Source organism: Saimiri boliviensis, chromosome 11 (genome assembly GCF_048565385.1).
Source record: "Saimiri boliviensis isolate mSaiBol1 chromosome 11, mSaiBol1.pri, whole genome shotgun sequence".
Taxonomy (NCBI): domain Eukaryota; kingdom Metazoa; phylum Chordata; class Mammalia; order Primates; family Cebidae; genus Saimiri; species Saimiri boliviensis.
In genome coordinates this window covers 38,859,097-39,122,375 of record NC_133459.1, presented here as the reverse complement: position 1 = coordinate 39,122,375, position 263,279 = coordinate 38,859,097, and the positions used below count along the sequence as shown (strand labels likewise).

The window sequence follows — 263,279 nt, the reverse complement described above, 5'->3', positions numbered from 1 at the left end:
ATCATGGTGGTATAGGCATGTCATTTGGGTAAATACATAAATTGTAGAAGAAACAGTTATAAGAGTTGAAAATGGTTGTCTTAGAGGGGTAGGGACAGAGATGGGTTAGAGGATCACTGTTTGTCATTATAAGCCTTGCATAATTACTTGACTTTTTTTTTTTGTTTTTTGTTTTTTGTTTTTTTTTTTGATTTTTTTTTTTTTTTTGAGACAGAGTTTCGCTCTTGTTACCCAGGCTGGAGTGCAATGGCGCGATCTCGGCTCACCGCAACCTCCGCCTCCTGGGTTCAGGCAATTCTCCTGCCTCAGCCTCCTGAATAGCTGGGATTACAGGCATGCGCCACCATGCCCAGCTAATTTTTTGTATTTTTAGTAGAGACGGGGTTTCACTATGTTGACCGGGATGGTCTCGATCTCTTGACCTCGTGATCCACCCGCCTCGGCCTCCCAAAGTGCTGGGATTACAGGCTTGAGCCACCGCGCCCGGCAAAATAATGTCAGATTTCTTTTTTTTTTTTTTTGAGACGGAGTTTCGCTCTTATTACCCAGGCTGGAGTGCAATGGCGCGATCTCGGCTCACCGAAACCTCCAACTCCTGGGTTCCGGCAATTCTCCTGCCTCAGCCTCCCAAGTAGCTGGGATTACAGGCAGGCGCCACCATGCCCAGCTAATTTTTGTATTTTTAGTAGAGATGGGGTTTCACCATGTTGACGAGGATGGTCTCGAAATTACTTGACTTTTAAAACCACGTGCATGTTTTACTTTGATTTAAAACTTTAAAAAAATTGACCTAATATATGGGAAGGCAGAGCAAGAAGGCCAAAAATAGAAGACCTCACCAATTGTCCTCCCCACAGGAACACCAAATTGAACAACCATCCACATAAAAAAATCACCTTCATAAGAACCAAAAATACAGTGAGTAATCACAGTACCTGGTTTAACTTCATATTACAGAAAGAGACACCGAAGAGAGTACAAAAGACAGTCTTGAATTGCTGATGCCGCTACTCCCCCATTCCCCAGCAGCAGCTGTGTGGATCAGAGAGCGAACTTGTGTGTTTGGGAGAAGGAGAGTGCAATGATTGTGGGACTTTGCATTAGAACTCAGTGCTTCCTTATCACAGGGGAAAGCAACCCTGGGCAGAACTCAGTCAGTGCCCCCAGAGGAAGCATTTAGACCAGCTGTAGCCAGAGGGAAATCACCCATACTAGTGGTCTCATCTTTCTGGGATTGGTCACTGGTGCCTTATTTAGTTCATTTGGTGAGGTCATGTTTTCCTGGATGGTCTTGATTCTTCTTCATTGGTGTCTGGGCATTGAAGAATTAGGTATTTAGTGTCTTCTTCACAGGCTGGGCTTGTTTGTACACATCCTTCTTGGAAAGGCTTTCCAGATATTCAAAAGGACTTAGGTGCAGTGATCTAAGTTTTTGGTCACTGCAGTCATATCTGCATTAAGGGGCACCCCAAGCCCAGTAACACTGTGGCTCTTGCAGACTCATAGAGGTACCACCTTCATTGTCTTGAATAAGATCCAGAAGAATACTCTAGATTACCAGGCAGAGACGCTTGTTCTCTACCTTTACTTTCTCCTAAACAAACAGAGTCTCTGTACTGAGCTTCCTCGAGCTGGGGGGAGAGGTGATATAAGAACCCCTGTGGCTGCTCCCACTGGGACTGCCCTGAGTCAGACCTGAGGACAGTATAGCTCTCGGTCTTGCCGAAGCCTGTGGCAACCACTGCCTGGCTACCACCTGTGTTCACTCAAGACCCCGGGGTTCAGGCCGGGCGCGGTGGCTCAAGCTTGTAATCCCAGCACTTTGGGAGGCTGAGGCGGGTGGATCACAAGGTCAAGAGATCGAGACCATCCTGGTCAACATGGTGAAACCCCGTCTCTACTAAAAATATAAAAAATTAGCTGGGCATGGTGGCACGTGCCTGTAATCCCAGCTACTCAGGAGGCTGAGGCAGGAGAATTGCCTGAACCCAGGAGGCGGAGGTTGCGGTGAGCCGAGATCGCGCCATTGCACTCCAGCCTGGGTAACAAGAGCGAAACTCCGTCTCGGAAAAAAAAAAAAAAAAGACCCCGGGGTTCTATAATCAGCAGATGGCAAAGCCAGCCAGGCTTGTGTCCCTCCCTTTAGGAAGATAGGAAGATGAGTTCCCCGCAGTCCAGAAATGCCACCTGGGAGCCAGGGCCAGGAGTCAGAAGCCTTAGGAACCTACCTGGTGCCCTATACTACAGCCACTGAGCTGGCACCCAAGCCACAACACAAAGTCATTCCGCCTCTTCCCTTCCCTTTGCACAAGCAGAGGAGTCTCTCCCTGTGGCCACCAGTGCCCCAGGCCCCCGGGAGTACTCCCTGGCTTCTGTTGATGTTCATTCAAGGCCTAAGGGCTCTTCAGTCAGCTTGTGAATGCTGCGAGGTGTGGGACTCTCCCTTCAGGGCAGGAGGCTCCCCTCTTTCCCAGGGAAGGTTCAGAAATGCCATCTAAGAGGCAACGTTTAGAATTGGGGGCCTCAAGGGCCCACTTGCTCAATCTGGTACCTAAGCTGCAGGACAATGCTCCCTTTACTCTTTCTTCTCCTTCTCTCAAACAGAAGCAGTCTGTTCCCGTAGCCACCACAGCTGGGAATGTCTTGGGTCACATGTTAAGCCAGCACATCTCTGATCTCACCCAAGGCCCACAGTGAGTCCTGCCTGGGTACCGCTGCTGATGATTCGGGGCCCAAGGGCTCTTGAGTGAACAAGTGAAGAATCCTGCCAGGACTGGGTTCTTCCTTTCAAGGCAGTGGGGTCTCTTCTGACCCAAGGTGTGTCTAGAAATATTATCCAAAACCTAGAGCCCAGAATAGGGGCCACAGGACTCTGCCAGGTGCCCTGTCCTACTGTGGCTGAAGTGGTACCCAAGTTGCAAGACAAAGCCCTCTTTTCTCTCTCCCCTCCTGTGGAGGAAAGGAGTTTCTCCTGGAGCTGCAAGCTCTGCTGCCTGCAACTGGGGAAGGGATGGCTCAAGCACTACCGTGGCAGCCCCAGCTGGTGTCTCACTGGGTCATGTGCACCCCACGTCCACTGGCTTCGAGCCCAGCACAGCATCAGGACTTTCCTCAGAATTGCAGTACTTGTGGCCTTGACTGCCTTTCAAGTTTATTCAGAACTACAGAGCACTTTGGCCTGGGGTGGTGAGACTAAAGTGAACTGTTTTCAACCACTGGTATGGACAATTCCCCTCTGGCTAGGGCTGACCAAAATGCTCCCTCTGGGGGCACTGGCTGAGTTCTGCCCAGGGTTGCTTTCCACTGTGACAAGGCAGCACTGAGTTCTAATGCAAAGTCCCACCATCACTGTGTTCTCCTTCCCCCAAGCACACTGATTCTTGTGGGGAACATTCCCGTGTGAGACCCCTAAAAGGCGTGAGTCTCACTATACGGTGAGTTTGATCCCAAACACACTTTCCTACTGGAGGCAGTCGAGCTATCCGGAAATATAGGAACTTAAAGATGAATGATCAGTTTCTAATATCCGGGACGGGTAGGCACGTCTGATTCTCTCTCTAAGCCATACAACTGCTGTGGGGAATAATGGAGTAGTGGCATCAGCAATTCAAGACTGTCTTTTGGGCTGGGTGTGGTGGCTCAAGCCTGTAATCCCAGCACTTTGGAAGGCCAAGGCAGATGGATCACCTGAGGTCAGGAGTTTGAGACCAGCCTGGCCAACACGGCAAAACCCTGACTCTACTAAAAATACAAAAATTAGCCAGGTATAGTGGCAGATGTCTGTAATCCCAGTTAATCAGGAAGCCGAGACAGGAGAATCACTTGAACAGGCAGAGGCTACAGTGAGCCAAGATCTTGCCACTGCACTCCAGTCTGGGCAACACAGTAAGACTCCATCTCAAAAAAAAAAAAAAGCCAGGCACAGTGGCTCACACCTGTAATCCCAGCACATTGAGAGGCTGAGGTGGGGGGATCACTTGAGGTCAGGAGTTCAAGACCAGCCTGGCCAACATAGTGAAACCCTTTCTCTACTAAAAATACAAAAAATTAGCTGGGCATGATGGTGAGTGCCTGAGGGAGGCTGAGGCAGGAGAATCACTTGAACCGGGAGGTGGAGGTTGTAGTGAGCTGAGATCACACCATTGCACTCCAACTTAAGCACCAAAGCGAAACTTGGTCTCAAGAAGAAGAAGAAGGAGAAGGAGAAGGAGAAGGAGGAGAAGGAGAAAAAAGACTGTCTTTTGTACCTTCTTCAATGCCTCTTTCTGTAATATGAAGTTAAAACCAGGTACTGTGATTGTTTACTGATCAAAAATAATAACTACAACCTTTCAAGACCTGGGCAATGCAATGAAATATAGACAGAAACAACAAAAAGTTTAAAAGCAGGAGGATAACGTGTTGAATTTTTATTAGTCTTTTTCTTAGCTTGTTTGTTTGTTTATGCAATCAGCGTTGTCATCAGTTTAAAATAATGGGTTATAAGAGATGATTTATGGCCACGCACAGTGGCTCATGCCTGTAATCCCAGCACTTTGGGAGGCTGAAGCGGGTGGATCACAAGGTCAGGCATTTGAGATCAGCCTGGCCAACATGGTGAAACCCCATCTCTACTAAAAATACAAAAAATTAGCTGGGCATGGTGGCACGTGCCTGTAATCCCCGCTACTCAGGAGGCTGAGGCAGGAGAATTGCCTGAACCCAGGAGGCGGAGGTTGCAGTGAGCCGAGATCGTGCCATTGCACTCCAGCCTGGGTAGCAAGAGTGAAACTCCATCTCAAAAAAAAAAAAAAAAAAAAAATTCAAAAAAATTGGAATTATATCAAGTATCTTCTCTGACCACAATGGAATAAAACTAGAAATCAATAGCAAGAAGAATTTTGGAAACTATACAAACACATGAAAATTCAGCAATATGCTCCTGAAGAACCAATGGATTAACAAATTAAGAAGGAAGTTTTAGGCTGGGCATGGTGGCTCATATCTGTAATCCTAACACTTTGGGAGGCCAAAGTGGGCGAATCACTTGAGCTCAAGAGTTCAGGACCAGCCTGGGCAACATGGTGAAACCCCATCTCTGTCAAAAATACAAAAATTAGCTGGTTATGGGGGCACACACCTGTGGTCCCAGCTACTTAGTGAGCTAAGGCAGGAGGATTGCTTAAGCCGGGGAAGCAGAGGTTGCAGTGAGCTGAGATCATGCCACTGCTCTCCAGTCTGGGTAAGAGAGCAAGACCCCATCTCAAAAAAAAAAAAAAAAAAAAAAAACGAGGAAGAAGAAGAAGGAGGAGGAGGAGGAGGAGAGGAAGAAGAAGAAGAAGAAGATGATGATGAAGAAGAAGAAGAAGAAGAGAAGAGGAAGAAGAAGAAGAAGAAGAAGAAGAAGAAGAAGAAGAAGAAGAAGAAGAAGAAGAAGAAGAAGAAGAAGAAGAAGAAGAAGAAAAGAAGAAGAAGAAGAAGACGAAGAAGAAAAGTTTTTAAATTTATTGAAACAAATGATTGTGGGAACACAGTATACCAAAATCTCTAGGATACAGCAAAAGCAGTACTAGGAGATAAGTTTATAGCTATAAGCACCTACATCATAAAAATAGAAAGACTTTAAATAAACGATCTAATGATACATCTCAAAGAACTAGAAAAGCAAGAGCACACCAAACCTCAAATTAGTAGTATAAAATAAACAATAAAAATCAGAGCAGAAACAAATCACATCGAAATAAAGAAAATGATATGAAAGATCAATGAAGCAAAATGTTGGTTTTTGAAGAGATCAACAAAATCAACAAATCTTTAGCCAGAATATGAAAAAAAGAGAGAAAACCCAAATAAATAAAATTAGAGATGAAAAAGGAGACATTATAAGTGATATGACAGAAATTCAAAGGATCATTAGAGATAATTATGAGCCACTATGTGCCTATAAATTAGAAAATCTAAGAGAAATGGATAAATTCCTAGACACATGAAGCCTGCCAAGACTGAACCATGAAGAAATACAAAACTTGAATAGACCAATAACAAATAATTAAATTTAAGCTGTAATAAAATGTCTCCCAGCCACAAAAAGCCCGAAATCCAGCGGCTTCACTGATGAATTTTACCAAACATGTAAAGAAGAATTAATACCAATCCTACTCAAAATATTCCAAAAATAGAGGAGGAGAATATACTCCCAAACTCATTGTACAAGACCAGTACTTCCCTGATACCAAAACCAGACAAAAACACATCAAAAAAGGAAAACTACAGGCCAATATTCTTCACAAAAATTGGTGCAAAAATCCTCAACAAAAGACTAGTAAACTGAATTCAATAATACATTTAAAAGATTATTCATTATGACCAAGTGTGGTTTATCCCAGGGACGCAAGTATAATTCAACATATGCAAATCAATCAACTTGATACACCCTATCAACGGAACGAAGGACAAAAATCATATGATCATTTCAACTGGTGCTGAAAAAGTATTTGATAAAATTCAACATTTCTTCATGATAAAAACCCTCAAAAAACTGGGTGTAGAAGAGACATACCTTAACACAATAAAAGCCATGTATGATGGACCCACAGTAGTATATTAAATGGAGATAAAACTGAAAGTCAGGCCGGGCGCGGTGGCTCACGCCTGTAATCCCAGCACTTTGGGAGGCCGAGGCGGGTGGATCACGAGGTCAAGAGATCGAGACCATCCTGGTCAACATGGTGAAACCCCGTCTCTACTCAAAATACAAAAAATTAGCTGGGCATGGTGGCACGTGCCTGTAATCCCAGCTACTCAGGAGGCTGAGGCAGGAGAATTGCCTGAACCCAGGAGGCGGAGGTTGCGGTGAGCCGAGATCGCGCCATTGCACTCCAGCCTGGGTCACAAGAGTGAAACTCCGTCTCAAAAAAAAAAAAAAAAAAAAAAAAAAAAGTGTAAAACTGAAAGTCTTTTCTCTTAGATATGGAACATGACAAGGATGCCCACTTTCGCCACTATTATTCAACATGGTACTGGAAGCCTTAGAGCAATCAGGCCAGAGAAAGAAATAAAGGGCATCCAAATGGGAAAGGAAGAAGTCAAATTATCCTTGTTCACAGATGATATGATCTTATATTTAGAAAAACCTAAAGACTCCATCAAAAAACTATTAGAACTTTACTGACAAACCAATTCAATAAAGTTGTAGGATACAAAATCAACATACAAAAATCAGTAGCATTTCTTTCTTTTTTTTTTTTGAGAGGGAATAGTCTTGCTCTGTCACCCAGGCTGGAGTGTAATGGTGTAATCTTGGCTCACTGAAGCCTCTGCCTCCTGGGTTCAAGCAATTCTCCTGCTTCAGCCTCCTGAGTAGCTGGGACTACGGGCACTTGCCACTGTGCCCAACTAATTTTTGTATTTCTAGTAGAGACAGAGTTTCACCATGTTGGCCAGGCTGGTCTCGACCTCCTGACCTCAAATGATCCTCCCACCTTGGCCTTAGAGGTGTGTGCCACCACGCCTGGCCAAAAATCAGCAGCATTTCTATATGTCAACAGCAAACAATCTGAAAAAGAAGTCAAGAAAGTAATCACATTTGCAATAGCTACAAATAAAGTAAAATACATAAGAATTAATTTAACCAAAGAAGTGAAATATCTCTATAACAAAAACTATAAAACATTGATGAAAGAAATTAAGAGGATACAAAAATGGAAAGTATTCCCTGTTCATGGACCAGAAGAATAAATATTGTTAAAACATTCATATTACCCAAAGCAATCTACAGATTTAATGTAATCCCTATAAATATACCAATAACATTCTTCACAGAAATAGATAAAAGTCTTAAAATTTATACGAAACCACAAAAGAACCAGAATAGCTAAAGCTATCCTGAGCAAAAAGAAAAAAGCTGAAGAAATCACATTACCTGACTTTAAATTATACTACAGAACTATAGTAACCAAAACAGCATGATATTGGCACACAAACAGATATATAGACAAATTGAACAAAATAAAGAACCCAGCAACAAATCCATACACCTACAGTGAACTTATTTTCAGCAAAGATGCTAAGAATACTCGTTGGGGAAAAAACAGTCTCTTCAATAAATGGTGCTAGGAAAACTGCATATCTATATGTAGGAGAATGAAACTAGACCCCTCTCACCCCTCTCATCAAAAATGATTTTGTATCATCATTTGATTTTAATATACAAAAATCAAACCAAAATTTGATCAAAGATTTAAATCTAAGACTTCAAACTATGAAACTACTAAATAAAAACACTGGAGAAACTCTCTGCGACATTAGACTGGGCATAGATTTCTTTCATTTTTCTTTGTGCTTTTTTTTTTTTTTTTTTTTTTTTTGAGACGGAATCTTGCTCTGGGGCCCAGGCTAGAGTGCAGTGTTGTGCTCTCGGCTCACTGCAACCTCTGCCTCCCAAGTTCAAGCAATTCTACCTCAGCCTCCCGAGTAGCTGGGACTACAGGCATGTGCCACCATACCTGGCTAATTTTTTTTTTTTTTTTTTTTTTTTTGAGACAGAGTCTCACTCTGCCACCCAGGCTGGAGTGCAGTGGTGTGATCTCAGCTCACTGCAAACTCCGCCTCCTGGGTTCAAGTGATTCTCCTGCCTCATCCTCCTGAGTAGCTGGGACTACAGGTGTGTGCCATCACACACCTGTATTTTTAGTAGAGACAGGGATTCACTATGTTAGTGATGATAGTCTCAAACTCCTGATCTTGTGATCTGCCCACCTTGGCCTCCCAAATTTCTGGAATTACAGACATGAGCCATGACAACTGGCCTAATTTTTGTATTTTAAGTAGAGACAGGGTTTCACCATTTTGGGCAGGATGGTCTTGAACTCCTGACCTCAGATGATCCGAAATTTCTTTTCTTTTTTTTTTTTTTTGAGACGGAATCTCACCCAGGCTGGAGTGCAGTGGTGCAATCTCAGCTCACTGCAATTTCTGCCTCCCGGGCTTAAGCAATTTCCCTGCCTCAGCTCCCCGAGTAGCTGAGATTACAGGCACTCACCACCACATCCGCCTAATTTTTGTATTTTTAGTAGAGACGGAGTTTCACCATGTTGACCAATCTGATCTCAAACTCCTGACCTCGTGATCCGCCACCTCAGCCTCCTAAAATGCTGGGATTACAGGTGTGAGCAACTGCACTGGGCCTATGATCCAAAATTTCTTAAGTAACACCTCACAAGTGCAGGCAACCAAAGCAAAAATGGACAATAAGATTCATTGTCCCATTGGGAAACATCACATTACATGACTTGATGGATCACATTAAGTTAAAAAGCTTCTGTACAGCAAAGGAAATAATCAACAAAATGAAGAGACAACCCACAAATGGGAGAAAACATGTGCAAGCCATCAGTCTGACAAGTGCCTAATAAACAGAATATATAAGGAGCTCGAATAACTCAATAGGGAAAAATCTAATAATCTGATTTTAAAATGGGCAAAAAATCTGAACAGACAGTTCTCCAAAGAATACACACAAAAGTGGGCTGGGTACAGTGGCTCATGCCTGTAATCCCAGCACTTTGGGAGGCTGAGGTGGGGGGATCACAAGGTCAGAAGTTCGAGACCAGCCTGACCAACATGGTGAAATCCCATCTCTACTAAAAATACAAAAAGTACCTGGGTGTGGTGGGATGCACCTGTAGTCCCAACTGCTCAGGGGGTTGAGGCAAGAGAATCACTTGAACCCAGGAGGTGGAGGTTGCAGTGAGCTGAGATCGTGCCATTGCACTCCAGCCTGGGCGACAGAGAGAGACTTTGCCTCAAAAAACAAAAACAAAAACAAAACCTAACAATCTTACTGTTCTCAACATCCATGGACTCTAGAAGATAATTTGAGACATTTCCTGTTGAGGCAGTCTTTATTCCATTGGAAGTCACCCTCGGATGAGCATCACTATGGATTTTTCTCTGCTTGTGCCCTTCCCACAGAGCCCAACTCTCTGTAAGTTCAGGAGGCCTTTGAATGGGAATCAAGAGAAACCCAACTTACAGTAGCTTAAAGAGTGGTTTATTTTATCACAGAACAAGAAATCCAGAGGCAAGGCAGTGGTTTACATGGATTCAGCCACCAGACAAGGCCATTAACACCCAGACTTTATCCTTCTGCTTTGCCGCCCTCAACCTATTGTATTTTCATCCTGTTGTTCAATGGTTCTCAAAGTGTTGTCCCCGGACAAGCAGCATCAGTATTGCCTGGCAACTTGTTAGAAATGCACATTCTGGCCAGGCATGGTGGCTCACACCTGAAATCCCAGCACTCTCAGAGGCTGAGGCAGGAGGATTGCTTGAGGTCAGGTATTCAAGACCATCCTGGCCTAGCATAGCAAGACCCCTGTCTGTGAAAAAAAAAAAAAAAAAAAAAAGGAAAGAAAAAAAAGAAACGCAAATTCTCAGGCCCACTCTAGATGTATGAATCAGAACTTCTGAGGATAGGGCTCACAGTCTGTTTTAAGAAGCCCTCTGGGGCAGGTGTGGTAACCTGTAATCCCAGCATTTTGGGAGGCCAAGGAAGGTGGATCACCTGAGATTAGGGGCTTGAGACCAGCCTGGCCAACATGGTGAAATCCTGTCTCTACTGAAAATACAAAAAGTTAACTGTGTGTAGTCGTGGGCACCTGTAATCCCAGCTATTCAGGAGGCTGTGGCAGGAGAATCTCTTGAACCCGAGAGGAAGAGGTTGCTGTGAGCCAAGATTGTGCCATTGCATTCCAGCCTGGGCAACAAGAGCAAAACTCCATCTGAAAAAAAAAAACAAAAACAAAAAACGCAGCAGTAGCAGCAGCCTTCTGGGTTTATTATTCTGGCACACATTCAAGTTTGAAAACTGCTGCTCATCCAAGTCACCTTGCGGTCACAAGATAGTCACCACAGCTCTAAACATTGCATCATCTTCCAATGAAGGAAGAAGAGAAAAGGAATGTCCCCAATCTTAGCTGTTCCTTTTATCAGGAAAACAAAAGTTTTCCCCGAAGCTCCCGGCAGTCTTTCCCTTAAGACTCCTTGGCCAAAACCAGGTTGCATGGCTCAGCCTCTAACTGCAAAGGAGACCAGGAAAGCCCTTATGGCAGGAGGCATCAAGAGAGCGGGGTGCTGGACATGGCTGTGGGCAGCCCTGGACAATGTCTACCATGGGGTCCATGGTGGTCAGGACCATGGATAACAACATGCCTGACTCCATGGGCAAAAGTAGTTTTAGAACTTTCAGATTTTTCAGATAGGAGTATCCAGACAGAAATTTCATTATTAGGCTGGGTGCAGTGACTCATGCCTGTAATCCCAGCACTTTGGGAGGCCGAGGAGGTTGGATCATGAGGTCAGGAGTTCGAGACCAGCCTGGCCAAGATGGTGAAACCCTGTCTCTACTAAAAGTACAAAAAAATTAGCTGGGCATGGTAGCGCACACTTGCAGTCCCAGCTACTCAGGAGGCTGAGGCAGGAGAATCGCTTGAACCCAGGAGGTAGAGGTTGCAGTCAGCCAAGATTGCGCCACTGCACTCTAGCCTGGCAACAGAGCAAGATTCCGTCTCAAAAAAAAAAAGAAAAGAAAAGAAAAGAAAAAAATTTAATTATTGTTAATATATATCAATTGTGGTTGAGATCATTACTCATCATGCTATAATAATCCTTTCCCACCAAAAATGAGCAAGGGCCATCTGTGTGGTGGCTTACACCTATAATCTTAGAGCTTTAGGAGGCCAAGGCGGGAGGATTGCTTGAGGATAGGAGTTTAAGACAAGCCTGGGCAACATAGTGAGGCACTGTTCTACAAACTTTTTTTTTTTGAGGTGGAGTTTCATTCTTGTTGTCCAGGCTGGAGTGCAATGGCGCAATCTCGTCTCACTGTAACCTCTGCCTCCTGGGTTCAAATTATTCTCCTGCCTCAGCCTCCCAAATAGCTGGGATTACAAGCATGCACCACCACACCCAGCTAATTTTGTATTTTTAGTAGAGATGGAGTTTCTTCATGTTGGTCAGGCTGGTCTCAAACTCAGCCTGACCAACATGGAGATCCACCCACCTCAGGTGATTCACCCACCTCAACCTCCCAAAGTACTGGGATTACAGGCGTGAGCCACCGTGCCCAGTCTACAAACTGTTTTTAAAATTAGCAGAGAATGGTGGCTTGCTCCTGTAGTCCTAGCTAAGGTGGGAAGATCAAGTGAGCCTGGGAGTTCAAGGTTGCAGTGAGCTATGATCACACCACTGCACTCCAGCCTGGGTGACAGAGCAAGATCTTGTCTTTAAAAGTTAAAAAAAAAATTAATTAAAATATTAAAATCTGAGCAAGGGAAGGAACAAAGAAGGAAGAAGAAAAAAAAGAAGTGATTAACTCCGTTTTGACAGAGTGGAGTTCTTTTCTGAGCAATCAAGGAGGAGAACATTACAGGTGGAGATAGTAATATGCATTAAAATGCGGAAGTGAGAAAAGAACTGTGAGCTGCCAGCGAGGTTACGTGTGGCAAGCATTAGGAGAAGTGGGACAGAGGGTGAGGGTGAGGGCCAGATTACGAAGGGCCTTGTCTGCTGTGCTGAAGAAGTTGAACTCTATCCTGTTCCTAGTATCATTAAAGCTTGGAGGGCATCTTGTCCTGGGTCCACAGATGGTCTTTGGCACCTTATCAACATTATTTATTTTAAACATTATTATAATATCAACCTTCTGAAATTGCATGAAAAATTTCATGGGCTGCTCTGCCTATGGAGTAGCCATTGTTTTGTTTCTTTACTTTAATAAACTTGCTTTCACTTTACAAAAAGAAAAAGTTCACGGATGTGTGTATGCAGTCTTCTGGAGAGAGGACCCCAGATTTGCAAAGATGTGCATAATCCAAAGAAGTTTAAGAATCTGGCTGGGTGTGGTGGCTTACACCTGTAATCCCAGCACTTTGGGAGGCCAAGGCGGGCAGATCGATCATGAGGTTGAGAGTTCAAGACCAGTCAACATGGTGAAACCCCGTCTCTGCTAAAAATACAAAAATTAGCCAGGCGTGGTGGCACATGCCTGTAATCCCAGCTACTTAGAAGGCTGAGGCAGGAGAATCACTTGAACCCGGGAGGCAGAGGTTGCAGTGAGCTGAGATTGTGCCACTACACTCCAGCCTGGGTGACAGAGTGAGACTTCGTCTCAATAAATAAATAAATAAATAAATAAATAAATAAATAAATAAAGGCCAAGCATGGTGGCTCAACCCTGTGATCTCAGCACTTTGGGAGGCCAAGGTGGGTAGATCACCTGAGGTCAGGAGTTCAAAACCAGCCTGATCTATACGGTAAAACCCTATCTCTACTAAAAATACAAAATACACAAGGTGGTACATGCCTGTAATTCCAGCTATTTTGGAGGCTGAGGCATGAAAATTGCTTGAAACAGGAGGTGGAGGTTGCAGTGAGCCAAGATCATGCCATTGCCCTCCAGCCTGGGCAACAAGAGTGAAACTGTCTCAAAAATAAATAAGTAAATAAATAAAAATAAAAGAGTCATTTCATTAAAGAGTCAAGGAATTAATCACTGTATTTTGTATTCATTATCAGAATAAATTTATACTCAGACCGGACTCTAGATCCAGGTTAACAAGAAAAGGACAGAGTTGAGACCAGAACTGGGATTCTATCTTCTTGTCCACAGCCTTTCTTATGCAATCTCTGCAATGGACAATCTCCAAGTGCCAAGAGAGATGAGTATCTCCTTTTCCCCTGCCTTGTCAGGCCACAGAGTCCCTCCTCTCTCCAATAACCAAACTGTCCTGCTCTTGGTCACCACTCCCAAATGATGAGAAAGGAGGGAGTGGGACATGTGTGAAGAGAGACCCACCAGCTCCCCATCAAAGCCAGGGCACCCCAGAAGGCACCAGAAAATGAAACAAGAGAGGATTCTTTTCCAAGGAGAGTAAGATAAGCACAAAGGAACTTCCTGTCTACGACAGTTCCCTGTGATTTCCTGGTAAGGAGAGAGGTCGTTTGGATCTGCTCCTGACTTTAGTCTTCAGAATCTCCAGTCTGGAGGCTTACCATTTTTATTTGTAACTAGTTAGTAAGCAGAATGGGGCAGAATAGTGTCACAGGTTTCTTAATCCAAAGAGAAATGATTTTGTAAAAATCACAGTGAGAGAATTTAAAAATGTTTATTTTAGAAAAAGATACAGAAATGTTCTTCACCTGACTCTTCACTGATGGTATTGGTTTGATTCCTTCCAATTAATTCTGAGTTTAAGAAGACTTTAGGTGCCACATATGTGAAATCTTCATCCGAATAGACGCAATAGGCCCTTACTAAGGGCCGTTGATTTAGGTGGCAACTCCCCTGGATTCACTGGTTGGGGCCCGACTTACCCAAATAGATGATTTACATAGCTGGATCCCTGAACAGGAAGCAGCCCAGATTTGCAAATCACCACACAAATTTAGTTCAGCATCGATGATACCGTTTCCCCCCAGTTTTGTCTCTTACTGAGAAACAGATGTGTCACCCATCATTGCCAGCCCACCCACTTCTGTTCTGGAAGTTTTCACTGATTCCTGGACCTCTTCGGATCTTGCTTTCATGGTGTCATACAGTAGGGACTTCAGGTGTGGACTCTGCCTCGTGCACCCTTTGCTTATCTCCAACAAGATCTGGTGGGTCTGGTCTGATTCCTGTGTGTCTGGGACTGGTATACCCTGAGGCACACCCCAGTATATCCTGTTTGTTCTGTTTGAGTACCCTACTGACCCTCGATGAAGGCCATGACTAAGGAAACCAGTGGCTGCCTCTCTGTTGGCTCACCTGGCCTGGACTCGGGCACTGATGCTATCTAGCTGTTGGCTTCATCTTGTGACCTACTCAGTGACCTCAGAGTGCTCTGCTGGGCAGCCACTCCATAGCTTCTTGACACTGGGAACACATGGTCACATACCTGCTCCCCACGCTGGTGGGAGATTAAACTCCACGGACTCCGAGAGGGCTGGGAGTACTGTCCCCCCAACCAACCTTGACTCTGTGGAAAGGTGGGAGATGATTCTTGCCTTCTGTCTGACTCGCCAGCTCTCCACCATTTCCAATGGACTGCCAGCGTTGGAGATAGCATGTTGGACAAGGTGCTCCTGCAAGTCAACTTAGAAAGAATGGAACACTAGGCCGGGCGCGGTGGCTCAAGCCTGTAATCCCAGCACTTTGGGAGGCCGAGGTGGGTGGATCACGAGGTCAAGAGATCGAGACCATCCTGGTCAACATGGTGAAACCCCGTCTCTACTAAAAATACAAAAAATTAGCTGGGCATGGTGGCGTGTGCCTGTAATCCCAGCTACTCAGGAGGCTGAGGCAGGAGAATTGCCTGAACCCAGGAGGCGGAGGTTGCAGTGAGCCGAGATCGCGCCATTGCACTCCAGCCTGGGTAACAAGAGCGAAACTCCGTCTCGGAAAAAAAAAAAAAATAGTGAAATGAGATTTTTAAAAACTTATCAAGCCAGCAAAAGAAGTTTAATTATAATACCTAATATTGTTGTGTATACAGGGAAGTATGCATTTTCATTTACTTGGAAGTTTAAATTGGTTAAAAAATTTTTTCTGAAAAACACCAGCAATGTATTAAATACTTTTTTTTAAAAAATCATACTTTTGGTTATGTGCAGTGCCTCATGCCTGTAATCCCAGGCACTCTGGGAGGCTGACATTGAAGGATCTATTGAGGCCTGGAGTTTGAGACTAGCCTGGACAATGTAGCAAGACCTCATGGCTACAAAAAATTTAAAAGTTAGCCAGGTGTGGTCGTGCACACCTACAGTCCCAGCTACTCAGGAGACTAAGGCAGGAGGATCACTTGAGCGTGGGAGGTTGAGGCTGCAGTGAGCTGTCATCATGCCACTGCACTCCGGTCTGGCAACAAAGTGAGACCTTGTTTCAAAAAAAAAAAAAAAAAATCTTATTCTTGTCTTTGAGAATCTATTCTAGCAGTATCCAAAGGACACAGTTTAATAAATGCACAAAGAATTATATGTAGTCACTTTCTTCACAGCATTATTCATATTTTTATAAACATGGGGGTTGTTAAATAATGCAGTTACATAGGGGTGAAGGGCGAGAGAAGGGAAACCAATTGCATTTTCATCTAGCTCCTTGATTCTGGTGAGCACATCAGCTACTAACAGATATAAATGTGACTTTAGGCCAGGCATGTGGCTCACACCTGTAATCCCAGCACTTTGAGAGCCCAAGGCTGGAGGATCACCTGAAGTCAGGAGTTCAAGACCACCCTGACCAACATGGAGAAACCCCGTCTCTACTAAAAATACAACATTAGCCGGATGTGGTGGCACATGCCTGTAATCCCAGCTACTTGGGAGACTAAGGCAGGAGAATCTCTTGAAGCTGGAAGGCAGAGGTTGTGGTGAGCCAAGATCGCACCATTGCACTCCAGTCTGGGCAACAACAACAAAACTCCGTCTCAAAAAAAAAAAAGTGACTTTAAAAGTATAATGTGTCTAGATGCAGTGACTCACATCTGCAACATCAGCCCTTTGGAAGACCTTCTTGGGATTGCTTGAGTTCAGGAATTTGAGACCAGCCTGGGTCTCAACATAGCAAGACCTGTCTTAAAAAAAAACAAACACCAGGTCTGAAGATTAATATAATATGTAAGAGATAAGAAAGACACTCCAGCGTAATACTTTCCCCTCCTTCCTCCTCCGGCCAAATACAAATTTAACATTATATTACAATACACAATAGATGTATTCTAAAATAAAATATTTAAAATGAGAGAGATCTTTATATACTGATCAGGAAATAAATTCACGATATGTTGAAGAAAAGAAAATTGTGAAAAAAGAGTTAAAAATGGAAATGAAAGGTGGAGTGTAGTGGCTCATGCCTGTAATCCTAGCACTTTGGAAGGCTGAAGTGAGAGAATTGCTTGAGCCCAGGAGTTCAAAACCATCCTGGGCAATGGGCAGCAGAGAAAGACCCTATCTCAAAAAAAACAGAAATGAAAATTATGCATGTGTGTGGTGGGTGTGTGTGTGGATGAATTGATAGAGTGTTTATAAGAGGTGGAAGTGTAGATGCTGTTTTTTTTTTTTTTTTTTTCTTAGAGAGAGGGTCTTGCTCTGTTGCCTAGGTTGGAGTGCAGTGGCACGATCATGGTTCACTGCAGCCTCAAACAGCTCCACCCACCTCAGCCTCCAGGGAGTAGCTAGGATTGCAGGTGTGTGCCACCAACCCCAGATAATTTTTAAAACTTTTTTTGTAGAGATAGGGCCTGCTATGTTGCCCAGGCTGGTCTCAAACTCCTGGTCTCAAGCGATCCTCCCACCTTGGCCTCCCAAACCACTGAGATTACAGGTGTGAACCACTATGCCCAGCCCCTATTTTGCTTTTTACAAATGACAACAAAAAATAAAAGCAAACAAATGTCAATCTTTAGAGTTGAGTGGTCTCTTTTGCATCAATAGAAAAGAAACTTCTCCCATAACCATGCCTGACTAAAGAAAGAAAGTAGGGTGGGGGGTAGGGGGAGAGGGAAGGAGGGAAGGAGGAAAGAAGGAAGGAAAGAAGGAAGGGTAGAGGGAGGGAGGGAGGAAGGAAGGGAGGGAGGGAAAGAAAGAGAGAAAAAGAGGAAGAAAGAGAGAGAGAAAGAAAGAAAAGAAAAGAAAGAAAGAAAGAAAGAAAAAGAAAGAAAGAACGAAAGAAAGAAAGAAAAAGAAAAAGAGAACAAAAGAAAAAAGAGAATTTCCTCAGGGACTACCCTGGGCTTATGACAGTTGTGACTCAAAGCGCTGCCTCCAGAGCTAGGAATGAACTGGAATCATCGCCATTCACTAGCGAGGCCATGATCCGGCTACTCGACTCTCTCCCTCTGCCGTCCCCACCCTGAGCTCCGAGTCACTTCCTTTATGATGATGACTGCATTGGACATCTCTGCCATAACCCTCTGGCAAATCATGCAATGAGGGTTCACAGAACAGACTGTGTGAGCTCGAGGGAATCTTGACCATTTATCTTCTCAGCAGATACTCAGCTTCTATTTCATACTGGACTCTTACTAAGCAACTGAGGATACAGCAATGAGGCAGATACAGTCCCTGCCCTCTTGAAGATTACAATCTAGTAGAGGAGACTGAAAAATAAATGGGTCATTCCGACAGCATACAATACACCCTGACAGGAGGACACCGGAGGGGTCACATAGCCAGACTGGGACCAGAGAGTTTGGGAGAGAGTGACAGGGTAGGATTCCAGAAGAGTTTAGAAGTCTAGCTTAGATGTCTAGTTTAGGTGTCACCTAAGAATAAGAGTGAACTAGATGAAGAGCAAGTAGGAGCAATGTTAGGCGGTGGCAGCCTTGACACTGTGAGGCTGCAGGCGATCTAGCACGCGTGCAATGCAGGGGTGGAAGCAGAAGCCAGGGGAAAGGAGGGCCAACTCACAAACGTTGCTTTATAACCGCCACAGTAAGAATCTGGTCTGCATCCTAAAGTTCATGGAACGCCATTGAAGAGTTTTAAGCAGGAGGCTAACAAGACTGCGTTTGCTTGGACAGATGCCATTGGCTACAAGATTTGGGGGGGGTGTGGTAAGCAGAAATATGATCCCCCCGCCCCCGCAAGATGACCACATCCTAATCCCTGGAACCTATGAATATGCTGCTTTACTTGGCAAAAGAGATTTTGCAAGTGTTGTTAAGGATTTTGAGATGAAGCGTTTCTCCTGGATTAACCAGATGAGCACAATATAATCACAAAGGTCCTTTAAAGTAGAAGGTGGGGACAGAAGAGAGAGGCAAAGGAGACTTTACTGCGGAAGAGTGGCCAGAGAGATGTCACATTGCTAACTTTGAAGATGGAGGAAGGGAGCTGCAAGCCAAGGAATGTGAAAAGCCTCTAGAATAGAGGAAAGGAAAGGAAATACACTCTTCCCTAGAGCCTGCAGGATACAGCCCTGCTCACATCTTGATGTTAGCCCAGTGTCCTTCCTTCTGACTTCTTACCTACTGAACTAGAAGTAACAAATTTGTATCGTTTTAAGCCACTGAGTGTGTGGTAATTTCTTACAGAAATAACAGAAAACCAATACAGGCTGTGATACTGCTGTAACAAATACCTGAATACGGCAGAGGTTGTAGTGAGCCGAGATTGTGCCATTGCGTTTCAGCCTGGGCAACAAGAGCGGAACTCGGCCAAAAAAAAAAAAAAAAACCTTAGCCAGTGCCTTGAAGTTACGTGAAACACAGAACTTATAAACAATAAACTTGGGGCCAGGTGCCAAGAAACTTTTTAGTCTTCTGCTTAAAACTGAACTTGGAACTGAACTTTGGGGAGAGGAAGGAAAAACGCTGAGGAGCATGATGGGAAAAGCCTATATTGCCTCGAACAGACTGCTAGGAGAAATATGGATGCTAACAGCTTGGACAGTAAGGACTCCAAAATCAGGAGCAGAGTCAAGAAAATTGGACCAATTTAGACAGCATGAACAGACTTGGAAGAAATATGGCTGTTAAAAGTGTGATGGGCAACGGCTGAGAAGGAAATGGGGAATATGTTAAGAGAAACTGGAGGAAGGGGATCCTTGTTACATAGTGACAAAAACCTTAGCCAGGCCGGGCACCGTGGCTCATGTCTGTAATCCCAGCACTTTGGGAGGCTGAATTGGGCAGATCATAAGGTCAGAAGTTCGAGACCAGCCTGGCCAACATAGTGAAATCTTGTCTCTAGTAAAGACACAAAAATTAGCTTGTCGTGGTGGCAGGCGCCTGTAGTCCCAGCTATTCAGGAGGCTGAGGCAGGAGAATCACTTGAACCTGGGAGGCAGAGGTTGTGGTGAGCCGAGACTGTGCCATTACACTCCAGCCTGGGCAAAAAGAGCAAAACTCTGTCTCAAAAAATAAAATAAAATAAAAGAGAAATCTTAGCCAGTGCCTTGAAGATATGTGAAACACAGAACTTAAAAACAATGAACTTGGGGCCAGGTGCAGTGGCTCACGCCTGTAATCCCAGAACTTTGGGAGGCTAAGGTAGATGGATCACCTGAGGTCAGGAGTTCTAGACTAGCCTGGCCAAACATGGTGAAACCTCATCTCTTTAAAAATACAAAATTAGCTGAGCATGGTTGCAGGCACCTGAGGCTGAGGCAGGAGAATTGCTTGAACCCAGAAAGTGGAGGTTGCAAGTGAGCCAAGATCGTGTCACTGCACTCCAGTCTGGTCAACGGAGTGAGGCCCGGTCTCAAAAAACAAAACAGCAGCAACAATGACAAAAACCAATGAGCTTGGATAGTTAGCTAAGGAGATTTCCATGCAAAGTGTTGAAGGGTGTGGTCTGGTTTCTTCTTGCTCCTTACAGTAAAATGTGAGAGGAAATAATTTAAGAGAACAGTTAAACAAAAAATGAACCAGAACTTGACGACTGGGGGAATTTGCAGCATATTCAGATTGCAAAAGATGTTAAAGTGATAAAATTCACTGTCAGGAAAGCGTGCTTTAGAGAAAAAGCCAAGGACGTGGCTGGACAACCTTTTGCTAATACCTTAGAAAGATCAAAAGGTCAGAGTATCACACCTATAATCCCAGCATTTTGGGAGATTGAGATGGGAGGATCACTTGAGCCCAGGAGCTCAAGATCAGCCTGGGGAAACAGAAGGAGACCTCATCTCTACAGATAACAAAAAAATAAATTAGCTCAGTATGTGATGTGTGCCTATAGTCTCACCTCCCACTGAAGTGGGAGGATTATCTGAGCCTGGAGAGTCAAGGCTGCAGTGAACTGTGATTGCACCACTGGATTTCAGCTAGGGCAACAGAGCAAGACCCTGTCAAAAAAAAAAAAAAAAAATTTAAAGTATTCTGTCACAAAGCAGGTTTTTTGAAGAGATACATTAAGTGTGAGACTCATATATCCCCTCAGCTACCTCAACAGAAGCCAGAAATAGAAATGGGGTTATCAAGAGAAGATCTGCAAAGAAGTATTTTGTATAATGGACTGACATACGTAAGAGATCCACAGGGTTCTTGAGAATTTTATACCAGCAGAAACCCTGGAGCTTGGACTGAACGGGATAGGGAAGGTATGAAACGAAAGAAGGCTGTAAGATCCCCAGAATTCTACGGGCAGGAAACAAGTTGATAAAACCACCCAGCTGTAAGCATGTGCTGAACTTTTCGTGAAAGAAGGAGGATGACTCAGGAGGAGGAGCTGTGAGCCCAGAGGGCAGAGATTTGAGCGACAAAGTATTATTTTCAGGACTTGAAACTTAATGGAGTTTGTCAAACTTAATTTTGAAATTGCTTGGGACTGTGACCCCTCTGTTTCTTCCTTTCTCTGTTTTTACATGGAAATATCTATAAGTGCTGTCTTATGCTAGACCTAGTATTATATTTGAAGGCAGAAGCATATTTTTTAGTTTTACAAGTCCACGGACAGAGAGAAACTTTGCCCCAGGACAGACTATACTGAGTCTCATCCAGTACCTAATTTAAATGATTTCAATGATAAATTTGAAACTCTTGAGCTAATGAGATTTAAATGAGACATGGAACTGAGTTGATACTTCAATGGGCTGATGTTCAGGGACCTTGGACTGAGATGAGTGCATTTTGTATGTGAGACAGGTAGGAATGCTTCGGCCAGAGAAAGGTCCGTGGTAGGCAGAATAACGACCTGCCAAAGATGCCTCCAGAACCTGTGAATCTGTTACATTACATGGCCAAATGGACTTGGAAGAATTGATTAACTTAAGGATCATGAGACAGGGAGATCATCCTACATTACCTGGTGGGCCCAATATAATCACAAGGGTCCTTAAAAGTGGAAGCGGGGAGCCAGGCCCAGTGGCTCACACCTCCCAGCTCTTTGGGAGGCCAAGGCAGGCAAATCACTTGAGGTCAGGAGTTCGAGACTAGCCTGACCAACATGGTGAAAACCCATCTCTATTAAAAATACAAAATTAGGCCGGGCGCGGTGGCTCACGCCTATAATCCCAGCACTTTGGGAGGCCGAGGCGGGTGGATCACGAGGCCAAGAGATCGAGACCATCCTGGTCAACAAGGTGAAACCCCGTCTCTACTAAAAATACAAAAATTAGCTGGGCATGGGGGCACGTGCCTGTAGTCCCAGCTACTCGGGAGGCTGAGGTAGGAGAATTGCTTGAACTCAGGAGGCGGAGGTTGCGGTGAGCCGAGATCGCGCCATTGCACTCCAGCCTGGGTAACAAGAGCGAAACTCCATCTCAAAAAAAAAAAACAAAACAAAACAAAAAAAACCCACAAAATTAGCCGGATGTGGTGGCACAGGCCTGTAATCTCAGCTATTCAGGAGGCTGAGGCAGGGGAATCACTTGAACCTTGGAGGCAGAGGTTGCAGTGAGCCAAGATCGCACCATTGTACTTCAGCATGGGCAACAAGAGTGAAACTCCATCTTAAAAAAAAAAAAAAAAAAAAAGAGGAAGGGAAAGACAGAAGAGAGAAGCACAGGGAGATTTGACTATACTGTGGTCAGTAAGACGTAACTTTGTTGAAGATGGAAGAAGGGGAAACCAAAAAATATGGGAAGCCTCTAGAGGGTGGGCAATGAATTGTCTCCTAGAGCCTCCAGAAAGGAACACTAAGGGCAAACAATGAGGCAAAACCGGAAGCAAGGAGTTAAATTAAGAGGCAGTTGCAATATTCCAAGCAAAAGAGGATGGCATGCTGAGTAAGGTGGGTGCATGGGGATGGAGAGAGATGGATGGATTAAACATCCATGAGGTATAGTCACAGGGATATGGTGATAATATCCATATCCTCCTCAGAGAGGAGAGAGGGAAGTCTCTTCTCCAGGATGACATCCATAGTTTTGACTTATGCAGTAGGGCAGAGGGTGGAACCACTGGCTGTGTAGGCCACACAGGAAGAGGAACAGGTTTGTGGACAAGAAGATAATTTCATTTAGGGCATGTCAAGTTTGGTGGTGCCTGTGGAACATCCGAGAAGCAGTTGGATAAGTAGGTCTGAGACTAGGGAAAACACACAGACGGTAGTTAAAGTCAACGTCATGGATCAGATGGCCCGGGAAGACTGTGAAGAATAAGAAGACAGGGTGACACCTTGCAGAGGGCTAAGTAAGGGTGTGCAGAGAAAAGAAACTACAAGCGGCCTGAGAAAGAACAGCTGGAGAGATAGGAGGAAAGCCGGTAGCGTGTAGTTCATGTAAACTGACGCTAAAGCTTATCAGTGTTGGGCCAGAACTGGGAGGGAATCAGATGCAGCAAGTGGAAGGTCAGATGAAACCAGGGCCAAGAATGGCAGTTCCGAGGAGTTTGGAGGAGCTCTATTCTGGCTGGAGACAGAAGCGCATATGGGAAGCTGATGGTTGGTATTTTCTGCCCAGGCATATGAGGGCAGCCAGAGTCCAGGTGAGCAAACCTTAGGACTCCGGCTCAGCCCAGAATGGGCAGCTGTTCCTAGCAAGGGTTCCAAGTCCTCTCATTGTGCTGTAACTAAGAGAAGCAGCCCCTGCCCCGGCTTCCTCCACAGGACTGACCAGCTGTGTTTGCTTTTCTCTGGCAGGGAAGGGGGATCATCTGTCACCTACTCTGTTTTCTGAACAGTCATCCCACTCCCTGCCTTACTTACAAAGTTCCTTCTGCCAGTTAGCCGGTCTGGTAGCATGTGCCTGTAATCCCAGCTACTTGGGAGGCTGAGGCAGCAGAATCGCTTGAAACCAGAAGGCAGAGGTTGCAGTGAGCCAAGATTGCACCACTGCAGTCCAGCCTGGGCAAAAGAGCAAACCTGCTTCTCAAACAAACAAACACACAACAACAACAGAAGTTCCTTCTGCCCAAAACAAATATTTAAAGCATCTGGGTACTGTGCTAAGTACTTCATGGCCATCAAGAGGCACTGATATTCTCCCCATCTTACAAATGAGGAAACTGAGGCTTAAAGAGATGAAATGACTTACCCAAGGTCACACAATCAGTATGTGGTAGAACCAGGATACAAGTCTAGCTGAATCCAAATTCTAAGCTCTAATTACCCAGAAACCACGATTGCTCCCTCTCTGGGCTCCCACAGTGCTTTATCTGCCTCCATCCCGGTTTCATCTCGCTAGGAGCTACTGGAGAAAGGGGCTTTTAATTCAACTTGTCAAGCTGTCAACATGGTGTGCTGCCGCAGAGGACCACTAGGTGCCGCCAGAGCACCAGCAAGCCTGATTGACTCACCTGGAGTGGGACTACTGGTGGAGAAGGGAGCCGGGCCTTTTCCTCCTGCTTTCCAGCCCAGCCCTCCTTCCTACTGGAGGTGGGAAGAAAGATTTGGGACATTGGAAGGTTAGAAATTAGAGATTTGGCCTGGCGCGGTGACTCTCGCCTATAATCCCAACACTTTGGCGGGGCGGAAGCAGGTGGATCACATGAGGCCTAAAATTCGAGATCAGCCTGGACAACATGGTGAAACCCCGTCTCTACTGAAACTACAAAAATTAGCCGGGTGTGGTGGTGCAGATCTATAATCCCAGCTACTGAGGAGGCTGAGGTACGAGCTGAGGCTTGAACTCAGGAGGCAGAGGTTGCAGTGAGCTAAGATCGTGCCACTGCATTCCAGCCTGGGCCACAGTCAGACCCTATCTCAAAAATAAATAAGTTAATTGGGGTGGGGAGGGTGCGGAAGGGTGGGGAGAGAGAAAAAAATTAACTAATTAATTTAGAGATCGGAGGAGTGCAGACTGGAGCAGCACAGGGCACAAGTCAAACAGAAGGTCCTAGGACTTCTCTGAGAAAAGCTAGAACCAGCAAAATAAAATCTTGTGGCAAACGTTGCCAGGTTGGGTCTCAGCCCCACTCCTCTCTGTCGTCTCTTTTAGTGCAAATACTAAAATGCACAAACCTATGCTGTGGCCTTAGCGGAAAATGGGGAAATGTATGTTACTGCGACCTATACAGAGTGTGTGTCCTTGGGGAAATCAGTTCATGCCTCTAAGCTTCAGTCTTCTTGTAAATAAAATGAAGATAGGCTGGGCACAGTGGCTCATGCCTGTAATCCCAGCACTTTGGGAGGCCAAGGTGGGAGGATTGCTTGAGCCCAGCTGTTCAAGACCAGCCTGGAGAACATAGTGAGACCCCATTTTTTATTAAAATAAACAAACAAATAAATAAATAAATAAAATGAGGATAATCAAGGGACCTGCCTCATTGAGTGGTTGTGAGGCGTTAAAGACAAAATGCATGTAACACACTGGTATAATATCTGCCATATAGCAAGTGCTTAATAAATATTATTATAAATACACAATTATGATAATATAAGTATTTAAATGATAAACATTATTACTGTATTTGTCAGGATTCTCCAGAGAAACAGAATCAATAGGATATACATAGATACGTAAGAGGAAATTTATTATGGGTGTCGGCTCATGTGATTACAAAGGCCAAGAAGTCCAATGATAAACTATCTGCAAGCCGAGAACCAGGAAAGCTGGTCGTGTAATTTAGTACCCAGTGGAAGGCCTGAGAGTGGGGTCGGGGAGGGAAACTGGTTCAAGAACCAGGAGCTCTGATGTCCAAGGGAAGGAGAAAACAGATATCCCAGCTCAAGGACAGACAGAATTCACCCTTCCTAGCCTTTTTATTCAAGCCCTCAATGGATTGGATGCTTCCCACGCACATAGATGAAGGTGGATCTTCTTTGCTCTCAGTCTACTGATTCAAATGTTAACTCTTACAGAAACACCCTCAAAGACACACCCAGAAACAATGTTTTACCAGCTAATATCCCTTAGCCCAGTCAAGATGACATATAAAATCAGTACACAAAATTAATGATCACTGTCAGGGGCTGTCACTCACGCCTGCAATCCCAGCACTTTGGGAGGCCAAGGCAGTTGGATCACCTGAGGTCAGGAGTTCAAGACCAGCCTGGCCAACACGGTGAAACCTGACCTCTACTGAAAATACAAAAATTACCCAGGTGTGGTGGTGCATGCCTGTAGTCCCAGCTACTTGTGAGGCTGAGGCAGAGAATCGCTTGAACTCAGGAGGCGGAGGTTGCAGTGAGCAGAGATCGTGCCACTGCCCTCCAGCCTGGGCTACAGAGAGAGATTCAGTCCCAAAACAATAATGGCAATAATAATAATAATAAATGGTAGTTCTTAGCTGCCATCTTCATGATAACATCATTTATTTATCTTCTCACACTGCAGGCCTGACACATAACGTTCTCAACAAATATTTGTAGGATTAAAAAAAATAAAAATAGTTTTCAGTCATGTTCTCTGGATTAAGCCAGCTTGTTGATCTTGAAGAGACTTTCTGGAGGTGATCTCTTTAAGTATCAATGGGAGTTTGCTAAAGATAATTGCACTTCTATAGTAAACAGAACAGCACTAGATACAGAGAAAGTGTTCGGTAAATGTTTTGGAAAGAAGAAAGGGAAAAAGGAAGAAAGGAAAGGGAGAAGAGAGAAAAAGGAAGAAGAGAGGAATAAAAGAAAGCTCAAGCAGGGCTTGACACAGTGGCTTACACCTGTAATCCCCTCATTTTGGGAAGCCAAGGCAGGAGGATCACATGAACCCAGGAGTTCAAGACTATCCTGAGCAACATAATGGAGTCCTATCTCTACCAAAAGAAAAGAAAAAAGACACAAAACAACAACAAAAACCTTAAGGTGTTTTTCTTTTAAAACTTGAAATTCATCAAGGAGGTTTTTAATTTGAGCAAAAGATCTCTGAGACAGGTTGCAAATAGGATCTCTAGCAAATGTTTCTTTCTTTCCTTTTTTTCTTGAGATGGAATTTCACTCTTGTAGCCCAGGCTGGAGTGCAGTGGCACAATCTTGACTCACTGCAACCTCCGCCTCGAGGGTTCAAGTGATTCTCCTGCATAGCTGGGATTACAGGTGTGCACCAGCACGCCCAGCTGATTTTTGTATTTATAGTAGTGATAGGTTTCACCATTTGGTCAGGCTGGTCTCCAACTCCTGACTTTAGGTGATCTGCCTGCCTTGACCTCCCAAAGTTCTGGGATTACAGGTGCGAGCCACCTCACCAGCCCAAAATGTTTCTTAAAGAGTTGATATCATTATACTTCAGGTTTCCTCTACTGTAGCTGTCAGCACACTTCTGCTCATGTGAACACCTACCCCTAGTTGTTGTAAGGTTCTTACATTATATATGAGGTGACATAATATTACTTCTGGGTGTCTGGGAAATGTAAATCAAAACTATGATGACATACCATCTCACACCCATTGGGATGGCTGCTATCAAAAAAAAAAAAAAAAACCCAGAAAATGGCCAGGTGTGGTGGCTCACGCCTGTTAGCCCAGCATTTCGGGAGGCCAAAGCAGATGGATCATTTGAACCCAGGAGTTCGAGACTATCCTAGGCAACATAGTGAGATCCCATTTCTACTAAAAACACAAAAAATTAGCTGGGCATGGTGGTACTCACCTGTAGTCCCAGCTACTTGAAAGGCTGTGTTGGGAGGACCACCTGAGCCAGGAAGGTTAAGGCTGCAGTGAGCTGTGATTGCACCACTGCACTCCAGCCTGGGTGACAGAGTGAGACCCTGCCTCAAAACAAAACAAAACAAAACCCACAAGATCAACATGCAAAACTAAATTGTATTGCTGTGTATTAGCAATGAACACGTGGAAAACAAAATTTAAAATACCATCATAGTCACTGAAAATGATATACTTAGGGGCAAAACTGACAAAAAAAAATGTCCAGGACTTATATGTTGAAAACTACAAAATGCTGATGAGAGAAATAAAAAAAAAATCTAAATAAATAAAGAGATCTACCCTGTCCATGAACTGGAAGACTCAATATAGTAAAGACGCCAAGTGAGCCACAGGTTTAACACAATTCCTACCAAAAGTCAAGACGATGTTTTCTTTGTAAACACAGACAAGGTTGTTCAAAAATTTATACAGGAAGGCAAAAGAATTAGACTATCTAAAACAAAATAATAATAATAATTTTAAAGAGAATATCTAAAACCAGTTGGAAAAGAATACAGTGGGAGGAATCGCCTACCTTGAGCTCCATCTACCACTGGGATCTATTTAAATTGAAAAATAATTTAGTGATTGAAGGATAATTGGATGTCTATAGGGAAAAAAATGAACCATAGTATAAACCTCACATTTTATACAAAATTTACCTCAAAAGGATCATAAACCAAATGTAAAGCATGAAAATATAAAGTATTAAGATAGCGAAAATCTTCTAGACATAGGGCTCATCAAGTTCTTAGACATGATACCAAAACCAAAATATGTTTAAAAATAAATAAATAAATAAATAGGACTTCATCAGAATTAAATTCTTTTGCTTAGCAAAGACCTGATTTTAAGAGGCTAAAAAGCCAGGTTACAGAATAGGAGAAAATATTTGCAAACTATATGTCTAACAAAGGACTCATGTCTAGAATATATAAAGAAGTCACCAATTCATCCAATTAGAAAATAGGCAAAAGACATAAACAAACATTTCAAACAAAGATAATATACAGAGAATAAGCACTTGTAAAGATGTTTAGTATTAATAAACATTAGGAAAATGCAAGTTCAAATCATGGAAAGATATCATCACACATTTAATATCATACAATGAGGCCAGGTGCAGTGGCTCACACCTGTAGCACCAGCACTTTAGGAGTCCGAGATGGGTGGACCACCTAAGGTCAGGAGTTCGAGACCAGCCTGGACAACATAGAGAAACCTCGTCTCTACTAAAAATACAAAAAATTAGCCAGGCGTGGTGGTGCATGCCTGTAATCCCAGCTAATTGGAAGGCTGAGGGAGGAGAATCGCTTGAACCCAGATTGTGGTAAGCCGAGATTGCACCACTGCACTACAGCCTGGGCAACAGATTGAGAGTGCATCTCAAAAAAAAAAAAAAAAAGAAGTTGCTCACACTTTTTTTTTTTTTTAATGTAACGAGCCCTGCCTAAGCAGGACATCAAAAAAATCAGTTATAAACTCACGATTATCCCTCTCCACAGAAATCTTTAGTAAAAGGCAAAAGATTTATTCATTATGAAGAGAAACCAGAGCATCACACTTTTAATCTTTTGGGAAGCCAAGGTGGGTGGATCACTTGAGTCCAAGAGTTTGAGGCCAGCCTGGGCAACATGGCAGAAACCCCATCTCTACTAATAATACAAAAGATTAACTGGGCATGGTGGCGTATGCCTATAGTCCCAGCTACTTGGGAAGCTGAGGTGGGAGGATTGCTTGAGCCCAGGAGGTGGAGGTTGCAGTGAGCTGAGATCATGCCATTACACTCTGTCTCAAAAAAAAAAAAAAAAAAAAAAAAGTTGTTGAAGTGCACCAGGTGATTCTGAGAGGAGGGAATGATGTGATCCAGGTGCCCAAGTCGCTAGTGAGAGACAGTGACCCAGGGAAAAAAGGATGATGGCAACAAGGATAAGGGATGTTAGAATCAGTTGGTATAACTGCCGGATGCAGTGGCCGACGCCTGTAATCCCAGCACTTTGGGAAGCCGAGGCAGGAGGACGACAAGGTCAGGAGTTTGAGACCAGCCTGACCAACATGGTGAAACCTTGTCTCTTCAAAAAATAGAAAAGTTAGCTGGGTGTGGTGGCCCGCGCCTATAATCCCAACTGCTCAGGAGGCTGAGGCAGGAGAATCACTTGAACCCAGGTGGCAGAGGTTGCAGTGAGCCGAGATCATGCCACTGCACTCCAGCCTGGGCAACAGAGTGAGACTCCATCTCAAAAAAAAAAAAAAAAAAAAAAAAAAAAAGAATCAGTTGGTATATGCCTCAGAGAGTAGGGATGTCTACAATGAGGTGTCTGGAAAAATATCTAAAGACACAATGTTGAGGCCAGGTGCGGTCCGGCCTGCGCTTATGATCCCAGCACTTTGGAAGGCTGAGGCAGGAGGATGGCTTGAGTTCAGAAATTTGAGGCCAGCCTGAGCAACCTAGGGAGACCCCCCCAGCCCCACTACGAACAATAAAAAATAGCTGGGTGTGGTGGTACACGCTTGTGGTCCCAGCTACTCCGGAGGCTGAGGTGAGAGAATCACCTGAGCCCAGGAGGTTGAGGTTGCGGTGAGCCCTGATGGTACCACGGCACTGCAGCCTGGGTGACAGGGTGAAATCCTGTCTCAAAATACATAAATATAGGCCGGGCGCGGTGGCTCAAGCCTGTAATCCCAGCACTTTGGGAGGCCGAGGTGGGTGGATCACGAGGTCAAGAGATCGAGACCATCCTGGTCAACATGATGAAACCCCGTCTCTACTAAAAATACAAAAAATTAGCTGGGCTTGGTGGCACGTGCCTGTAATCCCAGCTACTCAGGAAGCTGAGGCAGGAGAATTGCCTGAACCCAGGAGGCGGAGGTTGCGGTGAGCCGAGATCGTGCCATTGCACTCCAGCCTGGGTAACAAGAGCGAAACTCCGTCTCAAAAAAAAAGAAAAAGAAAAAAAAAAAATACATAAATATATAATTTTTAACAAGAAACAATGTAGACACTGATTCCACCCCCGTCCCTGAGGGATGTGGGTGTGAGAGGATAATCAGCCTCCGAGTAAGAGGGCTGCAGGGGAGGATCGTCACCGAGGATCATGTTGAGTTCTGTGGCTTGGAGGTGGAGGACACACTCCGGGAAATTGACAACAATAAGGAAGTCGGCTCATTGTTGAACCCACGTCCCAGAAGACACCATGGGAAGGTTAGCATGGGAGACTGGCAGAGAACTTGGATGCTGGGTCAGGGGAGGGGAAACAGAACAGCAAGGAGAGAGATTTTGGAAGATGATCAAGGAAATGACGTGAGCCTGGTGCATTTGGCAAGGTGTAAGAGGATTTAGTCTTGCTCAGAAGGTGCTGTGACTTCAAGCCTTAAAAAAAAAACAAAAAACTAAACAACAAAAAAAGGAGGATTTAGTCCATGAGCTCCACACTGAGTTCTGAGAACCTGCCCCTGAGGGGTATGGGTATAGTTAGGGAAGGTCCTTAAGTAAAGTTCAGCCTAGTGTGAGTTGGGGGTTGTTTCAGTGATCTGTTAAACTTACCGATTGTGTGGCACACACCTGTAGTCCCAGCTACTCAGGGTCCTGAAGTGGGAGGTTTGCTTGAGCCCAGGAGTTCCAGTCTGGCCTGAGCAACATAGCGAGATCCTGTCTCTTTGAAACAAAATCTAAGAACTTCTGCAATTGGGGAGAACAAGGGATGAATCAGGTTCAGTCTCTGATCAAATATTTCTCTATGACTACAACTTAAAATTGCATTGAAAGGAAAGAAATCCTGAGTTAATTCTGATGAAAGAAAATAGAAGGGACATTTATATTCCTCATATTTTTTGCTCTAATCCCTAGGAGGCTGTGTGCAGGCTCTGTGCATTGTTCCTTGGGAGAAGAGATGATGAGGCTGGGGAGGGTGCGGTGTGTATGCTCCCTCCTGGTCCAAGACCTGGCCTCTTAGGCCCTCACTTTCAGGCTTGCTCCTGCAGAAGAAATTACTATGGTAGGTGAGGCAAAAACAGGCATTTGAGTTGCTTTTTTAGTGTCCTTGATATAAGCTTAAACTCTTTGCACTAATAGGTTTTCTCATTTGAAACCATTCTTTCCTGGTATGAAACCAACGTGGTTATGACGTATCTTTTAATAGATTATTGTATTCAATCTGTTAATTATTTTATTTTATTTTATTTTATTTTATTTTTTTGAGACAGAGTCTTGCTCTGTCACCCAGGCTAGATTGCAGTGGTGCAATCTTGGCTTACCACAGCCTCCACCTCCCAGGTTCAAGCAATTCTCCTGCCTCAGCCTCCTGAGTAGCTGGGATTACAGGCTCTGCCACCACACCTGGCTAATTTTTGTATTTTTAGTAGAGACCAGGTTTCGCCATGTTGGCCAGGCTGCTCTCAAACTCCTGACCTCAGGAGATCCACCCACCTCGGCCTCCCAAAGTGCTGGGATTATAGGCATAAGCCACTGCACCTGGCCTGTTTTTTATTTTTTTTTATTTTTTATTTTTTTTATTATTATTTTTTTTTTTTTTGAGATGGAGTTTCACTCTTGTTACCCAGGCTGGAGTGCAATGGTGCGATCTCAGCTCACGGCAACCTCCGCCTCCTGGGTTCAGGCAATTCTCCTGCCTCAGCCTCCTGAGTAGCTGGGATTACAGGCACGTGCCACCATGCCCAGCTAATTTTTTGTATTTTTAGTAGAGACGGGGTTTCACCATGTTGACCAGGATGGTCTCGATCTCTCGACCTCGTGATCCACCCGCCTCGGCCTCCCAAAGTGCTGGGATTACAGGCTTGAGCCACCGCGCCCTGCCTATTTTTTATTTTTATTTGTTTATTTTTTTAGACAGAGTCTTGCAATCTTCCTCACTGCAACCTCTGCCTCCCAGGCTCAAGCAATTCTCCTGTCTCAGCCTCCTGAGTAGCTGGGACTACAGGTGTGTGCCATCATGCAATATAATTTTTGTATTTTGGGTAGAGACAAAAATACAGGGTTTCACCATGTTGGCCAGGCTGGTCTTGAACTCCTGATCTCAGGTGATCCACCTGCCTCAGCCTCCCAAAGTGCTAGGATCACAGGCATGAGCCACTGCAATCAGCCCAATCTGTTAATAATGTATATGGGATTTTTGCATCTATGTTCATAAGATAAATTGGCTTTTAATATTCCTTTCTCTTACTGCTCATCACTAATTTGGGTATCAAGTTTATATCAGCCCCATAAATGAGTTTGAAAATCTCTTTATTTTTCTATTCTCTAAAAAGTTTGTAGAATATTTAATTAAGTATTCTTTTAAATGTTTCATAGAGCTTGTCTTATTGATTTGTAAGAGCTCTTTGTATGTTTTCAATATTAATTAATTGGTAATGTATATTGTGAATATTTCTTTTCTGGCTTTTAATTTTATCTATAATTTTTATTGTAAAAACATTTAAAAAGTGTGATAAAGTCAACTTTAAGCATTTTTTTCTTATCTATTTTAGGTTTTGTGTACTGCCCAGAAATGTTTTTCATGCCAAAAAATTATTTTTAAAATTTCTTTTAGGCCTTTTGTAATTTGCTATTTTTATATTTAGGCTCTCAATTAATTTGTTCAAGAATATAGTTTGGGTATGTTGATATAGAAATCTGACTTGAATTTTTTTCTGAATAACTGACCATTTACCTCAACATTCAGTCTACCCTTTTCTGAGTGCTCTTGAATTTAGCCTTCATCATAAACTAAATATGTATACTTTCATCATAGATTTAAAATATTATACATACATCTTTGTTGCCCAGTCTTGAAATCTTGGGCTCAAAGGAACCTCCCACCTCGGCCTCCCAAAATGCTGGGATTACAAGTTTGAGCCACCATGCCTGGCCATTTGTTTTCATGTTTTTATTCTTATTTTTTTGCGTTTTTAGAGACAGAGTCTTGTTCTCTCACCCAGGCTAGGATGTTATGGCTCAATCATAGCTAGCTCACTGCAGCCTCAAACTCCCGGGCTCAAGTGATCCTTCCACCTCTGCCTCTCAAGTAGCTGGGAGACACCACTGCACCCTGCTAATCTTTTTTCTTTTTGTAGAGACAAGGATCTCATTCTGTTGCCTTGGCTGTTCTTGAACTCCTAACCTCAAGTGATTCTCCTGCCTCAGCTTTCCAAAGTACTGAGATTACAGATGTGAGCCACCACACCCGGCCAACATGAAGTTTTCTTATACAGAAATGTAGATATATGGCTCGCCCCTTATTCAGAGTCTCCCTGTGCCTTAAGAGTCCTGTGCACCAAGTGCATACTGAGGAGGCTGAAGTAGGAGGATTGCTTGTGCCTGGGAGGTCAAGGCTGCAGTGAGCTGAGATGTTGCCACTGCACTCCAGCCTGTCTCCAAAAACCAACAAACAAACACCTGTATGCAATCGGCTGGCACCTCCAGTCCAGGTCTTGTGGTCCAAAGCCTTACCTAAAATGTTTCTTGACTGGCTCCAGTTTTAAACTTCAGCTACCACTGGATTGGTTCAGTTTATAACCCCAAGTGTGGTAGGATGTATTTTCCAAAGATGATTGCACCAATAAAAATTGTATCCCCAGGCCGGGAACAGTGGCCCACACCTGTAATCCCAGCACTTTGGGAGTCCAAGGCAGAAGGATTGCTTGAGCTCAGGAGTTCAACACAATCTGGGAGATGTGGCAAGACCCTGTGCCTACAAAATATAAAAAATTAGGTGGGTGCAGTGGTGCATGCATGCCTGTAGTTCCCCCAGCTACTCAGGAGGCTGAAGTGGGAGGATCAGGAGCCCGGGAGGTTGAGGCTGCAGTGAGCGGTGATTGCACCATTGAACCTCAGCCAAGGTGACAGAGGGAGACCCTGTCTCACAGGAAGGAAATAAATACATAAATAAATTTCATTCCCCCATCCTCTTCTTAAAATGTGACATTAACACTCATCCTTGAAGAGATGGGGTCTCTGTTCCCTCCCCTTGATCCTGGGCAGACCTTTGTAATTGCCTCAATGGTAAGAATGCGGTGAAAGTGCCACTGCATGACTTCCAAGGACAGGTCCTGAGAGGCAGTTCTCTTCAGTCTGGTGCTCTCCTATTCCCTCCGAGCTGCTGTAAAGGACATTCAGCCGTTTGAAGCTGCCATGTCGTAAAAAATTCTTGGAAAGCCCACAAAAGGATCAAGGAGAGAACCGTCCAAGAAACTCCAACGGTTCCAGCCCCAGCCGTTGAAGGCTTCCCAGTACAGACATCCGACATGTGAGTGAAGAAGCCTTCTAGGGACAGCCCCAGCCACCATCTGACTGTTTCGTCATAACAGACCCCAACCCAGAACTAACCAGCGGAGACATTCCTGAATTACTAATCCAAAGAAATTGTCATTTTAGGCTGGGCGTGGTGGCTCACGCCTATAATCGCAGCACTTTGGGAGTCCAAGGTAGGTGGATCACAAAGTCAGGAGTTCAAGACCAGCCTGACCAACATGGTGAAACCACATCTCTACTAAAAATACAAAAAAATTAGCCGGGCATGGTGGCTCATGCCTGTAGTCCCAGCTACTTGGGGGGCTGAGGCAGGAGAATTGCTCCAACCCAGCAGGCAGAGGTTGCAGTGAGCAGAGATAGTGCCACTGCACTCCAGCCTGGGTGACACAGTGAGACTCCATCTCAAAAAAAAAAAAAAAAAAGAAAAAAAAAGAAAAGAAAGAAAAGAAATTGTAATATTAAGCTGCTGAATTTTAGGCTTTTTTTTTTTATGGTGCAACAGGTAATTAATACACCAATGTGTGCTGTCCAGACTGTGAGACTGTGAAAGTCATCTCCTTTCCATAATTTCCACAAACAAAAAGAAAACTTACTCACACAAGTCCTTTTTGTGGTTAGCCCACAAGAGATAAAGAGATAAATGACATAAAACCAATGACTTAAAATTGAATTTGGACATCTCAGTTCTAAAAATCCTTTATACCCCCCACCCACTCCAAGCAATGCTCATCATCGCTATCTTATCTCTCATCTTCCTACAGATTTCAAATTCTTCTTCACTCTGTCAGGCAGAGCAATTACATTCTTTCCAGCTCTTTCTCCCAAACTCAGCTCCAGGACAACCTTTCAAAGTCCAGAGCCCTTTGTTAACCTGCCCAGTGGAACTGACTTTTCTAGCTCCAACTAGAATCATCATTTTAGCTGATCTGTCTGTGGCCAGCTTCCCTACATTGGATGCCAACCTGGTAAAACAACAATCCATAAATCATAATGAAAGCTAAAATGTTTCAAGGACCTACTATGTGCTGGTGCAGGTTAAGCGCCTCACATGAGCCATTTCATTCAACCATCACAAAAACCCTTTAAGATAAGTACTATTTGCCGGGCAGGGTGGCTCATGTCTGTAATCCCAGCATTTTGGGAGGCTGAGGCAGGCGGATCACCTGAGGTCAGAAGTCCAAGACCAGCCTGGCCAACATGGCAAAACCCCATCTCACTAAAAATACAAAAATTAGCCAGGCATTGTGGTGCACGCCTGTAGTCCCACCTACTCAGGAGGCCCAAGCAGGAGAAATGCTTGTACCTGGAAGGGGAAGGTTGAAGTGAGCTGAGATCATGCCACTGCACTCCAGCCTGGGCACAGAGTGAAACTCTGTCTCAAAAAAAAAAAAAAAAAAAAAAAGATAAGGACTATTATTATCCTCATTTTACAGATGAGGAAACTGAGACTTCATAGTGTTTTAGGTGCCTATGGTCATATCCATAATTGTGACAGAGTAAGATTTCAAATCACTTTACCAATATTGCTTAAGTGAGTGGGAGGGAAGGGAAGGCTGTCAGGAGTCAGGCTATTCTGGACAGTGGCTTTTGGAAACTCTGGTGAATAAAGTGGTAGTTGTTTCTATGAACATGGAGTGAGAAGGCCCAATCTTAAACAAACCAGTGCCTAAGGCAGCTGCAGAGAATAAAAGGCAATAGAAAAAGGGGGAGCTGGATGGCAGGAGCTTCACCCACCCTCCAAGGGCAGGTGAAGATGCTAACAGCCTCCTGCCTGGAGGACTCAAGAAGGGTTGGGTTTCACTGGAGACCTCCAGGAGAAGGATCTGCTTGTTGGGACAGAAGTAGGGAGGTGAGAGCGAGGTGAGGAAGTTGGTGGGGGAGGTGCACACAATTCCACTAAAGAGCTGGCAGTGAAGTATGAGGGAAGAGGCGGATGGAGTATTCATGAGACCGCGGATCCAGGAAGGACTCTGGCATATTAATATGGAAAAGGCCTGTTTGTTTGTGCTTGGAAAGGAAGGAGCCAGTGGAGAGGGGAGAAAGGTGGGCAGGAGCTGGGGAAAGCCTGCAGCAAGGTCTGCAGAGCCCGAGGCGCACTCAGCCTGGGCCCTGGAGGAGACATGGGGTAAGTGATGGGGCGCAGGCTGAGCCTCAGGGGGAAGGTGCTGGGCCCTGAAGGTCCTGAGGGAGACCTCAGACGGCTTTCTGGTTCCTCACAAAGAAACAGGACCATCATATCCGTCCCGCATTCCGGTCTCCCCTCGTATTACCAGGCTGAGGTCCCCGGGAAGCCCCGGCAGAGGGCAGAGGACAGAGGGTGGGCGCGGGAGGCTGGACGGAGCGGGGCGGAGCTGGATGTCGGGCGCCGGCCTCCCTCCCCGCAACCCCGCCGGTCCTCTCAGGTGACAGCCCCCGCCGGCCCCCGCCCCGCCCCCCGCATATTCAGGATCCCCGGCCCGCCCCGCCCGGGAGCAGCCAGAGCCGGAGCGCCGGGAGCCTCTGCCGTCGGTGCGTGAGCGGACCCGCACCCGTCCCCCTCGACCCCACCGCCCGCCATGGCCGCCGCTGCGGCCGCCCCCCGCAGCCTTCTTGTCCTCCTCCAGGTGCTCGCGCTCGCTCTGGCTCAGATCGTAAGTCCCGCAGCCCCTCCGCTGCCAGGGTCCAGGGTGCGGGGTCTGTGGCCCGGGTTGGAGGAGCTCTGCCTGCGTCCCCTGCATACTGACACCCCTAGACCCAGGGCCCCCCTAAGGACAGCGTTGCGGGCAGGTACCCTCGGTGGGTGCCCATCTCGGGACGGTGAATGGAGGTGGCTGAGCCGGAGAGCCAGAGGGCACCCGTCCCGAGACGCGCGGCCCTGCCCGGGACAGGCAGCGTGGGGCAGGAGTTGGCGCCCGGTCCTGGCAGCCCGGGAGCCCAGGTGGCTGGGCGCACAATGGTGCCCATTCACCCGTAGCGCAGCCTCCGCCCCCGCCGCCTCCCAGGGGGCGCCGGCTCCAACCAGACGCCGCTGTCGCCCAGCGGCGGCCTCTCGGCCGGGCCCGCCAGCCCACGTCTCCCTTCCGAGAGCCGCCGGGGGCTGCAGGCGCGCGGGTGGGGCAGGGCCCTGGCCGGGTCGGGTGCTGGATGCTGTTCCGAGCTTGTCTGAGGGGCACAAGCCTGGCACTTCGCGGCCTGGGGAGGTCGTCGGCACTGAGACCCCTGCCTGGGTCCGAGCTGTCCTCTTAAAAGGGGCACCCCTGGGAAGACAAGTCCGCTGTGCTGCGGGAGGGGCGCTCCGAGTGGGAAGAGTACCCGCCTCACCTCCCTACTCCCCCTTTCTCTGCGCCTCCCCAACTTTCCCGTCGGGTTTTCCCGCACCACGGGGAGAGAAGGAGGCGCTGTCTCTGCCTGTCGTTCACGTAAGAACGATAACCCAGGCTCACTGAGGGCAGGTCGCCCGCTAGGCACCACCTTGCGTTCCATCTGCGATTTATTTGAGCTGTCCACGTCCCTATCTATTCCCCACCAAGACCGCGCAAGGGCAACCTGGCACAGTGAAAGGAGTCGGGCTGACCCAGGGCGGAGTCCTGGCGCCGCCTCCCACTCGCATTGACCATGGACCGTTCGCGGTTCTGAGCCTGTTTCTACGACTGCAAACTGGGGCCCGTCATAGCGCCCGCCTCCCGGTTCTGAGTACTCTATAAGATAATGCATGTAATGGTACACAGTGTCTGCTGCGCAGAAGGTTCTCAACACGTGGGAGTTCGCGGAGGAGGTGCGCCCCTAGGACCCCGCTCCCCGCGTCTCTTGCAGCCCCGGGGACCCCAGCTGCCTGCACCGTCTGAGGGCTGCCCCTCATGTGTGTTTTCAGAGAGGTCCGCCGGGAGAGCGGGGCCCCCCAGGGCCTCCGGGACCGCCGGGGGTGCCTGGAGTGCCTGGATCCGACGGTATCGACGTGAGTCCCTAACCTGGGGCCGCGGCGGGAGGGAGGCAGCGGACAAAGGCGAACTTTGTGAGCGCTGTGGTGGGGGTGGGGACCGGGGTGCCTGGAGATATGTACTGCCCTCCGTCGTCAGTAGGCGGCGCCGGCCCGCACCACAAGGACCCCGTTTGTTCTGCAAAAACCTCAACCCAGCTCTGACTGGCGGAGCCCGTTGCAGCCGCCGGCGGACAAGGAGCTGCTGTTCAGTCCGCCGGCCGCAGCTCACAACGAGGCCTTATCCCCCTCCCCTCCCTTCCTCTCCTTGGGGGGTAGGAGGCGCCTCGAGCCCTCACCCTGCCCCTGGCACATCTGGACGCTTCTTCAGGGTCGCTTGCGCGCCTCAGCCAGACCGCCGACCAGCTTGGCCCAGACTCCTGTCTCTTCCCTTGTTTTTTTCTCCCCGATTTAGAATCAGCTGGGCTTGTTCCCTGCAGGGCGAGGGTTAAATACCTCATTCTGAAGGCTCCCCAAGGGGGGGCAGCTTGATGTTTAGCAGTCTGGACAGACTTCTATTCAACCTGGTGTCCCCACCCCCCCAAACACAGGATGCTGGGCCCTGGGCCAGGGCCTGGCTGCTGCGGGCTCTGAAATGCCTGGAGGCCTCTCTGGGGCTGAATGGGGCTCGACTGGTCCTGCCTGCTCACCACTAAGGGTCCTTTGTCACTGGGGAAGGAGATCGTTCCCTCCTTGGGAACACTGAATTTCCCCCTCACAGTCCCCCTTGGTCCTCACCACTGGCTCAGCTTCGCGTTTTCCTGTCCTGCAATCTGGAATAGAGCTGCTGCCCAACTCGCTCATCCCCCTTCACAAAGCCCCAGCCTTCCTCCCACACGTGCCCAAAACCAAGAGGCATCAGCTCGGAGCCCCCAGCTCCGGTAGTGGGTCTCACAGCTGGCACCTCATGACATCAGCATGTCTGTATCTTCTAGCATGTTGCTGTCACCATTTCTAGCCCGGCCAGGGTGTTCTCATGCACCTATGATTTGTTTTTGACTTTTATTTTTGAGGAAAAGGGGGCTCTTTTCCCAAAGATTGCAAGGCTTAGGGGACCTGGACAGAAGAGAGGAGGGGAGGAGGAGAGCCCACGCGAGCGGCCTGCCAGGGTCCGTGTGTAGCATGAGGCATAGTGCGCTGTCTCACCAACTTGTATCTTGCAGGGTGACAAGGGGCCCCCGGGAAAAGCTGGCCCTCCGGTGAGTGCTTTATTCTCTTTGGCCTTTGACCCTTCCTGCTCTTTCCCTCCTCTGGCTCATGTTTGCTCCACCTCTGTTTTCAAGGGACCCAAGGGCGAGCCTGGCAAAGCTGGGCCAGATGGGCCAGACGGGAAGCCCGGGATTGATGTGAGTACGGAGTGTCGGGTGGGGTAGGGTTCGGCTCCGCCAATTGACCTCCAGGGCCTGGCTCCGGCATTTTCGCTGATCTGTTCAGAGATGGGCAACAGGATGGAGAATCTCCAGATGGGAGCCCCCCTCACCTTGATGTGACGTGTGACCTCCCTGGAACCTCACACCCACCCAGGGGCATTGACTTGCAGGCAACTGGTGTCCAGAGAGAGTCTGTGCTTTCTGGGAGGTGCAGGCTCCTCCTGCTCCCCTGCAGCAGTCAGGACTTGGTGTCACATGTCTGGCCTCCAAGGATCGGGCTGAATATATTGGATAGGGCTGTCCTTGTGTGCCCTGACCTTTCCTCTGACCTTCCCCCAACTCCTGCCCATAGCTGCAGGCACCACTCAGGAGAGAAACATCACTTAGCTGATACTACAGAGCTCCCAGGGCCCCCCAAAGTCACAGGCTCCTGAACACAGCCAGCCCCAGGGGCATGAGGACAGTCGTTTGGTGGGGGTTACACTGGGTCAGTCACTGAACGATGGGAGAAAGGAGAACCTCCCCCTAGGACTCGCTTCTGCCCTCCTGGCTCAAGAGGTGTGACGGGCTGGGACAGTCACCAGAGACCCTTTAAACTCAACCACATCCAAACGACTACGAGGCACATTGCCTTCTACTAGTGCATCAGTTCTCATAGCCACCCAGAGAGGCACCCACATGAGAAACTAAGGCTCCGAAAAAGTTGCCAATGGCCAGGCATGGTGACCCAAGCCTGTAATCCCAGCACTTTGGGAGGCCGAGGTGGGAGATCACTTGAGGTCAGGAGTTCGAGACCAGCCTGGCCAACATGGGGAAACTCCGTCTCCACTAAAAATACAAAAATTTGCCTAGCACAGTGGTGCATGCCTGTAGTCCCAGCTACTTGGAAGGCTGAGGTACAAGAATCACTTGAACCCAGGAGGCGGGGGTTGCAGTGAGCTGAGATTGCACCACTGCACTCCAGCCTGGGCAACGGAGCGAGACCGTGTCTCAAAAAAAAAAAAAAAAAAAAAAAAAACGAGAAAAGAAGGGAAGAGAAGGGGGGAAAAAAAAGAAAAAGAGAAAAAGTTGCCAAGGCAGGACATCAAGCAAATGACGAGTCTGACCCACGTCTTGGTCTGCTAAACTCCTGACCCCGGAGGCAGGAAGCCTGGGCCTGGAATGAAGCCGCATCTTTGGGCTTTGGTTTCTCATCTTTCAAAAGTAGGGGGTTGTTCTGCCTGCCTCCTAGGGTTACTGTGGGAACTGAGGAAAAGGAAAGAAAGGTGTTGAGGTTCCAAGGCCTTCCTGAGGTCTGGTGAAAGGCAGCCTTGGCCCACCCAGGAGAGAATCTTGAACCTGCCCTGCTCTGTGGGTCAGGTGCCCTTCACTAATCCTGCATTTTCTTTTTTTTTTTTTTTTTTTTTTTTTTGAGACGGAGTTTCGCTCTTGTTACCCAGGCTGGAGTGCAATGGCGCGATCTCGGCTCACCGCAACCTCCGCCTCCTGGGTTCAGGCAATTCTCCTGCCTCAGCCTCCTGAGTAGCTGGGATTACAGGCACAGGCCACCATGCCCAGCTAATTTTTGTATTTTTAGTAGAGACGGGGTTTCACTATGTTGACCAGAATGGTCTCGATCTCTTGACCTCGTGATCCACCCGCCTCGGCCTCCCAAAGTGCTGGGATTACAGGCTTGAGCCACCGCGCCCGGCCTAATCCTGCATTTTCATTCTTCCTCAGGGTTTAACTGGAGGCAAGGGGGAGCCTGGCCCCATGGGGACCCCTGGAGTCAAGGTAAGTGGCCTGCTGGGGACTCAGCAGGGGCAGTCTAGGGCCAGCGTTTGGGCGTGGCTGTAGAGAGGAAGTAGGGGCCTGGGAAACCCCATCTCTGAGCCTTTCTCGTTGCCCTTGCAGGGCCAGCCCGGGCTTCCTGGTCCTCCCGGCCTTCCGGTGAGTACAACCTGCAAGGGCTTGGAGGGACTCTGCGGGTAGAGGGGACCTGCAGAGGGAGCCATGAACCCAGTTTTCTTTCCTTCTGTTCCAGGGCCCTGGTTTTGCTGGACCTCCCGTAAGTCCTCAGGGATGGGGCAGGGTCCCTGGAACTCCCAGGGGAGGAGGAGACAACAGAGAGGCTTCGAGGGAATAGCCACCATGGGGAGGGGCTGGTGCGCTGTGACAGTGGCAGGAATAGGTGGACCTTCCAGAGACCCAGGACCAGCCCACTCTGGGTCTGTCCACTGGCTCTGGAATTCTCTGGTCCTTAAAGCTTCAGTCGTCAGTCTCTCTGGGGTTGGCAAAAAAAAAAAAAAAAAAAAAAAAAAGTAAAAGTGGAGAAATGGGCTTTGGGCGCCTGTCTCTACCTTCATGCCCAGGGTATCTGACCCTCTGAGGCATCCTGACCATCCGCTGTGTGCTCCCCAGGGACCACCTGGACCTGTTGGCCTCCCTGGTGAGATTGGAATCCCAGGCCCCAAGGTGAGCCCCAGCCACCTTCTACTCACTGCCTCCCACCCTCTGTTTCCAAGCTGGCAAGCTCGGTGGTCTTTCTGGGAGTTCGTGGGCCGCCTTCTGGCCACTGGGACACTCCTCCAGGTCTGGAGCAGAAGCCCCTCTTATGAGCCCACCCAGGGGTAGGTATGTTAGGGATGCCAAGGGCTGGCCCCATCCCCTGTCAATCAGGCCTTGATCTCCCAAGATGGTGGATCTCAGAAGGTGACCGGGAAGACAGGGCAGACAGGGCAGCAGCAGGACCTGGAGGAGGGCACTGGGATAAACTGGGAAGGGCTGGTCAGGGGTATAATTTGGGCTCCTCTTGCTTCCAGGGGGACCCTGGACCAGATGGACCATCGGGCCCCCCGGGACCCCCTGGGAAACCTGTAAGTGTCCCCAAATTCCCCACATGGCAAAGCGCAAGGGGAGGAGAAGGGTCATGAGGAAGCCTGCTGCGGGGAAGTGTCAGGCCAGGCTCCATCTTCATGTCTCCTCTCAGGGTCGCCCAGGAACCATCCAGGGTCTGGAAGGCAGTGCGGATTTCCTGGTGAGAGGCGAGGTCTGGGGCGGGGGCGAATGCAGGGAGGCAGGGCCATGGAGATGGGGGTGTTGGGAGAGATGGGGAGGGGCTGCAGTGCAAGGTTCCACCAGGGGAGGTGGAGAAGAGCTCGGGAGTTGGCGAGATGGGGCACACTGCCCAGCTGATCACAGGGCCCCATGGGATTTTCTTTTTCCAGTGTCCAACCAACTGTCCAGCCGGGATGAAAGGTCCCCCCGGGCTGCAGGGAGTGAAGGTGAGGGCTCCTGGCCTGAGTCTTGGGAGGGTGGAGCAGGTGATAGGAGGGAACCTGGTACCCAGCGCTATCCTTCCCTTCAGGGGCATGCAGGCAAACGCGGGGTTCTGGGTGATCCTGGCCGCCAGGGGAAGCCGGTGAGTGCCAGGGCTGAGGGCTGTGGGTCGGGGATACATGGAGATGTCCTACAGGGCTCTGTCCCCTTTTGTCATCCCTTTCCCTTCCCCTTCCCCTGTGGGTTCTGGGGACAGGGCCTTGAGCCGGGGGCTGGAGGCCTGTGCTCTGTGTCGGCATGTCTCTAGGCATTTCTCTTTGCTTGGCCTCAATCTCTCTATCTGTAACATGGGACTGTATAGTTTGTAGGAGTCCTTCTTGTCTGCTTATGCTGGGGAAAGGGGATGGTTTCTTTGCTTGTCTGTATACGTGTTTTTCCATCTGCCCACCTCTCTGACAGCTCATCCCTGCCCTTTAGGGTCCCAAAGGAGATGTGGGTGCCTCTGGAGAGCAAGGCATCCCTGGACCACCGGTAAGGAACACATTGCCTCGGTGGCCCTCCTCTCCCTCGCCCCAGGAGCCCTTAATGGAGTCATTTCCCTGCTCGGGCCTCTAGCTTGTAACAGAGACACCTGTGTCTAGCTGGGAGCATCTCTGGGTGGGGAGAAGGAGGCTGAAACTCTCAGGAATTAGGGACAGGAACCAAAGCTGTCAGCAAGAAGGCCAGGCTGAGGTCCAGGTGTGCCACTGTCCCTTTGAGTAACCTCATCTCTGAACCTCAACGTCCCACCCATGAGACAGAGACTCTGCTGCCTACCTCAAAAGGGCGCTGTAAGATTGGAGGTGGGCATCATGGTATCATGAAGTGGGCCTTGCAATTGCCATTGCTGTCACTTTTCTGTCCCAACAGGGTCCCCAGGGCATCAGGGGCTACCCAGGCATGGCAGGGCCGAAGGGAGAGACGGTAAGTGAATCTAGGGGTGTCCTGCAAGAGCTTCCAGGAGCTGCCTTCTGGCCCCTGGGGTTCAGCCAGGACTGACCTGCAACCCTTATCTCTCCCCAGGGCCCTCGTGGATATAAAGGCATGGTGGGCACCATTGGTGCCACTGGGCCACCGGTAAGCCTGTATTTGCTCCCCTAACCCCCTAGGCTGGAGCTCCTACAGGTACAGCTACAGCTACAGCCACAGAGTGGGCATGGCTCCCCCTGAGCCTGTGTGACCTGAATTCCTGCTTGTCTTTCTTGCCAGGGTGAGGAAGGTCCCAGGGGACCACCAGGACGAGCTGGGGAGAAGGGTGACGTGGTGAGTCCTCAGGCACCCATTGCTCAGTCAGGGCCCCTGGGGAGTACTGGGCTCCATCTAAGGCTGTGTGTGTCTGTGTGAGAGTGTAAGTGTGAATGTGTGTGTGAGTGTGCAGTATGTATATATGTGAGTGTAGTGCGTGTGTATATGAGGGTGTGTAATGTGTGTGTGTAGCTGTGTGTAGTGTGTGTATGTGAGTGTGTGAGAGGATGTCTGTGTGTGTGAGTATGACTGTGTGTGTAAGTGTGACTGTGTGTGTATCTGTGTAAGTGAGTGACCTGCCGGGGAGGACCATCTGTGCCAACAGCCCAGTCAGCCCAAATTCAGACTTTAGGAAAAGCCCTGGGATCCAGTCCCATGGTCACTGGGGCCAGACAATGAGATTCCAGCAAATCAGCCATGGGGCTAATGGGATTTGGTCTGGATCCCAGTTCTCTTAACTCTCTCTCTCTTTTTTTTTTTTTTTTTTTTTTTTCTAATTAATAGACCTGTGGGAGAAAGCAGTTTTAAGTTTACAGAAAAAAATTGAGCAGAAAACACATTTAACTGTTATTTATTTAGTTTTATAAATTATTATTTTCTCTTTAAAACTTCAAAAATTCCTATATTTTTCTTTTTCCATTGGACAGCAGAGGTCATCTAGCTGTTTGTTTGTTTGTTTGTTTGTTTTTGACACGGAGTTTTGCTCTTGTTGTCCAGGCTGGAGTGCAACGGCGCCATCTCGCCTCACTGCAACCTCCACCTCCCAGGTTTAAAAGAGTCTCCTGCCTCAGCCTCCCAAGTGGCTGGGATTACAGGCATGTGCCATCACACCCAGTTTATTTTTGTATTTTTAGTAAAAACCGGATTTCACCATGTTGGTCAGGCCGGTCTGGAACTCCTGACCTCAGGTGATCCACTGGCCTCACCATCCCAAAGTATTGGGATTACAGGCGTGAGCCAACGCGCCCAGCTATCTGCAATTTTTAACTATACAGAAAAGCAGCGAGAGTGATATAATGAATCCCCAAGTACCTATCACAGGTTCCAATTCAGTTATTAACATTTTGCCATTCTTTCATCCTCTATTCCCTGGGTCCCTCCTTCCTTTGCTTTGTTATTACTTTGCTCTGATGTTTTCAAGTAAATCCTTAACATCCTATCATCTCAGCCCTGGATACTTCTGTGTCTATCCTTAAACAATAAGAACTTATCACAACTGACAGATAAGTGCTCCTTAACATCATCCAATGGCCAGTCTCCATTCCGTTTTTTCCAATTATCTCGAAAATGTCTTTTCACGGTTCTTGTTCAAATCAAGACTCAAACAGCAGCCACACATTGCATTCGGCTGGTATGTTCGCTCACGGCCACACGTTCATTCACATGGGCCCAGGCATCTGAGAGTGCATAAAGTACTTGTCTCTTCCCCATAGACCCCAGGTCCTAGGAGATCGGCCGTTCTCTATGTCCCACTCCTCTCCCACCACGGTGGGAAAGTACAGTTGAGCTCATGATGCCACGGCTGCGCCTTCTGTTCAGCTCCCACAGGTGGGGGAAATCTGGACTGGGGTTGGAAGGCAAAGCAGCAGGGCAGAAACTGACTTCAGCTTTGGCTAAGTGGAGTGTGGCGCCTTGGCCAGGTCTCAGTGGATGCTGGCTCCCATCCCTGCTCCTGCTCAGCCCAGCTGGCTCCTGGCACTGACTTCTCCTCCCTCCTGCTGGTGCCAGGGCAGGAAGGGTACTCCCAAGGCCCTCTCCTCCAGCCCCTGTACAGTGTGGCCTGTGCCAGGGGAACTCTGGGACCCAGAGGCCACTGTTCTCACTTGTTCCCCTCTCTGCACAGCCAGACTGGGACCCAACATGCTGAAGGTGACCTGATCTCTCCCCACTTTGCAGGGCAGCCCAGGTGTTCGTGGACCCCAGGGGATCACAGGCCCGAAGGGAGCCACGGTAGGTGCCAGGGGCCGGGACCCAGTTGCTTTGTCCAAACCCCCAGAAGAGAAGCCTGGATGCTAGACTGAACTCTGCAGCCAGTGGGCTGGCTCTGGTCACCTCAGGAAATGCCTCCCTTTCTGTGCCTCTGTTTCCTCACCTGTAAACAAGGGTGATGGCATAGGGGAGGTCATGGGGAGCTTGTGGCAGTCGGGGACACCCCCATCCACACTAGGGAAGGAGTGTGTTCTGTGACCCTCATCCCCTTCCCACTTCAGCTCCCCTAGTTAGCTGGTGGGGCTTCCTGGGATGACCAGAGCCACTCTGTCCCTGCGCACTGCAGCTTTCGCAGAGGAACAGGGGTGGGTGGCCTGACCCCAGACATATCCACATTGTCACTCTCCCTTGAACTTTCCTCCTGAGCAGGGCCCCCCAGGCATCAATGGCAAGGACGGGACCCCAGGCACAGCTGGCATGAAGGTAGGAGCGGGGCTGCTGGTGGGCCTGGGGTAGGGGCAGGGCCTTGAGTCTGACCACAAGGATTCTAAACACCTGGAGTCTGGGGTCCCAGGTGTGTCATGGACATGCCCTTTCTTGCCTCTGGATCTCAGTTTCCCTACCCGCACCTGGGTAGAAGCCATGGCCTCTGGCTGGAGCTCTCATTTGTGCCTCTGGTTCTCTGTCTATCCCAGGGCAGTGCAGGACAGGCGGGGCGGCCAGGAAGCCCAGGCCACCAGGGCCTAGCGGTAAGTATCAGGTGGAGCCGCAGGGGCTGGCCAGGGGCAGGTGGCTGATGAGGTTAGAATCCACACACACCCGGATTCTTGCTCAGTCCCTACCTCTTGCTTCATCACCAACTCTGCGGCCCCGGACCTGGCAAAGGCCTCATCACTTGGACAACTGCTCTAGCCTTCTCTTTGGCCATGCCAGTCCTCCATGTTGGCTAAATGGAATCTGACCGTTTCCCTGCTATAGCACCTTCCACGGCTCCCCTATCCTGGCCTCCAGGAAAAAAGTCATTCAGTCCAGTCCTTCAATAAGCAGTTATTGAGGTCAGGTGCAGTGGCTCATGCCTGTAATCCCAGCACTTCAGGAGGCTGAGGCGGGCGGATCACTTGAGGTCAGGAGTTCCAGACCAGCCTGGCCAATGTGGTGAAATCCTGTCTCTACTAAAAGTACAAAAATTAGCTGTGCATGGTGGCTCATGCCTGTAATCCCAGCTACTCAGGGGGCTGAGGCAGGAGAATCGCTTGAACCCAGGAGGCGGAGGTTGCACTCAGCTAAGATTGCACCATTGCCCTCCAGCCTGTGAATAGAGCAAGACTCTGTCTCAAAATAGAAAAAAAGCAAAATAGTTATTGAATATCTGAGGTATACTAAGTGGCAGGTGAACAGTTATAAACAGGACAGATGCAATCTTTGTCCTCGTGGCTCATCTTAGCATTCAATGACCACCATAATCTGACCCCAACCTTCCCCTCCTGTCTTACCAGCCATGGCCCCTCTCTGTCCTTCCCCTTCTCAATAGGCCTAGGCTTTTCAGCTCCACACCTTTAGACCTTTGCTGGTCCCTCGGCTTGAAATGCTCTCTCTGATCTCTTTGTGCCTTCTCATCATTCAGGGCTATCTCCATTCTGTACCTTCCGGAGGGAGGGAGCCTGCCCTCCCTCCCTGTGGGGGTGCTGAGTGGCCAAGCCTGTTTCTGTGCACACAAGCAGACTTGTGTTCCTGCGTGGATTCACATGGGCCCAGCATCTGAGAGCACATGAAGTACTCATCTCTCCCCCGTAGACCCCAGGTCCTAGGAGACAGGCCATTCTCTATGCCCTACTCCTCTCCCACCACAGTGGGAAAGTACAGTTAAGCTCATGATGCCACGGCTGGGCCTTCTGTTGTTCAGCTCCCACGGGTGGGGGAAATCTGGACTGGGGATGGGAGGCAAAGCAGCAGGGCAGAAACTGACTTCAGCTTCTTTCTGCAGGGTGTGCCGGGACAGCCTGGGACCAAAGGAGGCCCTGGAGATCAGGTGAGGCGATCCCAAGCCCAGGAAGACAGCAAGGCCCAGGCCTCACCAAGTCTCAGAGGCTCAGCCCACACATAAGCCCCTTGGGCCTAACCACCTCCCTCCTGCCACCTCCCCCGCGATGCACCCCTCAGCCTGCCTCAGTGCAGATAGGATGGCATGACTTTCAATCCAGAGGAGAAACAAACACAGGAAAATCAGCAGCCAAGAGGACTGAACCAAGAACACCCTCTCTCTCCCTCCCCAATTCATTTGGTTCCAGGCTCTGTTTAGGCTTCGTTGGGTTTCCCTGAAGCCAAGGGCCTGACTGGGCTACCTGGAGTGACCTGAGAACTGTGTTTCCCTGCAGGGTGAGCCGGGCCCACAGGGCCTTCCCGGATTCTCTGGTCCCCCTGGGAAAGAGGTAAGTGCCCCCTCCACTGACGCTAGGGTTCTCCGCCGTTGGGCGGAGGCCTGACCTAGGGAGAGCTCCGAGTTAGTCTGGCTCTGCTCTGACCCACCGACCCAGGGAAGCCCTTTCTCCTCTCCGGGACTGTTTCCCTATGTACATTGCAGGGACGGTGGGGACTGGCTCTGTTCTGGAGTGTGACTTTCCCAGATGGCCAAGCTGATAGACTGGGAATCCAGCAGGCAGAGTCATCCATTCATTTATTCATTTCGTAAATATTCATTGAATACCTGTAACTATGAGTCTCCTCCTCACATGGAGGGTATAGTTTAGTGAAAGAAATAGATATGAAATAAATGATCACATGGTAAGTAATTCAAACTGTGTTGGGTGCTTTGAAGGAAAAGTACAGGGGCCTGGCCGGGCGCGGTGGCTCACGCCTGTAATCCCAACACTTTGGGAAGCAGTGGCAGGTGGATTGCCTGAGGTCTAGCCTGACCAACATAGTGAAACCCCGTCTCTACTAAAAATACAAAAAATTAGCTGGGCGTGGTAGCGGGTGCCTGTAATCCCAGCTCTTTGGGAGGCCGAGGCGGGTGGATCACGAGGTCAAGAGATAGAGACCATCCTGGTCAACAAGGTGAAACCCCGTCTCTACTAAAAATACAAAAAACTAGCTGGGCATGGTGGCTCGTGCCTGTAATCCCAGCTACTCAGGAGGCTGAGGCAGGAGAATTGCCTGAACCCAGGAGGCGGAGGTTGCGGTGAGCCGAGATCGCGCCATTGCACTCCAGCCTGGGTAACAAGAGCGAAACTCCGTCTCAAAAAAAAAAAAAAAAAAAAAAAAAGAGCATACTGCATCTCAAAAAAAAAGTACAGGGACCCAAAAGCGTGAAACAGGGGGTCTGGGAAGCCTTCCCTGATGAAGCAAATTAGCTGAAACCCAAGGGTAGAGAGGGGCTGACCAGGTGTGGAAGGGAGGGTTGCACCAGGTCAGTGCTTAGCCCGTTTCTCCTTCCTCCAGGGAGAGCCAGGGCCTCGAGGAGAAATTGGTCCCCAGGGCATCATGGGACAGAAGGTAAGTGTCTGGCACAGGGGCCCCTCCCTGGGGGCCTCTGCGGCAGCTGGAACTGCTGGATACATGGCCTGCTTTGGGCTGTCCAGCCTGTGAGAGGCCTCCCCAGGTTAGGCCTGGGTTTGCTTTGCTGGTCTGCCAAGTGTAGCAAAGGACCCGTGCCAGTGACCGCAGAACGGAGGGCACCCTGACCATGCGGTGTCAGGCCCGGCTGCGGGAGGCCATTTCTGCTGAGGGCCGCTGAGGGTGAGAACTTCTCTTTCCATTTCAGGGTGACCAGGGCGAGAGGGGTCCAGTGGGACAGCCAGGCCCTCAGGGACGGCAGGTGAGTGCAGGCCAGCTGACGTGGGCAGGACGTCATATCCAGGCCCCTCACGCCACTTATTCCTTTGGTTTCTTTTTTCCTCAGGGTCCTAAGGGGGAGCAGGGCCCCCCTGGAATTCCAGGGCCCCAAGGCTTGCCGGGCATCAAAGGAGACAAGGTGCCAGATGGGGTTGGGAAACACCTGGGAAAGGGGCCCTAAGACAAGGGGAGTGGGGTCGGCAGGACTGGGATTCTTCCGGAACCTCCAAACCTTTGGGTCGCAGGCTTCTGGTCTGGTGGGCGAGGGGGAGCTGGAAAGAGCGGGGTGGCCGAAAGCTAGGTGGGGGATTTCGCGGAGGGGGGAACTCGCCAAATCCCTCATTCCCCTCTTTCTCCAGGGCTCCCCAGGGAAGACCGGGCCCCGCGGTGGAGTGGTGAGTCCCAGCGCCCCCGACCCCAATCACCCGCAACCTTGCTCCGCGTCCCCGCCGCCACCGTGGGTCTGTCTGACCCGTGGTTCTCTCTGCAGGGTGACCCGGGGGTGGCCGGCCTTCCCGGAGAGAAAGGCGAGAAGGTGAGCGCGCGGCCTGGGAAAGGGCGGGGAGCGGCAGCTGGCCCCGGGGTCCCCACCACTTTCTGACCGCGGCTCCGTGTGCCTGCAGGGCGAGTCCGGCCAGCCGGGGCCCAAGGGACAGGTAAGTCCTCCCCTCCCGGCGTTCCCCGACTTCCCTGGGCAGCCCTGGGACCTCCCTTCTCCCGGCCTCTACCCCAACTCCATAGATCCCACCCCCCACTCTCGCCCACCCCTCCGGGCGCCTTCTCACCTGTCTCTGCTCCCACCCTACCCTCCCGCAGCAAGGAGTCCGTGGAGAACCCGGCTACCCTGGCCCCAGCGGGGATGCGGGCGCCCCAGGGGTTCAGGGCTATCCGGGTCCCCCGGGCCCTCGAGGACTGGCCGGGAACCGAGGCATGCCAGGACAGCCCGGGAGACAAGGCGTGGCGGTGAGTTGGGCCCGGGGCAAGTGATTCTTCTAGGTAGATCTGTTCGGGGCTGCGGCTTTCCCGCCAAAGGCTGGGGGTTCTCGCCCAGCCGACTTCCCCAAGACTGGTTCCAAGCCTCAGCGCAGACAGGAAGGGTGTGTGTGCCTGAGGGGTTACCCCTCCACCTTCCCAGGTAAGCCCTTGGCCCTGCCCAGTTAGTCTGTTCCTCAGCCTGGGAATTAATGACTCTGGACACCAGAGTCTCCTCCATGGTGGCCTCACCTTCAACCAGGTGGGAGCAGGAGCCGTTGGCTCTGGCAGCCCGGGGCTTCTTCCTGAAAGGCCTCTGCTTTCAGGGCCGGGATGCCACTGACCAGCACATCGTGGATGTGGCGCTGAAGATGCTGCAAGGTGAGGGGCAGCAACCCCTCCTGAAAGTCCATTCAAAGACCCTGCCCCCACCTCACCCCCTCCTGGACTCTCCACTTGTCCACTTGTCTGAGAATCTGGAATCCTGGAGGCTCCTTCCAGCCCAGTCTCGGAAGGGCTTTGGGACCTTGAATAAGTCACTCTGGACCTTTGACTCACACAAAATAAAGCCCGAGGAAGGGGGAACTTAAACAGGGTGCTTTTCTGTCTGCAAATCTAGGGGACAGGACCCATCAGGATGCTCTGCTTCCCCTAGTGTCATTGCTGGCACCCATCTCACAGACCTCCCTCTTCCTCCCTCCCTCCAGAGCAACTGGCAGAGGTTGCTGTGAGTGCCAAGCGGGAAGCCCTGGGTGCGGTGGGCATGATGGGCCCCCCAGGACCTCCTGGGCCCCCTGGGTACCCAGGCAAGCAGGGACCCCATGGGCACCCTGGCCCTCGGGGTATTCCTGGCATCGTGGGAGCCATAGGTCAGATTGGCAACACGGGGCCAAAGGGTGAGTGCTGCTCTGCGGTGGGCATGGGGGTCAGGCAGTGAGGATTTGTCTGGGCCAGCCCTTTCCCCATTCCCTTCCCGGGATGACATACAGACCGTTCCCCATTCCCTCAGCCACATGGTCAGGGAGACACTCCTGGGCTTTCTTTCCCAGTAGCAAACTGATGGAAATGAATGTACTATTTTCTAATTCGGGGTTTCTGAGGTTTGCTTTTGAATGTGCTTAGTGATACCCCATAAGCATCTTTCCATGTGAATAGAGAGGGGGTAGCAGACCAGCCGAGCAGTAAAGCAAGCAGGCTGGAGCCACACACCGGTGTGAATCTCATCGTGGCCTGCGACAAGTTCCTGCTAATTTCCCTGGGCCTTAGGTTTATCATCAGTAAAATGGGGACATTGAAAGTACCAACCTCACAGTGTGGCAGTGAGGACTACCCTTAGAGGCAGTTTACATACAGTTCGTCTTAGTTCACTGCTTGGTACACAGTAAATGCTAGATTGTTATGCTTACTTTCCTGTAATAAACTTTGTTGGTTACCTAATCTTCCATCCTTTGTTTGCCCCTTCCTTTATTTAACAAGCTTTGCATGATCATTTCCAACTTCCCTCTATTATAAACTAGCACAAAGCAGGAATAATTTCTGTGTATGAAACACAGCAAAAAATAGAGGAAAAAGCATTTTCCAGTTCTGAAAAACGAATAGTCCCTTTTTTGTCTACAGGAAAACGTGGAGAGAAGGGTGATCGAGGAGAAGTGGGACGGGGGCACCCCGGAATGCCCGGGCCCCCAGGGATCCCAGGTAAGACGTTGGCCCTGCCCAGCTACAGTCTGTTCCTCAGTTTGGGAATTAATGACACGTGGACACCAGGGTCTCCTCCGTGGTGGCCTCACTTTCAGCCAGCTGTCCTTGATACCCAGCTTCTGCATCCCTTTGGAACACCTGAGAGTCTCTAGGTGGTTCTAGCTCTGGAAGCTGGGTCTCTCAGGACTTCCCAGGATGCACCATCATTTCACAGAGGTGAAGGAAGGGTCGTTTGCTCCCAAGGCTCACTGATCGGGAGCTGGGGGTAGGGGACAATCACAGAATCTCTGCCTCTGGGGCAGAAATCCTTCTGTGATGTCTTTGGTCTCATTTTCTCCGTTTGAAAAATTTCCCCACCTTCAGAATTCTGGGGCTGAGATAAGAGGTGCCCCTAATGTCTTGACTTTCTCCTGTTCACAGGACTCCCTGGCCGGCCTGGTCAGGCCATCAATGGCAAGGATGGAGACCGAGGGTCCCCAGGGGCTCCAGGAGAGGCGGGTCGACCTGGCCTGCCAGGCCCCGTGGGGCTGCCAGGCTTCTGTGAACCTGCAGCCTGCCTTGGAGCTTCGGCCTATGCCTCTGCCCGCCTTACAGAGCCCGGATCCATCAAGGGACCTTGAGCATTAGGCCCAGACAGAGCCTGGCAGGCATCCTGGGGGAAGGACCAGGTCCCCTCTGGGTGGACATGCACCCATCCCCAGCCCAGGAAACTAACTCCCCCAGGACTTTCTGTCTGGGACCCAGGAGTTTTGAGGAAAAGGAATTCTAAGACATGGGGGAAGGGGAGGGAGAGCACACTGATGGAGCCAAAAAGTGAGGCCAACACACAAGGCAAGTGGTGTCACTGGAGTGGAAGCTCGGAAGGAATAGGGCAGCGGCTTTCCTTCCTGGGAGCATCATTCGGCTGTTACCAAAACCAACGTCTTAAGCTGCACCATTCTCCACTGGCTATCTTGTCCTTGGGTTAGTGAGACGTGGGCATCCTGGGATCCCTGGGCCCCCAGGGATCCCAGGTAAGAACCTGGGCCCTGCCCAGCTACAGTTCCGCCCCTCAACTCGAGGATTAATGACTGAGGTCCCTGCCAATTCCTCATCCCATCTCACTCTCTGGACATACCAGGTGACTGCTGCTGGGTGACTCCTCTGAGGTGGCTACCTCTAAGCCAGCCCCACTACTTCCTTCCTGCCTCCCAACTGAGTATTTAAACATCATCTCCCTTCCCTTTTTCCTATAACTCTCCAATCCCTTGCTCTCCAGGTCCACCCAGGCCTTTCTGTAAATAAAAGCTCCCAAGTTGGGTACAAACCAGGGTGCGAGTTGCTGGGCTTCTCTTCTTATGGATGGGGCGGTTGTTGCTGGGCCTCCATTGCCCAGGCAGGTAGGACAGAGGCTCTGGAGATGGAGGGTACATTGGGGCATTTTCTCTGGGCACCTGAATTCTGAGCAATTGAATGGCATGGCATTTTTGAGGAATATCTGTGGGAAGAACCTAGGAATGCTGACCTGCTGTGTAACTTTGGGTAAATCCCTTTTGAGCCTTTGTACAACTGCGGCAAGGACTCACCTGTATCTTGTTCATCCCAGACTGGCACACCCAGTGTCTTTCCAGGGGCTGTCACTTGGAAGGTCCTCCATGGTTTCAGTACCCATGGTGTGCTGGCCCTGGGGTAAGAGCTGGTGCTAAGAGACTGGAAGACCTCATTCTTGCCTTACAGGGGTTTCCAGATCCATGAGAAAAATAAGATATGGACTTGGATGAAAAAAGTCCATGACAGACTGGCTCATATTTGATCTGTACCACCTGGGGGTTCCCAGCCTATAGCTCTGTAGGCCTTCAAGGAGGAAGAAGAGGGGCAGGGACTGGGGGCTGGGGCTCAGGGACTCGCCTAGGTCCAAGCATGTGCTGAAGCCTAGGCCCTCCCACCTTACCACAGACTTGGCTTCAAGTTCCCCCTATGCTGGAGCGTCCTTGCCCTCCTCCCTCTTCTCCTCCCTGCCCCCTACTAGCCCATCCTCCCTCTCCCCCTCAACACACATTAACTTAACCACTAGTGACATTATCAACCCCCCGACCCCAAACCAGGGACAGAGGAGGGACAAGCTGGGGTTAGACTGAGGGCCACTGATGTGGCTTCACCCTTAGTGCTTGGGCAATTCCCAAGTTACAGCATCCCAGTCCCCACAGAAGGCCATGCTGCTACTGTAGCCGCCAAGGACTCCTTGGAATGCAGGGCGCAGATGTTGAAGACAGAGGATGCAAGCTGCAGGAGGCAGCTGAAGCGGAGCCCTGGGAGGCTCTCAGGTATTACATACCTGGTGGAGAGGAGGGCTCTCCCTTCCCTAGGCTGGATCCCTCACTTACTCTAGTGCCTGAAACCTTAGGCTTAGAGAACCACTCTACTCCTTGAAGTCTCTTCATGCACCTGCCCTGGGGGCCTTTCCCTATCCCTCTTTTGCAGCGTTCCCAGAGATGATCCACTGGAGGGTTTCAGCACCACAGAGGGGCTGATGATTCTCAGATCTCATGAAGTTACATCTCATTCCTTCTGACAGCAATTTGAAGGGGTTGAAAGGGGGTTAATTCTTAAGGACCAATGGCTGGTAGCCTATAAAAGACTCCCTGGTGGGTGAATCACTCAGACCATTTCCTGTGAATCTCCCATACGCCTTTCTAAACTCACCTCTGTGCTTGGATTCTGTTACTGCAGCCATGCCAGCCTATGCTGTCCCTCTAACATGCGCATCACACACATGCCATGTCCTCTGCTTGGAATGTTCTTCCCCAAAATATTATCACCACCAGTGACCTTGCTTCAGGTCTTTACTCAAAACTGACCTCGTTCTTATCCTGATATTCCAGAATAGCATTCTGCTTTGTTATTTCTCTTCCACTCTTAGCACTATTCAACATAAAGCACTAGAATATAAACTCCATGAGGGTAGAAATGTTGGTCTCATTTGCTGTTCTATTCTGCAGCACATAAAACAGTGCCTGGCACACAGCAGGTGCTCAATAAATATTTATTAAATGAATATGTTCAGGATGCTCAGATGAAACTCCACCAAGCATCAAACCAGGAAGGAAGGGACCCGGTCTCCATGTGTCTGCAGCTGAGATGTGTTCTGAGATGGCCCAGTGTCCCAGTATTATTCCCTCACCTACTGAGAACAGGGACCTGCCCTTTAACAGAGGAATCTTGGGAGGCAAAAGTCTGATGCAAAAAAAAAAAAAAAAAAGTAGAAACTCAATTCCCCTGTTTATAATTAGGAAAAGGGAGATTTAGAAGTGTAACAGAAAGAGCATTGCACCAAGACAGGCCAGCCCCTTTGCAAAGGTTCAATACCAAACTGCACTTCTAGAATGCAGCCTGCGAGGAGAGTCTCACACCTGCTGCTGCTGACTCCTCTTTCAAATTTGGTATCTCTGGCAATCCTCTCCTCACCCTAATGGCCAGCTGGTTTAGAAATGTTTTGTTGGCCGGGCGTGGTGGCTCACGCTTATAATCCCAGCACTTTGGGAGGCCAAGGCGGGTGGATCACCAGGTCAAGAGATTGAGACCATCTTGGTCAACAAGGTGAAAACCTGTCTCTACTAAAAATACAAAAATTAGCCAGGCGTGGTGGTGCATGCCTGTAGTCCCAGCTACTCGGGAGGCTGAGGCAGGAGAATAGCTTGAACCCAGGAGGCGGAGGTTGTGGTGAGCCGAGATCGTGCCATTGCACTCCAGCCTGGGTAACAACAGCGAAACTCCGTCTCAAAAAAAAAAAAAAAAAGAAAAGAAATGTTTTGTTAATTTTTGTGCTTATTTACATCATAGCAATTAGGGTGAATTATTAACATCACTAACAAGTATCATTGTTGAGCTCTTATATTATTAGATGCTGTGCTAAGTGTCTGCAAACATTATCTCATTCTATCCCTACTACAGCCATGCAAAGTAGGTATTATCCCCATTTGTTATGTTAAAAAATAAAATTTCTGTCTCAACCTCACCTGTAGCTACTATCCCAAATTTTTGCTCCCTTTTATGGGAAGAAAATGTTGGTCTCACTTTGGCTTTTAGCTTACCACACTGTGCTCAGATTCCTGCCTCTCCAGTATCTGAGTCACTTGGTCCTTGGACCACATCTTTTTCTCTGGCTCCTCTCATATCTCATTCACGTTCATGGCTTTAAACTCTATCTATATGTCCCCAGTCCAGATCTCCCTGCTTAACTTGATCCATTGATCTAAATGCCTACTCAACATCTCCCCTTGGATGTCTGATAGGCATCTCAAATTTAACATGTCCAAAACAATTCCAATCTTCCCCTTCAGAATCCCCCCTCCTGTGATCTTTTCCATCTCACACAAGGGCAACTCCATCCTTTCAGTTACTTAAGCCAAATACACTGGAGTCATCCTCCACTCCCATTTTCTCTCTTAGACCCCACATCTGATCCATTGGCACCTCCTGTTGGCCTAGTCTTAAAAACATATCCACAGAATCTAGCCACTTACCACCTCGTGACTACCATTCCAGTCTAGCACCATTATTTCTTGCAGGAAGGACTGCAAGCATCTCCCAACTAGTCCCCTGCTTCAACCTTTGCTCAACATACAAGACAGAGTGGTCCTCTTAAAAATTCAGATATGTCACTTCTTAGCTCAAAGCTCTCCAGTGGCTTCCTACCCCAAGGAAGGGTGTGAATTCTTATAATGGCCTACAGGGCCCTGTAAAAATCTGGTGTCTGGAATGCTCTTCCCTCAGACACATCCCTAAAACACCTCCCTCCTCACTTCCTTTAGGTCTTGGTTCAAACATGACTTTCAGTGATATATTTTTGTGACCACCCTATTTAAAACTGCTGGCCAGGTGCGGTGGCTCACACCCATAATCCTGGCACTTTGAGAGGCCAAGGCAGGTGGATCACTTGAGGTCAGGAGTTCGAGACCAGCCTGGACAACATGGGATTTCAACATGGTGAAATCCCATCTCTACTAAAAACACAAAAATTAGCCAGGTGTGGTGCATGCCTGTAATCCCAACTACTCAGGACACTGAGGCAGGAGAATCACTTGAACCTGGGAGGCAGAGGTTGCCTAAGTGACAGAGTGAAACTCTATCTCAAAAAAATAGAATAAAATAAAATTGCAACTCCCACCCCCACCCCAAACACCTCAGCCCCTTTTTTTTCTCCAAAACATATAGCACCATTAAATCAATTTTAGTGTCTGTCTCCCCCATACTAGAATGCAAACTCTGAGAGGTGGAGGATTTTTGTACCTTTTGTTTACTATCTATTCCCCAGCACCTAGAGCAGCACTTGGTAGAGTGGGGATAGTTGGAGAAATACAGTCTCAGTCAACTTTCTTACCCAAAGTCTTACTAGTAAGTGGAACCTTGGATTATAGAGCCCTAGATAATCCGAATTATACTTTACCTGTTATGGACAATCATCCAGAGAGCCAGAAGGGAGCTCTGACTCAACCAAGGGCAGAGTAAGGCTTATCTGCTTCCCGAGTATTGGCAGTCCTGGCTTCACAGGTTTTTAGAACACACCAGGATATTTTCCTAGCTGTTCCTAGTCAACTGTTTAGGAAATCCTCCTCCCTGGAAACCATCCTGAATAACAGAGAAGAGCCCAAGGTTTCCTTATCCATATTGTCTAAATAGGACTATCCCATTTCATGATTATATTTGCCTTCCCACCAAAGTGTACTTAGCCTGACACACAGATACTTTCAAGTTGCTCATATCACTGTGGTTTTTTTTTTTTTTTTTTTTTCCAGAGTTCTTGTCATCCAGTGTGTCACAACCATCGATGAAGCCATCACGCTCCAACCCAGAGAACGGGGGCACCTCCCGGCCTTCTGCAGGGGCAGGCACCACATCAAAGTGAGCCAGCAGCAGGCAGGGCTGCAAGCTGGGGTCCGAGCTTAGGACAGCGAACAGGTGGCTGTACTCTCCCACGACTTCATGCTGGATAAAGCTGGTGCTGAGCACTGTAGGAAAGACTAGAGGCAAAAATGGCAGGGAGAGAAACCAGGATTAACAGTTTCCTTAGGTTTTTCTACCATGTTGTGCTTCCTGTCCCCCTTTTTTTTAAAAAAAAAAAAACAACATTCATCCTTCTTTAGGAAGCCTTCTAGGACAAAGCTAGTCTGATTCCTGATCTACCTGGACAATCTCTGAAATTTGTCTTCCCTATATTTCTTTCTTTCTTTCTTTCTTTTTTTTAGAAAGAGAAAAAGAATAATAAGAAAAAGAATAAAGAAGAGGAAGAGGGAGAGAGAATGGGGGTAGTGCTTTGTTGCCCGGGCTAGAATGCAGTCTAAATATGGGTATGCCTATAATTGTCCTTAATAATGGAGACATGAAAGAAAATGAGGGAAGAGAGTAACAAACAAGGAGCCAACCAACATTTCGTTTAAACTTCTAAGTTGATATGAAGTGGTACTGATAAGAGTGTATATTTTGTGTAAACTGGAGAGTTCTATAAATGTTAATTACGTTTACTTGTTCCAGATTTGAGATCAAGTCCTGGATATCGTTGTTAATTTTCTGTCTCATTGATCTGTCTAATATTAATGTTGAAGTCTCCCACTATTATTGTGTGGGAGTCTAAGTCTCTTTATAAGTCTTGTATGTCTGGGTATTCCTGTATTGGGTGCGTATATATTTAGGACCTTTAACTCTTCTTGTTGTTGCATTGATTCTTTTATCATTATATAATGTCCTTCTTTGCTTCTTTTGATCTTTGTTGCTTTAAATACTATTTTATCAGGGGCAAAAATTGTAACTTCTGCTTTTTATTTATTTATTTTTGCTCTCTGGTTAGTTGGTAAGTCTCTCTCCATCCTTTGTTTTGAGTCTTTGTGTATCCTTGAATGTGAGATGGGTCTGGATGCAGCATACAGTTTTAGTTTTTTGTCCAAATTGGCTGTCTGTCTTTGAATTGGGGAATTTAGTCAATTTAAATTTAGAATTAATAATGATATATGTGAGTTTAATACTGCCATTTGCCCATTAGTTGATGTAAATTCTTCATTATATTGATGTTATTTACTTTTTGGTATTTTTTAGAAAGGCTGATACTGTTTGTTCCTTTCTATGTGTAGTGGTTCTTTCAGAAGCTCTTGTAAAGCAGGCCTGGTGGTGATGAATTCTCTGAGTGCTTGCTTGTTCACAAAAAACTTTATTTTTCCTTCACTTATGAAGCTTAGTTTGGCTGGATGTGAAATTCTCGGTTGAAAGTTCTTTTCTTTAAGGATGTTGAATATTGGTCCCCACTCTCTTCTGGCTTGTAGGGTTTCTGCTGAGAGATCTGCTGTAAGTCTGATAGGCTTCCCTTTGTGGGTAACCTGACCTTTCTCTCTGGCTGCCCTTAGTATTTTCTCCTTCATTTCAACCCTGGTGAATCTGACAATTATATGCCTTGGAGTTGCTCTTCATGAGGAATATCTTTGTGGTGTTCTCTGTATTACCTGGAGTTGAATATTATCCTGCCTTACTAAGTTGGGAAAATTTTCCTGAATAATATCCTGAAGCATATTTTCCAGCTTGGATTCATTCTCTTCGTCACATTCAGGTACACCTATCAAGCGTAGATTAGGTCTTTTCACATAGTCCCATATTTCTTGGAGACTGCTCATTTCTTTTTATCCTTTTTTCTCTAATCTTGTCTTCTAGTTTTATTTCATTAAGTTGGTCTTCGACCTCTGATATTCTTTCTTCTGCTTGATCAATTCGGCTGTTAAAACTTGTGCATACTTCACATAGTTCTCGTATTGTGTTTTTCAGCTCCATCAATTCACTTATTTTCCTCTCTAAATTTTGTATTCTTGTTGACATTTCGTCAAACCTTTTTTCAAAGTTCTTAGTTTCTTTAGATTGTGTTAGAACAAGTTCTTTTAATTCACAGAAGTTTCTTATTATCCACGTTTTGAAGCCTGCTTCTGTAATTGGAACACACTCGTTCTCCATCAAGCCTTGTTTAGTTGCTGATGAGGAACTGGGATCCCCTGCTGAGGGAGAGGCGTTCTGATCTTGGGTATTCTCAGCCTTTTTTGACTGTTTTCTTCCCTTCGTTGTAGATTTATTCATCTGTGGTCTTTATAATTACCGTCTTTGTAATTGGGTTTCTGAGTGGACGTCCAACTTATTGATTCTCAGCGCCGAAATCTGAGCAACCCACTGCACCAACTAAATCAGCGGCGTTAAGATTGGTGGTGCTTTTCTGACTCTGCACCGAGAACCGACGCTCTGAGGTGCCGGCAAAGCCACCTCGCCGGTCACAAGAGTCGCGCTGGCGACCCGTGGGGCTCCTCCGCTGGGAATCTCCTGGTGCGTGAGCAACAAGAATTCATGTGAAGGTGTGGCGTCCTCTCGTTCTTTGCGTTTTCACTGGGAGCTACAATCCCGAGCTACTAGTGATCAGCCATCTTGGATCTCTCTCCCCACTGTGGTCTTAAAAGTTTCTGGATATAAGTTTTGGATTACAAATTCTCTGTAATTTTGTTTTGCCCTTAGAATAGAACTTAAGGCCCGTAAGTGGTAAATTAGCTTTCTGCTAATGATGGCAGAATACTCAAAACAGTCAAAGACACAGAAAGTATATAAGAACATGGCTGGGTGGGGCAGCTCACACCTGCAATCCCAGTATTTTGGGAGGCTGAAGTGGGGCAGATCACTTGAGATCAGTAGCTGGAGACCCAGCCTGGCTGACATGGAGAAACCTCGTATTTACTAAAAATACACAAATTTGCTTGGCACAGTGGCTTACACCTGTAATCCCAGCACTTTGGGAGGCCAAGGTGGGAGAATCACCTGAGGTCATCCTGGCCAACATGGAGAAATTCCATCTCTACTAAAAATACAAAAGTTAGCCAGGTGTGCTGGCGCATGCCTGTAATCCCAGTTACTCAGGAGACTCAGGCAGGAGAATCACTTGAACCCAGGAGGCGAAGGTGGCAGTAAGCCAAGATCGAGTCACTGTACTTCAGCCTGGGCAACAGAGCAAGAGTCTTAAAAGAAACGAAAAGAAAAGAAAAGAAAAAAACAAAAATTAGCCAGATGTGGTGGCACATGCCTATAATCCCAGCTACCCAGGAGGCTAAGGCAGAAGAATCTCTTGAACCTGGATAGTGGAGATTGCAGTGAGCTGAGATCACACCACTGCACTCCAGCCTGGGCAGCAGAGCAAGACTCCATCTCAACAAATAAAAAAAATAAAAATAAAAATAAGGCCGGGCACGGTGGCTCAAGCCTGTAATCCCAGCACTTTGGGAGGCCGAGGCGGGTGGATCACGAGGTCGAGAGATCGAGACCATCCTGGTCAACATAGTGAAACCCCGTCTCTACTAAAAATACAAAAAACTAGCTGGGCGTGGTGGCGCGTGCCTGTAATCCCAGCTACTTAGGAGGCTGAGGCAGGAGAATTGCCTGAGCCCAGGAGGCGGAGGTTGCGGTGAGCCGAGATCGCGCCACTGCACTCCAGCCTGGGTAACAAGAGTGAAACTCCGTCTCAAAAAAAAAAAAAAGAAAAAACAAATAATAGTAATAAAAATAAAAACCAAGTAGAAAGTTTCTGGCCAGGTGCAGTGGCTCATGCTTGTAATCCCAGCACTTTGGAAGGCCGAGGCAGGCAGATCACCTGAGGTCAGGAGTTCAAGACCAGCCTGACCAACATGGAAACCCCATCTCTACTAAAAATACAAAATTAGCTGGATGTGGTGGCACATGCCTGTAACCCCAACTACTTGGGAGGCTGAGGCGGGAGAGTCGCTTGAATCTGGGAGGTGGAGGTTGCAGTGAGCCAAGATTGTACCGCTGCACTCCAGCCTGGGCAGCAAGAGTAAAACTCTGTCTTCAAAAAAAAAAAAAAGGATTTCCATAGGGAGGGGAATATAACATGTAGGATCAGGTGTGACAGTGAACATATAAAGCAGGTGTCCCCAAACTTTTTACACAGGGGGCCAGTTCACTGTCCCTCAGACTGTTGGACGGCCGCCACATACTGTGCTCCTGTCACTGACCACCAATGAAAGAGGTGCCCCTTCCTGAAGTGCAGTGGGGGGCCGGATAAATGGCCTCGGGGGCTGCATGTGGCCCGTGGGCCGTAGTTTGGGGACACCTGATATAAAGTATAAGGGCAACCTGGGACCATCATTGGTACTAAACCCACTTAACTGATCCCAGGAATTCTGCTCCTATCCTAAATAACGGCAGAATTTACTAGCAGTTCTCAGACCTCAGCAAAGCGCCAACTCAGATAAAGCCAGTATATATACACAACAGAGATTCTTTTTTTTTTTTTTCTGAAGACAGAGTTTCACTCTTGTTACCCAGGCTGGAGTGCAATGGCACAATCTTGGCTCACCACAACCTCTGCCTCCTGGGATCAGGCAATTCTCCTACCTCAGCCTCCTGAGTAGCTGGGATTATAGGCACGTGCCACCATGCCCAGCTAATTTTTTGTATTTTTAGTAGAGACGGGGTTTCACCATGTTCACCAGGATGGTCTCGATCTCTTGACCTCGTAATCCACCCGCCTCGGCATCCCAAAGTGCTGGGATTACAGGCTTGAGCCACCGCGCCTGGCCTACAACAGAGATTCTATCATAGATTCAGAGCTCAACCCTGCTGGAGTTGTGCCATTTTACCCAAGGCTTTGACTTACCTGCACATCTTAGGGCACAGTGCCACCTTGTCCTCCTCCGGTTGGCCTATCTACTCTTCCCCTGATGGGTCAATATCTCAGGAACCCACCAGTCTCATTTTGCCCATCCTTATGCCTCTGCCATCCATAACTTGGGTGACTAGGTCAATCACACATTTAAAAGCTAATTACTGCCACTATATGTAAGGAAAGCCAAAGAGGCAGCTGGAGCAGACCAGGCAGGTCCAAGACAATTTGAGGTTATAAAGATGGAGAAGGAATGATTCCAAATGAAGCTTCCAAGGAAATATCTGCAAGAACTGATGGTACTCTGGAGTGGAGCAGGAAGAAGCCAGTGAAGAGGACTCTGTGTGAGGCACAGTGGTGGTGCTGACACCACTCATCATTAGGGGTGTTTCTTCATTCCACTCTTCATTGCTAGCATCCAGTTCCTCTAGGGTAATAAACATACATTCAGGTAACAAATGACACACAAATTATATCAAATTAAAGACAAAGTACATACATTTGCATTGGCAATTTTTAATGTTTCACTTGTGCAGAACTCAAATTTGTATTTAAAGGCACAGAAGGAAGGAAAGGCAGTTATCAGAGCAGGAAGTCACAGATAATGGATGCTGGATAAAAGGCATAGGACTTTTCCTTTTTAGCCTTAAGAAAAAAAAACAATGCAGTACTAAACTAAATTTTTATTTTTATTTTATTTCCATGTGAAAACATCACCCAAATGTCTGTGGAGCAAGAAACTTTATGGTCAGATACCAAAGGTGCACAGTCGATCCCACTTTGGAATAAATGCCCATAAGGTAAACATTATCAGTGAGTGACAGCTCTAGGCACAAAGTAAGTTCTCATTGAGAAAGTGGACAGAGATATGAAGCAGTGAAACATAGAGCTTTAAAAACTGGAAATCTTTCATGACATTTGATTTCAAAGTAAACATCTGCATTCCAAGAATTGTAATTTTCAAAAGTAGAATCAGGCCTGATTAAGTAGTACTTATGACTTACTGATAAAATTACAAAAATAAAAACAAAAACTCTTCTGCCCTTGAAAGAGATAGAAAATTATTTTTTCCTGTAATATCATAGATTCATCAGTATTTCACCTTTATGTTGCTTAAAGAATGTTATTTTTTCATCTTTCATGTTCTGCCACTTTTAACATAGCAAAACCTGTTCAATATGACCATCTCTACTAAGCGAAAAGATATATTATTTACTGCATGAATGAGAAAAAGCTACAATTTACCCCAATGGTATCATATCTACCAAGTGGGAAAAAAGATAAAGACAGGGATTTTCCTAAAAACAAAACTCAATGATTTAAAATATCCTATACATAATTTCTAATTTCAAAGCATTATTAGACATTCAGTGTGTAGCAAGAGAGGGAAAAGAAAATTTAAAATTTGGTAGAACAGGAGAGCATTTTTCTAACTACTTTCATTTAAATAACATTGGCCTTACCAACTATTACCTTTCTTAGTGAAAACACTGATTGGCTAGGTGAAACATGAAATTAAGACCAGATTTCAACCTAGGTATGAGCACAATGATTCAGGACCACTGTTTCCACCTCACAGAAAGGACTCCTGAGGTGGTGCTCCCCCTTTTAAACATATGCCCTCAAACACCTCATATACAGATTCCATATAAGTATATACATAAAACAAGTTCTGTATTTTTCCAAATAATTTGACAATTTCAAGGTAAGTTAGATGTCAGAGACAAACTATGCCTTTAAAAACATTAAGCTTCAAAATTCATCCAGTGTTTTCTTTAAGAAATGAATTATTAAAATCATTTTTGAAATGACATAATAAATGTATTTAAATCCGGGCTTTCCTGTACTTAATTTTTCTTTTAAAAAAAAAGTTTAAAAACATCATAAGCTGGAACATGCTGCCAGGACAGAAATAATCAGAAATGTCTTCAGTCACAGACCCTGGGCATCTCAGTGTTGCTTCGTACTTTTCAAAGCTTGAAGTCTCTCTAGCAGTGGAGGATGAGAATAATGCCACATTGAGAACAACCAGTCAGAAACAGGGAATCCCAAGTTATCTTTGTTAAGTTTGATTAAAGCAGAATATAAGTCTTTAGCCTTCCCAAGTTTCTTGGCAAATGCATCAGCTTGAAACTCAAATCTGCGGCTTAGGACTGTTAGGCAAAAAGAAAGAACCTGAAAAAGTAAATGAAAAGGTTTTAGTCACTGTTCACCTCTTCATTGTTACTGAAGGTTACCTGAGCTGAGACCGTAGAGGAAGTTTTGGCTTGGGATAAGAGAAATGGCAGGACAAAAGAAAGATCACGAATATTTAGGGGACCTATGGTGAGGAAATTATAAATTGAGCCTTATTTTCCCCAACCAAACAGGCCAGAAACAGATATACAAGTTAAACATCCCTAACCGAAAATTTGAAATCTGAAATGTTTCAAAATCTGAAACTTTCTGAGTGCTGACAAGAGACTCAAAAGTCATGCTCAGGCTGGAAGCAGTGGCTCACACCTGTAATCCAAGCACTTTGGGAGGTCGAGGCAGGTGGACCACCTGAGGTCAGGAGTTTGAGACAAGCCTGGCCAACATGGTGAAACCCCATCTCTACTAAAAATACAAAAATTACCTGGGTGTGGTGGTGCACTCCTGTCATCTCAGCTATACGGGAGGCTGAGGCAGAACTGCTTGAACCTGGGAGGCGGAGGTTGCAATGAGCTGAGATTGTGCCATTACACTATAGCCTGGGTGACACAGGGAGACTCCATCTCAAAAAAAAAAAAAAAGTTATGCTCACTAGAGTATTTTTAGATTTCAGATTTTTTAGATTCTTGGATTAGAGATGCTTAACCAGTTTATATAACATAATTATTCCAAAATCCAAAAAAATCTGAAATCTGAAATGCTCTGGTCTCATGCATTCTGAATAAGGAACGCCTAACCTATATATCCAAATGAATGCTATCCTTAGTGAAAAATATCAAGTTTTGAGAATCTGCCATGCTGCACTAACTGAGCTGGTACTTTATGAATTCTCCAACAGCCTCTTATTCCTGCTTTACAGATGGAAAAGGTGAAGCTCCAGGAGGTGAGCTGACTTGCTGGAGGTCACACAGCTGAAAGGTGGTAGTACTTACACCCTTAGAGATTCTAAAACCAATGCACATCACCTTTCTCAGAATCAGAGTTATGTCATAGTAATTTATATTCAGACTCTTTATTTTTAAAAATATTCTTGATCACTTATCCATCTTTAAAGGATAATGACAGTCTTCACTGAGAATATTATAAAAAATATGCCACAAATGAGCCTCTAATGACAGTCTCAAAATTGGGTTTTCTGAAGTGTTCTGAGCTATGGCAGCATCATTAGAATAAGTATATGATTTCTGAAGGTTACCACTGTGAAGGAAATAATTTCATTTAAAAATATAAATTATGAGGGAAAAATAATTTCTTTGCATACTGCAGGTTAAATGACATGATTTCTATTTCTTAAAGCATTTTGGCATTAAACATTTAAGAAAGAAAAAAAAAGGTTAAAAGTCTCATATTTGCCAGCAGCAAATACACAGTTTCAAAATAAAATGTGAGAGTCTCTAATAGCTTCTCAGATATGTTCAAAACTAATAATTGAATTCCATCCGAATTTTTTAAAATCTTGATTATACTTTTAGGGACAGAATCATCAACTAGTCTCATATAAATCCTGTTCTCTCACTGTCTTCTGATTTTAAGTCTCCCAGGTAAACTCTTCTTTGATTCTCATTGTAAGACATAAAAACATAAGCAGATACTAACTTGCACCTGTTTTGTTGTATGTTTCCAGACTCTGCTTAATAGAGCAATTTTCCCATTTCCCCCAGGAAAATGTCCTTTCCTATGGAGACCCCTTTAAACTCTGACATTAAACAGATTTTCTGCTTTAACAGTTAACCTTTTGAAAGAAGTATCCTGGACTCTCCAAAGCATTTTTTAATTGTTTTGTTTTGTTTTGTTTTGTTTTGAGACAGAGTCTCATTTTGTTGCCCAGGCTGGAGTGCAGTGGCACGCTCCCGGCTACTGTAACCTCCGTCCTCCCCGGTCCTGGTTCAAGCAATTCTCCTGCCTCAGCCTCCTGAGTAGCTAGGATTACAGGCCTGCACACCCACACCCAGCTAATTTTTGCATTTTTAGTAGAGATGGGGCTCTATTGTGTTGGCCAGGCTAGTCTTGAACTCCTGACTTCAAGCAATCTACCCACCTCGGCCTCCTGAGTAGCTGGGACTATGGGCTAGATTTTTTTTTTTTTTTTTTTTGTAGAGATGGTATCTTGGTATATTTACATTGCCCCAGCTGGTCTTGAACTCTCAGCCTCAAGTGATCCTCCTGACTTGGCCTCCCAACACAGTGGGAGTACAGGAATGAGCCATACCACACCTGACCCATCCCTAAGGTTTTTAAAACAGTTGCTAATATCTCTGTGGATTAACCATATTCCTTTTTCTTTTTCTTTTTTTTTGAGACAAGTCTCACTCTGTTGCCCAGGCTGGAGTGCAGTGGTGCAATCTCGGCTCACTGCAAACTCTGCCTCCCTGGTTCAAGCAGTTCTCCTGCCTCAGCCTCCGGAGTAGCTGGGATTACAGACATGCGCAACCATGCCCAGCTAATCATTTTATTTTTAGTAGAGACGAGGTTTCACCACTTTGGCCAGGCTGTTCTTGTACTCCTGACCTCATGTGATCCACCTGCGCCTCAGCCTCCCAAAGTGCTGGGATTACAGGCATGAGCCACCTAGCCCAGCCGTTTGTTTTGTTTTGTTTTTGTTTTTGAGACAGGGTGTCACTCTGTCATCCAGGCTTGAGTGCAGTGGTGTGATCATAGCTCACTATAAAACCTTGAACACCTGGCCTCAAGTGAAGTAATCCTCCAGCCTCAGACCCTCGAGTAGCTGAGACTATGGATAATTTTTTTTTTTTTTTTTTTTTGTAGAGATGGTATCTTACTATATTGTCCCAGCTGGTCTTGAACTCTTGGCCTCAAGTGATCCTCCCGACTTGGCCTTTCAACACAATGTGATTACAGGAATGAGCCATACCACACCTGACCCATCTCCAAGGTTTTTACAACAGTTGCTAATATCTCCGTCGATTAACCACTTTTCTTTCTTTTTTTTGAGAAAAGTCTCCCTCTGTCACCCAGGCTGGAGGGCAGTGGCACAATCTCTGCTCACTGCAACCTCTGCCTGGTCTCGAACTCCTGACCTCAATTAATCTGCCTGCCTCGACTGCCCAAAGTGCTGGGATTACAAGTGTGAGCCACCATGCCCGGCCTATTAACCAAATTTCAATTAATATCTTATATATTTAAGTATTTTAAAAAGTGAACTCAATACTGAATGTAACAAAGGAAAAAAACCCTTGAGAAGCCAAAATAGATGCCACAAACCGTAACCACCAGCACTACTTACCACCAGCCTTTACTTATAAGACCCTCCTACTCAGTCAGAATCTAGTAACTCTTACTTAATGAGTTTAATTATTCAGTCTATAGTAGGCTAAAGAAGAAAATTAGACAGGGATAATGCCTGTAATAGAAAGTCACACTGATAGTAGCAAGGATGATCAGCCTGACAATAAGGAAACAAATGCAGCCGGCGCAGTGGCTCACATCTATAATCCCAGCACTCTGGGAGGCCGAGGCAGTCGGATTACCTGAGGTCTGGAGTTCAAGTTCAGCTTGGCCAACTATGGCCAACATGGTGAAACCCCATCTTTATTAAAAATACAAAAATTAGCTGGGTGTGGTGGCAGGGGCCTGTAATCCCAGCTATTTGGGAGGTTGAGGCAGGAAAACTGCTTGATTGCACCACTGCACTCTACCTGGGCAAAAGAGAGTCTGTCTCAAAAAAAAAAAAAAAAAAAGAGAGAAAGAAACAAATGTAAAAATTCATTAAATAAAAAATGAATAGCATAACCATATAAAAAGAAGCAGAGCCATCTGGGGTCATTTAGTATACATTGCTCAGTGTCCTTAAGGCAGTCCTGAATTGTGAGAGAAGACAGAAATGAGACTATCATTATAAGGAATTCTGTAACCTCTGTTTTAAGCAGTAACAAACTACACACAACATTTTATAAATATTTTCAACAAAAGTTAAAACAAAAATGGAAACTTTAAGAATTTAAAGCTTGGCTCAGTGGCTCATCCCTGTAATCCCAGCACTTTGGGAGGCTGAGGCAGGTGGATCACCTGAGGTTAGGAGTTTGAGACCAACCTAGCCAACATAGTGAAACCCCGTCTCTACTAAAAATACAAAAATTAGTTGGGTGTGGTGGTGGGTGCCTATAATCCCAACTACTCAGGAGGCTCAGGCAGGAGAATTGTTTGAACCCGGGAGGCAGAGGTTGCAGTGAGCTGAGATTAAGTCACTGCACTCCAGCCTGGGCAACAGAGCGAGACTGTCTCAAAACAAACAAACAAAAAACAGTTTAAAGATAATACATCTCAGTTTTCTGCCAAATTTATTTCATTTATGTGGACAATGCTATACGAACATGATCTATGCCCCTCCATTTTTCTTTCCTGGTATCCCCACCACACATAATAGAAAAATAAAATATGATTAATTTAGCTCATCTCAACAACTTAACTCTACCATCTGTCCCAAGAAGGAATTCTTCTGAATGGAGATACCAAAAGATCTTCAATATTTCTTGGCTTAATTTAGAAGCCTTACCAAACATCATGAAATGTTGCCATTTTCAGGTTTGTTATATAGTCTCATTAACCTATGTCTTATTACTCATATGGAATACTGCTAATGAGCTATCACAGAGCAGTGTTCTTAAGCTTCATTTACCACAAAATACCCGATTTTGATTTTGTGGTTCCTGGGTGGATCCCACAAGCTATATGGAGGCAGGTGGTCATAGTGCAGAGCAATAGTCATTAAGCCTCCCTTACTGAGCTGTACACAGACTCAGTTAGTGTTTGCTTTGTCCCCTCAAACACACAACATTTTTACCCAAGCACTGGTGAATATGTGGCTTAGGACACAGCATTCCAATAATCTCCATCTACCAAGTCCTTTAAGGTGTTCACCACTAACATCTAATTTTCTACTTACATTTTCCTAAGAGTACATAAGCATTTATTTATTTGGGCTTGAATTTTTCTGCCACTTTACCATACTGACCAATCAATCAGGGGACTAAAAGACTTTGTTTCAACTACTTGTTAAAACTGTACTGTTTTATTTCCTTTTTTACTATCCTGAAAGCTCTAGATTTGAAGCAGGCAAGAGCATATGTGTGATAATTTTAAAGAACATACATTACCTCATTGTAAGGTGAAAAAATAAACTGGAAGATGATCAATAGTCCAATTAGTGTGGGCTGGCTATCATAAAAACCAAATGCAGCAAAAAGCTCTTTTCGACCAATTAATACAGCAAATAAAAAAAAACACAGGAAAGAATTCATCTAGAAAGAAGGACATGAAATTTCTAAGTTATTACCAAGCTGATTTCACTATGGGATCAGTAGCATCCATAAAGTCTAAGAAATCATAGTGTGGTTTTAAGAAAGGTATTTGTGTGATCACAGAGAAAGTTATTTAAGTAGTATTTATTTATTATTATTTTGATAATAAATTTGTTGCCCAGGCTGGATTGCAGCAGTGCAATCTCTGCTCACTGCAACCTCCGCCTCCCGGGTTCAAGCAATTCTCTGCCTCAGCCTCCCGAGTAGCTGGGACTACAGGTGCACACCACCACACTCAGCTAATTAGTAGTGATAGGGTTTCACCATGTTGGCCAGGATGGTCTCGATCTCTTGACCTCAGGTGATCCACCCACCTTGGCCTCCCAAAGTGCTGGGATTACAGGTGTGAGCCACCCTGCTCTGCCAGTAGTTTTTAGTTTCACTTTTATTTTTAAAGGTAAAATAAAATGTTCCCAAAATGTATAAACTATATCATTTTCTATAAGAGCAGGTTTAAGTTGAGCTTCTTATAATTGAGGGTTTGAAGTGGTCAATAGTAATGGGATATTTTCTCTCTGTAAAAGGGTGAAGGGCTAGAATGGATTCTGGCCTTGTTTTATAAGACTGTAATCAGATACAACCCCTCCCACCTGACCCTGAAGTGGAGGCTCCAAAGCAACAGGCTTCCCTTGAACCTTTTCTAGGCTCACTGGAGCTGTACTGAATAGTTAGAAAGGTCAGGGGAGGCCAGGCACAGTGGCTCATAGCTGTAATCCCAGCACTTTGGGAGGCTGAGGCAGGCAGATTACAAGGTCAGGAGATCGAGACCATCATGGCCAACATGGTGAAACTCCATCTCTAATAAAAATACAAAAATTAGCTGGACATGGTGGCACAGGCCTGTAGCCCCAGCTACTTGGGAGGCTGAGGCAGGAGAATCACTTGAACCTGAGAGGCAGAGGTTGCAGTGAGCTGAGATTGCACAATTGAATTCCAGCCTGGGCGACAGAGTGAAACTCCATCTCAAAAAAAAAAAGTCAGGGGAAAAAGTAAATCCATCTTTATCAATAAATGAGAGGGGAAAAAATAAAAAATCTATACCAAAATACAACCTCTTGGAGTAAGGTTAGAGAACACACACCACTCTTTTTCTGTAGCAAATTAGGACCTGGAGGCCACATGTGCCTTTTTTAAGTGTGTTGCTCCAAACCATTTACCAGGTGACCCAAGAAGTTGCTAGCTTAGAATGGGGCTCAGAGCATAAGAACGCTCACTAGCTGCCCCAGGACAAAGTACAGGCAGCTTCGCCACTCACCCTTATAACCCAGTGGATTCAGTATGACAAGTTCCAACAGAAAATTCAGTGAAGTCTCCTACGCTTATAATCTATGCATCCACGTTTGTCAAGTAACCATTGCCCTTTTGAAAAATAACTTTTGGTTTGCTACTGGGCCCTACTACAGACTGAATTCCTGGCCATGGGATACCATGATCCTGCAACCTAAACTATTCCTCCTGATTCTATGTTAGTCTGCCTAGCTAGGAAACTAGTGTGCCCAGAAGCATTCCATCATCAAGGATAAGTGGTAGATATAAGAGTGGAAATGAAGTCAGTTATGAAACACCAATAAGTTAAATAAGCAGGTGGCTCATACTTTAGTATACCAACTCCTGCCACCATACAACCCTCAACCAACCTTGCTGATATGCCATTCCCTATAATCATTTAATTGAACAGGAAAAAAAATCAGAGCCTATTTTACAAGTAGCTTAGTACAATATGCTGGCACCAGCTGAAAGTGGACTGCTGTGGCATTACAGGGCCACTCACGGATGGTCTTGGAAGACAGTGGTGAAGGGAAATACTCTCGGTGAGGGTGACTTTAAGGTATTGATCTCACTGTCTACTCAGTCTGGGAGGAGAGAGGGCCTGAGCCAAGGATGTATATGCTAATTCATTGGCAGTGGGGAAAAAAATGGTTTGGCTGGATAATTAGGGCCTTGGAAAAAAGTAGAGGATGGCCAACAAGGAGATCTGGAAAAGTGCTGCGTGAGAAAAAGTCCAAAATTACCGCAGTTTCATTAAAGTTGACCTAATGTTAATGTTCACCCAGGGTCCCATGGTCAAAGAGGCTCTAGATCCAGTGGGGAAGATACCTGCTCGGTGAAGGTCAGTTATCCTTTCTCCATAGCCACTCCATGACTTGGTCAAGGGACTTACGAACAGAGTGGCCACGGTGACAAAGATGGAGTTAATATACTGGTCAACACAGACATCCTCCCCACTGGCGCCTGCCAAATGCCCAGTCTGTCCGGAGAAGCAATCAGTCCCAGCCTTGATAAGGTACCACATCTCAGGGACCAGACAATCACCTTGTGGTAGGCTGATTCCACTGGATCCCTTCCTTCATGGAAGGGGCAGTAATTTTCCTTATTAGACGGAAAACTTAATTGAACTTGGACCCCAGCTTATTTAATCTTATTCAGTGCCATGTATCCACACAACATAGGTTCAAGCCAAGGAATTTATTTCTATACCTGAAGATATAGGAAAGTGCCCACAGGAGTTCACAAATCATCCCCTATAATCCATCACCCAGAACCAGCTGGCCTTTTAATTTTAATTTTTTTTTTTTTTTTTTTTTTTTTGAGACGGAGTTTCGCTCTTGTTACCCAGGCTGGAGTGCAATGGCGCGATCTCGGCTCACCGCAACCTCCGCCTCCTGGGTTCAGGCAATTCTCCTGCCTCAGCCTCCTGAGTAGCTGGGATTACAGGCACGCACCACCATGCCCAGCTAATTTTTGTATTTTTAGTAGAGACGGGGTTTCACCATGTTGACCAGGATGGTCTCGATCTCTTGACCTCGTGATCCACCCGCCTCGGCCTCCCAAAGTGCTGGGATTACAGGCTTGAGCCACCGCACCCGGCCTTTATTTTAATTTTTTTGAGACAGGGTCTCCTTGTCACCCAGGCTGGAGTGCAGTGTTGTGATCATGGCTCACTACAGCCTTGACCTCCTGGGCTCAAGAAATCCTCCCATCCTAACCTCCCAAGTAGCTGGGACTACAGGTGGATACCACCAAGCCCAGCTAATTTTTTAACCTTTTGAAGAGAAGGGGTCTCGCTATGTTGCCCAGGCTGGTCTCAAACTCCTGGCCTCAAGTGATCCTCCCGCCTCAACCTTCCAAGTGTTGGGATTACAGGTGTGAGCCACCATGCCTGGCCCAGTCAGCCTTTTTAAAGGTACGAAGACCCACTGATGATTCAGTTAAGGCCACATATGCTCAGAACTAGTCAACATGATATAGTGCCTTTTCACCCAAAGCCTAAACATCTATTGGTTAGAGGTTTTAAAACCCAGAGGAGAAACATTATTGGAATTGTTTTCTTCTTTATATTTTCTACAATTTTCAGTGAATATGTAACAACTTTTTTTAATCTTTTTTTTTTTTTTTTTTTTTTTTTTAGATGGAGTCTTGCTCTGTCACCAGGCTGTAGTGCAATGGCGCGATCTTGGCTCACCACAACCTCCACCTCCTGGGTTCAGGCAATTCTCCTGCCTCAGCCTCCTGAGTAGCTGGGATTACAGGCACGCGCCACCATGCCCGGCTAATTTGTTGTATTTTTAGTAGAGATGGGGTTTTACCATGTTGACCAGGATGGTCTTGATCTCTTGACCTTGTGATCCACCTGCCTCGGCCTCCCAAAGTGCTGGGATTACAGGCGTGAGCCACCGCGCCTAGCTATAACAACTTTTAAATGAAAAAAAAAAAAAAAAAAAAATGTTTTAGACTGGGCATGGTGACTCATACCCATAATCCCAGCACTTTGGGAGGCCAAGGCCAGTGGATCCCTTGAACTTAGGAGTTTGAGACCAGCCAGGGCAACATAGTGAAAAACGGCCTCTACCAAAAATAAAAAAAAATTAGCTGGGTGTGGTGGCATACACCTGTGGTCTCAGCTGCTAGGGAGGCAAAGGCTAGAGGAGGATGGCTGGAACCTGGGAGGCGGAGGTTGCAGTGAGCTGAGATCACATCACTGCACTCTAGCCTGGGTGACAGAGCAAGACCCTGTTTCAAAAAGAAAAAGAAAAAAATGTTTCTTAAAAAGCATTTTAGGCTGGGCGTGGTGGTTCACACCTATAATCCCAACACTTTGGTATTATAGGCCAACGTGGGCACATCACCTGAGGTCAGGAGTTTAAGACCAGCCTGGCCAACCTGGCAAAACTGCATCTCTATTAAAAAATACAAAAATCAGCCAGGTATAGTGACAGGTGCCTACAGTCCTAGCTACTCAGGAGGCAGAGATAGGAAAATCACTTGAACCTGGGAGGCAGATTTTGCAGTGAGCCGAGATCACACCACTGCACTCCAGCCTGGGCAACAGAGCAAGACTCCATCTCAAAATAAATAAATAAATAAATAAATAAACAACAACAACAAAAAGGCATTTTAATGTCTAACTTACCTAGGCTTGTTCCTTTTGATCTTCCAAGTTCTTACTCTGGAGGTGATGATGGTGGTGATAACAATAATTTATATAGTACTCACCATGTTCCAGGTGCTAGTCTAAACTCTTTAAAAAAAGTATTAACTTACTTAACTCTTAACCAGTCCTATGAGGTATTATATAGTTCAATGAGGGGACAGAGGCGGAGGTTAAGGAACTTGCCTGAGGTCACACAGGTAGTAAGTCAGGGAGCTGTGATGAGAAACCAAGGTAGCCTGGCTGTGGAGTCTGTCTTGACCTCTCTTATATGACCTCTCATCCCTGCCATAATTCTAATTTTACTACCATGCCATAAAAAAAGAATTTGTCACTCTACACTTACCTGGCTAATTATGATATTTTTGACTGTGTGTCCCAACTTCCAATGCCCCAGTTCATGGCCTAGTACAGCGAGTACCTCCTCATTTTTACATCCTTGTTTCTTATTCTGAATAAAAAAAAGGAAAATAAATCGAGAACCTTTAAAAAGTTTTATCTTTCAACCCAGTAACAGCCCTTCATAGACTCTAACTTAAGGAAATAATCAGAGTTTTGTTCAAAACTGTTCATTGTCTTAACAAAACATTCCCTGAACCACCACTCCATATGAGACAGTGGATTAAGCACTGACGATAGAATGACGAACAAGACAGACATTTTCAGACTACATAAAGCTTTCAATCTAGACTAACTTAGATTAGGAGAAAAAACTGGAAGAAATAGGAATCTTTATTAATGGGACAATAGTTAAATAAATCACGATAAAGTCATATGACAGTCATATTACAAAACAAAACCATTAGAAATTTTGTTTTCGGCCGGGCGCGGTGGCTCAAGCCTGTAATCCCAGCACTTTGGGAGGCCGAGGTGGGTGGATCACGAGGTCAAGAGATCGAGACCATCCTGGTCAACATGGTGAAACCCCGTCTTTACTAAAAATACAAAAAACTAGCTGGGCGTGGTGGTGCATGCCTGTAATCCCAGCTACTTAGGAGGCTGAGGCAGGAGAATTGCCTGAGCCCAGGAGGCGGAGGTTGTGGTGAGCTGAGATCGTGCCATTGCACTCCAGCCTGGGTAACAAGAGCGAAACTCTGTCTCAAAAAAAAAAAAAAAAGAAATTTGTTTTCAAAGATTATGGCCAAGTACACTGGCTCACGGCTATAATCCCAACACTTTGGGAGACCAAGGTGGGGAGATTAACTTGAGGCCAGGAGTTTGAGACTAGCCTGGCCAACATATTGATTTCCTGTCTCTACTAAAAATACAAAATATTAGCCAGGCATGGTAGTGCACCCCTGTAATCCCAGCTACTCGGGAGGCTGAGGCATGAGAATCGCTTGAAACAGGGAGACATAGCCTGCAGTGAGCTGAGATGATGCCATTGCACTCCAACCTGGGCAACAGAGTGAGACTCTATCTCAAAAAAAAAAAAAAAAAAAAAAAAAAAAAAGGATTATGTTCTGACATTGGAAAATGATTAGGTGAAGAAAGCAAGATTCTAATTATGAAACAATGTGAATGTGTATATAAAATATACAAATATAAAAAAATAAACTGAAAATATATACAAATGTTAACAGTAGTTATTTTCTTTTCCTTTTTTTTTTTTTTTTTTGAGATGGAGTTTTGCTCTTGTTGCCCAGGCTGGAGTGCAATGGCACAATCTCTACTCAATGAAACCTCTGCCTCCTGGGTTCAAGCAATTCTCCTGCCTCAGCCTCCCGAGTAGCTGGGATTACAGGCATGTGTCACCAGCCCCACTAATTTTTGTATTTTCAGTAGAGACGGGGTTTCACCATATTAGTCAGGCTGGTCTCGAACTCCTGACCTCAGGTTATCCACCAGCCTTAGCCTTCCAAAGTGCTGAGATTATAAGCATGAGCCACTGTGCCACGCCAACAGTAGTTATTTCCATATGGTGGGACCAGAGCAATGTTTATATTTTTTCCAAAATATCTAAAAATGAGCATATATCACTCATGATTCAAAAAGTACACCATGAATTGCCATTTAAGAAATGGTAAAAAAAAAAAAAAAAAAAAAAAGAAAAGAAAAGAAATGTTAACTTCCGGCCGGGCGCAGTGGCTCACACCTGTAATCCCAGCACTTTGGGAGGATCACAAGGTCAAAAGGTCGAGACTATCCTGGCCAACATGGTGAAACCCCGTCTCTAACTAAGAATACAAAGAAATGGTAACTTCCAAGGTAAGTTATCAGGAAGAACACTGACATCAAAAGGTGTTTTGTTGTTGTTTTTTTTTTTTTTAAAAGATGTAAACCCAGAGGATGGGGAAAACAGGCGAGAAAAAAATAGCAACATTCTGGAGGTGGGAAAGCAGATAGACAAAGGATAATGGGCTAAACAGACCAAAGCAAGTTGAACCGTAAGCCAGGAGCAGAAAAAATGGAGAAGCACCTGATATATACCACTGAGTCTTGAAAGGACTTAGAAAATAACAGCACCAGGTACTTCTGGAACTGAGGGAAAAGGAGGAGGTAGCTAAAGTAAGACTTGGGTAAGAACTGTTTAATAAATGTTTAAAGCTCCAGGTTCCTTCTCCAACTCTAGAGGTTCTGGCATAGCTAAAGGCCAGGGTACACTAACCATATACCATGTACCTAGTTGCCTACTGACAGGGTATGCTGAATACTGAGGACTCCCTCTCCCAACAGAGGCCTCTCCCTATACTTGGCTCCCAGAATACTTACTCTCTAGGCAGAAGACTGTACTCCCTGGGTACTCTGACTGTCCTACCAGGAAGGACCTAAGGACACTGATACCAATTGTTCCCTCAACAAAATGCCTACCCAGAAGACCCTATAGGGAAACTCAAAATTAATATGTCTTCAGATTCAGAAGTTCCAGTCATGTTTTTAGTCCCATTCTCTTACTAAGGGGCAAATAACCAAGGATTTACCAGATATATGAAGTAAGCTGTTAACATGGAAGATGTGATCCAGAAATAAAGCAACACGTGATAAACAAATTATAAAAGGGAAAGTTTAGAAAATTAAGATACTGCACCCAAGGAAAAATAAGTAAATGCTGTAAAATGGAAAATTCAGATAAAAAAATTCTTAGAAATCAAAGTTCAATAAAAGGATTGGAAGATGATGAAGGAACCTCTGGAAAGCAGAAATCGATATTTTTTAAAATGGAAAAGAGGGTTAAAAAGATAGGAGAGTTCAGTATAAGAAATCCAGCACTCGAGTAAGAGGAGCTCTGAAAAGAGAATTTTAAAAAATGGAGAGATGAAAAATCAACAAAATAATTCCAGGAAATTTCTTATAACCACAGGACCTCAATTTCCAGAATAAAAGGGCCTAATGTATATATCACAGTGGATGAAAACCGATTCCCCACCAAGGTATGTAAAATTTTAGAACACTGAAACAGAGAAAGATCTAACAAACTTCCAGAAAAGAAAAAAACTAACACAACAATCAGTAATTTTTTTGCTTTTTAAAAAAAATATTGCTTTTTTTTTTCTTGGCTGGCATAACAAAGTAAGTATTTTTTTTTTATTTAAAGACAGGGTCTTACCCTGTTACTCAGGCTGGGCTGCAGTTGCAGGATCTCGGTCCACTGCAACCTCCACCTCCCGGGTTCAAGCAATTCTTGTGCCTCACCCTCCCAAGTACTGGGATTACAGGTGTGAGCTACCATGCCCAGTTAATTTTTATATTTTTTGTAGAGACCGGGGCTTCATCATGTTGACCAGGCTGGTCTCGAACTCCTGGCCTCAAGTTGTCTGCCTGCCTTGGCCTCTCAAAGTGCTGGAATTACAGGCATGAGCCACCATGCCTAGCCAGGATCAGCAATCTGAGTGACTTCAGATACTTCATCGGCAGTGTTGGAATCAAGCAGGCAATGAAACAATGGCTTCACAATCCTGAAAGAAAAGTATTTCCAATCTAAAAATCTATACCCAGTCTAAGTAGCAAGCCAGTATGACAGAAAAATGAAGGCATTGTAAGTGTACAAACTCAAAACTTTACCTATGTAATCTTTCTCAGGAAGATACTAGAGGATGTTTTCTACAAAAGTAAAGGACTAAATAATTAAGGAACAAAAAGTCACAGACTAGCCTGGGCAACATAATGAGACCCTGTCTCTACAAAAAAAATTTTTTTAATTAGCCAGGTACAGTGGTGTGCACCTATAGTATCAGTTATTTCAGAGTCTGAGATGGAAAGATGGCTTGAGCCCAGAAGTCCAAGATACAGTGATCTATGATTGTCTATAAGCCTGGCCAAGATGTTGAAACCCTGTCTCTACTACACTCCAGCCTAGCCAATGAGAGCAAGACTTTGTCTCACCAAAAAAAAAAAAAAAAAAAAAAAAATATATATATATATATATATATATATATATATATATATATATATGCATCCTCATTTGTAAATGTAAAAAAAAAAAAAAAGACAAGACAATAAGCTCGGAGCAGATGTTTTCAATAGGAACAACAAAGAAATCCAGAACATGGGCTGGGCGCAGTGGCTCACTTCTGTAATCCCAGCACTTTGGGTGGTTGAGGCCAGTGGATCACCTGAGGTCAGGAGTCCGAGACCAGCCTGGCCAACATGGTGAAACCCCCTTCTCTACTAAAAATATAGAAATTAGCTGGGTGTGGCAGCCAGCGCCTGTAATCCCAGCTACTCGGGAGGCTGAGGCAGGAGAATTGCATGAACCTGGGAAGCAGCGGTTGCAGTGAGCCAAGATCACGCCACTGCACTCCAGCCTGGGCGACAAGAGCAAAACTGTCTCAAGAAGGGGGAGAAAAAAAGAAAAAAAAAGAAATCCAGAACACAATAGAACAGTAGCTTTATCTTATTTATTTATTTATTTTTGAGGCAGGGTTTCATTCTGTTGCCCAGGCTGGAGTGCAGTGGCATGATAATAGCTCACTACAGCCTTGATCTCCTATGTTCAAAAGATCTTCCCACCTCAGCCTCCTGAGTAGCTGGGACTATAGATACACACCATCACACCTAGCTAATTTGCTAATTTTTCTTTTTAGTAGAGGCAAGTTCTTGCTATGTTGCCCAGGCTAGTCTTGAACTTCAGAGCTCACATGACCCTCCCGACTTGGCCTCCCAAAGTGCTGAGATTACAGGTGTAAGCACCTGGCAGAATGATATCTTTAAAGTGTAAGAGAAGAGCTGCCATTTCTTCATTGATATCCAAGAATAAGAGTAAAATAAAAACAAAACCAAAATTTTCCAAGGAAATTCTGAAAGCATGTACTTCTAGAAGAAAGAAAAAGATTCCTAAAAGGAATATGTGAGGTGAACAAGGAATGTTAAGGAGAAAAACAGATAAGCATACAGGCAAATCTAAGTAACTGTGTAAGACCAAAAAGAAAATTTGGGGGATAAACAGAACAGGATAAAACTAAAATACAAGATGAAAGAGGTAATGGGATCAAAGTGTTTAAGGACCCTGGATTGTTCAGGAAACAGTGAAGATATTGTATATTTTAAGATCTTCAGTTATATGGCCATGCTTAAGTTTTAGCAGTAATCATTAAAAGAACAGGAATACAAGGGCCAGGCGTGGTGGCTCAGGCCTGTAATCCCAGCACTTTGGGAGGCCAAGGTGGGTGGATCACCAGGTCAGGAGTTCAAGACCAGCCTGGACAAGATGTTGAAACCCTGTCTCTGCTAAAAATACAAAAACTAGCTTGATGTAGTGGCAGTTGCCTGTAATCCCAGCTACTCAGGAGGCTGAGGCAGGAGAATCGTTTGAACCCAGGAGGTGGAGGTTGCAGTGGGCCAAGATGGCACCACTGCACTCCAGCCTGGGTGACAGAGTGAGACTCCATCTCATAAATAAATAAATAATAGTAATATAAGAACCTCCAAAGATGAATGACCCAAGTGGAATTTTTTCTAAAACCTTCCATCAGTTCTTAGAAAAAAGTAGAAGGGTGTATGTGTATGTGTTGAGGTGAAGAGAAGATGAAGGTGGAATACAGAAAAGACAGAAAAGAGACACAAAGGGCATAAAATAATATGGTAGAAACAGTTTCAAATATGTCAGTAATCACAACATACATAAATACACTAAGCCTGTCAATAAAAAGATAGGAACTGTCAGTATAGCTTTAAAAACAACCGTAATAAAATCTATTTACATGCTGTATACAAGAGACATTGAAAATATAAGGACAACAAGGTAAAAGTAAAAGGATGAACCAGATAGTGGTTTGGTGATGGTTGCACAACTTTGTGAATATACTATAAACCACTGAATTATACACTTAATTTTTTTCTTTTTTTTGTTTTTATTCTTTTTTATTTTTATTTTTTGAATTATACACTTTAAAATGGTTAAGATGGTGAATCTTATGTGAATTTTATCTAATTTTTTTTTTTTTTTTTTTTTTTTTTTGAGATGGAGTCTCACTCTGTCGCCCAGACTGGAGTGCAGTGGCGCAATCTCATCTCACTGCAACCTTTGCCTCCCGGGTTCAAGGGATTCTCCTGCCTCAGCCTCCTGAGTAGCTTGGACTACAGGAGCATGCCACCACGCTATTTTTTGTATTTTTAGTAGAGACAAGGTTTCACAGCATTAGCCAGGATGGTCTCGATCTCCTGACCTCGTGATCCGCCCGCCTCAGCCTCCTAAAGTGCTGGGATTACAGGCATGAGCCACCATGCAGTGTCAACTTTTCTATTTTAGTAATAAGCAAAAATATAGCTAATATTTTTGTTTAGTAACAGTGATAATAGCTTCCATTTATTAATGGCCTATGTACAGACACTGTACGTATTAGATATTTTACAAGCAGTTCATTAATCTTCACTACTATAAGGCTGGTATTAATAGCCTCATTTTACATAAAGTAACATGGTCCTTAGGCTTCTGTTTTCACCAGTCACCTGCTTTCCAATATGAATTATGCAGTATTTTATGCAACAACCAATTCTTTACTGTTCAGGATATGCTCTCGTATCTTAGTTTGAGGTCTGGGTTTAGGAAGCTGTTTAGAACAGCATCAGGGTCACACTCAAAGAGATGCTGATGTGGAATGATTACAGCTTAAACAGTGTGGATCACTTTCCACAGAAAGGAGACTTGCTTATTCATGCGAGTTTCTTAGCTCTCAATTTCTTTTCTTCCCACACTAATTTCACATAAGAGAACAAAAATAGGTATCGCCCATCAATTCTTTTTTTTAGCATTTTCCTTTTTATAAAATTCATACACTGCCTCATTTGAGCCTCACAACACCAAGAGGGGCAGGTGAGAAGTATGGTCTTCATTTTAGAGATGAAGAAAAGGGGCTAAGAAATTAAAATGTCTTGCTACTAAGTAATGGGAAAAATCCACCTCTCTGGAGCTGGCATCCTTTCTATCATATTTATCTTTCTATCATATTGGGAAGACTTTCACATAACCCTAGTACTTACTGGGGAAATACTTGCTGTCTTCTATAAAAAGGCAGCTTATGTATATTTAAAATTATTCATTTTCTTAAATTGCTTTTGAATATTTTGTATTTTTTAATTTTCTGTAGAGACAGGGGTCTTACCATGTTACCCAGTATGGTCTCAAACTCCTGGCCTCAAGCAATCCCCCCACCTTGGCCTCCCAAAATTCTGGGATTACAGATGTGAGCCACTGTGCCTGGCCTTAAACTGTTATTGAGACAAGTTGTTCCAATTCTTCTATTTGTCTTCTGAAGGGTAAAATTCCAGCCAGTAAGAGTCCTAGTTATCTTTTAAAATGTAATAGCCATTATAGACACACTCATCAAAATGTTTGTACTCTAAGGGGTGGGATTTCAGATAACTTTAGTATTTTTCTTTAAATTTGTTAAAAATCAAATGCTTCATGTTCTCTATATCATCAGGCTAACACCATCTTTGCATCCCTAACTGCACTGTGCATAGTAGGCATTCAATAGCAAGTCCTGAATAAATCTGCTTCCTAAACTTCTGCCACATCTGTGTACCCTCCATGTGATTATTTACTTATTTCTTTAAACCAATTCACTTTTTAAAACTAGCCTTATCCCCGGCATTCCCAAACTTTTTACACAGAGGGCCAGCTCACTGTCCTTCAGACCGTTGGAGGGCCGCCACATACTGTGTTCCTCTCACTGACCACCAATGAAAGAGGTGCCCCTTCCTGAAGTGTGGCGGGGGGCCGGATAAATGGCCTCAGGGGGCCGCCCGCAGGCCATAGTTTGGGGACACCTGCCTTATCCTAAGTGACAATACATTTGTATGAAATCATAAATTTGATATGCTAGTTTCATTTTTTCCCTAATATATTTTAATAGGTATACAACTAATCAAATTTAAAATATTGATATACCTAAAATTAGCTTACCAGTGGTACTTGTGCCAAAAAGCAATACAGCTAATGACTGTTTGGTCAGTCTTTGACCTTCTCCCTCACTCCCCATAACATCAGTCTCTAAGTACAGTCGTGCATCACTTGATGATGGAGATATGTTTTGATAAGGGTGTTGTTAGGTGATTTTATCGTTGTACAAACATCATAGTGTACACTTACATAAACCCAGGTGATACAGCATACTATACAACTAGACTATGGTACAGCCTATTGCTCCTAGGCTACAAACCTGGCTATCATGTTACTATACTGAATACTGTAGGCAACTGCAACCAATGGTGAGTAACAGTGTATCTAAGCATATGTAACCTTAGGACAAGTACGGTTACAAATATGGTATTATAATCTTAAAGTAACATATTTGGTCCATTATTGACTAAAATGTCATTATGTGAAGCATGACTACTTTCAATCCATCCTTTATTATGACTCTTGCACTTAATTGGACCTCTCATTCTGGTACAGGCACTCATTATCTCACGCTTATCTTGGTCATCTTAATGCACTAGGCTCCTAGAAGTCTCTTTGTCTCCAATCTTTGCTCTATCCTACATTCTGCCATCAGATTTGAATATTCCTAAAATAAGCTTTGGTACCCAAATAAATCTAAACTTTCCAGGCCACTGGAAACAATCACTTGATGTCTTCAGGAAAAAGTATTTAAAAAACTCGTCCTGCCCTACCTTTCTATCCCTATCTACAAGAATCCATTTAATCATTAGTTTCAGAACAGGCATTGTGAACTTGGTCTTTACAACTTTATTCATTCCCTGCCTTCAACCTGAAAAGCCCTAAAGTCAAACTTCCATCTACCTCAAATAGCCTCACTTCGAAACTTATCTGACCATTAGAATCTGCATTAATATCTCCATTTCTGAAAGCCACACTCTATCAGCTACTGCTCATGACATTTACCATGCCCTGCCTTAAACTCCAGGCTATTTGTTTCCTCTACTGTAAGTTCTTTAGTGTAAGACCATGTCTATTGTATCTTGTCATGTAATATATATATTTAGATAGTAAAATATTTGTAGGTAATCAATGAAGCAAAGCAAGCTCTTGTTTTTTTTTTGAGACAGTCTCGCTCTGTTGCCCAGACAAGTGCAGTGGGGCAAATACAGCTCACTGCAGCTTTAACTTCCTGGACTAACGTGATTCTCCCACCTCAGCCTCCTGAGTGGCTGGAACTACAGGTGCACATTATTATTTTTTTTTTTTTTGAAATGCAGTCTCACTCTGTCACCCAGGCTGGAGTGCAGTGGCGCGATCTTGACTCACTGCAACCTCTACCTCCCAGGTTCAAACGATTCTCTTGCCTCAGCCTCCCGAGTAGCTGGAACTATAGGCACGTGCCATCACGCATGGCTAATTTTTTGCATTATTAGTAGAGACAGGGTTTCACTGTGTTAGCCAGGCTGGTCTCAATCTCCAGACCCGTGATCCGCCCACTTTGGCCTCCCAAAGTGCTGAGATTATAGGCATAAGCCACCGCACCGGCTAACACCCAGCTATTTATTTATTTATTTATTTATTTATTTTTTTGAGACGGAGTTTCGCTCTTGTTACCCAGGCTGGAGTGCAATGGCACGATCTCGGCTCACCGCAACCTCCGCCTCCTGGGTTCAGGCAATTCTCCTGCCTCAGCCTCCTGAGTAGCTGGGATTACAGGCACGCGCCACCATGCCCAGCTAATTTTTTTTTTTTTGTATTTTTAGTAGAGACGGGGTTTCACCATGTTGACCGGGATGGTCTCGATCTCTTGACCTTGTGATCCACCCGCCTCGGCCTCCCAAAGTGCTGGGATTACAGGCTTGAGCCACCGCACCCGGCCCCAGCTATTTATTTTTTGAGGAGACAAGGTCTTAGCGTGTTGCTCAGGCTGGTCTCAAACTCCTAGCCTTAAACAACCCTCTAACTCTAACCTCCCAAAGTAATGGGATTACAGGTGTGAGCCACCACACCTGGCTGTGGGGCTCTAAAGCAGCCAGCAAAATAAGTCAAATACTATTCGAGGTACTTCGAAGGGCCACCCAATTGTTCTTGTAGCCAAATAAAACTATTCTCATGGCAGTTCTAACTACACCCATATAAACAGGACTGCAGGGAAGATCACACGGCAGCTGGGCGGAGCCCACAGCAGCTCAGCAAAGCCTCTGCAGGCAGACAGTGACTAGGCGGCCTCCTAGCTGGGCAGGGCAGCCCTGAAAGAAAAAAAAAAAAAAAAAGGGCAGCAGCACAACGGAAACTCATAAATAAAGCCCTGACTCCCTGGGACAGAGCACCTGGGGGAAAAAAAAAAGGGAGTTTATGAATTCTGCTGCAGCAGATCTAAACGTACCTGCTCAGCAGCTCTGAATGAACAATGGAGCTCACAGCTCAGGACTTGAGCCCCAATAAAAAACAGACTGTCTCCTCAAGCAGCTCCCGGACCCCCATAGATCCAAAGAGTCACCTCATAAAGGAGAGAACAGACTGACATTTGGCAAGCATCCTTCTGGGACAAAGATAGCAGAAGACGAAACTGGTAGCAACCCTTACTGCTCTGCAGCTGCTACAGGTGATCCCCAGGCAAGCAGGGCCTGGAGTGGACCTCAGCAGTCCTACAGCAGAGGGGCCAGACTGTTAGAAGGAAAGCTAAAAAAAAAGAAGTAACTTCAGCATCCGCAAACCGGAAGCTGACTCAGAGACCCAATCTGAAAGTCAGTAACTACAAAGACAACAGGTGGAGAAACCCACAAAGATGGGAAGAAACCAGCACAAAAAGGATGAAAACTCCCGAAACCAGAACACCTCTCCTCCTAAAAGGGATCACAACTCCTCACCAGCAAGGGAACAAAACTGGATGGAGAAAGAGTGTGATGAAATGACAGAATCAGACTTCAGAAGGTGGGTAATAAGAAACTACAGTGAGCTAAAAGAACATGTTCTAACCCAATGCAAAGACACTAAGAACCTTGAAAAAAGATCTGACGAAATGCTAACAAGAATAGACAACATAGGAATATAAGTGAATTGATGGAGCTGAAAAACACAGTACAAGAACTTCGTGAAGCATGCACAAGTTTCAACAGCCGAATTGACCAAGGAGAAGAAAGGGTATCAGAGGTCGAAGACCAACTCAATGAAATAAAACAAGAAGGCAAGAATAGAGAAAAAAGGGTAAAAAGGAATGAACAAAGTCTCCAAGAAATGTGGGACTATGTGAAAAGACCTAATCTATGTTTGATAGGTGTACCTGAATGTGATGAAGATAATGAATCCAAGCTGGAAAATACTCTTCAGGATATTCTCCAGGAAAACTTCCCCAACCTAGCAAGGCAGGCCAATATTCAAGTCCAGGAAATACAGAGAACACCACAAAGATATTCCTCATGAAGAGCAACTCCAAGGCACATAATTGTCAGATTCATCAGGGTTGAAATGAAGGAGAAAATACTAAGGGCAGCCAGAGAGAAAGGTCAGGTTACCCACAAAGGGAAGCCCATTAGACTCACAGCAGATCTCTCAGCAGAAACCCTACAAGCCAGAAGAGAGTGGGGGCCAATATTCAACATCCTTAAAGAAAAGAACTTTCAACCCAGAATTTCATATCCAGCCAAACTAAACTTCTTAAGTGAAGGAAAAATAAAATTCTTTGTGAACAACCAAGCACTCAGAGATTTCATCACCACCAGGCCTACTTTATAAGAGCTTCTGAAAGAAGCACTACACATAGAAAGAACAATCGGTATCAGCCATTCCAAAAATAAACCAAAAGGTAAAGAGCATCAACATAATGAAGAATCTACATCAACTAATGGGCAAAACAGCCAGCTAGCATTAAATGGCAGTATTAAACTCACATATATTAATATTAATCCTAAATTTAAATAGACTAAATGCCCCAATCAAAAGACACAGACAGGCAAATTGGATAAAAAGTCAAAACCCATCAGTATGCTGCATCCAGACCCATCTCACATGCAAGGATACACAAAGACTCAAAACAAAGGGATGGAGGAAGATTTACCAACCAAATGAAGAGCGAAAAAAAAAAAAAAAGCAGGAGTTTCAATTCTCGCCTCTGATAAAATAAACTTTAAAGCAACAAAGATCAAAAGAGGCAAAGAAGGACATTACGTAATGGTAAAAGGATCAATGCAACAAGAAGAGCTAATGATCCTAAATATATATGCACCCAATGCAGGAGCACCCAGATACATAAGGCAAGTTCTTAATGATTTATAAAGAGACTTAGACTCCCACACAATAATAGTGGGAGACTTTAACATCACATTGTCGATATTAGACAGATCAATGAGACAGAAAATTAACAAGGATATCCAGGACTTGAACTCAGACCTGGAACAAGTAAACTTACTAAACATTTACAGAACTCTCCACCCCAAATCCACAAAACATACATTCTTCTCAGTACCACATCACACCTACTCTAAAACTGACTACATAATTGGAAGTAAATCACTCCTCAGTAATTGCACAGCATTTCACAGGTTTAAATGAAATATTGGTTGGCAGCTTGTTTTTTTCCTCCCTTATTCCTTCCTGTCTCCATTGTTAAGCACAATTATTGGCATAAAAGAGGTTTTTAATACCCATTTTTAGACTGCATTCTAGCCTGGGCAATAGAGCAAGATTCGCGTTCTCTCTCCCTCTTTCTCTTCCTCTTTCTTTCTCTCTTTCATACTTTTCTTTCTCTCTTTCTTTTTTTCTTTCTTTTTCTTTCTTTCTTTCTAAGAAAAAAAAGAAAAGAAAAGAAATCAGGCCAGGCACAGTGGCTCACACCTGTAATCTCAGCACTGTGGGAGGCTGAGGCAGGAGGATCACAAGGTCACGTGTTCAAGTCCAGCCTGACCAACGTGGTGAAACCCCATCTCTACCGAAAACCCAAAAATTAGCCAGGCATGGTGGTGCGCGCCTGTAATCCCAGCTACTCAAGAGGCTGAGGCAGGAGAATCGCTTGATTCTCCACCTGGGAGGTGGAGGTTGCAGTAAGCAGAGATCACACCACTGCACTCTAGTCTCAGCAACAGAGTGAGATTTCGCTTCAAAAAACAGAAAAAAGAAATCAAAGATTTAGAAAGCTTGGCTGGGTGTGGTAGCACACTCCTGCACTTTGGGAGGCCAGGAGTTTGACCAGCCTGGGAAACACAGCGAGACCTCATCCCAAAATAAATAAATATATAAATAAATGAAAGCTTAACTTACTTGCACAGAGTTACACAGATGGTGAGTGAACAAGGAACTAAAATCATCTCTGTATGACACCAAAGGCAATGGCACATTCCATCACACACATGAATACTGATGACTGTTTTTGACAGTTTATGTTGTTTCTTATCATTGTCCCCTTTCCCCCATTTAGTCTTGATATTTGAAATTCTCCTAATCAATATCAGTTAATCTCATCCAGGAAAAGGACTTAGAAGCAGCCTTCTCAGACTCTCAGGTCAGATTTGAGAAATGTCTTCTCTTGTGCTCCCACTCTATCTAGTATCTATAACTTGATAGTAGCAATTAACATATTGTACTGTGATTGCATGACTATCTACATTCTATAAAAGCTTGCAAGGTAGTTAGCATGTAATGAGTGGTAATCTCTCCTAAATACCAGAACTATAAAGGAGCCATAGTTTTTTACTTGATAGTCTCCCTGAATTCAACACTCACTACATAGAAATTGATGTTATTTTAAGCTGTCACAGGAACTGTGCATAAAAGCTAAGAGTCTCTTAGGAAAAAAGAACTCACTTTAGCTTTTATTTTTAAGACTATAAGCTTAAGAGAAAGGTATTTCTTTTTATTTTTGTGTACCTAGTGCCAAGCAAAGTATTTCAGCACAGAGTATACATTTCATAAATGTGTGCTCAATAAGTAAAACAGACTAACTTACGTAATGTTTCCAAGGATACAAAGCTACTAAATAACAGAACTAGGGTTCAAATCTAAGTCTCTCCATTGCCAAAGCCTGTAATTACTGTTTTAATAAAGCTAAAAATTAGATGTTTATATCTCTTTGTCTTGCTTGTGGGAATTCTTTGGTCATAAACATATCAACAATTATATATATACAAGTTCCTGTTTTAAAGATAGCCTATAATCATATGAATTTTCTTTTTTTTTTTTTGAGACGGAGTTTCGCTCTTGTTACCCAGGCTGGAGTGCAATGGCGCGATCTCAGCTCACCGCAACCTCCGCCTCCTGGGCTCAGGCAATTCTCCTGCCTCAGCCTCCTAAGTAGCTGGGATTACAGGCACGCGCCACCACGCCCAGCTAGTTTTTTGTATTTTTAGTAGAGACGGGGTTTCACCATGTTGACCAGGATGGTCTCGATCTCTCGACCTCGTGATCCACCCGCCTCAGCCTCCCAAAGTGCTGGGATTACAGGCTTGAGCCACTGCGCCCGGCTATGAATTTTCTTATAAGAGCTTCTAATTTTAGTATCTACATTCTATAAAAGCTTGTAGATACTAATTTCAGTATCTACATTCTATAAAAGCTTGCAAGGTAGTTAGCATGTAATAATAGTGGCAATCTCTCCTAAATACCAGAACTTTAAAGGAGCCATAGTTTTTTATTTGATAGTCTCCCTGAATTCAGCACTCACTGCATAGAAATTGATGTTATTTTGAGTTGTCACAGGAACTCTGTATAAAAACTAAGGTAGAGTCTCTTAGGAAAAAAAAACTCACTTTAACTTTAGCTTTTATTTCTTCACTGTTCCCTTCGTCCTCTTTGCGGGGTTCCATGCCAGAATCCTCCTGGATGTCTTTGTTTAGTACAGAGTACTCTTCTAGTAGAGTGTCAAACAAAACTATTCGCTTGTTCTTGAAGAAGCCATAAAAATAAGCATTGCTGTGGGAAGAGCGTTTAGATCCTAAGGAAAGACAGTTCAAAGCATGGAATATAATTAAAAAGTTTGGGGTCCTCTGGAGAGACTCCTAGAAATTGAATTACTGAAAAGGACATTAAAATTTTCAAATTGATTAATACATGAAGAAAAACCATATCAACATAATTCACCACCAGCAGTGGAGAGTGTCTGTTTTTTGTCAATAAATGTGCTCATCACAGCTTCATAGCAGTCAGTAAATAAGTAAAGCCTAAACCATCCAACAGTTACGGAATGATTCAACTATAGTAAAACTATGAAACAGAATTTTCAGCAGCCAGAAAAAAATTATACTTCCAAAGAATTTTAACAAGAAAAAGCTTACCAATATATTATGAAGGATACAAAACCTCATGTACATAAGATTCCATTATTGTTAAAATAAAAATGTACATGTATTAGGTTGGTGCAAACGTAATTATCATTTTTGCATTGCTGAAATTTGCTGTTTGATATTGGAATACATTCTTAAATAAACATGATTATATTATACTTTTTTTTTTTTTTTGAGATAGAGTCTTGCTCTGTCACCAGGCTAGAGTGCAATGGCACAATCTCGGCTCACTACAACCTCTGCCTCCTGGGTTCAAGTGATTCTCATGCCTCAGCCTCCCACGTAGCTGGGACTACAGGCACACACCACCACACCCCATTTTTTATATTTTTAGTAGAGACAGGGTTTCACCATATTGGCCAGGCTGATCTTGAACTCCTGACTTCATGATCTACCCGCCTCAGCCTCCTCAAGTGCTGGGATTACAGGTGTGAACCACCACACCTGGCCCTGTTATACATAATTTTAATGTGCATTTCTTACTTTATGTTTTTTACTAATGACTTATTACTTGCTGTTTATATTTATTTTAGATAATGGAAATGATGTTAGACAAAAAGCAAATTCGGCTGGGTGGAGTAGCTGATGCCTGTAATCTCAGCACTTTGCAAAGCTGAGGCGGGCAGATCACTTGAAATCAGGAGTTCATGACCAGCCCAGCCTGGCCAACATGGTGAAACCCTGTCTCTACTAAAAATACAAAATTAAGGCCGGGCACGGTGGCTCAAGCCTGTAATCCCAGCACTTTGGGAGGCCGAGGCGGGTGGATCACGAGGTCAAGAGATCGAGACCATCCTGGTCAACATGGTGAAACCCCGTCTCTACTAAAAACACAAAAAATTAGCTGGGCATGGTGGCGCGTGCCTGTAATCCCAGCTACTCAGGAGGCTGAGGCAGGAGAATTGCCTGAACCCAGGAGGCAGAGGTTGCGATGAGCCGAGATCGCGCCATTGCACTCCAGCCTGGGTAACAAAAGCGAAACTCCATCTCAAAAAAAAAAAAAAAAAAGAAAAAAAGAAAAATACAAAATTAGCCAGGCATGGTGGCACATACCTTTAATCCCAGCTACGTGGGGGGCTGAAGCACAAGAATCACTTGAACCCGGGAGGCGGAGGTTGCAGTGAGCACAGACGTCACCATTGCACTCCAGCCTGGGCAACAGAGGGAGACTCTGTCTCAAAAAAAAGTGAATTCAAGCAATTTTCTGATTTGAGTTCAAAACAGGTTGTAAGCAGCAGAGACAAGCCCCAACGTCAACAACTCATTTGGCCCAGGAACTGCTAATGAACGTACAGCACAGTGGTGGTTCAAGAAGTTTGCAAAGGAGATGAGAACCTTGAAGATGAGGAGCGCAGTGGCTGGCCATCGGAAGTTACAATGACCAATGGAGAGCAATCATCGAAGCTGATCCCCTTACAACTACACAAGACATTGTCAAAGACCTCAATATCGACTGTTCTAAAGTCATTTGGCATTTGAAGCAAATTAGAAAGATGAAAAAGCTTGGTAAGTGGGTGCCTCATGAGCTGAGTGAAAATTTTTTTAGAAAATCATTGTTTTGAAGTGTCGTCTTTTCTTATTCTACACAACAAACCATCTCTCTATCAGATTTTAACGTAGGATGAAAGGTGGATTTTATGCAACAATGGGCGATAACCAGCTCAGTGGCCAGACCCAGAAGCTACAAAGCACTTCCCAAAGCCAAGCTTGCACCAAAAAAAGGTTATGGTCACCGTTTGGTAGTCTGCTGCCAGTCTGATCCACTATAGCTTTCTGAATCCCAGCAAAACCATTACATCTGAAAAGTATGCTCAGCAAATCAATGAGATGCACAGAAAACTGCAACACCTGCAACCAGCACTGGTCAACAGAAAGGGCCCAATTCTCCTACAAGGCAATGCCCAACTGCACATTGCAAAATCAGTGCTTCAAAAGTTGAACAAATTGGGCTACGAAGTTTTGCCTGATCTGCCACATTCATCTGACCTCTTGCCAAGTGACTACCACTTCTTCAAGCACCTCAAAACTTTTAAAAGTGAAAACGTTTCCACAGCTAGCTGGATGCAGAAAATGCTTTCCAAGAGTTTGCTGAATTCCGAAGCACAGATTTTTATGCTACAGGAATAAACAAACTTATTTCTCGTTGGCAAAAATGTGTTGAAGGTAATGGTTCCTATTTTGATTTATAAAATTTGATTTATTTAAAATTCATGGTCTGAAACCACAATTACTTTTGCACCAACCTAATAAATATTAATAGAAAAGCATAAGCCCATGCCTATTAGGAAACATAACAAAGTATTGAACTCTTCACCACTAGGTTTTAGAATTATGGATTTTTGTTTCCTTCCCCGCCGCCCCAAGACTTTTAAAATAAGCATAAACCTACTTCTATAATTAAAGCAATTTTTATAAAGACTGGAAGAAGACATACCTTTTTTTTCTTTTGAGACAGGGTCTCTCTCTGTCACTCAGGCTGCAATGCAATGGCAAAATCATGGCTCACTGCAGCCTTGACCTCCTGAGCTCAATCAAGCCTCCTGCCTCAGCCTCCTGAGTAGCTAGGACTATAGATACATACCACCATGCCCAGCTAATTTTTTGTAGAGACAGTGGCTTGCTATGCTGCCCAAGCTGGTCTCTAACTCCTGGGCTCAAGCAATTCTCCTGCCTTGGCATCCCAAGGTGCTGGGATTACAAGTGTGAGTCACCACAGCCAGCCCATACCTAAAATTTTAATAGTAGCTAAGAGTACCTGAACTATGGTTGATTTTTACTTTCTTCTTTATATACTTCTTTGATTTCCAGATGTTCTACGATGTGCAGTGAGTTAAGTATAGTGACTAAGAGCATAGACTTTGGGTTCAAATCTTGGCTCTGCCATGTATCAGCTGTGTAAATTTAGGAAACTTTCTTAATTTCTTTAAACTTGAGTTTCCTGTTTATAAAGCGAGGCTAGTATCTACCTCATTGGATTAGATTAAGGATTACATGAGATATTCTAAGTGAAGCAATTAGTATGCTGTCTGATCTGTATACTGCCACTATTATTTATATACTTTTTTCAAAAAAGGAATGATAAACATTTATTTCTCTTGAGAATCTTAAGTCTCTCACAGAAAACATGAATTTTCTATCGACTCCTATTTTTAATGAAAAGTAACTGGCAGTATGTTTAGTAGTAAAATTTTGACAAGTAGAAGCTATTATTTATTGCATTATTACATTTCTTTTTTGTTTCATTGCCAGGAAGAGCCAAACATGTGGTCCAGTTTTGTCAATAATATAGGACTTCAGGACCTGGAAAGCTGTGTTATCCTTTGAAGTTCATCCTTCTATCTCATCTCTATCTTTTCCAAGCTTAATTTATTTTTTTTGGCGGAGGGGATGGAGTCTCGCTCTGTTGCCCAGGCTGGAGTGCAGTGGCACGATCTCAGCTCACTGCAGCCTCCGCCTCCCGGGTTCCAGCAATTCTCCTGCCTTAGCCTCCTGGGTAGCTGGGTTTACATGCACATGCCACCATACCAGGCTAATTTTTGTATTTTTAGTAGAGATGGGGTTCACCATGTTGGCCAGGCTGGTCTCGAACTCCTGACCTCAGGTGATCCACCCATCTCAGCCTTCCAAAGTGTTAGGATTACAGGCATGAGCCACCATGCCTGGCACTGATCCTAAATTTTTAAATTAATTTAAAAATATTTCTTGGCCGGGCACGGTGGTTCAAGCCTGTAATCCCAGCACTTTGGGAGGCCGAGGCGGGTGGATCACGAGGTCTAGAGATCGAGACCATCCTGGTCAACATGGTGAAACCCCGCCTCTACTAAAAATACAAAAAAAAAAAAAAACTAGCTAATCCCAGCTACTTAGGAGGCTGAGGCAGGAGAATTGCCTGAGCCCAGTAGGCGGAGGTTGCGGTGAGCCAAGATCACGCCATTGCACTCCAGCCTTGGTAACAAGAGCGAAACTCCGTCTCAAAAAAAAAAAAAAAAAAAAAAAAAAAATTTCTCAGACTCTATCTGAAGTTATTTATGAAAATAGGCAGATTGTATGCACACAAACAAAAGTAAATTAATGTCTTACTATCTCCCATTGGTCCAGGTATCTCAAAGTGTGGTCCAAGGAATACCTATACCAAAATAACCTAGGGGTGTTTTTAGAAGTAGATACTGGAAATACCTACTAAGTCAGAATCTCTCGGAATGAAGCCCAGGAATCTTTTTTTTTTTTTTTTTTTTTTGAGACGGAGTTTCGCTCGTTACCCAGGCTGGAATGCAATGGCACGATCTCGGCTCACCGCAACCTCCACCTCCTGGGTTCAGGCAATTCTCCTGCCTCAGCCTCCTGAGTAGCTGGGATTACAGGCACGTGCCATCATGCCCAGCTAATTTTTTGTATTTTTTTAGTAGAGAGGGGGTTTCACCATGTTGACCAGGATGGTCTCGATCTTCTGACCTCGGAATCCACCCACCTCGGCCTCCCAAAGTGCTGGGATTACAGGCTTGAGCCACTGTGCCCGGCCAGAATCTGTCTTTTAACAAACTCTCAAGGGACTTTTATACTTACTAAACTTTAAGAATCCCTTGGCTGGGCACGGTGGCTCACACCTGTAATCCCAGCACTTTGGGAGGCTGAGGTGGGCAGATCACAAGGGCAAGAGACCGAGACCATCCAGGCTACCATGGTGAAAGCCCATGTACTAAAAATACGAAAATTAGCTGGGTGTGGTGGTGCGCGCCTGTAGTCCCAGCTACTTGGGAGGCTGAGGCAGGAGAATCACTTGAACCTGGAAGGTGGAGGTTGCAGTGATTCGAGATTGCACCACTGCACTCTAGCCTGGTGACAGAGCAAGACTCCATCTCAAAAAGAAAAGAAAAGAAAAGAGTCCCCATACTGTAGCATAAGCTTTTTATATTGCTGTGCCTGGCATGCAGGATACAGTCATGTACCACATAAACAACATTTTGGTCAACAGACCATATATAGGACAGTGGTCCCACAAAATTATAATGAAGCTAAAAAATTCCTGACATCATAACCACTGTAATGTTGTACCACAGCACATTATCTTTTCTATGTTTAGATACACAAACACTCATCATCATGTTACAATTGCCTATTCAGTACAGTAACATGGTTTGTAGTCTAGAAGCAAGAGGCTATACCATACAACCCAGGTGTGCAGTAGGTAATACCGTCTAGGTTTGTATGAGTATATTCTACGGTGTTCACACGACAATGAAAAGCCTAATGATGCATTTCTCAGAACATATTCGCATTGTTAAGTGATGCGTGATTGTATATTCAATTATGCTTATTTATTGAATGGATTAATGATATCACTTGAGGAATGAAGTAACGTTATTTGAGAACTCCGAAAATCAAAACATTCTTCAAAAATGTAAGGCATTGCCATTTTTTGTTTAGAATGCCTCCTCGTAATCAACCTCTTAGCACCATTTAACATTGTTGACCACTTTCTCCTTAAAACACAATAATTTTCCTGGCTTTTGAGACACCAGTTTCTCCTGGTTTTCTTCTACCTCAAGGGCCTTTCCTCCTTAGCCTCCTTCCTGGCTGTTTCTCTGCTGACTCTGACCCTGGCCCCCTTCTCTTCTCTAAGAGCCCTCATCGATGGCATTAAACACCATCTATGTGCCAGATACTTCCAAATCTGTATTTTTAGAGCTGACCTCTCCCTACATACAGACTCATACATACAGCTACCTATTTGACATCTCCACAGAGATGTCTAGAGATACATTTGTTGTTCGTATTCTTGTGTGTGGTTCTTTTTTCCTGTCTAATATTAGAATTTCCTTTCAGAGTTTAGGGAGTATCACACCACATGAGAGACTGCTTCTCATCTGAGAAATCTAAAATGCCAGGTATTTGTTTTCCCAACACTCTGAAGAGCTAGCCCCATGCCTTGGCTTAGTCAATCAGATGCACCCATGGGGGACTCTGAATAGTTAGGTAATTATACATACACACACAAAAACAAAGCAGTGATGAATTAATTCTGCAGGTGCTAGTGACTGAATCCAGTGTTCTGAGGTAGACACTGCAGTGTCCTCACCAGACAGGTTCTGCAGTATCATTACAAGTTCCTAGCCTTCCTACGTAACGGCCCATTTTCTGAGCTTGGTAAACTTAACTTTCCTGCATATTATGTAAGATAGCAAATACTTTTTTTTTTTGAGACAGGGTCTCACTCTCTTGCCCAGGCTGGAGTGCAGTGGCACGATCCTGGCTTACTGAAACCTCCAACTCTTGGGTTCAAGCGATCCTCCTGCCTTAGCCTCCCTAGTAGCTGGGACCAAGGTGCATGCCACCATGCCCAGCTAATTTTGTATTCTTAGTAGAGACAGGGTTTCCCCATGTTGGTCAGGCTGGTCTTAAACTCTTGAGCTTAGATAATCCACCTGCCTCAGCCTCCCAAATTGCTAGGATTATAGGCATGAGCCACTGCTCCCTGCCAAATATTGTTTCAATAAGCAGTTTTTCTGCTTAAATCAGCCACCGTTGGTTTCTATTGCTTGCAGAACTCTGACTAATAATAACAACGTTTAATAGGTTCCTCAATATGTAATATAGAAGTCTTAATTACTGACAAACCTACTCTTCTCCCAGTTTTCCCCTTCTCAGTAAACTACCATTTATCCAACTGCTCAGGTCAAAAGTCCTAGGCAATTATCTTTGATATCACTCTTTCCCTTATTCCCCCAATGCAATCAGTTAGAAAATTCAATAAACTCTACCTCTAAAACCTGTCCCAAATGCATCCACTTCTCTCCATTAATTACTATTATCCTAGTCTAAGCTACTGTGTCCTACCTAGACTCTTGCCTCTCCGTACAATATATTCTCCATACAGCAGCCCAGGATATTTAAAAAAATACAAAGGAGACTATGTCACCTTTCTGCCTAAGCCTTCAATGGCTCTTTCCACTGAACTTAAAATCCAAACTCCTTACCCTGACTTAACAAAGGCCTATGTGGCCTGATTCTTGCCTATGTCTCAGGTTTCCTCTCCTGATAGTCTCCTGCTATGATGCAGCCACACTGGACTTCTTCGTAGTCCTTGAACATTTGCCCAATGACCTCAACATGGGTAGCTCCTCCCTTTAGGTCTCAGCTTAATATTCATTTGTTCAGAGAGGTCTTCTCTGATGACCCAATCTACAGTATCAACTCATCAGACCAAACTAGTTTAATTCTCTGCACAGCACTTGCTATCTAATAATATTTTGAGAGCAAAATTCTTGGCTTTTCACTACAATCTCCCTACCAATTTACAAATCTGTCATGTATGTTGTTATTGTCAGCAACAACATTCATTCAAAATATTTTTGAGGATTGTTACTATCGTTAACAACAATAAAAACATACATTATAGATGAGTAACCTGCTGTTTAGCAAAGCTAAGTTGCCCAAAGTGACACAAGTAGGTTGTGTCAAACTCCTGACCTCCCACCTCCGCCTCCCCAGTAGATGGGATTACAGGCTGGAGCCACCAAGCCCGGCACTGATAATCTGTGATAGAGCTATGATTCAAACCCAAGCCTTTTGACCCTGAAAGCTGACCTCTGAAATGCTGCCCCCAATCTACTCAAATCTTGACTTTGAGTTAACACCCAGCTCAGGTCATAACCCTTCATAAAGCCTTCCCTAACTATTTCATCTAAAATGAAATAGCTTTCACACTCTGGATGTTGTAAGTGTGTGTGTGTTGGGGGGGGGGAAGAAATAAAGAAAATAGCACCAATGATATGTTTTCACATATTCTATTGATTACCTCTACTGTCATAGCATTAGCTATTATTTCACATTATGCGATTATAACTTAAGTGATCAGCAACTCAGGTTGCCCCTTCGGTAAAAGCCACTTAGAGTCTATTCTATTGTACAGATTAGTGATTAAATTTTTAGTTTAATACTACCTTAAAAAAAAAAAAAGAGTAGTTATTTCAGAGGCTAAAGAAGTATGAACTGGCTTATTATTTTACCATGTCTCCACAGACTTTTAAGCTACTCCAATTGCGCCTTTAATTGGGCTATATCCTCAGAAGTCACTAAATGTCTGAATTTCTATGTTCTTCCAGTTGCTGTTAATTCATTCTTTTCAGTTGTGACCATCTCTGTTCTCCCCTAACCCTGTGACTGCTTCTCAGTTTCTAATCCTTCATCTAACACAGCTGCTTCTCACTGGTGATATTTCAGTTTAGAGCAGGGATCAGCAAACTGTAGCTCACAGGCCAAATCCAATCTGCCATTTATTTTTATAAAGTTTTACTGGAACACAGCCACACTCAGTTGTTTAGTATTATCTATGGCTGCTTTTGCACAATAACAGTAGCATTGAATAGTTGCAACAGAGAACATGTGGCCCACAAAACCTCAAATATTTACTCTCTAGCCCTTTACATTTGTGAAACCATAGTTTAGAGGAAACACAACTGAAACCCAGAAGGGCGAAGTGACTTGTCCAAGTTCCCATAACTGGTAAGTGGCAGGGGGAGAACTATTACATTCATTTATATGGACTTTATAAATTCTGAAAGTCATGGAACCTTACAGCAGTTTCTCTCTACATCTCCATAAGTTTCTTTGAGACTTTAGTAGTCTGCAGTACTCGATGGTACTGTAGTCTTTGGTAATCTGCAGGTGAGTCCTCAAGAACACTGGATATTTTGTTGGAGGAGACAAGGTCAAGAACATTGGCTTTAAAAGTCTCCCAACTAATACTCTACAGAATCTGTCTATGCAAGAATCCAACTTAATTACCTAAAAGAACCAGACAGATAACAGAATTGAATAAATCAGTCTAAAATATAACATAATATAACAGAGAGTGAAAAAGCCTTGGCCAAAAACTCAATACTGTAAAACCAAACAAACATAGCTGCAGACAAGAGCAGGATTTGGCATCAAGCAACCAATTTCTATCCCTGGCCTATGTTACCAATTTCTATAAATCTTAAAAAGCCAAAAGTTAGGCTGGGCACAGTGGCTCATGCCTGTAATCCCAGCACTCTGGGAGGCCGAGGCGGGCACATCACCTGAAGTCAGGAGTTCATGACCTGCCTGGCCAACATGGTAACACCCTGTCTCTATTAAAAATACAAAAATTAGCCACGTATGGTTGGCAGACACCTGTAATCCCAGCTACGAAGGAGGCTGAGACAGGAGAATAGCTTGAACCCAGGAGGCAGAGGTTGCAGTGGGCTGAGATTGTGCCATTGCATTCCAGCCTGGGCAACAAGAACAAGACTTTGTCTCAAAAAACAAACCAAAAGGTAAACTCCTAGTCTTCAAATAGCAAATTTTAAAAAGAAAAAAAACAAAAACTGATTTGTTCTTTGATTAAGGTTTTAAGAATAAAGTATCAAATAAAACAAACCACTTGAATAAAACCTTCTTATCCCCCGGTAGCCTTACCTTCTACAACATACACCTTAGTCAAAGGAAAGTCAATACTCTTTGCCATTACTTCAATTTCTTCTTTAAGCTTTCCCTCAGGCAGAGGTGTGAATTTGTCAAATAAAGGGGCAATATAATCAGCATAGATTGTGACAAGAACCTGAAAAGTAAATGTCAGAATAACACATGAACATTCTTAAAGAAAAACTATTTCTTATTATACAGATCAAATTATATTGAAACAATTATGTTAACCTCAAACTTGAGAACAAGGAACTCACTTGCTCTGGTATTCCCAGGCCCAAACAGTACCAGATAGTAAGGGCACAATATCTGCCTGATGAATTAAATTGAAATGAGTAGTTTGATAAACGAGTAAAAGAGTAAACCTGTGAATTTTATTTTAGAGGATAATGCTACTAACAGTGATTAAGATCTCTAGGGGGTAATAAATAGTCCTTTTAGAACTATCTTGGGTATTTCTGATGCTTCATGAGCCAATCATAACATGCAGTTCTGCCTTTTAGCGTAACCTCAATAGACCTGAAGTCTTTCCTAAAAAAGATTTAGTAGAACTTGACTGTGAGCTGTTACTTGGTTGGCTTGTCATCTTAATTACCTGCAGTTCATAATTGTACACTGTCATTGAAATAGCACTTCCTTAAGCATTTTTAGAGCATTTTCTCTGCTCTTTTTCCTTTTACTTTAATTTGCCATACAGTAGATACATGTAAATCCAACTAGCACCCAGTTTCTGATCTTGATCCCATCAGTGGAAAATGAAACAATGAGCATTATGTAATTCAGATTAAAATAAACCTCAGGTTGGGCGTGGTGTCACGCACCTGTAGTCCCAGCTACTCAGGAAGCTGAGGCAGGAAGACTGCTTGAGCCCAGGAGTTTGAGGCTGTAGTGCATTATGATCATGCCTATGAAATAGCTACTGTACACCAGCGTGGAAAACATAGGGAGGCTCTATTTCTAAAAAAATAAAATAAAATAAACATCATCAGTGGAGTTGAAGAGCTGATAGATGATTTCTGGGGGCACTGAAAAGACCATTTTGGATTTTTCATTTGGGATTTTTAAAAATTATTATTTAAAGGGCCAGGCTCAGTAGCTCATGCCTGTAATCCCAGCACTTCGGGAGGCTGAAGCAGGCAGATCACTAAGTCAGAAGATTGAGACCATCCTGGCTAACATGGTGAAACCTCGTCTCCACTAAAAATTAAAAAAAACTTAGCAGGGCATGGTGGCACACGCCTGTAGTCCCAGCTACTCAGGAGGCTGAGGCAGGATGATCACTTGAACCAGGGAGGGGGAGGTTGCAATGAACCAAGATCGAGCCGCTGCATTCCAGCATGGAGACAGAGTGAGACTCCGTTACACACACAAAAATTATTATTATTTGTAGTGAGAGACTCTCACTATGTTACCCAGGCTGGTCTTAAACTCTTGGGCTTAAGCAATCTTCCCACCTCAGCTTCCCAAAGTGCAGGGATTATAGGCATAATTTAATTTTAGCTGACAAGCCAGCTAAGAAACAGCACACAGTCAAGTTCTACTAATTCTTTTTTAGGAAAGACTTCAGGTCTATTGTGATTACGCTAAAAGGCAGAACTGCGTGTTATGATTGGCTCATGAAGCATCAGAAATCCCCAAGACAGTTCTAAGAGGACTATGTGTTACCACCTAGAGATCTTAATCACTGTGCCTGGCCCTGAACAGACCATTTTGACTGTATTGTAGTGTTTGTGTTGTGAAGCACTTTAGTATACGGGAAAGAGAAGAGGAATAGAAGATGTTATGAAGGGAAAATCAGGGAGGAAAGAGTGAGGGGGAAAAAAGAAAGGAGAAGGAAAAGAGGGAGGAATAGGTGGCAGCTGGGGAGACAGAGACAAGGGAGAAGGAAAGGAAGAAGAATGGGTAAAGATAAACAAGGAAGGGGAAGTACTTGGGGCAAAGAAGGGAGAGAGTGTTAAGGGGAAAGGGAAAGGCAGGAGAAGGGAAGCAGAAGAAAGCCAGTTAAGTGTATGCTTTCTTTCTCTTGTCCCTCTTAAATCTCATTTCTCTTCAAAATAGCCATGATTTTAGGCAGTGAAGGTCAGTCAATAGTTTTTAAATGATCACACTTAGTCATTTTGGTGTCAACTCACAAATGCACAACCCAAAATTGCCTGACAACTGAATCATTAGAAGTGACTAACAACTAGTTTCTATGACCTGTAAGAGTTAGCATGAGGAGAAGAAAATTTATGGTCAGTCAACACTCCTGTTTCTATAATCAAAAGCAGAAACCATGGGGGAAATGTATATGTGCACCTATTTATATTTCAGCTGCTTCTTAAGAACTGTTTAAATGCCAATGAAGATTAAATTATAGTAAACTCACCAAGGAACTTTTTTTAAAAGAAAATGAAATAAAGATTTTACTCACCAGAGACACAACTAATGTGAACAGCCAGGCATAAATAAAAAAATAGTCACCCCCAATTTTAATAATGTAAAGTAGAAGTGAAGACACAGGCAACAAAATACACTGAGTCACAACAAATTTCTTGATTGCATCTTTCATGAAGAACCCCAAAGTCTGCAAAAAGAAAACATTACCCCAAGAAACTGAGAAACTGGTTTTGCTTTTAAAATAACGGATAAGTAAATACAAAACATACATCATTTTTTATTTTTTGTTTTTTATTTTTAGACAGAGTCTTGCTCTGTGGCCAGGCTGAAGTGCAGTGGTACCATCTCGGCTCATTGCAACCTCTGCCTCCCGAGTTCAAGTGATTCTCCTGCCTTAGCCTATTTAGTAGCTGGAACTACAGGCACACATTACCACACTACCACACCCAGCTAATTTTTGTTTTATTAGTAGAGATGGGGTTTTGCTGGGATGGTCTCGATCTCCTGACCTCAACTGATCTGTACGCCTCAGCCTACCAAATTGCTGGGATTACAGGCATCTCAAAAAAAAAAAAAAAGGCAATGATAAATGTATTGCGTTATACAGTATAAAATTCATTTAAACATTATTAGCTGAGGATGAGTGCAGTGGCTCACAACTGTAATCCCAGCACTTTGGGAGGCCTAGATGGGAGGACTGCTTGAGCCCAGTAGTTCCAGACCAGCCTGGGCAACATAGTGAGACCCTGGCACTACTTTAAAAAAAAAAATTAATCCAATGTAGGATAATGCATCTATAGTCCCAGCTGCTAGGGAGGCTGAGGCAGGAGGATCACTTGAGTCTGGAAGGTTGTGGCTACAGTGAGCCATGATCCTGCCATTGCACTCCAGACTCGGTGAAAGAACGAGACCCTGTCGCAAATAAACAAATGATGATTAGTGGCTGAAAAACAATAGACATTAGTGCTAAAAGAGTTTATAACATAAATCTCTCTCTCTTTTTTTTTTTTTTTAAGGGGCAGGGTCTAGTTCTGTTGCCCAGGTTGGAGTGCAGTGGCACAATGATGGCTCACTGTAGCCTCAACCTCCTGGGCTCAAGCAATCCTCCTGCTTCATCCTTCTAAGTAGCTGGGACTACAGGTGCACACCACCACAAATGGCTAACTTTGAGAATTGTTTCATAGAGATGAAGTCTCACTATATTGCCCAAGCTGGTCTTGAACTTCTGAGCTCAAGTGATCCTGCCTTAGCCTCCCAAAGTGTTGGGATTACAGGTGTGAGCCACTGTACCCAGTCAAGACTTTCAACTATAATCTTTACCGTATCTGTAGTTCCCTTTTTTGTCAATTCATACTCTGAAATAGTAAATTATGCTTAAATTATTAACAATACAGAATAAAAGCACAGAAGTTTTTCACATTTAAAAGAGAACATTTGTATCCTTTGTTATACCTGTTGATTGAAACCATGTTTTTCTTCTATCACAAAAGTATTATAAAGACTCCATGGCAAACCAGTCAGTGCACTGAAAAGTGTAGCCAACAGCAGAAACACCAGGGACTGAGTGATCTAAGCAAAAAAAAAAAAAAAAAATCCAGTTCTTATGAACTACTAGCAAACAAATCAACTTACTTACTATATCCCAAATTATATTATTATAGTAACTATACTAAGTTATAACTATACCAAGTTATATTAATATAGTAATTATGGGATATAGTAAGTTACTATGTGGGATATATATAGTAAACTTACTATATCCCACAGTTACTATATTACTCACTATGCTTAAGTCTACGCATAAAACAAAGTCTGAAACATCATTGCTGCCTTCAAAAAAGTTTACTTTCGAGAAAAGTAAAAGAGAAACAAAACAATTCCTTTTTTATTACACAGGCACTATATGAAAGGTACCTTAAATCATATAGACAAATCCCTAACATAGAAAGAGCTAGATTCTTGGCTTACCACATGGAAGAAAGTCACCTGATAACTAAAAATATTCACACTGGACTATACGTGACTGAGAAATAAACCACTGCAAATAAGCTCCTGAAATTCTGGGATTTGTTATAGTAACTAGTGCTATGCCAATACAGCATGGGCAACCAAGGACTATGCAGACAGAGAAGCAAATCTAACAATGGCAGAAGCCAAAAAATTAACTTTAGTATAAAGCCTGCCAAGCCAAAAGAAATACCATGACAAATATTTGCTAATAAATCATATACCTCATATTCTGGTCCAAAGCCAGCATAACCGCAGAAGCGTCCAGAAAGTCTCCAGAGATAAGGTATTCCTCCAAAGAGAAGAATAAGCTATAAAACAAAGCATACTTTGATCACATCTGAATAGTACTAGAAACTATCATATGAGAGAGGACGGTATTAAAAAAAGAAAGGACAAAATAATCATCTTTCTATTAAAACAAAAAAAAAAAGAGGCCAATATTGTGGCTCATGCCTATAATCCCATCACTTTGGGAGACTGAGTCAGGAGGATCGTCTGAGGCCAGGAATTCAAGACCAGCCCAGCTACTTGAGGGGCTTAGGTGAGAGGATCACCTGAGCCTGGGAGGTCAAGCTGCAGTGAGCCGTGATGGCGCCACTGCACTCCAGCAAGGGAATAAAGCGAGACCCTGTCTCAAATAAAATAAAATAACAGAATGAAATAATCTTTTGAAAAATAGACCTATTTCACATTTAGCATAAATTATACATTTTGATGAGTACAAACCATTGAGATACTAAATTTAGGCGGTTAAAATAACACTATATATGGATGAATTGTATGGTAGATGAATTATCTCAATACAGCTGTTCTAAAACAAAAAAAAAAAAAAACACTTTTGTCAAGAGACCACAACAAAATCAGAAACTAAACTTAGAAAGGTTAAACAGGGCCGGGTGTGGTGGCTCACACTTGTAATCCCAGCAGTTTAGGAGGTCAAGGAGGGTGAATCACAAGGTCAGGAGTTCGAGACCAGCCTGGCCAATATGGTGAAACCCTATCTCTACTAAAAACACAAAAATTGGCCAGGTGAGGTGGCGTGTGCCTGTAGTACCAGCTACTCGGGAGGCTGAAGTAGGAGAATCACTTGAAACTGGAAGGCGGAGGTTGCAAGATCGTGCCACTGCACTCCAGCCTGGGTGACAGAGTGAGACTCCAGCCAAAAAAAAAAAAAAAAAGGAAAAGTGAAAGAGCCAGTGTGGTAGCATATGCCTGTAATCTCAGCACTTAGGGAGGCCAAGGCAGGCAGATTGCTTGTGCTCAAAAATTTGAGACCAGCTTGGACACAAGGCGAAACCCTGTCTCTGTAAGAAATACAAAAATTAGCTGGTTATGGTGGCACGATCCTGTGGTCCCAACAACTCTGAGGAGCTGAGGCACGAGGATCACTTGAGCCTGGGAGGTTGAGGCTGCAGTGAGCCATGATCATGCCTGCACTCCAGCCTGGGTGACAGAGTGAGACCCTGTCTCCAAAAACAAACAAACACAAACAAACAAAAACCCAACTTGTTCAAAATCCAACAGCTAATGAGTGATAGAAGAGGAATTTGAACCACATTAATATGGCTCCGTAATTGTCTTTTCTGTGAAAGAAAACAGTCCTCTTCCATGAGGACAAATCATAGAAGTAGAGAGTCATGTCCATTTACTAAATTAGGGAACAGAATGGGATTATCTGTGTCTTTGCTGGGTCAGGAAAAGGTGAGGTAGGGGACCAGGGTTTCACAGGAGTGGTCTCTTCCTCAGCACCACCCTTTGTCTTAGTCTTGGGCAGATAACGTGAACACAGACATTCACCAAATAACCAGGACATGAGGAACTAGGAAGCGGCTCAAAATTTGAAAAGAATGCATGCTTATGAAATTCTACTGCCCAAAACAGATACAAGTTTGTGGAACTCATTTTGTCAAGAGGAATCTATTTTTTCTCTCTATAGGATATGAGCTTAGGAACACAATGATCACATTCCTTGACTTGAAGCACAATATTCCCATTGGTTCAGACATAGTTCCTCAGGGTTTGAGGGGTTAGGTGCTATAATATTTCATGTGTATCTTCCCAATCTAATTCCCATTTTCATATATGTATCTACAAATAATATAGGGATTTATGTATGTATGCTTTTAAAGAATGTATATAAATGACTTCATATTGTATCAGTCTGTGATTTGCTTTTTTTTCGTTGAGACAGTCTCACTCTGTCACCCAGGCTGAAGTAAAGTGATGCGATCTTGGCTCACTGCAACCTCTCCTCCCAGGTTCAAGAGATTCTCCTGCCTCAGCCTCCTGAGTAGCTGGGACCACAGGCACCCGCCACCACGCCTGGCCAATTTTTTTATTTCTAGTAAAAACAGTGTTTCACCGTGTTGGCTAGGATGGTCTCGATCTCCTGACCTTGTCATCCGCCCACACCTTGGCCTCCTAAAGTGCTGGGATTACAGGCGTGAGCCAGCATTTTGTTGTTGTTGTTGTTACAGTCTTGCTTTGTTGCCCAGGCTGGACTGCGGTGATGCGATCTCAGCTCACTACAACCTCCACCTCCCAATTCAAGCGATTCTCCTGACTCAGCCTCCTAAGTAACTGGGAATACAGGTGTGTGCCACCATGCCCAGCTAATTTTTTTGTTGTTGTTATATTTTTAGTAGAGATGGGGTTTCGTCGTGTTGGCCAGGCTGGTCTTGAACTCCTGACTTCAGGTGATGCACCTGCCTCAGCCTCCCAAATTGCTGGGATAATAGGCATGAGCCACCGCACCCGGCCTGTTTTTTATACTCTACATTTTCTTAGATCCATCCATGGTAGACTTCATTTGGTATTATCAGCATATTTCCTAAAGTGTTTATAACAAACTATACCCCCATCAGCAGTACTCTAGTGTTTCTGTTTTCTCACAATCTCACCCCCACTTTATACTATCCAACTTTTAGACTGTTACCAGTACATTGGATTGGTTTAATATCATGAGTGTCAAATACGGTCTCTGGTTAGCATCAATAGCATCTGGGAATTTCTTAGAAATGCAAAGTCTCAGGCCCTATCCCAGATGTACCAAATCAGAAGCTGGAAGTGGGGCCCAGCAGTTTCTAGGTAAATCTGATTTATGCTAAAGTTTGGAAATCATTGCTTTAATAAATTGTTGTGGTTTTTTTTGTTTTTGTTTTTTGTTTTTTTAAGAGGAGTCTCACTCTATCACCCAGGATGGAGAGCACCAGAATGACCATAGCTCACTGTATTTTTGAACTCCTGGGTTCAAAGGATCTTCACACATCAGCCTCCCAAGGAGCATGGACTACAGCGGGTGTGCACCACCATACTTGTCTAATTTAAATTTTTTATACAGATGGGGTTTCTGGTCTCAAACAATTCTCTCACTGTGGCCTTCCAAAGGGCTGCACCCAGCCCCAGTAAATTGCTTTTCAAAAGGTTCCCCTAACATTACCTCTAGGTGTTTCCAGTTTTCTACAACTAACTCAGACATAAACCTTGTTTTCCCAAAAGACATGCTTTGGTACCACTGTCTGACATATGCTCTAGTTGTTGATTTAATTGACCTGGGATGGTATTTCTTTTTGTTTTTTGAGACGGAGTCTCGCACTGGGCTAGAGTGCAGTGGCTAGAGTGCAGATCTCGGCTCACTGCAACCTCCACCTCCCAGCTTTAAGCGATTCTCCTGTCTCAGACTCCCAAGTAGCTGGGATTACAGGTGCCTGCCACCACTCCCAGCTAATATTTTCTATTTTTGGTAGAGACAAGGTTTCACTATGTTGACCAGGCTAGTCTTGAATGCCTGACCTCGTGATCCAACTGCCTTGGCCTCCCAAAGTGCTGAGATTATAGGCATATAAGCCACCATGCTCAGCCAGGATGGTATTTCAGCCGATTCCTAATACTAATAAATAATGTAGAATTAAGGATTTATAATGCTTTTAGTGAAAGGTTAGAACAATTATTATTAAAAGTCCAGTGTTTAAGCATCAAGGGTAGTTTTAATATGAATTTTGAATAATCTGTAAATGTATGTGAAAACTGTTACTTCAAACAGTGTTTAGTTTCTTCTGGGAACCAAAAAACAAAGCATGGTGAACTATACAATTTCTCTAACTGTACAACTTCTCCATGTTGACAATTTCACCAAGCATGCTCCCAGGGTTTATCTATGGCAAAATTATTGATCCCAGAAAAAATAATTCTAGTGCTTTGACATACATTATTTCACTATATCTTTTTTTTTTTTTTTTTTTTTTTTTTTTTTTTTTTTTTTTGAGACAGGATCTCACTCTGTCACCAGGCTGGGGTGCAGTGGTGCGATCAAAGCTCACTGCAACCTTGATCTCCTCGGCTCAAGCAATCCTCCAACCTCAGTGTCTCAAGTAGCTGGGACTGCAGGTGTGCATCACCATACTTGGCTAATTTTCTAAAACATTTTTTCCAGGCCGGGCGCGGTGGCTCAAGCCTGTAATCCCAGCACTTTGGGAGGCCGAGGCGGGTGGATCACGAGGTCGAGAGATCGAGACCATCCCGGTCAACATAGTGAAACCCCGTCTCTACTAAAAATACAAAAAATTAGCTGGGCATAGTGGCACGTGCCTGTAATCCCAGCTACTCGGGAGGCTGAGGCAGGAGAATTGCCTGAACCCAGGAGGCGGAGGTTGCGGTGAGCTGAGATCATGCCATTGCACTCCAGCCTGGGTAACAAGAGCGAAACTTTGTCTCAAAAAAAAAAAAAAAAAAAAAAAATTTTTCCAGAGATGGGGTATCACTATGTTTCCCAGGCTGGTCTCAAACTTCTGGGTTTAAGTGATCCTTCCACCTGAGCTTCTCAAAGTGCTGTGATTACAGGCTTGAGCCACTGTGCCTGGCTTCACTACTACAGTCTTGAAAAGCAGGCAGGGCAAAGGGTATAATCATCTCTATTTAATAAATGAGGCAACTGAAACTCTTTAACTGAGGGGTCACTCTGAGAAGTTAAAGAAACTTGGCCAAAGAAACCCAATGACTAAGTACTTCCTATGCATTGAGATTCATTTACATTACCTCACTCAGTCCCTGCCACAAACCATACAAGGTATGACTTAATATGCATCCCCTTCTCATTTTATTTTTATTTATTTTTGAGATGGAGTCTTGCTCTGTCACCCAGGCTGGAATGCAGTGATGCAATGTCAGCTCACTGAAGCTTCCGCCTCCTGGATTCAAGTGATTCTCGTGTCTCAGCCTCCTCAGTAGCTGGGATTACAGGCTTGTGCCAACATACTCAGCTAATTTTTGTATTTTTAGTAAAGATGGGGTTTCAACATCTTGGTCAGGCTGGTCTCAAACTACTGACCTCAGGTGAACTGCCCACCTGGCCTATCAAAGTGCTGGGAATACAGGTGTGAGCCACTGCACCTGGCCCACGTCTCATTTTAAAGATGAGAAAACTTAGGTTCAAGAAGATGAAAATGCTCACATAGAAACATGAAAAAATTAAGAGAAGCAACAATTTAAACTTTTCAACTCTGCCCTTCTCTGCTCCCCAGCCATTCCATTTCTTCAGTGGGCCCTTCACAAACATTTGTGAGACATTAGAGAAAGTGTCTCAGAGAGAATGGACATTTTCTGTCCGGGTGTACTGTCATACTTGTGTCAACAGTGGCAACCATATCTGGACACACAAGGACTCTGTGTAGGTTCCCTCAGGTAGAAACTACCATGGCAACAACAACAACAACAACAAAAAGTCAAAGCTAATCTTTTCACTTGATGCCTGTGACCAAAACATACAAACCTATTCATTTTAATCAACACAAAACAGAAATTAATGAACTTGTTTCCAAACAAAACAAGGTTTCAAAGTTACCCAAAATGTTTTTCATGCAAAGGGTAAATGCAGCCACAAAATCCCCAGAGATAAATTTAGCACGTTCATGTTGCAGGCTTTAGAGTTTCAAGAATGGTTTTTTACAATGTCATTTTAAAGACTCAGAAGAGCAGAGTTTGAAACCCAGATCTCCCACGTTTTAGCATGTCCCTTGGCCATTAAACATGGAAGCCCTTTAATTTATCCAAGCCTTTGCTTCCTCATCCACAAAAAGGCAATAATAATGCCTATCCTTTCTACTTCATTGTTGTAAACATCAAACAATAAATATAAGAACTATGTATGAAGTGAAAATCATGACGACTATTAACTATTACCGTTCCCAACCTTAGCCCATCAGTACTGCTTCCAGGTTGAGCCACAGTACATTACAAAGCTCTCACAGCCATTTCTATGGTCACCAACCATAATTACCCAGCTACTGTCTATCTTTCCTGGAACTATTTGCCAGGGACAACCAAGGAGATTGAAAATGTTTTTCCTATCATTTTACTATGGCCCTGTTGGGGGGAAAGTCAAAGAACTTCCAAGAAACAAACATCAGAAAAAGCATAGAGTCTACCTCATCTATTTGCCTTGTCATTATTAAACCGAGAATTCAGACCTTTCAGAGATGAAGAAAATATGGGAGCTATTAATCATTATAGAACAGGAACTCTGAGTATTACTTCTTTAGGCAGTGTTGTAAGCTGTTCAACAATTCCTCCAGGGCCAGGTCGGGGCTGGGCACAGTGGCTCACTTCTGTAATCCCAACACTTTGGAGGCCAAAGTGGGTGGATCATGATGTCAAGAGATCGAGACCATCCTGGCCAACATGGTGAAACCCCATCTCTACTAAAAATACAAAAATTAGCTGGGCGTGGTGGTAGGCACCTATAATCCCAGTTACTTAGGAGGCTGAGGCAGGCGAATTGCTTGAACCTAGGAGGCAGAGGTTGCAGTGAGCTGAGATGGTACCACTGCACTCCAACCTGGTGACAGAACGAGATTCTAGCTCAAAAAAAAAAAAAGAGAAAGAAAAAAATTCCTCTGGAACTGGTGAAACAGAAGGTGAAATATCAGTTGATAAAACAGCAAAACTCAGCTATCAGACATTGATTGCAGAAAGGAGAACCAAATATATTAACCAAGCAATGGAGGGAAAACATGCAAAATATTAAATCAAGTTTGGAAGCAGCTAGCTCTTGAGAAGAATAACATATTTAAGATCTTGTGGCCGGGCGCGGTGGCTCAAGCCTGTAATCCCAGCACTTTGGAAGGCCGAGGCGGGTGGATCACAAGGTCAACAGATCAAGACCATCCTGGTCAACATGGTGAAACCCCGTCTCTACTAAAAATACAAAAAATTAGCTGGGCATGGTGGCACATGCCTGTAATCCCAGCTACTCAGGAGGCTGAGGCAGGAGAATTGCTTGAACCCAGGAGGCGGAGGTTGCGGTGAGCCGAGATCGTGCCATTGCACTCCAGCCTGGGTAACAAGAGTGAAACTCCGTCTCAAAAAAAAAAAAAAAAAAAAAAAAGATCTTGCATATGCTTAATGTATTTTTTTAAAGTTACTATAATTCTTTTTTGAGCCCCTATTAGTCTTTTTTGGACCAAGGCCCTCATATAAATAGATAAGTAAACTCTCTTGCATCTATTTAAAAAAAAAAAAAGTGTCAGCTGGGTGCAGTGGCTCAAGCCTGTAATCCCAGCACTTTGGGAGGCCGAGGCGGGTGGATCATGAGGTCAAGAGATCAAGACCATCCTGGTCAACATGGTGAAACCCCGTCTCTACTAAAATACAAAAAAGTAGCTGGGCATGGTGGCGCGTGCCTGTAATCCCAGCTACTCAGGAGGCTGAGGCAGGAGAATTGCCTGAACCCAGGAGGCGGAGGTTGCGGTGAGCCGAGATCGTGCCATTGCACTCCAGCCTGGGTAACAAGAGCGAAACTCTGTCTCAAAAAAAAAAAAATAGTGTCTAAATTAACCACCGCTACTTACATCTGTCTCTGAAGGATGATTTTTCTACTTGTGACCTGTCCCTAACAGAAGAAATGCTCAATAAATTAACTAAAGTCAAGTCAGTATTGAAAAGATCACTTAATAGCAATAGCTGTGTATCCTCAAAGCCAATGAGACTTTGTTTTCCAAATCATTTATTAATTTTTCTAAATACCAAAATTTAACTCTTCTAGAAGCATTGCCATTTTCCATCACCTTGAAGAAATAAGCACAGTTTCTAACAATTTGGATCTAACCACACTAGTCTTATTATTCCATACTTGTCAAGAAAAATTTTGTGATGAGCTAGACAATTCTGCCATCATTTAACATAGCTACATAAAGCCAGTTTCTTTAACTCATGAAACAATAATGGTAGCTTATCATAATTCTTTTAAATTTAGGAATCTTTCTCTTAGTGGTACTAGTGGATCTAAAAGTTCTACAGAAATGATTATGATGATCAGGATGATAAAAATAATAATAGTGGCAGGGCACAGTGGCTCATGACTATAATCCCAGCATTTTAGGAGGTCAAGGCAAGAGGATTGTTTGAGCCCAGGAGTTTGAGACCATCCTGGGGAACACAGGGAGACCTCGTTTCTACATTTTCAAAAAGGGGGCCAGACGAGGTGGCTCATGCCTGTAATCCCAGCACCTTGGGAGGCTGAAACAAAAGGACTGCTTGAGCCCAAGACTCTGAGACAAACCTTGTCTCCACAAAAAATAAAAAAATTAGCTGGGTAAGATGATGGATGCCTGTGGTCCCAGCTACTTGGGAGGCTGAGTTAGGAGGACTGCTTGAGCTCAGGAGATCAAGGCTGCAGTAAGCTGTGACTGTGCCACTGCACTCCAGTCTAGGCAATAGAGAGAGATCCTGTCTCAGGGCAAAAAAAAAAAAAAAAAAGAAAAAAGAAAAAAAAAAATTAGCCAGGCATGATGGCATGCACCTAAGGTCTCAGCTACTTAGGAAGCTGAGGTGGATCACCCAAGCCTGGGAGGGCCAGGCTGCAATGAGTCATGATGGCATGATGGCAACAGTATATTCCAGCCTGGGTGAAAGAACAAGAGACTGTCTCAAAATAATAATAATAATAATAATAATAAAAATAATAATAATGGCCAACACTTATGAAATACTTACAGTGGACCAGGCACTGTTATAAGCATCTTCTATGTATTAAGTCATTTAATTCTCTCAAAACCACTACAAATAAGGAACCATTATTACTACACCACTTTTACAGATGAGAAAACAGGCACAGAAATGCTGAGCAAGTTGCCTGAGGTCATACCACTGGTGTGGTGGAGCTGAGATTTAAACTCAAGCTGCCTGAGCTCAGAGGCTGCTCTTAATCTCTATATTATGTACTTTCAATTTTTCTAGGGAGTGGGAAAAAAATCTTTTTTTACGTATAAAGCACAGATACACATACATACAGTACTGAAACAAATATACAACGTATCTATGGTATTAAAATTTCATGGAAGGGGCAATTAGGAAAAAATAATGTCCAAAATGGCTGCAGGGGGACAGGAAGGAGACCACCAAAAAAAAGAAGATTGCTCTATGTTATACAGCCTCTCTTCTTTTAATATGAGGGTAAGACTGGCCCTTTGCTTTGCTAAGTAAAATGGCCTATCGTTATTTCATTCAAAAAATAGGAACTATGTGCTTATGACATGCCAGGCACTAGGTATAAAATGATGAACAAGACTTTAAAGTACTATTTCTTTTTTGTTTGTTTTTGTTTTTGAGACAGAGTCTAGCTCTGTTGCCCAGGCTGGAATACAGTGGCACAATTATGGCTCACTGCAATCTCCGCCTCTTGGGGACGAGCAATTCTCTGCCTCAGTCAGCCTCCTGAGTAGCTGGGATTACAGGTGCCCACCACCAAGCCCGGCTAATTTTTGTATTTTTAGTATAGACAGGATTTCACCATCTTGCCCAGGCTGGTCTTGAACTTCCAACCTTGTTATTCACCCACCTCAGCCTCCCAAAGTGCTGGGATTACAGACATGAGTCACCATGCCTGGCAAAATACTATTTCTTTAAGGAACTACCAGTTTGCCAATTAAACAGTCAAATTAGGCCAGGCACAATGGCTCATGCCTGTAATCCCAGCACGTTGAGAGGCGGAGGTGAGCAGATGACTTGAGCTCAGGAGTTTGAGACCAGCCCAGGGTCTCCATGAGGAGACCTGGACTCTACAAAAAATATAAAAATTAGCTGGGTATGGTGGCATGTAACTGTTGTCCCAGCTACTAGGGAAGCTGAGGTAGGAGGATCATTTGAGTCCAGGAAGCAGAGGTTGCAATGAGCCAAGTTCACACTACTGTACTTCAGCCTGGGTGACTGTGCCGGAAAAAAAAGAAAAACCACAGGCAAATTCAACACAATATGATAAGTACTCTGACAGGAATAATGATAGGATGTTACCCTACCCACATTTGTCAGGAGGGAAGTTTCAAATAGTTGCTTAGAAGACATGACATCTCAGCTGCATCCAAATGGAAGAAGATCTTTTTCCTACTTGACCTCAGGGTAATGGTTCCCATATTCCATAGTTTTCAACTGATTAAGCAGTTATGTTTCTGTCTTTTTTGCTCCACAGCCATTAATATCAATAACAAAGGTTAAGAAAGCATTCTGGGACTTGCAAGTGTGGTGCCCTCTTTTGTGCTACAAAAATGTGAAAATGAAAGCAACCATTACAAAGTATTAAACAATTTGACAGACTGTCTCTCCAAAAAGTAAGTTACTCACAGTGCCTTCAATCTCTGAATAGAGTCCTGACCAGAAGCTGAAAGTGCTTTTATCCAGTTGATACAGTCGAGATTTCTCAAATGTTTCAGAATCCATGATCTGTCCTAACTCTGGTGGTACATGAGTTGTTGTCTTATATATCCTTCTCTGAAATATTTTGGAGAAAACACTTTAGTGAAACGGTTTATTACAATAGTCATTTTTTATGTAATTGTTTATTACAATAGTCATTTATGATCAAACACTGTATGGTTTATAGCTTGTCACTTATTCCTGCTGAATTTGCTTTATACCTACACAAATATCACACTTGATCAAGTACATTGACCACTGAAATGAGTTATGCAGGAAAATAAAAGCAGATCAAGAGAACCCGAGGTTAGCTGACTAGTAAAACTAAAATCAGGGTTGTCATGACACTTCAGTTTGTATATGTAAACCAAAGTTGTAACATCACAACTTTGTAACATGTACTACTCATTCTGGGTATTACATACCTCCTCTATTACATAATAGAGAAAACAAATTCACGGAAAGGAGAAGCACACATGCTAACCATGAGTATGAACAAATATTGAGGCTGCTCATTAAATTTGGTCCTAAAAGCCAGAAACTTGAGGAGCACCACATAGAAACATATCAGGTCTGTGAGAAGAGACCAACTTTTAGCCAGGTGCGTTGGGTCATGCCTGTAATCCCAGCACTTTGTGGGCCCAGGAATTTGAGATCGGCCTGAGTAGCATGGTAAAACCCTGTCTCTACAAAAAATACAAAAGTTAATAGGGTGTGGTGGTGTGCACCTGTCATCCCAGCTACTTGGGAGGCAGAGGTGAGAGGATCACCTGAACCCAGGAGGCAGAGGTTGCAGTGGGCCCAGATCGTGCCACAGCACTACACCCTGGATGACACTCTGTCCCTTAAAAAAAAAAAAAAAAAGGAGAAAGATCAACTTTCACATTATACTAAATTCTAACAGCCCAGGAAATATAATACAGGGAATGGATACCAAACAAAATAATGGGCCACTACAATATGCTTTCCTTATATATTGTTTTGTGCCAATATAAGCTGAGGACAGGTTGAGAACGGTGGCTCACGCCTGTAATCCCAACACTTTGGGAAGTTGAGGTGGGAGGATCGCTTGAGCCCAGGAACTCCAGACCAGCCCCAGCAACATCTCTACAAAAAAATCCAAAAATTAGCTGGGCACTGTGGCCCACACCTGTGGTTCTAGCTACTCAGAAGGCTGAGGTGGGCTGGGAGCGGTGGCTCACATCTGTAATCTCAGCACTTTGGGAGGCCAAGGCAGGTGGATCACCTGAGGTCAGAAGTTCAAGACCAGCTTGGCCAACATGGTGAAACCCTGTCTCTACTAAAAACAGAAAAATTAGCCGGGTGTGGTGGCATGTACCTGTAATCCCAGTTATTCAGGAGGCTAAGAATCGCTTGCACCCAGGAGGTGGAAGTTGCAGTGAGCCGAGATCACACCCCTACACACCAGCCTGGGCAACAGAGTAAGACTCCGTTTCAAACAACAAAGGTTGAGGTGGAAAGGTTGCATGAGCCCGCAAGTTCGAGGCTGCTGTAAGCTATGATAGTGCTACTGTGCTCCAGCCTGGGTGGCAGAGTGAGCCCCTGTCTCTAAATAAAATAAAGATTCTATCTGGGCCAACATGGTGAAACCCTGTCTCTACTAAAAACACAAAAATTAGCTGGGCGTGGTGGCACGTGCCTGTAATCCCAGCTACTAGGGATGCTGAACCAGGAAAATCACTAGAACCTGAGAGGTGGAGGTTGCAGTGAGTTGAGATTGTGCCACTGCACTTCAGCCTGGTGACAGAGTGAGACTCTGTCTTAAATAAATAAAGATTAAAAATAAATAGATAAAAGTTCAGGTCTCTAATCCATGGTTATCTCCAGTAAATTAAGTAACTTTCACTTTCTATTTTACTGTTTTAATATTTTAAACAAAAAAGATAATTTTATTAAAAATGAGATATGTATATATCTATATATATAAATATATATAGATATATATATATAAATATATATAGATATATATATATCTATATCTTTTCTTTTCCTTTTTTTTTTTTTTTTTGGAGATGGAGTTTTGCTCTCGTCGCCCAGGCTGGAGTGCAGTGGTGCGATCTTGGCTCAAGAGATTCTCCTGCTTCAGCCTCCCAAATAGGTGGGACTACAGGTGTGCGCCACCACCCTGGCTAATTTTTCTATTTTTAGTAAAGATGAAGTTTCACCATGTTGGCCAGGCTGGTCTCGAACTCCTGACCTCAGGTGATCCACCCGCCTCGGCCTCCCAAAGTGCTGGGATTACAGGCATGAGCCACCCGAGCCTGGCCTGGCCCGATAAATATAAATATATATATATATTTTTTCCAGCAGAAACAATATATGCACTTCAAGGAGAAACGAGTGCAGGTTGTTGGAAGGTTTGGAAAATCCTACGGTTAGTCATGATTACATAAATGTCATGAGTAAGTTGGGTTTCTAAATTCTTTTGAAAGCTTATTCCAAAGATAAAGGAGGCCAAGTCTGGGCCCAAGGATCTCAAGGAAGATGTAGGGCGGGCACAAGAGCCCAAGCATTCCTCCAGGCCCTAACAGGATCGACTCCCATGATAACGTTACTGAAAACTTCCTGGACGCACCAAGATCCCCTCAAAGCCGTAGCCCGCCATCAGGCCAAGTTACGAGACTAAACAAGGACCACAGGATCGAGACTGGCGCGGAAACTGGAACAATCATCAAGAAACTCAGGGTCGAAGCCCAAGGTTGGCCTAGGTGTGGCCGGGTGTGGGGGTCAGGTTGGACCTTGTCTAGGCTCACCTGCCGCTGTGCTAGGAAGGTCTCCCAAAGATACACTGTCCAGGAGAAGACCAGCACGGCTCCGAAGATACGCTTCTCGGCCGGCATCTCCCACAAAGCGTCCAGCAATGCCCACATCCCCATGGCCACCCGGTTCCGCCGGCTCCTTCCGCGTGCACCGGTGCCACACCGACACTCGTCCCCTCAGAGAGTCCCCGCGGTGTTACAGCGATATCCGTTCTTTCCGAAGGCCCCTACACCGACACCCGCCCCCATCCCTCCCTCTCCGCGCTGCTAGCAGTGTCACAGATACGCTCTTCCCCTCGCAGACTCTCTAGTCCCTCCTAGTTTCTACTGGAAAAGCCCCAACCCCACCTTCCTCACTTCCGGCCCAAAGAGGGCGGGGAGTCACAGACTGACTTCCGGGTCCTGCTGAGCTGTGTGCCATTAACATTCGTCCCCCACGACGTGACGCCGGGTTTCGGCCTGGGGTTCTGGCTTTCCTCCCGGGCCCGTGAATGCGGTGAAGTCCTCCGCTTTCTCTACAGATCCGCAGTTCCATCCCCTGGGTCAGCTGTTTACCCTGACTGGGCTGCGGTATCTGCCCTGCTTCCTTCAACAAGGCGACAGGTAGTCCGGGCTGGGGCCGGAACTGAGTGGGCAGCGGCTTCCGCCTGAGGTGGCTGGGAAGGACCGGACAGCAGCCGGCTTCCCAGTCTCAAAAAAATCACACGTTTAAACTAGTGCTGCCTCCAAAGCGAGACCAGGCGTTAGAAATGGAGTCTTTTGGCTAGTATTGGGGTGTTCTGAATTCAAGCGTATGAGAGAGTGGACGGTAACGTTGAGAATTTTCATTTGAAGATCTCGTCTCAACCACCCCAAGTATAGTCAGAGGCGGCGTTTGCCTGTGAGAATGCCTTGAAACAGAGCAAGGACACCGTAGGTTAGACATACGTGAAATGAAAGTGTCTTACTTTATCTAGGGTACAAATTTGCATCAGTAAGGCGCAGTGCCATTTCTCGTTTGGGATTCAGAAGTGAAATATGGTCAGTCGGACGCTCGTACATTTATTTGACTTAAAAAGTGAGGTCAATAGGGGCCGGGCGCGGTGGCTCACACCTGTAATCCCAGCACTTTGGGAGGCCGAGGCGGGTGGATCACGAGATCAAGAGATCGAGACCATCCTGGTCAACATGGTGAAACCCCGTCTCTACTAAAAATACAAAAAATTAGCTGGGCATGGTGGTGCGTGCCTGTAATCCCAGCTAGTCAGGAGGCTGAGGCAGGAGAATTGCCTGAGCCCAGGAGGCGGAGGTTGCGGTGAGCCGAGATCGCGCCATTGCACTCCAGCCTGGGTAACAAGAGCGAAACTGCGTCTCAGAAAAAAAAAAAAAAAAAAAAAAGTGAGGTCAGTTATTCTGACCGAAAGTAAATCTGATGATGCTAATTGGTTAAACATACTATCGTTGCTAATTAGCACAATTATTATTTACAATAAATGAGCTAAATCTGTAGCTACGACTAAAATATATTTAAATTACTGTGATATTGTGATGCTAAAGATGTGTTGAAATTAGTATCTTGAATTTCTCAACCTTGCCTAAATGCCTCTGAGAGTAATTAGTATAATTAAAAGTCACGAGAGAAAGTAAATGATTCCAATAACAGGATAACAAATTCTTTTCAAGTCAGATGATTTCCAGTTCTTTGTTTTCAACAAAATTAATGGTAGCTCTATTGAATTGTCAGCCGAGGAAGGAACAGTTTTGTTTTTGGCATGCAACTCAGAAAGAAACCAAAGAATTGGTTGACGTTCTTACAGCAAAACTACTAGCATTCCCACCTATTTGTTTATGTAAATTCATTTCTCAGCACTATGTATCTATGAAAAAACAATTGAAACTGAAGTCTGTTAATCTAGCAGTAGGAACTGTTCATCCAGATAAATGAATTAATTGGTGGGACAGCCCCATCTGTCTCACTAAGAGATGTGTTCCCAATAGAATTTCACCTTTTATAATTGTGTATTATCAATATTTGTAATTGTGTCATTTTGATTCACTATTTACTAAAGATTATTGTCATGATTACTGACTTCAGAAGAATTCCAGCATAAAGCCATAAAGTTACAGGAAATTTTTTTAAAGTTTAATACATACATTATATTTTTGTTACAAAATAGTCATCAATAAAAGGTTTTTTAAACATCAAAGTATTACATTTGAATAACATTTATGGTAGAGTACAACCTAAATATGTTAGAGATAATAAAAGAACAATGTTGAAGAGCTCCTTAGTGTACGCTTTAATGGATAGTGCTGGTTATTTAGTTGTTATATAGATTCTCTTGGATACATTATAGAAAGTGATTTAACAGTTTTGAAAATTGTTTATACTGAAAAGTTGCAATGCTTTAACAGTTTTATCTTAAAATGTCAGTATTTACAATTTGCCAGAATTTACATCCATTGCAACGATTTGAAGTTATGATGAAAACTTTCAGATTGCAATTTAAATATATGAGGGGTAAACACTTTTTCAGAATTTTCTGTCCCTCAGGCCATCGTTGCTATGCCCTCTTCACTCTTGTCTTCAGCTGTCTGTGAGCCCAAAGCCTCACAGGAGCTTCTACCCCTCAAGCTTTGTGGCTAAGGGCACAGGTTTAGAGTCAGGCTGCTTGAGTGCCAGTCATGGCTGTACCATGTATTAGCAAGTTATTTAACCTGTCTGTGCATCAGATCCTCATTAGTAAAATGAGAATACTATAGTATATACTTACTTCCTCATATTGTTGAAATCAAATGAGAAAATTCATGTAAAGCACCTAGCAATGTACAATGTAGATGACTCTGAGTGAGTGCCCAATAAAGGTTAGGTACTGTTTGGGAGAAGGGCATCATAGCATTGATCTGTCACCATGTGTCTGGAAAGGTAGGGGAACAGGAGGCCAAGGTTTTAAAAAGCCAAGACTGATTGGCTTGACTGAATTCATTCATTCAATAAATACTGAATGTCTGCAAAATGCCAGATGCATTTCCAGGTGCCAGGGATATAGCAGTGAACTAAAGCCCCTCTCCTGGAGCTTACATTCTTAGCTGGGTTGGATGGAGTATTTGATAAATAATATGCAAATTTTTAATAGTAAAAGTGGAGCTTACATTCTTAGCTGGGTTGGATGGAGTATTTGATAAATAATATGCAAATTTTTAATAGTAAAAGTGGAGGTGGTGATAAGTGCTATGAAGAAAAAGCAGGAAAAAGGCAATACAGCATGTTGGTGTGAGGGGGTGCCGCTTTACATAAGTTGGTCAAGGAAGCCTTCTCAGATTAACTGGCATTTGAGACCCCCAAAATAGTAAGAGAAGAAGCCATGTGGATATCTGGGGAAACTGCCAATCAAAGTGAACAGCAAGTGCAGAGGCCCTGAGATTGGCCGTTGCTTATCATATCTGAAGAATGGTAAGAGGCTGTGGAAAGAGTAAGGAGGATGGGGAGTGCAAATCCATGCCATCATGCAGTCTTTTAGTTAACAGACTTTCAGTTAGAATGAAAGAATAAGCTATTGCAGGATTTTGAGCAGAGAATTGCAGAGTTTTGAGCAGACAGTCCTTCTCACTACTATCTGGAGAATAAAAAAAAATTTTTTTGAGATGGAATCTCATCTATTACCCAGTGGTGCAATCTTGGCTTACTGCAACCTCTGTCACCCAGGTTCAAGCAATTCTCCTGCCTCAGCCTCCCAAGTAGCTGGGATTACAAGTAGCTGGGATTACAGGCGCCTGCCACCATGCCTGTCTAATTTTTTTTTTTTTTTTTTTTTTTTTTTTTTAGTAGAGACGGGGTTTCACCATCTTGGCCAGGCTGGTCTTGAACTTCTTACCTCATGATCCACCCGCCTCAGCCTCCCAAAGTGCTGGGATTACAGGCTGCGCCCAGCAGAGAATAAATTTAATGGGGAAATGGAAGGAGGAAGCGCAGTTGGGAGGCCATTTCAAGAACCCAGGTGATTTAGCAGTTGCCAAGGAAATCAGAAAAAAAGAAAAAACAATCTGGGTGAGAGATGGTAGTGCAGACTAAGGTTGTGGCAGTGGAGATCTAGTGAATTATGGAAAGTGAATAATCACTTGTTTGCTCTTTTCAGAAAGACAGTAGAAGGGCTGGCCTGTGTGGAGTCTAAAAATGGGAACCTCAAAACAAGCTGTTGGCAGGATTTTGTTAAAGGAGAAAGACTGACATGGTGTGCTGGCTCACACCTGTAGTCTTGGTTCTTTGGGCCATCAAGGTTGGACAATTGCTTGAGTGCAGGAGTTTGAGAGCAGTGTAGGCAACACAGTGAGACCTCATCTCTATAAAAATAAATAAAGGAAAAGGACTGAATTTGAAGGATAAAGATTATTATCCCTAGAGTAGATAGGCATTGCTGTACGGGTAGTCCATCTACCCTATCTAACCTAAATGATACAGTTGCTCTCAAGCTCTTCCCCTATCTTGCCTTGATTCTCTGCTTACCAAGCATCCAAGGTCCCTTAGTTGATACCCTGGCCATAGGTGCTCGGGCCTCAAGAAAAAAATGATCCGCCTTGGTCCGGCATGGTGGCTCATGCTTGTAATCATAGCACTTTGGGAGGCCAAGGTGGGTGGATCACTTGAGGTCAGGGGTTTGAAACCACCCTGGCCAACATGGTGAAACCCCATCTCTACTAAAAATACAAAAAAAATTAGCCAGGCATGGTGGCAGGTGCCTATAATCTCAGCTACCCCAGAGGCTGAGGCTGAGGCAGGAGAATCGCTTGAACCTGGGAGGCAGAGGTTGCAGTGAGCTGAGATCACGCCACTGTACTCCATCTCAAAAAAAAAAAAAAAAAAAAAAAAAAAAAAAGATTCCCTACTAGGAATGAATACCTGGTACTTGGTATCAATCTCTTATGACTGTGGTGTGATTCACACATCCTCTCTGAGAAGCTGAGAGTCAGGAACGAGGTAACCCCATCAGTTTATATCACACTGTGCACCCTAACAAGAGCAGCTGTTATTTCCTTTTCGTCTAGCTGATTCTACTTTCTAGCTTATAAGTTCTGACTCACATATAGGCTACTAATTCTATGTTACTCCCTCCTGAAAAAAAAAAAAAAAAAAAAAAAAAAAAAACGCCTATAATGGTCTATTTCTGACAGTACAAAACCCAAACTATATGGTATGAGCTTTGAGGCCCTTCATTACCTGACATCAGTCTACTCTTCAAAACGCTTCTTTTTTTTAGTATTTTTATAAATAGAGACAGGATCTCGCTATGCTGGCCAGGCTGGTCTCAAACTTCTGGGCTCAAGCAGTCCGTCCACCTCAGCCTCCGAAAGTGCTGATTACAGGCAAAACCCTTGAACATTTTCCTTTGATATACTCGAGAGGGGTAACCAAGACAATATGACTGAAATGAAATTTAGACAGCACAATAATTGAGATATTGACCTAAAAAAATTGGCATGACACTCCATCAGCAGCACAATAACCTCTCACCTAAACTGTCAGATAATACACACTGTTAATTCCCATCTGTTCTGTTTGCCACATCATGAATTAAAGCATATTTGAGTATGAGGTTAGTGTGTCTTGCACTAAAGTCAAAATCCTTAATTGTATCTTTGGAAATAACAAAGCCACCCTGAAACTCTCCTTGTTGCCCAGGAAACCATCATTTTAAAAATATACTTCTGGGCCAGGTGGTGGCTGTAATCCCAGCACATTGGGAGACCAAGGCAGGTGAATTACCTGAGGTTAGGAATTCCAGACCAGCTGGGCCAGCCTGGGGAAACCCCATCTCTATTAAAATTATAAAAAATTAGCTGGGCATGGTGGTGGGCGCCTATAATCCCAGCAACTCGGGAGGCTGAGACAGGAGAATCTCTTCAACCTGGGAGGCAGAGGTTACAGTGAGCTGAGATCGTGCCACTGCACTCCAGCCTGGGCAACAAGAGTGAAACTCCGTCTCAAAAATAAAAATATACTTTCATGATGATCTCACCCAGGAAGAATATCTTCCATTTCTTTGTCTGCCTATGTAATCATTTCTGGGACACCTCAATGCCACTTCCTCTGCAAAGCCTTTCCTGGCCCTCCCTTGTATTCACCCACCTATTTGTCTGCTTAACACACGATACGGTGAAATCTCATCCATATGACAAGATTTTAACTCCAGTGGTATTTTAACTACAGTGCATTAGGCAAGAATTACAAATGGTCAAGATTACCATTCCCTTGGGAATATGCCTCTTGGAGACTGCTATATTGTCTTCTTTTTTTTTTTTTTTTTTGGACAGCGTCTTGTCCTGCCATCCAGGATACTGAAGCAATCTCTCAGGCTCAAGTGACCCTCCTGCTTCAGCTCTCTGAGTAGCTGAGACTGCAGGCATGCACCACCAAACCCAGCTAATTTTCTGATTTTTTTGTAAAGGTGAGGTCTCACTATGTTGCCCAGGTGGGTTTTGAACTCCTGAACTCAAGCAATCCTCCTGCTTCGGCCTCCCAAAGTGCTGGGATTACAGGCGTGAGCCACTGTACCCAGCCTTATATTGTGTCTGGTTAAGCAGCATAGCCAGTTTTTCTCCAGCATGGCAACAAATCGCTTCATACCAAATGAAACTTTTTTTCTGTAGACCTCCTCTATGGATATGAAATATTTCATTTAGGTTCCAGATAGTTACACAGTGTTTCAAATGACCATGATGACATTTATTGTGGCAAAAATGCAAACACTGTAAGGTTAGTGGAATCTGAGGCCTGCTGACAGAATCATTTTCTGCCACCTCCCCAGTGGGCCATCTCTCTCTCTCATCAAGGTACACATTGAGTGGAATCCCTCCTTTCTTCCCTCCCTGCCAAGGAGAATTCTACTCAGTTCAAGATGTTATGGCCAGGTACAGTGGCTTGCACCTGTAATCCCAGCTTTGGGAGGCTAAAGTGGGCATATCACTTGAGGTCAGGAGTGCAAGACCAGCCTGGCCAACATGGTGAAACCCCATCTCTACTAAAAATGCAAAAATTAGCCAGGCATGGTGGCAGGCACCTGTAATTCCAGTTCCTCGGGAAGCTGAGGCAGTAGAATCACTTGAATCCTGGAGGTTGAGGTTGCAGTGGGCAGAGATCCTGCCACTGCATTCCAGCCTGGGCAACAGAGCAAGACTCTGACCCCGCCCCCCCAAAAAAAAGATGTTATGACCCCACTATTAAATTGCTTGATCTGAAATTATTTGTTTGTCCAGCCAAACTGAGTGCTCCTGAAGCACTCAGGAAAGATTCCTAGGGATTATCATATCCCTAGGAATTTATGCTTAGCATAGAGTAGGTATCAGTAAAAGTTGGATAAAATCAATCTCCTTTATGTCAGTCTATATCTAACCCCACCCTTGACCACTTTTGAGTAATTAATGCAGGAGACCCCTGGACTGCATATATACCTTTAGGCTGAAAACCAGCACAGGGGTCAGCCTACCTCTAAAGGACAGTTCACTGATGGCCCTCAAACAGCACTTTCCTACTTTTTATTATATCCAGTCTAACCTCCTCAGCAAGGACCTCAAGGCCATATACCTGACCACCCTCCCTTCTCTTCCTACCGTCCTAGATTCCAGTCCAGCTATCCTCTCCTCTATGGCAGCTTATGGTCTCCAGCCAGCTGAGTGTGCACTGCAGTCCTAGAGACATTTTTAACTACTACTATACCCCACTTTACCCCACCATACATACAAGTAGAAGCTTAGCCCTACTAAATAGAGAGCCAGTCTTTGCAGGGTAATTTCAATAGAGTTCTTTATCTTTATTGATACACCACTGCACACATGAGAGAAACAGTGCTTTTCTGGAAAACACTGGAATCCATTACATTTCAAATGGGGAAGTAAACCTTGATGTGGGCTAGGAACTTTGGCAGTCAGAGCAGCTGCAGTAGGGCTCAGAGGAGCAATCCCTCTTCGTGGCCGGTTTTTGAGCAATGATTATCCCCTCTAGGTCCTTCACTTTGTTTTCCACTGTCTGAAGTTTTTTCAAAATTTTCTCTTGCAGACCCAAGGACAGGAAGAGATTATTATTATCTTGAATTTGGAGACCACTTCTTTCTGGGTTGGCCAGCAAAGCCTGAAAAATATCTGAGCCCTTCTTGTAAAGTTTGTAGAGTGTGATTACAAACAACAACGTTTTCTAAAATGGAACAACAGAAGTTAAGTGTTATTGTTCATTCATGTGAATGCTACAGTTTACTGTAAGAGATAAAAACTTAATAGTAATTCCTTATTCCTATAACAAGTCTTGCATTTAACAAAATATTTTCACACCTACTTCATCTTTTGATTTTGCAAACTGGAGAGGTAGCCAGGTCAGGCAGGATTATTATTTGCATTTAATGAATATTGTTATAATAGATACCATTTTCTGAATGTCTAGCACATGCTGGGCTCTGTGCTGGAAGTTGCGTCTTCTAGGCATGACCTATTTATGTAGAAAAAAACAGAACTGGATAACTATATGTTTTTCAGTTTGAACTCTGTCATTGTCCAAAGTCATATATTGGAAGTGGTAGAGCCAGGTCAGGAATCCAGGAATTCACACTTCCAAGTACACTTTAGGACTTAGTGGTCTGAAAAACTGGATTTCTTGGTCATGGAAAAGGTTTTTAAAATATACCAGGAGAGATGTGGGCACAATGGCACGCAAATGTAGTCCTAACTACTAGGGAGGCTGAGGTGGGAGGATCACTTGAGCCCACAAGTAGTATGCTATGGTGGTGCCTGTGAATGGTTACTGCAGTCCAACCTGGACAACATAGCCAGACCCTGTCTCTTTAAAAAAAAAAAATAAAAATAAATAAATAAATATATATATATATATATATATATATATATATATATGTGTGTGTGTGTGTGTGTGTGTGTGTGTGTGTGTGTGTGTGTGTGTGTGTGTGTTAGGGCCAGATGCAGTGGTTCACACCTATAATCCAAGCACTTCGTGAGGCTAAGGTGGGAGGATTGCCTGAGGCCAGGAGTTAAAGACCAGTCTGAACAACATAGCAAGACCCTATCTCTACAAAAAACATTTTTTAAAATTTACTGAGCCAAGCCAGGCTTGGTGGCTCCTGCCAGTAATTCCAGCACTTTGGGAGGCCAAAGCGGGTGGATCACCTGAGGTTGGGAGTTCAAGACCAGCCTGACCAACATAGAGGAAACCCCATCTCGACTAAAAATACAAAATTAGCCAGGCGTGGTGGCATATGTCTATAATCCCGGCTACTCAGGAGGCTGAGGCAGGAGAATTGCTTGACCTGGGAGGTGAAGGTTGGGGTGAGCCAAGATCGAGCCATTGCATTCCAGTCTGGGTAACAAGAGCAAAACTCCATCTCAAAAAAAAAAAAAAAATTAGCCTAGCCTGGTGGTGTGTGCCTATAGTTCCAGCTGCTCAGGAGGCTAAGACAGGAGGATCACTTGAGACCAGGAGTTTGAGACTGCAATGAGCTGCAATCACACCACTGCACTCTAGCCTGGGCGACAGAGCAAGACACTGTCTCTAAAACATAAAAAATTAAAAAAATAAAAACATATATAGTAGGACAGATCCTTGCTAGGATAAGAAAACATCGTCTTGTTCCTTATCATAACAACTAGCATCACCTTTTTTTTTTTTTTTTTTTTTTTTGAGATGGAGTCTGTCTCTGTTGCCCAGGCTAGAGTGCAGTGGTGTGATCTCAGCTCACTGCAACCTCCGCCTCCTGGGTTCAAGTGATTCTCCGCCTCAGCCTCCTGAGTAGCTGGGACTACAGGCACCCACCACCATGCCCAGCTAATTTTTTTGTATTTTTAGTAGAGATGGGGCTTCACCATAGCACCACCTACTGAATATATGTGCTAGGATTTATACATATAATATCTCCTTTAATCTTCACAACACACACACACACATTCCTGTTCAAGATTTAGGTCAGTTGGTTTACATTAAATGAGATTTTGAAAACTGAATTTCAAATCCTAAAAATGAGATTCAAACTCCAATTTTGCTAGCTCTTACAAACTTTTTGAACTTGGGTGGGTGATAATCAAGTTTTCTCATCTACAAAATGGAGAAAATAATCTCTGCCCTGACTACTATGCAAGATTGTGATGGTTTAAAATAGAAAGTAGCTGTGACCATGATTACTAAACAATAGTAACATGAAAACAAGTGAATGCTAAAAAATGATCCAGGCCGGGCGCGGTGGCTCAAGCCTGTAATCCCAGCACTCTGGGAGGCCGAGGCAGGTGGATTACGAGGTCAAGAGATCGAGACCATCCTGGTCAACATGGTGAAACCCTGTCTCTACTAAAAATACAAAAAATTAGCTGGGCATGGTGGCGCGTGCCTGTAATCCCAGCTACTCAGGAGGCTGAGGCAGGAGAATTGCCTGAACCCAGGAGGCGGATGTTGCGGTGAGCCGAGATCGCGCCATTGCACTCCAGCCTGGGTAACAAGAGCGAAACTCCGTCTCAAAAAAAAAAAAAAAAAGAAAAAAGAAAAAAGAAAAAGAAAAAGAAAAAAAAAGAAAAAGAAAGAAAAAAGAAAGAAAAAGAAAAAAAAAAAAAGATCCAGTAACAACGTCTCTCTGCGTTTATCAAGGAAACTCATCACTCTTAAGAAAGCCCTTTTAAGGCCGGGCACAGTGGCTCACACCTGTAATCCCAGCACTTTGGGAGGCTGAGGCTGGTGAATCACCTGAGATCAGGAGTTCAATACCAGCCTGGGCAACATGGTGAAACCTTGTCTCTACTAAAAAATACAAAAAATTGGCTGGGTTTGGTGGCACATGCCTGTAATCCCAGCTACTGAGGAGGTTGAGGCAGGAGAATCGCTTGAACCCTGGAGGTGGAGGTTGCAGTGAGCCAAGATCATGCCATTGCACTCCAGCCTGGGCAACCACATCTCAAAAAAATAATAAAAAGCCCCTTTAAAATCCTGTCACCTTAAGTTTCCGCTGAACCTCATTGTACCTCAGTTTCTTCACTTGTCACATGAAAATAGCCTCATCCATTTCATGGAATTTCTGAGATCCTCAAAGCATTGAACTATATTGTATGTCAACTGTTATTATTGGTGACTACACAGAAGTATGTAAAATCCTGTTTCTCACAATCCCAGCCAGTTAAAGTCCTACTCCCCAAAGAGCTACTGTATACTTAGGGAGCCTTATTTTGTTAAAACACAATAATGAACACATTGTGATGACTTAATACATTTGCCTCCGTATCGGTTACAGAACAATGGCATAGTAAGAACAGAAAGAACATATTCAAGATCCTAACTATACTATGGTGCCCATTCTATAACTATAGTAGCATTCAAAGATGAATAAGTGATCAAAGAAATTTCAAGGGTAAGGCTGTCTTTTCAGGCTACAAGCATGTTTGGTCTGTTTAATTATAGAAGACAAGCCAAAGACCATTGTGATAAAGAGCATTTTTATGCCCAAAGCCTAATTGATGGAGATTTTCAGCCAACTTAAGAGACAAGGGTCGCCTTTGCACATCTATCTGTATGATCTTAAAACTGGGTGGCAACAATATGGGAGAGAACTAATTGAATTTCAACTTAAAACTATATAAATGTCTGTAACGAAATAGTATAACCTGAATTGACTGAATACTTCGTTTCCATAAGGCATATATTCCTATTCCCAACAAAATCAAGAAAGAAATCCTCAAGATGACTTGCAGAGCTGGAGCAATATTATCTAATAGTCCCAAACTTGTTTGCTGAGGTGCAGTGGTCTCTCCCAGAAAACTTGCTTGTATCCAATTCCATATTGGGCTCTGAGAGAGAGTATCTAAGAGGTTGTCCCAGCTAGAAGATGAAGATGTTGACATTTTAATAAGCAGCAGCTCCAAGAACTACATGTGCAGAAGCTTCAGGAATCTAGATATGAGTTAGGGGGAGTAGCCTGGGGACCTAGGTGTTCTGGAGCCATTGTGAGTTGTGCTTTGTGATGTCACTGCTCCAAAGGTCAGCTTGCTTTTCACTCACCCAACCAGTGACTCTTACTCAAAACCAACCAGGTACTGTCCTGGGCTTTCAGTTCATTTATACTGCTTTCTCTGATCTTTGGCTAGTTCTAGCTCTAGCATAGTGCTGTCTAATACAACTTTCTGCAATAATGAAAATGTTCTTTATCTGCCATGTCCAATGTGGTAACGACTACTTACTTGAAATGTGAATAGTGCAGCAGAAACTGAATTTTACATTTTAATTAAATTTTCCAGGTGTGCTGGCTCATGCCTGTAATCCCAGCACTTTGGGAGGCCGAGGTGGGTGGATCACTTGAACCCAGGAGTTCAAGACCAGCCTGGCCAACATGGTGAAATCCTGTCTCTACTAAAAATATGAAAATTAGCCTGGCGGCCGGGCGCGGTGGCTCAAGCCTGTAATCCCAGCACTTTGGGAGGCCGAGGCGGGTGGATCACGAGGTCGAGAGATCGAGACCATCCTGGTCAACATGGTGAAACCCCGTCTCTACTAAAAATACAAAAAATCAGCTGGGCATGGTGGCTCGTGCCTGTAATCCCAGCTACTCAGGAGGCTGAGGCAGGAGAATTGCCTGAACCCAGGAGGCGGAGGTTGCGGTGAGCCGAGATTGCGCCATTGCACTCCAGCCTGGGTAACAAGAGCGAAACTCTGTCTCAAAAAAAAAAAAAAAAAAAAGAAAGAAAATTAGCCTGGCGTGGTGGTGTGCACCTGTAGTCCCAGCTACTTGGGATGCTGACACAGGAGAATCACTTGAACCTGGGAGGCATTGGGTGCAGTGAGCTGATGTTGCACCACTGCGCTCCAGCCTTGGTGATGGAATGAGACTCTGTCTCAAAAAAAAAAAAAAATTTAAATAGCCACATGTGGCTAGTGGCTACCCTCTTGGATAATGTAGATCTACATTTCCAACGATTTCATCAAATGGACAACAGCTGTTTTCACATTAAAAAAAAAGTAAAACTGAGGTGTATTGAGGTTGAATGGAAATGTGACAAGATTTTTAAAAATTTTTTGAGCCAGAGTGTCACTCCGTCACCCAGGTTGGAGTGCAGTGGTGCAATCTCAGCTCACTGCAACCTCTGCCTCCTGGGTTCAAGTGATTCTCCTGTCTCAGCCTCCTGAGTAGCTGGGATTACAGGTACCCAACACCATACCTGGCTAATTTTTTGTATTTTTAGTAGAGATGAGGTTTCGCCAATGGCCAGGCTGATCAAGAACTCCTGACCTCAAGTGTTCCACCTGCCTTGGGCTCCCAAAGTGCAGGGATTATAGGCATGAGCCATGGCACCCAGCCAGAGACAGTATTTAAACAGGGCTTTCTTAAAGAGTGAGTAATTTACTTGGTAAATAGGTGGAAGGAGGTTACTACTGGATCATTTTGTAGCATTCCCTTCTTTTCATTTGCTGCTATTGTTTAGAAATTATCTTTGGGAAGGCTTTTCACATATTTTCCCTTTGCTGATGGAGATTCCACCTCCTTCACAAGCTTTGCTTTAGTAACAAATGATATAATTTTTTCCTTTTTCTTTCTCCCTCCCCTTCCCATTCTCTCTCAAATCATTTTCTAAGCACTTTGTAAACAGTAGCATGCTATATTATAACCTGTATACATGTTGACAAATCAATTATTTACAGACTAGTATCTATCTACTCATCAGAGAAGTATGACAATATCAAAATAAAATGTATGGTCTGTTCCCAGGAAACATTCATGAAAAAATGCAGTTCACATGTAAGTATATAATCTAAATTGTGAAATCAGAGTACAAAGAATCCAAAGAGTTTGCCCCAAGAGGAGGGGCACAATAAAGGAGAGGCTGGGCACAGTGGCTCATACCTGTAATCCCAGCACTTTGGGTGGCCAAGAGGTGGGCAGATCACTTGAGGTCAGGAGTTCAAGACCAGCCTAGCCAACATGGTGAAAACCCATCTCTACTAAATGTACAAAAAACCTAGCTGGATGTAGTGGTGCATGCCTGTAATCATAGCTACTCAGGAGGCTGAGGTGGGAGGATCGCTTAAACCTGGAAGGCTGAGATTGCAGTGAGCCAAGATCATGCCATTGCACCACTGCTCTCCACCCTGGGTGACAGAGTAAGACTCTGTCTCAAAAGAAAAGAAAAAACAAAAAGCAGGGAACTGAGATGCCTGCCATGTCTCAAACTCTTGAGCTCAGGTAATCCGCCTGCCTCAGCCTCCCAAAATTCTGGGATTAAAGGCATGAGTCACCACGCCCAGACCCGTATTGGATTCTTAAATCTCTATGATGCAGGAAATAAGTTCTGTTCAACACTTAACACCCAGGGGCTAGCAGATGGTATATGCTTAGTAAATATTTGGCTTCTCCGCTATTTAGATAGCTTTCCTATGCCTCTGGTCTTATTATTATTATTATTAATTTTTTTTTTTTTACAGGCTAAACCTGCCAAATACATCCTGACAGATTTTTAAATCTCTTGCCTAACCTGGTTCCCTTCCTCAGAGTGATTCAAACCTCCAAATGCAGTCTGTCACAGAATCACTCCTGCAGGAGTAGAACAAACAGGTCAGAGCAGGGTAGGCCACTCTTTCTAGACCCAGTTCTACATAATAGGGTATAAAATCAGTAGTATAAAGCCAGGAGATATCACAGTTTACCTTGGGGTAGGAGGTGAGAAGGAGCAACGTTTCTGACTTTTAGAAGTGTCTAGCCTGGTACAGTGGCTCATGTCTGCAATTCCAGCACTTTGGGAGGCTGAGGTGGGAGGATTGCTTTGACTCAGGAGTTCAAAATCAGCCTGGGCAACATAATGAGACCTCATCTCAAAAAATAACGAATAAAAATGAATACATAAAAGTTTCTTTCAGAAAGAAAAACTTGCCTTTTTCTTTTCTTTTTTATAAATTTTTTTTTTTTTTTTAAAGATGGGGTTTCACCATGATGGCCAGGCTGGTCTTGAACTCCTGACCTCAGGTGATCCACCCACCTCAGCCTCCCAAAATGCTAGGATTACAGGCGTGAGCCACAGCACCTAGCCCAAATAACATGTAATCATTTCATAGGTTACATGTTATTCACAGAAAAACATATGCAACAAATTTCCCATCTCTATACTTGAATGAAATGTCAACACCCTGTGTATGACTATGGAGTTTGAGTTGTATAACCTGGCTTTCACCTATACTTCCAAGTTGTATTTCCCACTATTCACTTTCACAAACAACACTGAGATTACAGAACTGTGTTATTTTTGGTATTTCAAATACCACCTGCATTTTCCATCTGTTATTCCTTTATATTAAATGTCCCTCTCTGACATTCTTAGTCAGAAGAGATTGGAAACTGGGCTCCATCTCTACTTGTGCCAGCCAGGCAAGACATTCATCTTGAAGTTGTCAAATAAGGATAATAACAGCACCTATTTAATGGGATTATGAAAATTCAACAAGATAATTTTATGTAAAATGCTAAGAAGCATAATTACCCTGAATTATCACAGTACTTCCCACTTCCAGGCCAGTGCTTCTAGAACTTTTCTATGCCTAAGAATCATCTAGAGATCTTACTAACATGGAGATTTGGGTCCAGTAGGTCTAGAGTAGGGCCTGAAATGATGCCTTTTTATTAATAACAATCTCCTAGGTGATGCCCATAGTGCTGGCCCACTACCACACTTTAGGTAACAATGTTCTGAGATACTCCAGCCCTCCCTTCACCTTGTTAAATCTCACTGATGGCCCTGACAAATTTACTTTGGTATTTTTTTTTTTTTTTTTTTTTTTTTTTTTTGAGACGGAGTTTCACTCTTGTTACCCAGGCTGGAGTGCAATGGCACGATCTCGGCTCACCGCAACCTCCGCCTCCTGGGCTCAGGCAATTCTCCTGCCTCAGCCTCCCGAGTAGCTGGGATTACAGGCACGTGCCACCATGCCCAGCTAATTTTTTGTATTTTTAGTAGAGACGGGGTTTCACCATGTTGACCAGGATGGTCTCGATCTCTCGACCTCGTGATCCATCCGCCTCGGCCTCCCAAAGTGCTGGGATTACAAGCTTGAGCCACCGCGCCCGGCCTACTTTGGTATTTTTGTCTCCCCGAGCATCTGGAATTCTCTCTTTAAATGTGTGTACTAAAGTATTTGGCGAATGACTATGTCTTAGGCAGTTCAGCTCAGTAGGCCATTTGGGACTGAGAAAGGATAGATTGAGAATGGAATGCCCCGAGAAAGGCTAATAAAAAACTTTCTTCTACACAGTTCCTTACCCTTCTTCATACATGGGCTCATGAAAATGGGGAAAACACTGAAGCAGGAAAATTCTGGGTAAGAAGCAAGAATAGAAGTGTCTGATGTCTTCGTTCCTATCCACCATTTTGGGGGCACTCTTAAATTGAAAAAGCTTTGAAACTAAAGTCAGTGCTTTCAGATCAGTGCCAGGGTTGGAACAAATTCCACAGATATCAAGTTAAAATGATTACTAAAAGCTACAAAAATAACCCTTTGCCCTTTATTATCATGTAGTTACTTATGCTAGTTTAAACATAAAAGTCTTTTTCTTTTTTTTGAGATGAAGTTTTGCTTTTGTTGCCCAGGCTGGAGTGCAATGGTGCAATCTTGGCTCACCACAACCTCTGCCTGCCAGATTCAAGCGATTCTCCTGCCTCAGCCTCCCGAGTAGCTGGGATTACATGCCTGTGACACTATACCAAACTAGTTTTGTATTTTTATGAAACGGGGGTTTCTCCGTGTTGGTCAGGCTGGTCTTGAACTCCTGACCTCAGGTGATGCACCCACCTCAGCCTCCCCAAGTATTGGGTTTACAGGCATGAGCCACTGCACCTGGCTTTTTCTTTTTTTCTTTTTTTGAGATGGAGTCGTGCACTGTCGCCCAGGCTGGACTGCAATGGCACAATCTTGGCTCACTGCAACCTCCACCTCCCAGGTTCAGGCGATTCTCCTGCCTCAGCCTCCCAGGTAGCTGGGATTACAGGCGCCTGCAACCATACTCGGCTAACTTTTTGTATTTTTAGTAGAGACAGGGTTTCACCATGTTGGTCAGGCTGGTCTCAAACTCCTGACCTCAGGTGATCCACTCATTTTGGCCTCCCAGTGTTGGTATTACAGGTGTGAGCCACTGCACCCAGCCTGAAGTCTTTAATAAAGATCAAATGATGCAAGCTGCTCTAACTGTGATGGACAGTGATCTTAGGATCAACTACTTAGACTTGTACTTGAAGTGAATTATTTTGAGACAGTCTTGCTCTGTCGCCCAGGCTGGAGTACAGTGGTGTGATCTCGGCTCACTGCAACCTCTGCCTCCTGGGTTCAAACGATTCTCCTGCCTCAGCCTCCTGAGTAGCTGGGACTACAGGCATGTGACACCATGCCCGGCTAATATTTTTGTATTTTCAGCAGAGACGGGGTTTTACTACGTTAGCCAGGATGGTCTAGATCTCCTGATCTCATGATCCACCCACCTCAGCCTCCACTGTGCCTGACTGAAGTAAACAATTAATTCGGTTCTTAAAATCTGGTTTATCTCGCCGGGCATGGTGGCTCACACCTGTAATCCAAGCACTTTGGAGGCCAAGTTGGGTGGATCACCTGAGGTCGGGAGTTCAAGACCAGCCTGACCAACATGGTGAAACACCGTCTTAAAAAAATAATAAAAATTAAAATTAAAAAAAAATCTGGTTTAGTTCCACTTCGAATGGCCTCACTTGGTCCTTCAAGGAACTACAAGTTGTGTGTGACTGATTGATGATCACCTGTACCTTCTCCCTTCATAAGCAAGGAAATTGAACTGCTGAAGAAATTAGCTCGATTCCAAGGAAACAGTAGTGGTCTCAGTCTCTAAGATACTTGTTTCTTCCACTTATTTCAACAGATTTTTTTCTTTTTGAGATGGAATCTTGCTATGTTGCTGAAGCTGGAGTGCAGTGGCATGATCTCAGCTCAGTGCAACCTGCCTCCCAGGTTCAAGCAATTCTCCTGCCCCTCAGCCTCCGGAGCAGCTGGGATTACAGGTGTGCGCCACCATGCCCGGCTATTTTTTTTTTTTTTTTTTTTTTTTAGTAGAGACAGGGTTTCACCATTTCGGTCAGGCTGGTCTCAAACTCCTGACCTCGTGATCTGCCTGCCTTAGCCTCCCCAAGTGCTGGGATTACAGGCATAAGCCATTGCGCCTGGCCTCAACAGATTCTTAGTCATTCAGATTTCTCAGAATCCTGTTACCTACTGGGATCTAAGACAAGAAATGACTTGGTTATAGCGGTGCTTTAGACTTGGGGTGAGGTGGCAGAATGAAATTCCTGAAGAGCTGACAAACAAGAAAACACGGTTTAAGGGCCAGGGAAAAGGTCTTGAAAACCTAACAAGGATGAGAAAGAAATGTTAGTTGTCTGAATCACTTCATTTCTAACTAATAAAAGTGGCTGAAAACTTCACAAGGAGCAGCAAATAAAGTTTCTGTATTTATAAGAATCTATTGCTATCCTTGTCATTAGACACAGACGTCCTACGGTCCAATGAGTCTCAACCAATCTAAAAACCAAACTCACCTTGGCTTCTCATTCTCTTCGCAAATACTCATTTCTCCTCTATATATACCTACCTCAACTGGTTGCATCAGTACCCAATCTCTTCCTTCACTTTCCATGCCCACCCAGTCCCGCCTCAAGTATCTCAATTTCCTCTACTCTGCCCTCTGCTGCAATTGTCAGTACATAAACTCAGCAGGCTTGTCTCAAATTACTTCGTCTGTTTCCAATTTCAGCTCCTCAAATCAAGCAATCACTCCACAATTCAAGTGATAAATGCCTACAGACTCAAGTCCAAACTCCTCATTGTTCATGATTTAGTTCCCACCTATCTCTGTCACTCTCTTGCTTCCCTTTTATTGCCAGCATATCAAATTATTTGTAGTTTCCTAGAAACATGCCCTCTGAATTTGCTATGTCCTTCACTTTCTGATTGGCATGCCTCTCCTTTCTACTTGGCCAACATCTGGACATCCTCTGAGAGCTATCTTGACTCCCACAGCGACTGAATCTCAGAATTTTCTTTCCACAAAACCAAAAATTTTAAGGCAAAAAGAACCCTGTTCTGCGCTGGGCACAGTGGCTCATGCCTGTAGTCCCAGCACTTTGGGAGGCTGAGGTGGGTGGAACACTTGAAGTCAGGAGTTCGAGACCAGCCTGGCTAATATGGTGAAACCCTGTCTCTACTAAAAACACAATTAGCCAGGCGTGGTGGCACATGGCTGTAATCCCAGCTACTCAGAAGGCTGAGGCAGGAGAATCACTTGAATCCGCAGACAGAGGTTACAATGAGCAGAGATCACGCCACTGCACTCCAGCCGCTGCAACAAGAGCAAAACTCTGTCTCAAAACAAACAAAAACACCTTGTTCTTAATGGTTTCATTAATAAGAAATAATAAAAAAAAAATTACTGAGGTAAAATGTAAGGGGCACATTCCAGAAAATACAAGTGCAATTTCGGTTTACATGTGGCATGAAAACTCATTATGAGTAAACAACAAATGGGTGAAAAATTGTAATTTATTGAAACTCAACTCAAAAAATATAAGATGCTGTAGTGTACAATATATTACACAAAGCACCCTCAGGTGCACATTCAAGTCAAGTAAGAACTCCATATCCCTTTCCCTAGCCCTCCCACCCTGGGTCCTTAGTATTTGTTCCATATACAATCATGCACACTTAATTTGAAAAAGGAAGCCCCAGTATATTTTGATGTATTAATTAGCACCAAACAAGAGTACAGTTCCATTTCTTTTTTTAATAAACAAAAAAACCCAATCATTAAACCAACTGGAGAGCTAATGGACTCAGCCAATACTGCTGACGTAGATATTATACATTCATGTAAAATACACAGCCTATTCTACCTAAACAATGGTGTGGCTGCTTCTCAGCCTTTGTTCGAGTTGGCAATCGTCCCCATGTTGCAGTGTTGGAGCCAGTCTGTTACTAAAACAAAACTGCTATTTAAGAACTTCCTACACAAAGCTCATCTGTCTTTTTTGTTGGAAATAAGTCTAAAATTGGTGTGGAAAACTTAGATCTTTCAAGAACAACCACTGGCCGAAGATAATGAAGCTGTTTTAAGGCAAGCTCTCCACAGTCTGTTAATGCTTTGTCCAATACGACCCTCAAGTTTTCCAAGGAAGGAACTGTTGTTGTTTCAGCTACTATTAAAGGTGGGACTGCAGTCAGATTCTCATGAATTGTAGAGTCACCAGAAGAATGAGGTATGTCAACTTCAGGTTCATTGTCACTCACCATATTATTTGCCACAACATTCCCTGTTAAATCATTACTGGGCTGTGAAGAATTACTTAAGTGCTCTGAAGGCTCCCAATCATCAAAATCATCATCTTTCTCTTCACTTTCCTGAATAAATTTCAGAAATGAAGATTCAAATCCCATAGGTTTGTAAGTCTTCAAATCAAATGACCGAGGCTGTGAATGTTTCCTAAAATTCTCTTTTGGGATGTGGGCTGGATTTTTTACAGTGTTTTCTTGCCCTGAACTATGCTGCCCAGTTTCTGATTCTTTGATCCTTGGTAAAGGCAGCTGGAAACTTGTGAAATAAGTCCCACTTTCAGTCCCATTAGGATTAGGTATGGAATTTTCTATTTTACAAGGAGGAGGAGGCTGAACTATATTACACTGTTCCAGAGAAGTGGTTTCTGAACTATGGTTACATTTCAAAGTTCCCCTGTAGAGCAAAGTATCTGCATCAAATACTGAGCTGCTTTCTATGCACCCTTTCTGACCTCCCTCCCTTTCACTTGAATGACAGGAATCAGTGTTCTGGAGGGGTGCACTACTGTCGCCTGGGGAATGGCTATGTTTCGTGTGCTCTGTTTCACAGCTTCCATTTTCTTCTTTCTTTATACAGGGATCCGCTTCAGAAGGGGGTTCCTCCTTAATTTTGGTACCATACTTAACGCAAACAACAAGGTTCTCCATCTGTTGCTCTAAATAGGCACTACTCATCTGATGAGTGCGTTTGTAATGCCTCACAATGCTGCTCTCCAACTTCACCACAGATAAGCACCCTTGAACCATGCAGGGGTACTGTGTGTGCTCAGAGTGCTCCACACACATATGGAGGGCCTCAGCTCTGGTTTTAAAACTTATTGGAGCTTTCTTTTCTTTGATTAAGCCACATTTTTTAGCTTTAGCATTAAATGATCTCCTAGTTGTCTGATGTTCATGCCCCTGAGTGTGAGCTGTTTGACATACCTTTTCACTCCTTAGTAGTCTTTCATTTGCTACTTTCTGGCTTCTAAACAAATCATCATAATAGTCTTTATGTCTATAATATACATGTTGTGAGTAATTACTGCGATGGGTGAAAATCTGGCCGCAGCCATTAAGATCACAATGAATTTCATAATCTGAATGTATTTCCCCTTCAATATTATGCTGTTCCATCAAGTGGTGCTTCAACTTGTTGAATGTATAAAAAACGGCAGGGCACTGAGGCTGATTACAAGAAAACCTTGCTGCAGATTCAGCTTCAGAAAGTACTTTAGGCTCTTCGATGTGGTCTAGGTTATGAGAGTCACTACAGTGCTTTGCAAGAGCTTTGGAACACAGGAAGCGTTTATTACATTCCTTATATTTGCAAGCAAATATCTTTTTACATTTGACAAGTTCCCTTTTGGTTCTTGCTTTGTCTTTCTCTAAACATAACTGTTCTTTGTTGTACTGATGTACAGTTCTGTAATGGCGAATTAAGCCTTTTAGATTGGTGAATGAGGAGTTGCAAGTTTTATGGATACAATGGAATGGTTTGTGGTATTTATTCAAAATATAACACAGATTTCCTTTAGCAACAGTTCGCCTGCTACCTCTGCCTTCTCTTCCTTCTTGTTCTTCTCTATGGCTGCCTATTGGTGATGAAATGTCAGATGTTTTACTTTCTGTTTCTTCACAAGATGATTCCAAATCTGTTTCTGAACTGCATTCATCCTTTTTAGAATGACAGTGTGGTTTGTCAGAGTTACTGTTGGGATCACCTCCAAGTTCTGCAGAACAATCACCTTTCAACCTATCTACTGAACATGGGCCTTCATGATCACACTTTTCATTATCTAATAGTTTGTGAGTTGCTCTGTCACTGCCAATTTGATGTTTATTTTTATAATGAATCCTAAGGTGTGTTTTTCTTGTAAATGACCTTTGGCAAATATGACATTGAAATGGGGAATACCGATGTTGGAACATGGTTAATTGCAGGACTTTTTCTTTTGAATAATTATGCTTTTTAAGATAATGCATTAACAGAGCCTCTCTGGTCACAAATTCGTATTTGCATCCTTGAAGCTCACAGAAAAACGGCTTAGCCGCCAACTGTGCAAGGTACTGACTTGGCATATTTTCATCTTGATTCTGAAAATTCAGGTCTGAGATAGATGAAACTGATTGAAGAGACTTAGCACCACTGGACGGGTACCCCTGCAATGACCCTGAGAAAGAGCCATGTGTTATTGAGTTTTTCAAGCTTAAATGTTTCAAGCGTAACAGAAGTTCCAACATGGTATCCTCTGTACATGGCCTTTTAGAAGCACAAATGGAGGATTCTGAAGAATAACCTTGATGTTCTCGTTTACATTTAATGTGAATATTGTGATCTAGACCTTCATCTGGGGAGTCACTGTTTGTATCTGAACTGGGTTTAGGTTCTGCATCCAACTTTTCAGTTGTCTGAGTATGTTCATTACCCAAAGAGGGAAAAAGATCTTTCGTCTTTATCTTTTTGGGCTTTAAATGGTATGGATGAACCTTCCGTAGATGTTTCTGCATCCCTCTTGCATTTTTGTATGTGGAACCACAGCCATCAAAACCACAGGTAAACTTAGTCCCGTCAAAACAAACTGCCATATTGGAACATTTTTCTTTTAAACTGGAGGGCCCAAAGACTTTCTCATTAGATAACAATATATCCTGCATGGTTTCAGAGTGATCTAGTGTGTCAATTAGCTCTTCATTCACTGAAGCTGAAGAGCTATGACTTAACTGATCACTAGAATTACTGTCACTGTTTTCTTTCAGGTTTTCTGCAGTTTCTGTATCTATTTGAGAATGAGCTGATTCTGCACAGAAAAGATCTTCAGGTAAATGTGATTTATCAGTTTGCTCAAGTAGATGGGGCTGATTAATACAATCTTGCTTTTCCCCTGTTGCAGACTCCTCAAGTTTCACTGATTTCTTTATGTCTCCACCATTTGAATTTTCAACATTATGCATTGAGAGGTGATTCTGGTATTCAATTTTGGAATAATAGAACTTTTTACAGCCAAGAAAGTTGCATGTGTAAGATGCATCCCTAAAGTGTTGTGCTTCATGATGGTAAAGCTGTCCCAAGTCACTGAAAACAATATTACAGCCATTTAATTCACATTTATAACGCAGATCGTCATGCTTTTGTTTATGGTTAAGTAGTTCATTTACTGATCCAAACCTAGCATAGCAATCTATGGATACACACATATAAGGTTGAGGCCCACAATGCACTTGCTCGTGCTCTCGAAGGTGAAAAGCAGACATAAAATGTCGCCGACAGTAAGTACACTTCTCTCTTCTATTTTTCATATCCAAATAGTGCTTGGCATTTTCATCATTATTTTGGTGTTCAGCTTTAAGATGCACACTTAAGTATTTAAATTGCTTAAACACACGGGAACAGTCTGTACCAGGACACGGATACAAATCTCTGTCTTGCAGGTGGCAATCTTCTAATTTGCTGAATGTGACATATTCATGAGACTCTCCTTTGGTTTGTTCATTCAATGAATGATTTTGCTCTGAGATTGCAGAGGGGCTCTTGGGACAAATACCCTTTTGAGAGCCTTTCAACAGTAATTTCTTTTTAGAGCGGTCCCTTCTGCTTGGTGGCATTTTAACATGTTCCATCACATGAGGAACAAACATTTCTTTTCTCTTAAATTTTTTAATACAAACTGGACAGGTGTAAATTCCATCTTCCATATGCATCTTAGAATGATGAAGAATCCTAGCCTCTATACATTCCCGTTTACATAACAAACAGAAAAACTTATACTGAAGCCACCTCTGATATCTTTCTGAAGAACCAATGGGTTTTTTGTCTCTTTTCTCCTTATGCTGATCTGTCAAATCTCTTCTTCTATATTGTTTATCTTCTTTACCCTCATCATAGTCACTGAGAAATGACTCTAAAACATCTGTGTCATTAATGGACATTTCATAGCCACTTAAATCATCATCAGAATCTGAAGCTTCTTGTCCTAGGAGTTGGTGGCAGTGTCGTTTTAAAGTTTTCCAGTCCCAAAATTCAGGATCAAAAGGCCAGTGGGCTTTTAAAGCTAGTAAGAGCTCACATCGAAGAGAATTTGGAACAGGTGCATTTTCTTCATCAAATTTTTGATCTGGTTGCAAATATAGTTCTTCTAACATATTAAATCCATCCAAACTGGGTTCAATTAAGAATTCTGTAAGCTGACAGGCTCGTCTAACTTCTAAATCTTCTGGTAAAAGACAGGCAATTGTTTTACAAACTGATGCCTTCATTTCCTCATCTTCACTTGATCTGAGTTGAAGAGCTCTGACACACAGTAAAATTGACACCCCAAGACCAGCGTCTTGTGCCTGGAAGTAAAAGAGGATAAAAAAATTATTTTTTTGTATACAGAAAGATTATGTAACTTTCACAGATAAGGAATTTTAGCTTCTAAAAACTTTTAGAGAGTTCCTAAATTTTATCCTAAGTCTTTCTTCATGCAAGTTACATTTACATTATTTCTTGTCTCAACATGCAAAGAACTGAATTAGATACTACAACCATGAACAACGTACATTTACTAGGCACTATGTATTAAGCAGTTCCTTAATCCCAAGGAATTTATCTGTAGGCTGAATGCATAAACAATAAACACATGTTAATCCAAAGAAATTCAAAATAAATAAGGTCACTGGAGGATTCAAAATAGAATGATGTTGAGTACAGGGGCAGGGTTTAAAAAGGCAGCAACAGGAAACACAGGTATAGATGTGAGTCTAAGATTAAATTCAATTTAAGAAATTCTCTGTATCATGAACACTTGAATTTTTCAAAACTTCGAAGGTAAAATAAATGATCCTTTCCATTTCCTCCTGAAAGAATTTAGTAATTTACAGTCACAGTCACAGGTGTACTGAATCTCAACTTTCCAGGGGGAAAAACTAGAAATCAGAAAATCTTGCTATGGCAGCAGGTTCTCAGAAACTACGTTAAAAATTAGGAAGACCTGGTCATATGTGATAAAAGCTTAGTATATACAAGATAACTCTTTTATTTGAGAGGCTGAAATAAAATGCAAAAATGACGTGAGCAAAGAAAAACAAGATATGTCGGAGGGGCTTAAAATGAAGTCCTGGTTCTGTTGTGAATGGCAGATATCCCACAATAATAATGGCCTCAGAGCAGAGATTTTAGAATCAGACTTTGACTGCCTTTGACCCCAGCTTCACAAGTAACAAATTCTCAACCTCTAAATTTAGCTTCCTTATTGATAAAATGATAATAGTAATGGTAATATCAGATTTTCCTCCTAAGGTTATAAAGATGAAGTAATACAAAGTGATTACTACAACACTGGCACATCGTAAATATTCAAATAGCATGTAAAATAACTGAGTAAATTCCATTGTTTAAATCAGTAAACAATTTGCGAGGCATTTAAATCTGTGCTGGGCATCATTCATACTAAATGCTGGGAAGACAAAGAAATCACTGTCATGGATTTACAGAACCCAATCCTAGGCAGTTACTTGAAAGACACTTTTTTGCACACATTATCCTCATTTTATAGACAAAAAAAACCCAACACTCAGAAGGTCAAGTTGCCCAATGTCACCAGCTAGTGGGCAGAGAAGCAAGGACTTAAAAGCATTCAGGCTAGGCACGGTGGCTCACATCTGTAATCCCGGCACATTGGGAGGCTGAGGTGGGCAGGTCACTTGAGGTATGGAGTTTAAGACCAGCATGGCCAACATGGCAAAACCCCATCTCTAATAAAAATACAAAAAATTAACCAGGCATGGTGATGCAGGCCTGAAGTCCCAGGTACTCAGGAGGCTGAGGCATGAGAATCCCTTGAACCTGGGAAGTGGAGGATACAGTGAGCTGAGATCATGCTCCTGCATACCAGCTTGGGCAACAGAGTGAGACTCTGTCTCAAAAAAAAAAGAAAAAAAAAAAAAATGGTTTGGCCTGAAGAGTAAAAGAGATATGGACTGGTAGGTGGAAAGGGAATGAGTATAGAATCCCTTGCAAACTCAGACTCCAACTTTTTTTTCCTTAAAACTAGTCAAGAGCAATAGTGAGAAGGGGGAAAGAGTAGAACAGAGTTCAGTCTGTGACTGACTGTGAACAATCAATTGAGAGAACTCCTTATGTTTCAGAAGAGCTGAGACCCTGGCTTTTTGAAAGAGAGGCGTTACCTAGCCTATAAGCTAGGATGTGATTCTGTTGTGAATGGCAGATATACCACAATAGTAGTGGCCTAAAGAATATAAAAGTTTCTCCCTCTTTCATTTGGAATGTAGTCCAGGTAAACAAGCCACATTGCTTTAGTGGCTCCACAGGACTAGACCATGGATCTCTTGATTTATTAGGATGATGTGATATAAACTTATTATTTGTAAGTAAGAGCAGAGAGGACTTGGGGAAAGTCAGCTAAATTTTAAAATAATTGACAGTTTCTCAACAAGTTAACTCCTTTTGGAAGACTGTGTGAGGTGAACAGCAAAGAATGGTCATTCTTTCTTAAACAGTCTAATCTGGTTGGGATGGTAACATTTGAAAAATCACTGACAACACTTTTCTTTTTTTTGAGACAGAATCTTGCTCTGTCGCCCAAGCTGGAGTGCAATGGCGCGATCTCAGCTCATTGCAATCTTCACCTCCCAGGTTCAGGTGATTCTCCTGCCTCAGCCTCCTGAGCAGCTGGGATTACAGGTGCGTGCCACCATGCCCAGCTAATTTTTGTATTATTAGTAGAGATGGGGTCTCACCATGTTGGTCAGGCTGGTCTTAAAAACTCCTGACCTCGTGATCACCCTCCCTGGCCTCCCGAAGTGCTGGGATTACAGGAGTGAGCCACCACACCCAGCCCTAACAACACTTTTCAAAGAAAAGTAACCAGAAATACCATCATATATTCTGAACATAGGTACCAAAAAGTTACTGAAAGGAATAGGGAATACATTTGAATCAGGATGGAATGTGGAGTTGAATTTTGAAGAAACTGGTGGGTCTTAAACTAGGAAGGTGAGGGATCAAGAGTGACTTGGCATACTGTTGCAAGCGCACATAGGATATAGCCAAGTCATTTAAGCTTTGCTTTTTTTTTTTTTTTTTTTTTGGGTCTCCCTCTGTTGCCCAGGCTGCAGTACAGTGGCGTGATCTCGGTTCATTGTAACCTATGCTTCCCAGGTTCAAGCAGACAGGTACAACAGCTTACACCTATATTCCCAGCACTTTGGAAGGCTGAGGTGGGAGAACTGCTTCAGGACAGGAGTTGAGAACCAGTCTGGGCAACAACACAAGACCTGTATCTACCCCTGCTCCCCGCAACAAAAGACTATAGGCACACCCCTATAGTCTCAGCTACTCTGGAGGCTGAGCCAGGCAGATTGCTTGAGCCAAGGAGTTTGATGTTGTAAGGAGCTATTATCACACCACTGCACTACAGCCTGGGTGACAGAGTGAGACCTGCCTCAATCAAAAACCGAAAACTAAAGTCAGAGGTGGAGAATGTCAGGTTTCAAGCATCAATTTGTTGCACCCTTGCTGCTTGAAAATACAGGCAACGGCCGGACAACAGTGGCTCACGCCTATAAACCCAGTACTTTGGGAGAGGCCAAGGTGGGTGGATCATGAGGTCAAGAGATCAAGATCATCCTGGCCAACATGGTGAAACCCTGTGTCTACTAAAAATACAAAAATTAGCTGGGTGTGGTGCCGCACGACTGCAGTCCCATCTACTCAGGAGGCTGAGGCAGGAGAATTGCTTGAACCCAAAAGGCAGTGGTTGGCAGTAAGCCAAGATGGTGCCACTGCACTCCAGCCTGGTGACAGAGTGAGACTCTGCCTCAAAAAAGAAAGAAAGAAAGAAAATAGAGGCAACAACTGAATATAGCTTTTAGGACTTGAGAACAGACCCTGGTCGGCAGCCAGCCAGAAAACAGAAACCTTAGTGCTACAATTACAGGAACTGAAATCTGTCAAGAATGAGCTTTGAAGTGGATTTTTCACAGAGTCTCTGATTAGAACTTAGCCTGGTCAACTACATTTTAACCAATGTGACAATCTTAAAAGAGAACCCTGCCACATTATGTTGGATTTCTGATATAAAACTGAACTGATAAAAATTGACATTGTTTTAGGTATTAAGTTTGTGATAACATCATTCAACAATAGAAAATTAATACCTTTATTAAAGATTTAAAGAAAACAAAATGTTTTAAAGGCCAATTATAAAGCAATTGTTTAAACAGGCAAGTTCTATAGTTACCTTGGAATGTTTTTTTCTTTGTTTTTTACGACAAAGTCTCACTCTGTTGCCTAGGCTGGAGTGTAGTGGTGCAGTCTCGGCTTACTACAACCTCCACCTCTTTGGTTCAAGCGATTCTCCTGCCTCAGCCTCCCAAGTAGCTCAGATACAGGAGCCTGCCACCACACCTGGCTAATTTTTGTATTTTTAGTAAAGACAGGGTTTCACCATGTTGGCCAGGCTGGTCTCAAACTTCTGGCCTCAAGTGATCCATCTGCCTTAGCCTCCCAAACTGTTGGGATTACAGGCTTGAGCCACTGGGCCCGGCCTTTTAAAATGTTCTTAATGTGACAGGAGACACAATTTCATTCACAATAATTAGAAATTATCGCCCAACTTGTTTGGCCATCAATTTGTTTCTGATTAATTATTTTACCTTTGTCTTCAATGAAGACTATAGATCAATGTATTTCAAATAAAAATATAAAATATGGAAGATTATATATGGGGGGGACAGTGGGAATATATTAAAGACAAAACTGTGCCTTGACTTTAGTATAAACAATCTTTGATTGTTCTCAATAAACTCACAAAACATAACCATAAGTCATTAATAGATATGGGCATATTGAGGGACTGTGTTAAAGAAACTTCTCTTCCGGGTCTGCTAGAGGAGGGGTTTCATACGCAGGAATTTCCTGGCTCCCTGCCTCAGGGACTCTTTGAGTACCTTCTCCCCGAGGGTCAGGTAAAATTCAGGTAAAATTAACTGATCTTCCCCAGGCAGGAAAGCCAGGTGGGGCTCTTTGGTCCCAAATTCTCCACAGAAAGCTCTGGGAGGAGGGGGCTCTGTAACTCAGGGTGGTACAACAAGTAGCCAATCTGGTATCAGAGTCAAAGATCAATTACGCCAGAGGAAGTTTGAAAGAACTCCTCTCATTGGACAAGAATATGAATGGGGAGGGAATAACTCAAGAGTTAAAACTTCAGCTGCTCCTACCTGAACGGATTTCCCACCCTGGTTTCCCCTCACGCAACACCGTGAGAGCTGTCTTCTTTCCCCATTCTTCGGGGTTAGGGAGGCCAAGAACCTAAGATCTGGGTATTCCCCCGGTAACAATATGGAAAGCTCAGTCATGAGTGGATGCTAAAAACACTGTAGAGCATAGCGTAAGACTCATCCCAAACCCTTATATGACTGAACTCAAAGAACAGGGTTTTTCGTTTTATTTATATTTTTAATTTTTATTTTTAAAGAGACAGGGTCTCTCTCTGTTGTCTAGGCTGGAGTACAGTGGCAAGATCACAGCTCACTGTAACTTTGAACTCCCAGGCTAAAGTGAGCCTCCCACCTCAGCCTCCTGAATGGCTAGGTGCACTACCACATAATTAAAAAAAAATTTTTTTAAATAGAAATGGCCTCTCACTATGTTGCCCAGGCTGGTCTTGAACTTCTGGCCTCAAGTGATCCTTATACCTCGGCCTCCCAAAACACTGGGATTACAAGTGTTAGCCACTGCACCTGCCCAAAGAACAACGCATTATATATGGTACTTCACTGCATTTTAGGAAACACACATTTCCTAAAAATACCTAACTTGTTTTCTATTTGTTTGTACAGAAGTTCACAACTTGTATACAACTGATTCTGGAACTGTTCTATTACTCCAAAACCTAGAAAAGGTACCACTCTACCCATAAGGAGATAATAAAAACAATTATATTTTCTTCATTTTAAATTATTACGCTAATTAGCAAACATGTAAACATGCCTATAAAAAATATAGAACATTGTTCTAAGAAAAGTAGATACAGGGCAGTTAAGGTACCAGCCAAGAAACATAATCTTCCCTTCCCCAGGGGAGACAGTCTATAAATTCAAATCACTACTTTCTTTCCAGTAAGAAGAACTGAATTTCTAGGAACCCAGTCTGGAGAAACAATCAGATGTGGTCAATTCCATTAATCTTATTAAAACCCATTATGTCTTATCTTTCTTTATCTACAAGGAATTTCCTGAGAAGTTATCTTCCCACTCATCTTTCCTCCAGCTACAGTAAGCAGAGAAGGCAAAAAGTACTCACTTCAGTTTGTATAACTCTAATGAGGCAAAATAAATGCTGCTGCGTTTTAGCTATGACACCAAACTGACGACAGCGCTCCAAAAATGTATCTAAAGAAGGGTCAATTCTTCTTTGCAGTTTACTCCAAAAGAGAGTCAGTTCCCTATAAAAAAAGAGAACATGGTAAAACATTTAAAGTAACTGGTATTTGCTGCCCAGCCCCCGGCAACCCAATTTTTTGATTTGTAGAAAGTTGACAGTAGAGAAAACAAAACTAGATAAAAAGCTATCTATATTCACCACTGCTTCCTCCCAAACTGGTAAAATTGTTGAGAATCCTCCATAACAATTCCCTGACCTTTTGTTTGGGGGAAAAATAAAACCAAAACACTACTTCCTTTAGAGTGACATTTAAAAAAACTTATTTAGATCCCATGTTGTTCTAAAAGGTTTTATCCTTCACACTGGTGATTATTATACTGATTGAATTAAATCCTGTCCTAATGGGCAGAGATAATCAGACATCGATATACTACCAATGAAATATATATATACAACATATAGATATTCTAATGGTACACTTCTATACAGTGATCTTAAGGGCCCTTTCAAGACCTAAAATGTCAGGATGCTACTTAAGGCTTGTAGTTTGGAATGTTTAAAATACTCCCAGTGAAGTAAGTAAAATGGCACTTTTGGAAATGGCAAAATACAGGAATCTCACAAAGATTCATTATGAAAACAGAAGAAAAGCTTGAAAAGAATAAATTAAACAGAAACATTTAATGGGAAAAACACTCAAGCAAAAAAGCATTAGAAACTCAAAAATGCCAAGGATAGAAATGCTAAAAAGAATGCAAAATGTGACTGCAAGGACAGCTAATAGCAAAACTAAAAACAAGGCTACCACTTCTAATAGCAAAATTAAAAAGAGGCTGTGCGCAGGTGCTCACGCCCGTAATCCTAGCACTTTGGGAGACCAAGGTTGGCGGATCACTTGAGGTCAGGAGTTCAAAACCAGCCTGGCCAACATGGTGAAACCTCGTCTCTACTGAAAATACAAAAATTAGTTGAGTGTGGTGGTGGACACCTATAATCCCAGCTACTTGGGAGGCTGAGACAGGAGAATTGCTTGAACCTGGGAGGTGGAGGTTGCAGTGAGCCGAGATCGTGCCAGTACACTTCAGCCTGGGTGACAGAGCAAGACTCCGTCTCAAAAAAAAAAAAAAAAAAAAAAAAAGACACAAAAAAACAAAAGAATGCTATCACTTTAAAAATGTGGCTCTTTTAATCAATGGATATTGATTAAACAATTTTCATTTAAAAAGTCTGTATTCTTTTCATAAGCCAATTTAAGAACACTGATACCCTATATTGCTATTAACACAGACTATCTCCCAGAAAGTTGGCTACAAATTCAATGCTTAAAAAATGAAAATATGTAGTTTAAAGTAAATATTTTTAACATAATTTATTTTCTTATATTTCCAAAGAGGTAACTGGGGCTCTTGTAAGGTGAAATTTTTAATTAGTTATAAAACTTGTTTCAAGCCGGGCGCGGTGGCTCAAGCCTGTAATCCCAGCACTTTGGGAGGCTGAGGCGGGTGGATCACGAGGTCAAGAGATCGAGACCATCCTGGTCAGCATGGTGAAACCCCATCTCTACTAAAAATACAAAACATTAGCTGGGCATGGTGGCACATGCCTGTAGTCCGAGCTACTCAGGAGGCTGAGGCAGGAGAATTGCCTGAACCCAGGAGGCAGAGGTTGCGGTGAGCCAAGATCGCACCATTGCACTCCAGCCTGGGTAACAAGAGCGAAACTCCGTCTCAAAAACAAAAACAAACAAAAAAAAAACTTGTTTCAAAGATTGAAATGAATATATGCTGTCTCAAAAGATAAATGATTGGCCAGGCAGGGTGGCTCAGGGTGGATTACGGGCCTGTAATCCACGCACTTTGGGAAGCCAAGTGGGCAAATCACAAGGTCAGAAGCTCGAGACCAGCCTGATCAACATAGCGGAACCCCGTCTCTACTAAAAATACAAAAATTAGCTGGGCATGGTGGCACATGCCTGTAATTCCAGTTACTCAGGAGGCTGAAGCAGGAGAATCGCTTGAACCCAGGAGGTAGAAGTGGCAGATCTCACCATGGCACTCCAGCCTGAGTGACAGAGTAAGACTCCGTCTCGAAAAACAAACAAATAAATTATTTCAGAGACCTTAATTCTCAACCTACCTTTTACCACTTTAACAAATTTGCCTAGCTTTGTTGCCAGGCTGGAGTGTAGTGGCAAAATCAAAGCTCACTACAGCCTTAACTCCTGGGCTCAAGTGACTGTCCCACCTCAGCCTCCCAAGTGCCTGGTATTATAGGCATGTGCCTCTGTGCCCCGCTTTAGTTGATAAATTTCATTTTATTTTATTTGAGAGAACATAATACTCTGTCACCCAGGCTGGAGTATACTGGTGAGATCTCAGCTTACTGCAGCCTTAAACTCCTGGGCTCAAGTGACTCTACTGTCTCAGTCTCCTGAGTAGCTGGGACTACAGGTGTGCCACCAAGACTGGCTAAGCTTTTCTTGTTTGGTTGGTTTTAGGGTCTCACTGTGTTGCTCAGGCTGGTCATCAACTCCTAGCCTCAGGTAATCCTCTGCTGAGGTTATAGGCATGAGCCACCATGCTCAACCCTTTAGTAAAATTTAGATAGTTGACTTCGTTTACTCTTTTATCTTTATAATCAGGATTTACTGGCTTTGATAATTTTTGTTCTGTTCAAATAGGACAGATTTTGCATACATATGACAGATACATAAATTTTTATTACTTAAGATGCTCAAATCTGAATAAAGCAATTTTGTGTTTAAAATGAACATACAATTGTTTATGGGCCAGCTGTGAAAAAAGACCCCAGCTTTTCACCTGGCTGGGGCGATTTTCGCAGCTGGCCTATCTCAATTTTTACTTCTTGTAGTTAGGAAAAAAGCACTAGCCACATAAAGACAACTATTTAAAGACATTTTAAATTAATTGTACTCGTTATAGCTCAAATTTGCCATCATATTAAGCTTTCATCAATTTTTTTCCCCCCAAGACAGTCTCGCTCTGTCGCCCAGGCTGGAGTGCAGTGGCACGATCTCCACCTGCCTCGGCCTCCCAAAGTGCTGGGATTACAGGCATGAAACACCTCACCTGACTTTTTTTTTTAGACAGAGTCTCGTTCTGTTGCGCAGGCTAAAATGTAGTGGCATGATCTCAGCTCACTCAACCTCCACCTCCCAGGTTCAAGCAATTCTCCTGCCTCAGCCTCCTGAGTAGCTGGGGACTACAGATGCATCCCACCATGCCCAGCTAATTTTTTTTTTTTTTTTTTTTTTTTTGAGACGGAGTTTCGCTCTTGTTACCCAGGCTGGAGTGCAATGGCGCGATCTTGGCTCACCGCAACCTCCGCCTCCTGGGTTCAAGCAATTCTCCTGCCTCAGCCTCCTGAGTAGCTGGGATTACAGGCACGCGCCACCATGCCCAGCTAATTTTTTGTATTTTTAGTAGAGACAGGGTTTCACCAGGTTGACCAGGATGGTCTCAATCTCCTGACCTCGTGATCCACCTGCCCCGGCCTCCCAAAGTGCTGGGATTACAGGCTTGAGCCACCGTGCCCGGCCATGCCCAGCTAATTTTTGTAATGGATAACATGTGGTTTCACCATGTTGTCCAGGCTGGTCTTGAACTCCTGACCTCAAGAGATCCACCTACCTCAGCCTCCCAGAGTACTGGGATTATAGGATCAAATAATTTTTGTGAGATGGAATCTTGCTCTGTCTTCCAGGCTGGAGTGTAGTGTTGCAATCTCGGCTCACTGCAACCTCTGCCGCCTGGGTTCAAGCAATTCTCCCGCCTTAGCCTCTAGAGTAGCTGGGATTACAGGAATGTGCCACCATGCCTGGCTAATTTTTGTTATTTTTAGTAGAGACAGGGTTTCAGCATCTTGGCCAGGCTGGTCTTCAACTCCTGACCTTGTGATCCACCTGCCTTTGCCTCCCAAAGTGCTGGGATTACAGATATGAACCACTGTGCCTGGTCACTCAAATAATTTTTAAAATACTAAGTCAGAATGTCTAGGATTTGGTTTATTCCAAATTAAGTATTTTGGCCTCTAAGTATCTTAACTCCAAATAAGCATGATCAAAAACTGGCATATTATGATGTATTTTGTTAAAATATTTGCATGGTTATAAATCAGTGATGTGAAATGATTACCCACCCAAATATATAAACATGCCTGAAACCATGACAACCAGGATGTTACTCATGAGGGTGGCAAGATGTCATTCAATCATCCATTCAAATCTGTACACTGGAACACTGAAATCAACATCCTATAGTAACTTGACAGCCTGATATATCAAATATACACTAGGGTAAGTCCTTCAGTTACTACAATAATGTGATTTAAAAAAAAAAAAGTCAACCATTGAAAATCATGGAAAATGATGTATACTTCCAAAGTTCAGATAATCTACTGTGCCCTTGATTTAGCCCATTACCTAGCTCACTTTAACAAATAATATACAAATTTATAAAAGTTGGAAAGAAAATTTGGCTCTGTTAATAGCAAGAAACAGATTTTGATAAAAATCTAGCTACTGAGCAAGAACTTTAAATTACTCTTTGTTTTGGCCAGTGCAGTGGCTCACACTTGTAATCCCAGCACTATGGGAGGCCGAAGTGGGTGGATCACCTGAGGTCTGGTGTTCGAGACCAGCCTGGCCCACATGGGGAAACCCTGTCTCTGCTAAAAATGTAAAAAAATTTGTCAGGTGTGGTGGCTGGCACATGTAATCCCAGCTACTCAGGAGGCTGAGGCAGGAGAATCACTTGAACCCAGGAGGTAGTGATTGCAGTGAGCCAAGACTGCATCACTACACTCCAGTCTGGGTGACAAGAGTGAGACACTGTCTCAAAAATAAGTAAATCAATCAATAAAAACATTACTCTGTGTTTCTACATAGCAACAAGCCCATGAAGTCCAGTTAACATGTTATACTGAGATTCAGAATTTAGTTATTTTAGGAATGAAGTAAATAAAACTGTGTGGAATTTAAAAAAAAATTTTTTTTAAAGCTATTACAATAGTAACTGATCCCCATGACCTCTTTTCTCTCCCACAAAATTCTGTTAAATAAAACACATCTGCCGGTCTTTGCCAGTTACTGGGGACACAACTGTGAATTAGACAACATATTGGTTGGTATATCACAGTCTAGTTGGGGCAGAGCAGACATGTAACTACTACATCTGAAGAAACACATATGTGTAACACAAAATTTAAGCCCAGACACATTACAGAAAGTAAAGGCCAGTCTATCAAATACTCACTGAAAGCTCTCTGTGGAGGTTCAAAGTTCAACTTTATGACTTTAAAATGGCGACAGTAATTACACCTCTCTATATATATACATCATCTCACTCAAAATGGCCACCTTACTCAAAATGGTCACCTTTTTGAAATGGCTAATCCAATTATGTTACCATTGCCAGGCATCTACAAGGCGCTTACTCCTCTAGTATTTCTTTAATTTTTTTCAACAGCCAAAAATCTTTTGGGGTCAAGTTTAATAAATAAGCTAAACAATAACTGCTATAAAGTTTAAAACATTTTTACTTTTTTCTGTGATTTGTAAATGCCTCTGAAGGAAATTTCTATAAGAATAAAAAATGTTCTGAGTGACACAGTTTTTTGTTTGTTTTTCTTTTGAGATCGGGTCTCATTCTGTTGCCCAGACCAGGGTACAGTGGTGTGATTTTGGCTCACTGCAACCTCCACCTCCCAGGCTCAAGTGATTCTCCTGCCTCAGCCTCCAGAATACCTGGGATTATAGGATGCACGCCACTACTGTCCAGCTAATTTTTGTATTTTTAGTAGAGATGGTGTTTAACCATGTTGGCCAGGCTGGTCTCAAACTGCTGACCTCAAATGATCTACCTTCCTTGGTCTCCCAAATTGCTAGGATTACAGGTGTGAGCTACTGCGCCCAGCTGATAGCTACACAGTTTACATTTCAAATATTATCTTCATAGTAACTACATTCAAGAATGATACTCCCAAGAAATAAATTCTAGCATATGTGTTTAAAAATAAGCATGACTAGTTTTATTACTGTATTTCAATTTTATTGTATTTAAAAAATATTGATCTCTTATCCAAAACACCACTTAATTTTAAAAAGTTTCTAAACAAATACTCCTTATATCCCACTACCTCAAGCGTAACAAAAGAATATATCTCATCTGAACAGAATTCCTGTGATTAATTTTCCTTAGTAAAATTCAAGTTTTGATATTTGAGACGGAATCACTTTGTCTCTCAGGGTGGCATGACCTCGACTCACTGCAAACTCTGCCTCCCAAGTTCAAGCGATTCTGGTGCCTCGGACTCCCAAGTAGCTGGGATTACAGGTCCCCACCACCACGCCTGGCTAATTTTTGTATTTTTAGTAGAGATGGAGTTTCACCATGTTGGTCAGGGTGGTCTTGAACTCCTGAACTCAGGTGATCCACCCACCTCAGCCTCCCAAAGTGCTGAGATTACAGTCATGAGCCACCACACCTGGCCAAAATTTAATGTTTCATGTTATTCTAATATTCTAACTCCAGCATCGTACTACAAAAAAAAAAAAAAAACTTTTGAAAACAATGGGTTAGAAAAAAAAAAAAGATATGGCTGGGCGTGGTGGCTCACATCTGTAATCCCAGCACTTTGGAGGCCAAGGTAGGTGGATCACAAGGTCAGGAGTTCAAGACCTGCCTGGCCAAGAGGTAAAACCTCATCTCTACTAAAAATACAAAATTAGCCAGGCACGGTGGCGGGCGCCTATAATCCCAGCTACTCGGGAGGCTGAGTCGGGAAAATCACTTGAATCCGGGAGGCAGAGGTTGCAGTGAGCTGAGATTGTGCCTTGCACTCTAGCCTGAGCGAGCGAGTGAGCAAGCAAGCGAGCAAGACTCAGTCTGAAAAACAGAAAAAAACAAATAAAAAAACACAAATATTAGCCAGGCGTGGTGGTGCGCACCTGTAGGCCCAGCTACTCAGGAAGCTGAGGCAGGAGAATCACCTAAACCCACGAGGTGGAGGTTGCAGTGAACCAAGATTGAGCCACTGCACTCCAGCCTGACAACGGTGTGAGACTCCATTTTGAAAAAAAAAAAAAAAAAGATGGGATTTCTCCTTGAACTGAATTGCTTGAAAGAAGCTTACTTTTAACAAAGTGTAAAATGACTAAGATTTTCTTTCCTTTACTCATTATGGCTTCACAGGAGGCCACAAAGGGAAATCTCTATTAATCCCTTCCTGCTATAGAAGAACAGCATTAATCCTGGAGCCACTAACAGCTTTAGGAGAGTGAATGGTGACTGAATGAAGAAGAGGGGAAAATTTAAAACACAATCTATAACACATTCCATATATGGTTTAATTTATTCTTTGTATTGAAAACCTAGCTATAAATTGTAGATATTTTTTCATTATAATGAAGTTATATTTAAGTCCCTGTCCCACTATCTTCTTTCTCATAGGAGGTATAACTCTGGCATAGCTGACTGGGTGGTAGAAAACTACAATTTGAATTTTGGCCTGTGCCAAGAAAACAAGTATACAGAAGAAAAGTGCTGGATTGTAAGTCCAAACCCTGGGCTTGAATCTCAGCTCTACCACTTTAGCCTTGAGACCCATGAACAATTACAAGTTTTCTCTGGCCCCTATGATGCTCTGCTAACTCACCTGTGCAATAATTATTATGAGGACTGGGTGAGATTACAGTACAAAAAATTTCTACACAAAATAATAAACAAAAAGAAATATAGTAACATACAATGGTATTAACCATAAAACTATACAGAAAGACAGATGATCCAGAGGGAGATCAATGAGGGCTGAAGTACACAAAAGGCTTTACTAGGTTTTCCTATAAACAAAATGCTCATTTCCAATTTTAAGCCATCCGTAGGATCTGAAATACTCAGAGCTCCTCTAATCAAGATAAGCAAATCCAACCCATTCTTACAATTAAAGTTCAAATATTACTTCCTCCCTGACACCTTTCTTTAATACTCTGGTGTACAGTGAGCACCTCTCTCTGATGTCCTACAGCATTATCCATACCACTAATCTGATACTTACTGACAAGAGAGTCTTACATTTTAGAGGTTTCCTGTGTATCAGGTTTGTCCCTTTGGCCTAAATAGATTCAATACAGTTAGAATGAAAGAACCATCGGTACACTTACTGTTTCCTTTTTAGCAACTAAGTATTCTGTAGGCAAACAAGATATAAATTGAATTAAAACCAAAATAATGCAATTCAACTATATAGTTCCAAATTTGCAAAAGAGATTACTATTCAAATGAATTTCCTTTTTTAGTGCTAGTTTGACCTAGAAACCTAGATAATTTGATCCTTTTCATTTGTGGGTTCCCAAATAAGAGTGGGGACTGACCACCCAGAAAATACTAAAAAAATGAAAAACAATCTAACACAGGTTTGTTTCATATTGACAAAATTTTATCTGCAAGGTAGAAGACATATTGGAGTTAACAGATAACCGTTTATGGGATGATCAAGAGGAACATATTTTACCCTTTCTTGACTAGATTAAACCAATGGTATTTTTAATTAAATGATTTTACATGGAAGCAAGAAGCTATTCACCAGTCATATTAGGTTTTAAATTAGGAGCAAATTAACATTTTACATAAACCCTAAATGCTATACTATGTACTAACAAATAAAGGGTGTAAAACTAAATATACTTACCAAGAACAATATACACTTGCAGTTTGGAGCTGCTGGGTAAGGTAAGTCGTACAAAGAACAAATGCTGTGTTATCCTGCCCCTCAGATTCCAGATTACATATGATGTCTAGTACTTCCTTGCAGTCGACCTTTGCAATCTATCAAAAATGAGATGACTAAGTCAAAAAGAAAATGGTGACTTTTCAGTAAACTTTGTTATATAATGTGAAACTTCTTGATGAGGCGAAAATTAGAGACATAATTTTCTCCTGCTAATGAACGAGTCTTCTGGCATGAATATTTCACATAAGAAAATATTAAAGAAGGGAACAGACACTGTAAGGAAGTTCTACTTCAGTCTCAATACGGATAAAAACATTTTTGCAATTTAAAATAAATACTTATGAACATTGCTACCATACAAATGAGTCAAATTATATATAATAATCTCAGGTTATTACCACCTGAAGTATTATCATCTTTTTTTTTCCTCTCCTCTTTTTGTCTTCCCCTAGTATCCATGACCACAGTTGGGTCACTCTGGTTACATATAGTAAAACACATAGCTTATCCTCACTGTCAGAGGGGCTAAAGGAGGCCAATTCAGGAACTGTTTTAAATACAAATGCTACATGAACATTATTCTTTCATAGGAGAAAAATATCTAGTGTATAAATGAGTTATTCAAAACCCTTTTAGAAACACATCTTTCCATTTACATGACTTAAATTTTTAAAAAGCAACAAACAGGGTCAGGCGTGGGGGCTCAGCCTGTAATCCCAGCACTTTGGGAGGCCAAGGCAGGTGGATCATGAGGTCAAGAGATCGAGACCATCGTGGTCAACATGGTGAAACCCCGTCTCTGCTAAAAATACAAAAAATTAGCTGGGCATGGTGGCGCGTGCCTGTAATCCCAGCTACTCAGGAGGCTGAGGCAGGAGAATTGCCTGAACCCAGGAGGCGGAGGTTGCAGTAAGCCGAGATTGCGCCATTGCACTCCAGCCTGGGTAACAAGAGCGAAACTCCGTCTCAAAAAAATAATAATAATAATAAAAATAAAAAAGCAACAAACAAAAGCCCTCTGGCAAATCAGTCAAATTCTCTGGGGCTCCTTTCATATACTGAAAAAGAGTAAAAACAAGTGAACTAGACCTTTAAAGACCCTTTCTCATTCTCTACTTTATCAACTTCCCTGTCTTAGTAAACAGAATATGAACACAATCTACTTCATCAGTCTGTCTGCATTATATCAACTATACTGGGCATCAAATATAAAAAAACAGGGAAAATCTCACGACAAATGAGGTATGCATCAGAGCAAATGAGGTAAACAGCTCAACTCCTCCAGAGTGCTATGCAATTACAAGGGGGTGGTTCTAAGGCTCTAATTTTAGTCATATCTTCAGGTAGGTGCAGAAAGGCTTTTTTTAAAGCTCAGCTCAAATGTTATTTTCTTACAGAATCCTTTCCTGACTTCTGAGGTCATGTTATTTGGATCGCTGTCAAACACTCAAATTTCTCCTTTGTAGCACTTATTTCTAGAACATTTTTTAATTTTTTCAAGTAAGTTTTACTGTATTATCTCATTTTCGTCATATCTCAATATGACAAATCTATAAGACAAGCAAGACAGACAATATTATTCCTATTTCACAAATAAAAAATGAGTTTAAAAGTTTATTTTTAAATTAAAAATGTTTAAGTTGGGCTCTTTTTATTTATTCTGCCTCGGGCCAACATTTAACCTGCAGACAATGCAGACAGCCTCATTATTTTTACTTTTTTTTTTTTTTTTTTTTTTGAGACGGAGTTTTGCTCTTGTCACCCAGGCTGGAGTGCAATGGCGCGATCTCGGCTCACCGCAACCTCTGCCTCCTGGGTTCAGGCAATTCTCCTGCCTCAGCCTCCTGAGTAGCTGGGATTACAGGCACGCGCCACCATGCCCAGCTAATTTTTTGTATTTTTAGTAGAGACGGGGTTTCACCATGTTGACCAGGTTGGTCTCGATCTCTCGACCTTGTGATCCACCCGCCTCGGCCTCCCAAAGTGCTGGGATTATAGGCTTGAGCCACTGCGCCCGGCCTATTTTTACTTTTTACTTTTTTTTTTTTTTTTTTAAAGACAAGGTCTTAATCTGTTGCCTAGGCTGCAGTGCAGTTAGGGTAATCACGGCTTACAGCAGTCTCCACTGTCCTAGGCTCAAACGATCCTCCTGCCTCAGTTTCTCAAGCAGCTGGGACCACAGGTGTGTACCACCATACCCAGTTTTGTTTTGTTTTAGTTTTTGTAGAGATGAGGTCTCACTATGCTGCTCAGGCTGGTCTCAAACTCCTGGCCTCAAGTGATCCTACCTGCCTCAGCCTCCGAAAATGTTGGGATTATAGGCGTATGCAACCACCCCAGCCCTATTATTTTACTTTATGTATTTTCACTTTGGCTCTCCAGCTAGACTATAAAGTCCCTAAGGACAAGAGCACAGCTCTATAAATAATATCCCAAATCCTCTATAAACAAAATCCTGTAGGAAGAAAAATAGCCATCACAAAATGTATGTGCCTAGCAAAGCAGTGCCATTTACAAATACCTGCACTGCACGAAGTACTGGAGATGCAAGCCAATCTAATTTTTGCCCTAATGGATATCACAGTCTAGTCAGGGATAATTAATAAGGAAGTAGTTACTAAGAATTAAAAAGCTACAATGAGAGAATATATACAGTATTTTAAAAATATCTTTGGTAAGAAGAATCTAACCCAAATTTGGGAACCAAAAAAGGCTTTTTGAAGGAACAGAAATAGAATATTTCAGTATAGTTGTGGGTAATCCAGCAATACTGTGGGAGCACCAAGTCTTGGGAGTTGCTAGAAGCACTTCTACTTTTCTATTGTCATTATCTCCATGCCTTCTGAGTCCCACAGGGCTTGCTGGCAAACATGCTCCTGCACTGGCCTAAACAAGCAAAGCCTAACTTTTTTTTTTTTTTTTTTTCCACTCAGAAAATGATTCGGTTCCAATGCAAGCTTAACTTTCTCTACCAACTTCTCAAATTAAACTTAACCTCAACCTTCTCCAAATGTTATGCATTTTCCAGCAAACCCAAAATATTAACATTCTTTTGGTTAGCTCTTAATACTGCTGTTTACCCGGCATTTTAAAATACACCAATATGCCTGATAATGAAATTTCTGACCAAGAGGTTCGTTAACACCTAAACATGGTATCTCACACATACATTTTCATTACCTATCAACTTGCCTGTTTTACTTCCATCAAAGTTTCTACTGTGAAGGCAGAACTAGTTTATAGTGGGGGCTTTGTATAAGCTTTCAATTCAAGAGCTCATTTGCCTTGCACCCACTTTTCTGAGATAGTAACAGAAATACCACTCTAGACTTATTTTCCACTTTCATTTAATTAAGTGAGACATCTGATCATTTTTACAAAAGAGAAAAACTTTGGCTTTAGTTTTTTCATACCTGTTATCTGTCCCTCCTTATAGATTCTAAATCCCTTGAAAGCAGGTACTAGATCTTATTTTATACTTGTATCCCCCTTAGCACCTGCTTTAGGATTTTCACATGACAAGCACTCAGTTAACATCCTTTCACTTGAAGAGAATCTCAGTATTATGCCCCAAATACCTGTACCTTCTTGAATATAGAAGAAAAAAGGCATGATAAAGAAATAAAAGTAAATAAATAAGTGAAAAATTCATGCAAATTAAAATGAGATAACACGTCACTAATAATACAATATGGTTATACTACTCGTCCTCAATCTTTTGTAATAAATAGCTAAGACCACACTAAAAACCAAAGATATGCCAAGTAACACTTCTCGGCTTAAGTAAATTAAAATGAAGGTCATCAGCAAGCTTTTGAGAATTTTAATACTACCTAGGAAACGTCTTATACTTAGATACTGAAACAATTTTTTGTTCTTACGTATAATTTCTAGTCCTGGGGCTTACAATTCTATAGCTGTTAAGACAAACTGAACATGTGTTTCAAATAATCAAGTATGTTTACTATCTATTTTACCACTAAAATATAAGTTCCGTGAGGTCAAAAGTCTGTTTCTTTCACCACTGTATCTTCAGTGCCTACAACAGTGCCAGGTCCATGAACGAACATCAATATCTATTTGTTAGAATGAAAGATAACTATAAGATAAATAACAGAAGAATAAATGGGACAGAAGACTGAAAACAGGAAAAATAACATTGACTGAAGTAAGCTACAAAGATTCCAAGGAAAATAACTTGGGGAGATAGCAGGGTCTAGATGGATAGGAGAGAGTGTGGCCAAAAAAGAAGCCAGAATGAGCAAACTAATTAATGTGGGAGTAATTGTGGCATATGAGGAAGGAAAAGATCATCTGATATAATGGCAATGAGTGATGTCACATAGCTGACACTCAGTCAATGAAAGGTTAAACAAGTTTAGACTTAGGATAGAGCTAAATCAACACTAGGGGGAAGACAGACTGAATAAGGTCATGTCATAGAGTTGTACAGTTTTGCATGGCACAAAAGTAACCAGCCAAAAGAGTTAGTGGGTGCTGAAATTCAGTCCACTTGCTAAGCCCTATGTTCTGACATGAGGGTTTTGCCCTGAGAAGATGGGAAGACCTCTGAAAGTATGAAGGCGGAGTTAGAGGGTGATGGTACTTTTTGCTGATTTCAACAAAGTTATCATACAGGCCAATGATGACCGAAGACTAAAGGACCCGGACCTTACTCATGGGGTTTTATGAGGAAATCAGATAATTTTTTTGTTGTTTTCATTTGCACATATATCCAAAAGAAATCACTTGAAATCAGTATTTAATTTCTATTTACTAGATGTCTGCTAATTTCTATTTACTAGAAATTAGCAGACATCTAGTAAATAGAAATTAAATAGAAATCTAGTAAATAATTTCTATTTTAGCAGAAAAAATAAAAAATATAAATAGAAAAATAAATTATTTCTATTTTAGAAATAAATTATTTCTAATTAGCAGAAATCTAGTAAATAGAAATTAAATAGAAATCTAGTAAATTATTTCTATTTTAGCAGAAAAATAAAAATATAAATATAAATATAAAAATAAAACAAAAAAATAAATTATTTCTAATTAGCAGAAATCTGATAAATAGAAATTAAGCAGAAATCTAGTAAATAGAAATTATTTACTAGATTTCTGCTAAGCATAAAATATTTATGATAGAAAACCTAGAAAACAGAATAAAAATTATCCTTAAATCTTACAACTCAATGATAGCCAGTATTAATGTGAATATTTTCCCAGAATTATGTCTATATACATGTTACACAGCACAGGTTCAATACTACTGCAAATATGTACACATTTTAAAGAAAGATAGTATTATGCTGCTTATATATTACTTCTCTTACCTTATGCTATGTTGTGACTTAAGTAGAAGTTGGGTTTTTTGTTTTTTATCATGAGAGGGTCTTGCTCTGTGGCCTAGGCTTAGATTGTAGTGGCGCAATCACAGCTCACTGCATCCTTAAACTCCTAGGTACAAGTGATCGTCTCTCCTGCCTCGGCCTCCAAAGTAGCTAGGACTACAGTCACACTTCACCATGCCAGCTTATTTTATTATTTTTTTGTAGAGATGGAGTTTCTTATTGTTGCTGAGGATGGTCTTGAACTCCTGGCCTCAAATGATCCCCCCATCTCAGCCTCCCAAAGAGCTAGGATTACAGGTATGAGCCACTAGACCCAGCCTTAAGTAAGAGTTCTTTTTGAGATGGAGTTTCACTCTTGCTGCCCAGGCTGGAGTGCAGTGGTGCAATCTCAGCTCACTGCAACCTCCAGGCTGGAGTACAGTGGCGCAATCTTGGCTCACTGCAGCCTCCGCCTCCCAGGTTCAAGTGATTCTCCTGCCTCAGCCTCCTTACTAGCGAGGATTACATGCATGCACCACCATGCCCGGCTAATTTTGTATTTTTATTAGACAGGGTTACTTCATGTTGCTCAGGCTGGTCTCGAACTCCTGACCTCAGGTGATCCGCCCACCTCAGCCTCCCAAAGCGCTGGGATTACAGGCATGAGCCACTGTGCCCACCCAGTTAAGAGGTTTTACAGATGTATTCAACAGCCCAAACAGGAGAGGGTAAGGAGAATACAGAGGCAGAGAAATCAATAAGAACAGAGGCAGCACGAGTGGACATTCTGGCATTCTTCTCTTTTTTTTTTTTTTTGAGACGAGTCTCACTCTGTCACCCTGAATGGAGTGCAGCAGCACAGTCTCAGCTCACTGTAACCTCTACCTCCTGGGGTCAAGCAATTCTCCGGCCCCAAGCTCCCGAGTAGCTGAGATTACAAGTGGGTGTCACCACACCTGGCTAATTTTTTAATTTTTAGTAGAGACAGGGTTTCACCATGCTGTCCAGCCTGGTCTCGAACTCCTCACCTCAAATGATCTGCCTACTTAAGCCTCCCAAAGTGCTGGGACAACAGGTGTGAGCCACTCTGCTTGGCTTGGTCTGTAGTTTTCTTTCTTTCTTTTTTTTGAGACGGAATTTTGCTCGTTACCCAGGCTAGAGTGCAATGGCACGATCTCGGCTCACCGCAACCTCCGCCTCCTGAGTTCAGGCAATTCTCCTGCCTCAGCGTCCCGAGTAGCTGGGATTACAGGCACGCAACACCATGCCCAGCTAATTTTTTGTATTTTTCGTAGAGACGGGGTTTCACCATGTTGACCAGGATGGTCTCGATTTCTTGACCTCGTGATCCACCCGCCTTGGCTGGGATTACAGGCGTGAGCCACTGCGCCCAGCTTGTAGTTTTCTTTCTTATGATGTCTTTGTCTGGTTTTAGTATCAGGGTAATACTGGTTTCAAAGCATAAGGTGGGAAGTTTTCCCTCTTTTTCTATTTTTTGGAATACTTTGTGAAAGACTGGTATTACAATTCTGTAAATGTTTTGTCCAGTGAGGCCCTGTGGATGTGAGAAATATTAAAATTACCCTCTTCACTAGTCATAAGTATACTCAGAATTTCTATTTATCTGTGAATCCGTTTTCATGGGTTTTTTTTTTGAGATGGAGTTTCACTCCTGTTGCCCAAGCTGGAATGCAATGGCATGGTCTTGGCTTACTGTAACCTCTGCCTCCTGGGTTCAAGAGATTCTCCTGCCTCGCCCTCCCAAGCAGCTAGGACTACAGGCAAGCACTACCATGCCTCACTGATTTGTTTTTTGTATTTTTAGTAAAGACAGGGTTTTACCATATTGGCCCCAGGCTGGTCTCAAACTCCTAGCCTCAGGTAATCTGTTCACCTTGGCCTCCCAAAGTGCCGGGATTACAGGTGTGAGCCACCACACCTGGCCTTAGTGGGTTTTATCTTTCTAAAAATTTGTCCATTTCATCTAGTGATGTAATTTTTTGGCAAAAAGTTGTTCAAAGTTATACTCCTTTTTATTTCTGTAAGGTTGATGGTAGTGTCTTTTTTATTCCTAATTTTTCTCTTTGTACTTTTTCAGTCTAATTGAAAGTATATTAATTCTGTCGATCTTTTCAAAGAACTAACTTTATTACTTTTCTTTACTGATTTTATATTCTCTATTTCACTTATTTATACACTAATCTTTACTATTTCTTTCCTTCTGCTTGCTTTCAGTTTAATTTGCTCTTCTAAGGTGAATAGTATGGTTAGGTTATTGGTTTAAGATATTTCTTTTTTAAATCAACATTTTACAAGTATAAAATTTTCCTCCATAAATATTGGTATGCTGTGTTTCATCATTCATCTCAAAGTATTTTCTGGGCTGGGTATGGTGGCTCATGCTTGTAGTTCCAATACTTTCGGAGGCTGAGGTGGGAGGATCATGTGAGCCCAGGAGTTCAAGGTTGCAGTTAACTATGACTGTGCTACTGCACTCCAGTCTGGGGGACAGAATGAGACCCTGTCTCAAAAATAATAAAACAAAATACAATAAACATTTATTTTCTAATTTCTCTTTTTTCTTTAATCCATTGCTTATTTGAGAAGGAATGGTTAAATTTCACATATCTGCAAATTTTCCAAATTTCCTTGTTATTTATTAGTTTCCAATTTTATTTTACTGTAGTCAGAGAACACACTTTGTATATTTAAGTCCTTTAAAATTTATTTAGGTTTGTTTTGTGGGCTAATAACATATGGTCTATCCTGGAGAATCGACCATGTGCATTTAAGAAAAATGTATATTTAGGTGCTGTTGGGTGGAGTAGTCTACAGATGTCTGCCCAGTCTAGTTGGTTTATAGTGTTAAGTCTTCCATTTCTTTGTTGCCTAGTGGTTCTACCCATTATTCAAAGTGGGTATTAAAGTCCCCAACTATCTTATTGGCCTCTTTAATTCTTTCATACATTTTGGGTTCTATTATTCCTCAGATTAGACAATTGGCTGATTCTTCTGCTAATTCAAATCTGATGTTGATCTTCTCTAGAGAATTAACTTGTGTTGCTGTAGTTTTTTACTTCAGAATTTCATTTTGTTTTTTTAAAATTTGTCTTTTTACTGTGTTACTGAGACATTGTTCTCATGCTATTCTTTTTTTTTTTTTTGAGACAGGGTCTCACTCTTGCCCAGGTGGGAGTGCAGTGGCATGATCACAGCTCATGGCAACCTCAACCTCCCAAGCTCAAGTAATCCTCTAACTTTAGCCTCATGAGTAGCTGGGACTACAGGTGCACACTACCACACCCAGCTAATTTTTTAAATTTTTGTAGAGACTGGGTCTCTACAAGTTGCACATGTAGATGTTGCTCAGGCTGTTCTCTAACTCCTGGGCTCAAGAGATCCCACCTTGGCCTCCCATAGTGCCAGGATTATGGTGTAAGGCACCTTACCTGGCCTCCTTTAATTCTTTAGGCATGTTTCCTTTAGTTCTTTTTTTTTTTTTTTTTTTTTTTTTGAGACTGAGTTTCACTCTTGTTGCCCAGGCAGGAGTGCAACGGTGCGATCTCAACTCACTGCGGCCTCCGCCTCCTAGGTTCAAGCAATTCTTCTGCCTCAACTTCCCAAGTAGCTGGGACTACAGACAAGCATCACCATGCACAGCTAAATTTTTTTGTATTTTTATTAGAGACGAGGTTTCACTATATTGGCCAGGCTGGTCTTGAACTCCTGACCTCAGGATCCGCCTGCCTCTGGCTAGTTCTTTGAATATACAGTTGGTCCCTGCTATTTGCAGATTCTGTATTTGTGCATTAGCCTACTTCTAACATTTGTTTTTAAAACCCCCAAATCAATTATCAGAGCACCTTGGTGGTCATTACAAATATACACAGTGTGGCAAAAAATCTGAGTCACCTGATAGGCATGTTACCAGCTGAGGTCAAAGGTGATATTATTCTTAATGAGATTTATCTCTTTTTCTTCGCTAAAACCTCCTCAGATTGCAGTAAAGCCTTTAATTTTCAGAGTTCTAAAAAAGTTAATCTTATTCACTCTCTGGTTTCAAATGCTGATGACTCAGAACTCTTAATTTCCAGCTCAGACCTCTCCTCTAAGTCTCACATTGTGTGAACACTGTCTGCTGTTTTTCTCCCTTTTGTCTTGTTCATTCTTCTAACCCCAGTGCCTAGCAGAGTCCTCCAATGAATGCATACTGAATAAATGGAAGGCATTTCTGTATTACTTCTTATAATTACATGTGAATCTAAAATTACTTCAAAATACAACGTCTAATGTTACTTAAGAAAGGAAAAAGATCACCTCAGCCACTGTAGAAAACAGGAAGGCCAGGAACGGTGGCTCACGCCTGTAAACCCAACACTTTGAGAGGCCAAGGCAGGCGGATCACGAAATAAAGAGATGGAGACCATCCTGGACAACATGGTGAAACCCTGTCTCTACTAAAAATTCAAAACTTAGCTGGGTGTGGTGGCACACGCCTATAGTCCCAGCTACTTGGGAGGCTGAGGCAGAAAAATTGCTTGAACCCAGAAGGCAGAGGTTGCAGTGAGCCAAGATTGTGCCACTGCACTCCAACCTGGAGACAGAGCGAGACTGTGTCTCCCAAAAAAAAAAAAAAAAAAAAAAGTTCCTAGTAATAGATTTTAAAAACCAAAGATGATAAATGTTTTATTTTTTCAAAAAGAAATCAAAGTAGACATAAGCTTATTCATATAATAATACTTGAGTAGAAGAAAGGTGGGAGTTACAGTTAGCACACTTACATTTCAAGTATCCCTAGATCTATCTTTGAGAAAATCTGCTAGGTTCAAAGACATCACCTGGGAAAAAAGGATACTTACCAGTTTTAAACATGAGACTCCTTTTAAACTGCAGTAATGTTATAGACTAGTACCATGATGCCACATGGACACTTGTATATTTCTCAAAGAAATAAATGGTCACCAATGCTTCCATTTAAACCCTATTACCATGTGTACATGAAAGAAGGCTGAAATGCTCTAATGAATTCTTGACAATATGTCCGATCGACTCTTCATAATGACCCCTAGAGTGCAATCATACATCAACCAAAATACACACACATAACCCATAAAAGTAAGACCAAAAGTAGGATACAGATGCATAAAGTTCTGAGAAGACATCTCTTCAAATCTATTTAAAAGAGCTGTGCTTTGGGAGATTAAATATCTAAACAGGCAAATCCTCATTTCTTTACACAGCCTGTCATCAGTGTATTGAGTGTACATTTCACTCCTTGTATGATCAAAAGGATAAAGTAAAAGTATTAAGACTTTCAAAATAATAAGGCAATTAAACACCAATAGTCTAACAGGCTGACAATTAACATAAGAGAAGGTGGTAGAGGTGGCATATTTTAAATTTAATTAAACCTTTTGTAATTATTCCTTGTTCAGTATTCATCTTAATCTTGATTCTTATTGAAACTACATCTGGAATTTCTATACTCTTGTTTATTTTTTCTTCTACTCCCAAACTGAATTCCTACTGGGTCCTGTTTAAATGTATCTGCTCTGTTTATCATTTATACCTAGTGACTGTGTCAATTCCCAACAGTGTTAGGCTGGTGAGTAAATTAGATACTGTTTGTCTTTTTCTTTCCCCATCAGGAAAAGAAACAACCACCTGCTATTGTGTCTGTCAACCACATCAGACACTGAAGATGTAGTTTACTCAGGGATTAAGAATGAAATTGACCTCTGCCTTAACTGTGCCAAGAACTCTGCTGACAGATTTCTTGGGATCTTTAAAATAGCAGAAGTTTCAGGTGTAGTTCCCAAGATAAAATAAAAAAAGAAAAAATAAATAAAAAAAATAAAATAGCAGAAGTGCTTCATGTTTAAAATATTGTCTTTCTTTTGTGGAAAACCTGATCTTTGCAAAGATTTCCCCTCTCAGTAATAAAAAAAAACTATAGGAAATATTCTCTTGGGACACTGGGACACTGGCAAGTCTATAATTTTCATTAAAATCCTTTCTTATGTAAAATTTACAACAATGTCATCTCATTCAATTCTACATAAATGAAATATTACAACCTAAAACTCCAGGATTCCATGGAATTCTTCTGCCTTCCAGACCTACCAAGTATCTGAAAGGACTCACTCTTCACCCAGTGGGTTCTGAATTTTGGCTTTCAGATGACCCAGTCAATTAATCTTAATTGTATGTGTCTGGCTAAATCTTCCCAGCAGAGGTTTCCCATTACACATGCCCATTACTAGGATACCCACAGGTGTCAACATACAATGTTCTTTTATTCCCAGCTGTTGCTCAAGTTAACTCTTCTCCTGACCTCCAGTGAAGCAGATGGCAAATATGTAACTCTCCTACCTTAGAACATATGCCGAATTTAAACTCCAATTAATCAACATCTAGTGACTCACTGGTAATTTTCCAAAGCAAACTAAAGATTATTTTTAATTCTGTTGACACTTACAAAAAAAAGTATCACTAGGATAAGAGACTGACTAGTTATGATACTAGAGATCCTTTTAAAATACTTTTAAGGCCGGGCGCGGTGGCTCAAGCCTGTAATCCCAGCACTTTGGGAGGCCGAGGCGGGTGGATCACGAGGTCAAGAGATCGAGACCATCCTGGTCAACTTGGTGAAACCTCGTCTCTACTAAAAATACAAAAAATTAGCTGGGCATGGTGGCGCGTGCCTGTAATCCCAGCTACTCAGGAGGCTGAGGCAGGAGAATTGCCTGAACCCGGGAGGCGGAGGTTGCGATGAGCCGAGATCGCGCCATTGCACTCCAGCCTGGGTAACAAGAGTGAAACTCTGTCTCAAAAAAAAAAAAAAAAAAAAAAAAAAAAAAACTTTTAAGATAATTTTATGTGTACTAAATGTTTTTGCATTAGTGTATTTAACAAGTTAATCCAGATCATGATAAAAAATGTTTTCAATCACACCTGTATGTATAAATATGAATGGAATGATATATCACCAAGATGCTCCCAATCAGACCATGGCTTATCAGTGTCTAACAAATGGAAATAGGTGGTAGGTGGAAAGAAGGCCGACCAAGGAGCCAGGTGACCTACATTCCAGCCTGGGCCTCTCTAATTAGCTTAATGCAGGAAGGGCCTTGGAAACATTACCAGCTTGGCTTCAGTTTCATCACTCCTAGAACATGGAGGATTAGACCAACTGATATTAAACCACTGAAATAGACTGAAAAACTTAATTCTTGTAGAGCACAGGTTAGCAAACTTTTTTTTTTTTTTTTTTTTTTTGAGATGAAGTCTCACTCTGTCGCGCAGGCTGGAGTGCAGTGGCACGATCTTGGCTCACTGCAACCTCCGCCCTCCCAGGTTCAGGCAATTCTCCTGCCTTAGCCTCCTGAGCAGCTGGGATTACAGGCGTGTGCCACCACGCCCAGCTAATTTTTGTATTTTTAGTAGAGACGGGGTTTCACCATGTTGGTCAGGCTGATCTCAAACTCCTGACCTCCTGTGATCCACCCACCTCAGCCTCCCAAAGTGCTGGGATTATAGGCATGATCCACCTTGCCCAACCAGCAAATATTGTGTATACAGGGCCAGAAAGAAAATATTTTCAGCTTTTCTGGTCAGTCTGTTACAACTACTCACCTCTGCCACTGTGGCACAAAAGCAGCTATTGACAAGAAATGAATGAGCATGACTTCGTGCCAGTAAAACTTTATTTATAAAAACAGGTAGTTGAGTGGATTGGCCTGCAGGTCAGTCTGCCAACTCCTTATTGTAGAATACTATCAAATCACATTTCCCATAGCACAGTTCCTTGCAAACTCAACACAATCAGGACAAAACCTTGTTATTAATAACACATCTTGTTATTAATAAACCAAAAGATCATGTCTAAAAGCTGATCATCTTCCCAGACTCTGCCTTGTCCCTCCACCCATTCCGTCATTCTAATCAGCAGCAGGGCACCGCTATTTTTCCAGTGTCCCAAGAGAAGCCTCATGAGCCTCTTGAAGGTATCTCTGTACATCCTCCTCTATTTTTGCCCTGTCAGCAAGTCCTGTCCTTTCTCCTCTTGCTGACTACAATCTCCTGTCCTAAACGTAACATATACTTTTTCTGTCTAATCTTCCTAAAACACCACTTCAGTCATGTCACTTCCTAACTTCAAAGCCTTCTTAATTTTTACTGCATCAAATCTAAGCCCTAATGCAATGGAGTTTCCAAGCCCTTCTTTTCCAACCCCAACAGGTCTTTTATTTCTCACAAGACCTCAATAACCACTCTCTGCCCTAGGCAGGATATTTATTTTCTAGTGGATCCCTACAAAGTACTCATTAGTACCTGTGCTTTTATTACCTCAGTCAGTCATCTCCAAACCATTCTTTCCACCCATCCAAACCCCACCATTACTTAAAGATCCAACTCAAGGATCAATTTTTCTCTAAAGCTTATAGGTCAGTCTACAGAGAATTCTCTGTCTTTACACTTCTACTGAATTTAGGGCAGTATCATAGAGCTTAGTACTTATCTTCTTACAACTATGTCTGGCAAACCGGGCAATACAGTTTGCTGTATTTGCCAGTGTCTAGTACAACACTAGAAACAAAACAGGTTTCAATTAAACAAAGGCTGAGAGAGTAAAGTTGTTATTGTTGTTAAGAAATCAGATCCAAAATGCAGTGTTTTGCTGCTGCTTTTGAATTCTTTTGGCATGTGTCAGGTGCTGAGAATAACCATTACTACATCTTAGTCTGATTAAGTTTCCCTAACATAAAATACTACAGCTGGTATTAAAGGTAAGCAATCTATCTCCTTACCCTACCTGATACTGCAAATAAATAAATTAACATACAGGTTTATAGTTTGTCCCTTATGATTGCTTTCTTTTTTTTCTGTCATCCAGGCTATAGTGCAATGGTGCAATCTCAGCTCACTGCAACCTCTGCCTCCTGGGTTCAAGCGATTTTCCTGCCTCAGCCTCCCGAGTAGCTGGGATTACAGGCACGCACGACCATGCCCAGCTAATTTTTTGTATCCTTAGTAGAGTTGACCAGGCTGGTCTCGAACTCTTGACATTATGATCCGCCTGCCTTGGCCTTCCACAGTGCTGGGGTTACAGGCATAAGCCACGGTGCCCGGCCCATATGATTGTTTTTAAAAATGTAGAAGAAGTCATAGGAGGCTAACTATCTCTGGGTATACCACATTATTTCTCTGTGCAAATTCAGATTTCACTACTGATCAATCCTGACTTCGACTGCTCCTCCCTAGTTCTGCACCCCAGGCTTAAAGAATTCTTATACTGGCCGGGCGCGGTGGCTCAAGCCTGTAATCCCAGCACTTTGGGAGGCTAAGGCGGGTGGGTCACGAGGTCAAGAGATCGAGACCATCCTGGTCAACATGGTGAAACCCCGTCTCTACTAAAAATACAAAACATTAACTGGGCATGGTGGCGCATGCCTATAATCCCAGCTACTCAGGAGGCTGAGGCAGGGAATTGCCTGAACCCAGGAGGCGGAGGTTGCAGTGAACCGAGATCGCGCTATTGCAGTCCAGCCTGGGTAACAAGCGCGAAACTCCGTCTCAAAAAAAAAAAAAAAGAATTCTTATACTAGAGTCTATATTTGTACAGTGTCTAAAATATGCCAGGAACTGTGTTAGGTGCTTTAGATATACCACATTTAAACTATCCAGCCATTTTGTGAGATGGCTACTATTGTTTTGCCTACTTTATAGATAACGAAAATAAAGCTACCTGCCCAAGGCTGTATGGCTACTAGATGACAATGTCAAGATACAAGCCTACATATTTTGACTGCTGCTATCACTTCCCTATTTGTCTTGTGAAAAACACACTCTACCAATGTTTCTCAGTAAATCCAATTCAGTAATGAGCTGCTACTCACAAGCCTCAGAACTTCAAAGTCCTCTCCCATCTTTTCTTAAGATCCCCCTCTGGGCAAACAAGAGAAATAAAAATTTGCCTAAGCAACAGTCTACTTTAAGAACCAGAATCCAGGAAGAACCAGAAGGTTGGCAGTGCCAGCGAGTTGGATCATGTATATGAGATGTGTAAGCGTCAGATTAATATGCACAAAACAAAGCAGGGGTAGACCACCTTGGATTTAAACCCTGGGCCCATGACTTACTGGCCGCCTTACTATGGGCCAATAGTACCATCTCTCAGAGCTTGAGCTCTGGAGGTGCAGGATGCAGTGAACTGAGATCACACCACTATAGAGAGCGAAACTCCGTCTCAAAAAAAAAAAAAAAAAAAAAAAAAGTTCGTTTGTAGAAATGCAAAGAGACTACTAGGAGCCAGGACAGAATCACAAATTCCTGGAGTCAGTATTTTGGCCATTGAGAAGTACCTTAGATATAAGTACATCTTAAATTTCAACAAGAGGCTGGGTGTGGTGTCTTACACCTATAATCCCAGCACTTTGGGAGGCTGAGGTGGGCAGATTGCTTGAGGTCAGGGGTTGGAGACCAGCCTGGGCAACATGGCAAAACCCTGTCTCTACTAAAAATACAAAAATTAGTTAGGTGTGGTGGCGCACATCTGTAATCCCAGCTACTGAGGTGATTGAGGCAGGAGAATTACTTGGCCCCGGGAAGAGGGGGCTGCAGTGAGCCAAGATCACACCACTACACTCCAGCCTGGGTGACAGAGCGAGACTTTCTCCCCTGCCAAAAAAAAATTTTTTTTCAACTAAAGAATCTGATAAAAGATTCTCACAGTGGGGAGATATAATCTGGGTTGGGGGGGGCGGGATCTTAGCCATCTGAAGTAACTATTGACCCAAACAATGATCCAGGATGCAATCATCCTATGCATAAATCTGAATCACAACACTATACTTGGTTTCATCTTGGTTCACATTTTTATAAATATATAGATAGCTTAAGTATGATATTTCAAAATAAACCAGACAGAGAAAAATATTGAAATCACAATTTTAAAATTCAAAAAGGCCTCCAAGCAAAATTTAAAAACTTACAAAGCATGAGTGGAATGTTCCAGCTTTGACGTTCTGGTCTTAACTCAGGTAATAAAAGCTAGAATAGAAATTCTAGTAACAAAAGATCAAGGGATGAGGATATACCTTTCATTAATTCATTCAGTAAGTACTGAGTGGCTACATGGCTAAGCATTCTTCTAGAATATAGGGGTATACCAGTAAACAACCTATGTTCCTGTCCTTAGAGTTTATATTCTAGTGGAAGGAAATACTGAATAATCAAATGTGATGCCCAGTAGAAGTAGTAATGTGTACTACAAAGAAAATACAAATAGCTAGAAAGAGTGAGAGGGGTCATTTTAAATGGGTTAGTATATATTTATAATAATAATAGCAGATATTTAGGGAAGAGTAGGGGGACAGGGTAGTATTTTAGATGAGACAGTGAGGAAGGCCTCTCTGATATGGTAATATTGAACAGAATATTTAGAGCAGACAGCAGGTAAGGGAGTAAGCCATCCAAATTATCTTGTGGAAGGTCATTCTGGTCAGAGGGAATGCAGGTACAAAGCTCTAAGAGACATGCTTGGCTTGTTCAAACAACAGCAAAGACAAGGTGGTTGGAGAGCAGTAGGTACTAAGTCATAGATTAAAGTCAGAGAAGGTTAGAAAAATAGCCAGGGGCCATAGCACATAGAATAAGAATTCTGAATTTATTCTGAGGAAGATGGAAAGCTATTAGATGATTTTGTGCAGAGGAATGGCATGGCACAACAAGTTTTAGAGAGATTACTCTTGCTATTTTCTAGATGAAATGTAGAGGCCAACAGTAAAGCCAAGTATGCCAGTCCGGAGGCTTCTGTATTCATCTTTGTACCCCAATGCCTAACATAGCATTTGGCATATAAACCCTTAGGTAAATACCAACAAGGATAATATTCCTCATCCTATGTCTTTAATATAATATTACTGGTCGTACACCAAGCTCAGGTTTGAATCCCAGATTAACCACTTTGGCTTTGTAACCTTGAAACAAAGCACCTAATCTGAGCTGGACTTTCCTCATGAATAAAATGGAGCTACCTCAGAGCTGTTGTCCTGACTAAACGCAGGAAAGTACGTAAAGCATTTAGCACAGTGCCAAACACATAGTAAGGACATAAAAAAAAAAAAAAACTCATAAAAACAAAGCCCAAATATCAGCAATATCAAGAGCTTAGTTATGAACATGTTAAATCTGAGAAGTTATTAGCTCTATACGTAGAGATGGTAATTAGGCAATTGGAAATGGGTCTGGAGTTCAGAGGAGGGAATGGGGCTGGAGAGAAAATTTTTGGGACTCAGAGCATAGTTGGTATTTAAAGCCAAAGATGAAGGAAATAAGCCTAGTTAAGTGTAAAAAGAGAAGACCCAATGACAGAGTCATTGAGTATTGCAACATTAGAGAGAAAGTAATCAATGAGGTAGACAAAAAGGCCAAAAGTATGGTACCCAGGTAACCTTGGAAAACTGTGTCAAAGAGGCAAAGTGGCAAAGTTAAATTGGTTAAGATAAAAACTGAAAGTCAGGTCGGGTGCGGTGGCTCAAGCCTGTAATCCCAGCACTTTGGGAGGCTGAGGCGGGCGGATCACAAGGTCAAGAGATCGAGACCATCCTGGTCAACATGGTGAAACCCCGTCTCTACTAAAAATACAAAAAATTAGCTGGGCATGGTGGCGCATGCCTGTAATCCGAGCTACTGAGGAGGCTGAGGCAGGAGTATTGCCTGAACTCAGGGGGCGGAGGTTGCGGTGAGCCGAGATTGTGCCATTGCACTCCAGCCTGGGTAACAAGAGCGAAACTCCGTCTCACACACACACACACACAAAAAAAAAAAAAAAAAAAAAAAACTGAAAGTCATCATTAGATTTAGTGATGTGGTATACTGCCACGGACGAAGATCATGTTAGAATGTCTTGAAAGGGGAAAAAAATGTTCGATAGTAAATTAAGACAATTGGGAAATGGGGTAGTAGCTAAAAGTGGAAACAGGATCTACAGAAGCATTTTTTCTTTTCTTCTTTTGTTTTTTGTTTTTGTTTCTGAGACAGAGTCTCACTCTGTTGCCCAGGCTGGAGTGGAGTGGCGCAATCTTGGCTCACTGCAACCTCAGCCTCCTAAGTTCAAGCAATTCTGTGCCTCAGCCTCCCAAGTAGCTGGAATTACAGGCATGCACCACCACGCCCAGCTGATTTTTGTATTTTTAGTAAAGACAGGGTTTCTCCAGGTTGGCTAGGCTGGTGTCAAACTTCTGACCTCTGGTGACCCCATTACAGGCATGAACCACCAGGTCTGGCCCTAAGAAGGGTACCTTTTTAAAGACAGAAGAAATAATAGCATAAATGCCAATGGGGTGGTTATAACAGAGACATGGAAATCAATGATGTAATAGAGAAAAGGAGAACTGCTATAGCATTATCCTTAAGGGAGACAACATCAATTGAAATACAGAAGTGAAGGGGGCTGGCCTTAGCTGGAAGAATAGATAAATTATAATTTATGTCCTGCAATGCAAGAGAAGATGTACATTCATAGATGCTGGTAGATGAATAGATATTTCAGAGACAGAGCTTATGAAAATTCTCTTCTTTCTCTTCTCAGTGCTTCAATTTTTTTCAGAGAGGTAGGGAATAAGTTTAGCAACAGGGTAAAACAGTGCAGAAAGTATTATAGTACAGCTTTGAAGAATAAGAAAAAACTATGCAATAGTAATCTAAGAGTGGGAGAATGAATGGGCTAAAAAAACAGGCTGGGCGCAGTGGCTCACGCCTACAACTCTAGCACTATGGGAGGCTGAGGTGGGCAGATCACTTGAGCCTGGGAGTTCGAGACCAGCCTGGGCAACATGGCAAGACCCCGTCTCTACAAAAAAAAAAAAAAAAAAAAAAAAAAAATAGCCGGGCATGGTGGCATGTTCCTGCGGTCCCAGCTACTCCAGTGGCTGAGGTGGGAAGACCACCTGAGCACAGGATTTTTGAGGCCACAGTGAGCAGTGTTTGTGCCACTATACTCTACCCTGGGGTAAAATTAGTTGGCAGCTTTTTCTCCATTAAGTTTGGCCCCATGAGTCCAGCTAAATACATGGAGAACAGATGAAGATTTAGGGATAATCAGGATACTGACAGTCAAACAACTACAATTAAGAGAGAGCCAGGTGCAGTGGCTCACGCCTCTAATCCCAGCATTTTGGGAGGCCAAGGCAGGCGGATCATCTGAGGCCAGGAGTTCAAGACCAGCCTGACCAACATGGAGAAATCCCATCTCTACTAATAGCTGGGCATGGTGGCACATGCATGTAATTTCAGCTACTTGGGGAGCTAAGGCAGGAGAATCGTTTGAACTCAGGAGGCAAGGATTGCGGTGAGCCAAGATCACGCCATTGCACTCCAGTCTGGGCCACAAGAGCAAAATCCCATCTCAAAAAAAAAAAAGAGAGGGAAACCAGCAGAGAAACTGAGTACACACAAGGGAGTGGTGATGATCTGAGTTAAGAAGGGAAGTGAGTGCATAAGGGCGATAAGGAAGAATGAAAAGATGACTAGATCAACAGATCTTGATTGATCCTGCTGGAGTCTGTAAATTAAAGGGAGTCAAGTGGAAAGATAGTTTTATTTGGAGAGTAAGATATTACAAGTAAAAGTTTCAGAATTACTACAGCATAGAACCAGATCCTTGGGACTCTTAACATCTAATAAAAAATTTCAGTGCAGAGTAAGAATCCATATGTCAGAATTGAACGGAAGATAAGAGGATTAAAGGTAGATGATAAAATAATGTGTAGAAATCTCTAATTTTTTTCTGTATAATATATCAAAAACTATTAGAGAAGTCTAGGCTGGGTGCAATGGCTCATGCCTGTAATCCCAGCACTTTGAGAGGCTGAGGCAGGCGGATCGCCTTAGGTCGGGAGTTTGAGACCAGCCTAACCAATATGAAAAAACCCGGTCTCTACTAAAAAATACCAAAATTAGCCAGGTGTGGTGGTGCATTCCTGTAATCCCAGCTACTTGGGAGGCTGAGGCAGGAGAATTGGTTGAACCCAGGAGGCAGAAGTTGCGGTGAGCCAAGATTACACCATTGTATTCCAGCCTGGGCAACAAGAGTGAAACTGTCTCAAAAAAACAAAAAACGAAAAACAAAACCCTATTAGAGAAGTCTAACTCCAAATCTAAGAAAAATAATTCAGGTTGTTTGTTTTTTGTTTTTTGTTTTTTGAGACAGTCTCACTCTTGTCACCCAGGATGGAGTGCAGTGGTGCCATCTGCTCACTGCAATCTCCATCTCCCAGGTTCAAGCGATTCTCATGCCTCAGCATCCTGAGTAACTGAGATTACAGGTACCCACCACTGCACCCGGCTAATTTTTGTACTTTCAGTAGACATGGGGTTTTGCTATGTTGGCCAGGCTCGTTTTGAACTCCTGGCCTCAGCTAATGTACCTGCTTCAGCTTCCCAAAGTGCTGGGATTACAGGCATGAGCCACCGCACCCGTCCAATAAAATAGTTTTTTAAAAAAAGACTCGACCAGCTGGACGCAGTGGCTCATGCTTGTCATTCCAGCACTTTCGGAAGCTGAAGCAAGTGGATCAACTGAGGCCAGGAGCTCGAGACCAGCCTGGCCAACATGGTGAAACCCTGCCTCTACGGAAAAAAAAAAAAAAAAAAAAAAAAAAATATATATATATATATATATATATATATATATATATATACATACACACACACACACACACACACACACATATATATATATAAAAATTAGCCAGGCATAATGGCATGCGCTTGTAGTCCCAGCTACTTGATACTTGAGAGGCTGAGGCATGAGATTCACTTGAACCCCGGATGCAGAGTCTGCAGTGAGCCAAGATGGCACCACTGCACTCCCCCCTGAGTGATAGGGCAAGACCTTGTCTCAAAAAAAAAAAAAAAAAGACAACCCTTATTTTCCATGGTATCCAGATCCAGTTTGGCCACTTAATTGTTCAGATGTAGTCTTGGACTCCAGAGTCCTACACTTTTCTGCTTACAAAATTAAATGTATAAAGTAACTTAAGCTAAAATTAAGTGCCATTTTCTTTAGTTTATCCCTTGATGCCATGATTAACAACTTCTACATCTTCCAAAAATGGAGGCGTCATTACTTTTTTTTTTTCTTTTTTTTTCCCTTCCACCTTGGAGGCGTCATTAGTTTAAAAAGAAAAAACAACCTTCACATTTGATTTCACAGCAAATCATCACCCAAACAAGTACACATCCCTCTGCATATTAGTTATCTACTTTTCAAATTCCACTCTAAAATATTACATTCTATCTGTTGAGCAGTTAAATATACAATTAAAATCATACTTTTTGGTAGCCCAGAAAAAAATGAATCTTGGTATGAAGTGAAAATAAACCATGCAATATATATAAAAATCTATTAAATTCATATCAAGTTTGAATGATGACAGTTATTTACTTACCTCCTTAATAGCATCTTCATTAGGAAGCATAGAACATAAACATGTGATGTAGGCTTGCTGAAATGATGACACATTTGAAATTTCTTTAGATTCCGCACATAGTTTTGATAAAGCGGTAGCCTGGGGGATGCAGTTAGATTTCAACAAATGTTTTATTCGCATTTGCAGAAAGGAAGGTCCTTCTTGTGCAATCAATTTATTGACTAGAAAAAGTAAAAAATAAAATAGTTTGACAACATACCACATAACATGTCAGACTTGCTAAGATGAAAGTTTGAGATATTTTTATTTGTTTTGATTTTTAGTTAATAAAAATTTAGCTTATAAATGGGAAGTTTATTCTGGTTTCAATACTCTCATCTCCTCTAATAGAGATGAAAGGAAAATTAAGAAATAGTGAAATGAACTATAAGCATAAATACAAGAAATGAAGCAAGTAACCTATGTAATATTAACAATGATTAACTGAATGCTTATGAGACATCAAGTGTGAAAGCTGCATATCTTTATATACCTCTCATTTATTCTTCACACCACCACCAAGGCAAGTATTATCCCCAGTCTAAGGTTAGAAAAATTAATATTCACAGAAGTTAGGTAACTTGCCAAGGATTCCAAAGCCAGTGGTGCTCTTTCCTCTAAACCAGGCATTTCTCAAAGTGTGTTCCACCGACCAAAAGACCTGAGAGATAGTCCTAGAAAAAAAAAGGATTCCTTGGTCAAATCCCTGAACAGTCCTGCAATAAAGAAAACTGTTCATTTTTATTTAAAAACCCAATGTTTCCTAAACTGATTTGACCAGAGAACCCTTTTATACATATTAGTAACCTGTAAAACATGTGTTCCTGGTTCAGTACACACTTTGGAAAATGCTACCCTGAAACCATACTGAATATTGGGCCCTTGACACTGACTGACTCTGGATGAGCCCTCAATTTTTGAATAGTAAATATTCAACAAGTATGTGACATATCACTATATAGTATTACTTAAAGAACAGAGGGACCAGGTGTGGTGGCTCATGCCTGTAATCCCAGCACTTTGGGAGGCCGAGGCAGGTGGATCACAAGGTCAGGAGATTGAAACCATCCTGGCCAACATGGGGAAACCCCATCTTTACTAAAAATACAAAAAGCTAGCTGGGCGTGGTGGTGCATGCCTGTAGTCCCAGCTACTCGGGAGGCTGAGGCAAGAGAATCACTTGAACCCGGGTGGTAGAGGTTGCAGTGACCTGAGATTGCATCGCTGCACTCTAGCCTGGCGACAGAGCAAGATTCCTTCTCCAAAAAAAAAAAAAAAAAGAATAGAGGAGAGACTATTGCATGTCAAGCCAAGTGGTGAATAAACAAACTGCTGCCGGGCGCAGTGGCTCAAGCCTGTAATCCCAGCACTTTGGGAGGCTGAGGCGGGTGGATCACAAGGTCGAGAGATCGAGACCATCCTGGTCAACATGGTGAAACCCCGTCTCTACTAAAAATACAAAAAACTAGCTGGGCGTGGTGGCGCGTGCCTGTAATCCCGGCTACTCAGGAGGCTGAGGCAGGAGAATTGCCTGAACCCAGGAGGCGGAGGTTGCGGTGAGCTGAGATCGTTCCATTGCACTCCAGCCTGGGTAAGAAGAGCGAAACTCTGTCTCAAAAAAAAAAAAAAAAAAAAAAAACTGCTTTAGGTGGTTAATCTAAAACAGTGTCTCTTAAACTTGAAAGTACTTTCTGGACCACCTGGGGACCTTATTAAAATGCAGATTTATTAGGTCTGGGATCTGAAATTTTGCTTTTCTAACAAGTTCCCAGGTGATACTCGTGTGTGTGTGTGTGTGTGTGTGTGTGTGTGTGTGTAGTAGCAACAGTTTATACCAAGGATAAACCACTGGCCCAATTTTAACTACGTATCAGAATAAATTGTAAAATTATCCTTTTAAAAAACATATAAAGAAAAAAGAAAAAAATATATATGTATAAAATCACAAATTTCAAAAAGACACTAAAATCTATACAATTAAAGTTTGTCTCCCTCCTACCCTGACCCTGCTCTGGTTTCCCAGCCTGAGAAACAACAAGCTTCCAATTTCTTGTTTATTCTTCCAGAAATACTCTATGAGTATGGAAGACATTTTCTTTTGCCACTTAATATATGGTAGAGGTCATTTTATCATCTGTACATTTAGAGCTACCTTCTTATTTTTAACAACTGAATAGTATTCTGTGGTATGGATGTACTATAATTAATTTAGCCAATCCCCTCTGATAGACTTGCAGGTTGTTTCCAATCTCTGTCAATCACCAATAATGCTGCAACTTACAACTCTACACATAGGTCATTTGAAACATGAATAAACCTACAGAAATAATTCCTAGAAGCACAACTGCCAAATTAAAGGCTCTGTTCATTTGTAATACTGACTCACACTGCAAAATTGCTCTCCAAAAATTGTACCAATTTATATTCCCATCAGCAATATGTAAGTGCCCATTTCCCAAGGCACTTCAAAAAGTTCTGGATTCTACACCTCCAACTCTGGAGATTATGATTTAGCAAGTGGAGTCTGCACCTTGGGATGTATGGGTTTTGGTTTTAAGTTCCATAGATACTCTAATATGTAGCCAAGGTCAAAAAGCGTAGAGGGAAAACAGATCACAATCACTGGGACTTTTCCATTTTAGTCCCGCAGTTACTAAATTCCAGAAAATGAACTCATAATCAGGCCCTTCACTCACATAGCTCTTTATTCCTTACTTCAATTTTCAGCAATGATATTCTCTCAGTTATACAACAATAAAATTTTAGCATTATCCTTCCTTGATACTTCCTTTTCTCAAGGAAATCAACTTAGTTATTATGTCCTAGCAACTCTTCTCTAATTCTCTACAATCTAATTCGTCCCTATTATTTCCTGTCACATTTGTCTCCCCTACTATTCTGCCTAATATCAGACTCTGCTCTATTTATCTGCCATATGAGGTTGTCAGCAATTCTGCAAATCCCACACGAAGCAACATACCTGATTACAGGAGTATTACCTACACAACCTATCACCTTACAAATTCCCACAGCATTTTACTTCTTTTCCCACATTTAATTTTCTCTAAGATCAGTAATAAGGGAAAACAGTGTATAAAAGTTAACATTTCAGGTTTTAGAATCACAGATCTGAGGTTGAATCCTGATTCTGATACATAGCTGTGAGACTACTGGATAAATTAACTGACCTCTCTGAGCCTCAAGTTTCTTCATCTGTAAAAAAGTTAGTTATATCCACCTCACACAGAAGAATGAATTAAAGAAATACTGGAAATGCAAACAAGACTCAGCATAAGGCCAAACATAAATGTTCCATAGTACTACTGTCTCTGATATCTCATTTATTACACTGTCAGCAAGTTGTGAACAAATATCACGTCTTGTTAGTTTTTGTATTCCCTACAGCATTAAGCACAAGGCCTTATATATTACAGATATTTAATTAAACCATGTATTTAGTAACTGAAGGGTTATCACTCTCCAATCAAAAATGTTTTCACATTGTCTCACATGGGCTCAAATTCTGCCACCACAATTTTTTTTTTTTGAGATGGAGTCTTGCTCTGTTGCCAGGCTAGGGTGCAGTGGCACAATCTCGGCTCATTGCAATTTCCGCCTAGCGGGTTCAAGCAATTCTCCTATCTCAACCTCCAGAGTAGCGGGGACTACAGGTGTGTGCCCAGCTAATTTCTGTATTTTCAGTAGAGACAAGCCTTTACCATGTTGGCCAGGATGGTCTCAATCTCCTGACTTTGTGGTCTGTCCACCTTGGCCTCCCAAAGTGCTAGAATTACAGGCAAAAGCCACTGTGTCCCACCCTGCCTCCACAATTTTAACTACATAGTCTTGGGTATGTGCAATCTCTCACCTGTTTCATGGATTAAGTGAGATATGAAAGCACAAATACAGTGCCCAACACATAGCAGACATTCTGAAAATCAGAGCTATTATTTCTGTGAGGCTATTTTATTCAATAATTATGACTACAGTTAAACTGCTGCTAAATCAATGTTAAAACATAGCTCAATCTTGTACTTTAAAAATCATTTGAAGATACCAATCTTTAAATTTCTTTATTGAAAAGAAATCTACCATTTGCTTCAATATTTAAAACAATATGTCTCACTCCCAATCACAATCCTTTCTGTATTTTATTTTTTTCAAACATTTCAATACATTTTAAAAATTCTTATCCCTCTCTTCCATCTAGATGTAACAACTGAACTGTTTTGCCATATTTCTCTGCCTTACTTGTCTTTTTCGGAACCATTTAAAATAAAGGTACATACTTCATGATGTAAAAATACTTAACACCTAAGGTTCAGTTGAATAACACTTCTGCTGGGCATGGTGGCACACGCCTGTAATTCCAGCATGTTGGGAGGCCAAGGCAGGTGGATCACCTGAAGTCAGGAGTTCAAGACCAGCCTGACCAACATGGTGAAACCCCATCTCTGCTAAATACAAAAAATTAGCAGGGTATGGTGGTGCATGCCTATAATCCCAGCTATTTTGGAGGCTGAGGCAGGAGAAATCACTTGAACCCAGGAGGCGGAGGTTACGGTGAACCAAGATCACACCATTGTACTCCAGTCTGGACAACAACAGCAAAACTCCATCTAAAAAAAAAAAGAGGTGGGGCACAGCTCATGCCTGTAATCAAAGGACTTTGGGAGACTGAGACTGGTGGACCACCTGAGGTCAGGAGTTCCAGACCAGCCTGACCAACATGGAAAAACCCTGTCTCTACTAAACATACCAAATTAGCCAGGCATGGTAGTGCAGGCCTGTAATCCCAGTTACTTGGGAGGCCGAGGCAGGAGAATCACTTGAAGCCAGGAGGCGGAGATTGCAGGACTGAGATTGAGCCACTGCAGTCCAACCTGGGCAACAAGAGCGAAATTCCATCTCAACAACAAAAAAGAAAAAAGATAAACAGCTCTTTCATGGTATCTTTACTGATCATGTCAGGTGAAAGTATCAACAATTGGCACTTATTACAGAAAACAATCAGTGAGATGAGCATCACTGCTTTTTGGCATCAAATATGTTAAATATCTGGCCTGCAGAGGCAGTGGAGATATAAAGGAGGCTTTTAAATCTTTTCCCAAAATTAGGTTAAGGGCCAATTGTGAAAGTAGGCAGGCTACATATTGCCTATCACTTATACTGTGGTCCTCAACATAATTCCTTGGATATGTAGGTATCATGTACCTACTAAGTGTCTTACACAGATAGTGGGTGCTTAATTAATATTTACTGAATAGACAGGATACCACAGAATGTCAGGTAAGCAATGCTTCTCCCTATTTCTTGATGTTTTCCTATGTTAAAAATGATTAATTACTGTTAACTCTAGTGGTGGCATGACATAGTTGATTAGTATATCAGGGGAAAATACATTTAGGATGTTTAACTCAACTCCATCCTTTTTTCCTCCTGGGCTTGGGCCTGCCTGTACAAAACATGCAATCTACTCTGCCCAGTCAAGACTTATCTGGATAGGGATCTGCCTAATTCTGGGACATTTCTGAAAGGACCTGGCTCTAACAGCTTTTATAAATAACAAAGGTGATATTTTAGCCCCCATCTACCTATATTTACAAAGGGATGCCATTTATTGAGGACCTCAACAGAAAACGGTAAACACCAATCTTTTTCTGCTTAACAGCTGTTTTCCTTATTCTTTTTTTCTTGTCAGTGCAACTGGTAAGTACTAGAATTACTAAGTGCCTTTATGCCCATCTTCTTACTATACAGAGAGATCCAAACACCATGATATGGTAGGTGAATGGATAAGCTAACTGGGATTTTAAGACATCAACAACCAAATGGCTTGTTCTAAGACCTAAAGATATCTCAAAAAGTGTAATAATTGTTCCAAAATCTGTTTTTATACCAAAATGTACTTAACAGAGTGTAATCCTTTGAACTTTCCACTAACTTGATACAAATGAAGTTACAATTGTTGTCTATATCAAACAAGATTCTTTTGTGTATCTAAAATGCAAATGTCAATTCAAATCCATAATTTTCTGGTCTTTAACTGACAATTTTGCAAATAAAAAATTTCAGTCTGGCTAGGTATGGTGGTTGACGTCTGTAATCCTAGCACTTTGGGAGGCTAAGGCAGGAGACTCTTTTGAGCCTAAGAGTTCAAGACCAGCCTAGGCAACATAGTGAAACCCCTGTATCTACAAAAAATAGAAAAATTGTGCACGGTGGCACATCCCTGTAATCCCAGTTACTTGTGAGGCTGAGGCAGGCAGATCGCTTGACCCTGAAAGGTAGAGGCTGCAGTAAGCCATGACTGTGCCACCCCAGCCTGGGTGGCAGAGTGGAGCCTTGTTTCAAAACAAAACAAAAACAACGAAAATTTCATTCTTTGCATTTCTCTGTAAAACACTAAATTGCAATTATTTGGAAATAATGAAATAAGAAAGAAACTTTTTTCACAGCCCTTAGTTGTTGCAACCAATAAAAACAGTACAAGCAAAGCTCTACCATACACCAAAGACTACAGCAGATTATTCATTTCTATCTCAGGAACTTTGTATGAACATTGTCACTCAATGCAAAATTTAAAAATGTGTGCAAAGGGACTTAAAACTATCTAAAAATGCTTAGCCAGTATGGGCTTGAAAAAAAAAAAACTATCTGAAAATGCAAGAATCCTTACTTAAAACATTAAACGCTAGTAATTTTTACTACTCAAAATAAAAACAGAATGACTAGATATATACACACGTAAAATTCCTAAAATTTTAACCCATAATCAATTCCAACTTTCTCAGAATTAAATGCTCATCCAATACAGGCAATAAAGTCTTAAGACTTACCTTCGTCTGTTTCTACTGGCTGTTGAGACAGAATTTTAAGAAGAACTGGGTTTTTCCACACCCCTTCCTTGGTAACATGAACCAGTATTTGCAGGTTATTATTCCCAAATTCCAATAATGCATCATGTGACTCCTACAACAAGAACAGCATACCCAGAAAAAATTAAGTTAACAATATAAAAATTAGTTTTGCCTTTTCAACGTATCTGAACACCTAGGAATTTAAACGATCTATACCTTGGATATACTAAAAATAAGTAAGCCAAAAAAGACTATCCTCAAAGCCTTGTAAAATTCTGTTGCTATCTTTTTTAAAAAAAAACTAGGATGCGGTTGGGCATAGTGGCTTATGCCTATAATCCCACCACTTTGGGAGGCCGAGGTGGGCGGATCACCTGAGGTTAGGAGTTCAAGACCAGCCTGGCCAACATGGTGAAACTCTGTCTCTACTAAAAACACAAAAAATTAGCCAGGTGTGGTGGTGCCCACCTATAGTTCCAGCTACTTGGGAGGCTGAGGCAGGAGAATCACTTGAGCCTAGGAGACAGAAGTTGCAGTGAGCTGAGATTGTGCCACTGCAATCTCAAGTGATTCTACTGTCTCAACCTCCCGAGTAGCTGGGATTAAATGCACCTGCCACCATGCCTGGCTAACTTTTGTATTTTTAGTAGAGATGAGTTTTCGCCATGTTGGCCAGGCTGTTCTCAAAACTCCTGACCTCGGATGACATGCCTGCCTTGGCCTCCCAAAGTGTTGGTATTACACACGTGAGCCACCGCGCCTGTTGATTTAATTATTTTAAGGCCATCAGTGCCACTTTCTTTTAAAAAATTCTGCAGTATTCACACAAGGTGCCTATTCCTTCTAATAGGAACAACAGGAATACTACTTAGTGACATAAATTGTTATATAATTGTTTAAATTCATCTAAAAATTGCTATTTAAATGACAGGCGGCTCTATATAAAATGTCCTGAAAGTCTAAGTTTTAAGCTGTCATTCTAACTTCTCAGCAAACAAACAAAATGTATTTACTAACAGTTTGTTTATTAAAGTTCTTATAGTCAAGGGTAAGAGAAAAGGAGTCAGAAACTTAATTCAGTATAAATGACTACATATATGTCTCACTGTCCTCCATGACTAAGTGAAGATTATTGACTATGGTGAAGTTATTCCCATGTTCTAAAATTCTAGCTTGTTTCTATTCTTTTAAACTGCTGAAATTCTCCAGGAACATAAGCTTCCTTTTTTTTTTTTTTGAGACGGAGTTTCGTTCTTGTTACCCAGGCTGGAGTGCAATGGCGCAATCTCGGCTCACCGCAACCTCTGCTTCCTGGATTCAGGCAATTCTCCTGCCTCAGCCTCCCGAGTAGCTGGGAGTACAGGCACACGCCACCATGCCCAGCTAATTTTTTGTATTTTTAGTAGAGACGGGGTTTCACCATGTTCACCAGGATGGTCTCGATCTCTTGACTTCGTGATCCACACACCTCGGCCTCCCAAAGTGCTGGGATTACAGGCTTGAGCCACCGCACCCGGCCTTAAGCTTCCATTTATGTCAACATTTCTTTGAAAAATATAAGCCACAAATGCTCACAACTGTAAGAATATAGTTTAGTACACACTCAAGTGAAAACTACAAGATATAGTCTCCCCCATTCCTTAACTTTCATGTTAAAATATAACAGGCCTTGGGCCGGGCGCGGTGGCGCAAGCCTGTAATCCCAGCACTTTGGGAGGCCGAGGAGGGTGGATCACAAGGTCGAGAGATCGAGACCATCCTGGTCAACATGGTGAAACCCCGTCTCTACTAAAAATACAAAAAATTAGCTGGGCGTGGTGGCTCGTGCCTGTAATCCCAGCTACTCAGGAGGCTGAGGCAGGAGAATTGCCTGAACCCAGGAGGCGGAGGTTGTGGTGAGCCGAGATCGCGCCATTGCACTCCAGCCTGGGTAACAAGAGCGAAACTCCGTCTCAAAAAAAATACATATATATATATAACAGGACTTTACTACACATATACAGTAACCCACACTCCCACCCAATATGTTGCATTATATTTTTGCTGAGAAAGGACTTAAAATATGGAATTTTTACAGAAAGCAATATTTCAAATTACTAACTTACTAATAGCAATATTTAACAAATGGCTGCAATTTTGCTTTAACAGCTTGACCTATCCTCAGGCTTCTTTCTCCTTAACTAAGAATGACTCGCATTTACTTTGGAGTGAGGAGAAAGAGTCCATGTGAAAAGTTAAAAATCTGTGGTATCTGGTTATCATATTTATAGTCTCTAAACGACCTGTATCATTACTCTTTAGCAGAAACTACCACCACCCACCATGATACGCAGCAACTGAAATAAAAACCACAGTTTGAGTTTCTTTTTAAAAGTTCTCTATTTTTTCATTTGTTAAAATTCAAAATACAGTTTACTAAGAATAAGAATGGTATGCAATCCTTTGTTACCAATAAACATCTAATATAGCAAAGTTATTTTTAAAAAATAACATTAAGTATAAGAAACTACAAAAAATATGGTGGCATTTCAAGAATAATTTTAAAACTTTGATTTCTTTTTAGGGTGGAAATATCCTAGCCCACTTCTTGAAATCTACAATACAGAAATACTAGCACAAGATGCTCCCCACCGCTTTTCAAGATGTTCACTCTTGTACCATTTACAATAAATAGCAAGACACTGGTCAATGAGTGACAGAACCACAAAGCACAATTCTAGATAATCATCAAAACAGGAGATCTATATATACAATCTTAGATATATGTCCATGATAATTATTAAAAAACAAGTTACAGAAAATAGGCTCTCATTTTTAATTAAAAAATCAATTATAGAGTGCATATTTTTATATCTATAGGAAAAAAAGTCTGAATTACTCAGCTGAAAATAGTAATTGAGAAATATTCTACCTGTGGCCTGCTCTGATAAAAACTGTTTTCTTACCAAAAATATCCTCAAAACCATTTGGTGCCTTGTCCATTTATAAGAAAAAATAATTTTTTCATCTTTTGGATTTCAACAGGGATTATGTCTTAACATTTATTCGTACCCCTATTACATTTATTTACTGAATGCATGTTTAAAACAAAAATACATCCTACACGTGATAAACCTGAAAAAACTTTCACAAGTGGAAAAAGAGGCAACTATTTTATTCAAGCAAGCTATCTAAGAAAAGAATAAAGAAATATGAGATATTTCTCTCTAAAAAGGATAGGGGTTTGGTATCCCTAATCAAAAAACCTGAAATCCGAAATGTTCCCCAAATCCAAAACTTTCTAAGCATCAACATGATACTCAAAAGAAACGTCCATTGGAGCATTTTGGGTTTTCAAATTAGGGATGCTGAACTACCAAGTATAATGTAAATATTCCAAAATCTAAAATACTATCAAGCATTTCAGATACGGGATACTTGAAAAGTATTAATATAACAGTAATAGTCCTAATTAGGATTTGTCCTTCTAGAATGCCATATGCCAACAAAACTACTGGCAGGCTTCTGAACCCAGAGTGACAAAAATCAGTGTGTTGTGCATGAGAGATGATTTTAGCAGCTGCATGGATACGTGAGATAATAGGATTACATTACAGGGATTTAAATAGCCAAGAACATGACAAAGAATCATCTTCTCACCAAAAAGAACATTATATCACTTCATTTTGGGTTACGTATTCCAGAGGAAAGAAACGTCCAGATAATGAAGTATGTCTGTTAATATGGAAGTCTTTATTTGTTCCTACATGAAACAAGTCTAAGCTACTATAGTCTGTGTCCTCAAGGAAGTAGTTAACAAAGTAAGCTCAGGGTTGGAAATCTGTGTGGGACTTTGACCAAGCGAATTAACCTCTCTTCACCTGTCTCCCCATTTGTAAATGGAGATTCAAATAATCCCCATATTTTAAGTTTTGTAATTTTATTAGAAGATATAAAACAAGTAAAATGTAGTATAGAGCAGTGATTGGTACATAATTAGTGATCAATAAATGAATACCTGCATGCATTTATTTTTAGAGATGAGTCCTATTTTAGAGATGAGCTCTGTCGCCCATGCTGGAGTACAGTGGTATGATCATATCTCACTGCAGCCTTGATCTTGGGCTCAAGAGATTCTCTTGCCTCACCCTCCTGAGTAGTTGGGACTATAGGCATGTACCACCATGCCCGGTCCATTATTTATTATGTCTATTTTTTTAAAAGTAGTTTTTCTGGCTAGCCATCGTGGCTCACGCCTGTAATCCCAGCACTTCGGGACACTGAGGTGAGTGCATCATGAGTACTAGAGATCGAGACCATCCTGGCTAACACAGTGAAACTCCACCTCAACTAAAAATACAAATAATTAGCCGGGTATGGTGGCATGCATCTATAGTCCCAGCTACTCGGGAGGCTGAGGCAGGAGAATCACTTGAACCTGGGAGGTGGAGGTTGCAACGAGTAGAGATCGTGCCATTGCACTCTAGCCTGGGTGACAGAGTGAGACTCTGTCTCAAAATAAAACTAAATTAAATTTTTTAAAGTGGTTTTTTTTTTATCCCCAACAATAAAAGGCATATTATTGATTTGGCTGTTGCTAGCACTGCACTTGTTTTTTTCCTGTCCTACTCTCCCTCCCTAATTTGTCACTTTCTGATCTGCCTACCAAGGTAGGTTATAATCAAGCCAATGTGAGTGAGAGCCCAAGTGGTTCTCCTGTAAGTAAAATACACAAATAGAACAAATGATGACTATTTTAGAAATCTGAGAGACTTACAATGCTTGATACAATTCTTTTTTTTTTTTTTTTTTTTTTGAGACTGAGTTTCACTCTATCGCCTAGGCTGGAGTGCAGTGGAGCAATCTCGGCTTGCTGAAACCTCCACCTCCTGGCTTCAAGTCATTCTCCTACCTCAGCCTCCTAAGTAGCTGGGATTACAGGTGCCTACCACCATGCCCGACTAATTTCGTATTTTTAGAAGAGATGGGGTTTCACCATGTTGGCCAGGCTGGCCTCGAACTCCTGACCTCAGGTGATCTGCCCACCTTGGCCTCCCAAAGTGGTGGGATTATAGGCGTAAGCCACCACGCCCGGCCTGGTACAATTCTTAAAGTGTTAGGAGGGAAAAGGTGAACCTTAGACATAATGAAATAGTTAAGCCTTTGCAAAAAGATAGACCATGATTAAAAAAAAAAAAGATGTAATGAAATAGTGTTTTGTATACTGAAGGTTACCACATAAGTATACTACGAATGATGCAAATACTGTTACTTTATAATCATGTATGATTGATAGCTTTATGCTGTCTAAACTTAATTTTTGAAAAATGAACTTTTTTGTTGATTTCTACACTATGTAGAGACAAACAAAACCAAATGAAACAAACAAACCCATTTTTAATACATCCCCTTCATGTGAAGTGCCTTTTATCATTTCATCAACTTAATACCAATATATAATAAACTTGTTTTTGTTCTAAGGTTTGAATTTTAGTTTGCTGGACGTAATTAATTAGGTACCTTGGATACAGAAAATTTTTCTGAGTTAAAATCAACTCACCTGTAGAGACTGAAGGAATGGTACCCAGACTTCACATGGCAGTTCACTTTCAGACACTGAAAGCAGTAATTCAAAACAACTCCTATAATAAAAATTGAGTAAGTATACAAAGGTGGTTACAGTAATAAGTAGAGTATGACGGCAATACTAAAAATCTATTTTGCATTTGTTTAGACTATTTTAAATGTTTTTACTCTTCAAAATCTTATTCAGAGTTGCTATATTGACTGTTCAATTTTAAAAAGGAGGGAAAAAAGACCACAAGACTTTATATTTACATTATTAGAATATAAGAATAAGAATTTACATTGTTAGAATACAAGGTAAGAATTTAATAGGCCCTTTAGAAATCACATTCCAAGCAGTTTTGTTTATTTGGGTGTGAAGAGGCACCCATATGGGAACAATTCTAATTCCAGCAGACAAAAATGGGAGCATATACTATTGTCAATTCAGCTTACAAAATGATAAATATATATATAACTGTTATCTGTAAGTTTCTATCACTTGCAGAGGAAGCAGGAAGACTGGCAAAATCATTTCTTTACCTCTAAAAAACCAAGCAAGAAAGAGTTTCCTTTTTCTATTACCCAGAAGACACAGAAAAGAAATTAACAGGAATTTTTTGAAAAAAGAAATGCATAACTTGAATAATGATCAAAATATCAATGAATCAACACCTTTCTAAAACCCTGCAGAATAATACTTTACCCCTTAGGGATTATAATAGGGAAAACAGAAACTAGGACTTGGTAGAAAGAAAAATAGGATCGTAAAACCAGGAACGCTGGTCTTCCATAAAGGGATGGTTTTAGAGGTTTTTCTGGCCTTTGGAGAACAGGAAGGAAAACAGGTGAGGCTACAAAAAAATAAATAAATAAACCATCCAGACTAGAAGTTATCTCACTAAACAATCTGTGAGTTGAACAAGGTGATGCCCCGCTAAAACGGAATAGCTGTTGTATCTTTTCAATTAGCAGATGAAATTACAATAAAGGTGTAATTTTGTCTGCTACTATGCAGCTAAATATCAAAACAGCTAAATTGTATTCTTTTTTCTTTTTTTTTTTTTTTTTTTTTTTTTGAGACAGTCTCATTTCATCACCCAGGCTGGAGTGCAGTGGCACGATCTTGGCTTACTGCAACCTCTGCCTCCCAGGTTCAAGTGATTCTCATGCCTCAGCCTCTTCCCGAAGTGCTGGGATTAAATATGCCACCGCATCCAGCCTAAATCACGGTCCCTTTCTTAGAAGGGTAATCTTATACTGCATCCTGATGTTTTTTCTAATAAAATTATTCTGAGTTCAAATATTATCAAATTGCAGAATTTCATGCTGTTTTTGCCAAGATGTTCTTCAAAGACCACCAGTTTCCAGGTATGCTGTCATTTAAATCAATCTATACCTAAGGGACAGAAATATATCATTTTCAGTTTCCAAGCCTGAATAGGAAAAGAGACTCTAGAGGCAAGTTAAAGATGATGTTGCTTGGCTGGAGCTTCACTTGGACTGTATCTCCTGGGAACTTGAATATGAAGGAAATTTCATTCAATGGTATGACTCTAATGGTGCTGTGAAGATAAATGTGATGACACTGTAAAGAGACATCAGGCAAACAATATGACCAATGGTACTCAATTTTAAGAGCGATTTAAATTCTTAAACTTACAGTACTAATCTGCCAAGCACTAAGAGGACATCTTCACATTCAGTAGTTAAGTATGGACGTGCACTGGCAAAGCTTTGAATGGCAAGTCGATATACCTCCAGAAGATACACAATATGTTCTGACGCATTCTTGTTGCTTGCATATTGCAATAAGGTCTACAAAATAAAATAAAAAATTATTTACAAATAAAAATAATGAAACAGATTGTCCTCAAATGAATCACATAGCTCTCCCATTTTTTTTTAATGGATGCATATACCTTTTATTTGCCTTTTAAGGCTCTGGTTTGTTCAGAAGATTCTATTTTCATCACTTAATGAATTATTTCTGCTGAGTTAAAGAAAAGGCAGAACTACTCTTGATGTCAGAATAATTCTAAGAGTAGAGGCATAAAATGCCTATAGTTGTTCTCATTATAGGTCTGGAGTTACCATCTCTAAAATTCAGTAATGAGTTTTCAACCATGTGCCAAGCACTGGGTACATAAAAGTAAGACTACGATCTCTGTGTTCTACAAGAGATGAATTAGTTCTGAGTATGACTCTCAGTTCTACAGCTCCATAAAATCCTTTTTTATTGTTGTTTCTGGACACATGGAATTAATTAGGTTTCCAAAGGTTAATTTATGCAAATTTGGAAAAGGCTAGTGTTATATTTCTATTTTTATACTAGCCGTGTATGCTTAACAAAATATACATTTATTTTTTATAAAGTTTATGAAAAAAATTAACATATAGGCCAAATGCCAGTTTACTGGGTTACAATGATGGGGAGAGTCCTCTTACCACCTATTCCTCATACTGTGGCACCTGAGAAGTTATCTGGTGAGTATGGAATCTAAACCAAAAGAAAATGAAACCACAATAAAGCGTGATAAATTATGTGTACTATCACTAGGAATTTGTTCAAATGATGGTGGAAAGCTGGCTTATGTTCTCCCCAGACAATGTTGAAAAATCACTGCCAAATTCATGTTTGGGGACTCTCCTTCTGGGTTCCATGGAGTTTTCTCTCTTGTTCATGTATTTCTTTCTTCTCACAGCTGATTAGGTTTTGCCTACTCTTAATTGGTGTTTCTAGTTAAGACCTTAATTATATATTATAGCCTAACATAAGCAGGATACAGCCATTTTCTCCCTGGAATACTCATACTGTCTGACTGGGCTAGGGAGTTCCTAATAGGCTTTTTGTTGGGGATGCTTCTATAGGCAAGTCTTATTTTCAGAAGGTAGCTTTAACTTGAGTAAGATACATCTTATCTGAATTCATTACCCCAGAATAATCTCTTCAAAGATTGCTAACTTCTTGTCTTTGATTTTTCTGCCTAAAGAACTACAAATAGTTAGAATAGCAGCGCAGGATTCTGCTGGATTTTCTGCACTTTAGTTTTCACATGAACATTTCCTGTATGAGTTCTGATAACTGTTAGCATCATCCTGATCACTTTAAAATTAAAAAAAAAGAAAAATCTCACAAGGAAATACACCATAGACCATTATACCATATACAGTAAAAGTGATCTTAACTAATATATTGCATTATCTGATCTTTGCATACCTGAATCATTATAGTCAGTTGAGCTATTTTTAGTATACCCACCTACTCAATTAAGTATCTTGCTACTTGGTCACAGTCACTTTAGAAAAATTGGCTTCTGTAATTTCAAAAGAGCATGATGTCACCATTTAACTAAATCCCTAATTTTAATAAAATGAAAAAACTGAGTAAGGTTGTAAAACTGACCCCTAAGCAATCCTGCTTCCCAGATCAATTAGTAGAGAGAGATGCAGAATAGATGTCTGTTAAATAAATAAGATTTCACCTAATCTCCCTTAAGAAATTTATTACAAAAAAATTCTGGTTTAGGTCAGTAAGTTACTTACTGTCTACAATGGCTAATCTAAAAACCAGGGAGTTTCAAAAATTTCTATTTAGTGCCAGACTTTATGTTCCTTAAAGTCAGACATTATGTCTTATCAATCTTTATAGGCCTACCACTCCTCTACCCACTTCCACACCCACAGGACATTCTCAAGTCTCACTAAATGTCTGCTGAATACATTCACCACTTTACTCATTTGACAAATATTTTTCAATAGATTATCACATATAAAGTGCTAGATGCGGGGGATAGGGGAGACATGGGGCCTATCCTCACAGAGCTTTCAGAATGAGTCAATACAACATGATGGCTGAAACCACACATGCAAATTAACCACTGCTAACTAAAGTATGCAAAGAGAAGGACCTCCTGCATACAGATGGGGTTAGCTTTTCCACAATCCACCTGCTCACTTAGAATGCTCTTGCTACTAATCTAATAGCTTCTGACAGACATTCCACTAAGACTTCCACAAGTTACACAAATTTCAAAGATTCAATACTCTGTGGAACTTCCAGTTTGCTCTATACTAATTTGCACTTTTTATATTTCTAAATCTTTACCCCCTCACGTATTGGTCAAACTAAGTAGTGAGATTTCTTATCACTATAAGTATAAGCATACTCTTGGCATGTGAAGAATTGCTGGAATTATCAATCATTTTCATTATCACTTTTTTTTTTTTTTTTTTTGAGACAGTCTCACTCTATAACCTCTGGTTGATTCTCCCACTTCAGCCTCCCAAGTAGCTGGGACTACAGGTGTGAACCACTGTGGGTGGCCAGGTGTTTTTTTTTTTTTTTTAATAGGAGTCTTACCCTGTTGACCAGGTTGGGGTGCAGTGGTGCAATCTCGGCTTACTGCAGCCTTCACCTCCCAGGTTCAAGTGGACCCTTCCACTTCAGGCTCCCCAGTAGCTGGGATCACAACTGTGTGCCACCAGACCTGGATAATTTTTCTGTTTTTAGTTTTTGGTTTTTTTTTTTTAAATGCAAGATTAGGTTGAAAGGATTATAGCCATCCTGTTATTTGGAATGGCTGTAATCCTTTCAACCTAATCTTGCATTAAAAAAACTGGGCCAGGCAAGGCGGCTCACACCTGTAATCCCAGCACTCTGGGAGGCCAAACAGGGCAGATCACTTGAGGTTAGGAGTTCAAGACCAGCCTGGCCAACATGCTGAAACCCCATCTCTACTAAAAACACAAAAAATTAGCCAAACACGGTGGCGCATGCCTGTAATCCCAGCTACTTGGTAGGCTGAGACTGGAGAATTGCTTGAACCTGGCTAGAATTCAGTGGTTTGATCACAGCTCGCTGTAACCTCAACCTCCTAGGCTCAAGTGATCCTCTCTCCCACCGATCTCAGCCTCCTGCATAGCTAGGACTGGAGATGTGCATCACCATGCCCAGCCAATTAAAACAATTTTTTTGTAGGGACAGGGTTTTTTTGTTGCCCAGTCTGGTCTCAAATTCCTAGGCCTCAAGTGATCCTCCCACCTTGGCCTCTCAAAGTGCTGGGATTACAGGTGTGAGTCACTGTACCCAGCCACAGTCTCTTATTTCTCTTTAGGAACTTAATTCACAACCAAAGAGAAAAGGGGCAATAAATGATAAAGACAATCTCCTCAGGTTCATTTTACAGAGACCAAATTAATGGACTCTTTCTTTTGTTTCAGTAAACTCACTTATTCCACAAATACCTACTATTGTAGCAGCACTGTGCTGGGAAGTAAGGTTGGAGACTCTATTCCTTCAAAGGCTATATATACTAAAGGGTCAAATATATACGTAAAAAACTAGCCCACCAGCCGGGCGTGGTGGCTCAAGCCTGTAATCCCAGCACTTTGGGAGGCCGAGGAGGATGGATCACGAGGTCAACAGATCGAGACCATCCTGATCAACATGGTGAAACCCCATCTCTACTAAAAATACAAAAAAAATTAGCTGGGCATGGTGGTGCATGCCTGTAATCCCAGCTACTCAGGAGGCTGAGGCAGGAGAATTGCCTGAACCCAGGAGGTGGAGGTTGTGGTAAGCCGAGATCACGCCATTGCACTCTAGCCTGGGTAACAAGAGCGAAACTCCGTCTTAAAAAAAAAAAAAAAAACTAGCCCACTTAGGCACAATATTTGACTATTGTAAACATTCTTATTGAGGTGCTCTCATTCACATCCCAAGCAGATTACCCTCAGATTATTCTCTCAAGTCTTTGCTAGCTATATACCTCAACTGCCTATATTACATATTTCCATCTGGATGTTCTATTCAAATCTCAAACTCAGCATGTCCAAAACCAAACATCTTCCCAGCAAATATGCTCTTCCTCCTATGTTCCATCTGTCTCCTTTCAGGAGCCAGAGCTAAAAACCTATCTTTGAAACCACCACACCAAAGTTTGTTGATTCTATCTCAGAAATATCTTTGTCTCCTGTCTCTATGCTTTATCTCTATAACCACTAACCTAAAATATGCCCCCAATATCCCTCATCTAGACTGCTACAATGGTTCACTTCTCTAGGCTAAATAACCTCCAGTTCTGTATATGTGTTAAAATTGCAATATGTCTGTACATTAAAAAAAATTAATGTCCAAGGAGAAAATGACTTCAAGACATTGACTAAAATGCTTATGTGCTTAGCATTAAGGTAGTAATAGGAATATGAGCAATTTTTGTTATCGTCATACTTTCCTAAACTTCTCAAGTTTCTTTAATAAGCATGACTACATTTTCTTTTTTTTCTTTTTTTTTTTTTTTTTGAGAAGGAGTTTCACTCTTGCTACCCAGGCTGGAGTGCAATGGCGCGATCTCGGCTCACCGCAACCTCCGCCTCCTGGATTCAGGCAATTCTCCTGCCTCAGCCTCCTGAGTAGCTGGGATTACAGGCATGCGCCACCACACCCAGCTAATTTTTTGTATTTTTAGTAGAGACGGGGTTTCACCATGTTGACCAGGATGGTCTCGATCTCTTGACCTTGTGATCCACCCGCCTCGGCCTCCCAAAGTGCTGGGATTACAGGCTTGAGCCACTGCGCCCAGTGCATGACTACATTTTCAAAGGGAAAAAAAAATCTCCCCTCACCCTCAATTCCATCTATGTTTGTCCCTACATGGTTTCAAGGAGCTCAGTAGCATCCTGATTATTCTTTCGAACTATCAAGAAAGGAGAATTTCTTTCAGGATGGTGCAAAGAACGTAATGCAAAGAATACATTCCAATTTAAATTTTACATTAGGACTAACTTTCCTAAAGAAATAATGGCCGGGCGCGGTGGCTCAAGCCTGTAATCCCAGCACTTTGGGAGGCCAAGGCGGGTGGATCACGAGGTCAAGAGATCAAGACCATCCTGGTCAACATGGTGAAACCCCGTCTCTACTAAAAAAATACAAAAAATTAGCTGGACATGGTGGCGCGTGCCTGTAATCCCAGCTACTCAGGAGGCTGAGGCAGGAGAATTGCCTGAACCCGGGAGGTGGAGGTTGCGGTGAGCCGAGATGGCGCCATTGCACTCCAGCCTGGGTAACAAGAGCGAAACTCCGCCTAAAAAAAAAAAGAAATAATGGTAGTTATATTTATTGAGCATACAGTATGGGTTAGGCACTTCCTAAGAGCTTCACAGGCCACTAAACTTATTTAGTATGCACAACTCCATAAGCTAGGTGATTTATTATCAGCCCATTTTAAAAATCAGGATCCACTGTCAAGTTGTCTTTTGGGGAATTTTTTTTTTTTTTTTTTAATGAGGAAACATGAGACATTGAGTTATTTGGCCGAAGTCATCCAATAGGTAAGTGTTGGATTCAGGATTTGAACTAGAGCCATCTGGCTCCTCAGCCCACACTTAATCACCATGCTTTCTTTATGCCTTTTCACAATTCAACTATTTTAAGTGTGCTTTTAAATTCTGCCCGCTCACCCGCAGCATCAGCTTTAATATTTTGCAGCAAGTTGTGTCATGGTCATCATCTGGCCTTCTTCCAGAGTTTACAATATTTAACTTCCATTCTAAAGTGACTGCTTCTGGGGAATGTTTTCCAGCAATGGCACTGACAGATATCCTGTACTTCAGAATGGTGGTGGGTCACAAAAAAATTAACAAAATATAGCTAGTGTTTATTTTTTATTTTTTATTTTTATTTTTTTTTAAAGATGGGTTTTCACCATGATGGCTAGGCTGGTCTTGAACTCCTAACCTCAGATGATCCACCCACCTCAGCCTCCCAAAGTGCTAGGATTACAGGCGTGAGCCACCGCGCCTACCTCGTGTTTATTTTTAAAGCTGTATGTGCTATCGCAATAGGAAGTTACATGTTTTCTAATAAAGAGGGGTTTGAATTATTTCAAATTTTGCACATAAAGCAAGAAACCTTGACTTAAATTTCTCAACATGTGAAATACCCAGAATTGCATTTCAATAAAATGTCACTGCAGTGCAAGAGGTAGACTTCCAGGAGAGGGCAGCACTTGAGATGGATCTCTGACGTATGAGCAAAAGTGAGGGAACAGGACTCCAAAGAGAGAACTTGAAAAAACTCAGAAAAGATGAACAGACAACTAGATGACTAGAACAGATGGGAGTAAATAGTGAAGAGACTTAAATGTCAGTAATGAGGAAGCACCTCTTGATGGATGTTTCCTATCAAGAGACTAAGCTGAGAGTGAGATGAAATGAAATGGGGAGAGAACAGCTGGCTGCTTACGAGAAAGTTAAGTGGCTGAATTAAACCACGTAAGTCTTTAACATATGCTGTCACTATGCTCCTGCCTCATTTTCTATATTGGTTATCAGTGGTTTTTCAAGGCCAGAAATATGACAAGTTATTACTCTATTTATCTAAAGGTTTTTCACCCATCCTGATTAAATTTCACTGGATTCAGTCCATCAATCTCAGCCTACTAAGATTATTTTTAGATATTGATTCTGCCACAAGATTTAACTCTGCTTTCTAGTTTCATTTCATCTTCATTTTTAGAAAATGCCTTTTGCTGTTTTGTCATGAAAGTAACATAACATTGTTAAATATATATGTAAAAACAAAAATTTAGTAACCCATAATACCACCACCCAGAAACAGACCTCTATTAACAGGCTTGAGGGTTTTTTTAATGCCTAAACCGAACATTTTAATAGACTCATGCTATATATCTTTTCATTTATTGTAAAGTTTTCTTCAATGTCAGTATTCTTATGGCTGCCCAACTTTGTGTGAATATAATTTATTACCCAATTCTTTATTTATAGACATAATGGCTTCTAAATTTGCACTATTATATATAATATTAAGATGAGCACCCCATAACACTAAAATGAGCACTCCTATATCTAACTTTTCCCATGTATCCATGACAATTTTCTTAGAAAAATGTCCTATAAATGGAATTGCTGGGTGCATAATTTTTAAGGCTTTACATAGTGTCAAATTCTGCTCCAGGACATTTGTTCCAATGGACATTCCTATTATTGGTGTTAGAGAATGACAGACTGAGGAACGGTAACAATTATTAGATATTATAATTTTAATATAATTTGAGGATCAGCTTAATAGAAGAAATACAACAGTTGGTTTATTCAATTTACATTCTTTTCATCACTGTTGCACTTCAATAAAATTTTTCAGATATTCCTTTAATGATCTAATATTAAAACCTAGTTACTACGGTTATCCATACAGACCAATGGAATCTAAAAGATAAACCAAGAAATAAATCCTTGCATATGCGATCAAATGAAAATGATTTTCACCTAGGGTGCCAAGACCATTCAATGGAAAAAAGACAGCCTTTTCTTTCTTTTTTTTTTTGAGATGGAGTCTCGCTCTGTTGCCCAGGCTGGAGTGCAGTGGTGCCACCTCAGCTCCCTGCAACCTCACCTCACTGTAACCTCCACCTCCCAGGTTCAAGAGTTTCTCCTGCCTCACTCTCCCAAGTAGCTAGGACTACAAGCACAAGTCACCACACCCAGCTAATTTTTGTATTTTTAGTAGAGATGGGGTTTCACCATATTGGCCAGGTTGGTCTCAAACTGGTCAGAAGACTTAAAAAGACTTTTTCCAAGGAAGATGTACAAATGGACAACAAGCACATGAAAAGATGTGAAACACCACTAATTAGGGAAATGTAAATCAAAACCACAATGAGATATGCCTTCATACCCATTAGAATGATTATTATCTAAAATAAAAGAGGTCAGGCACAGTGGCTAACACCTGTAATCCCAGCACTTTGGAAGCCAAGATGGGTGAATCACTTGCGGTCAGAAGTTTGAGACCAGCCTGGCCAACATGGTGAAATCCCATCTCTACTGAAAAAAATACAAAAATTAGCTGGGCATGGTGGTGCATGCCTGTAGTTCCAGCTACTGGGCAGGCTGAGGAAGGAAAATCACTTGAACCCAGGAGGCAGAGGTTGCAATGAGCCAAGATCACGCCACTACACTTCAGCCTGGGTGACAGAGCAATACCCGGTCTCAAAAAAAAAAAAAAAACGGAAAAGAACAAGCATCAGCAATGGTGTGGAGAAACAGAACCCCTTTGCATTGCTGGTAGATATGTAAAACAGTGCCGTGGTTTGGAAAACGGTATGGTGTTTCCTCCAAAACTTAAACAGAAATACCATACAATCCAACAATTTCATTTCTTGGTATATATCCCAAAGAAATGACAGCAGGATCTTGAACAGATTATTTGTACACCCGTGTTCATAGCAGCATTATTTACAATAGTCAAAAGGTGAAAGAAACCCAAGTGTCCATGAACAGATGAATGAACAAAAGTAGTATATCCATAAAACGGAATATTATTCAGTCTTAAAGGGGAAGAAAACTCTGACACATGATACAACATGAATGTATCTTGAGGATACTATGTTAAGTGAAAAATGGCAGTCACAACAAGACAAATACTGTACAAATTCACTTATATGGGGTACCTAGGAATAGTCAAATTCATAGAGACAGACAGTAGAATGACAGTTGCCACAAGGTAATGAAAAAAGGGAATGGGCAGTTAGTATTTAATGGGTACATAGTTTCACTTTGGGAAGATGACGTTCTAGAGATGGATGGATGAATGGAGTTGATGGCTGCACAACAATGTGAATGTACTTTATGCCACTAAATTGTAGACTCTGAAATGGTTAAGATTAAAAATTCTTTTATTATACTTTACCACAATAAAAGTACCAAAAAGAAAAAAAAAAGAGTAGAGTTAACTTTAAGTCTTGAGGTTTTAGATTAGAAATTTTAAAGAAACTGAAGTGGATGAGCATGCAAAAGGAAGATGCAGGGAGAGGGGAGGATAAATTCAAACTATCCTCCATTTCTGCACTAGCAAGCCATTATTACTAAAAGGACTGATCTACAATACTTCTTAAGTCTGGAGATTTTAAAGTGCAAGCTTTAACATGCTGGGTAAAAGTATTACAATTCTGAGGTAGTTAAGTAACACAAGGGAAATAACAGGCATCCTGACTATAGTTTCAAATCTCTGCCCCATCAATTAATTACCAGATAACCACTCTGGGTCTCATTTTCTGAAATCAGTCAACTGAAATTGACTATCCATTTTGTACTGGTATCCTACAAAATAGCTCTTTTAAATATGGTGGTAAAGGCTGGGTGCAGTGGCTCACACCTGTAATCCTACCACTTTGGGAGGCTGAGGGGAGTAGATCACCCAAGGTCAGAAGTTCGAGATCACCCTGGCCAGCATGGTGGAACCCTGTCTCTATTAAATTTCCAAAAATTAGCCAGCATGGTGGCACAGGCCTATAGTCCCAGCTACTCAGAAAGCTGAGGAAAGGGAATCGCTTGAACCCAGGATGTGGAGGCTGCAGTGAGCTGAGATCAAGCCAATTCACTCCAGCCTGGGTGGCAGACCGGGACTCCATCTCAAAAAAAGAAAAATGGTGGTTAAGCTGGATGCCAGTGACTCATGCCTGTAATCCCAGCACTTTGGGAGGCCAAAGCGGGAGGACTGCTTGAGCTCAGGAGTTTGAGACCAGCCTGGGCAATATATCAAGACCTTATCTCTGGAAAAAAAAAACAAAAAACAAAAAAAAAACCATAGCAAGATCCCATCTCTACAAATAATAATAATAATAATAATAATAAAACAAAGACAGTTGGGGGTTCAAACTATTTTTTCAAAATGGTGGTAAAGCACACATAAAATTTGCCATCTGAACCATTTTTAAGTATACATTTCTGTGGTATTAAGTATTCAAACTGTTGTGCTACCACTTGAATATCTACCCACTGAACTTCTGTCATCTTATGAAGCTGAAACTCTGAACTCATTAAAAAATAACTCCCCATTCTCCGCTCTCCAGCCCTTGGCAACCACTATTCTATTTCGTGTCTCTATGTGCAATATAGCTTTCATAGTATTATATTTTGTTTGAAAACGCAACATAAGAGCGTGGTGTTGGCATAAGAGTAAACAAATAGATCAATGAAACAGAACAAAATCCAAAATGAGACTCACACATGTATGGCTAATTTTCAACAAGGTGCAAAGGCAATTCAGTGGAGAAAGGATAGCTTTTTTCAACAAATGGTGCTGCAATTTTTTTTAAATATCACTCATATATATGGCTATAGATATACCTATATAATACTATTATATATCTATAGCTAAATACATATGAGTGTTTTCATTTTTTTGTGAGCCAAAGATCTTTTTGTAAATTTTCTTTCTGAGCCAAAGATTTATCTGTTCATTTCTTGCATTTGAAGTACTCTTCAATTATCTCCTTGACCTGAGACTCCCTGAAAAATACAGAATGCTTCAAGAATTTGCATGTCATCCTTACACAGGGGCCATCCTAATCTTCTCTGTATTGTTCCAATTTTAGTGTATGTGCTGCTGAAGCAAGCACGAGTGATTTTTTTTAAAAAGTTCTTTAGATATACCTATATCTGTATCTAAAAAACTTTCCATCCATCCTTCATACCATATATGCAAATTAACTCCAAATGAATCACAGACCTAAATGTAAAACCTAAAACTATACAATCTCCAGAAGAAAACATAGCAGAACAACTTTCTGGTATTGGATTAGACAGATTTTTTTTTTAAATATAACAGGAAAAGCACAATCTACAAAAGAAAAAGTTAATAAACTGAACTTTATTAAGAATTTATATGCTGGCCGGGCGCGGTGGCTCATGCCTATAATCCCAGCACTTTGGGAGGCCAAGGCGGGTGGATCACGAGGTCAAGAGATCGAGACTATCCTGGTCAACATGGTGAAACCCTGTCTCTACTGAAAATACAAAAATTAGCTGGGCATGGTGGCACACGCCTGTAGTCCCAGCTACTCGGGACGCTGAGGCAGGAGAATTGCTTGAACCCAGGAGACGGAGGTTGCGGTGAGCCGAGATCGCGCAATTGCACTCCAGTCTGGGTAACAAGAATGAAGTTCTGTCTCAAAAAAAAAAAAAAAAGAATTTATATGCTTAGAAATACACTCTTAAGGCTGGGTGCAGTGGCTCATGCCTATAATTCCAGTAGTTTGGGAGGCCGAAGCAGGCAGATCACTTGAGTTTAGAAGTTCAAGACCAGCCTGGCCAACATGGTGAAATCCCATCTCACCTAAAAATACAAAAAATAGCTGTGTGTGGTGGTGGGTGCCTGTTCCCAGCTATTCAGGAGTCTGAGGCAGAACAACTGGGAGGCAGAGGTTGCAGTAAGCCAAGATCACGCTACTGCACTTCAGCCTAGGCTACAAAATGAGACTTCGTCTCAAAATAAATAAATAAATAAATTTTCAAAAATAAATAAAAAAGAAAGAAATACACTATTAAGAGAATAATGAAGAGAAGGCACAACCTAGGGAGAAAATCTTTGCAAAGCATGTATCAGAAACACAAACACAACACTATGTCTCAAAGCTCAACAATAAGAAAACAATTATTTTTTAATAGCAAACATTTGGACACTTCATCAAAGATATAAGGATGCCAAACAAGCATATGAAAAGATGTGTGACGAAAGTCATTAGGGTCAGGCTCAGTGGCTCACACCTGTAACCCCAGTATTTTGGGAGGCCAAGGCAGGATTGTTTGAGACCAGCAGTTCAAGACCAACCTGGACAACACGACGAAATCCCATCTTTACAACAAATACAAAAATATTAGCCAGGTGTGGTGATGCATCCCTATGGTCCCAGCAATTCAGGAGGCTGTGGTGGGAGAATCACCTAAGCCTGGGAGGCACAGGCTGCAGTGAGCCAAGATCACACCACTGCAGCCTGGGTGACAGAGTGAGATCCTGTCTCAAAATTTTAAGTCATTAGGGAAATGCAAATTAGAATCATAATGACCTAACAGTGATTTTAGAGTGGCTAAAATGAAAAAAATTACTGGCCACACCAAGTGTTGGTAAGCAGGTAGAAAACTAGAACTCTCATACACTGTTGATGTGAATGTAAAATAATACAACTACTCTAGAAAACCTGTCAGGTGACCCAGTCATTCCACCGAGGTATTTATCCAAAAGAAAAGAAAAAGCATTTGTCCACACAAAGACTTACACACAAAATGTCCATAGCAGCTTGATTTGTAGTAGCCAAAAACTAGAAACAATCCAAATGTCTATCAATAGGTAAATAAACAAATCATGATATATCCATACAATAAATACTCATCAATAAGAGACTATATGATTATAGCATTTATATAAAATTATTAAAAATGCAATCTATAGAGACAGCAGATCAGTAGTTGAGTGGGGATGGAAGGGTATGTATACAAGAGGGTAAGAAAGGTAATACAAAGCAGTACGAAGAAACTTCTAGGGATGATGGATATCATCATAATCTTGATGGTTTCATGGATATTAAGATATGCCAAAGCTCATCAAATTGTACATTTTTCTTTTTTTGAGACGGGGTCTTGTTCTGTTGCCCAAGATGGAGTGCAGTGTTGCAATCTTGGCTCACTCCAACCTTGGCTTCCCAGGTTCAAGAAATCCTCCTGCCTCAGCCTCCCGAGTAGAATGAGAATTTTCTTTTTGAGTCGAAGTCTCACTCTGTTGCCCAGGCTTGAGTGCAACAGCACAGTCTTAGCTCACTGCAACATCCACCTCCCAGGTTCAAGCAATTCTCCTGCCTCAGCCTCCAGAGTAGCTGGGATTACAGGCACCCATCACCATGCCCAGCTGATTTTTATATTTTTAGTAGAGACAGGGTTTCACCATATTGGCCAGGCTGGTCTCTTGGCCAGGCTTGTCTTGAATTCCTGACCTCGTGATCCGCCTGCCTCGGCCTCCCAAAGTGATAGGATTACAGGCGTGAGCCACCATGCCCAGCCAGAATGAGAATTTTAAGTGAAATCTTCTAAATTCAAATCTACATATATGTTCTCCATTTCACATGACAATAAAAGACAAGATTGATCCAGATGTGATGTTTAATCCACATTTACTGTTAGGACTTTATGGGATCATCTGTTCTAGATTTAACTTTTTTTCCCCCCAGGACAGAGTCTTGGTTCTCCTGCTCAGTCTGGAATGCAGTGGCACAAACAAAGCTCACTGTAACCTCAAACTCTTCAGTTCAAGGGATTTCCTGCCTCAGCCTCCCAAATAGCTAGGACTCCAGGTTCCCACCACAATGCCCAACTAACTTTTAAAAAGTTTATGTAGAGACAAGGTCTCAATACGTTACCCAGTCTTGGTCCTGAACTCCTGGCTTCAAGAGCTCTTCTCACCTTGGCCTCCCAAAGCACCAGGATAACAGGTGTGAGCCACTGTGTTTCGCCCCTTGATTTAACATTTTCATCAACAAAGTCCTTTAAAGGCTGAAATTGGGCTGGGCGCAGTGGCTCATGCCTATAATCCCAGCACTTGAGAGGCCAAGGCGGGTAGATCATGAGGTCAGGAGTTCAAGACCAGCCTGACCAACATAGTGAAACCCCATCTCTATTTAAAAAAAAAAAAAAAAAAAAATGAAACCAAGATTTCACTACAAAGGAAAAAGCCAAATAAAGACAGCAAGCATAACTAATACAAATACTTTCAGTTCTAATTAGTAGTTTTCACTGGGATGGGCATTTATCCTAGGGGGCAAATGATAGTCCATCAGGTAGCAGGAATATAATATTAATACTTATATTCAAATGAGTTTTTAAAAATCTCACCCCTTTTATGTATTTCTATGTCTGTTTTATACAATATATAGGTATGGTACAAATAAAACATATTTGTAAAAAGATATTAATTTATTTTGATAAGAATATATGAGACGAATGTTTGGAGATGACTTAGAAAATAAATCTCTAGCAGCGGAGCTCAGTGGCTCACGCCTGTAAGCCCAGCACTTTGGGAGGCCGAGGCAGGCAGATCACCTGAGGTCAGGAGTTCAAGACCAGCCTGGCCAACATGGCAAAACCCTGTCTCTACTAAAGTACAAAAATTAGCCAGGCACGGTGGCAAGCGCCTGTAATCCCAGCTATTCAGGAGAGTGAGGCAGGAGAATCACTTGAACCTGGGAGGTGGAGGTTGCAGTAAGCCGAGATCACGCCTCTGCACTCCCGCCTGGGTGACAAAAATATATATATATATCTTTAGTAAACATTTTTCAATAGAATTATATAATTTTGGAGCAGAATCAAATCTTAAAGAGCATCTCATTTAGACAGCAATATAAGGCCCCTTGCAAATAAGATGACATGCCCCATGTCTCAGAAACACACACACACACACACACACACACACACACACTCACCCCCAAACAAAAAGCTCACAATCATATTTTAGGCTAAAACTAATTAAAACTCAGTGGCAGGCAGAAAGACAAGGCAACCACCTCTTCACCTTGCTTTACTATAGTGTGGGAAAAAAAAAAAAAAAAAAAAAAAAAAAAAGCATGTCACTCTTGAGCTGATAAAGGCTTTAGAATATGGCAAAATGTTTTAGACCTGGTAAGTTTAGCAAATGCTGCACAATACCTAATGTCTCTCTTGAAAATTCATAATATTTTTTTCTTTTTTTGAGAGAGTCTCACTCTGTCGTCCAGGCTGGAGTGCAATGGTGTGATCTTGGCTCACCACAACATCCGCCTCCTGGGTTCAAGCAATTCTCCCACTTCAGCCTCCTGAGTAGCTGGAATTACAGGCATGTGCCACCATGCCTGGCTAATTTTTGTATTTTTAACAGAGATGGAGGCCAGGCACAGTGGCTCAAGCCTGTAATCCCAACACTTTGGGAGGCCGAAGCGGGTGGATCACGAGGTCAAGAGATCGAGACCATCCTGGTCAACATGGTGAAACCCCGTCTCTACTAAAAATACAAAAAATTAGTTGGGCATGGTGGCACGTGCCTGTAATCCCAGCTACTCAGGAGGCTGAGGTAGGAGAATTGCCTGAACCCAGGAGGCGGAGGTTGCGGTGAGCCGAGATTGCGCCATTGCACTCCAGCCTGGGTAACAAGAGCGAAACTCCATCTCAAAAAAAAAAAAACCCCCCAGAGATGGGGTTTCTCCATATTAATCAGGCTGGTCTCAAACTTCCAACCTCAGATGATCCGCCCACGTTGGCCTTCCAAAGTGCTGAGATTACAGGCGTGAGCCACCGTGCACGGCCAAAACATATTATTTATATAAAATTTAATGCATTTTATGTGAAATATTTTATTATATAATAAAAATGAAGTTCTCTTAAGCGATCAAGATACAAAGAACAATAAGGTGTGGTCCCTGCTGGGAAACAGGATAAACTGGTTGACAAAAAATGTCTCCTTCCTTCTTGGCCGGGCGCAGTAGCTCACACCTGTAATCCCAGCACTTTGGGAGGCCAAGGTAGGCAGATCACTTGAGGCCAGAAGTTCGAGACCAGCCTGGCCAATGTGCCAAAACCCTGTCTCTACTAAAAATACAAAAATCAGGGCTGGTGCGGTGGCTCACACCTGTAATCCCAGCACTTTGGGAGGCCGAGGTGGGTGGATCACGAGGTCAAGAGATCGAGACCATCATGGTCAACATGGTGAAACCCCGTCTCTACTATAAATACAAAAAATTAGCTGGGCATGGTGGCGCGTGCCTGTAATCCCAGCTACTCAGGAGGCTGAGGCAGGAGAATTGCCTGAACCCAGGAGGCGGAGGTTGCGGTGAGCCGAGATTGCGCCACTGCATTCCAGCCTGGGTAATGAGAGCGAAACTCCGTCTCAAAAAAAAAAAAAAAAAAAGTGATCTGAAGAAAAATAAAGCAGTATTTAAGGAGGTGGAAGACAATGGGGAAGTGCTATTTTTGAGAAGACAGTCAAAGAAGGTCACTGGGAATGGTGACAAGTGTCTAGACCTGAATGAAAATAAAATACGTTTTAGCCTTTGCAGTCTTATATTAAGTTGTGCTTTCTATTCCGTTTATTTATTTTATTTTATTTTAATTTTTTTAAGAGACAGAGTTTCTTCATATTTGGTCAGGCTGGTCTCGAACTCCCGACCTCAGATGATCCGTCTGCCTTGGCCTCCCAAAGTGCTGAGATTATAGGAGTGAGCCACCACGCCCAGCCTCTATTCTGTTTTTATCAACACTATTCAGAAGAGTATGATCCACGGAAGAAACAGAAACCACTAGACGCCACAGTACACAGTAAGAGATAAGATGGCACCACAGTAAATGACAGCAACCAAAGTTTTCACTGCTCCATGGGTCACATTTACACTATATTTTTGCCATGTACATTACAAAGCTAGCTTTTGCTATGATAACTACTTGTCACATAGTTTCTATTTAGACATTACTAAAAAGAAGGCAGCACAAGAAAAGAAGCTAATGCATTAAAAACTTCTTGACACCAGGCACGGTGGCTCACGCCTGTAATCCCAGCACTTTGGGAGGCTGAGGCGGGTGGATCACAAGGTCAAGAGATTGAGACCATCCTGGTCAACATGGTGAAACCCCGTCCCTACTAAAAATACAAAAAATTAGCTGGGCATGGTGGCGCATGCCTGTAATCCTAGCTACTCAAGAGGCTGAGGCAGGAGAATTGCCTGAACCCAGGAGGCGGAGGTTGCGGTAAACCGAGATCGCGCCATTGCACTCCAGCCTGGGTAACAAGAGAGAAACTCCATCTCAAAAACAAAAACAAACAAACAAAAAAAAACTTCTTGAAATATATCAAAGAGGTAAGGCTCAAGAGCCTTTGTGGCCATCACTTCAAGGTAAGGAGACTGACTATCCCCATTTTGACATCTCCAAATGATCATCCTTTTAGGTGGCTAACTCTTCCTCAATACTAGGCCTCTCATTTTCTTTCTGCATCAATGCTATTCCTCACTGGACACATGTAAATATTTACATTATTATATGAATGCAGGCTTAAGTTGATAAGTAATGTCTCCAAGAAATGGCCAAAAGCTCCTATCCTGTTCCTTTATAGTAATTTCTCATGGTCAAATTGTTTTTTACATACTAGATTTTACATTAGGTGTTCCCCCTAAAGTATTGTTTTAAGTGTATCTCATGAGTGCATCATGAAATCCCTACAATACAATTGATTTAACAAATTAGTTTTGTGTGGCAGGCATGGTACTAATTGCTAGGTACTAAGTATACCAAAAAGAATAAACAAGATCCCTGTTCTTGTTGACTTAGAAGTCAATACAAAAGACAAACATGGAAACAAATATTTAGGCACCATGTTTATGTATAAGAAGCTAATAGAATACATTGCTGAAAGAACCACCTAATTAATTCTGCCACTGAAATTAGAAAAAGCTTCTGAAAGACCACAATATTTGAGCCAGGTCTTGAAGAATAAATAGGCAGATAGGTAAAGGAAGACCCTGGGTTATTCAGGCACAGTGAGAAATGGACACAGTGGTGAAGGTGGGATCAAACAAACTTTTTTTAATGAGGCTGTAAAAATGGGAGTTGGTGGTCCAGATTATAAAGGCTTTGTATGCCAAGCTAATAAGTTTGAACTTTATCTTGTCTTTGGGGGAAAAAAACCATTGAGGTATTTTAGGGAATAAAGTGACTAACAAGATTATATTCATAATTTAGAAAGAACACAAAGATGAACGAACTGTAGATAATGCCAGTCAGAAGGCAAGAGATCAGTGAAGAGTTGCAATAGGAGAAAGGCTGAACGAAGACAGTGACAGCAATAAAATTGAGAGTTAAAACTATAGGTATTGTATAAAGCGTCAAAAAAGAAAAAGAAAAAATCCCAAACAAATAAGAGGACACCTATCTTATGAATCAGGAAAAGCTTCACGGAAAGAATGACATTTATATTGGGCTGTAAAGAAGGAAAATCTCCCATGAAGACAGTGAGAGAACAGCACAATGAAAGGGAAAGACATGACCTGAGATATTGTTACCGTAGTTAATAAGCTAACTGGATCTTGAAAAGTCGAATGAAAATTAAAATCATCTTTCCCAAAATAATGTACTTGGAAACTCACAGACAAAATTTTAATCACAGGAATAACTGCAATCACACTTTGGTCCGTGGACTGACTCCAAGTAAAGAACTCCTGAATAAAAGTCAACAGTTGAACTCAGGTGATGGGACTGACAAGCGGCGGACTGAAAAGCATGTTGAGACCAAGGTTGTGAAAACTTTCTACTACAAAATGAGAAATTTGGATAACACAGACAATTCTGGAGGTATTTTTTTTAAATAGAGATTTTCTTTTTTTTTTTTTTTTTTTTTTTTTGAGACGGAGTTTCGCTCTTGCTACCCAGTCTGGAGTGCAATGGCGCGATCTCAGCTCACCGCAACCTCCGCCTCCTGGGTTCAGGCAATTCTCCAGCCTCAGCCTCCTGAGTAGCTGGGATTACAGGCATGCGCCACCCTGCCCAGCTAATTTTTTGTATTTTTTAGTAGAGACGGGGTTTCACCGTGTTGACCAGGATGGTCTCGATCTCCCGACCTCGCGATCCTCCCGCCTCAGCCTCCCAAAGTGCTGGGATTACAGGCTTGAGCCACCGCGCCCGGCTTCTAAATAGAGATTTTCTATTAAGTCCTTACAACAATGAATTTGCATACAAAACATAAGTACTATTATCCATTTGCAAAAGAATTAAGGTTTAAAGAAAATAACAAGATCAGACAACTATTTCAATAGGGAAGCCAGTACATCCTATCTGACTCAGAGCCCTTGTACTCCATCACTAATCTACAAAAATGAAAATTTTTGTGTAGTACATACTTTTTTTTTTTTTTTTTTTTTTTGAGACGGAGTTTCGCTCTTGTTACCCAGGCTGGAGTGCAATGGCGCGATCTCGGCTCACCGCAACCTCCGCCTCCTGGGTTCAGGCAATTCTCCTGCCTCAGCCTCCTGAGTAGCTCGGATTACAGGCATGTGCCACCATGCCCAACTACTTTTTTGTATTTTTAGTAGAGACGGGGTTTCACCATGTTGACCAGGATGGTCTCTATCTCTTGACTTCATGATCCACCCGCCTCGGCCTCCCAAAGTGCTGGGACTACAGGCTTGAGCCACTGCGCCCGGCAGCACATACTTATTTTAACCATTAAAAATCTATGAAGTCACTGTTAGTCTTGAACCTAAGTGTCTCATATAAACATGGTTTATCATAAAATTACTTTGCCTAGTATTCTCAAAGTGTAATCATATGATCACCCAATAATTTCAATTTTGATAATGCAGTTTACTAAAAGAAAAGTCTTCAAATTTTGCATTACAAATAGACATGCCAATTGTAAAACTTAAGGAATCTTGGTCCCCAAAATACAGCAAAAACTTGAGAAGACATCATCAATTTTTCAGGAAAACAAAGAAAGACTGTTTTCTAAAGTTAATCTTATCCACACTGCCTGGCAGTGGTTTCAGAAAAGGAACTGAAGGAAAGAGAAAAAACAAACCACATCCCATAGTTACTTAATACAAATTTTCACTGAATACAATTTGACCTAAGTATCATTTTCTTAGTAACTATTACTTTTAGAGTTTCATTTTATCATCTTCACAAACTTATGAAAATTGAAAATATGCCCAGCAGGAGACAAGCTCCTCTATTCACTCATATGTTAGTTTATTTCTTGATTTGGTGCAACTCCAAAGATAGAGCCATTTCTTTTAAGTGCTGCAAGAGTTGGAGAGAATATGGTCCCAGCATGTTGCAAAAGGGATCTAAGTTGTACAATCTAAGTCTCTAGGACAACATTTCTAACTAAATAACTGATGAAAACACATTTGTAGTATGAAAAATCCTATAAGCAAGGGTCAGGCCTTTATAATAATGTAAAAATACCTACTACCTATCTTTATATATTATGTGCTCCTCTCCTAGAGTGCAAGAATCCTGTCTTAGGTTCCCATCTTCAGAACTGTCACACAATCAGTGTTCCCTAAGTGAATGAACATATCTTATTATTCCTTTCAGATGTGAAACCAAGAGCTTGTCAACGAAATTTATTGATGGTGAAAATTTACCTGCTTCTTTATACAATTTTTACTTTTTCTGTATCTTGTCATCAAGGACACAGTTGATCTTATCTGTACTAGGAAAAATGTGTCAAAAATATTACAAATTTTGTGAAGACTTGTACACAAACTTTCTATTCTACTGTTTGTATAAAACATTATAAGGAGATAAAGGTCAGAAAACAAGGAATAGTTTTTTGTTTTATTTTGTTTTTTTTGTTTGTTTGTTGTTTTTTTTTTTTTTGAGTCAGAGTTTCGCTCTTGTTACCCAGGCTGGAGTGCAATGGCGCGATCTCGGCTCACCGCAACCTCCGCCTCCTGGGTTCAGGCAATTCTCCTGCCTCAGCCTCCTGAGTAGCTGGGATTACAGGCACGTGCCACCATGCCCAGCTAATTTTTTTTGTATTTTTAGTAGAGACGGGGTTTCACCGTGTTGACCAGGATGGTCTCGATCTCTCGACCTCGTGATCCACCCGCCTCGGCCTCCCAAAGTGCTGAGATTACAGGCTTGAGCCACCACGCCCGGCCTAAGAAATAGTTTTGCAGACATAGTTGCCCAAGGTTTTTAGCTAAGAAGTGGTAAAGTCACACTCAAGACCCAGCTAACTCCCAATCTCATGTGCTTTCTCTTACAATACAGTGTTAAAGAAATACCTGTTCTTAATGCATTTATTAGTCTAGAAAACATTTTTTGGAAAAAATTTAGGCAAAAAAAACCCACAAAACTTCATAGAAAAGACTAATTACACATGCTTTCCTTTAAAAATTCTTCTGGGCCATCACATCTCTGATGTCACCAAGACTCAAAACATTAAAATATTACGTTAAATAAAACCGCAGTTGCATGCACTAGGCATAAGGCAGAATACATATATATGTGATCCTTTGACAAGCTTCATTCTGACTGCTTACATTCATTCTTGTCATCTTTCCAAGGAGACAACTCAAGCTTAGAAGCCTCATCCAAAACCCAAAGTTGTTTTCCTGCACCAACCCCCTCCTTCAATTAGTTTCCCCTTCTCCATACCATTCTGGGTCCTTACCAATCTCTACCTTTGGCACTGGGATGCTTTCCCCACCCTAGACCTTCACATGACTCATTTTCATTCTTGCAGCCCAGAGGGTCTACTACCTAAAGTGGTCTTTCCCACTTGCTGCTTCCTAAGCACATATTACAATTTATAATTAACCTTTTTACTTATTTTTACTAGCAAATTGTCTTTTCTATCAGGATATCCCATGAGGGCTCTCTCCACACCATTGTCTCTACAACACCTTCTTTTCCATCATTACCAAAACCGCGCTGGAAATACTGTCATTCCTACCACCTCCCATAAGTAAGTTCATCAAGGCTAAGTGGTGTCTTATTCATGTTTCCCCAGCACTTGGTAAAGTCCCTGGCACCATCCTATGAAGTCAGTAAAAATTTGTAAAATAAATTAGCTTACTAAATAAGGATTACTACTAAGGAAGCAGAGAACAACACCACATTAACATTTAATAGTACAGGGCAACGTTGCAGGTTGTACACACAAACACTGGAGTGGTACAATGCATGGAAAAGATTAGTAAGGACAAAATTCCATTCAAAGAGATGAGGTGCTTTCTGCCTCGGCAGAGAGACGAAGAGCAATCAAGCAAGCTAACTTTTATTCTACTCCAGACCAACAGAACAAATTGGCCCCCAAAATTTTTATTGTAGAAGGCCGCAATTTATTCAGCACACTCGACTACTTATTAAGACTCCAAGTACCAACATACCACGATTATTTTGTATTTTCTAAGGTACAACAAGCAGATAAGGAGCAGAGGGGTGCCTCTGAAATCTGATAGAACAAACATGGAAGTAGAAATAATAATGGCAGATATTTATATTTGTAAAAGACTTGAAAACATACAGAAAAATGTCAGAGTGGTCATGGAGACTAAACACAACACACTCATAAATATGTAATCATAGGTTAGGACCCACCATGGCACAGAAGTGATCATACGACTGCCAAAAGAGGCCACACTACATCTCTCTTCCCATCCTCTTCTACTCAAAGAGTCAGCCTTATTCTTGGTAGCACAATCGTCTCAAAGGAATACAGAAAAGACGAAAAAACGACTTAAACGTTAAAAAAAAAAAAAAAGCAAAAATCAAACAACCAACCAGCTCTGCAATCCCTCATGAGAAAGCCCTAGACGCCTTTCGAAGCCAACTGTCATACCTTTTAGAAGCCCAGAAGAGGTTAACTCCAAAAATAAGTATCTGGCCCCAACACACCTCTCCGGATTATTCAGAAAAATCCAGGTTTACCAGTTTGGAGATATGCACTCCACTCAAAAAAGGATGCGCCGGCAGGGACAAGCAATCAATCCCTCAGGGGGCAGTGGCGCTCCAACCACCCGGCCAGGACACAGGCAACGGCGACAGGGCACAGCCCTTCCAGGGGCCCGCCGGAAACCTCCAGGATCTCAGTTAAGGCTCAGAGCAACCCGCCCCAAGGGTGGCCAAAGTCGGGCAGTGGCGGAGGGGAGCCAGCGGTAGAGCTTCGGAGCTGGGCCTTCCCGGCCCGGGGGCGCGGCGAGTCACAGAGGTGGCGCCTTTCAGTCCAGACCCGGCTGCTGCAGAGGATCCAGGGCCTCTTTCCCTGACTTCCCCACCCCGCTGCCCTCATCCAGCCAGTCAGCCCCTCACCTGGCAGAAGCTCCGGCAGTAGTTCAAAGATGAAACCTCCGACACCTCTTGCTCCCTCAGCTCTGTCTCCAGCTGCCACAGACACGGCCGCAGTCCCGAGGCTCCCGGCGCTGGAGATGCGGGGCGATGACCCCGAACCATGGACTCAGTATCGACTCCATCTCCGGCTCCCGCTACCGCCGGAGCCTCAGCCCCAGCCCCGGCGACAGCGGCGGCGTCTCCCTTTCCGTCCGCCATCTTCCCACGGCCCACCAGCGCGTAGGCAACCAAGCCACGTGACTCAGCCCTGGCCCCGCCCCCGGCCGCCCGCGCACGGTGACGCACTCGTTAGCGACACCGGCGCCAGCCTGATTCCGTCACACGGACTCCGGGTGCCCCTCCTTTCAGTGGCCTATGCATCACCGGTCTTGACAACAGCCTAGCAACAACTGGCTAGAGGCTGTGCCCACCTAGACTCCTTTGGGGTCATGGGATCACGGAGCCAGAAATGCCTATAGAGCAATCTAGATATGAGGAGGACGACATTGGAACTGCGATCTGAAGGGACCAGAGGAAGGTAGCCCTGAAAGGAACGCAGAGAAAGGCATCTCTGTTAGAAGGAAAATAAGCAAAGATTGTGAAGCCGAAATGAAGAGTAACATCAAGGGAGCTTGGTTTATGATAAAGACGGCATTGTTTCCGAAAGGGAAATAATTAGATTTTACCTCAAACCGTATCCAAAAATAAAGCCGAGATGGAAAATATTTTCGGAAAATGAAAATAGCTTTTTTTTTTTTTTTTTTTTTTTTTTTTTTTTTTTTTTTTGAGACGGAGTTTCACTCTTGTTGCCCAGGCTGGAATGCAATGGCAAGATCTCGGCTCTCCTCAACCTCCGCCTCCCGGGTTCAAGCGGTTCTTCTGCCTCAGCCTTCCGAGTAGCTGGGATTACAGGCATGCATCACCATACCTGGATAATTTTTGTATTTTTAGTAGAGACGGGGTTTCTCCATGTTGGCCAGGCTGGTCTGGAACTCCTGACCTCAGGTGATCCGCCCGCCTCGGCCTCCGAAAGTGCTGGGATTACAGGCGTGAGAGGCAACGCCCCCCGCCTCCCCCCACCCCCACCCCCACCCACCGCTAAGAATTATCTTAGTAAGGGCGGAAAAGCACAAACCGTAAGGGAAAATATTTAGATTTGACTATATTAAAATGTGTTACTTAGGTGTAACAAGTTAAAAAAGATGGCACACAAAGACAAGCCGCAGACTAGATTACATTCCCCATAGATATAACCATTGTTTATTGCTTATTGTTGTTTTTTGAGACAGAGTCTTGCTCTGTCACCCAGGCTGGAGTGCAGTGGCGCCATCTAGGCTTACTGCAACCTCTGCCTCCCAGGTTCAAGCGATTCTCGTGCCTCAGCCTCCTTTGGTAGCTGGCACTATAAGCGTCTGCCACTACGCCCGGTTAATTTTTGTATTTTTAGTAGAGGCGCGGTTTCACTGTGTTGGCCAGGCTGGTCTCGAACTCCTGGCCCCAAGTGATCCGCCTGCCTCAGTCTCCCAAAGTGCTGGGATTATAGGAATGAGCCACTGTGCCTGGCCATAACCATTGTTTTAATTAGTATCCAAAGCAGTTCCCAAAATCGAAAAAGGCAAACAATCCAATAGAAAAGTAGATAAAAAGCTGGAGGTGGTGGCTCATGCCTGTAATCCCAGCACTTGGGAGGCCAAGGTGGGAGGATTGCTTGAGTTCAGGAGTTCGAGACCAGCCTGGCCAACATAGTGAAATCTTGTGTCTACAAAAAATGAAGACAAAATTAGCCAGGCATGGTGGCATGCGCCTCTAGTCCCACCTTCATAGGAGGCTGAGGTGGGAGGATTGCTTGAGCCCTGGAAATCAAGGCTGTGGTGCAGTGACCTGATGGCACCACTGCTCTCCAGCCTGAGCAACACTCAAAAAGAAAAAAAAAGAGAGAGAAAGAAAAGTAGGTAAAGAGGAAGTTCACCAAAAAAGAAAACGGAATGGCCAATAAACCCAAGGAAAAATAGGTAACTTCACTATAACTATCAAAGTACAAGTAAAACAACAATGAGATATAATTTCATATCCATTCGATTGATAGGAATTTTAAGTTAGTATAGAATATAGGAAAATGGAACGTAAAAACCCCTGGTGGAAGCACAAATTGACACATCCGTTAGGATAAATAATTTGTAATATTTAATGAAACAGAATTTGTACATGTCCTGTAATTAAGCAATTCCTAATGATAAGAGTAGTAATGATAATAGTGGTCAAAATTCATTGAGATTTAATACGGGCCGGGCACGTTTCTAAGTTCTTTCTATGTATTAAGTCATTTAATCCTAACAATATCATAAGTTATTGCCATCACTTTACAATTAAGGAAACTAGAGCACAAAGAAATTAAGTAACTCGCCCAAAGTCACACAACTGGTGTCTGAAATTCAGTCCTGGGTAGTCTGCCTCTAAAGTCCACCCTCTTAACTATTATGTTGCTCATATTCATTGCAGCACTATTTGTAATAACAAAATATTAGAAACAACATAAATGTTCAACAGTAAGAAATGGATAAATTATGGTATATTGACACACTGAAATGTACAGCCAAAAAAATGAAAACTGCATATATCAACACAATAGACATAAAGCATGATAAAAAAAACAAATTGCAAGGGATATTTAATGTATTGTTCCATACTGTAAATTTTGAAAACATAGAAAACAAATGCTCAAGTAAAAAAAAATTAAAACTAGGGATACTATAGGCATGATATATATCACCTTTAGAATGGTAGGTAGTTCTGGGGAAAGAGGAAAGGAAGGAGGTGTAAGAAGCATTCACTATATCTGTAATGTTTTATTTATTTTTAATCTGAAGCAAATACTCATTCAATTATACCAAATGCATAAAGCATATATTATGTGTTAGGCACTTTCCAGGTAATAGAGATTAAGAAAAGAACATGTAGTTCACATTTTAATGGTATACATAGCTAAACATTAATGTGTTAGATCTGGGTGGTGGGCACATGGTTGTCTATAATATTATTCTCTGTATTTTTTTTATATCTTTGTAATACAAATAATTAAGTTTAGGCCAGCATGTCTGGAGTATGGTGCACGAGAGGGAAGAGGTGAAGATGAGATTAGAGAAAGAGCAAAGGGCCAGATCATATAGCACATTATAGTTCAAGGTAAGCAGTGAGGATTTGAAGTGTACTGAGTAATCATTGCTTTTCTGAGTAATCAAAGCTTTAAGTGGAGGTGTAACTTCATCTGATTTATACTCTTGCTGCCATATGAGATTAGGTGGTGAGAGGCGTGAATGAAAGCAGAGAAGCTATTGTAATAGTCCAGATGATACAAGTGAACAAGTTAGAGACATATTTTGGAAGTACAACTTAGAGGCTGATGCATTGTTTGTGAGGAAAGGAAAGAATCTGGAATAGCTGCATGGCTTTTGGTTTGAATGGTTGGCAATTATGTTTATTGAGAAAATGAAGACTTAGGGAAAAACAGACTGGGGAGAGAGTGAGGGAGAATCAAGGGTTCTATTTGAAACAGGTTAATTTTGATTTTTCTGTGAGACATTTAAATGGAGATGCCAGATAGGCACTTGGATATGTGGCTGTGAAGCTTCAGCTGAAGATGTAGGGCCATCAGCTGTTATACCTCTATTAGGCAAAAAGAAAAATAAGTCTCTGGTGACTCCACCACATCCTCATCTTGCTTCCATCCCACTTATTTGGTTCCTTTTACAAAAAATCTTCTCTAAAGAGCTGGCCAAATCCTCTGTTTCTATTTAACCGCTTCTCATTTTTACTTGAACTCTTTTCAGTCAGGTTTTATCCCCACCACTCACTGAAACAGCTCATTTTTACATCAACAGTGAGGTCTACTTTTTTTCTGTCCAAAGGTGAATTCTCAGTCCTTGTTTAGTCAATCTCTTAGCAGTGTTTAGCGTTGTTGATAATTTCTCAAAATTTAATTTAACTTGGATTCCAAATCTGCATGTTCTCCTGGTGTTTTTTTCTTGATTTCTTTTGTATTCTCTCTTTTCTTTGTGATTTCTTTTCTTCTCTTTCTCTCTCTTTTTTTTTTTTTTTTTTTTTTTTTTTGAGAAGGAGTTTTTGCTCTTGTTGCCCAGGCTGGAGTGCGATGGCGCAGTCTTGGCTCACTGCAAGCTTCACCCCCTAGGTTCAAGTGATTCTCCTGCCTTAGCCTCCCAAGTATCTGGGATTACAGGCACCTGCCACCACACCCGGCTAATTTTTGTATTTTCAGTAGAGACGGGGTTTCACCATCTTGGCCAGGCTGGTCTTGAACTCCTGACCTCGTGATCCACCTGTCTTGGCCTCCCAAAATGCTGGGATTACAGGTGTGAGCCAAGGCGCCCAGCCTTTCTTTGTTATTTCTAAGTGCCCCAGGCGTAGTCTGTCAACTTCTTTTCTATTTACATTCACTGCCACACTCAGCCAGTTCTAATACATGTATATGCTCACAACAATTAATACCACCTTAAGCCCAGGGATGAAGGGCCCTGCCCTGGGTCCCATACTTTAGAGGGCCACACAAACCCCTCACACACACACACACACACACACACACACACACACACACAGACTATATTAAAAAACACATGGGCACGTCTATCATTTGAGATCCAGTACTCAGCACAAGTACAATCTTAAATATTTTCTTTCTTTACCACTACTATTCAGGCTTTAGGGAACCTCTTTATCACATCTCTTGCTCCATATATTCAGAGCTGAAAGGCATCAAAACAATTGAAAGCAGAGCTATTTGTACATTTGTACATTTATGTTCACAACACTATTATTCATAATACTCAAATGTAAAAATGACACAAATGTCCGTGAATGAATGATTTAATAAAACAGAATGTGGTATAGACATGCAACGGAATGTTACTCAACCTTAAAAAGGAAATAAATTCGTTCATGAAAAAGGGGCAGGGGAAGGGAGGAAATTCTGACACATGCTACAACACGGATAAATCTTGACGATATTATGCTAAGTGAAACAAACCAGTCATAAAAAAACAAACATTGTATGAGTCCACATCCTTATATGAGGTATGCAGGGTAGTCAAATTCATAGAATCAGAAGGAATAACGGTGGCTGCCGGGGGCAGGGGAGAGAGAGGCAGGGTATAGAATTTCAGTTTGGGGCCAGGCGCATGGCTCACGCCTATAATCCCAGCACGTTGGGAGGCCGAGGTGGGCAGATCACAAGGTCGGGAGTTCAAGACCAGCCTGGCCAGAAGAGTGAACCCTGTCTCTACTAAAAATACAAAATATTAGCCAGGCATGATGGTGGGCGCCTGTAATCCCAGCTGCTTGGGAGGCTAAGGCAGGAGAATTGCTTGAACCTGGGAGCCAAGATCTCGCCATTGCACTCCAGCCAGGGCAACACTGTGAGACTCTGTTTCAAAAAAAAAAAAACAGAAGAATTTCAGTTTGGGAAGATGAAAAAGTTATGGTGATGAAGGTTGGTGATCCTTGCACAGCAATGTGAATGTACTTAATGCCATTGAACTATACACTTAAAAATAGATAAAATGATAAGCTTTACCTTATGCATATTTTACCATCATTTAAAAAATGAGGGCCAGGCACGGTGGCTCAAGCCTGTAATCCCAGCACTTGGGAGGCCGAGGTGGGTGAATCACGAGGTCAAGAAATCGAGACCAGGCTGGGCGCGGTGGCTCAAGCCTGTAATCCCAGCACTTTGGGAGGCCGAGGCGGGTGGATCACGAGGTCGAGAGATCGAGACCATCCTGGTCAACATGTGAAACCCCGTCTCTACTAAAAATACAAAAAAAAAAAAAAAAAACTAGCTGGGCGTGGTGGCATGTGCCTGTAATCCCAGCTACTTAGGAGGCTGAGGCAGGAGAATTGCCTGAGCCCAGGAGGCGGAGGTTGCAGTGAGCCGAGATCGCGCCATTGCACTCCAGCCTGGGTAACAAGTGCGAAACTCCGTCTCAAAAAAAAAAAAAAAAAAAAAAAAAAAAAAAAGGTTGCCGGGCGCGGTGGCTCAAGCCTGTAATCCCAGCACTTTGGGAGGCCGAGGCGAGTGGATCACGAGGTCGAGAGATCGAGACCATCCTGGTCAACATGGTGAAACCCCGTCTCTACTAAAAACACAAAAAATTAGCTGGGCATGGTGGCACATGCCTGTAATCCCAGCTACTCAGGAGGCTGAGGCAGGAGAATTGCCTGAACCCAGGAGGCGGAGGTTGCAGTGAGCCAAGACCGCGCCATTGCACTCCAGCCTGGGTCACAAGAGGGAAACTCCGTCTCAAAAAAAAAAAAAAAAAAAAAAAAAAAAAAAAAAAAAGAAATCGAGACCATCCTGGTCAAATAGTGAAACCCCGTCCCTACTAAAAATACAAAAAATTAGCTGGGCATGGTGGCGCGTGCCTGTAATCCCAGCTACTCGGGAAGCTGAGGCAGGAGAATTGCCTGAACCCAGAAGGCAGAGGTTGTGGTGAGCCGAGATCGCGCCATTGCACTCCAGCCTGGGTAACAAGAGCGAACTCCATCTCAAAAAAAAAAAAAAAAAAAAAAAAAATGAAAGACAACTGTATCCTAATGTCTTGAAGGTTTGGGGCTATGCTACTTAGGAGAAATAGGCACTGTTTTTGAAATGCTAATGTAGAGAGTCTTTGAGCAGCAGAGACTTAGGTAAGAGAAAACACAAATTAGCTTTTCATACTCTTCCTCTTAGATAGCACAAATGCAATTTTCTTTCATAACCATGCAATGTTTCCTGGTAGTGGCAGACGTTCCTTTTTTAATTGTCTCCATCCACACATATGCATATACACTGATACATACATCCATCTGTCTAGATGTAACATGAGAGTGAGACTGAACATTACACAGATCATAAATAGATAATGAATACTAGCATTGGGAATAACTATTTGTACAAAAATATTTAATAAGACTGAATGTTTTTTAAATGAAACAATTTTAAAATTGTTTCATTTAAAAAACGACCTCTTGCTTACTGACTTTTTTTGTTTGTTTTTGTTTTTTTTACTTTGTCACCCAGTCTGGAGTGCAGTGATCTAGGCTCACTGCAGCCTCAACTTCTGGGCTCAAGAGACCCTCCTGCTTCAGCCCCACTGGTAGCTGGGACTACAGGCACACACCACCACACCAGGCTAATTTTTGCATTTTTTGTAAAGATGGAGGTTTCACCATGTTGCATAGATTGGTCTCAAATTCCTGTACTCAAGTGATCCACCCACCTTGGCCTCCCAAAGTGCTGGGATAATAAGCGTAAGCCACTGCCCCTTGGCAGCCTTTTGTTATAGATTAACTTCCTTCCTTATTTTCTTTTACTTGGCTCAAACAAGATGGTACCAGAGAAAAAAGACCCTTTGACTATTACATCCTTACCCTTCCCCCAAAAGAAACACTGCGTATAACCAATCAAATTGCTGTAACTATGCATTCATCTTGTATGCAAAATGTTGAAATCCTGGTAAGCTTCCCCAGACTTTGCCTATAAAAGCACCCTTAAACCTCTCCATTTCAGAGCACTGACCCCATCTCTTTGGAGTCTGTATCCTCTCAGATGGCCACCACAAACTTTACACTCGATTAAACTCAATATTTAATCATGTTGCCTGAATTTCATTATTAGGTTGACATTTTGGTGACCATGAAGGGACCTGAGGCAAACCTTCACTCCAGTGATTCCTGTTATTTCACTAACAGCCAAAACCTTGGTACCAGCATGAACAACTTTTGTTCATCCACCCTCAAAGGAACTAATGGGGATCTCTGGTAAGGCTCCTCTCAGGTTGTAGTCCTCCTGGCTTTGTTGAGGATTCAGACTTTATTTGAGCTATACATTTCTAACTGGAGGTAGTTAGAATGAAAACTCTGCTGCAAGATAAGAGTTTCATTTGTTACTCTCTAGAGATTCTGCTGGTCATAAATTTGTGACTTTCAGCTGGGTGTGGTGGCTCATACCTGTAATCCCAGCACTTTGGGAGGCAGAGGCAGGCGGATCATTTCAGGGCAGGAATTCAAGACCAGCCTGGCCAACATGGTAAAACGCTGTTTCCACTAAAAACACAAAAATTAACTGGGTATGGTGGCACACGCCTCTAATCCCAGCTACTCAGGAGGCTGAGGCAGGAGAATTGCTTAAACACGGAGGCAGAGGTTGCAGTGGGTTGAGATCACACTACAGTCTGGGTGACAGAGCAAGACTACCTCTCAAAAAAAAAAAAAAAAAAAAAAAAGATTTGTGACTTTCACTGTTCTGTGAGGTTAAAGTTTTTGTCTTGAATTACTCCTTAGAGATTTTGCAACTTTTTCTCTCATTCAAAATTTTGATAAGGTGAAAAACAGCTTATTGTTGAAAAAAGGAAGTAAATTTTTGTGGCTTAAGCAAAAAAGTTATATATATTTTTATATATTATGACTATATAAATATAACTATACAACTATAAATATATAGTTATGGTATATATATAAATATACTATAATTGTGTGTGTGTGTGTATTTTTTTTTTTTTTTTTTTTTGAGACGGAGTTTCACTCTTGTTACCCAGGCTGGAGTGCAATGGCGCGATCTCGGCTCACCACAACCTCCACCTTCTGGGTTCAAGCGATTCTCCTGCCTCAGCCTCCCGAGTAGCTGGGACTACAGGCGTGGGCCATCATGCTCAGCTAATTTTTTTTGTATTTTTTAGTAGAGATGGGGTTTTACCTTGTTGACCAGGATGATCTCGATCTCTTGACCTCGTGATCCACCCGCCTCGGCCTCCCAAAGTGCTGGGATTACAGACGTGAGGCACCGTGCCTGGCCCTATTATTATTATTATTATTATTATTATTATTATTTTTTTGAGATGAAGTCTTGCTCTGTCACCCAGGCTGGAGTGCAGTGGCATGATCTCGGCTCATTGCAACCTCTGTCTCCCAGGTTCAAGTGATTCTCCTGCCTCAGCCTCCTGAGTAGCTGGGACTACAGGTGTGTGCCACCATACTGGGCTAATTTTTGTATTTTTAGTAGAGACAGGGTTTTGCCATGTTGGCCAGGCTGGTCTCAAACTTCTGACCTCAGGTGATCTGCCTGCCTCAGCCTCCCAAAGTGTTGGGATTACAGGTGTGAGCCACCATACCTAGCATATATATATATATATATATATATTTTTTTTTTTTTTTTTGAGATGAAGTCTCACTGTGTTGCCCAAGCCAGAGTGCAGTGGCGTCATCTTAGCTCACTGCAACTTCTGCTTCTTGAGTTGAAATGATTCTCCTGCCTCAGCCTCCCAAGTAGCTTGGACTACAGGCACCTGACACCACACCTGGATAATTGTGTATTTTTAGTAGAGACGGGTTTTCACCACGTTGGCCAGGCTAGTCTCAAAGTCCTGACCTCAGGTGATCCACCCGCCTCAGCCTCCCAAAGTGCTGGGATTACAGGCATGAGCCACTCTACCTGGCCAAAAGTTATAATATTTAAAGCTAGCCAGGTTCTGAAGCTTGGTTCAATTGACAAATTCAAACTTGCTTCTTGAGTGGCCAAAATTATGCAAAACTCTCTATGAGGGTAAATGAAAGAAGTCCTAAAGATAATAGACACTGTTTCTCCCAGCTAAAAGGCACCTTAGGCAACCAAGGTCTAGTGTGAGTATCTGAGTTAATCACTCCTGATAAGTGACAGTCTCACAGGAAATCCCTTAAGTAGAACTTAAAGGAAACCTCACTTAATCTGGTGGGCACACATAAAGGATTGATTACCCAGTATCTTAAGCATTCAAGTTTCTTGAGATCGTTGAGATTTGTATGTGGGAAGAAGTGACTCAAGAGTGACACCTTGAGGAGTTATTTTCACAAGCAACACACTTGATCCAAAAACAACTTTCCCTAAGTTTTGGTCATTCAGGAAGGAAAGCACTATGGGCAACTGTGCATCTAAAACTGAACCTTCATCCTTAAAGAGAGACCCACCATTAGAAACTCCAGCTGGCTTTATATTTAACACATATGACACCTTTTCAGATGATTATTATTTTTTTTTTTGAGACAGTCTCGCTCCTGTTGCTCAGGCTGGAGTGTAGCTGCGCAATCTCAGCTCACTGTAACCTCTGCCTCCTGGGTTCCAGCAATTCTCCTGCCTCAGCCTCCCAAGAGGCTGGGATTGTAGATGCATGCTGCCATGCCTGGTTAATCTTTTGTATTTTAGTAGAGTCGGGGTTTCACCATTTTCCCCAGGCTGGTTTCGAACTCCTGAGCTCAGGCAATCTGCCCACCTTAGCCTCCCAAAGTGCTGGGATTACAGATGTGAGCCACCATGCCTGGCTGGGTAAATATTTAGAAAATTGGTCCTGAATAAGTCACAATCACTCCAAATTATAATGGCCAAAATGGGGTACCTTTGAAATGCCTAAACTAGTTTACTTACGTGCTCAATGAGAATACGCTGGCTCAAAAGTAAAACAAAACAATTGGGAAAGTTATTTTCAATTGCATTTAGAGGCTTCCAGATTCTGATAAAGTTCTTTCTTTACAGAAATAAAAGATTCTCTAAAACAATTTCTGAAATAAAAAAAGCTGCTGAAATTTCTCCTCCTCCCTTAACTACTCCTCTGTACCCTTCATTATCTCAGTTACTTTTTCTTCCTCCTCCCCCTTCTACTCCTATTGTTCTGGCTCCATTTTGTGAATAGCTGGTGTCTGGTAGGGAAGAACTTACCTTGGTTTATGTACCAAGGTGAAATCTAAAGGCATAATTGAAGAATTCCCTGATTCATTTTACCAGAGAATTTAAATGGAATAGTCAAGCTTATGATCCTGTTTTTTTCTGATTTATACTAACTAGTTCATACGTTACTATCAAAAAGTAAAGCTAAAGACGGGGCTCGGTGGCTCATGCTTGTAATCTCAGACCTTTGGGAGGCCAAGGTGGGTGGATCACTTGAGGTCAGGAGCTCAAGACCAGCCTGGCCAACATGGTGAAACCTGGTCTCTACTAAAAATACAAAAATTATCCAGGTGTGGTGGCACATGCCTGTAATTCCAGCTACATAGGAGGCTGAGGCAGGAGAATCACTTGAACTCAGGAGGCAGATGTTGTAGTGAGCTGAGACAGCGTTACTGCACTCCAGCCTGGGCAACAAAGTGAGACTGTCTTAAAAAAAAAAAAAAAAAAGTCAAGCTAAAGATTGGATAACAAAGGTGAATTGGAGAAATCCCTTAGAAGATTTTACGTATTTTCAAAGGCTGATAGCAGGCATGCCTATGATATTCCTGAAGCTTTACTTGATAAAATCGCTTCAGCCTTTTCAAAAAATAATCAACTGGAATAAAATACAACACTGCTGGCAAAATCCAGATGAGTCCATGAGGTCATGTCTTGAGAGATCTGAAAAAAATCTTTAAACAATATTTAGGATTATCTGAAGAAAATTATGCTAATCATCAAAATAATACTCTCCTCAATTCCAATTTCATAAATGAGTGAGATGAAGAGTTAGCACTAATAGTAAAAAGACAATGCCCTAGTTGGGCTACTTCTCTAACTGATTATTTGGTCAATCTTACCTATCAGTTATCTGTTACCTTAATTACAGAAGAAAGAGATAGGTCAAACAAAAGGGTAGGTCAATAAGGTTATAAGTTTACAGTCGAAACAACTGTCTGCCCATTCTGGGCCTCCAGAATGCCCCCATAAACCTCAAAGTGTACCTAACACCCCCCTTCTTTGCAACAACTGCTAGAAACCTGGTCACTTTATTTATTTATTTATTTTTCTTGAGACGGAGTTTCGCTCTTGTTACCCAGGCTGGAGTGCAATGGCACGATCTCGGCTCACCGCAACCTCCGCCTCCTGGGTTCAAGCAATTCTCCTGACTCAGCCTCCTGAGTAGCTGGGATTACAGGCACGTGCCACCATGCCCAGCTAATTTTTTGTATTTTTAGTAGAGACGGGGTTTCACCATGTTGACCAGGATGGTCTCGATCTCTCAACCTCGTGATCCACCCACCTCGGCCTCCCAAAGTGCTGGGATTACAGGTTTGAGCCACCGCGCCCGGCTGAAACCTGGTCACTTTTAAAAGGATTGCAGAAAACTAAAATGGAAGGAAGAGCAACAAAGGAAAAGGAAAAAGAAGAATAGGAATGCTCCAAGGAACTTAAAAGGAGCTTTCCTTTTCTCCTTATTAACACTCTGGGAAAACAGAAATTATTTTAAATGAAGAACATACACAAGCTCTTGTTGATACTGGAACACACTATCTTTTTTTTTTTTAATATTTAAAGATGAGTTTTTAAAAAAATATTTAAAGATGAGGTTTCACCATGTTGGCCAGGCTGGTTTTGAACTCCTGACCTCAGGTGATCCACCCACCTCAGCCTCCCAAAGTGCTAGGATTACAGGCATGAGCCACTGCGCCCAGCTGGAGCACACTATCTTTAACAAATCCCACCTTATTACAAGGTCCCATTCCTTGGAGTAAACAATTCAAATGGTGTCACTAATACTCCTGTATTGGCACACAACTCTCAGCCTGTAGCTTTTCAACTTGGTTCCCTAAAAAGGACTCTTTTTTTTTTTTTTTTTTTTTTTAATTTTTTTTTTTTAAGACAGGGTTTCACCATGTTGGTCAGGCTGGTCTTGAACTCCTGACCTCAGGTGATCCACCCACCTTGGCCTCCAAAGTGCTTGGATAACAAGCATGAGCCACCACGCCTAGCCAAAAAGGACTCTTATATTCCTCTTGGCTCCATCAGTCTCCATCCATCTGATAAGAGAATTTTTTTTTTAGAATTATACAGTACCCACATTTTTTTCTTTTCCCCAAAGGGGAAAATGTATTTAGAATTAAAAGACAGGCCAGGCACGTTGGCTCATGCCTGTAACCCCAGCACTTTGGGAGGCTTAGGTGGGCGGATCACGAGCTCAGGAGATCGAGACCATCCTGGCCAACATGGTGAAACCCCATCTCTACTAAAAAGACAAAAGCTAGGAGGCCGGGCGCGGTGGCTCAAGCCTGTAATCCCAGCACTTTGGGAGGCTGAGGCGGGTGGATCACGAGGTCAAGAGATCGAGACCATCCTGGTCAACATGGTGAAACCCCGTCTCTACTAAAAATACAAAAAATTAGCTGGGCATGGTGGCACGTGCCTGTAATCCTAGCTACTCAGGAGGCTGAGACAGGAGAATTGCCTGAACCCAGGAGGCGGAGGTTGCGGTGAGCCGAGATGGTGCCATTGCACTCCAGCCTGGGTAACAAGAGCGAAACTCCGTCTCAAAAAAAAAAGAAAAAAAAATTAGCTAGGTGTGGTGGCGCATGCCTGTAATCCCAACTACTCCAGAGGCCGAGGCAGGAGAATCACTTCAACCAGGGAGTCAGAGGTTGCAGTGAGCCGAGAATGCACCACTGCACTCTAGCCTGCACGACAGAGTGAGACTCTGTCTCAAAAAAAATAAAAATAAAAAAAAAATAAAGCCGGGCACGGTGGCTCAAGTCTGTAATCCCAGCACTTTGGGAGGCCGAGGTGGGTGAATCACAAGGTCAAGAGATGGAGACCATCCTGGTCAACCAGGTGGATCACAAGGTCAAGAGATGGAGACCATCCTGGTCAACATGGTGAAACCCCATCTCTACTAAAAATACAAAAAATTAGCTGGGCATGGTGGTGCGTGCCTGTAATGCCAGCTACTCAGGAGGCTGAGGCAGGAGAATTGCCTGAACTCAGGAGGCGGAGGTTGCGGTGAGCCGAGATCGCGCCATTGCACCCAGCCTGGGTAACAAGAGTGAAACTCCGTCTCAAAAAAAAAAAAAAAAAAAATTAAAAGACAAAATTTTAAAACATTGGATACAGAACATTTAAAACTTGACCCTTCTAATTTAATTGCTCTTCACATTGCCAGAGAGAATACTAAATTATTTAGTAGTGAGGAATTACAGGAACTGAAAAAGCAGTACCTGATCAATTATGGTCAAAGTCCTCCAATGATATTGGAAAAATTATCTCAGCTATTCCAATTAAAATTCAAATAGACCCATCAAAGCCTCTTCTAACCTTAAGCAATATCCCCTTAGATCTGAGGCCTTGGAATGAATAAGTCCTACAATTTTAGATTATATAAAGAGAGGCTTGATTACTAATTTTTTTTTTTTTTGTAGAGATGAGATCTTGCTATATTGCCTAGGCTGGTCTCAAACTCCTGGGTTCAAGTGATTTTCCCGCCTCAGCCTCCCAAAGTTCAGAGAGTACAGGTGTGAGCCACTATGCCTGGCAATTAGTATTCCCTGTACACGTCGGTTCTCCTCATGAGAAAGCCAAACAATAGAGGATAGAGATTTCCACAGGATCTAAAAGAAATTAATATCATAATCCTTCCTTGACAACCAGTAGTGCCAATTCTCATATGTTGTTTGCTGCCATCTGAAATGAAGGTGAATTTACCATGATAGATTTATGTAGTGTGTTCTTTAGCATTACTGTTGATAATCAGTTTCTCTTCACCCTCACTTTAGAAGACAAACAATACACATGAATGGTTATTCCTCAGGGGTATACTGAGAATCCAACTTATTTCTTATAAGTATTGAAAGCATATCTCTTGGGTGTCAGCTTTTTTTTTTTTTTTTTTGAGATGGAGTTTGGCTCTTGTTACCCAGGCTGGAGTGCAATGGCGCCATCTCAGCTCACCACAACCTCCGCCTCCTGGATTCAGGGAATTCTCCTGCCTCAGCCTCCTGAGTACCTGGGATTACAGGCACGTGCCACCATGCCCAGCTAATTTTTTGTATTTTTAGTAGAGATGGGGTTTCACCATGTTGACCAGGGTGGTCTTAATCTCTTGACCTCGTGATCCACCCGCCTTGGCCTCTCAAAGTGCTGGGATTACAGGCGTGAGCCACCACGCCTGGCAGCTTTTTTTTTTTTTTTTTTTTTTGAGGCAGAGTCTTACTCTGTTGACCAGGCTGGAGTACAGTGGCACCACCTCTGCTCACTGCAACTTCTGCCTCCTGGGTTTAAGCAGTTGTCTTGTCTCAGCCTCCCAAGTAGTTGGGATTACAGGTGCCTGCCACCACACCTGCCTAATTTTTGTATTTTTAGTAGAGACGAAGTTTCCCCATGTTGGCCAGGCTGGTCTCAAACTCCTGACCTCAGGTAATCTGCCTGGCTCAGCCTCCCAAAGGGCTGGGATTACAGGTATGGGCCACAGCACCCAGCTGAATGTCAGCTTTTTAAAATCCACTTTAATACAGTACATGGATGATGTACTTCTGTTCAGAAGACAAGTAAACGTCTTTAAGAGATGGTATTTACTTGTTACAGCGATTGGCTTTAAAGGGACACAAAGTCTCCATTTTCAGGCTACTAAGACATACCTGAAACTAAAAAAAAAAAAGAGAGAGAGAGAGAAAGAAAAAAAAAAAAGAGGACACAAAGTCTCAAAGGAAAAACTTCAGTTTTCTCAAAAACAAGTAAAATAGGTCACCTGATATTAAAGAAAGGTCTTTTCATTAATCCACACAGGGGGAAAGAGATTGACCTTTCCTATCCCCATAGCTAAGAAAAAACTAAAAGGATTTCTGGGGCTGTCAAAATACTGTGCAAACTGGATTCCAATTTTTTTTAAATTCAGCCTTTATATACTCTTAAAAAAAAAAAAAAAAAAAAAAAAAAAAAAAAAAAAACAGGCTGGGCACAGTGTCATGTGCCTGTAGTCCAGCTACTTGAAAGGCTGAGGATTGCTTGAGTCCAGAAGTTGGAGGATGCAGTAAGCTTTGATTGCACCACCGTATTCCAGCCTGAGTAACAGTGCAAGACCCTCTGTCTGAAAAACAAAAAACAGGCCAGGTGCAGTAGTTCATGCCTGTAATTCCAGCACTCTGGGAGGCCAAGGTGGGCAAATCACTTGAGATCAGGAGTTTCAGAGCAGCCTGAGCAACATGGCAAAACCTCATTTCTACAAAAAATACAAAATAATTAGCCAGGCGTGGTGGTGCATGCCTGTAGTCTCAGTTACTCAGGAGGCTGAGGTGGGAGGATTGCTTGAGCCCAGGAGGTCAAGGCTGCAGTGAACCATGATTGCACCACTGTACTCCAGCCTGGGTGACAGAGCAAGGCACTGTTTCAAAACAAAAACGAGTTGGGTGTGGTGGCTCACGCCTGCAATGCCAGCACTTTGGGAGGCGGAGGCAGGCGGATCATGAGGTCAGGAGTTTGAGACCAGCCTAACCAACATGATAAAACCTTGTCTCTACTAAAAATACAAAAATTAGCTGGGTGTGGTGGTGCATGCCTGTAATCTCAGCTACTTAGGAGGCTGAGGCAGGAAAATTTCTTGAACCGGGGAGGCGGAGGTTGCAGTGAGCCAAGATGGCGCCACTGCATTTTAGCCTGGGTGACAGAATGAGACTCTGTCTCAAAAAACAAAAACAAGACAAACCAGACTCTCTAGAATGGACAGACAGAACTCAGTTAACATTAAAAAGGTCTTATATTCCACAGCCAGGAGCACAAAAAAAATAAGTAAATAAATAAAATAGTAATAAATAAAAGGGGTCTTATAAGTTCCTGGCCCCCTTAGGACATCCAAATTACAATATTCCATTTACATTGCTTGCACATAAAAATTAAGGAAATTTCCTAAGCATTCTGTCCTGAAAACATGGGGGATTAAAATAGAGCTAGCTATAGAATACCATAGTCAGCACTTGGATTTAGTGGCTAGATGATTGTAATCTTGCATGAAAGTGATAACAGAGACCATGTTGCTAGCAAAAGCAACTGAAGAAATAGTGAAGGGATCTCCTCTCACTATCTTCATTCCACATGCTGTGGAAGCATTTCTAAATTTACACCATATTCAGCATCTTTCAGTTAGCAGGCTGATCCCTTATAAAGTTCTACTTCTTTCTGCCTCATATTACGATCTCTAAGTGCAATAATCTAAAACCTTTTACTCTTCTGCCTCTACTTTCAGATGAAATGCCGTAACTTTAACTGATCAACTTCTCTCTCCTAGCATGAACCTGCAAGAAACATTGATGCTATTTGATTTACAGGTGGATCTTAGAGGGTGAGTCTGGAATTTATCATATAGGTTTTGGTAAAATATCTGTAGCTGAAGAAATAGAAAGTGTTTATCTTTCAGAAGCAACCTCAGCTCAACAAACAATTGAGAGCATTAAGGTAGCACTTGTTAATTAAAAGACTAACTGCTAATGTACAGATAGCAGATATGCCTTTGGAGTAGCTCATGAGTTTGAAATGCTACAGAAACAAGAAGGGTTCTTAGCCTCTCCTGGTCAGTCCACAAAAAAAATGGACACCTTATGTTGCAATTATTAAGAGCCATATTATTACCCATATCACTAGCTATTATTAAATTCCTGCATCACTCCAAATCAGATACTCCTAAAAAACAGAGGAAATCAACTAGCTAATAAGGCAGCAAAGAGGGCTGCTTACATATATCTAGGCAAGAAAGACAATCTGTATTAACTTTTAAAGAAGTCCTTGAATTTGACATAAAATTAGCTCAATCCACAGCTTCAAAACAATTTAAAAATTGGAAAACAAAGGAGGGAACATATTCCCCAAACATGAAATATGGTATGGACCAAACAACTTACCTGTACTTCCTACAGAATCACAGTTACCATTTTTGAGCTATGCTGCCATATCTGCCCAAAATAAAATCCAGGGAAACCTTTATATAGTTCTCGTGGATATTTTTCTTTACCTGAACCTCCCCCTTCCAAGTATGGTAATTAGATTTTATTCAGCTACTCCCATTACAAGGACACAACAAATAGGTACTTGCTTGGTGTGTCTTCTTATTGGGTAGAAGCATTTTCATCCAGAAGAGCAACAACCTTACCAGTAAGTAAAATGCTCCTGGAAAAACTTATTCCAAGGCTGGCCAGTGGCTCACACATGCAATCCCAGCACTTTGGGAGGCCAAGGCGGGTGGATCATGAGGTCAAGAAATCCTGGCCAACATGGCGAAACCCTGTCTTTCCTAAAAGTACAAAAATTAGCTGGGCATGGTGGCACACACCTGTAATCCCAGCTACTTGGGAGGCTGAGGCAGGAGAATCGCTTGAACCCGGGAGGCGGAAGTTGAAGTGAGCCGAGATCATGCCAGTGCACTCCAGCCTGGTGGCAGAGCCAGACTCTGTCTCAAAAAAAAAAAAAATAAATAAAAATTCCAATTTAAGGAGTTCCTCTAGAACCCAATAGTGATAGAGGTACTCATTTCACTGGATACATTATTCAGTCAATATGTAAGATCTAGCCGATTCTTCAACATGTCTTTCTTTCTTTCTTTTCTTTTTTTTTTTTTTTTGATGGAGTTTCACTCTTGTTACCCAGGCTGGAATGCAATGGCGTGATCTCAGCTCACCGCAACCTCCGCCTCCTGGGGTCAGGCAATTCTCCTGTCTCAGCCTCCTGAGTAGCTGGGATTACAGGCACGTGCCACCATGCCCAGCTAATTTTTTGTATTTTGAGTAGAGATGGGGTTTCACCACGTTGACCAGGATGGTCTCGATCTCTTGACCTCGTGATCCACCCGCCTCGGCCTCCCAAAGTGCTGGGATTACAGGCTTGAGCCACCGCGCCCGGCCTTGATTCTTCAACATTTCTATTGTGCATATTACCCTCAGTCATCTGGGTTACTTAAACACACAAATGAAATAATCAAAAATCAGCAAAATTAACCAGGCCTTTTAAAATTCATTGGACAAAAGCTTTTCCATTAGTTTTGCTTAACCTAACCTAAGATCCATTCCTTTTGTAAATATGAGTTATCTCCAATTGAGACAATAACAGGTACACCTATAAAACTATCCCCAGGAAATTATAAATCCATAATGCTAAAAGGAGACACGTTACCTTACTGCAATGGCCTTATGAAATAACTAAGAATTGCAATTTGGTAAAAGATTCTTTTTATAGTGAACTCCCAGTATATGGAGAACATAAAACCCAGGAGAGAGATTTTGTCTATTGGAAACATCATCTTCTAAAGGATTCCCTTCAACTGAAATGAAATGGTCTCTACCAGGTACTACTTACTAACCTTTGTGCTATCAAATTAGAAGGCATAGACTCATGGATTCACATTTCTCATCGAATGGACTATTTCATTAAAAGATGATCTTTGAGGCTGGGTGTGGTGGCTCAGTCCTGTAATCTCAGGATTGAGATTACTTTTAGGTCTCCTTTGGGAAGCTGAGGTGGGCGAATTGCTTGAAGTCAGGAGTTCGAGACAAGCCTGGCCAAATGGTGAAACCTCATCTCTACTAAAAATAAACAAATTATCTGGGTATGCTGGCCCATGCCTGTAATCCCAGCTACTTGGGAGGCTGAGGCAGGAGAATTGCTTGAACCCAGAAGGTGGAGGTTGCAGTGAGCCAAAATCAAACCACCGCATCAGAGCAAGACTCCATCTCAAAAAAAGAAAGATGATCTTTTACTTGCCAAGTTTACACCAGGCTAAGAAAAATACAACATCTGAGGTAGACTGACCATTGTCATCATTGCTTTAAGTATCTGGTTAATCACTATTATTTTATGTGACAAAGAGAACTTCTTCCCTTGTTCGTTTTAGTCTGTTGAGATAAATATTGTTTTAGGACTTTAGCAGGTAGTTTGATTAGGAAGAATGAATTTTATTTTTTTCCCTTATGGTTGTTCCTTTGTCTCTCTGCATGGAATGATATGATAACCTTTGATTAAACTACCCCAGAGTGTTGTTACTGCAGGAAACCTGTCTGACTGTTGGGTCTGCCATATGATTACAAGATCTTTTCATGACCAATATACGCCATTAGTAACATCTGTCACTTATTTTTCAGATGTCCCTAATGCCATTACATATTTAGACTGATTTCCTTCTAGGCTAACTTTCCCAGTTCAAATCATCCATGACACTGCAGTTTCTGTATCTTGTCTAAAACTATCAAATCTACATGGAAGGAATTTGGTCCTGGGCCTCCTGTTCCATTCCATATTGGATTAAGAAATGCATTACAGGCCAGGCACGGTGGCTCATACCTGTAATTTCAGCACTTTGGGAGCCCGAGGCAGGCAGATCACCTGAGGTCAGGAATTTAAGACTAGCCTGGCCAACATGTTGAAACCCTGTCTCTACTAAAAACACAAAAATTAGCTGGGCATCATGGCCTGCACCTGTAATCTCAGCTACTTGGGAGGCTGAGGCACAAGAACTGCTTGAACCCAGTAGGTGGAAGTTGCAGTAAGCCAAGATGGTGCCACTGCACTCCAGCTTGAGTGAGACTCTGTCTCAAAAAAAAAAAAAAAGAAAGGAAGAAAAAAAAGAAATTCACTACAGAAAACAACGAATCCCTGGTCTGCCAGTATCTCCCTTTTATTTCATGTCATGAAATGTGTTCTGGCAAATATGTAAAAAGGGAAATCTCTGGCCGGGCGCGGTGGTTCAAGCCTGTAATCCCAGCACTTTGGAAGGTCGAGGCGGGTGGATCACGAGGTTGAGAGATCGAGACCATCCTGGTCAACATGGTGAAACCCCATCTCTACTAAAAATACAAAACATTAGCTGGGCATGGTGGCACGTGCCTGTAATCCCAGCTGCTCAGGAGGCTGAGGCAGGAGAATTGCCTGAACCCAGGAGGCGGAGGTTGCAATGAGCCGAGATCGCGCCATTGCACTCCAGCCTGGGTAACAAGAGCGAAACTCCGTATCAAAAAAAAAAAAAAAAAAAAAAAAAAGGGAAATCTCTGGTTTGACTTGATGCTCTCTACTCTTGCTGTTAATGAGGCCATTAATGAATATACCCTGAGGGAAATTACTTATGCTCCCTCAAGCTGTGTGTTTGTATGTGGCATCAAGAATGATTTGCCTACACAGGGTAGTTTGGTTGAGCACATTGTGGCCTCATTAGTTGGCAAAGAAAGGGCATATGCTTGTTAGGTAATTTTGTAACTCTTTTATCTTTACATAAAAATATAGAAGGAGCCAGGTATGGTGACTCATGACTATAATCCCAGCACTTTGGGAAGCTAAAGTGGGAGGATCACTTGATGTCAGGAGTTCAAGACATCCTGCACTTGATGTCAGGAGTTGGAGACCAGCCTAGGCAATATGTATGGCCCCCTATATATACACATATATGGACCCCCCTTTCTCTATTACGGAGATAAGAGGACTATGTTAGCAGAGTATTAAAATAATTTAGCTCAAAGCATTTTGGGAATACTAATCCTGAGAGCTGGAGTTCATATTAATACAGATAATTAAAAACCTATTAGCACATATTGGTCAGATAGCTGGAGACAATGCGAGAAGCATTGCAGCTCAACAAAAATCTTTGACCTCCTTAACCCAGGTAATACTAGATAACTGAATTGCCTTTGATTATTTAATGGCTGAAAAAGGAGGAGTCTGTGCAGTGGCACACATCATTTGTTGCACCTATGTTAATACCTCTGGAGAAGTGGAGATGCGATTTAAAAGAATAACTTGAGCCGGGCGCGGTGGCTCAAGCCTGTAATCCCAGCACTTTGGGAGGCCGAGGCAGGTGGATCACGAGGTCAAAAGATCGAGACCGTCCTGGTCAACATGGTGAAACCCCGTCTCTACTAAAAATACAAAAAATTAGCTGGGCATGGTGGTGCATGCCTGTAATCCCAGCTACTCAGGAGGCTGAGGCAGGAGAATTGCCTGAACCCAGGAGGCGGAGGTTGCAGTGGGCCGAGATCGTGCCATTGCACTCCAGCCTGGGTAACAAGAGCGAAAACTCCATCTCAAAAAAAAAAAAAAAAACTTGGTCAGGCACAATGACTCATGCCTGTAATTTCAGCACTTTGGGAGGCCGAGGCGAGTAGATCACTTGAGATCAGGAGTTTGAGACCAGCCTGGCCAACATGGTGAAAACCCATCTCTACTAAAAATACGAAAATTAGCTGGGTGTGGTGGGGTTCACCTGTAATCTCGGCTACTCGGCAGACTGAGGCAAGAGAATCACTTGAGCCTGGAAGGCAGAGGTTATAATGAGCCGAGATCATGCCACTGCACATCAACCTGGGCAACAGAGCAAAGCTCCATCTCAAAAAAAAAAAAAAAAAGGGGGCCAGGTGTCGTGGCTCACACCTTAATCGCAGCACTTTGGGCGGCTGAGGCCAGTGGATCACCTGAGGTCAGGGTTGAGACCAGCCTGACCAATATGGTGAAACCCTGTCTCCATTAAAAATACAAAAATTAGCTCAGTTTGGTGGCACACACCTGTAATCTCAGCTACTCAGGAGGCTGAGGTGGGAGAATCACTTGAAACCAGGAGGCAGAGGTTGCAGTGAGCCAAGATTGCACCACTGCACTCCAGCCTGAGAGACAGAGTAAGACTCTGACTAAAAAAAAAAAAGAAAGAAAGAAAATGAATTCTCTAAATGACTTGTTTAGTTGGTTACCCTCCGGGCTAACTTCATTTTTTCATTCTGGTCTTTAATTATTATCATCATAATAAGTATAGTTAACATTTTCCTAGTTATCAAATTATTCATGATTTGCATTTCAGCTTGCTTGTGATCAATAACTAAAACTAATACCGGGCGCGGTGGCTCAAGCCTGTAATCCCAGCACTTTGGGAGGCCGAGGCAGGTGGATCACGAGGTCGAGAGATCGGGACCATCCTGGTCAACATGGTGAAACCCCGTCTCTACTAAAAATACAAAAAATTAGCTGGGCATGGTGGCGTGTGCCTGTAATCCCAGCTACTCAGGAGGCTGAGGCAGGAGAATTGCCTGAACCCAGGAGGCGGAGGTTGCGGTGAGCCGAGATCGCGCCATTGCACTCCAGCCTGGGTAACAAGAGCGAAACTCCGTCTCAAAAAAAAAAAATAAATAAAATAAAATAAAATAAAATAAATAACTAAAACTAGAATAATGATTGCTTAAAAAATTGGCTTAATTGAAAATAAGTCATGTGACCAGACTGCTAAGTTATACTTTTCTCCTGTTGCTTTGTAATTAGGCTTTAGCTTCTTTTGGTTTATGAATTAAACATTTCCCCTCTCTGTGGGACATGACTCCCTAGGGATGAGACTTCCTAGTGATGTGAGATATAGCTACTCTCTAACAAATGCTTCTTCGGTAATGCTTTCTTCAAAGATCTTGAAGAAAAGGGGAAAGTGTGAAAGAAAATGAATAGTCTATTTGGGGCTCCTAAAAGCTTAGGTTTTGTGGAAGGTTGACTTTGGAGACTGAGTCATAGAGCATGACCTCTTAATTTTGACTTTTTGATATGGATTAATTTCCTTCCTTATTTTCTTGTACCTGACTCAGACCAGATGGTACCTGAGATATAAGACTCCTTAACTGAGTTTTGACTGAGATATAAGACTCCTTGAGGCCAGGCACAGTGGTTCACGCCTGTAATCCCAACACTTTGGGAGGCTGAGGTGAGTGGATTGCTTGAGGCCAGGAGTTCGAAATAAACCAGCCTATCTGTCTCTACTAAAAATACAAAAATCAGCCAGGCATGGTGGCACATGCCTGTAATCCCAGCTACTTGAGAGGCTGAGGCATAAGAATTGCTTGAACCCGGGAGGCGGAGGTTGCAGTGAACAGAGATCACGCTGTTGCACTCCAGCCTGGCAACAACGACAACAACAACAAAAAACAACTCTTTGATTACTACATCTTTAATGTGGAATATTAAAACTACACTGCTCAAAAAAGAAACATTAGAGAACCAAAAGGTGTGTATCCCTGCTGTGCAGTGGCATATCTATTACACTGAGACAGCAGGGTTTGCAGCAGATAAAGAGTTTAATGATCACAGGATGCCAAGTGAGGAGATTCTCAAATCCACCTCCCCAAGGAGTTCTGGGCTGAGGATTTAAGAGGATCCTGGAGGGTTAGGGAATAGAGAATTAGGGTCATTGACTGGTCGGGGTTAGGGGAGGATGAAGTCATCATGATGTAAAAACTGTATTTTTTGGCAACTCAGCTTCTTTTGAGTTCCTTCAGACCAGCTAAGTGAGTAGTTTTCTCAGTATGCCGAACCTGAATATCTCCAAGGGAGAACTTAGCACTTATATGTTGAAGTTATCTATAGAACACTTAAGGGGAACTATAATCTTGTAACAAAGTCTACATGATTCTAGGACAATAGGCATAAAACAGCAATGAGAAAGCAGCTTAGAGATCAAGCTAACCTAATGACTAATGCTGAATGTGCTGTAAGCTTGGTTTATTTTTGTTTCTCCCCCTCCCTTCTTCCCTGATTAATTTTGTAATGTTTATAGGGGTGGTTTCAGAAACACTGCCTATCAAATTGCTGTAGCTGTGAAAAAATATTGAAATCCTGGTAAGCTTCCCCAGACCTTGCTGCTATAAACAATTCTCAAACCTCTCCACTTTACAGCAGTGACTCCATCTTTTTGGAGTATGTATCTTCCCAGGTGGCTGTCCTTAAACTTTGTGTTTGAATGAACTCAATATTTAATCATATAGCTGGAATCTCTTTTTTAAGATTGACAACATTTTGTTATTTTTCGTATTTTGCTTTTTTTTTTTTTGAGACGGAGTTTCGCTCTTGTTACCCAGGCTGCAGTGCAATGGCGCGATCTCGGCTCACCGCAACTTCCGCCTCCTGGGTTCAAGCAATTCTCCTGCCTCAGCCTCCTGAGTAGCTGGGATTACAGGCACACGCCACCATGCCCAGCTAATTTTTTGTATTTTTAGTAGAGACGGGGTTTCACCATGTTGACCAGGATGGTCTCGATCTCTTGACCTCGTGATCCACCCGCCTCGGCCTCCCAAAGTGCTGGGATTACAGGCTTGAGCCACCGCGCCCGTTCGTCTTTTATTTTTATTATTTGTTTCCTTTTTTCTTTTCTTTTTTTTTTTTTTTTGAGACAAAATCTAATTTTGATGCCCAGACTATCATGATCTTGGCTCACTGCAACCTCTGTCTCTCCAGTTCAAGTAATTATCCTGCCTCAGCCTCCTGAGTAGCTGGGATTACAGGTGCACACCACCACAGCTGGCTAATTTTTGTATTTTTAGTAGAGACAGGGTTTCGCCATGTTGGCCAGGCTGGTCTTAAATTCCTGACCTCAAGTGATCTGCCCGCCTTGGCCTCCCGAAGTGCTGGGATTACAGGCATGAGCCACCATGCCTGGCCTGTTTGTTTATTTTTTGAGAGAGTCTTACCCTGTCACTTAGGCTTGAATACAGTGGCCCAATCATGACTCAATGCAGTCTCGAATTCCTGGGTTCAAGCAACCCTCTCACTTCAGCCTCCTGAGTAGCTGTGGCCACAGGTGTATGCCACCATACAGAGCTAATTTTTTTGATTTTTCATAGTGACAGAGTCTCGCTGTGTTGCTCATGCTGGTCTAGAACTCCTGGCCTCATGTGATTAGCCTGCTTCAACCTTCCAAAGTTCTGGAATTATAAGTGTAAGCCACCATGCCTGGCATTGAAAAAAATTTTATTATATCAATCTAATTGGTGATTTTGCTAAGGTAAGAAAAAAATAATTGTATGAAAAATATAATAATGTATCAATTATGTATCTATTTTAAAATTTATCTAAACATCCCCAGCCCATCAATAAAATACCCAGAGATGTTCAATAATAATTAACTTCAGTCATCTTTGATGTTTCTAAACAGCATAAAAGTCACAGCTATTCAATATTTTAAAAATTGTAGTGTCATAAAGGTTTGTTTTTTTTTAATTTAGGAGAAAGAAGATACTTGCTTAACAGTACCTTGTTAGCTTGGTTATAACTTCTAAATATTCAGACATAGTGTATGTTGGCCTCCAGTTGTGCTCTTGCTCCTGGAACTTATAAATAATAATAATGGGCCTATTTAACTATCACCACTGCCCTGAAATTCAGACTCTGCCTGCTATCTCCTTGTGGATTAGGCATCTCACATAAAACATGTCCGACTGCTCCCCTCCAAGGAGAGGACACTGCTATTTATACATTTGTTTAGGCAAAACTCTTTGGAGCTTTACAAGACGCCATTCTTTTTTTCACACTCCATATCCAGTCCAGGCTCTTGATTGAAATATATTCCTGCCAGGCGCGGTGGCTCATGCCTGTAATCCCCGCACTTTGGGAGGCCAAGGTGGGTGGATCACGAGGTCAAGAAATCGAGACCATCCTGGTCAACATGGTGAAACCCCGTCTATACTGAAAATACAAAAAATTAGCTGGACATGGTGGTGCATGCCTGTAATCCCAGCTACTCAGGAGGCTGAGGCAGGAGAATTGCCTGAACCCAAGAGGCAGAGGTTGTGGTGAGCCAAGGTCGCGCCATTGCACTCCAGCCTGGATAACAAGAGCAAAACTCCATCTCAAAAAAAAAAAGAAAAAAGAAAAAAGAAATATATTCCCAGGCTGGGCACAGTGGCTCATGCCTGTAATCCCAGCACTTTACTTTGGGAGGCAGAGGTGGGAAGATCACCTGAGGTCAGGAGTTCAAGACCAGCTTGACCAACATGGAGAAACCCCATCTCTACTAAAAATACATAATTAGCTGGGCATGGTGGCACATGCCTATAATCTCAGCTACTTGGGAGGCTGAGGCAGGAGAATTACTTGAACCCAGGAAGCAGAGGTTGCAGTGAGCTGAGATCATGCCATTGCACTCCAGCCTGGGCAACAAGAGTGAAACTCCATCTCAAAAAAATACATATATATATGTATATATATATATATATATGTTTTGTAAACCTAACAAGCTTTGTCTAGCCTCTCCTTCCCTGCCTTGGCCCCCTCAGGTGCGTTACTGGGCCATGCTGCACTCAAAGCTTTGAGCCTTTAAGAGTGGTTCACACTGTTCACAATACCTGTAACCATTGTAACTGCATCCTGCTTGGCAAGTTTACCTGCTATTGTGAACACCCTCTTTAGTAAATGATTGTATGGAAAGTTCCCCCTGCTACCCACTTTGATGTTTGTATGGAAATAGCCTTAGCAACCAACAATCCTGGGAAACTCCCGCCCCCTGGTTACCAGCTTCCTTATCTAATTTGCTTGTTCTGCTTCTGTAAAATTTCACTTCAGCTAGGCTCCTCCTCCCCTACCTAAATCAAGGTATAAAGGGAAATCAAGCCCCTTCCTCGGGGCCAAGAGAGTTTTGAGCCTTAGCTGTCTCTCTGTTACAGGCAAATAAAGGACTCTTAATTTGGAACTCAGAGCATGGTGCTTTCCTTCTGACTCGCTCGGTTACAACATCTATCCCCTTGCTCTCCTCTCACTTTAAAAATATTATTTGGCTTTATGTTATCACTGTTTTGTGTGTCTCCCCTCTATAGAAGGTAAGTTCTTTTTTTTTTTTTTTTTTTTTTTTTTTTTTTGAGACGGAGTTTCGCTCTTGTTACCCAGGCTGGAGTGCAATGGCACGATCTCGGCTCACCTCAACCTCCGCCTCCTGGGTTCAGGCAATTCTCCTGCCTCAGCCTCCTGAGTAGCTGGGATTATAGGCACGCGCCACCATGCCCAGCTAATTTTTTGTATTTTTAGTAGAGACGGGGTTTCACCATGTTGACCAGGTTGGTCTTGATCTCTCGACCTTGTGATCTACCCGCCTCGGCCTCCCAAAGTGCTGGGATTACAGGCTTGAGCCACCGCGCCCGGCCTAGACGGTAAGTTCTTTGGAAGTAGAGTGACTTGCGTCATTCACCGCTGTATCCCTAGTGTCTGGTACAGTAGTTCCGGGCATATTGTGTGCACTCAATATTATGAAATAAGACATTTTAAAATAATATGGCATTTAAATGGGACTGGATGAGATCAACTGGGGAGAATATAAATTAAGGGTTATAAATTCATATTCCTACTAGCTTTCGTCAGCTCACCTAAAAGATTGATGCAGGCTGGGTATAAGATGTTTGGAAAGAGTGAGGTGATTAAGAAATGACCCAGGCAGCAGGTACTCAGCTCCAGAAAATTATTTCCATATGAGAATATCGATCTCATTTTGCTAGGTCTGCTAATCCTCCAAGAGAAATTGGAAGTTCAGGTTTGGTTTTGTTGTTGTTGTTGTTTTCCTTTTATTTGGTTTTGTTTTTTTAACATGATTTCCTATTTTTAAAACTGCAGGCCAAATAATACCCACCTGTGAGTTCAGTGTGGCTGATGAGCCAGCGGTCTGCAACCTCAAAACAGAAAGAAAGAGGAGAGTCCAGGAGCATGAGCATGCCAACATTGAGAAGTTGAAGAAGTAGGATCCAGCCAGCAAAGAATGTTCAGAATCCAGTGGCAGGAAGAAGCTGAATGGTCAGCTGTGTAGGCTGCTGACAAGAGTAAGTCAGGGTAAGATGAGGACACACAAATGACCATTTGATATGACATCATGAGTATTGGTTGATAACCTCAACTAGAGAAGTTTCTGTAGATACCTGGTATGGAATCCCGTTTGGAGAAGACTGAAGAATTAATGAGGTATGAAAGTAAAAAGGGGAGGGCAGTCACCTTCTTGAGGAATTTTTCTGAGAAAGAGGAGAATAAAAATGGGGCTGTGCGGCCAGGTATGGTGGCTCACGCGTGTAATCCCAGCACTTTGGGAGGCTGAGGTGGGCGGATCATGAGGTCAAGAGATCGAGACCTGGCCAACATGGTGAAACCCTGTCTCTACTAAAAAGTACAAAAATTAGCTGGGTGTGGCGGTGTGCGCCTGTAGTCCCAGCTACTCGGGAGGCTGAGGCAAGAGAATTGCTTGAATCCGGGAGGCGGAGGTTGCAGCGAGCCGAGATCGGCCACTGCACTGTAGCCTGGTGCCTGGCAACAGAACGACTCAGTCTCAAAAAGAAAAACAGCTGTGCTATTAAGGGAATATGAGGTTTTGGAAGGAATTCTTAAGGATAGGTTATTAGTCTGTTCTCATGCCTGTGATAAAGACATAACCGGCCGGCCAGGCACGGTGGCTCACACCTATAATCCCAGCACTTAGGGAGGCCAAGGTGGATAGATCACCTGAGGTCAGAAGTTCAAGACCAGCCTGACCAACATGGAGAAACCTCGTCTCTGCTAAAAATACAAAATTAGCCGGGCATGGTGGTGCATGCCTGTAACCCCAGGAGAGGAGGCTAAGACAGGAAAATCACTTGAACTTGGAGGCAGAGGTTGCAGTGAGCCAAGATCTCCCCATTGCACTCCAGGCTGGGCAACAAGAGCGAAACTCTGTCTCAAAAAAGAAAAAAAGACATAACCAAGACTGGGTAATTTACAAAGGAAAGATGTTTGTTTTTGTTTTTGTTTTTGTTTTTGTTTTTGTTTTTGTTTTTTGAGTCAGAGTTTCGCTCGTCGCCCCGGTTGGAGTGCAGTTGCACGATCTTGGCTCACTGCAACTTCCCAGACCCTGGGTTCTAGTGATTCTCCTGCCTCAGCCTGCTGAGTAGCTGGGATTACAGGCACTCACCACTAAACTGGCTAATTTCTTGTACCTTTAGTAGAGGCAGGGTTTCACCACATAGGCCAGGCTGGTCTTGAACTCCTGACCTCAGGTGATCTGCCTGCCTTGGCCTCCCAAAGTTCTGGGATTACAGGCGTGAACCACCATGCCCAGCCTAGAGTGGTTACATCTATTCAGATTCATGAAACATTGTGGACATCGACTACGGTCATGGTAATTTTTTCTCAGCATAGGTAAAACCCAGAGGGCTCTAGGGTCAAGTTTGTCAGGTTTGGATCCCAGCTCCATCTGCTTATTCATTGTGTCTCTTTAGATCTTTTAATTTTGTTGAGCCTTGGGTTCCTCATCTTGAGATGGACATTGTAGCAGCATGTGTCTCATAGTTCTCATAGTTGTGAGTCCCAAAGAGCCCTGAATGAGGCCAGACACACAGTAAGCACTCGATGTTATTAGTATTACTCCTATAAGGTTCAGTTTCAGAGAATAACTTTAGTTTCCTTTACTGTAGTCCCTCCACACCTACTGATTGTGGATGCCATCTATTTTCATGACTTTGTCACGTGAATGACAAAATGATCAAGAGGACAGACCCATAATTTCACCTAGGTTGTGATTAAGTCACAAGAGCCCAAATTACTTATTTACCGTAAGAAATATAATGGTATCTCTATAGAAAAGTCAGCTTGGGAAACAAAATTAATATGAGAAGTTTGCTTAGGGAGGGTACAATCTGTCTAAAGGGAATGAGAGGATCTTAAACTACCATTGTTTCCGCACACTAGCTTCTCCCACGGTTACTTTCTATTCTCTCTTTCTCTACCCCCCAAATTTAATCAGGTTAGATTCCAAGTCCTGTTAATTTGCCCTCAGGAAACTTTCTTCCATCTTTTACCCATTTCTACTTCTCCATGGCTGGGGAATGAGAGTATATAGATAACGAAAAATAATGTCCTCTAAATGCCTTCAAATGAGAAGCATTTGAAGAGTGAGAGTGGCTGCCAGGTGAGGGAGGAGAGGATGTGCTCCAGAAGATGATTTTGAATTATTATTTCCCAAGACTGGACTTGCTGCCGTTGCCTCACTGGGACCCTGGGAACGTTTTGTTCCTTTCCAGGGGCTCAGTGTTCCCTTCTGGGAGACTTTGTTGCTGTGTTTTGATCAAGGGTCAGGGTCCCAAAGGTAGAGAATCCCCAAAGGAGATGGGAATTCAAAATCTCATGGATGCTGTTTCAGACTTTCTCCTCCTGCCAGAGTCTCCCTGGAGAATGCTTCTTTCTTCTGCCCTTTGGGATTTTATATTTGTTGGATTTAAGGGTGGGGGGCAGTTCTTTCATTATACCATTATCCTTAGAAATGCGGTACTTTGGTCTTGCTTGGATGATTGCAAAGCTTCCCAATAGGTATCCCTGCTTCTAGCTCATCCCCTTACTCCCTGAGATTCATCTTCCTAAATTTGACTCTGTTGTTTAAGATTGGTCCGTCCCTTCTTGCTTCACACAGAATCAAAATCTTCAGCCTGCTTTTTAGGTTCTAGCCTTATCACCTGCTGTTCCTAAGAGCACCAGAATTTCTTCTTAATTCCCCAAACATGTTGCTACCCCACACCCCAACGTATAATTCTCCTGCCTTTGTGTCTGCTCAATTTGTCACCTTTTCCTGGAACTCCCTCCTATATGTACTAAATAGAATTAACAGGGCATATCATTCAGTTATGGCAGAGGCCCCCAGTTACATTAACCTTCAGCAAATATCCTAAACTTTTTCTCACTTCAGGGCCTCTGTACTTGTTCTTCCCTCTATCTGGAAAATTTTTCACTTTTCCAGCTTCTTCTCAATCTTCAGGGTTGGTCTCTTAAAGTAAGGCCCTTGATGCTCTCTCTTCTAGCACGCTGTTCTTTTCTTCCGTCATAGCACTTACCAAAATAGGTAATCATACATTTAAATCTTCATTTATTTGTTTAATCCTCTGCTAGACTGTAAACTTGCAGTGTTCATGTCTATTTGCTTCCCACTCTATTTTTCAGTGCCTAGCACAGTGCAAGGATGTAATAAACATGAATATTTTCTGAATGCATAGTGATTGAATGGGTTATGGTGCATAGAACCCATGGTCTGTCATCAGCAAAATCTTATATTCTCGATCTCTTCTCTGCTTTAACTTAGATCGGTCTTTCCCCAAAGAACATTGTTTCTCCCAAGTGACATCTTTTCTCTTTTGTTCACTTCATAGATTAGTGCCTGGTACAGAATAGGTGCTCTACAATTACTTAATTGTTATTTACCGGCTGTGTCCTTTTCCCTTTAAGCTAATGAATACTTAGAATGATAGCCCAAAAAAATGAAAATAAGTCATTCTGGAGTCAGACAGATTGAGGTTGAATCCTAGCCCTGCTTCTGACTAGCTGGTGATCTTAACCAAGTTTGTTAACATCTCCCAATCACAGGGTTCATCTTTATGTGTTACAGAACTTTAACTTAGGCACTTTAGTCGGTTGGCCCAATGAGTTGATTCACACTGCCCCCTAGAGGAGTTCTGTTTCTGGGACAACAGTCTCCAAACCCCGGGAATGTTTGAGGATCTTTGTGAGCTACTCAGAACACACTTGAGCGAGAGGAGGGCTCCAGATCAGCCCTGTCGGAGTTGGCCCCAGTCAGCCCTGCAGGAGGTAACTCCTGATCAGCCCTACAGGATATGGACCATAGCCTGAAAGTTCAGTGGTTTAGAAGGCAGCTCAGAAATTGACAAGGTCAGCAGTCCTCGAGCAGCAGTGGCAGTAGGAGTTTCAATGATTTCTGAGAATCAAGGAGGGGACCTGGTTTGCAAAGCCTACTTTTATTGGTACTGAAGCATGTGGTGGGTTATCCAGGGCTCAGAGATTTAGAATATTGCTAAAGGTATGGCACATTTGTGTTAACCGTTGAGGAGGTAAGGGGTATTTCAGAGTCACATGTAAAATGGAGCATTCTTAGTAATAAGCACCTGCCATTCAGGGTTGTTATGAGGATCAAAAAAGAAAAGAGTCATGTAAAATGCTAATATGGTGCCTGATACATAATAATTGCTCGTAAAATGACAACTGCTATTATTGTTGAAGAGAAGTCAGCCTCTCCACTTCCCTTTCTTACACTACATGCTAAATTTATTATCTAATAATAAAGACTCAGGAAAAAATGGAACAAAAATATGTTCAAATGTGCACTTTTTTGTAAGCAGTCTTTTGCTTTTTTTGGTTTAATAATAAAATTATCCTATTAATAGATTAAGTGTGTGCAGTTAAATCTTTTTTTTTTTTTTTTTTTTTTGAGACAGAGTCTTGCTCTGTCACCAGGCTGGAGTGCAGTGGTATGATCTCGGCTAACTTCAACCTCTGCCTCCCAGGTTCAAGAGATTCTCCTGCCTCAGCCTCCTGAGTAGCTGGGATTACAGGTGTGCACCGCCATGCCCAGCTAATTTTTGTATTTTTAGTAGAGATGAGGCTTCACCATATTGGCCAAGGTGGTCTCAGTCTCTTGACCTTGAGATCCGCCTGCCTCAGCCTCTCAAAGTGCTGGCATAAGCCACCATGCCCAGGGGTTAAATCTATTTAAAATCCATTAATAGCTGGTAAAGTAATTATTATGAGGTTGCCAGTGGCCAGAGGTAGAGGTGAGGTAGAAATTGATGGAGAAGGGGCAAATGGAACCTTCTGGGGTAAAGGAAATGTTCTATATCTTAACTGTGATCATAATTACATGTATATATACATTTGCAAAAATATATCAAAGCATACCCTTAAATGGATGTTTCATTGTACATAAATTATGTCTTAACAGATATGATTTTTTAAAGCTGCAATACTTTCATAGGTTTTCATTTTAATTATTTAAATTAAGTAATAATTGAATTTAAATTAATTATTCATTAATTTATTAAGCTCAACACTGAATCATTTTATTTATTTATTTATTTATTTAAAAGACGGGGTTTCACCACGTTGGTCAGGCTGGTCTTGAACTCCCGACTTCAGGTGATCCGCCCGTCTTGGCCTCCAAAGTGCTTGGATTACAGGTGTGAGCCACCATGCCCAGCCTAAACATTGAATCATTTAATACATTTTAATTTAATTTGAATACTCTCTGCAATAGCAACGGAAGTGAATCAGTGGGGAAAAATAAGAGAGATGGAAAAATAAAAAATAATGAAATAAAAAAATAAGAGAGATGGGAAAAAATAAGAGAGACAGAGAAAGAGCAGAAGCACCCAGATTATAACTCTGACCTGGACATAGAGCTGGGCTCTTGGAGTACAAACTGAAATAGACCTGGTTCCTGATCTCAAGCAGCAGTTGTTTTATGAGGGAGACACAAACATAAACATATAATTTCTCCTTAAAAAATTAAATATTCTCGGATAATTAAAATACGTATTTGGTTTTGAAAAAATCTGTACAAATAATAGTAAAAATAAGTCTCCCTCCCACCCGCCTCTTGGTTGAAAGCAACCACTGAAAAGTTTATTTTATAGCCATTCAGAGATATTCTATTTACATACAAGCACTTTTTTTTTTTTTTTTTTTGAGACAGTCTCGCTCTATCACCAGGCTGGAGTGCAGTGGCACCATCCCAGCTCACTGCAACTTCTGTTTTCTGGTTTCAAGCAATTCTGCCTCAGCCTCCCGAGTACCTGGGACTACAGGCACGAACCACCACACCTGGCTAATTTTTTGTACTTTTAGTAGAGATGGGGTTTCACCATGTTGGCCACGATGGTCTCGATTTCTTGACCTCGTGATCCACCTGCCTCAGCCTCCCAAAGTGCTGGGATTACAGGCATGAGCCACCGCGCCTGGCCAACAAGCACAATTTTTATATGGTATGTGTATTTGTTAGCTTTGTATATGGTAGATTTACTCTTTGAGTTTTCCTCCTTTAAAAAAAAAAACAAACACAGGACATTCTATCCTGTAGATAAGTCCACAACAAAATCTATCAAATAGATGATTTGCCAGATAAGATGGTAAGAACAATGGTAAAGAAATGAAAACAATGCTATGATATGCAGACTACTAGCAACTAGCAAGGGAAAGCTTCCTGGAGGATAAATGAGGCTGCCTCATCTCTTTTTTTTTTTTTTTTTTTTTGAGACGGAGTTTCGCTCTTGTTACCCAGGCTGGAGTGCAATGGCGCGATCTCGGCTCACCGCAACCTCCGCCTCCTGGGTTCAGGCAATTCTCCTGCCTCAGCCTCCTGAGTAGCTGGGATTACAGGCACGTGCCACCATGCCCAGCTAATTTTTTGTATTTTTAGTAGAGATGGGGTTTCACCATGTTGACCAGGATGGTCTCGATCTCTTGACCTCGTGATCCACCCGCCTTGGCCTCCCAAAGTGCTGGGATTACAGGCTTGAGCCACTGCGCCCGGCCCTCATCTCTTTTATAGAGTATTCTAAGACAAAAATTCAAGAACTAATTAGTAAACCAAACTCTCTAGTTGTATACTAAACTATGTGTCTACAACTCCAACTGTTTGGAGGGGAGCAAAAACAGTTTAAGCAGGCCGGGGGGGGGAAAAGGTATTGCACAGAAAGTGAGACTGCAGAGGTATAAGGTAATAGGTCTTGGTGCAGAAAAACCAGGAGCCCAGTATGTGCAGGGAAGTCTTGAGTTACAGACTTGAGTATAGTATCAGATGACCCACAGACTGATTAAAAGGATTAAAGGATGTTTACTTATACGTAGCTCTTTTTTTTTTTTTTTTTTTTTTTGAGATGGAGCCTCACTCTGTTGCCCAGGCTGGAATTCAGTGGTGCAATCTTGGCTCGCTGCCTCCACCTCCTGGGTTCAAGCAGTTCTCCCTGCCTCAGCCTCCTGAGTAGCTGGGATTAAGGGCATCCACCACCATGCCCAGCTAATTTTTGTATTTTGTGGGGAGACAAGGTTTCACCATGATGGCCAGGCTGGTCTCAAGCTCCTGATCTCAGGTGAGCTTCCCACCTCAGCCTCCCAAAGTGTTGGAATTACAGTTGTGAGCCACCACACCCAGCTACTTATTTGTAGATTTAACTAGCTTTGCCAGATTTAGCAAATAAAAACACAAGGCATCTAGTTAAGTTTGCAGTTCACATAAAACAATAAATAATTTTTTGAATATAAGTATGTATGTCCAACATTCAATTTAACTGGGCATTCTATATTTTATCTGGCAACCCTATATTTAACCCAACCATGTGAAGAAATCAAATCGACCACTCAACATCATGCACTTAAAAACAATGACGAAGTGAGTGTTTTTAATTGGAAGAACAGACAAACAAGAAAATGTTTAGGGCTGGGGCCAAGATTTGTTTTTTAGAGCTGGTGGAGCTTGGGCCAAGGAGACAACTCTGGTGGCCTGGCCTGGCAAGGCTGGGGCTGAGGTAGTAGCTTACAAGGTCAGGACAACTAGGTCCAGAGCCAAACAAACGGCTCTCATGGTCAGGAATGGCAGGATCAGGGCAAAGGCGGCAGCTCAAAGTCAGGGTCAGTGAGAATGGGGCCCAGGAGATGACCATGCGGTCAGGAGATTGAGCAAATAGGAAAATATATTGAGAATAGTGAGAGCCAGGTTTCTTACTCTAGGAGACAATAAGTATGAAAAGGGGAAAGACTAGCATAAACCCTGTGATTAGAGTCAGAGGTGTGAGCCTACAGTGTGTGTGTGTGTGTGTGTGTGTGTGTGTGTCTGTGTGTGTGTGAATATTGTATATTATATACAGAGAGAAAAGGGTAGATGTATGTGTTTATGATATATACGTAGCGGTGTCCTGGTCAAGTAACTTTCTGATTTTTCAAAAAACACTAATTTGTAGCATTTGCTGATTTCCATGGTGTAAATATTCCCAGCATGAAATAATACCAGTTTCACAGCCATCCAGAAAGTTCCTGAATATTTACCAAGCAGCTTTTGCAAGCCCTTATGAGCCAGTTCTACTACAGCACTTCAGAATGTACATCATACACATGATTGTGTGAATGTGTGTTCAGACATATTTTTCCTAGTTGATATCTTGTTTCCTTGTCGATATCTTGTTTCCTTGTCCTGCTAAAAGAACTTGCAAATCCGACACACCCATAGCAATGAATGCACCTAGCATCTACATCTTGACTTCCAAATATCATTCTTCACTAAAAAGAAATGAAAACTTCTTAGAGAAATGGCTGATTTCATGACTACGACAGTGAAAAATCTTACTGGTTCAGGAAGAAAAGAAGTACTCAAAGAATGAGGATGTAGTAAGCTGAGTAATGGCCCCTGAAGCTCTAATCTCTGGAATCTGTAAATATTATCAAATATGGAAAAAGGATCTTTGCAGATATGATTACAGAACTTGAGATGGGGAGATTGTCTTGGGTTATTCAAGTGGATTCTAAATGCAAACACAAGAGTCTTTGTAAGAGAGAGGCAGAGAGAGATTACACAAAAGGAGAAGGCAGGAAGCAGAGATTGGAGTGGTGCAGCCACAAGCCAAATGCCAGCTGGAAGCTGGAAGAGGCAAGGAACAAATTATCCCCTAGAGCTCAGAGGAAGCATGACCCTGCTAACATCTTGCTTTTGGACCAGTGAAATTGATTTTGGATGCCTGGTCTTCAGAAACATGAGAACTGCAGCTGTGTTAAGCCACCAAGTTTGTGGCAAACTGTTTTTTTTTTTTTTTTTTTTTTTTTAAGACCGGATTTCACCGTGTTGGTCAGGCTGGTCTTGAACTCTGACCTCAGGTGATCCGCCCGCCTTGGCCTCCAAAGTGCTTGGATTACAGGTGTGAGCCACCATGCCCAGCCTGTGGTACACTGTTAAGCAGCCATAGCAAACTAATACAGATGGGAAATGTCAAAAGAACATAGAGGCTCCCACTGGCCAAATCAGGGACAATCTAGTCATCAAAGTAAATGATGATTGTAAGAAATCATAACTTATTGAATAAACTGGGACTCCTTAAGGCCACACTAATATAAATAAAAAATAAACTAAAAAGGATACAGGAAGCTGGACCCAGTGGCTCATGCCTGTAATCACAGCACTTTGGGAGGCCAAGGCAGGCAGATCACTTAAGGTCAGGAGTTCAAGACCAGACTGGTCAACATGGTGAAATCCCATCTCTACTGAAAATACAAAAATTAGCTGGGTGTGGGAGCACATGCCTGTAGTCCCAACTACTTGGGAGGCTGAGGCATGAGAATCTCTTGAACCCAGATGGCAGAGGTTGCAGTGAGCCAAGATCTCGCCACTGCACTCCAAACTGGGCAACAGAGCAAGACTCAGTCTAAAAAAAAAAAAAAAGAAGGGGGGAGCTGGGCGCAGTGGCTCACGCCTGTAATCCCAGCACTTTGGGAGGCCGAGGCGGGGAGATCACAAGATATCAATATATCAAGGCCATGGTGAAACCCCGTCTTTAAAAAAATAAAAATTAAAAATTAAAAAATAAAAATAAAAGGATACAGGAAAGGAAAGGATAATCTACTATACAATTCAACTAATAAATGAATAAATGTAGCTGGGTGTGGTGGCTCACATCTGTAATCCTAGCACTTTGGGAGGCTGAGGCGGACGTATCACCTGAGGTCAGGAGTTCTAGACCAGCCTAACCAACATAGAGAAAATGAAGAAACCCCATCTCTACTAAAAATACAAAATTAGCCAAGCGTGGTGGCACATGCCTGTAATCCCAGCTACTCAGGAGGCTGAGGCAGGAGAATTGCTTGAACCTGGGAGGCAGAGGTTGCAGTGAACTAAGATCACACCATTGCACTCTAACCTGGGCAACAAGAGCGAAATTCCAACTGAGAAAAAAAAAATAAACAAAAAAGAATAAATGTAGAAGAAATAATGGACATAGGAAAATCACTATTTGGTATCCATTATGGTAATAATCCAGGCAAGAATCATTAATGAATGCTAAAACTACTAGTTATAAATTCATGTGTATTAATATATATGCAGAGAGAGAAATGAGATAAGGAGGCAAATATGATAAAATTCTTCTGGTGGAGATTCTTCAGGATTCTCTGTACTAATCTTGCAAATCTTTTGTAAGTATGAAATTATTCAAAACACTATATTTAATTGTGGCACAATATATGTAAAATAAAATTTACCAACCTACCTATTTTTTTTTTTAGAGGTGGGGTTTCACCATGTTGGCCACGCTGGTCTCGAACCCCTGACCTCAGGCAATCCACCCGCCTCGGCCTCCCAAAGTGCTGGGATTACAGGCATGAGCCACCGCGCCTGGCCCCAACCTGCCTATTTTTAAGCATATAGTTCAGTATTGTTAAGTACATCTGCATTGCTGTGCAACTAATCTCCAAAACTCTTACCTTGTAAGCCTAAAACTCTATACCCATTAAACAACAATTCCCCCTTTCCCTTCTCCCCATCCCCTAACAACCACCATTCAACTTTCTGCCTCTATAAATTTGACTACTAAGTACCTGATATAAGTGGCATCATACAGTATTTGTCTTTATGTGACTGGCTTAGCATAATGTTGTCAAGGTGCTACATCCATGGTATAGCATATGTCAGGATTTCATTCCTTTTTAAAGCAGAATAATATTCCATTGTATGGATATACTATATTTTGCTTATCCATTCATCTGTTGAAGGATATTTGGGTTGCTTCCATGTTTCAGTTATTGTAAATAATGCTGCTGTGAACATGGGTGTGCAAATAACTCTTCAGGACCCTGCCTTCAATTCTTTTGGATATATACCCAGAAGTATCAGTGCTGGATCATATGATAACTTTATATTTAATTTTTGAGGAACTGCCATACTGTTTTCCATAGCAACTGCACCATTTTTGTTTTTATTTTCTTTTTCTTTCTTTCTTTTTCTTTTCTTTTTTTTGAGACAGAGTCTTGCTCTATCACTAGGTGCCAGGCTGGAGTGCAGTGGCGTGATCTTGGCTCACTGCAACCTCTGCCTCCCAGATTCAAGCAATTCTCCTGCCTCAGCCTCCTGAGTGGCTGGGACTACAGGTGCACACCACCACGCCCATCTAATTTTTTTTGTATTTTTAGTAGAGACAGGGTTTCGCCATGTTGACCAGGATGGTCTCGATCTCTTGACCTCCTGATCCGCCCCCCTCGGCATCCCAAAGTGCTGGGATTACAGGCTTGAGCCACTGCACCCGGCTTTTCTTTTCTTTTTCTTTGTTTCTTTCTTTTTCTTTTCTTGAGATGGAGTTTTGTTCTTGTCTCCCAGCCTGGAGTGCAATGGTGCGGTATTGCTTCACTGCAATCCCCGCCTCTCGGGTTCAAACAATTCTCCTGCCTCAGCCTCCTGACTAGCTGGGATTACAGGCACCCACCACCATGCCCGGCTAATTTTTGTATTTTTAGTAGAGACAGGGTTTCACCACGTTGCCCAGGCTGGTCTCGAACTCCTGACCTCAGGTTGATCCACTCGACTTGGCCTCCCAAAGTGCTGGAATTACAGGCACAAGCCACCTCGCCCAGCCAACAGCTGTACCATGTTTTATTCCCATCAACAGTACACAAGTATTCCAATTTCTCCACAACCTCACCAACACTTGTTATTTTCTGTTTTTTTTTTTTAATAGTAGCCATCCGTGAAATACAAATAAATAAAAACCAGTAAGAAATAAGAAATATGTTTCCGCCCCAGTTCATGAGACAGAGTTCCTAATACCCTTGTTGATAGGGGTGCTAGGATAACCTTTTGTTCTAATAGTTGGTCTTGACCTAGTTCCTGACACAAATCTCCTTAGACCTTTGTAATTTCCAGAATGATAGAAGTGCCTGACACAGAGTTCCTAAATTACTTGAAATTCCTAAGGGATAGGAGCATTTTTTGTTCTAATGAGGTGACTCTTGACAGACTTCTGGGTGAGGACTGGTCACTAGAAAGATCAAGATTAGAAGCTTGGAACTTTCAGTCCCATCCACATACTTCTGGAAGAGGAAAGGGCTGGAGATTGAGTCAATAGTTGATCATTTAAAGCCTCAATAAAAATCCCTGAACTATGAGGTTGTGAGAACTTCTGGATTGCTGACACATACATGCCTGGAAAGTGGCACGTTAGAAGAGGACATGGACGCTCCATGCCCCTTCCCACGAGCCTTGCCCTGTGCATCTCTTCCATCTGTTCATCTGTGTACTTCATAACATCCTTTATAATAAATTAGTACTTGTAAGTAAAGCACTTTCCTGAGTTCTGTGAGCTGCTCTTGCAAATAATAAAACCCAAGGAGGGCGTCAGTGGAATCCCCAGTTAACAGCCAGTACATAAGTTCCAGATGCCCAGACTTTTGACTGGCATCTGACACTGGGGGGGGGGGGCAGTCTTGTTGGGCTGACATGATGAAATCCCGTCTCTACTAAAAATATAAAAATTAGCTGGATGTGGTGGCACATACCTGTAATCCTAGCTACTTGGGAGTCTGAGGCAGGAGAATTGCTTGAAGCCAGGAGGTAGAGGTTGCAGTGACCCAAGATTGAGCAACTGCACTCTAGCCTGGGCGACAGAGTGAGACTGTCTCAAAAAGAAACAAAGAAAAGGAAAGAAAAGAAAAAGCAAGAAAAAAAGTAGACAAAAGCATTTTCTCAAAAGTTTTTGCTATAGATAGCATGTCTAATATAATTTACTCACTTTTACAATTAGTTTTGTACTCTCAACAATTAACAAACCAAGAAATCTTAGTGTTGCTTTTATCCCTTGGTGCCGCTAGGTAACAATATCTTAGTCTTTTTTCATAACCCAGATAGTAGAAGTAAGTTGTTTTTCAGTCCAAAAGCATTTAGTATTAATATATTAAGTTGCCTGGTGAAATTTCTGCTCATTTTATTGAAAAGCCAGTGTCTAGATCTTGCTTATTCATAAGTATGCTTTTTAATAGCAAGCAACTTTATTAAAAATTTTAATCTGTAGAAAGCGTTTTCATTTCTCATGTCAAAAAAGAGAACTGAAAGCCATGAGCATTCAGATACTTCTCTATGTTCCCATTGTTCCTTGGATTATAGTCTATTCAGGGAACTGATAAGCACCTTATTAACTTTCAGTACTAGTGGAAATTCAGGCTTTGCAATTTCTCACTGCTTGTTATGATATTAATAAGGTTTACAGGCTGCTTACTAAAATAACAGTCAAGAATTGACTTAAATTGAAAGAACTTATACCTACAGAGGAAGTAGGAACTCTGTAGGTATTTTTCTACATGGATACTTTTAACTATTTGATTTGAAAATGTGGGCTCTGGGGAGGTTAATAGAACCGATGGACGGACCAGGACTTGAGCTTTGTGGGATGGGTTGCATTTGTTTAATACAGATGAAGATGGCAAGCCTGTTCCAGATGGTAAAAATGATTTGAGCAAAGGAACAGCAGCAGGAATTTTCAGGGAATGTCCTTTGTATGAATAGATTAATCATGTTATTATTAAATGTGAGAAGTAGGTTTGGGAAGATAGTTTGGGTTCTTATTTTGAATACAAAAGCTTGGGCTGGGCGCGGTGGCTCAAGCCTGTAATCCCAGCACTTTGGGAGGCCGAGGCTGGTGGATCACGAGGTCGAGAGATCGAGACCATCCCGGTCAACATAGTGAAACCCCGTCTCTACTAAAAATACAAAAAAAAATTAGCTGGGCATGGTGGCGCGTGCCTGTAATCCCAGCTACTCAGGAGGCTGAGGCAGGAGAATTTCCTGAGCCCAGGAGGCGGAGCCGAGATCGCGCCACTGCACTCCAGCCTGGGTAACAAGAGCGAAACTCCGTCTCAAAAAAAAAAAAAAAATGAATACAAAAGCTTGAACTATATGCTGAAGACTAGGGAGAAGTGTTGAGGGTTTGTTTTATGCTTATTTTTAAGAAAAGTCAACTTATTATTCTTGTGAAAATAATACACTTTCATTGCAAATCATTTAAACAATACAAAAGAAAAAGAAAAAACTCCCTGAAATCTCATTATTTGACAATTACACCTCAATAAAGTTGGGAGAAAATATTTTTTAAAAAACAACTTTTATGTCCCACCATTTAAAAAGAGTCATTATTAACATTTGACTAACTTAATTCTAAATATCTTTCTATGCTTTTATATGGATGGAATGATAGATAAATAGGTTTATAGACATACATACTTTAAAAATTGTATCATAAGGGGTGTTATTAAAAAATAAAAAGTATTACATTAAAGTTTACTTGAATTTAATAGAATTGAGTTAAAGTTAATTGAATTCTGTTAATCCTGAATTCTTTTTTTTTGTGCAGTGGCGTGATCTCGGCTCACTGCAACCACCACTTCCCGGATTCAAGCGATTCTCCTTCCTCAGCCTCCCAATTAGCTGGGACTACAGGCACGCACCACGCCCACCTAATTTTTTGTATTTTTGGTAGAGATGGAGTTTCACCGTGTTAGCCAGGGTGGTCTCAATATCCTGACCTTGTGATCCACCCACCTCGGCATTCCAAAGTGCTGAGATTACAGGTGTGAGCCACTGCGCCTGGCCAAGAGAGCTCTTTTCTAGGCATTATTTTATATTTGTGGGAATCTGCCTAGTATCTTTATTTCCAAGTGACATCTTGGCTGGGTGTAATATTCTTGGACCATACTTTTGTTCTTTCAGAATTCTGTAGCCAATGCTCCATTGGCTTCTATCTCTGGAATGTTGCTGTTCAAAAATGTAAGGATAGCCTAAATTTTTCTCCTTGTAGGCATTCTACTTTTTCTGCCTGAATATCTGAAGTTCAATAAGTTAATTACAATATTTCTCAAGACAGAATATTCTGTATCAAAATGCCTTCTCTCTTGACCTTTCAAGCTGTATATTAGTACTTCATTTTAGGGCAAACTTCTGTTTCTATATATATTTTTTTATTTGTTTCCATATTTTTGAATACTTCTGCTCCATTTAATGAGTTCTCAATTCCAGTGACACCAATAACTTCTGTCTTCCATATCTATTAATTTCTATTTGATTGTTTTAATATCTTTGTGTTTTCATCTACCATTATTGTGATTATTTCAAACTTTTTTCTGTATCAATAATTCCATTTCTAGGGGTGTAAAAGTCTTTAAAAAAAGAAAATAAAAAACTAACTCCACTTCTAGCCATCTCTATTCTATTCCTTGTTTTGAGGTATTTATTAGTCTTTGCATTCTCAAATGTGCAATTTCCCTATTCATTTCCTTCAATTGTTTTATTATCTTGTTTTTGAGTTCTTATTCTACTGAGCTTCTTTTCTTTTCTTTTTTTTAGAGACAGGGTCTTGCTCTGTTGCCTGGGCTGGAGTACAGTGGCACAATCATAGTTCACTGTAAACTTGAACTCCTGGGCTCAAGAAATTCTCCTACCTCAGGCTCCCAAGTAGCTAGGATTACAGGTGCCCACCACCATCACGTCTAGCTAATTTTTTTTTATTTTTGTAGAGACAAGGTGTCAGTATGTTGCCCAGGCTGGTCTTAAACTCCTGGCCTCAAGTGATCAATCAGCTCACCCTGACCTCCCAAAGCACTAGGATTACATAGGTGTTCGCCACCATACCTGGTCTGGGCTCATTTTCTTAATAAATTGTTCTAGAGCTCAAAGCACTTAGGGTGAAGTTTTTCTGTTTTTCTGTTTGTCTCTGAAATTGCTTTTCACTTTATCTGAAACTGACTTGCTTTTCCTACTGAACTGCAGTCTAAAGGCTGTTATTTTATGCAGTATGCAGTTTTTCTATGATTTTTATGCTTGTCTGAAGGAAGGGAGAGGGCTGCTTCTGTACAGCCTTAGTTAGAATACCTAAGTTCTGCAATCACTTCTGAGGTTTTGTTAAATGTCTGTTCCAAAATTTACTCCACTAGTGGCTGATGTATCCCACTTCCATGGAAAAGATAGCTTCACTTCTTGGAACATCCCTCAGTTCAGTATGTTTTGAGTTGGTCTATTCCATACCTCCCACTTTAAGTTTTTCTCCCCAGTAGCCATTTTCACCTTTCCAGAGAAGGGAGAGAAAAGAGAAGGAAACCGTTCAATTTTCTTCTCTCTTGTAATTTATGTGTTAATTGTCAGGATTTTGTGGATCTAATTGTATGAGTTTTGGTGGAATGAAGGCAAGACTGGAAACCTTGATATGATCCAGCCCAAAAGCTTCTATTTATTTCCTTGACCGCGACTTATTGACATTTAAGATACCGACCCTTTGTTTACTGTGGATAGAATTTTAACTTTTTAAACTTTCCTAGATATTGGTCAAAACAGAGTCTGTGAGATAGCTTTATTCAATTTCCTTAACCTAGAAGTCTAGTAATTTTTAATGTGTGTATATTTTCATTTTTATTATAAAAGTTGTATATCTTTGCTGTAAAATTTCTTTTTTTTTTTTTTTTTTTTTTTTTTTTGAGACCGAGTTTCGCTCTTGTTACCCAGGCTGGAGTGCAATGGCGCAATCTTGGCTCACCGCAACCTCCGCCTCCTGGGTTCAAGCAATTCTCCTGCCTCAGCCTCCTGAGTAGCTGGGATTACAGGCACGCGCCACCATGCCCAGCTAATTTTTTGTATTTTTAGTAGAGACGGGGTTTCACCATGTTGACCAGGATGGTCTCGATCTCTCAACCTCGTGATCCACCCGCCTCGGCCTCCCAAAGTGCTGGGATTACAGGCTTGAGCCACCGCGCCCGGCTGCTGTAAAACTTCAAACCATACACAAGTAATATAAAGTAAAAGTGAAAGTTCCTTGTGATATAGCCCTCAAGAATATTACTTTTAACAGTCTCCAGATCGTTTTACCTATTTACTTTTTCTTTTTTCTTGACAATGCTTTGACCCTTCAGCGATAATTTAGAAATATATAAATACATAGATATCTTTTTAAAAAAAGAACAGCTTTATTGAAGCATATTCCACATGCCATAAAATTCACTCATTTTATGTGTACAAATCAATGATTTTTAGTAAATTTATAGAGTTGTACAGCCATCATATATGTATGTACATAAATACATAGTTATTTTCATAGGCCCTATTTAACTTACTCTCCCAGTTCTAAAATGTACTTACCTACTTACCTATGCCCACATCATGCCAACGTGACTAGAAGGTAGTTTTCCAGAACTCTTGGGTAGTTCTGTTCCTGCCAACTGAGCTACTTGCCTACTAAATGCCTTTGGGCTTATTTTATTTCTTTATTAATATATCAGTGATATTTGCTATCATAATTTAAATTTTGGAAAACGTGAAATATGAGCATAAAGATAAAAGAGATGTTTCTATGAAAACTAAATTGAATGTATTGGAAAGGCTTGTTAAAGGCAAGTTGCTAAAAATTCATTAAAATAACTCAGGTCAGAAATCTGAAAGTGGAAATACTTCCATCTAGAATAATTTCACATCCAAACACTGTGGTTCACACCTGTAATTTCAGCACTTTGAGAGGCTGAGGTGGGAGGAGCCTTTGTTCTTAGGAGTTCCAGGCTGCAATCAGCTATGATTGTGTCACTGTACTCCAACTTGGGCAATAGAGCAAGACTCTGTCACAAAAAGAAAGAATTTTGTTATCGTAGCACTATTCATAAGAGCAAAGAGATGGAATCAATCTAAGTGCCCATCAACAGTAGACTGGATAAAGAAAATGTGGTAGGTATACACCATGGAATACTACACAGCCATAAAAACAAATAAGATAAAGTCCTTTGTAGCAACATAAATGGAGCTGGAGGCCATTATCCTAAGCAAACTAATGCAGGAACAGAAAACCAAATACCAGATATTCTCACTTACAAGTGGGAGCTAAACACTGAGTACACATGGACACAAAGAAGGGAACAGACACTGGGGCCTACCTGAGGGTGGAAGTGGGAGGAGGGAGAGGATTGAAAAGCTACCTATTGGGTACTATGTTCTTTATGCCAGTAACAAACTAAAATGTACACCCAACCTCCTTGACACACAATTTACCTATATAGCATGCCTGCATATGTGACCCCAAACCGAAAATAAAAGTTAAAAAAAAAAGATTTTTGGCCGGGTGCGGTGGCTCACGCCTGTAATCCGAGCACTTTGGGAGGCCAAGGCGGG

At 42.5% G+C, this 263,279-nt stretch overlaps 4 protein-coding genes, 1 long non-coding RNA gene and 2 other non-coding genes across 10 annotated transcripts; 2 read left to right on the top strand and 5 right to left on the bottom strand.

The window, feature by feature from the left end:
* Positions 1–28,916: 28,916 nt before the first annotated feature.
* On the bottom strand, positions 28,917–29,033 carry LOC120366300 (U5 spliceosomal RNA). Its single transcript, XR_005581022.1, has one exon. It is a non-coding gene; the product is annotated as a U5 spliceosomal RNA (small nuclear RNA).
* Positions 29,034–37,189: 8,156 nt separating this feature from the next.
* On the top strand, positions 37,190–54,327 carry COL9A2 (collagen type IX alpha 2 chain). Its single transcript, XM_003937009.4, has 32 exons — positions 37,190–37,350; positions 38,571–38,654; positions 39,839–39,874; positions 39,959–40,021; positions 41,765–41,818; positions 41,939–41,974; positions 42,069–42,092; positions 42,446–42,499; positions 42,847–42,900; positions 43,014–43,061; positions 43,252–43,308; positions 43,392–43,445; positions 43,781–43,834; positions 44,213–44,266; positions 44,366–44,419; positions 44,552–44,605; positions 46,484–46,537; positions 46,946–46,999; positions 47,212–47,265; positions 48,501–48,545; positions 48,892–48,945; positions 49,955–50,008; positions 50,277–50,330; positions 50,415–50,486; positions 50,707–50,742; positions 50,838–50,882; positions 50,971–51,003; positions 51,164–51,310; positions 51,646–51,700; positions 52,027–52,215; positions 52,937–53,014; positions 53,438–54,327. Exons 1-32 carry the CDS (start codon positions 37,276–37,278, stop codon positions 53,635–53,637), a joined length of 2,079 nt encoding a protein of 692 aa, XP_003937058.2. The 5' UTR covers positions 37,190–37,275; the 3' UTR covers positions 53,638–54,327.
* Positions 54,328–64,627: 10,300 nt separating this feature from the next.
* ZMPSTE24 (zinc metallopeptidase STE24) lies at positions 64,628–118,964 on the bottom strand. 3 transcript variants are annotated; one of them, XM_010347547.3, is made up of 10 exons: positions 118,868–118,964; positions 115,668–115,814; positions 105,278–105,364; positions 104,499–104,615; positions 103,081–103,233; positions 100,662–100,803; positions 90,690–90,874; positions 75,973–76,077; positions 70,994–71,137; positions 64,628–65,861 (listed from the first exon to the last, which is right to left on the bottom strand). In XM_010347547.3, the coding sequence occupies exons 2-10, from the start codon at positions 115,761–115,763 to the stop codon at positions 65,637–65,639; spliced, it is 1,254 nt and encodes a 417-aa protein (XP_010345849.1). In that variant the 5' UTR covers positions 115,764–115,814; positions 118,868–118,964; the 3' UTR covers positions 64,628–65,636. The 3 variants fall into 3 exon arrangements, with proteins under 3 accessions (XP_010345849.1, XP_003937059.1, XP_010345848.1); XM_003937010.3 differs by lacking the exon at positions 118,868–118,964 and adding an exon at positions 118,514–118,835; XM_010347546.2 differs by lacking the exons at positions 70,994–71,137; positions 118,868–118,964 and adding an exon at positions 118,514–118,835.
* Positions 118,965–119,031: 67 nt separating this feature from the next.
* Positions 119,032–127,447, top strand: LOC141580237 (uncharacterized). The gene is made up of 2 exons (XR_012512391.1): positions 119,032–119,122; positions 126,549–127,447. It is a non-coding gene; the product is annotated as an uncharacterized LOC141580237 (long non-coding RNA).
* Positions 126,236–130,814, bottom strand: TMCO2 (transmembrane and coiled-coil domains 2). The gene is made up of 2 exons (XM_010347548.3): positions 130,133–130,814; positions 126,236–126,683 (listed from the first exon to the last, which is right to left on the bottom strand). Exons 1-2 carry the CDS (start codon positions 130,367–130,369, stop codon positions 126,402–126,404), a joined length of 519 nt encoding a protein of 172 aa, XP_010345850.1. The 5' UTR covers positions 130,370–130,814; the 3' UTR covers positions 126,236–126,401.
* Positions 130,815–138,044: 7,230 nt separating this feature from the next.
* RLF (RLF zinc finger) lies at positions 138,045–217,055 on the bottom strand. Of its 2 annotated transcripts, XM_003937011.3 has the most exons (8): positions 216,805–217,055; positions 193,841–193,995; positions 192,173–192,254; positions 186,613–186,745; positions 179,753–179,955; positions 157,924–158,060; positions 149,137–149,278; positions 138,045–143,165 (listed from the first exon to the last, which is right to left on the bottom strand). In XM_003937011.3, the coding sequence occupies exons 1-8, from the start codon at positions 217,039–217,041 to the stop codon at positions 138,513–138,515; spliced, it is 5,742 nt and encodes a 1,913-aa protein (XP_003937060.1). In that variant the 5' UTR covers positions 217,042–217,055; the 3' UTR covers positions 138,045–138,512. The 2 variants fall into 2 exon arrangements, with proteins under 2 accessions (XP_003937060.1, XP_074236697.1); XM_074380596.1 differs by lacking the exons at positions 186,613–186,745; positions 192,173–192,254; positions 193,841–193,995; positions 216,805–217,055 and adding an exon at positions 180,267–180,399.
* On the bottom strand, positions 204,493–204,599 carry LOC120366134 (U6 spliceosomal RNA). Its single transcript, XR_005580883.1, has one exon. It is a non-coding gene; the product is annotated as a U6 spliceosomal RNA (small nuclear RNA).
* Positions 217,056–263,279: the final 46,224 nt, after the last annotated feature.

Coding starts and splice junctions, on each gene's coding strand:
- COL9A2 (XM_003937009.4), top strand. CDS start 37,276: ATGGCCGCCGCTGCGGCCGCCCCCCGCAGCCTTCTTGTCCTCCTCCAG. Junction 50,009..50,276: donor AGGGCATCATGGGACAGAAG/GTAAGTGTCTGG, acceptor TTTCCATTTCAG/GGTGACCAGGGCGAGAGGGG. Junction 50,487..50,706: donor CGGGCATCAAAGGAGACAAG/GTGCCAGATGGG, acceptor CTCTTTCTCCAG/GGCTCCCCAGGGAAGACCGG.
- ZMPSTE24 (XM_003937010.3), bottom strand. CDS start 118,636: ATGGGGATGTGGGCATTGCTGGACGCTTTGTGGGAGATGCCGGCCGAG. Junction 105,365..115,667: donor ATTCAGAGATTGAAGGCACT/GTGAGTAACTTA, acceptor TTTGTTTTATAG/CTTATTCTTCTCTTTGGAGG. Junction 65,862..70,993: donor TTTTTTCACCTTACAATGAG/GTAATGTATGTT, acceptor TTACTTTTTCAG/GTTCTTTCTTTTTGCCTAAC.
- TMCO2 (XM_010347548.3), bottom strand. CDS start 130,369: ATGTCAACATCTTCATCTTCTAGCTGGGACAACCTCTTAGATACTCTC. Junction 126,684..130,132: donor GAAGTATTCAGTCAATTCAG/GTTATACTATTT, acceptor GTTCCATTTTAG/AAAACGTTGTTGTTTGTAAT.
- RLF (XM_003937011.3), bottom strand. CDS start 217,041: ATGGCGGACGGAAAGGGAGACGCCGCCGCTGTCGCCGGGGCTGGGGCT. Junction 193,996..216,804: donor ACTGCCGGAGCTTCTGCCAG/GTGAGGGGCTGA, acceptor TTTATTTTGTAG/ACCTTATTGCAATATGCAAG. Junction 158,061..179,752: donor ATGAAGATGCTATTAAGGAG/GTAAGTAAATAA, acceptor CATTTTTGATAG/ATTGCAAAGGTCGACTGCAA.